Source organism: Sturnus vulgaris, chromosome 5, assembly GCF_052056855.1.
Source record: "Sturnus vulgaris isolate bStuVul1 chromosome 5, bStuVul1.hap1, whole genome shotgun sequence".
In the NCBI taxonomy this organism is placed as follows: Eukaryota; Metazoa; Chordata; class Aves; order Passeriformes; family Sturnidae; genus Sturnus; species Sturnus vulgaris.
The window spans coordinates 40,574,189-40,854,239 of NC_142247.1; the positions used below are offsets into that span (position 1 = coordinate 40,574,189).

General features: G+C 38.1%; 1 protein-coding gene across 1 annotated transcript; it reads left to right on the top strand.

The window, feature by feature from the left end:
• The first annotated feature begins 21,492 nt into the window (after positions 1-21,492).
• CNTN1 (contactin 1) lies at positions 21,493-237,539 on the top strand. The gene is made up of 24 exons (XM_014871147.2): positions 21,493-21,623; positions 79,489-79,534; positions 161,893-162,022; positions 170,613-170,742; positions 173,937-174,109; positions 176,005-176,100; positions 176,963-177,169; positions 178,395-178,491; positions 178,647-178,828; positions 179,999-180,123; positions 182,151-182,268; positions 183,882-184,032; positions 184,503-184,630; positions 185,342-185,517; positions 196,991-197,111; positions 200,234-200,392; positions 203,635-203,784; positions 206,506-206,576; positions 209,819-210,053; positions 213,656-213,759; positions 220,020-220,206; positions 221,611-221,723; positions 222,899-223,055; positions 234,885-237,539. Exons 3-24 carry the CDS (start codon positions 161,911-161,913, stop codon positions 234,962-234,964), a joined length of 3,072 nt encoding a protein of 1,023 aa, XP_014726633.1. The 5' UTR covers positions 21,493-21,623; positions 79,489-79,534; positions 161,893-161,910; the 3' UTR covers positions 234,965-237,539.
• The last annotated feature ends 42,512 nt before the right edge of the window (positions 237,540-280,051 follow it).

Below are 280,051 nucleotides of genomic sequence, written 5' to 3' on the forward strand. Positions count from 1 at the left end.
AGAAGATAAAATGGCTGCAAACACACATTGGTATCATACAAAAATTTTCCAGATTATATTGATGGCAATAATTTATCACCCAGTGTTTTAGTTACCAAGTGTTAATGTCTAAATACCATCTAAAAATGGACAAAAAAGAATACTTCATGAAACTTCTAGTTTTGCCCATACAGCTGCAAAAAGAAAAGCTGGACCCTGACTCTTTGGCATCCTTAGAGCCCAGTTCTGTTTTGAACTGACATGGCAAAGAGGTGAGGTCTCATAGCCCTCAGTCATGGAGGCTCCATAGCTATCAGTGATGTGATTTCACAGTCTTGTACTGCAATGAATGGCTGTAGAAGATGTGCAAGTCAGCACCCTAGCCTGCAGCTGGACATGCCACTGAGAAAAGGTATTATTTCAAACAAATGCATGGTATCTTTTTAAATTATCATTTCTAAAAGAACACAGAACACAAGAAGAAGCTGAGCCAGTGGGACAGGAAGATATATACAAACTAAGAGTAAAAGCACTGATGGCAATTTGGCAGCCTAAGAAGTACTGGAGGGATGATAATGAATAGGAACTGTTTTTCCAGACACTGAATACAGCTACTGTGATTCAGATTTGGAAGCTGTAAAAAGGTCTGTAAAGAGTAGGAAAAACCATTATTGAGACTCCAGTTCTGAGCAGATCCTATGTAACCCCAGGGGTCAAAGCTTGGTGCTATGATAACATGTCTGACTGCTTAACTGGAATGTTTCCATAGCTACATATAAAATGATTTCTGGGAAGACAGACCTGCAGCTGAACCATTCATCATTATTTACTGGCTGGCTGGGTTCAGACCATGTCTCAGGAGCAAAGATGCTTCCTGTGGCTCTACCTAAAGTGTACATATTAGAGTAGACATCCTTTACTCCAAAACTGGCACTCTTTCTCTGCACTGGGAACTAAACAAATCTGGACTCTGCAGTGTCAAAGGAACCCTTAAATGCTCTCACTGGTTCAAAACAGTCCCTTTCCAATTTCATAAGCTATACATTACCAAGTGCAGAAAATGTATGGGCCTCAAAAGGACTCAATTTCTACTGTAATAAAGACAATTTTCCTTCTCCAAGAGATAAAGAGAAGGACAGGGATTTGACAGAACTACTAATATTTGGAGAGAGAAAAACTATGAAGGAGGCAGAGGAATGCAGCTACTGTCTGGAGCTGTTACTCTGATTCAGACAAGGGAGAGATGAGACCCAAGTCTGCACAGAGAGAAGCATAAAAACTTACATAAGATGATATACCAAGAAAATATATAATGGTTGATGTGCTGAAAGCAAAGAGAAACTGGGTTGGATGACACAATATTTCTTCCTCCATACATAATGTAAAATCTCTGTGCAGAGAAGTTTCACAAAGCAAGGAAAAATGAGGGCAGAGGAGTTTTAAAGGCAGTCACAGACAGAAACTGGTAGAAATGCAGAGGTAAGGATGAAAAGTGGAGCTACATGGAACAGGCTGAGAGCTCTTTTTTGGAAAGAAGACATTGGATACCAAAAGGGTAAGTAGGCCTTGTTTATTTCCGTTGCACACATACACAATGAAAATTCTTTATGAGTTTATGTGGTAAGACTGACAAAACCCCATTTATTTCTGAATTATTCACTTAATAGGAGTTTCTGGATTTTGCCAGTATGAAAACAGTAATGTAATTAAATGGCTGTATAAACTGAGTAGATATCATGGTCAAGCAGACATAACCTAATGCAGGGAAATGCCATTGAACTTGCCCCATATAATTAACAACCAATCATCAGCTTGATCAAGCCCTGCAGGGATGTGCTTTCATTAGCCTGAGCTGGCTATTGATAGCTTCCTGCCTTTCCATCATCCCCTGGAGGACGAGGTAGCACTTCACACGTGTCAGTGCTCAGGAATGGTTGGTCAGACTTAGGGAAAGACTGCTAGGGGCCAGCTGGGATAATGATTTTTAACAGCTGAACTACAGAATCCAAGGCAATTATAGAAAATTAATTCAGTTTGTAAATCCAATTAAAAGTAAGTTTTAGCACCATGAAAAGCAAAGCTTTTTACTGTAATTATAGAAATATGGTTATGCTAATTATTTTTCTCACCAGAATGTAAAACAATGTTTGATGAGTATAGTTCTGTATTATCAGCATTTTACAAATATCACAGAGATTTTGCAAGTTTGAAAGTGCAGCTCTGGTTAAGTGAGAAATGAAGCAAATCAAAGCAAGTTCCCACACAGTATCAGGAATTGTGTCAGGCTTTTGATTTAGTGGCACCAGAAGTTACCAAAGGTCTATAGCCAGCAAGATTCTCAGAACTGAAGAAGCAGCCACTTGTTTGATAATTTTAGGCTGCCCATGTACATTGGCTCATAGCCACAAGTTTGAAAGTAAATGAGTGCAGCTTTTGTGGGAGTGCAGGAGGAGCTCCTAGTGACTGTGTGACTGCTGGGTTTTGGCATTCATCTGATATACATGATCATGTATTCTAACGAGCTAATGCTAATGTTATAAAAATGTGATAAAATAAGCCTTCAGTAGGCCACCAGTGAAATAATTGTTTCTGTTGTTATTGTATGTGATATTGCATATCTTTCAGGTTATCAACATGGCAGCACAAAGAAGATAAATCAAAAACCTTTAAAATAATATAATTCAAAATTGCTATGAAACATCCCATTTCCTAAATTCTACAGGAATTGTCCCAGTACTTAACCTACAAGATTCAAACTGCTTCTATCCAAGCAATTCCAGAAAATGTTTGACAGTGTTGCCAAGCACTTGGTAGCTGAAAAACTGTAAGGACTCATAGGAGGGCTTGAGGAATGTGACACCTCTTGGGAGGATCATTGCATAGGTTGTGTGTTAATTCTGAAAACCAAAGTAGTCAAACTCATGTTCTTTTTTTTTTTTTTTTTGCAGCTGTCTAAAGTGGAACTTGAGGTCAGCAGAGGGATACAGTATTCTGTTGAGTGTTTTCAAAGTGTGTTGTATTCCTGTGCCTAGGAACCATTTGAGAGTTCTGCCTCTGGGACTCCTGGAGGGACAGAGCATATGGGAAGTCTCTAAGATCTGCACATGGGCTGCCTTCAGCTTTGTAAGATTTGCTAAAAATGGTGCTAGCATCTCAACCCTTCCAGATCTGACCAATATCAGCCCTACTCCTCTTTGAGTGTGCTGCAGCAATTTTGAGATGATGAGAAACTCTCCAGAGCCTGCCTCCACTGGCAGCAAGGCTGACAGCTTCAGACAAATTTTGGCTGTCTCCCAGTGCAGGGCTGTGAGCCCAGACACCAATGAATGACCCTCTTCTGCCATATAGACACAGGACATGCATTCCTGTTGAAGGAAACTGCTGTGAGGTGAGTTGTTCAGCTGTCCTTGCATTTAATATGCTAAAATAATGCCCTTGTGTTTTAAGGAGGATGTGCTATGGAGATAGTAGACTTGTTCAATATAGGTTCAAAGGAGCCAGGAATTTTGGGGACTCAAGGAAAGCAGGGCTGTGTATCTTTCCCATCTAAAGTGAGTTGAAAAAACCCCAAAACTCGCAGTTATTTCCCTTTTCTACCTATTTACTCCCTGTTAAAATCAGCTCCTTAACAAGCACTGTGTTAATAAGAACAAGGTGTCTATGAGGCATAAGGGGCGCCCAAAAAGTTCCAAAATATCTCCTTCCAAATTGTGGACAATATTCCTTTTACTCCATTAATTTAAATCACACTGAACTCACAATAGAGATAATCAAGGGAGGGATAAATGTATGCAAAGAACTAATTTGCTTGGTTTGCGTTTTCTAATCTTCTTTCCTCTAAATGGAATACATGTGTATACTGATACATGTTTTGAGTATCAAACATACAGCCATCTATGGCATTTACTTTGGCTAACAGAGGGTTAAAGTGACGTTTTTATTGAATCCTGGTGTAGAGCCTTCCTCATGTTTGGATGGAACTTCATGGGCATCCAATACTGTCAGTTCTGACTCTGGATCCTGGCATCTAAGGACTGCAGCTCTGCCTGCCACTGTGTCCTCATCAGACTTTATTAAGCATAAGGCTAGGACTAGGTCAGCCTGCTGAGATGAGGAAATACCTAGTTTTATGTGTTACTGGCATTTATAGGTTACTGAGATGGCAAAGAAGCTCATTTATGTAATACAGCCTGCACATTTCAACATGCCCCAAGGGGAGATATTTGCTGCAAAGCACTGCCAAAAATACATGCTTAAAAATTAGTAGCTTTGGGGGATAAAAATTGAACTTGAGCAGCTATAAGGATGATTAGCTCCTTAAATCTCTTCTGTGAATCCCATTAAATTTAACTTCTACTGCCTGAAGAGCTTCTGTCCTCTCCCCCTGCCAGCTCTGTAGATAAAGAGAATGTGTAATGCTGGACAAAATATTATTCTAACAGAAGGCTTCTCTCATAATTAAAAATGAGGAAACACTCATCAGTTCCCAAATTACTTGGGATTCAGCTCTATCTAGAGACACCATTTCTGACTAGTTTTGCATTCTCTTTACTGACCTGCAGAGTTGTTCATGAATACTTGAAAGCTATTAGCTTCATTAACAACCTCAGAAGCAACCAACGAGAATAGAACAACTGCATTTCCAGAGAATGCTTTGTACGCTGTCTCTTTGTGTAGAAACAATGAAAAGTAGAGCCTAAAATGATTCCCTTTTTTGGGCTTTAAGATATTGCAGTACTGTACAATGGTGCAGATGGTGAGGAAAAGGGCCTGTTGCTGAGCATATCTGCTCCCTTTCACAAAAGTTTGAACTCACTGTGACCCCATCAATCCTTCCATGCTTAGCTGAGCTATCTGGAACCTGAAGAGAACCTGGAATCTGGACTGCCTCCAAGATGCTCCCAAGCACACTCAGCTTGTCCTTGTATGCAACCTGAAATCTAAGATGCAGTTTCTCCCCGTGTTGTACAACCCTGAACACACAGTACATATGTATACTCTGACCTCCCACTGACACCTGTGGAGGCTTTCCACATTCATTTTGATAAAAATAATAGACACCTAAGTGTTTAAGGCCCAGATTTTAAGGGACACAGAAATCCTTAATGATGCACATAAATAGCTGTGTGGGGTTCAGGCAGCAGAGAAGATAACAAGAAGTTGGGACATGAAGTTAGTGAAAAGCGCCTGGATAAGGGTCTTGTGGAGCTGAAAAATGAATCCTGGGGAAAAAGGGCAAACACATGAGAGAAAAGAAATCTCTGGTTTCAATGTGGGACAGACAGTTTGAAAAAAATTGTTTGAATGGTTATCAGTTGTATTGCTAATCTCTGGTATTTATTGGGAACATTTCTCACAAATACAGTCCTGCAAAGTCATGTGGTTTGTCTAATTGCTCCCCTCACGAGCATGTGATCACAATTAACTTGAATTTTAATCTTAACTGTGACCATTTTTTTCCCAACCTTGAATCAAGCGTACCTCCCCAAGCCCTGTACTGGCACTGTATGAACCTCAGGAACACAGGCTATTTGACTGCCAGCCAAATCCTCATTAACCTGCTGACTATCCCAAACACATACTGACCAACTTGTCCAAAAGGGTCAAGGAAAATAAAATTCAGGAGAGGGTGGTGATGTCTGCTGGTGATGTAAACCTGTGTCCTCACAGTGGCGTTGCAATTTCATCACTGCACCTGATTCAAAAATACACCAACAGGTATGTGGAATCTTGGAGAATATACAGTGCATTCTTGGGAGATAAGGGAACATTTTTTAATATGAGGAGGGTGTCTGGGTTTGCCTCATGATATGTGCATGGATAATCAATTTCTTATGGAATTGATCTCTTGCATTGTAAGACACTGAAATAATCACCAAATGCCAGATGTGGCAAAAAATGTAATCACCCTGGTTTTGACCCCATTTTTAATCTTGTATTAGCTTTTTATTGAATACACACACTTACAACTGAGCCCAAACAATAAGAAGGTTTTATGCCATCGTGACAGAATGAGTACACATTGTGCCTCAAAATCTCATAATTTCAAAAAGGGATCTGATGCATAAATAAAAATTAATGTAAGCTCTGTATTAAAAGGTTGTCTCCTTTTAAGTCTCCTTCTCTGACCTATTATCTCAATTATCTGCTATGTTGCTACTGCAAAGCAAAGGCTTGATTATATTCATTAGTTTATAGTCCATCTCATGTAATATTTAAAAGAGATCCAAATCTAATTTGTATTTTCTCAGGTCATCACTTTTATTTCCATGTCTAAAGCTTGGTGAAGTTTTGAGATAGCTTGACACAGCTTCCCTACCAGAAAAGCAGGATGAGCTGCTGGAGGATGGTCATCTTTGTAGATAGGACCAACACTGAATTCCTCAGGTTTGATTTTGCACAGATGCTGGTACAAAACACAAGAGTTCAAGTGATCTATTCAAAGGTAATTCTTTACAGCTCTAAGCATCCCAGAGAGTCAATGAGTCCTTAATTTTACCATCAGACAGACAGTTTGTCAAATTCCTTTACTATGTCTTGTACCAAATATAGAATATCTGCTCTCATTACTACTGAAGAGCTCTCAGATGTGCATTGAGAGTGTTTGCAATTAACTGCAGCCTGTCTTTGTTCTAAACTCATTTTTCCAATATTAAAGCAACATGCTCTTCATCAGCTTATTACTACAGTTGTAAGTTGGTAATGTGTGCAGGGGCAACTGAGCACTGCAACTGTAAATGTGCCATCTTTCCCGAGTCCAGCCCAAAGGATGGCCTATGGCAATTTTGTCTAAAAAAACCAGTAAATGTGCTTAAACTATTTAAACGAAAACATTGATACCTACAATTTCAATTTCTAATTGCATTTGCTAGAGTGTTTTGACTTAGCCATAGTACCAGGATGTTCATAGCATCTCTGTAGAGAAAGGATAAATACATATTAATGTACGAAACAGAAAATCTGTTTTAAAATCGCATTATTGATGTGGGAAAGACAAACACTAAAAGTTACAAAGTGCTAAAATGAAACTTTTCTGCTCAAGCTTAATTGGCGTTTTTTATGGATTATAGTAATTTTTATAAAATAGGCATAGACTATTTCTTCCACCAAGATGTTGTCTCAGTGGGCATATGTTAAGTAGTATGCAAAGTAGCACTGTGGACATACTCTGGGAATGGGTTGGCATTATTTAATAGGAGATATTACTGATAGAGCTTGAACCAGTTTTGTCCACCTGATGCTGTTTCCCCTGCCCAGGCGTTCCTTATCTCTCCAGTAGCTCTAACTGACAGGTCTCCAACGTTCCCCTTTGACCTCTCTGGTCCACTGCCACCTCAGTCAGCACATTAAATCTAGCAGGTATTGAGTCACGCTGCTTCTAGCACAATACCAGTACCTCAAAATGAGAAAAAGGGTGTCTTAAAGTTAGGCAAAAAAAACAGTTTCAAGGAAAGTTTGGCTTGCTACAGGTAATTCTGGGCAAATACAGATTCCCTCTCTGTTGCTCATGCAACTCAAGCTTGTTATAGAACAGGGAGTATGAAGCATGTTTGTGTGTGAGGATGACACTTAGCAGCTCTGAGGTCAAAGCTGTACTGGTAAATTAAACAGTCTTGGGGTACTGACACCCACCTGTCTGCACTCCTAAGTGATGGCACAGGTTTGATCTGGACCAACAAGCACTCTGACAAACAGTTTCACATTTGGAGACTAGCACAGCCAGGGACCTTTCCCAGCAGGCAGCAGCAATGAGGCCCCCCCTGCTGTACAGAGAGAGATTATAACGATGCCATGGGCAATGTCAGGCCAGCTGGTCTCTGTACCAGATATGGCACATTTAATTTTTTTTCCTGAATATATTCTGACTCAATAGTGCTTATTGTGCCCTGACACATTACACCTTGAACCCGTAAAACAGTGGCAGTCTTTACTCACTTAGGCAGTCATTTGCCTGAGCTTGACTAAACTACAGAAGTAACAGCACAAAAACTACATCCCTGTCTAATGACAAGACCATTTCCAAAGGATAAAGTTCTAGGGTTTCCTAAAGAGATACATCAGCATTTTAGGAATTTGTTAAAGATGTATTTGGGCATGGAAAATGTCAAGCTGTATGCCTAAAAACATCCTAGTTTGGCAATAATAGAAGCAAGTTGAACAAAATTTCCTAATGCAAATATAAGGTGACATTGATATTACGGTTGCTCTGATGATGACACCTATAGGAAGCTCTTTAGGCTGTAGGGACTACACTCACTTTTCGTAGTTCCACCAGCACAGTAGTAGAGAGCTCATCAGCCTCAGCAGTGTTGAACATGTGGTGTGAGCAACCTCTCTGTTCTCTGCAGCACACTGCTGGCTACTAATTTATATTTGGGACACATTAAAGCCTTAATTTTCAGCAACTTTACCTTCCTTTTGGTCAGGCAGAAAATATTGTATTCCTTCTCCAGAATCTTTCTAAAAGGTCAGCTCACCAAGGGGGGGCCTTTGGAAAGCTGCAGGAATAGCATGTGGGCTGCCACATAAGGTGTGTGCAGCTGGTGTTCAGCAGCTGTGAGCTGAAAACCAGTATAGAGCTCCAAAAAACTGCTGCCAGGCTGCAGGCTTGTTGGATTTTGTTATTTTTCTACCTAGCAGTGACGTTCCAGTCTTGATTTCCGCTTTCTGTGTATATGGCTTTAAAATTCTCGTTTGCTATGGGATCATTATTGGAAATTCCATCTTTTATGCTTTACTGGTGTCAGGTTTGTACACAGAAGGAGCCTTTCTGGCATGTAGCTGCAGCATTTTGTTGAGATGACTGGGTGTGTTGGAAAGTATCACCTAACAGTGTGACAGTGTCACTGCCAATGCCTGAAATGTGTCCTCATGTGTCTAAAAGTCCTGAGTGCAGCTGCACTTAACTGGATACAGCTGATTTTCAGATTCTGCTTGAAAAACAGAAACTGAATGAAAAAATTACAGATGATCTCCTGTCACACATGTCTCTGGATCTATGGATGCTTTGGGGCCCATTACATGGTGTCTCAGTGTTCTCCACCACTGGCATTGCAAGCAAAGGCCAAATCAGAAGCAGCCTGGCCACAGCCCTAAGTGCTTCCAAGGCAGTCCTTGCTTACCCACATAGGAACAATCCACATCTTGCTTCAACCTAAGCCAAACACTGGGGAAATAAACAGAGACTATTGCACTCCCTTCTGATTTGCACTCAACGTCTGATATTTTGTTTGCTCTGTATTCCTACTGTGTTACAGAATATCTCACAGCTATTTGGATCTCTTGCTTGGAGCACCTGCTTCTTTTGAGGAGACAATTTAAATCATAGCAAGGGGATATATTGTTGTTCTCAGTGTTAACTCCAGAGAGCAGTAACCCTGTGGCATTCTGGGATGTGTTCATTTATCCACCTGTGCATTTGGCTTTTTGTGTCTATATTGTTTATTTATAATGCAATTTCAGTGACTGCAGTCTGGAACATGTCAGTTATCTGGAGGTCAGTGGAAAATAAGTAAATATGCACATTAAATATTGATGAATCATTTTTCCTACTGCATTTAAAATGCTAAGCTGGAAGTTAGGAGCTTGATCCAGCAAATTTCACCATGTAGGTAGTTTCATTAACCTCATCAGCAATGGAAGGTCTTTGTGTGTAAGGGTCTTTTCAATCTTTGTGTGAGACAGTGACAAGAAAATCAATAAATTTCTCTAACAATGTCTGAATTTCAGTGCTTAGCAGTTTAGGGGAACACAACAGCTTTATCTGTGATACATTTCAGCAAAGCCACATTCAGTGTATTACTTTTTTAAAATATGCTGATATTTAGGAAACACAGGCATGTGCTGGCTGAGTAGTCACAATGAAATAGTGTTACACACCAGTATACAAACACTCCACACTGCAAAAACATTTAATATTTTTCACAAGGTATGGTATCTTTATTTTTTCCCCCCCTTTAGCAAGATTATGGGATTTTTAAATCCATGGAAACTAGTTGGGGAGTCAAGATTTCATGGTAAAGAACAAGAAAGTATTGCAGCTGTTACAAAAAGGAGTGGAATTAACTAGTATCTCTTTCTACACATAGTCTTTTTTTAATCTCAACAACAGTTCCAAGTAGCTATCTAAAAATATGTTCATAATGAAGCTCTAGGGACTGCTGCATAACACCCTCTTGTACAGAGAAAGGTTCTTCAACCAGCTATTTCAGGACTCCATTGCACCTGGGTAATATACATTGAACTCCCAGAAATCTTCTTGTGATCCCTAGTTATTCCATTAAATGAACTTATTCTGTGTTATATACAAACTATTTATTTCCTGTCAGACTTGATAGAGTTTTTCAAGATGGCAAAAAGAAAGTCAGATGCTGTGTATATATTCAGGGGGCTGTGTTTAGGGCAAATTTCTAGAGGGTGATCTTTGTTCATCTTGGTCGGCTTCTGTATTTTGGATCCTCAAGCAAAAAAACAACAATTAAAAATTAATGCACTTGAGGAAAAATTGTCTCTACTAGCCCCAGAGCTTAGATATTTCTTCTCTATTTCTCCTGCAAGTGACTGACTGAAAATGATTCCAGCACTGTGCAAGGTAATATTCAGGATGGAACCTGGTAACTAAATGTTTCTAAGTGGGTACATACACTGCAGCCATTAGCATGGGATCTGACTGTTATAGGCAAACCCAGAACAGAACATTGTAATAAAGGGAGAGGAATATACTGGGGTCAAATGCTGAAGAGAGAGAAGGTGAGAAGAAGAAAGAAGGGCGAGGTGGAACAGCCATGAATCATGGAACCAGCCAGGATGCCTTACCCTTCAAGGGAAGCTCTGGTAGACACCTGTATATCGGGTAAGGTTTCAGTGCTATATTGTTTAATTTAACACAGTTGTTGAGTTCAGAGGAAAAGAAATGTGATCTTGTAGGAAGAAATTTGATTTTGTAGAGGAAGGCAGGGTTAAATACTCAAACATTGACGCTAAAGAGTGCATTATATTATTTTCTCAATTAAAAATAGTGTACAGAAAATCCTAACATAGGAAAGGGAGACATTTTCAAGAAAAAAAATCTTAGGCTAGAAGTGACATGCTCCTTAGATTATTTTTTAATGATTGAAAATACAATAATTTGATAATGAATATATAACTAGACATTGCATGAACCTAACCCTCACACTTCATCTGGAGAGCCCAAGGGAAGGAATATTATGCTTTGCAATCTATGCAGTCATTCTAATTCAAAATAACCAGTACACAGCAGATTCAATCAGCAATCTAAAGCTGAAAGATACTTGCCCTGATTTTACATATTAATTCGCTGGTTCTAACATCATTTATATGATGCTTCTTTCTTACAGGGTCAGTCATTACAACTTTATAATTTCTACCTCCTAGTTTTATCTGCAGCTGACACTGTAGGAGTTAACTGAGAGGTAGAGTGAGGTCTTCCTTCTCTTTCAAACAGCTGCTGGTCATCACAGTTTTTTATCCAATACTGTTAGGTCAATACTGTTGGACCCTGAATACAAACACACCAGATACATTTTTTCTTAGAGAATGAGGATATTTACCATGAAGAATTCCCCATCTTAACTATTCATCAAGTCTCCCTCTAGTCAATGGAGAATAATAAGCATTTCTGTTCATCTCACCCTGATACGGACATCTACAATAAGATAAATGAATTACATCCTAAAATTGCCAAGTTTTTCTGTTCACCATGAATAGAGATCAGCATGTGTTGTGTGCTTGTAAGCATTTATACAGAAGACACAGGAAGCTAGATGAGATTAATCCAGGCACTGCCTTGCCATTTCCAGCAGTTTCCTCTGTTTCAAAATTGACAGGTTATGGTATGGCTGAGCAGGTTCCAGGCAGGGTAATAAATGAAGTAGCCACTGTTCGTGTTGCATTGTCTTCTTACAGAAAGTAGCAGGTGTTTCCATCATCATTCAGTTAATGCAAAGTAATACGGGCAAAATAAACTTTTACAGCTTCAGACTACAATATTGCTGTGGCCTGGATAACCTAAAATTGGCACTGAAGATACCCAGGAATTGGTTTTGCTATTGCCTGTGGCTCTTGAGACAGAAAAACAGTCTAGTTGAGATTTAGACATCAATAAGACAATCAATCACAAGACTGAAGGAGCTTTAAAGAGATCACCTGCTACAGACAAACTCCCGAAGCAAGGTCATCTTTAGTGAGATTATTTTTGTCTTTTACAAAGCTCCCAAGTTGGGAGACTTCAAACTTCAAACCACTAGTATTTAAGCTGATGCTTCCTAGTTGTAATTTATAGCCGCTAGTTCTTCTCCGCTATGGGTATGAACAACAGGTGAATCTCCTTCTCTTCCACTTTTCTGTAACAGACTGCTACCAGCTAGTTTCCTGTTCTCTAAGCTAAACAATCCCATTTTGTCTGATATTTTCATACAACACAGTGACTCTTCTCAGCATGTCTCTGCTCTGTCCAACTGCTCCACGTCCAAAAATAAACATGGTACTGTTATAAAACCTTGCCAGACCTGTGGTGGTAGAAGGACTGGGTTAAAAATTGTGTACGTTGCTGTTTCTAAGCCCCAGTGCAATATGTGATTTTTCTCGCGGCACTATGACATTGCTTGCCTGTGCTTGGGAATCATCTCAGATAACCAATCCACAGATCCTTTCCTACAGTACACTGGTTTCCCTCAGATGGATTATCCACTTTTCCACTCTACTTTGAAGTAACCTGTCCTCTGTCAGCCTAAGTCACTGCCATTTGGACCATGTTTGAATTTAGTAAGTGTGATGGGTCTTTGCATGCATTGTTCCCCTGGCCTCCTACCCCCCTTCTCCATCTCTGATGGCCAATGTGGTTTCTCCAAACACGCAAACACCAGGTGGGTATTGCAGGAGGAACCATAAGGTGGTGACCTAATAAACGTCCTCCAGCAATGGGGGACATTAAGAGTTCGTCATTTACTTTGGAGCTCATCAGCCTGCATACAGGTATAAAATGCTGCTGGAGACTGGGCCAATTGGGTTAACTGGTCTCCTAAGGTTACAGGAAGCTTCTATGTGGACTACTCCCTCCACACACATCCCAGCAGGGACTCCTGCAGGGTGCATCCAGCCTAAACACAGGAAACACTCCCTGCTGTATGTATGAATGAAAAACATCCAGTCAAAGAGGGAGATTAAAATCCAGAAGTAGCTACACAGAAGTTTTGTTGCTTTTAATTATGAATTCTAAAAGGCCAAAGACTGTGAACCTGCATGTTTCTAGGTGAACCAGCTTATATTATAACCCTTTAAAAATAAACTGTTGACCAAATTTGAGACTAAGTGGACTGAGCCACACCTGGAAGTTTAGAAAGCAAGTGGGTCTCACTGAAGCTCTTGACGGAGCGGGAGGGAACACAACCTCAGTGCATTATAATAGATGTAATAGATGATAGCATTGTTATTTACGTGCTGCACTGGCAATATTTAAATACTGTATTAGCAATAAATCTAATCACAATCATCCACATAATCACTGTGTTCTAGTTCTTTTGCCTAGCTGAGAGCCTTCTCTCCACTATTCTGCCACTGTAAGCCCTGTAGTATTCTCTATTGCTCCTCCCAACACTGTAAGTATTAACACCATGCCATGGCAGGACCTCAACACATCTCTCATACACCTTCCCATTTTGACTCTGAGTCACTTTCAATGACCTTGAGTATTCTTTTCTAACTGCTTTTGTAGGCAAGCAACAGCATTTTTATCTAAATCATCCTCCCCAGTTTTCTCAGTATCTATTATGAGGAACCTTAAAAATCTCCTGGTATTTAACATCACCTGTCTTTTATCTTTCCTCAAGATGGGTTAGGCTGCTGTATGAGGAGGTTAGACTAGTCTGTTACAATTTAGTCTTGACATATTTGCAGAGAAGCAGACAGGCAGGTTAACAAAAGGACCTAAGTACCACCTAACTGTCATTTCAGATATCTAAGACTTGTATCATACAAACGCATAGCTTCTAATAACTTAAATTCCCTGGATTTTATGTTTCTTGTACAATGTGTGCATTTTCCCAAGTACCGTCTACACCCCAGTAACACTTAGCTCCCAGCAGGATTAAGAGTCTCCAACTGAAGCTTTGTGGAAAATAAATGAAGACTTAATGGGAGAGAAAGGAAGAAGAAGAAATTATGTCATTTATCCAGGACAGAGACCTTCAAGTTTCAGTTGCTGTTCAGAACAGTTTCTACATGTTCCATTAGAATGTCACTGGATGAAAAAAACCCAAAACAGATGGATAACAGGCTGAATTTAAATTTTTCTTTCCAAACGACCCTTTGAACAGAGGAACTGTGTGCATTGCAGTGTAACAATGCAGTGATTAGTCACAAAAATGTTAGGAACTAAACAGGCATTAATTGCCAACTGCAATCGTTGGGGTTTTTTTGTCCCCTTAGGTATTGTATCTGCTAAGCACAAATCACACCAAACCACCAAGGAATAAATCCTAACTTCACTGGAGCCTTTTATTAGCTCTCCCTTTATTTCTTTATTTTTGTGTCCTTCTAGAAGAAAAAATACCTTGCTTGAAAAAACATGAGTGAAAAAAGTATAATCTTTTGAAGTGGAAGTTTCTGATCAAATTTAAAGATTAGCCTTTTATTAGAAGACCTGAAGTAATGAGCAACCAATTTGCATCAATCTCATGAGAATTCTTAACATTAAGTTTTGTCATTTTTAGTTGAGAATATTAAAGACTTTTTGGAGCTCAAAAAGAAAAGATTTTATTGGATGAAAATTAGGACATAGTCCTTTTCATTTTTTTCTTCCAGACGAAAACTGTTCTAAATCAATTTGTGCACAGGAACACATATACATGCCTGTATCTATCTCAATATCATCTCTCTCTATCTCCATCATCCATCTCTATCTTTATCTACATGCAGATGCAGTCAAGACAAGGTGAACAAACAGATTTCAGGTATAAATGGAGGTTTCAGGGTTGTAGCCTTTTCATTAGCACTAGCAGGTATGCGATAAATTTCTGTGTCCCTCATGTTGTAGCTATAGGGTTGCAGCATGCTTTTCAGCATCTATATTGTCACAAAAGCTCACCATGGCATTCACATAATGCCCAATCTTATCAAGACACAAGGAGAGAAAAGCTGTAGTACAACTTTTGAATCTGTTAAAGCTGAAGTTAGGCTACCTAAGACAGGATATGAAGAGAACAAAGATACAGAGAATGTGGTATTTAAACAGGGCTTAAATGCTAATGAAATAAGAATTAAAACTAAGTGAAGATGATGGTAGTCTTTGGTGATGTATTTTGATGCTACTCTCGTCATCATTTTGATACACCTTATCTCCTGTACTGGTGATCATCAGGCAAATGTGCTGGCAAGCAGCAATCTTGGTCTTTACCACTGAGCTGATATTGCGGTTGTTTTGTTTTAGACATTTGAATGGTAAGATATTCTCAGAGTAGCTTTGCAAGCACTGCAGCATTCTAGCCTCGACACAGACATGCCCATATTCCCCAGCTGAAGACAGTGGCAGTAACAAGGAAGCCATCCACTTCTGACCTTGATGGCAACTAACAGCAGAGATAACGGTGGACATACAATTTTTAGTGCTAATCTATCTCCCATTGCCTCCCACAATAGGGCAGAGCTGTATCTGCTTCTGTATCTTGTCTTGTCAGGCATATTTCAGATAAGATCTAGGAGAAGGAGGTTAAAGGAGGTTGCTAATAAGCAAAGACTAGCAGGCTGGTGCAAATATAAATGTACTAGAAATCCAAGCCACACCTTAGAGGAAAGCATCTGACACTAATGCTAAGTAGATAGTACAAAAATACCTTCAGTGACTGAGAGTCTTCCATTAGAAATGCTCCTTCTAGAAGAGCTTCTTAAAATATCATAAAAAATTGTTTAATACTGTTCAGAAAACTGGAGCATGCTGTAGCCTCTACAGATATGCAGAACCCTACTGCACAGAAATCCCTCTTCTTTGAAGTAAATTAATTATTTCTTTTTGTATGTCCGATTAATAATTTGTTTTAAAAATCAAACAAAAAGTGACATAGAAATACGCATTATATATTTCCCCTCACAAAATGATGCTGAAAAAACACAAAAATCCAGAATCCAAAGTAAAGATTATGTTTGCATTGTTACTGAGGTTTGAATGAAGTGACTTTCTTTGAAATCTGTGTATTTTCTTGTGGAAGTCTTACACCGCAGCACAATTTCAATAGCAGAAAATGCTTAAAAAAAGTTAAGACAGAAGAACTAGGCTCCATACCTTTCACAATCTATGTGTTACTGTGCAAGCCACTTCAGTCATTTTTATTTTCAAAGACTGTAGATATGCTCTTTATTCTCCATTCAACCAGCTTGAAGTGCCAGTCTTAGTCCTGATTTTAGGTAACCTTATCTACTTTCTCCCTTGCCTATAAAGAAATGGCAATGGAAAATGTTTAGCATTTCTGAAAAAACCAGGGCATCGAGTTGCTGAGATATGTGCAATATATTTAGTTATTTCCACATGCCCTTTTGTATCTTATATGCATATACTGAAATGAAGATACTAAAATCTTGTTATAACTTTATTTTTGGAAGAAAGGTTTTGAAGACAGGAACCTTGGAGAACATCAGGAAATGTATTCATTGTCACAACGAAAAAAGAAGAGGAATTTTTACTTAGCACCATTTAGCTGTAAATTATGCCTGGATCAGTTGATTGTTTTGGACATAAAGAAATACTACAGATGCTGTATCACATATATTCACTTTTATAGTGAATGAGACCGGAATTCTTAGAAGAAAACCCACCAAGCCCTTGCAAAACTACAATGCATAAGATGAGGGTGAGAAAAAAGATGAGGGTGAGAAAGGGTGAGAAAACTAAGGTAACACAATACCTCTTAAATTTAAAGACTTGCAACAGCAGTAAGTACTAGTATTCTTTTTCCATAGTGGTCATGCAGAGTTTCACATATACTTAAAAAAATGAACTATCTTCCTTATATATGAAACTGTCAGTAAATTGCAGAATTTTGTGTTCATGAGATGATGGTCTATCACCTGGGCTAAATGAGTAACTGTGGTCATCAACAGTAATCAACAGAATCATTCTCACATGTGAGAAATGGCTGACAGAGGGCCACACAATCTACTTTCTAAAAATCTTTGGTTTGGTTTCCTCCTTTGTTTTGCTGTGAAAAGGCAGTTTGTCTATGCATCTGGCCATATGCATCCATGGATATATGGACTGGACTGGTGAGAGATTGTGCTTTTGAATCTGGAGAGAATCTGGGCAATTTCTGCTTCTCTGAAGTTGCACTTGAGTCGCCTGTGCTGTGGTATCCTGGTAATAGCTCATAGAGAAAAGAAGTTCAAGCGAAAGTTAAATATTTTAATTTGTGGGCAGATTCACAGGAAAGTTGGGATCTGCCTGCTGAGAGGAAAATCTAATTTTATATTCATCCAACCCATGACACGATGTGACTGCTTCTTAAACAAACTCCAGTTCAACTTATAGCAACCTAATGGCCAAATTTGGACTGGTATCCAGAGCATATGGAGTATATGGAGTGATCAACAGATTGTAAACATATTATCATGTCATCCTCTTAATTTCTCTCCTGCTCCAGTTCTTTGTCAGATATTAATATTTTTGTTTGTACAAAAAAACCTGTCTGAGCTCTAAGCTACTTTTATTGCTAGACCTCAAGTTCTTAATCCCTCTGAGGAGGGATATAGCGACAGTATTCCTGTTACAAGAATGGCTGAAAAAGTTGTTTCTCATTAAAAGTATCTAATTTAATCCTTTAGCATCCTCAAAAGTGTCTGAATCATCTTCCAGAAACATTTTGTTTACGAAAGAGATCAAGCATAGGAAATAACATCTTCAATGATTAAACTTCAAGCTATTGAGAATAGACTCATATGATACAGAATCTAATTTCAACCTTAAGTCTTGCCGTATGTTCTATTTTAACCTCTATAATAAAAATTACCTTTCTGATTTGTTTCATTCACTCTGAAAAGATCGCAATTCAAAAAGAATAGTGTTCAGCTCAGTTAAGTGTGAGTTTAAAACTTCCTTTAATCTGAAAATATTTAATACCATGGGAAATATTTTGCAACATTTGGGAGCAATGAAAAGGAACTTGCATGTGTCAATTTCATGGATGATAGGCTTGGGTATAGCCTGAGTTCAAATTATCTCTGCAAATATACACGTGGAATTCAAATAACCATGGATTTTAAAATGGATTGTTAGCATTGTTAGCCTTCTTTCACCAGCATAAGCTGCAGCAAGATTCTTCAAAGGAATACTCCTAGCCTATTTTAATGCATTACCCTCAACCAAGTAAGACTTCAGAGACGCAGAGTTGAAGGGAAAATTAATTGTTTTTTGCAAAATTTGCAGTTGGAACATGATATTAATTCTTTTCTTTTAGTAGTATTCCAAGGCAGCACTGGAGTATGGAGTAACATATGGTCATTTCTGTATGTTTACAAGAAGAGCCATTTTTCAAATAAACAGCCATCAGCAAAATAATAGGGGCTTCTAATCTCATTAATCCTCTAAAAGATTGCTGAGACTGGGGAGGGGTATATAAAGCTCATGCTGGTCTCTGTTTCTATTCTATTACAATAACAGAAAGCTGTTGTCCCTGCTTCATATTCCCTTCCCCCCTTCCTCCCATGGTGGATGCTATGAGTATTGTAAAAATATGAAGTGAGGTCAGTGGTTGCTGTCCCTCCATAAGTGCTGCAGGCTGAATCTATGTCTATTTCATCCTTATGTTTGGATCCCAAATGACTTTTGACTCTTTCTAGGAGCAAATCCTCCACAGGAATCAAGTACCCATGGATGTAGGTATGTGTATGAACTAAAATATATATTGATCATAGGGAGAGTGTTAAGGAATAATGAGCAGCTGATGATTGCAAATGCTCAGCGTGTTAAAAGCACTCTGTTTCTGCTTTTTTCATGTCTTCTGTTCCTGTTTTGCTTTACTGACTCCCTGACTCTAGTGAAGGACGTTTGAATCAAGCAAAGGGAGAGATAGAGATGTTCTGTGCAGTGCAGAGACACCCACTGGTATATTTAAGTAAAAAATTACCCGGCTTCAAAATGTGTAAGACAGCCATCTTAACTTCTGGCAGTTGAATTTTAAACTGATATTATTGAATATTAGGGAGGAACACCCTTTGGAGGGTACTGTAAGTGTTAAATACAGAGTGGCAGTATATAGCAGCCCATGCTGTACATCAGAGGGGACATGCCACAGCACTTCTTCACCAACTCATCCTAGAGCTGACTTTGTGTTTTAGAGCTCCTAGCAGCAAATGCAGCCTGAGGCAACTGAATGCCATTCAGAGCAGATGTAAAACTGCTCTATGTCCTGGTAAGGGCTGAAACATTTAATAGTCCTCACCATAAGAAAGCAGCTGTCTAAAAACCGACGTTCATGTGAGGTCTGTGCTAGAGATTCAAAGCTCAATAATACCTCAAATGCCTTCTATTTCATGACTATATACTGTGCCACTATGCATAATCTAACCTGTTTACCTTAATATGTTGTTCAATCTTTATTTCCCATTTTTTTCTGCACTTTTGCTAGCACCCAGTTTATCCACCCATGTTATCTCAGTCCCTGCTGCTTTGAAAACACACCAGAGGTGACAGCTCTTCTCCTCTTCTCAATGTTTGTGTACACATACAATGGTCAGTCTTGGATTAAGACACAGGAATTAAAGACCCAAGTCTAAATCTCCAACTCTGGAATGATTAAATGAAAATCTATTGGGCTGGGGTTTTTTATGAACCATCTTTTTTATTCTTGAACAAGCTTCTGATCCATATTGTTGTGAGAGCGTGAGCTCACTGAACTTGACGTAAGCGTATTTGGTACAATCAGCAAACAGTAAAGCTGTAAAGTCAGTGCTATCTTGTGTTTTAGAGCTCAAATCCTTTCAGACATGTGAGAGCTACCTGAGATGACAGATACAAGTGAAGTAGTCCTCTCCTACTTACTTCAAGTGGCTGTGAAAAAAAGGAACTGCAGAAACCTGATTTTTCATAAGGGGAAGTGATGTTGCTTTGGTGTCACTCCCACCGTAAGGACAGACCATGAAGAAACAAGGGGCCTCAGGCAGAGAGCCTTGGACTAGCTGAAGATTTTCACTCTCTCTGGTCGTTACTGTCATGCAGGTGGTGCAACCTAGTCAAGTGTTATTTTTGCTGTGCCTGCTGTAACTGTGTCTTATCTGTCACTCTCTGTAAATATAAAGTGTCACAGCAGCAGCCCGTTACCATCAAAAATTGCATTTCATATATAGGGTGAACTCATGTCTCAAAATTTTGTATGTTTCATGTTCTATCCTTCATGAGTTCTTCCTGCAGCAGTCGTCACAAATTTGGCAGCTCACAACTCCTCAGTGGATCATGTCTCCACTTCTTTGGACTTGTTCGCTTTCTACAAGGGGGTATGCAGCAAGCTCCATATTTGCCTTTTTTTTCCCCTCTGGGAGTTTTGACTTCAGCAATTTATAATGTCGAAAATACCATAAGACTTGGGCTCAAGGGACAAGTAGATGCTTTAAAAATAAATAACTAGTTTTTGTGGTAATGAAAAAGAATTAAGAAATATGGTCGTACATAGAAGATGAGAGGTTCAGAAAATAAATTGAGGCTGAAGATAAACCGTGTCATTTCAAAATCATTCTCCTAGTTTGTGAGGAGGGTAGGGATTGAAAGTTTGAACCTGGCCTTGCCGAGCACGTCCCTCGGAGGTCTCGAGCATCACGACTCTTGCGCAGCTGCACCCTGGAGGTCCATCCACCTCCAGCATGTGTTTTTCTGCGGTCCGTGGATGCCGGCGCAGCCACGCTCGGGGGTAGGGGCAGCAGCTTAACTTGGGCTTCACCCGCCCTTTGGGCATGTGCAGCGCGCACGCTGAATCAGTCGGTGTCTGTGCCTGTGGCCATGTGAGTGTGTCTCTGGGAGAGCAGCAGCCGCTGCCGCACAAGCTCTCTGGTCAGCGTGGGGTGCTGTTCCACCCGCAGCCATGTGTCACGGACAGCGGCACGGGCGCGGACGGGGCGATGCTGAGCCCCGTTCGGCCCCGGCCCTGCTCACCTTCGCCCCTCCCGCTCTGCAGAGGCCCCTCTCATCCCGCCCACCGCAGCCAGGGCTGCCGGCCGGTGCGCGCCTCCGCCCCACGGCACTTCTCACCCCGCTTTCACCACACTACTTCCATCACGGCTTCCTCCCGCACCTCGGGAACAGAGGACACGAGCACCCATTCCCGCTCGCTCCCCGCTCTGCCTTCACCTCTCCCCGCTCTGCCTCACCGCCCCGCTCGCGCGCGCTCCCGCTCGCTCGCGCGCGCACGAGTGACATCACCCCCGTCCAATCAGCCGCCGCCGTTCCCCGCGCCCCGCTCGGCCCCGCTCGGCCTCGGCGGCCCCGCGCGCGGCCGGGGCGGGGGCGCGCGGGCGGCTGTCAGCCCAGCCGAGCCGGGCAAGGACGCGCCGAACCGCGCCGTCCGGGCAGGGCCGTCCGAGACGTGCCCGGCGCGCAGCGGAGGTGGAGACGGCGCGGGGTGACAGCCCGGCCGTGCGGCGGCACTGCGCAGGTAAGGCAGGGCAGGGCTGGCTCGGGTGCGGGCACCCCCCGCCCGGGCAGCGCAGCGGGGTCCCGCGTTAGAGCGGCAGTGAGGGAGCGGCGCGTGGCCACCGGCACCGCGCGGTCCTGGGGAGCGGGCATCGCCCCGGGTGCGTCCCCTCAGCGGCGGGGAGTCCCAAGTTTACCGGTGCGGCCGGGGAAGCACGGGCAGGTGGGGCAGGTGCGGGGCGGCGGGGTAGCCCAGAGCCCCGCCACGGCCCGGGGTAGAGCCCGTTCCCTCGCGGCGGCCGGGGGCGGCGGCCCTTACCCGGCACGGGAAGCGGCGCGGGCAGGGGGAAGCCGCCCTCTCCCAGGGCGCCTGCCCGCTGGGCACGGAATTACTCGGCACCCCGGTCTGCCGAAAGTGGCGATGGTGGCTGGCGGGCGGATGCTGGCTAGCGAGGGACCGGGATGCTGCCGCAGGGGAAGCCTCGTGCGCGGTTTCTCTCCGTTTCCCACAGCGCACGTATGGATTTTGGCAGCGTGTGTAAAAACCCGTCCGTGCCGTGGTCTTCTAGCGCATCATTTCAGCACCACGGTCTATATGCCTTGCGCCGTACGCTGATCTATCTGCGTTTTGGGTGTGTTTAGTGGTGACGGGCTAAAAAGAGTGGGTTTGGGTTTTTTGGTTTTTTTTTTACAGTCTACCTTCTTGTAATAAAAATAATAACGTTTCACTTTGTTTTCTCCTTGTGAAATGCCAATTATGCCTTTTTTCAGTGCCGCGTTTCCGTAAATGTCAGTAATTCGGAGCGGCTATAGTAACCTGCTGGTGAGGGCAGAAATGCCATTGCTGAGCTCCGCTAAAGGCACCTGGAAAAGCTGAGGCTGCCCGAGGGTGCCGCGCCTGAGCTGCACCTCGCTGAGCGGCTCTTCAGGAACTGCAGCTGCTCTGTGAAGCGCTGTTTAATTCTGCTTATGAAATCCACGGCAGATTATCTATGCAGTTAATCAACTATGCTCCATTTAATAATGAAAGTAAACTGTGGCCTCCGAGCTGCGAATGTTTTCGAGTGTTGTATTCTAGCATAGTCATAGTTATATAACAATATTATAATACCGTTATAGTAAAACACATAAAAAAGGGTTTGTTAACGTTTTAAAAATAAGCCATTATGTAATTATTAGTAGGGGAAAATACGTCTTTAAAATGCTGCCACCTGTGCTGAGGTGGCTGTATCAAAGAAGGTATTAACAAGTATAATATTTAGTTTAATTCTTTTGTGTAGAATTACTTGTAAACCAGTAAAAACCATGACCACAGGCCTAGAAATTACATAAGACAGGGGAAAGCTTTCTGAAATAATTTGAAGTTATAAAAATTCTCAGTTTTTTTCGTCTACCGTTAGTAACTTCTAAATGTCCTTGTAGTACAAATACTGTATAGTTCTCTGTGGAAGGGTGATCTTTGGCTCATCTTGTATAAATGATAATGCACCAAAATTTCTTTAATATGAGCTCACCTTAATGTTTCTGAAAACTATTGGTAGTATGAATCTTTTGTTTGGTCGATTACATCCAAATATGTGTTATTTGTTACATGTTATGAGTTGTTTTGTTTTTGTCTTTGGTGATAGTTGACATTATTAAAAAAAAACAAAACAAACAAACAACTTTTCTGTCTTTAAATTTTGCAAAAAGCGAAAAAACCTAAGCAAAACTCTTCTGTCCTGGTCCATATTTGTATTATCCACAATGCTGTTCTAAACCAGCAAGTGATATCCAGTTTCACTTTTGAAAGGTGCTAAAAAGTAATGCAACCTCAACAAAACTTTGTGGTAATGCATGAACCTACTTGATTTTATAGAATTTTAAATTGAGTATCTTAAATAACTTTTGTAGAGAAATCCCACATTATTAAGGTTGTGGAACAAAGAGGTTTTAAGTTCCTTTTTAAACATGTACTTCTGATACAGTCTTAATTACATGATCACATACTATTTTTTTTTTCCACAGGAATCCTGTCTTTCACTGCATGGGATAGATTGAGCTCACTTAAGAGAATTCAGTATTTTTCATTGATCGTTGTGTGAGCCCATGATTTATTTATTCAGTGTTACTCAGCTCTGCTTTGAAGACAGAACTTATAACATCTCTATGAGCTTTGCTAGAGTGCTTATCATTATGTGATCAGAATGCCCCACAAAGTACCAGTAGTTTATCAAACACTACTTAAGGTGAGACAACACTTCTACAGATGGTGAAGAAAGGCACAAAGAGGGTTAGGTGAAAAGTATTCACTCATTTTTGGTGTCCAGTTTGAAATTTCTACAATTCTTGTAAATATGTTTATTCAAGTTATACGTGTTACTGCTGTTTGTAACAGCCCTGTGAGTGTATCTGCAGAGTAAATGGGCAAAAAGAGGAATTTACAGTTAATTACAAACTACAGAAGTTTTAGGTTGAATGGTTTGCTGCATATCACTAAGGAGAATGGGGGACACTACAATAGAGAGAATGTTAGCCATTAAATTCTTTGTGGCATATTGCAGAGCCGCTGTCTCTTTTTCTTTGTGCAAGCTCAGTTCTTCAGTAAATAAAAAAAAGAGTCCTACCTGCCTTAAGTTCTATATCATCTTCAGTGGCAAGGTAACTTTGAATAAGAAGCACAAGGTTTTTTAAGTATGGTAAAAAGCCAAACACACTCAAAGGAAGTTAATTATGATTGCACAGACAAAAGTTTGTCATTTTGCACCTTTTGAGTGCTTGATTTAGTAACCTTAATGTTCTTTTGTGTTGTTTGGGAAGTAAAATGTGCATATAGGTCCCATAAATGTCCTTAAAATCTAGAAAATTAAATTTTAGCGAATTAAAAAAACCAAACAAGTGAACAAACAATAAATCAAGAAAATGCAGAAAAATTTCAATTTTCCAAGTAAATTTCCTATTGTACAGTATTGGACCTGCAGTGGTTAGTTACAAAGAGAAGTGGAAAAGTGTAATCCTTTGCAAAAAGCTCCTGACCTTTTATCATCATGAGTGATATTATAAGAGTGCAGTCCCTTTTAAGTACAGCAGTGGTAAAACTGAATGGTGTAACTTGTAGTGCATTTGCTCAGGTAGTGGAAAATGAAGTCCTTTGTACTATTGGCTTTAAATATATTGTAGTGCATGAGGGTTCTTTTGCTAGAATTCTGCAAGCACAGTCCTTTTCACTTCATCGTTTATATATATATATATCCTGTTGACAGCACTTTTATCGTCCTGTAGTCAGTCTCAGTCTTAGTGTTTTAGCTATTCCTGGTCTTGACCATTCCAGATTTTGGTTCTGTATCTCACCCAGTTCTGTCTCCTTGCTTTTTTCCTGTCAGCTTTCCTTCCATTTACTTTCCTTTATTCCTTGGAGCCTCCCCATCCTGATTTGCTATGTCAGCCCAGTCTGAAAGAAAGGAGACTTCCTTTCTGCAGTCTCTAGTCACTTCTTCTGTGCTTTTAGCAGACATTGGTCTCAATTTTTATTCCTCTTCAGAGACTGTAAGGTGGCTTTTGTTCTTCTCCACTGAAATAACACAGTACTTTCGTCTTAGAGTTGGTCTTCGCTACAGTTTCAGAGATAAATGAAAGAGCATAGCATTAACTCGAAGCCTGTCTATGCTGATGACTTCAAGTCATAGTCACAAACATTTTTGAAGAAAAAATATTGTTTTCCTCCATTGTTCCTTTTTAAAAAAGGAATTATTCGATTTTTCGATGTGGCATGTAAGTATAGGTTTTATATGCATTGGCAGAAAGCAAGGACACACAGGACACTTAGGCAAAATTGTAAGTAGTAGTAAACTACAGAAATGCTGAGCAACCTCAATAGTCCTAGTTATGCAGAGAAATCAGCAGTTCTGACTGTAGCATATCCTGTATTTTTGCTTAACTCAGCTCAGTTTTGCAGGGTTCTGTGCTGGCAAATAAAATAATGGATGATTTGGGTTTTGTTTGTATTCATACTAATTTCTTTAATTTCATCTCAAGGATTTGTTACAACTTCTTGAGACAAATACTTACAAAAAGATGATATAAGCATCTCACTGAATTGAGATTTGGATAAAACTGGTGGAGTTGCCACTGCACCATAGTGGTTTTGTTTACATAAGGTAGTCTTGGACGTGGTAAAATAGCATTTGCAATAACTTAGTAGCTCTTGTGTCTGAAATAAGGGACATGGTTGAGCTATGGTTAGCACTACAGGCAGAGTAATTAATATGATACAGTATGTTAAAATGAAGAAATAGAAATATACATATTTGACAAGTTCTTTGCTTTTATTTACATAATGTTTTCATAATTGACACATAGTGGACAGATTATATGTTGGTCCCATGCAAATGAGTTAGCTTGGAGCACAGAGATCAGGATTTCGTCAGAGTGATCTTTTTATAGCTTTATTGGAGGCATCCTGTTGTACCATAGACAATTCAATTTTCTCCAGTTCAGCAAGAATTGAACAGAAGTGTTACTATTAGTGATTCCTAGTCAAGCCAGTACTCAGAGTTGTTAGACATAGACTTGAATTTACTGCTGCATTAGATTTGAATGAAATTTGTTTTCTTTTTCATAAAATATGAGTAGTGCACTTAAGCTTACCAGCTGCTAAATTTAATTTGTTTGTAAAAATCAAAGAGAGGTGTTTATATGTTCAGTTGAGCATTGGAACAGGTTACTCAAAGAAGTTGTGCCATTTCTCCTTGAAAGCTTTCAAGACTGAAAAAATAAAGCCCGTATTAACCTTACCAAATGTCTTACCTTTCAGCAGGAAGTCGGGCTGCAAACCTCCTGACGTCCCTTACAATATGAATTATCCTATGACATCCCTTATTCTGACTTCTCTTACAAAATTTCCTATGAAGTTATTCTGTAATTCTCGGGAAGTGGGGGGAGGAAGTCAGCATACAGTCTGAACTGTACTTTCTGAAAGGGAAAGGACAGCTGTGCCAACAGACAAAATATTCAACTTGTGAATGAAATAATGTTACAGACTGAATTCCCTTTACAGTTTCTATTGGTAAGTGTATTTAAATGCACTACTGATTTGCTGTGGATTAGTTAGGCCTGATGTTTTATTATAGGTTTGTTTTCAGGGAGATTGCAGCAGGATTCAGTAGCTTCATCAGTTAACACTCATGGTGTAACAAGTTGTAGTTCTTCAAGTTCATAAGAAAAAAGAATTTTTTCTATTAATACAGCTATTCTTTATGAAAATTATAGTTTTTCATAACAAAATCTCATACTCAAAATCTGAATGTAAATATTTAAACCAAACACTGATGCAGCTAAGTGGAACAGGCTGTTCATGTTGTCTCAATGTTGTTCCTAGTTACAGAGCTAATCTTTCTAGGAGTGATTGGTGCTTACTGAATGGGGAGATAACTTAGTGCCTTCTCTTAACCAGAGAGATGGGACAACAGAAGAGTGACTGGTTCAGCTTCAGTGAGATGGGAAATTTTGTATTTTCCACCATCAGAACAGAAATCCATGTAATTTTAAATTGTTGTGTACTGTAAAAGCACTGATGTGTTTTTCTTTAGTGCCTACTTACAATTCAATTAATATGTGATGCAGTGATGAATATGTAACTTTGAAAGCTGTCTCGATGAATACCATAAATTAACCTTTCACATATAGTTTTGTTTTTCACTGTCTTTTCTTGAGGCTTTTCATGTTTAAGATTCATCAGAGCTTAGGAGAAATAAAGCAATTTTTTTTCTTCTGTGAGAAAAGAGAAGCAGTCATATACCTCAGACATTTCCTGATGAAGACGTTCTTTTAGATACCTGTATTTCCAAGTAGATTGCTTTCTTTGAAACTTGGAATAAATCTTTGTTTTGATAAAGGCAATCAGTTGTCCTGCCAACTATTCACTGATTAGACCTTAAATAAAGTTAAAAATATGTGTATGTTGTAGAGCAAGACTGTACTTTCCTTTACCGAGTATTGTTAGCAAACTTGTAAAAGTGCCTAAAGGGATAACATACCTGTTGATAAGGCTTGCTTTTTCTACAAGTGTGAACTCTTTGCTAGTAGTACTTTAGAGAAAGCATTGCATTTTTTCACTATGATCATTTTTGAGTAAAGCAAAAAGAAAATAATTAAGATAAATGAGAAAGAGCAGCTAGAAATAATACTTTTTTTGTTTTTCTGAATGGCTTCTTCTGAAGAGTAAGGTCATTTCTCTTTTGTACTATTGCCAGAAGCCCAGCTTCCCTTTCATCAGCAGTCTACAGTTTACTTCTTTTATAAAAATGAACTTTGGAATATTGAACAGTTTCCACTTCAGATTTTCATGATAAAGGAACTCTCAGACAGACCAGCTGCTGTTGAAATAGATCTTGGGAAGCCAGGCGTTCTGAAATACTCCTTTTTTCGCCTTCTTGTTGTCACTTCCTGAACTCTCTTTGCTCTGTATTTTTACTGTACCTTTTCCATCTGACTTTTCCTGAATCTGCAATTTTTCAAAAATTTTTAACATATTTTGAAGACGTATCTAGTTCTGCCACTTAGACTAGAGGTATCCATATCCCTGAGAAATGCATAAACAGGCCATCACAATGGCAGAATTAGTCTACAACTTGACTGTAATAGGCTATTTTTGAAATAAAGGTAGAAGTTCAGCACTTACTGCACTTGAAAAATCATATATGATTTTGGTTTTGATTGCGTTAATTTCTTTCTTGACATAAGTACTCTGCAAGTACTGTAAAACAAGCAAAAAAACCCCAAACAAAACTATTGAAGGGCAACTATTGGAACAGTGCCAATGCTGACTTCCATTCTGAACATCTGGGATGATACACTTTGTTGTTTAAACATTTTCTGTTTCAGTTTTGCATCAGGCCTTGTTAGATGGATTCTTCGGATACTTTGGCTGTGGGTTCTTTATTTAGTTGGGGTTTCTTTTTAGTCAGTGTAGGAGTAAAGGTTTATTGTCAGTTTTCAGGGAATGCTGAGTAAGATCTTAATTCCTTTGCCTCATCATAATAGTTCATTGCCTCTTTCATTTCTTGGTGTTGATCTGCCCCATTCAAAAGTAGAGTTTTGCAAACTTTATTAATGCATTAACTGAAAAATGCATGTATATGGTAATTCCTATCACAAGCAATTTACCTGATAATTCTTGTCTTTTTATAATAATTAAAATCATTAAAATAAATTTCTTAATGGAAAAAATACTTAACTGTCTTATTTGATACATTGACCTCATCCAGTCACTATTACATTAACTTATATTCATATACTCAAACATATCTGCATACAAGGTCTTTCCCCCCCATGCACTCCTATTTGTTTGAAGATGGTGAACTGAAGAAGAAAGTTACCTCTATTAAATACTCCCAAAAACAAAAGGGAAAAGAAGTTGATAATTACAAGTAGGATGATTTTGAAGAACTGAGTTCAGAAGTGGCTAATTCCATTATTAAAATGTCAGTGTAAAAACTACTTTGACTTAATTGCATTGTATTACTGAAATGAACAAGTACATTTACTTGGTAGATGATGCTTCTTATTCTTTCGTGGATCTTCTGTGCAAAAAATGGGTCATTACTCAAGGAATTTCTTGGACTGAAGTATTTCTTCATGTTTCTTCTTGGAAATTTCATATTGACTATGAAACAGGAGCAAGAACAATATGAATTCTCCCTCTGGGTTAGTAGAGTAGATAATTGTTTTCAAATATTAAGTAGTTTTTTGTTTTTAAGTGATGGTGATCTGTTTTTTATTAGCTAAGAATACTTGAGATAACTAAAGGAGTGAGTAAAAAAGACATGATTGCATTTTTATTACCAGCAATTTTTTGGTTAATTTCTTATTAGGCTGGGTGATTCCAAAATATGATTTTGGAGCATAAAGGAAAGTGGTATATTTGAGAAAAAGGGTTAATTTTCACTTAACTATATAGGTGAAACACAGAAAAAAGCAAATTTGATTAAACCAAGTAATTTGTTGTTATTAAAATGAGGACTTTATCTGCTGCTCAGAATGGCAGAGACTGCTACAGAAACCTAAAGGCATAAAGGAAGTTTTTGTAGTTAAAACAGCCTCAGGTTTGTAATAAAGCACAGCTGTTGCCACTTCCGCTCACATTCTTTTATACTAATACATTCTGTGGGTTCTCTACAAACCAGCTGACCCAGTCTTAAATGTGGCTGAACCATAAAACCTGTTTTGTCTCATTTCTATGAGATCTTATTTGAAGCATTCTAAAGATAAAAAGGCTTTTTTTTTTCTTCAGAAGGGTTAACTCCAGTCAAATGTGATGTTTGTATCTGAAGTTACAGTATCTTCATATAATCCAGACTTTGCCTATGAAAGGAACTGAAAGGACTGGAAGTACTGAAAGGAAGCACAGGGTAGCTCCTTTTTTTAACTAGGACAACTCTGAAGGAAATATACTTCAGTGCATTACCATATACTTATGTATTACCTCAGTTTGTTTACATTAATGTAGCAGGCTTTTGTGACCTACTAAATATTTTTAGCTGATCTTATCCTTGGCAGTGTTGCTAACATAGTATTTAAACTGACAGTGATTAGATAAAGCTTGCAAATAGTCACTAAGTTTTCCTGTGTGTGTGTTGTGTGGTTTTTTGTTTTTAAAAAGCATCAGCAAACCCCCCCAAACCCAACAAATATCAAACAGTCTGGTATGGTACAAGTGTCAAGAGAAGAAGGGAGAGTGTGAAAGGAATATATGTGTTTTTTTTGCCACAGTCAAAAAATTTGTAGTACACCACGTAAAACAGTGAAAACAGGCCAGAATTTACTGTTCTGTACCTACATATTTTATGTAACAGAAATAATCAGTTTTCAGTTATTCTTTCCAGACCAACCTGAAGGAAAACTGGATTAAAATAAGGACAGTGAAGGATATAAAGCACCTTGCAAAAAAGATATAAAAATATATGTAAAAATATGCAATTTTTATTCTAGCAGTTGAGTACCTGTCTCTAGACAGCTGCTTGTTAACGTTAGCACCCTTCTAAGTAGAACAGTTTTGATACTTGTTTGTGACTGTCTAAACTAAAGTACTCCAAACATTTAGGGTATTCTTGGCATATTTTTCAAAGACGTTCATGCTTAAGGAGGTATTAAATTTTTTTTTTGTAAGTACCAAGTGCCTTTCCAAAAAGGTAAAACATCTATTGTGTGGGTACTGGCTAGATACTGTGCTATTTAATGGGGTGTGCAAGCAGCCAAAGGGCAGTTATTTGGCATTTATCTTGGATCTATTATAATCTAAGATAATAAAATAATTAAAAAGGAAATATGGTTATATGTTTAGCTACTAAATTAAATTTTTGAAACATTGATGTATCAGCAGGGAAATTTCAGTTCAGCTTCATAAAATATAGGTAATCATTCCAAAGAATCCAGGGGCTAATTCTTGCCTGTTCTGGGAGAATCAGTTGTTAAATACACATTCTCAGTATTTTTTGCTTGTCAGTTGATCTTCTTCATCTGAAAGTTTTGTCAGAACACAAACTTCAGAGTTAAAAATAGGCGAATTTAAATGAGAGGACTTTCTGTTAGCTGTTAACATTAATCCTCTAACCTTTATCATCCAGGTTCAAATTTGGGGTTGAACTGAGCTCTCTCTAGTTGAAGATGTTTACCATTGTATAGAGTATCAATATTTAGGTGTTGGGAGTAACTTCATGGAACACAGACACTTGTGCTTCCTCTAAACAATCCTTCAGGATGTTGCTAAGCACTTATGTAAAAAGGATATTTATTTTTGTGGGTTTATGTCTCTTAGTATACAGGGTAATTTTATTGATTCTGATCACATTATTCCTATTCTATGAGATCTTTACCTGGGAGTTTGTTTAGTACATATGAAAAAGAAGCCAGTGTGTGCATTTGGGTGATATTTTAAAACTTAGTCTTCCTGAAAAATAGCAAAATTTTCTGTTGCTGGTTATATCAGTTTGATACATTGTTTGTACTCATGCTTGTCTCCGAGTTCATGGCTCATTTAAACTTGGAAACCAGGCTTTAATCCTGGATTGTTCTTTCATCTTCCCTGGAAGTTCTCTTGATGGCCTGAGAATTTAGGTATATGTAATCTCACATCTCAGGCTAGGGAGTGATGAGAAGCTGGGTCAGAGGAGGCAGTAGCTAACAAGGGCAAACGCACATTTCTTAATTTGCCTAGCTTGTTCTGTTCTTCAGTCTGAAGTTGTTTGCATGAGTTTAAATTCACATCAACAATTTAAAACAAGTAGTCTGATTTTGCCCTACTCTGGATTAAGGCTGCTCGTAAATTTGCTGACGGTGTTTTCTCAGCGCAGTGGGATATAAAAGCAGAAATATTTATTGCAGACTTTTAGAAAAACTCTCTTACCATTTTACAGACATTTGCAAATAGTGTTTTGGTTAGATTTTTAAAAATTATTTTGTTTTGTTTTGTTAATTCTGGCTGCAGAAGTGTATGAAAACATTACTGTGTCTCTTTTCTCTCTGTTGGTCTAGTGACAGTTGGCAGGTGCTGGCTCCCAGCGAGAGCTGTAAGTTTCACAGCTTGGTAATTGGCATTGAATAAGGAAATTGCCTCCTTGTCTTATGTTACAATACAAGCTTTCTAAGACAAATTCTTTCTCTTTTCCAGAGAAAATCAGTCATTATTAAATTTTTGCAAAGAAAAAGGGCGTACATGTGGGCAGCATGAGGAAAAAGTACTTGCTCTCTGAATTACTTGTGTCACTAAGAGCCAGCAGCTCAGTCTCACCTATATTTTTAAAAACCAGTTTAAGAATGTTTGGAAATTGAAGAAGATGCTAATTGAGAAAAAGTTCAGGGGTACCTGTGTGAAGTCAGTGGCAAAAGATACTGCTGTACAAGGAAGAAAAAAGTTGTCAGTCGGAAGTTATACAAAAAATGTCTCCTTTCCCTCTCATGAAAAATCAGATTTCTATACTGTGTATCTCAAAATAAGATTCTTTACTACTTAATTTTTCTTTCATTTTTTGGTTAGTTGGGATTTTTTTCTTTGTGTGTTTTTTAATGGAGCAACAGTGAAATTAATAGTGAGTTGTTTTGTGGGATATTACTGTTGAGACATACTTAAAAGTATATTTTACTTTGAACAGTTATTGGAGATTGTGGCATTGTGTATGGGTACAAATCACTTAAAGCCACAATTACAGAATTCAGAGAAATCTCACATTCTGTGAGGCTAGTGGAGTCTCTTCATGCATCACATATGAGATCTGAGCTGATCATGTCTTGGAGTTTGTAGTACTTGTAATGAAAGTGTGAAAAAAAACCATTTATTTGAGTACATTTTCAGAGACGAGTTGTATAAAGAACAAAATTACATGTTGACAAAATACTTTGTAATGCATGTAAGGGTATTGTATTACACTGTTATGGTTCTAACAGTGCAACACAGAACCGTGACAGTGCAATACAACATAAGGGTATGCAGGAGATTAAGTCCTGATCTCGTTTAGAGCATCCAAATATGCTTGTAAATTCTCCTTTCCCTGATAAGGGAGTGAGTCAGAGAGAGACAGATTCCAGTGAAAATGTATTAGAGCAACTTCTATCAATTAAGCTTTACTATGAATAGAGTAAGACTGTTATTAGAAGTAGGTACTTGCATGGGGCATGGTCCCACCCCCGCAGGCACACCCTGTCACAGAGACCTGTCACACAGTCCCTTTTCACACATATAGACTGTCACACACATACCCTGTCACACAGACCCTGGCACACAGACATTGTCACATACAGTCCGTGGCACACACACAGACTGTCACACACAGACTCTGTCACACACACAGTCACTCCCAGTGGTCCCAGCTGGCTGTTGGCTCCCCAGGGGAGCTGGACTGGTGGCAGTGACTCCTGGGCAGATGTGACAGGGTCCCTTGCTGTTCCCCCAGCAGCACACACAGACCTGATGTCCCTCAGGTTATGCAGCTGCCACCTGGGATGGGCACTGACACGGCCTGGGGACTTACACACCTGCCACAGACCCTGGGTCTTCTTCCATGTCTTGGGAAGGCAGCAGCACAACAAATCATCATAGCCTGTTAGTGTTTGATAGACACCTCAGCACATACGGTTCTCCTTCTAGTTTGCTCTTTTCTACTGAGTCCATTTAGAGAAATTCTCAGCAACAGGTTTTTTATGACAACACAACCCTTATACAACCAATACTTTATTGAAAAACTGCAATGAGATGTCACTGACCTGTGAAACACTTTTTTCAATTTTCTTTCAGGCTTCTTATTATATTTGGAATGGAACTGTAATCAGTTTGAATTTTCAATTTAATTTTTGTGTTCTAATTTACTTCTGTAAAGAATGTTTTGTTATTTGTTCCATTGCGATCAAGTTCAATTCCACTTTCCAATTGTTATAAAAATACTAACCAAAAAATGTGTCACATCAAATGCATTTCATGACAATTTTATCTAACCTTTTTATGGAATTCCAACACAAATATATTTATTATAACAAGTGAACTATTTCTGCAGAAGCGGTCGTCTTTTTTTAGATTTTAAGATTGTTCTTCTCCTTTCTCAATCACCAGTATTAATTATTTTTTCCCTTTTACCGAACTTTTATATTTTGAATTTCTGCCTTTGAAGTCTGTGTTACTGTGAAACTTCCAGTTGATGCTAAAAATGGAAAGAAGCTGAATCTAGTAGTTTACTGTAATTTAAGTTACATTGCACCCTCTGCAATTTTTGTGCTTCTTAGAAAGAAACAGAAGAAAGTTTATGGATTTTCACTGTTATTAGCTGGTTCTTAGGTCTGACATTAATCACACATGTGCAAGTATGCATTGGGAATAATTTAGCTGACATCAAGGGAGTGGCACTGGCATAAAACTGTTTTTAATGAGCTTCGTCTGCAGACAACTTTGAAGATGAGAAGTAATTTACCTAACATCTTATATTGTCCACAGAAATGTTGATTTATTCAGCTTTTTAGTTGCTATTAATTGGGCAGTACTTTCAACGTACTATTTGTTCACTGCAGGTAAGATGAAAAGATCTGACCTGTAAGTGTTAAAGAGTACTACAATTATTGTTCTGTCAATGCTATTCAATATTGCTCTATCAACTAATTTTACTACATAAAATTATCCCCATATATTCCATTTCTATATGCCTGAACAATATCCAAACCCTCTCCTAAGACGATTCCCTTATCCCACTGTCTTAGTTGCTGGGAGGTCATTCTAGGTAGTGTAGATTCTTTCAAGCACTGTTGACATTATACAGAACTTGTAGTGATGATCATCACTATAATCACCATCACCATCAGATGATCTCTGAGTTTTCTCATGTAGTACTCTATCAGTTTCCATGGATAGATATGTAGACCCAGGATGAAATTGTTTATCAGTGTGCAAAAGCCATTTCACTAGCTCTTTTTCATATGTTTATTTGGCTGCAAATGGAATTACTCTATTTGAAGAAGAATTTTAAAAATACTGCTTATGATCTAATACATTTCATTACTGGTGAGTTGTAAAAGCATCTCTAATACTTCAGAATGCAGATAAATTTAGATTCTGTTTTACACCTCTGAAAAAAATTGAATTTCTTGTGAGCGTTGGGAGGAGATAGCAAGCTAGTTGGATTTACCATTGAATAAGAGAAGTATGTTAAAAAGTATGCTTTTTGGTGTTCCTGGGTACTTAGTATTTAATATATCCTTCGATATAGACTGAAACATTGTGTGATGTTTTAATTTAATTTCTAGATTTTTAATTATCTGAATATTTCATTTGGATCTGATACGTCCCTTTGAACATATTGGCTGCAGAGTGTTCACTTGATGGTTTCACTATGTGGGGTTGTCAATTTAATGTGATGAATAGCTCAGTAATTCTGGAGTCATTCTATACTTCATAACTCTACAGTGAAGTGGGAATCCCATTAATTCTTAAAAAAAATCTAGTTCAGGTTCTTTTGGAATCACTAAACTGTATTTTTAAATGCCATATTATTATCTCTGAATCTAGCATTATTTTTTTAAGAACCTGAAAGTAAATTATACAATTAGATTTAATGAAAATTAAATAAAAGCTGTATTATCTCAGGGACGTAATATTTGCTTTTTTTTAAAATTTTTGTTCAGAGTGATTATGTAAATGTAACTAAACAATTTGAATTTGTCACCACTGTTAATATGGACATGTTTTGAATAGGTATTTGAATACTTCGGGAAGAACACACAGATCTGACAAGTACTGTCTGAACAGTGCAAATCTCAATGGTCCTTTAATAGCAAGTTCCCTTAAACTATATGCCAGTGTCATTTATCTCCTTTCAGCTGCTTCTCTGGCTTAGTTCAGCTCACAGACATGCAGAGTCTGACCACATAATCCCCTAAAGACAGTGCTTGTATTTGTTATCTTTCAAGGCACAGTGTTTTTTCCCCTGTGAACCCATTTGGTACGGGTTTCTGGTCCTTCTATGAGTGATATACCAAATAATGCCCTTGTACATGTTTGCATGAAGGACTGTGAGCATGCTGTTTTTGTTGTTGTCCTATATTTTAGACCATTTTTTTCCCTTTTTTCCCCCCAGTACTAAAAACTATCAAAAGGTGTAAGCACAGCAAAAAATAGAACAAAGTATGAATAATTATCATAGATGCAAAGGAGGAGGAAATATACTGAACTTCATTGCCTGATGACAGGAAGATCTATTTCAGTTTAAATTAATAAGTAATGCTGCAGGGTTTTTTTTGTTTTGGGGTGGGTTTTTTTGCATTGTGGTAGTTTTAGAATGCTTATTATGTTTAATTTTGGGCAAGTTTTATGTTCTGTTTGGGGATTTTGGTAGCTGTTCAGACAAAAATATTCTTTGTTGACGTATTCAGACAGATGGTTGTCCCGTACAGTATGTGCAAGGATGTTCTTTTCTCAGGGCCTGCATTTCAGCTTTGACTATTAAGAGTTTGGGATTATGTTCATTTTCCCTCTCGGATTCAGATGCTGATGTAGCCCCTGGAGAGTAGTCTTCTGGTTATCACTAGAGGCAGTAAATGAAATCTGTAAAATGGAAGAAGTAGGTCATGGTTTATGTTCTGGTTTTGGGTTTATCACTAAGTGGAGTAATAGAAAAATCAATGCATATTGAAACCTCAGGGCATCATTTGTTGATACCGATACTGTCATGAGGAGGAGTTTGACAGGCCACTGATTAAGTATTTGCATGATTGGATTTAATGAGAAAAGAGATGATGACGATGATGTTTCAACTTGAATTTCAAGTCCAACAGAAGTGAGGGTTGCCTTTGACTTTTTCTCCCACTATCTAGATGTGAAATTGATTTCAGTTTGTCTAGGAAGAATTTGCTTTTTAATAGAGATCACCTTTTTAATGACTTGGTAAAATCTAGGAAAAATACATTAGAAATCACTTTAAAAAACTGTCACTTTTTGTAACTTATTGCAGCTTAAGAGACCTCATCTACAGATCTCTTAGAAAAGAGAAAAAACATCCCCAGACTGCTGAAATTATTCCCTGGAAGAGATTTGTTATTTATTTGTTGATACAAATAAATGTGAGTGAGCCATCTGAATGACCAGCAGCCTAGAAGTCCTGAGGCACAAAATATGTTCCATTGAGCCAAAACAGATTCATTGTACAGTTACTAAAATTTTTAACTTAAATTTTACATTCCTTTTGAGTATTTGTGTGGAACATGTGGAAATGTATTCAACCTTTGTTTTTTTAATAAATGGGAAGGCAATAGGCTTGTTGTTTCAGCTCCCTAGAAGTATATTTCTGTCCTACTGAGAAACTAAATTCTGTTTACATACTGTTTGTGAGTTCCTGGAGAATTTAGCAAGAAGTACATAAAATTGTCTAGAAAAACATGAATAAGAACTATCCGACTAAAAAATATTTTATAATGAGTTATTCCCATCTTTGTCGTAGTGATAGTTTAATGTTTCTCTTTAATTTAGGAAGACAAAAGAAAATGATGATCAGAGGAGTATTTGACAAATATGCTTTCACATACTAAATTTCTGGGTGTACAAAAGATAGTAGTCATACATTTTCTCATTTTAGATAAATATGAATATATATTCTTAATGACTGCAAAATTTAAGTCTTCCAGTTATTGTAATTTAGAACTTTTAAGTATTTTCATTTGGCATTCTCCACCTGCTGATGCAGGTAGCAGTCAGATAAACAAACAGATCTATTTTCAACAAATTACATTTTCATTGAGCAGTGAGAGAATTTACTAATATGTACTGGGTTTACATGGCCAGGTTTTAGTAGTGGGGGGCCACAGGGGTGGTTTCTGTGAGAAGGTACCAGAAACTTCCTCTGTGTCTAACAGAGTCAGTGCCAGCTGGCTGCAAGACAGACCTGCCACTGGCCATGGCCAAGCCCATTAGCAACTCTTCATTACCCATCTCTGATTTGACTGGTAACAAATTAAGCTGATTCCCTTAAGCTGAGTGTGTTTTTCCTATGATAGTAATAATTGGTGAATGATTGCTCTTTGACCTTTTTCCATCAGCCCTGCATTCTATTTTCTCACCTCTATCCAGCTGAGAAGGGGGCAGGGTCAACCCACCACATAAACTGACTTCAACCGGCTAATTTTCTGTCTAAGCATCCAAAGTGATCTTAGAATTAAAAGACAGTAATAGAAGCTTGTTCGAGTTGGAAAAAACAAATTGCACTTGCTTTTTGTGGGAGGGTGTTGTGTGGAGTTTTTTTTGTTGTTGTTTTGGAGATTTGTTTGCTTGTTTTTATCTCACTGGGGTTTTGTGGTGGTTTTGTTGTTGTTGTTGTTGTGGTTGTGATGTGTTTGTTTGTTTTAAAAAAGACTCCTGCATAGGCCTTATCCTATATTCCAGCATAGGTAGCAAGCAAACACAGAAAACTTCTGTGTTCTGAACCATAAGACAATGGGGAAACAATGTTTTGTATTCTTGGTGTTGATTTTCTTTGTTTACATTTTTTGCATATGTGTATCTGAGTTACCACTTTATGCTTATTATGAAAGTATTATTTTGTCATACTTTTAAGCTAGAAGTTATTTCAGTTACTAGAATTCACATATTGCAGTATTAGTGTACTGGTTACAGCAGATGAATTTGATATTTTTATCACATATAAATGGTAAGAGTTCAAAATACACATGCTTCCTAATAAAACTGAGCATGTCAGTATGATAGCATGCTTTGCTTTGAGCTGACCTGCTGTTTTGAATAGTTGGGGAAAATGATCCCTTGATACCATTTGCTTTAAAAAAGAAAAGGATTATGGGGTAAAAATCTCATGTTACTGACATTTTTGTTTCCTCTTCAGTCTGAGAGTATTTATGATTTGTAGTTATATGATTGCTATTTCATAATGTAAGCTGTTGATCTGCCTCAAAAAAATGGAAGAGTGCAGACTCTGCAATGGCTTGTTAAATGCTGTTCTGCCACACACAACTATCACAATTGGCTTTGACATGTAGCCCTGTCTTCTGGTTTTTTTGTAAAGTATTTGATTAATCAGTTTTTTCATGTTTTCTTTAGGAAACTTTTAGCCTGAGATTCAGCCTGTCTTTTTTGATCTGCTGTAGGGCATCAGTAAATAGCTTGGACCAACCTCTTATCCCGCTGGTAATTCAGTCTATGGGAGGGTATGAGAAAACTTTAAAGAGATGAGATGAAATCTGGGAGATGTTTCAGAAGAGGGCACTCCAGGGACTTTGCTCTTAAGGAAGATACCTGTGGGATCTACGTTTTGCTATAGTAGAGCATAGGGCATATTCCTGGGAAGCTGCTTTAATCTAACATTAAATGACAGTTTTTCATCTTCAAAGTACAGTTCTTTAATATTTGTGGAAGTCTCAACTCCTTCAAGTGCACCATAAAGCATGTCCTTACAAAAAATGGTTGTGTTTTGTTTTTTTTTTAATACTTTGTGTGAGAACAGTGTACTATTTGGTTCATTCCTGAGTGGTGATATGTAAACTTTATGCTTTGGCTCCTTCCAGCCATTCCATCTGTATGCAGTTGGCTGGCTGGACTGCAAGGGAAGAGGCACCTGAGCAGGGTGGTCAGGAGCCCCCATGGGGTGGGTGGCCACGCTGCCAGAGCAACACAAACTGCATCTGGAGGAGGGGGTGGACTCTGCTTGTACATGATGCCAAGTGTTTCTGGTGTGGGATTGCTTCTATTCTTTCAAATTTGTTTCCCTTTCATTATGGTGGCCTGGTTCAGGTGAAATGAATCTTAACTTGTGTGAACCTATTTCCAGTTGTGGAGGTTTGGGGGGAAATTGAGTGAAAGGAGATGCAAAGTTAGATACTCCAGGCTATGTGGATCTGCCTGACTTTCCCCTTCTGGTCTCAGTGGGCTCATCCTCTCTCAAGGTTAGAATGTAGTTGTACCTATCCTTGAATTTCCTGTGCTGTGAGCAACAGATAACCAACACAGTTCCAATGGCAGCTTTCCAGTAGTAGCATGAAAGAAAAATTCCTTCAGGGTGAAAACTCTCCTCTAATGGTTGCCATGGAAACAGAGAACTGCATGATTATATGGATTACTATCTCAGCTACATGTAAATGTTCTGCAACCTTCTCTGCCTTATCAATTAGGAGAAACATTTATTCTCTAACCATTAGTGCTTTCAGCACCATTATAGCTTAGATTCGGGACAAACCTTTAAAGCAGAAAAATAGCTATCTATTTAAATAAATGGTTTGATTTCAGTCTTGCTGGCTGTTCATGAATTTAGTAGGCAACGTTGCTTTTCTGTTGTTGTTTCATAAGGTGCATTTTGTATAATAATTATTTAATATAATCAATGCTTCAAATACTATACTAATATCCAGGGGATATCACTACTTTTTTTCCCAGACATTGTCCCTGTGACATTTCTGGTAAAAAATATTTCTCAAAAATATTCCAGAGGATCTATAAAACAGGAGTTACAGTCATATTAATCATAATTGCCTCAATATGCTGCTTGTTTTTACTGGAGGCAAATTATTCCAGTGCATTCCGGTCAGATAGATGAGTCACCATGCAGTGTTGGAATGTCAAATTCCTGTATCCAAGAGAAAATTAAACTTTTTTTTTTTTTTTTAATCATGTTAAACTTGACTTAATATCAACTGGTTTATCTTTAATAAAAGTAAGTATTACAAATTTAATTTTTTTAAAATGTTGTATATCTTCATGACCACTAGCAGCATAATTACTGATCTTGTAAATGTCTTAATTTCTGTGTTGTCACTAACATGAAATGTAACCTTTAAAGATAATTTTAGTCTGATGAATTTCTGAGTGGAGCAAGGTTTTAACAATATATTTTTATTTCGTTCTGATGGAGGAATTTTCACTTTGTTCAACAGCAATGTAAAGGTACTCTTATCCTGAAAGAAAAAAAATGCGTAAAGAGATAACCTCTGTTCTTATCTGTCATATCTAAGTTTTGCTTTATAATTGGATTTATTTATTTAAGTGCTGTCTGGATTTATGCTGAAGATTGCAGTGTTTCCATTGGCCGTGCCAGCTCTTGGCCTATGCCCCCTCTCCAAGAGCCTAGAGAGTGAATCTTTGTGGTTTAGTGCATATATTGAGTTAAGGTTGAAAGAAATTACTTCAAGAATCATATTTTGCTTTGCTGGTAACTGAAAATGTATCTTAAGTCGTGTTATTAGTTCTAATATTAGTTCTGTTTTTGGGTTTTACTGTGGAAAGACAAAAAAGACTGTTTGTTGTATTTGAAATGATATTTTGTAATTAAAAATTTATTCTGAAGATCTGACTGTGGATGGAAGTTAATGTCTACAGAGAGGGTAGTCTGGGCCAGACAACAAGCTGTTTTTTATCTAGAGAACAATACATGTGGTAATGGAGTGTACACAGAGCACAGTGACTTCAGTGTGGGAGTCCAGATGTGTGGATATATCTATAGATATCTCGGTACATCTGGATATGAACTATCGATAAATAGTTCTTTGTTGACAATGTTCATTATTTGTAATGACATTGTAGTTAGCAATTCAAATGTTAGCTGCTTTTTCATATGAGCTATGAATTCATGTTGCCACTCATATGTGTGTATTCATGTATGCATGTTGTATGAAAATGGCATCCTTATTGTTTCCAGATGCTGTATAACTTTAAGGCAATCTCAGCACTGTCAGGCAGAGCATCTCCATTTTCAAGTGTGGTGACTACTGAGGGAAGGTGGATGCCAAACAAAGTCAGTGACTGTATGCTGAGTTCACACTGAGATAACGTTCAGAATTTTAATGGGCTTTATATGTAAGGAACATCTTAAATTCTGTGTGGTTAGATTTGCTGCTAATCTGAAATCGTGTGTGCAGCTCCTCTAATGAACACAAAAAGATGAACATTTGAATATTACTGATGAGACTAGATAACAGTCTTGAGACCAAAGAAAAATATGAAAAGTAAGTTTCACAAACACTATCTACTACTCAATGTGCTACCGATGCTCAATTGGAATCCCAGACTGTTAACTTCAGGATTGGTGGAATACTGTTTCTAACTAATATGTAAATGTGCAGGAATACTCAGTCTTCAAACCTCTTGCTGGAAATAATCATAGGAACACTTGCCTTGTAACTGTACTATGCTAATCAAGAGAGCTAAGTTCAGCTGCTTGTCCTGCTAACTCATTAGAAGGGTTTCTTGCTGGGACAAGCAGAAACAATCCCGAGCATAGTTCAGGAGTTAATATGGTCCTAAACCATTTCCCAGGAGACTTTGTGTCTGCTTGGCTCCATCATATAAAGTTACAGTATGTGGATATGGGCTATGGTCTATGTGAGGTAGTATGGTTGAGAGCATCTTTAATTTCTAGAGTAGACACAGCTGTGTAATACAGATTAACTTGAAGAACATACAGATCTTAAAAGATTCCAAGTATTGCATGCATTGGCCAGATGTGGCTTTGTGAAGGTCTTTAAAATTTGGTGGGTTTTTTTTCCCATCCCTTGGAACAATATGTTTAATTTTCTCTTCTTTCAGTCTGGAAAACTTTTATTGGTAACTAGGCTCTATATTATTCTACAGAAGGGGTTTCTTTGGGTTTGTTGGCTTATAAATGCATACGTAATATAATGTGCCATCTGTGATTGCTTCAAGTTAATGACTGAGACAGAGAAATATTTTCTCTATTTCCAGACAAAATGCCTGAGCCTGGGTGAGTGTGGATTCATCTGTGCCAAGAACCTGCCAATCACATTTTTCTTTGGGAGTTTAATTCTGAAGCTGAAGAAAGTTGTAGTGGCTCACTGTGGATTGACAGATGACACTAGCAGTTAATCTTTCCCAAGGCAGATCTTCCTGTGCATAGGAGAACTTGTTTTCTGATTCAAGAGGAAGAAGTGGTTTTGAAAAAGAAAGTTTCTGAGTTGTACTTGTCCTTCTGACCTAAACACCTCTTTAATTTCTCAGTGACACTGCTGAAGTGGTTTACAGGCTCATGGCAAATAATGGAGTGTGGTATCAAAGCATGCAACAAACTCAAGTCTATATCGCATAGTCATGTTGACAAACTGAGATGAGTAGTAGAGTTCCAATACCAGGGGAACTGCAGTGCATACCAGGAAACACTTCAAGAGTAGTCCCTCATGAGAAAAAGATGTGATAGTTGATATAAGAGACCGTATCCAAGGACAAACAGGGGAGCATAGTAGCTCTAACGATACTGATCATGTCACTTTTGGTATTAGATTCAGTGTGTTTGTTGGTCAGGCATACACTCTGCATTTGTAATGAAAGCAAAATGGCACATCCACAGCTATGAGGAAAAAGGAATGGCCATCTTCTGGTCTGCATGGACCACATCTCTATTTTCAGCCCAGTCTGAGAAACAGCATCAAACATCCTTAACATTCTCCAGCACAAGTGGAGTGTAATTCACTGACCACATGCTGGTCATGAGATTTGTTTGTGGATAAAATAGAGTTGCTCTTAGTCATTTAATCCCACTTCAATTTCTTGTTCTTCCCTCCACGCCCCTACTGCCCCCTCCCCTCTTAACCTCAGTTCTCTAATTCAGTTATTTATTTTAAGGTCTATTATTCATTCTGCTTACTATCCTGGAAATGTATGGCTCCTAGAGAGCTACAGGTGGTGATCCTTTTGATTTAGCAAGTTGTCATCCTTGTTTCGGGAAAAAAATTCGATACAAACTAAATCCCATGGAAACTCAGGACAATATAGGTGCATAGCAGCAGGTGCCTTTTCCACTGTCAGAAAAATTACTGTTGCCAGTCATAAACCTGCATGACCTAAGTTTAAATTCACTTAATTGGGTTAATTGCTAAGGAAACAGTCTAGGAGAATGGGGCTCAACAATAGCTGCAAAATATGCCTGTGCTTCTGAAAACATTCTTGAGCAATTAACCAACAATTTCTTCCATGTTACCACACTGATGTAATTGTCAACAATGCACTTAGATAGTGTAAGTATGCTGCAATTATAATTTTGCAAAGATCTCATAAGTAGTTTTAGAAATGCTACCGTAAAATTAAAACATTTGTTTGTTATGAAAGGATGTCTTTTAGCCAAAGCAGTTTGGCACTGTTTTTGCCATGAACTAACACTTGTATTTTGTCTTCATCTCCAGGACAGTAACTGGGATAGAGCCACACAGAGGTCTTGGTGGCATACTCTGGTATTAAGGAGGAGAAAAGTACTGCTAAGTTGGCACAATTTTGCCTAAGAAAAATTATGAGGAAGCTACAAAAGAACATTTTCAGATAACGAGGTTCCAGGCTTTGTCATTAGTTCATGCAAGACTCTCCCACTAACAGACACCTCTCCTTCATGTATCTGTGGAATGATTTTACTCTTTCTTCCTGTTAAGTTCAGGGTGAATAATTCCCTTATCCCATTAAACTGTTCACCTGTATTGTTAATCGTACAAATTAGATGTTCATTTGAAAGCAGTGTCAGCATACAAGTATCATAAAGTAGGTCACACTAATTTTTACACTTTTTTAGGATGAAGTGATATACTAAAGCAATGATCTTGAAGCATATGTTTGAGCAAAAACTATTCAGAAAGTAACTGGTACTTAAGAAAAAAAATAATTTTTGGTCTTGGGGAAATTGTTCCAGAATGTAACATTTATTTTAAGTGAAAGCACTGTCATTTAAAACAGGTGAAACACTAAGTGTGCTCATGGAGAATCCCTCAAGATCCTTAAAACAATCCATTTGCTCACAACAGGTAGTGGATGAAGAATGAAGAAGGGTGGGAAAGGCAAAGAGAATAAAAAACAACACAGGCAGCAATGATGGATGTGCTTAGTGTATTAGTTCCTGTTAATTTCATCACCAATTGTACTAGATACCCTGCTTTATTGGTGAAGTGTCAATATTTGATTATTTTGTGAACTGGTTGATGTTTATTGTGCCTTCTGAATTGCAAAGAGGTGTCATAAAAAACCTTAGCCTTCCTATGAGTTTAATTTGTGCACCATTTATTGGTGTTCCTGCAGAGCTAAATGTTGTAGTAAAGTGGAACATTAGATTACCTAATTAAGTATTTCAGAGGCATATGTGCTAAAAATAAAACTTAAAAATGGTAGCAGTTTGCTTTTCGTAGTAGTTCTGAATGTGTAAAATATAGAAGACAAGTTCAAGCCTATACTTGAATAGGATTTATTTTAGTCATGTTACTTACAGTCTGCATCATCAGGGGGACTCTTCCAGTTATTTCTTTCAGAACTGGATCAAGCCCAGTGATGACTGAACCACTTACAATCTCCCAACACTTTAATTGTCAATTATCTCATTTTTTATATGGCCTTCAGTCTCTACTGGCAGGGGAGTAGTAGTTAACCCTTCCAGAGATAAGATTTTCCAGTGTGTTGCATGCAGCAGTCATAGCACAGCATGGCTCTCAGAGGATTCTGTGACATTTGTTTGCCAACAGTGATAAAACTGTCCATTGTAGTTTTGCTGACAATCAGCAGTGTGATTATGGATTTATCTGTTACTGTAGAAATGTGTAGCACGTGACAGCTGCAAAAATGATTTAATTTTGGTTCCATACAAGTATACAGCTAAGTGCTTAGTAATAAAGCAACATTGATAAAGTAAATATTATGGTTACTTAATGCACCCACAAAAGTGTAATTCACATTTCTTGGAAATGAATGATGAAGCGGGAATTCTATCATGTGAGAAAATACATTAGAAAATTATAAGATATAGGTAGATGAATATGAATAATGCTTTTCTTGATTGAATACAATTTGAAGTTTGCTAATCCTGTGAAAATGTGGTTGTTTCCTTAAGCTAAATAAAGCTTCATTAATTGCATTTAATACTCCATAAATCTATTAAATGAAAGAACCTTAGGATTTCCTTAACAGAGAAGAAGTATGATGTGTTGTGTGTTGAAATGTTACTTTAACAGCAGTAATTGTAAAGTTACTGTGAAACATAAGTAATTGAATCAGCACGGTTAAACATGAAGAGTGTGTGTACATGTACAGGAGTATGTTCATGGGAACATGTGAAATAATTAGAAAAAGGAGACCTTTTAGCTCCACGGAATCACAGAATTTTCTGTGTTGGAAGAGAACCACAAGGATCATCGAGTCCAGCTCTCTCTGCAACTATGTGAAAGCTTATATAGCCATATGAGAAGTCTCCAAATTCTTTTATTAATCATATGAAATAATAAGTGCTAATTTTATTTTAAAATTATGTTAGGGTTTTTTAGTTCTTATACATGCATTCCAAAGCAAAAGAAATTTTTTCACTACTATGAAAGATCTGAAGGCATAAAGCTCATACAAAAGTACTTTGTGGACCACCAAAACCAACTTGCAGTGACTGATTTAAGAAGCTCAATTTATTTAGTTTATAAAGAGGAGTTCAGAGTTGACTTGACTAAAGGTTGTGTACCTGCACTGGGAAAGAGAAAGCTCCTGTTAGAGAGCCCTTTAATTTGACAAAGTGCAGCAGGACTGTAAAGCTGGAATTTGAAAATGCAAGAAACACCAGTAAAGTACAGTAAAATGTATTTTTTTTAAAGAGAAGGGTTATTTAGTCTTAGATTAACCTTAACCAAGATGTTTTATAAAAGCTGTGTGTTAGTGTTTTCAGAAGTTGTGAGACCTTGATGCAAAAATTACTGATGATGGTTGGTGTTATGCATTATACATGCATACACGAAACTGTTACTATGGCCATTTTGGTCATACAGTCCTTTTCAACTGCATGTCCTAGTGGCAGTCCTGTTACTGCTCAGTTTTGCTGTTACAGAAAGCTAAAAGTATGATCTGTGGTTTAGTGTCCTTAAGTGTTAACTCCATTGTGTATCAGCAAGAATCACTCTCTCTGGCATATATGGCTTTTCATAATATATTATGGGAGTATATTGACAAAGAAAATTACAGTAGTAGTATGTTGCTTGGTAGCTGAGGCAAAAGAACTAAACTTGGATTCATGGTAATGTTAGTCCAAATGGAAAAACAGATTTGGAAAACCTAATTTCTCAGACGTATAAACTGTATATAAAAGATATAATGTAATCTATGTAATTAATTTAGTCTATACTATAGGAAAACAAACCTAACAGCTTAGATTTTTTTTAGCGAAGTATTTTCAAATCCATTATAATATTGTTTTACTTTACAACGTTTTCATTGTTTATTTATCATAGAGTGATATGATTCGTTTCTTTCCATATAAGATTGTTATGAAGTGTACTAAATATTGTCAAAAGCTCTAAAATCCTTAGATGATAGAGACTACAGAAGTATAAAGATGAAGTGTTAGAGGTACAGCTCAAAAGTCATATGGAGAGAGACTTATTATCCAAGATTGTTCAGGAAACCACTTCATTAAAACAATTTCCCATTTTTCTTTCTGTTGGCACTTTTCCACTAGTTAAACAAATAGTGACAGTGTGCAACATCCCCAGCATAATTCTTGTGGCACAGCAAATACCAGCATAAAAGTAGATGGTTTCAGTGTATCCAGACAAAGCCTCTAACCCATATTATTTAGTGTTGTTCTTGGCGTGATGTTACAGTTAACAATGAGTAGTAGCAGTTCATGAGAAGTTTTCAAAATAGAATCAGGTGAATTCATGAATTTCACGCAATTTCTTGTAAGAACATTAAGAGTTCTTCAGACTTCAAGCACCTATTTCAGTAATGTAATAAGCAAGGGAAAGCCTTTGTACTGTAAAAATTACTAAGCTACATGATCCAATCGAGTTACTCTTATGTTCATGTTATGAATTTACTTGACTGAATAAAAATGCCTTCTCCAGTGTTCATTTATCTCCAGCTTTCCATGCCTATTAAATATTTTCATATTCTTGATTGCTTGAGAGCTGCAGTCAAGTACCTTCAGATCTGTATTTCCCTTCCTTTTAGGCATACCCTTGCTCATTAAATTTGATCTCTTGAGAATAACATTCCATAAACAGGTTGGAAACAAATTATGTTAACTCCTTGGAAATGTGAAGTATTTTTGCCCCATCTAACTGGGGTAGTGAGAAAAGATTACTTCCACGGTTATATACAGATTCCTTTCCATAATTAGTTCCCTTAGATGATTTTATATTTCTCTTAAAGGCAAAAGAGTTGTGTCGGCTGAGTATCATATGCAAAGAATTTTCTTTTAGGTAGAAGCTGAGAAAATCTGGGAAGTGCCCACAGTATGGAGCCATTGCTGCTGTCTTTCCCTTGCTTGTGGCAGCCCTGCTCTTCTGTAGTTCTGTGCTCAGACCTTGGGAAGTGTGGGAAAGTCTGGGATGTTTTCTTGATCCCTCAGAATGCTTCCTTAAATATGTTGCTGGTATTCATCTAACCCAATTGAGGCATCTAAAAGGTAAGTATCTATGTCTGAGTTAATCAGTCAGGAGGAGGAGACATATTTCCATAATGATTCACTTAACCCAGTTTTCTCTGAACATGAAGTGTTTAAAAAAATATGAGAGACTGGGTCAGAGGAATTCAAACCTTTTTTTCAACATTATATTTTGAAATAATCTCTCTCAAACTACCCAATGTAGAGATGCATGATAACAATATTTCCATTACCCAAGTTTGGCCCAGGTTTGCCATAAAAGTGGTCTGGGTGATACTCTTCACTCCTCACTCATGATGAAAGGGAGAGGAACTATGCCAAAGTGTGATTTAGGATAAGAAACTGAATAGGTATGAAACACCCTTTCTCTGGAAGAGGGCTTCAGAAGGAAATAAGTTGGTGATAGGAGGTGATAAATGTGCTTAAATAGTCCAATGCATTACTTAAACCATTCAGTTTATTTAGGCAGTTTATTTGTCTGAAAAGTATGCAGAAAGTCCTGTGGAGTGACAGTTCTGCAATGCTAAGTCTGAATCAGGTGTGTTTGCAAAGCTGAAAACACGCTATTGCTGATGTTTTGGTGCATCTGCACGTATCTGAAAGTTCATTCCATAATTGTGCCTGTCTTGAAGGAACTTTTAGATGGATTTTAGATTTTCATTCAAAAAAGAATTGCTCCATTTGTTCCCCCATGTCACTAGAAAAACCCCAACCAACCCAGCACTTTATTTTTTTATTGCCTGCTGCAGTACAATGAAATTTACAATTGTAAGTGCATGAAAATGAAATCGCAAAATAAATATGTTCAATACACTCTGAACATTCAGGAACTATTCAGTATGAATGCTAGTTAAATGAACAGCTATTAATACTGTGGCTATTTGAAAAAAATGTTTCTGAAAAAACAATGTGCTGAAAGTAAACACAAACCGACTAGACATTTGTGCATACCAATCTTGTGTACCAGATCTGCTTCAGCATTAAAAATTTAATGTAGGCTGTTTTTTTTTGTTTTCCCCCAGTCAAAATATGTTAATTCTTTTGAAAATAATAAAATTCAATTCCTAGGGCACAAACAGGATGCAAAATGTTCTGCAGGTAAAACCAAGTATTAGATGCACACTCTTTATGTTTAAACATTTAAAACTGTTTCTCTTCTAAATAATCAATCTGAGGCTAATTTTGTAGTAATGAGGCATAAAAACCAAGGATCATATCATAAAATGTCTTCAGTTTTTATTTGACACAAAACAATATGTTGGCAGAAGTATTTTTAGAAATTGCTGAGAGCATAAGGGACAGAAAAAGATCTCTGAAGAGATTCTATTTCCCACTCCATTTTGTATTATTAATGTTGGTCTTCTTTTAGAGCAGCTTACTTGTTTGATAAGCATTCTAGAATGTATGTCAATCTGTGTAGCCTGGTACTACTTTTTGATAAAGTCTTAAGACTTTTCATCCAGATCAGCAGGTAGATGGCAAGCCTGGGTTCACCTTTCATCACACTCAAGAATGATCTTAGCAGGTCAGTTGTAGGCAGTGGTGTAACTATCTCATGTTCCACTTTCTGAAGGCTGGAGGAGGAGAGCTTCATTGGGATTCTCTCTTCTGCTTCTGGATGTGTGAAGAACAGCTTTCATTGGACCACTGAAGTACTTTGACTTCTGAAATAAAGAGCTGAGCTACAGATGGTTATGCTTGCTTTGTAGGTGAGCACTGGAAATTAACAAAGCAGAAAAGTGATTTATTATTTTGATACTATGATGTCATAAATCAGCTTCTGCTGATATTTTCATTTCAAATTTTAAACTGATTTTCCAAATAAAAGCCAGTGTTTAAACTTTCTTCCTGAAATACTTGGCCTCATAATGGTGTAAGTGTGCAGTCACAGTTTTCTATTTCCTAAATAGGTACTATTATAAAAGTCAAGTGAATGTATAATTCTGTTTTAAATCTTTCAAAGCAAGTTCATTATCATTCCATGAATTCAGAACAATGAAGCAGTTTGTACTTTAGTTTTCTTTTATATTGTCCCTAAATGAGAAACTCTAGTCTTTGAAGCCTCTGTTCAGATAAATCCCATGAAGAGTTTCCTACTTGACCATGCCTTATTGTCAGTTTTCCATGTTGAATCTTTGATAATTACTTCAGAATGAGAACAAAGATACCACTATGTTCATGTTAGTCACATGTTGATAAAAGCTGAGCTGCTGGTGCCAGTGATGGCTTTGTTCTGTGTTGATTAGGCCATGTTGCCGTGCTGTGCAGCTTGTCCCGAATGGGCTTCAGTGGTTGAGAGCAGTGCGATGGGAAGGGGAGGCTGCTGCTCGCACAGCAGACCTCGTGTGTGGGGCTGCCTGTGGCCAGCTCTGCCGGCAGCTCTGCAGGAAAATGCAGCTTTTGATCTCTGAACTTGAGCATGCTAAATGTTTGATTTTTGGCCTGCTTTGCATGGTTTTTCCAATCACCTAGCTGGGCTATTTCAGGACTATTCACCAACTCAGTTTGGGAGATCTGGGCGTTGGGAGTCTGGGATGTTCTTCCAGCAGAATCTGCAGCTTCACTGCTGTCCATCTCTTCTCGCTGCCTTTCCTTCTCTGTTTTGTTTGACTGAAGATTTCACTTAATGCAAAAGGACATGTGACTAGCAGTGTTAGCAATAAGTACTTCTGCTCTACCAATCTTTGCTGGCTGGCTTTCTTTTACATTGTGTGGTTATTGAGGTTTAAAATATGATTTGACTAAGAAAGATGATCAGGATTTTTTCTGTGTGACCTGGTAAAACATTTCCTTACTGCTTTTCTCTGTGTATAAAAGGCTGCTGTATTTGTACTGAAGTAACCATTTTGGATGTATTCCTTTTTTTTTTTTAATTTCAAGTATTTCAGAGATGACCTGCATGATAAATTCTTCTAGTAATTTTTCACATAGCACAAAAGTTTCCATCCATAGTTTTGAACTATTCATTTGTGGAGTGCTTTGAAATGATACTGAGAATGCAGTAATGTAAATATGTAAGCATGCTTACATATTACAAAAAATACTGTGTGCATAAAAATACTGCTTTCTTAGAAATACTTTGTCAGCAAATTAACTGGAATTTTAGAGGAACAGTTAAGAAGAAATAGCTATGAAACATTCAGTCATTTCAGAGTCTTGCAGTCTGCTTTTTATCCGGGTGTTTTTATGTGATTTTATTAGCATGTAAATTCTAATCTTAAAACATTGATCATCCAGAGTTTCAGGACAGTGAAGAACCACTTTAAAATAAACTCAGTTTAGTCAAAGAATTTAAAGTTTATTGAAATTTCAATTGAATTTTGATTGCTACAGTGTTTTTCTGAGAAAAGAGAGAAGTTAAAAAGAGAAAAGTTAAAAAGTATTTTCTGTTTTTTTCCTTACTGTGCTTTTTTCAGTTTTCCTTTTGAAATCTAAAATAAAATAAGTCAAATAGCAATGATTGAAGGTTTATTTGGCTAAGAAAGTAAATATTGTGTGCTGTTAAAACTGTTCAAGAGTAGGAGTTTTAAAAAAAATTAATGTGCAATGTTGTAAAAGGTTGCTTATAACAGTAATACATCTTTCATCAGCAGCAATTTCTTGTGCAAAATGAACAAAAGGCTCCCATTTTACCAAGATAAGTGTCAGTTACCTCAGATTAAATATTATGTACAAATGTATATAATAAACACAAAAAAACCTGTTAGCATTTCTGTTTACTAACAGAAGCTAAAACACTGTGCTAACAGTTACAGCATCTGCTTTTGCTTTTTTTGCTCATGAGCTTCTATGATCTACTTTTGCTCATATAATAAAAACTAATGGTAGAATAATGTTCTCTCTGATACGTGTTGTCTTTGCTCAAATAATTTATTAGGTAGCTTCAATTCAGTTTGTGCTCTGAAGTGATAATGCCATTTCTTTATGTTCAATAGGGCTGTTGGGTTTTATATAGAACTAATTACTGTGTAAAACCAGCCTAGTATAATTTACAATACGGCCAAGTATGAAGTCATAATGAATTTAAAAATAAATGGTTTGAAAAAAATTTACCCTAGTTATATTTAGTATGTGTCTCAGGGGATATAGGGATATCCTCAAGGGATATGAAAAGGATGCAAACTTTCCCAAACTGCATTTACTGGTTTTTTTGAGTGGCATGCACAGTATGCACATTATTGGAAAAACTAATTCATATTTATCTTATCTCTTCTGAAAGTAAGTGCTTAAACTTACCATTTATCTAATTAAACTTCCAGCTGGTGGTTAGGGAAACATTATGTTGCTATTTTTAAAGTATGACAGCTCCTGCTGAGATTGTGTACTCAGTCACATTGAAACATCCTTGTAATTAATCAATTGCTATGAAGATTAGTCAACTTTTTTTAATATATGATCAATTGAATGAATTTTCAATATTACTAAATGAATCAAATAAATTACTATTTTTTTAGTGGTACTAGGGCTTGGTACAATGATTTTTATCCCCAGCAAATAGATAATATACAACCAAATTGTTACTACACATTTGCCCACTCACATAGTGGCATGAAAAATAGTCTAGTCTGTGAGTTTAAGGAAACCATTAAGGGGAGCTTCAGAATGAAATGGAGAAAATTAAGTTCACAAATGGGGGTAAAAGGTCGCATCTTCTCTGTGGGATGATCAACCCTGCGTATATGATTGCTTGCTAAGACAGGAGATGTGGGCATGATGAGTCTGCTGCCTGGGCATTCTCGGTTACCCCTTGGCACTCTAGAATAGGGGGAATACAGTCTTTAATTGATTATGCAGAAGGCTAACAAATCCTTCCATGGATTTGAATAGATAAACCCAGGCATTAACAATAGGACATGGCATGGGGTTTAAGGGGGCAGGGCTGACACATGACTGTTTTGGTCACTGAAGTCAAGGCCCTTAGTTGTGTTTCTGTATGAATGGAACTGAGAGTGTGGAGAGGAAACTGCACTCATGGGAAGACGGGGAGTTGTTTTCTTTTATCTCTCACCTGGGAAGCTTTTGAATCAAACTAAGATTAAATAAAGGCAGATTTACACACAGTAACTGAGAAGCTGGAGGTTTGTGCCAGTGGCAACATACATGTTTGTTTCACTGAGCTTTCTCATCAGGCTGAGTAAACTACCCTGTGTTTTACTGCTTCCTGTTGCTTGCTAAAGGATCAGAATACTGAGACTAAAGAGAGTTCTAGAGACAAGATCTTTTTTTGAATCTTCTTTGAAGAGAGAGCAATTCCTTGAAGAAATTGTCTTGCTGTCCAGTGTATTATGTAGAATACCATTCCTCCACTAGTACTTGTTCTGTAGGCACTCAGTATTTTAAAATGTGAATTATGTGTAACTGATGCCATTATGCTTGCTAAGCATCTGAAGCTAGATCCGTAAAGCTGCCTCGACAGCTGTTCTGCAATATTGACTCCATTGCCAGTTTTGTAATTCTTTTTGTTTTCCTGCTTCTCAAAGTGTTTATTGTGCCGATCCAGCAAAGTGTTCATCATCTGTTCCCTCATGTTACTCCTTGGAATGTGTGGACATAGGAGGGACCTTTGTTTCCCAAATTTTAAATATTAACATTGGAGTCTGCCTGAACTGAAGTATTCAGAGGGGGCCAGCTATGTCTACCACCTGCAGCTGGCATCTTGTTTTGGCAGCAGTCATTGTTGGAGATGAACTTGTTTTCAGAGTTTAGAGTACTCTTGTTCTGACTGTGTCTTCCTATGGCTGTATTTCCAGGTGGTCCTGCTGGCCCGTGTGGGTTGTGCCAGGGCCACGCTCCACTGCTGGTGCTCTGGTCTGCTGTGAGTTTACTAAGTGCATTTGGAAGATCCTTGCTTTGTGTGCTGTTCTCTGTCTTCCTGGGACTAGGTGTATTCAGTTTTGGCTGGAAATTGTCCTGGGATTTGTCACAAAAACTTCTTTATCTGAGACAAGTTGATAGCTGAATACTATCCCCCAGCTGAAGAGCTGCTCTGGGAGGGGTGGTCTACCTGCCTTACACCTGAGCTACATTTCTTCTCTGTGTATGTTTGGATTGGTTTTTGTTTTCCAGGTCATGCACCACCTACCAGCTGGTGTCCTGACTATTGTGCTTTTACAACTGGCAAACTGCCTCTCCCAAAAAATAGAGGTGTAGGTATTTTACTGCCTTGAAGAAATTGCAGTTTTACAGCTCCTTCATAGCGTTGCTTGACCTGCTGCCAGCTTCCCCTGCAGGTCTCCTTTCTCCACCTGCCATAAGGTGTCAGCAGTTGGGATGATGGTAGAAGCCCTGTTTCAGTACAGGAACAGGGATTGCACTTCCAGCTGTTTAACACATATATGGGATGTTGCCAGTTCCTGTTCAGCTACATATTGTGAATAATCTTACTGTTGCCACTTTCCTATCTGCTGGGCTACTGTTAGTCCTGTGCCAGTTGTTTGGACCACTAGTTATAACTTGTGCCACTATTCACAAACATTTCAGATTTTGTAATTTCCTTAGCTTGTAATTAAATATTTAAAATCATACATTTATTTCTGAAACTAGAGAGACAACCTTGCAGAATTTTGTTATACCTGTTGTAATTGGTAGACTGCAAATGTATAAGGCTGTATACTCACCAGTGACCCAAACTCCTTTGCATTCTTCAGTGTCATTTTAGTCCATTCATCTAGCTTCCTGCATCTGATAGTGCTGATTCCTGTATCTGATACTGATGCTTTTTAAAACGGTTTTCTAGAACTGTAAAGCTGAGATAATTTTCTTTTGTCTGTGAAATAGTGATAGAGTAGAATTATTTTTAGATCACTGATCACAATCAAGTAAAATCATGGGATTCAGTTGAGTATAATTTTGGCATCAAATATTTTTAATAATATTAATTAATTAGCTAAAATAAACATTAGAAAAGTTAATTATTAGAAATCAGTAAGAAGCAGAATTTTCTACTTATAAGTGGAAACTACTACTCAGTGAATTCCTTGCTTGTGCAGGCAGAATTTCTGCTACAAAAACACTGAGAAAATAATGGCATTCTTTGTACTGCGAGAAGCAATTTTCTTTATTCTTCTATAAATCTGCTCTGCCATCAAAAGAGAAGGTCTGGCATCCTCGTTGGTTTGAACTGGATCTTCTTGTCCCCTGGCTTATATTAGTGTTAGTACTTGGAAGCCCTCACAATGATCTGGATCATTGTACTGTTGCAGTTAAAAAGAAGAATTTTAGGAAAAGCCCACGGTGCTGGTGGCAACCAGTGACTCATCTAGACATTTAAGCAAATTTTAGTCATCTGAAGGCGTGTGTCCAGTTAAACTACTGTTTTGCGCTTTCTCTGGAGTCAGCAGTGAGAAGGAGCCTCCTCCAAAGGAGAGCCCTTCCTCCTGATGTTCAACATTTCAGATGACTGACTTGGATGATGAAGCAGACATCCTTTTTTAGGCAGCAGCATTTGTACCCGCTTTGTACTCAGACTGTCAGCCCTGGACTCTGCATAGTTTTGATACTTCACTTTTTTGAGTCATTCTCATTTTGACGTTAAAAATCCGTAACTTGTTCAACTGATCAGCAAGTGACAGAAAAAGAAAATTTGATAACAATTTGTGAGAAAGTTTAGAGGTGAAGTTCTGCATATTGAGCTATCACTCTCTTATACAATTTTGCGAAAGCAGTGCCATTTTCTTTCACTGAATACAACCATCTACAAACTGAGCTAATTAAAATTAATATTTTATTAGTGACTACCTAGCATTCATTACTAGATACTTACATATCATATTTTGAGAAAAAATTAATGAGGTGAAGTAGGGATTCTACTGTTTCAGTCCCCAAGTACACAATCAGAGTCATTTATGAGCTGGGTATGAATAGTATTAATAATTCATACATTGTATTGATATTACAAATAATAATACATAGTATTTATAATTCATACATTGGTTCCTGCATTCCTTCTCTGGAATCTTTGTATGGGTCATCATTTGTCAGCATTGCATCTACTGTTTACTGTAGAGAAAGTTATTATTTTTTGTATATAGTTGAACAATTTATTTATAGTTGAATAAGAACATATTTGGCCAGATTTATTTATATGTTTTATGTATGCATTTGTATACATATGTATGTATACATACATATGAATGTATACATTTTATTTATACATATTATGTATTTTTACATAATAACTTGTCTAAAGAAATTTGACAAGTTCAGGGAAGATGCAGGTAGCCAGAAAACAATTATTTTATTTGTTGAATTCCTATCTAATTCATTGTTAAAGCTTTATTGTTTCTTGCATTTATACTCTGAAATACAATAATTTTATCTTTATGGCTTTTGACCACGAGTTATTAGTCCATTTTGTACCTGTCATTATTCATAACTCCTAAAGTCAATTTAATGGTTGCATTTTGCAGCTATTTTTGTGCAATAATAAATACTAATTTAGCAGCAAAGAGATGACATAGGCAGAATAAGATGTTTCAGTGTTGACAGTTGCGCTCAGAACTTAAAATGCTTAGCACACTGTTATGAATTGAGTCAAGCACAGGGTACTTACTGCATCTTTATCTGCAAATCCAGGTAATAAACTGGTTAATTTTAACGTTACTTTATTTCTTAATCTTTTCATTTGCTTTAAGAAATAAGCAACAGATCAAATCTAAATGAGAGCTCTGCCTAATAATGGGCTTGGTGCCCAAATGCCAATCCTCACTTTACCAGGAGGTTTCTAATACAGTGGGCATTTTCTCTGACTGATAATTCCCTAGATTCCTACACTGATTCTGTTCCATCTTCACACATTCCTGTTCTTTGCAGCCAATACATAGCTAACACATGAATCACAGCCTGAAAGCTCCTGTGTCTCTTCACTCATTACATAATGAGTCTACACGGCATGGTGGCTTTTGTAACTTGGACCTCTCTGTGAAGTGCTATAATGAGATGGGATGAATCTTGATTTGAGTATTGCTTTACCTAAATCGTCTGAAGAGGTCAGTGTCCTGCATGTGTTCAAAGAAAGAACATCTCATGTTTTCATGTTAGAGCAGATCTATGGCAAAATGCAGTATAGTCTCAGCTGCTGGGGTATTTTAAAAGAAACAACCCTTTACAGTCAGAGGATGGGTTAGCTGTCTTTTTCTGGAGAGCACTAACCAAGAACTGGAAGACCTGACTTTCAGCCCAATGCAGTTGAGGTTTTTCTGCTTCAGATGAGTTTCTTATATGCTAAGCTAAATTGTGGGAATGGCCATGTGGGGAGACTCCCAGTTTTGAAGATAAAGGCAAATTATTAATGAAGACTGTGTCAAAAATATTTTTTTAAAAGAATACATAAGGTTCTGCTCTGTCTTCTCCTATGATGAGTGTATGCGTTTCTCGTCTCGGGATATGCGGTGCTGAAACATGGTAGCACAAGTGAATTTCCATTCTCTCATGTGTAGTTATTCAAATGTCAATTAGACAGAAAAGCTATTGTTTTGCTTCACCTCTGCTTCCTCTCCTTCTTAAAACTAGGTCCCAGTCATTTTGGTCTGTACCCCGTAGCCAATTTTTTTGCTGCCTCATGCAGAAAAAGTATTTTTTCAGGAGCACAGGGACAGCAGTACTCTCCTGTTATGTGAAGGTGCTAGTTCACAGCAGAACCAAGGTCTTTTTGAACAAGAAGAGAAACAGGTGACTTTTATAGTCTCTGAAAGTGTCAGAGAGAAAGGGACCTCCTCATGACAGTGTTGATGTAGTATTTCCTTGTATAAAATAAGCAAGTAAGAAAGATCACTGCCCATTTTACCATCCCTTAAGACAGAAGCAATTATCAACTTCTGATCTTAAAGAGGTGAGAAAGTAAATGAGGAAGAAACGGTGTGGGATGGGTCACTGTAGACTGATGTCTTTTGTTAGTAATTTCTGAAAGATGTAGATGGCTGGAAAATGGGTTGTTATATGACCCATGTTCCTGTCTGTCCTGTGAATGAACTGGGATGACATTTTAAGATCTTATTCAGAGGATGAAATCTACTTCTGATCACATAAAAATGCCAAATGGCATTTTCTTCAGGGTGACTTTGTCTTACTTTACTCTTAGGTGAAAACAGGCTTCTCCACTCCACTGCATCTGCCCTTTCTGTTACTGTAAAATTGGCCAAACTGGAGAGTTTCAGCCAAATGCAGCTCATGGGATGGTTCAAATGTGTGTCCATGGCTAAGCCAAAAACTGCTGAGGTTGGGGGAAATAAAGCCAGCAGGGCTCCAGGGGCGGTGTTCACATCATCCTAGAAACATATTAAACATCTATCTTGATGCATGCAAAATGTAAATCTTCTACCTAGAAAACAGTTTCATGTACCTATTGTGCAGTGTGAGGTGTAGCTTTCTGTTTTTCACTTGCAGAAAGGTTTACTGACGCTATTGATGCTTTGACAGTTGCCCATGAATAATGTAAAAAGAGCATTTAGTAAATATCAAAGCCCTTGGTTCAATACCTCTTCAGACCATTTAGGCAAGACAGAGCTGATGTAAAGTTACGAAGATAACAAATGGCAGTAGAAAGGTAGTGCTTTTAACTTTTCCTGCTTTAAAGTGTAATGGAAGAAAACATAATAGGAAACTACAAATCATACAACTAAACATGATGATTTAAAATTACCACCTTTGAAGTTAATGCACAGTAAACTGGTGGAATCAAGTGACACAAATACCACTGGGGGAGAAAATAATGAGGGATAAATAATGACGAGTAATGCTGCCTTGACATTTATGATCATCAGGCCAAAGATAGGGAGAATGGATTTGTTGAAGAACTCTGCCATCAGTTAGCTAATAATAGTCTTGGATTGGAAAGCAGGTCCTGGGAATCAGGAAGCCATTGTCCACTTGAGGGGTTTTAAAGGCTTTTTCAGCTGGTCATTGTAATACAGAATGTGGACTTGGACCACAGTCCATTCACATATGGTTGTCATTTGTAGAATGATAACGCATCAGAATAGTTTGGAGAAACACCTTCTAGAAATGTACAGGAGCAGACCTGTACCATGTGACATGGCAGTATGCCTCATGGTAGGGAATCTATCCTGGGAAACCACAAGTGAAGCATTGTGTTGTCTCTCTCTCCCTTGTCAGAGGAGCATTTTTGGGGACAATGAACAGCCGTTGCTGGATGAATTGTTTCACTATTTTTCTAATACCCATAGCAGCACCAAGAGCTGTGTGCCCTGAGGGAAGGATGCAAAGTACAGCTGAGCTATGGAGTTCACCACCTGTATGTGGCTATTAGAGTGGTTGACAAACTCCTATACAGTATTATACACCTTATTTCTGAGACTTTAAGAAGAACTGTGTATTTTCTGGGGTTTTATTGAATATATTTAAAAATAATGTGAACTATGCAAGTTTTCCAAGTTCTTTGCTATAGGTAGTAAGACTTCATTCATTTTTTATGGAACTGCTGTATCTACATAATATATATTGTTTTCAGTTCCGCCCTTGAAGTATGTCTTATGTGAGGCTGGCAACCTGTGGATTTTTCTTGTCAGATATTTAAATTACTTCAGCAATTTTAGATATTTAAAACATGTGCTTTCTAATAGAATTGTCAAAGTAGTGTCTTGTTTTAAGATTCAGTTCTCAGGAGGGCTAGGCAGTCACTGTAAGCAAGCATTCGTTAAGAATACTGCTCAGGAAAAAAGTATTAATGACTTAAGTGCATTCATAGTAGTCTAAGCTACTTACTGTACATCACTCTGGTGTTCTGCAGGTAGAAGTTTAGAAATCTAAGGTAATTTCTCCACTTGTACATTTTGTCACCTTAAGAAGTTTTTCATTACTCTGAGTATTTTGGTTAATTGTCTGACTTTGGTACATTTATGCATCTTTTGATAGATTGGGGCTGAGCCTCATTTTTTCATTTGAGCTGTCGTCATGCTTTTGGGTGTTTGATACTTGAATTCTATAAACAACTCCACCCAGTTGACAAGGATGGTAAGTTCACAGCTTCAGTGTATGCAGTTTTTGTATGCAAAATTGTAGCTTGATTCTTTTCTTATGCATTTGCTAGACCTCAGTAACAGGTAATTTTTTTTTAAAAATTGATTTCCTATTGCTTGTTTTTTGCATCTTTTGCCTTGTGTAGATAAATTATGCTGATTAAATAATAAAAAAATCTACAGTAAAAATCCTGTCGGTGACAGTTAATAAGCACTAAATAAAGTCACTTCATTCATTGCTAATAGTAAACATTAAGGGTAAGACTGACTGCTTTTTTTAGTTCACCTTTTTGTTAAAACAGATAAAGGTTATTTTCATCTCTAGCATTTGCTGGCTGGTCACTGTGTTCCATGTCAGAGAGAGCCTTGAATAATCTCTTTGAAGGCAGTATTGAGGCAGAGAATTAGCATTCTCTCCAGCCAGACTCCACTGCACACAGGTTGGTTTCTCATTTGTCATGGCAGTGTTTTCATTAGGTCAGCTGAAAAACTGCCCTTCTCTCCTTCAGAATGCAAAATGAGCAGGGAATACAGCAAAAGGAAATTACAGAAATAAACTTTAGATAATGAGTGTATGTCAATTAACCATGAAAGCATTGACATTTAATCTTACACAAATTTTAATAATTTGCTTGAGCATACAAAAAGCAAAACCACAAATGTTTTGCTCTGGAGTTAAAGTTTGCCTTCTTTTTGTGAACTGCAGAAAACAAGGTTGAGTTCTCTATATGCAGTGAGACTGGGCAGCAAACTAGGTGAGGAAGTGAAGAGATTGATCACCTCTCTTGACTCTCTCCATCCCTCTAAAGTTGCTACTAACGGTCAAATTTGGAAACAGAGGTTTGACAGAAATTTGATAGGATCACACAGAAAACTAAATAATAAAGCTGTAGTAATTCCTGGCACAGCAGTAGTTTAAACTTCCATTGCAAAAAACTAACTTCACTCATATTTTCTATAAAAAAGCAATGGTACAATTCTGTGGAGTTTCTTTGCAATAAAAAAGCCCCACTAAAATATGGAGAAGGTTGGAAAAATGTGTCCCTCTTCTAGTACCCTTATTTAGCCAATCTACATTTAAAGAGCTCAGTTAAAATATCCTGTTTCATTAATTTTGTTTAGAGTATTTTGGTTTGAAAATAAATACTGTGCATGAAGTAAAAAAGATACATAATAAGAATAACAGATGACCAAGAAAAGTAATATAAAATAGGAAATTAGAAGTGTGTTCCAATTCACATAGGAAGAGTTCTCTTAAATTTAATTTGTCTTATAAAACTGATCCTTCCATTAGTACCTGAGTTGTTATTTTAAATAACACAATTCCTAGCTAAAAATTCAGTAAAGTAACAATTTCCCATTTTTGTCAGAAAAAAAATTCTTAATATAGTCTGTGCCCTGGACCTGTTCAAACAAAACCAGATCTCTACCATATGCTGGATTTTAATAATATAAATATCAGACTATCTAAATTACATAAATAGAGCAGGCAGTTGTCAGCCTTGAAAAAAACTCACATTCAGCTGGTGGATAAGAAGATGTTTATTTTGGGTTGTACAATTCCCATAATGGAGAAGAAATTACTGTTTTGCTCTTCTATTTTTATATTGCTGATCAATTATCTTTGCACAGTAAAGATACAATTCTGATTCAGATGTACAATAGGATTTGATCAGTCTCTTCAAAACCAAAGAGAAATTTCTTCTACTTTATTATTTCAGTCTTAGGAGTCAGCTGCATGGTTTAATATTCTTGTCCTTTATTTAGCCACAGATTTTGGTTTGGTATCAAAACCAAACAGATGTCCCAGAAGTGTAAGAGTCAGTGTCTGAGACTGGAAATACACCTGGCTGCAAAACACTTGGCCATTGCTGTCAGCTACATCTGCCCCAGCTGTGATAGCAGCACTGGAAATGGGGGCCTAAAGCTGCCAGGGGAAACTTCAAACCCTCCCTTCTTCCCTACTTCATAAGAGAAACATCACTGGCAGATATTCTGCTTTTATTTAGAAAAAGCTGCCTCAGGGAGCTGTAGAATCTGCTGGTGTGGTGCTGCTCTGGAGTAAAACTCAAGCCTGCTCTGCTCTCCTTGGCAAGGCTCTGTGTGTGCTCAAGTCTAAGTATTTGCTTGCCTTAATTCTACTCTCTGGGGAAGTAGTCTGCCCCCTGTGTAGAAAAGTGTGAAGAATTAATAATTTTACAATAATAAAATACGTCTGAGCCTATGTTTTAAGTACGGTGCTCCTAAGATGCTAGAGGCTTTGCATTTAAGAACAGTATATTTTAAAGCCTGCTGCCTTCCCTAGGTCATTTCTCAGGCAAGAAGTGCCAGCCCTAGCCGTGGGAGAAGCAGACTCCAAGGCCTGCCATCAGCACTGTTTTTTATACTGTTAAGTAAATAAGTAAGTAAGTAAATAATGCTGATAATTCCAGCATTGGTTGCATGCAACTCAGTTGTCACCAAAGAAATGATTTGCACCATAAGTTACAAGGGAAAACCTCCTGAATGAAAGGCTCTTGCTATCTGGAAAACCAAAAATTTCTGGTTATTGTACCTGTTCATCAGAAATTAGTAATTACACCTCCCTGAGGTTTCCAGTGGACTGGTTATAGTGAAGAACTTTTGCATCATATTAAACTGAAGAGGATCTATTTTTTTTCTTTTTTCCAAGCCAAGTCATTGAGCTTTCTGCTTACAGGTGTTGTCAAAAGTTATGTTTGGCTGCAAGTCATGTTCCAGACTTCGGCATTTGTGACTGCTAAGACCAGTAAACAATCAAATACTCCAGGCACATAGGGAAGATTGAAACAGGACTGAAGAAAAGGTGTGAGATATGAATTCCCAGGAAGCTTAAGGAATGCTTCACTTGTTTTTATTCTGGCAACCAATAACCAAATACTACTTTTAAAGCCTCATATAAAAAATATCATCTTCCATTTGTTATGTAGACTACAGAAATGTCATGTGAATGCTCTGTGAAATTCAAATACTACATCGCTACATTCACAAGATTCATACAGCTGTCTGGGCTGCTAGGTATAATTTGACTAATTTTTCTTCTAATTTCTCATATTTCTCTTTTCATTTTTGTTTCCTATGTTAAAGCCATGTGAGGTAGCATGGTGTGACTTGTATTTGCAGTCTGCATAATCCAATTTTTTGTTGCCTGTTTTGAATCTTTGTATGTGTGTGTGTATTAGCCCTGTTCAAGGACCTAACATCTAGTGGCTTTCAGCAGAAAAGGGTAGTTTACAAAAATGCACACCAACATGTTTGTGTGCTCTTTTTTTGGTTGCTCATGCTGCCAGCACATTCTCCAGTGTGCTCAGGAAGAGTGAAACACCAAATATAGGCCAAAGTTTCTGTATGGAAAATGTAGCCTGTCTTACAGTAAAAGTCCAGTGGATTTAATTTTTATGTATGCATTCATTTGCAGTGACAGCAAGGAGCGGAACATTATTTTCATCATATAATTTTGAAGTATCTTATATCAATGAAAGAAAAATCTTGTTCGCATTTTCATTCCTGTAGGCTCTGGTGTAGTTGTGCTGTAATAGAACTGTCATACAACTGCCAGAACCATCCCTGCAATGCAGCCTGTTGGTCTGTGTAATGTATATTTTGTCAGGGCTAATTTGAGCAATATTGTCAATAGCATATTATAAAAGAGCTTGTGGTAGCTGAAGCACAGGATAGCTGTAGGAGGGCTGGAGTAGCCCTTGCTGCTCTAAAGAGCAATCAGAAATAGTTCAGAAACCAGAGTTTGACCCCACTTTGATGTGAAACTGGAGTGGAGAAAGAAGAACGTTAATCCCTCAAGTGTGATTCAGCATCCCTGTGTCTATGTTTAGCATAATTTGGGACTTGGCAACCTGTGTGTGTGTCTCTCTGTTGCAGAACTGGCTGGTTGCCACCGTCAGCAAAAGTCAGTGTAATCCTCCCTCTGAGGAGGCACCTGCGCTCTGGGGCAGAGGGTTTTGTACAGTTTCTGTTGCACCTCCTGGTGTCATCAGCCCTTCTTCCTCTCCACATGCTAGAAAGGATTTAGATACATGATAAACTGCGTAGGGTCTTTATAAGCCGTTCTTGCTATGTCCTAAGTTCATTTGTATTAGTTCATTTATTGTCAGGTTTTAATTGAATTATTGAGCTTCTTTGTGAATAAAAGTCTGTGTGAGGGGAGATACTGTGCTGACAAAATCTGCTGAAAGCTGAGATTTGTGATGTATGCCATAGTCTTGAGAGTTCTTCGACTGGGGGTGTTTTGGAAAAGCAGCTGTTGAACAAAAAAGTAAATGAAACTTCAGCATTTGTCAACTCTTGTCTGTCATAATTCAGAGATGGATAGTGCATTATTATTTAGAACATTGAGAGTTCCTTTTAACAATTAATATTGTTTTGTGCTGACTGTATTTTTGTTACTGTTCATTCCCTGCATTCATGGGTTTTTTTTGCAAGGTAGTGTGTGGCCTAAAATAGGAAGCTTTTCTTTTCAGCAATCTGCAAACTGATGAAGCAGTCAAAGAAAATGTAGCGCAATCATTTTTGTAGAAAATACTGAAGGAAAGTTACATCCTCAGTCTCTGTCAAAAAACCAGTGTCTGTTTTTTCCTTTGCATTAAAAGACATTACAAGGTGATAGGAGACATTACTGCTCCTTTAATACAAATGCTGTTGAAAAGTACTGGTGAGCTTCCTCCTAGGATCTGCTTTCTCCACTTGGCATTCAGAGATGCTGCACCAACCAGTTTATTTCAAAGGCCTGCACAACACAAAACATACAGCCAAACATACCACAAATTGATATGAAAGTGAGGATCTGTAGAGTAGAAGTTACAGTTACAGGCATTGTTTCTACTTTAACTCAGGAAAGAAATAGCTTCTCATAATTTCTGAAAATATTTAGGGAAAGGTGCCGGGTTAGTAACCGAGAAAAAAAAATAGTTTCCTGTCCTTCAGTTGGGAGATACAGTAAAATATTTTTGTTGCCGAAAGTGGAAAATTTTTCTTGCAAAGTAAATAGCAGCAGAAGTAAAACAAAAGACTATGAAAAGGGATGTTTTTCCAATAGGTTTTCAGGGTGAAAAAATGGAAATAAATATGGAAATATTTCTAACCAAGACTTATCTGCCTTACCTTCTGATTCTCTATTCACTGAGGAAAAGTAGGTTTTCTTTTTTATTTAATTCAAATTCTTAAGATTCCAATTAAAATTCTTTGAGCAGAAACATATATATAATATATTTAAACTGTGGGAGGACTTAGAATGCAGACTGTTAGGCATCTCTTAGATGGCCAAGGAATTGCAATTAAAAGGTATGAGAAATAATTTAGTCTGCATTGGGGAAGTCCACAAGAGCAGTTTTTATAAATTCCTATAAAACACAGGAGGCTTTATGTGCAATTTTATGAAGATTCAAACTGGAAGCTAAGCTAGTTAAATAATCTACATTTAGAGCATCCAAAAAGACACTGCTGCAAAGCTTTATATTACTCCTCAGTGTTCATCGGTGCTTTCAGATGTTTAGCTGGATCTGTCAAAAGTGCAGTACAGTTCAGCTCCCATCTACAGTTATAATCTCAAGGGAGATTTTCAAGACAGTCCTTGGTATAAGCAGTGAGATGAAGGAATAAAAAAAATTTTTGAGAATAAAGCAACTTTAGAAGAATCTTCAGATGTTTTCCTTTATCAATCCCAAATCACTCATGGTAAACATAAGGAATTCTCATTTGGGGTAGAAAGAGTTCTGCGTCGAGAAGCAAAGCTTTAGTCAGTAGTTGAGCTGAACTATATAAAAGCAGCTCTGTTTTACAGTTTTAGGCAATAAACTGCTTGGAATATCTTGTCTGCTACTTGAGCTCACCTAGTATCAAACTAAAGCTAAAATATCTAAATTTGGAGTATTGGTTTCCTACCCAAGTAACAGGCTACTTAGCAGATTTCCTTATCTGAAAGTAAAATCATAATTTTGAAATATCTTTGGGTTTGAAAGATGAAATTTAAGGATGCTGAAGGGCCAATGACAACAGGATTCTAACTGTAAGAGAGTGAGAGTTCATGAAATGTTGATACTTTACTTGGATGAAATATACAGAACTGAGCTCCAGATTTTGTGATACGTCAGTTAAAATGAATGTAGTGTTTTAGTCCCTTGCTGTATTTTTTTGTTGGTTCTCAGCTGTCCTAGAACCTTATTTATTTGAATACATCTAACTGTGAAAAAAAAAATCTGATAAAAGCCATCCCAATTTGATTATGTCATAGTTTTAGCAATGAATCTGTCACTGTGTCCATCTGAATTGTGGTAAGATTTTTCTTGTATTTGTTTTCTGCTAGACATAGCTTTCTAGGTAGTTATTTATGTGAGTTTCAAAAATGTAATTTGCTTGCTAGGGAACACCGTGGTCTAGCAAAATGATTTTCTGGTCAGGATTCTCATGAAACCATACTGGATAGACATAGGAGTTGGGAAGTTATTTCCCTCCCTCATTCTCCAATCTGTGGAAAAGAAAAAGCACAGCAGAAATTATATTTGATAAAAACATGGTCTGCTTAGGTGGATTGTTAAGGCTTCCTTAATAAAATTTTAAAAAGCAATAAAAGAATAAGCAGATTGGACCACTCAGGCAAATGGAAACAAGCTTTTTTTGGTAGTTTTTAATAAAAAATATAAAATTAAGAGAGGTAGACTGGGAAAGAAAATGAAAAGAATTTCTTAAACGACTAGTCCTAAAAATAAGTAAGCAAAGAATATTAACCATCTGTACAGATCTTGCAATGTTTTTCATGTAGCAGGCACTTCTGTAATATTTTGTAAACCGTTTTGATCTTCCAGAAATTCCCATCTACATAAAATCCTCATTATCTTCATTTGTGGTTTATCCTCCTCTACCCCTCCTCCACTTTCCTCTTAGTGAATGTATAACACACAGGATAAATCCCCTTCAAAAAGCTTTTGTTTACTGACTCAAAAAGTTGTTACAACCCCAGACTCATTCTGCAATTGTAAACCATTTTAAAATTTGTGCCTTTCCCCCCCTTCATATGAGTTGTTTTTAAGAATTATACTGTAACAAAACATGATAAATTAATTTCTGACCTAGTAATGAGAGATCTGAAATAGATTGGAGGAACCAGTTCCCAGTTACAATAAAAAATGGTACTTTGGCTGTGGAGAAGATTTCTTCCAGCATATCAGCTGTGTAAAGCAGTCCCAGTGTGAATAATGTTTCATAAGACATTGAAGAAATTCACTTAGTTTTCGGGGAAAAAAACATGTTTCAAAGTCCATTAATCTCTGAAACACGAGACATTTATTATGTTCTTTTCTAATGCTGTTTTTTGGCTTTTAGTCTTCTAACTGGTGCAGTATAGCCAGATTTCATAAGCCATCCAGTCAGACCAGTCCAAGGCCTATGGGAGGCATGGAAGTCTATCAGGTATGGTTTAGCCAGTTGTGAGGCAGAATTCAGCATTGACATAAACAGAATTTAAGTTTGATAGGGGTGTAAACAGAGATGTTTGTCTTTTGGTGATGTTTAAAGGCATTTTATAACTTCCTTTAAAGTTGCTTTGTCTTATATAACCTTTAATTTTGAAACTCAGCCTTGGTATATAAACATACATCTAATGTATGTGTGCTCCTGAGAGGAAAAAAAAGCAAACAATAAATCAAATCTAGGTTTTGCACATCATATAATCTATCATCTTTGGTTTATACAAGCATATGCTCCCTACTTTCGAGGGACCTTGTCAGGGAGGGCAAGGTTCAAAGCACCCTATTTGAGAAAGCAAGAGTTTCCTAAGCCATGCACATCTGTTCTTGAAGTACTTCTGTAATATGCAACCATGAATGACCTTCTCTAAGTTCATATTTTAAAGGGAAACCTAGGACGATGTGGACACTGTTGTGATCGTACAGTTATTACAGCGTGTTGTATCCAGTTTGATCAGTGGAAATTTTAACAATTATTTCAGTCAGAGCAGAATTTGGCTATTATTTTACAAAGTCTTATAGCACAGATGGAAGAAGTGATTTATTTATTGGCACAGACTTTCTAGAAATAACTGTAAGAGAGAGCCTTGTAACATAAACATAGCATCACATAATGAAATCAATATTTATTTTTCTTAATTCTTACTCTTTATGAAATGTAAGCACTAGAAGACTTTTCAAGACTTGCTAGAGCCGTAGAATATCTGTAGTAAAGGCTGGAATAGTGGCAAAGGATTTTGTTTTCTCTTTGTCAAGGAGAATCAGTAAGATCTGATCTCCTCGGAGGTAGGAGGGAATGGGTGCAGTGAAAGGAATTGCCTTAATGCTCTCTTTGGCAGAAGAGGAGATGCATTTATTCAGTCTGATGTTCTGCTAAGGTGGAGGTGAAGGATAGTCTGGGAGAGCTCTTTTCTTGGCAGATGCTGCAGGAGCCATTCAGTCCACGGTGGTAGTGAGTAGCATGACCCTCAGGATGGGCCAGAGCAGCAGACGTGTCCTCTCTTAAATGGGGGCCACAGTCCACTGTTGACTTGTCTGTTTTCCCTCCTTTCTTCTGATGTCTTTTTGGGATGTGGGTCCCTTTTTTATCAGAAATAATTACTCAGTAGTGATTTATTGCTTGTGCCTTATATTTTTTATTCCCTTATTCTTACTAAGAGGAGAAGGGAGGGAAAGCAAAGCAAAGGCAAATATTATTTTCTTAACCTTAGAAAGATCAGGGAATTTTCTGAGGTTCAAAGAGGCTTTCTTCCCTCAGGTGGGCACTCATGGTGTTGTGAGTGAAGTAAGGGCTGTCAATGGCTGTCAATAAAGTAAAACAGATGAGACAGAGGGTAAAACCAGACTAGCAATTAATTGTGGTTAATTGGTATAATTCATTAGCTTGTTTCTGAAAGCAGTCAGAATATCTCCCTTGTGAGGGATGAGAGCAAGCTAGGAGCTAAATATTCTTTCACTGTAATTCTTTGTAAGAATTTTCTTAATGTTTCATGATACATGGACTAGAAAATATCCACTTATTATCAGAATAGTAGACATTTTATGTGTATACACAAAAACAAGTTGTTGCACTACTTTATGTCTTCATTCCTTCCCACCTGTCATTTGCCTGTCTTGGTTTCCTCTGACTATGAAATCTGGGGGGACTGAGCATTTGAAAAGGCTGTGCTGGATTCAAGTTTCATGACTCACTGGCAGCTGCAGCAATGGAGTTTTAGCAGTCTGTGTGTGGATAGGAGGAAACATCTCACTTTGGTCATGTGTTGGCAGAGCATGCTGCAGCCATGCAGTGTGGCCCCATTTACCAGCACAGGAGAAGAGCATGACTGTTGGAGCTGTGTTTACTCTTCAAACAGCTGATCTACATCTTCTGGATCAGGTAAAAAAAAGCCCCACAGGCTTGGTGGAAGCATCCCACAGGCTGGGCTGTGTTCTGCCATGTGACATGATACAGATAACAGAGCTCCAGTCTCTCTGGACTCTGTGATCTGACATAATGTTAATCAGCAAAGCTCTCATAGTGCTTTCCTAACAATCTTAATTTCCATAACATGGGCCTATTTATATCTGTGAGAGCTTATCTTAGTTTTCTTCCCTGTCAGTGATGTCATCCAAAATCCTAAAATCAGTGCTTTGTTTATTGTTGCCGGTGGAGAAATCTGTTTTCTATGAATTGCAGAAATGGAAAACAGATGATCAGAACTTCAGCACATTCATTCTCCCACATTAACTCTCCTGTATTTAAGGTAATAGTGCTTACATTGTCATCTTTCTCACTCTCCTCCAGTTTGAGGAAATTATAACTGTGGCAGTATACTCTGCAGGAAAAAGATAAGTATGTTCCATCCACTTTTCCTTTCCACCTATACTCACTCAAACATTGCCTTCCTTTGAGGTAGTTGAGTGTAGAAGTGTATAGTCTAATTTGTCTTGGGGCACAGGTCAGTCTTTTCAGCAGATATTTATTAAGGATCTTACATTTTTATAATGAAGCTAATCATAAGTCCAAATCTATATACCATAACAATGAGATGTTTTAACTGTATTGGTTCAGAAGGGAGATGACTCCCTGGTAGTATAATACATTCTCTAATGGGTTCAAGAAGTCCTGTGAGGCTCTGATCTGGCTACAGCCTAACAGATAGGTAGGTTTCTAACTTTCAGCTTTTAAGCCCAGCAGGCTGGCTTAATAGAAAAATGAGGAGATGGACTTTTAGGCATGATGTGGTAAACAGCATTAGCATTTTCTGGGTCTAGAATGTAAATTTTGCCAAACCGTGAAATCATACATACTGATTTTACAGAGGAGACTTTGGTTAACGGGGCACCAAGATAAAATCATTAAATCATTCGACATAGAATATGAGCTGGCATTTCAGAATTTGGGCAGTAAGGAAAGAAAAGATACATTTAGTACTGACGACACTTTTAGACTTAAAGGAAACATATTTTGTTTTATGTTTATTTTTAACATCAAAAAATTCCTCTATGGAAAGGTAGTTTGATCAGGGAGCACATGACAGAAGAGAAATTATTTAAATTTTAATTCAGATTGAATCCAATCCAAGTGATCAGCATCTGACTAGAATGAATGTCTGACATTTAGAGATAGTAGTTCATGTGACAGGAATTGATGATATAGTTCATTTTTCAATGAAGTAATTTTACATAAAGTAATACTTTCATTAATTGATTAATTTCAGAGAAGTTATAAAAAGTGAATTTTTTTTTGCTTATTAGCCCAGGAGAAGCTAATTTTCCCTGGCTATATATAAATGTGAGGTTTACATTAGTAGAATGGCAGAAAAGCCCATGACATGCTAAGGGTTTCATCAGTATCTAGTTTTCCAGAGAAACATTTAATGAGAAACAAGGGCCTACATATTATTTAGCCTGTTTTTAAGGAAATGAGACATAGATGACTGACTGGTGTTTCTCTAGTAACTTTTGTACGTGTTGTGCTATTTCTAACTCAAACTTGACGATGAATACAATTTCCCAAAATAAGTGCACCTGATCCCAGTAAGGAGGAGTGTTACCTCATGGTTACCTGTTGTGCTGGAAGCACACACACCTGTAGAATTGGCTACACCTTGTTGAGTTCTTAAGCAAGAGATATATGGGAGGTTATGGGGATACCTGGAGGGTAATTTACAGAGTATGGACATCATTTGTAGTTGCCTTGGGATCGTGGATAATTCTGTAGGGCAAGAGAAGGAGCTGGAATTCTTACTGAGGCAAGACAGATTGAAGAAGCTGCAGTGTTCATATATCTAAGGCTTCTTCAATCATCTGCTCATGCAGCAACTTATATTGCTCTGCGAGTATTTAAATAAATGCAAAGAAAATTTGTTAAGTATTTTCTGGTTTAGTATGCATAGGTGAATTGTTAAGCAAGATAGAAGCAGAAGTCAAATATAAAAGAGGATTTTTGCTTATTAGTACAGCTACAAGTACATATTCTTGTGTTTTGTAGGCAGGTACCTTTTCTTAATGGACGTGTCTTAACAGTATTTCACAAATAAAAATGAAGTGCTTTTAATGTATCATGCTTGTAGCAGCTCTTTTCAGTACCATGTGCAAAAAATTAAAACTAACAGCCAAATACTTAATTTTCTTTTTTTTTGCATACCATTTAAGCACTAATATGTTTATTCCTGAGGCTTGATACTTGTGGTGGTAGTAGTATTTTGAATATCACATCTGATTTTGTCACATAGAAACAAACCTTAAGGACTGCAGAATTATTAGTGCTTTTGTTTTCTAATTGGAGTTCTTAGGCTAAGTTATTTAGTATCCTGCTACCTGACAGAAATTTTAAGGCAATCCTTCTCCAGCTTCTACTAAGTTTTTTTGGTTGTTCCCAAGGAGTTAATACAATGCCCTTTCTCTTTTCATAAGTAGAGCTAAATCCAGATCTCTTTTTAGTTCTTGGGCATGCACTCACCAGCTGAAAAGCCTGTAATGAAGGATTGGATCATTTGTTTAATGGGTGTTCTGCATGATAGAAACAAGGGCAGATGCAGCTCCTTGCTCTTCCCAGTAAATCCAGGCCTGTGGAACATGCTTTGAAGTGGTGACAGTTTTATGTTCTTTGGAGTAGAAATTAATTACTCTTTCTAAACCAGATTAATTAGGGTTTAGAAGGTAATACAGGCTACCTCTGAAGCCCAGAAGTCAGGAATCAGAAAACTTAAATGATGTAGAACATGTAATTTTCTGCAATATTTCTTTATATTGATTCCAGTGATAATTAAATATGAACCTTTTGGCAGTTCTTGGAACATTTTTATCAAATTTTACAGTGATGGATTGAAGGTCTCCATGTCCAGAGGTGAACAGGGTTGTTAGCATAACTCAGCCTGAGCTGGTTGAATGCACTTTGCTAATATTATTCTCGAGGGTAAAAGATAGCTTTCCTTTTGTGTACTAGGAGAAATATATTACAGGTCTTTGACAACCCTAAATTTGAAGTCCCTTGATAAATTGTTTGAGCTTGGTTCACTCTGGCAAACCATTTAGATTTGATGCTTTTGGTTTCTGTAAATGCTTCTATTGCAGCTATTTTTTCAAACTGTCCCATTATCTTTCAGAGCAGATACAGTAGTGATACAATACATGAAAATGAGGGAGTCAGTAAACACGATTTTTTCCACTTCCTGATACATTTCATGTGAAATAGGAAAGCACTTTTCAAATCTAGCCCCTAAACTGGGCTAGTAATTGCTCTGGTCAATGGTGAAGAACGTCCTTGGTATTAAATACTGGACATACCATCCTAAGCTGAAATACTGGTACCTCATTGTAATGCCTAATTCTTTACAGATGTACCCTTATAATGATCTAGTGCACAGAGTGATCTCACGTGTGTGGCTGTTACTGCTTCTATATGAATGAGACTTGTTCACTGGAGGGAGTCTGGGTCATTTGTGGTTGTGACCAAACCCAGATAAGAGCTGTGTTGTGGTTTAACCCCTGCAGGCCACTAAGCACTGACAGCCTGGTGGGGGGGTAGAATCAGAAGAGTCCAAGTGAGAAAACTAGCAGGCTGAGATCAAGGCAGTTAATAGGTAAAGCAGAAGCTGTGCATGCGAGCAAAGCAAATCAAGGGATTCATTCACCATTTCCCATGGGCAGGCAGGTGTTCAGCCACCCCAGGAAAGCAGAGCTCCATCACAGGTAACAGTGACTGGAGCAGACAAACACCATCTCTCTCCAAACATCTCCCTCTTCTTCTCCTTCCCCCAGATCTATATACTGAGCACAGCACCACATGGTCTGGGATATCCCTGTGGTCACTTGGGGTCAGCTGTCCTGGCTGTGTCCCCTCACAACTCCTTGTGCAGCCTCCTCACTGGCAGGGTGAGGTAAGAAGCAGAAAAGGCCTTGACTCTGGGTAAGCTCTGCTTGGCAACAGCTGAAACAACCCTGTGTTATCAACACTGTTTTTGTCACAAATCCAAGACACAGCTCCATACCAGCTACTGTGAAGAAAATTGACTATCCCAGCCATAATCAGCACATGCTAGAACATGGACATCTCACAAAATCTTACGCATCTAGTGCTCAAAGTATAATGCATAAGAAGAATCTATGGCTGTCCAAACATGCTCATTGGCTCACTGAAATCCAATAACCAATAATCTAGTTTTGTCCTTCAATGAACTGGCAATTTAAAGATACACGAATGTCACCAAAGTCACAGCTTGAATATACTGCTTAACAATAAATAGCACAAAGTGAATTTCTTTATGCTGAGTATAGAATAAATTCACTAATTCCTGCAACATAGTGGTTACCATTTAAATATTCCCATATTTTTAGAAAAAATTATTTAATTGCCCAACTGTCAATAAGTGGTATGTAGGTAATAAGGGTAGCTATGAAATAGAGGATTTTCTTGGTTTTCTGATGTTTCTTCAGCATTAAAATAGTATAGAAATGAAGAGGCTAGCAGTTTAGAGTGATTCTAACTTGCTCTCTGCTAAGACATTTGGAATACTACATCTCACACCCAGAGGATATTACAAAGAAACTTAATGTTTTCTAGTGCTGTGGTATGTGGTAGGATGGTAATTTTCGTAACTAAAGTTTATGTTATCACATGGTTTCTGGAACAATACTAGCAAAACAAGCTTGAAGATTCTCTAGAACAAAGGGTGGTTTAATAAGAGGAAACTTAGTGTCTGTCAAAAAGCAAGCACCTTTGGCTTTTGTTTTATTGTTTTTTTAAACCTCTTTTTGTATTCATAGCAACAGAAATTCATACTTAAACTTAGCTTGCCACAGGCAGATCTTTTTGGCTTTGCCAGAAGCCATTTCTGTCTTGCATAAAGAATGGTTTATGAAGGAGGTTTTGAACAGAATGATATATTCTCCAATGGGTATCATCATTGCCTTAACGTGATTAGTTAGGGATTTCTTAATACGTGGAAGAGATCTCCTGCCATATTGTTTGGAATAGACAATATAATCTTCAAATGCAAATAGTTTATGTTATTTCAGTAGTACTTTAATATGTTGGAAATCCTCTTTGCAACGCTACAGCTAAATTAGTGGTAGAACGATAATAAAAAGTGAATGATTTGCTATTGAAAATAGAGGCAGCATCCGTGTGCTGTTTGTATAGGCTCAGTTTCTGAAGAAAGATTAAATAAGATCCTGGTCCTGCATGATTATTTATGTGAATAAAGTTCCTGATATGTAAATTTTTTCAAGATAAGAGCCTTTGTAATTTCCCAGGCAGGACCCTATCTGTCTCTTTGCTTTGTGATATGCCTCCAGTATGAATGAACTTAAAATACTCAATTTTAATTCCATGTGAAAGCAGTGACTTAAGCTTCAGCCCTGGGTTAAAATCAGAATAAACAGGAAGCAAGCATTGCAGAGGCTCTTGGCAAACTGAAGATTGTTCTCTTTTGCACTGTTGGGTTGACTGGTTTATAGCCTGGGATTGCAATGAGCTCATCTGTAGAAGGGTGAGACCTTGGATCTCCACTGCTCACTGATCTAGTTGCCCCTGTTTGCAGACCTGAATAGCTAATGGAACCCCCTGCAGCCAGTACAAGATGATATGTTGCTGTGATTAAACAAAGTAATTTTAAAAATTGTTTAATCTCACTGTAACTTGATGGTGGTAGCTGGAATTGTGTTTTTTCATGTCTTTGGTAGCAGCTCGGCTGAAGGCAGGCAGGGTTCTGGTACTCAGCCTGGAACTGCAGGGACTGTGCCTCTGTTACAGGGAAAGAGGAATGCTGAGTGATGTAAGGAGCTATGGTTTATCTTTAGCTATAGTCTTAACTTTCTAATCAAAATACAGCTATTATTTCAGTCCAGCTCTTTACAGTTATTGATACAGTTAATACACAGAATTTCTAGTATGTGTTCCATTCACTCATCCTTTCAGCATCCTTTGAGTCTGCAGCCTAGTGGTGTCCGTGCTTCTCAACGACATCTGGAGGGGCAAATGATGAGGTTACAATTGAGACACTGGTGCAAGGACGAGTGGCATGCTAATGGTAGGGGTCCCTTACTGCCTTCTCATAAATCCACTGAGGGACATTTTTACATGTTTTCTAGCACAGTCTGTTTACTTCCACTTTCTAAATTGATTCCCAGTTCTGGATCATACTTCTACTGTTTACTGCTCCTAAAACTGATTTAACCTGACTTACTCCTTTACACTTATATATTCTTATATATATATTATAATATAATATATATAATATAAATATAATATAACGACTTATATATTCTGGCTCATGCCTTTGGTATTTTCCTGTGTTGGTATTGTGCTACATTGGGAGTTTTTCTGGGGTTGTAGATAATTCTGTGATTTTTTCCATGACACTACAATTAATAGTTTATGAATGAGCTTTCTCAATATTTGGCTTCTGATGATTGGAAATTTTTTATACCAGTGCATACCTTCCTGTGAATGTGCCTGTTTTTCAGCTGAATCTAAGCCTGGCCTTCAACATGTGAGGTGGGTTAACATCTGAACTTAAGGAAGACTGGTGTGACTTCTACACAATAGTCCCAGAAAGAGCTAAGCTATGTCAGAAGTCCTTGCTGTTCTGAGTCAGAACTGAAATTTTAATGCAATTTATACCTTTAGAAATGCTTTGTTTAATGGTTTGTACCAAGATATTTTTGTGTGTGTGTGACAAACTAGCAAATTAATTTTTTAAGGATATTAATCTCTCTAGGTAGGCAATGGATTTGTGTATTTTTGAAACTTGGGATATCTAAGCTCATGACATGCACAAAAAAGAATGCATGGTTTTTTATTTATGCAGGATTCTGCATACTGTATTCCCAGCCAGAAGCCATTCCTAAGTAGATCACAGAGGTACAAATCTCTTTCTGATACAAACCAAGTAATCGTCTCTGAGCTTGGAAAAGTTCTTACTTTCTCTGTGTTTCTTGTCCATGGTTGGTGTTTTGCATTACATACTCGTCCTATAGTGTCATCACAGTGTATTCATATATGTGACAAGTACTACAAAAGGGCTTTTCTCTGAGTGGACGTTAATTTATAATGGCCTTTTTTTACCATTGCTGTGCACAGCCAGTGCCTGGTGCTGAACTGATGGGTTCTTCTGATTAGCAAAGTCTAAAAGTGGTGTTTTCAAGGTCTCCTTATGATTGCTTTGGCATTACTGAGTTCAGCAGTAATCTTTATCCATCACAGCTCTCCCTCTTGCTTCAAAGTGTGATTAAGGGTGAAGAAGTGAAGATGTTCTAAAATTCTGTGTGTTTTTCTATAAATTTTCATGTACAGAGGTTCATACAAATCACTTCATTATCTTTTACAGCCCACTGTGAATGGGAAAAGTGGGGCAAAAATGAAAAAAAATATTCTGCCTGTCTTCATTATGCTATGAGCTAAAATTATCAAATCATATTTTCATGACACCTGATGCAATATTATGAGTCCCTGTAAAATGAATACGATTGCTTTTCCAGCTAATTCAGGTACCAGTAGATAGAAATACTTTGACTTCAGTGCCATTGCTCAAATATGAAAGAGGAGCTTGATAGCTCCCAGAGCTGTCTGTGGAAGATGCTTATTTAGTCACCAGGAGTGAATCTTGCTGGAGCATCTCCTTCCCTTGCTGTGCCTTGGTATGTGGGCAGGGGAGCTGCTGAGCTGTGAGGACTAAATTTGCTGTAAATTTCTATGACCTGCTTTTTTTTCTTCTTACATTGCACAGCAGTCATAAACTTTAATTGAAATAAATAAATGCAAATCTTTTAACAACAAATGCGAAGTTTGGTGTAAAGGGATGACAGAAAATAATATAGAGAAAGTTACAGAAATACTATTGTTTAGTAGTGTTAGGAATTTTCACTGAATATGGTAGTAAATAGTTCTCATATCTTTGCTTTAAAAAATACATAATTACCCTAGAGAACTTGAATAAAAAAACAACATTATTAAAATGCTTACCATTTCAGAAAACTGTTCAGAACCTTGATGCTGGATTTTTTTCTATGATTTAATTTCTTTTGCAACCCAGCTAACCAATTTTGAAGCAAGCATGTAAACCTTTCTATTTAGACCTGAAAGAATGACAGAATCTATTGCATTATTCTGATGGTGTACTCAATAACTTGTTACTCCAAGAACTTCATACTCAAGATAAATGTCCTTCTTGAAAACCAATTTTTAGAGTTACTAAGACTTCTGACTATGAAAATTGTACTCAGCAAGGAAGTGAATAAAGAATAAAACTTGGGCATGGCAAAGTGAGTCTTCTTCTGTCTGTGGCTCTGTAAGAGTAGTAAAAATTATTAAAATTAGTTTTATCCACATATTCTCGGTAGTAGTTTACAAGGAGACAGAAATAATAAAGTTTTATAGGTGGGACATACCCTGATATTCTGTCCATGTCAGCAGCAGCAGAAGGATTACGCTTGGGTGTCTTAACAAGTACTCTAACTGACTTAGAAATAGGGAGAAGGGATGAGCCTGAAAGTACAGTCATCATCTTCTCTCAGCACAGTGAAAAGTAGTACAGTAAGTCAGAGTACAAGAGAAACGGAGTAACAAGCACACCTTGACTAAGCTACCTACAGAGTAATACAGCTTTAGAGACTGAATGCCTGGATTTTTTATGGAACTCAGAATTAGCAATTGAACTTTATGTATCTAAAATAATTCCATATCTTACATACTTAAATCATTGACCTTTTGGCTATTAACACAAATTAAAAATCCTATTTATAATAAGAATGAACTACAGTTACAAAAGGAAATACAGATAAAGGAGCAAGCTGAAAATCTGTTCCTTTCATGTAGCAAGCTTCTGAAGTGAGTTCTCTATTATACAATGGTTGGAGTTACTGTAGATATTTGAAGCATTGAAAATTGCAAGTAGTGCCACTGTAGTGTTGTTCCTACCTTTGGTCAGCTGATCAAGATGGATAGTGGATGTTACTCAAACTGCTAAACGAGGCAATTGAGATTTGGAGGTAGTTTGACAGCATCTACAGCTTTGAATCAGAAAAGAGTTGGTATGAATAAGTCATGCCCAAAGTTGTGTACATTTTTTTTCTGGAAGGGCATGCCAAAATTTGATGGATGGAGACAGATAAAAGGAGGGGTCAGAAGAAATACCACAGAGGGAAGAGTTATGTGTTAGCAAGAGCAGAAGTTTGGTGATAGTATGTATCTGAGCAGGCATCTCAGTGTAATTTACTTCAGGAGAGAGCTCTAGGATCAAGTGTTTCTGATAAGGTATTAATAACTTGGAAAAGCAGCTAAATCTTCACTCAAGCCAGTTTGTAAAGGTAGCCTATAATAGCTTTTTGTGACATAATCGGGAAAAATAAAACCACACAAGTTTACTCTGCTTTTGAAGTTTCATTTTAGAAGAATTTTATGAGTATGTCCTATCTTATACAAAAAAGTAACTGGAAACACATATTTATGGCTGCTTCAAACGTCTGAGAAAAGCCAGTTGTATGAGAATGTTCTGGAAATATGCATAAAAGATTCTAACATTTGGTAACTGAAAAACTGAGGATTGAGCAAACAACTGAACCCTGCTTTTATTCAATTCTAGATACTGCCTCTGGATCTGCAGTGAAACAGAATCTACCTTATTAGAGGTTGGTGGCTTTTATTTTTTCAGCTCTTGCATACAGGTTTAAAGTAATCTTTCTAAAAGGCTGAACCTTGGTGTCTTTGACTGATCTATTGACAAGCTGTTTTGTTGAATGTTTCTGTAGTACTGGACCCAAGGGATCTGTGTAATATAAGCAAATGACAGTAATTATTCATATTCATTGTTGGTTTGGGGTTTTTTTTGTGAAATGCCTCCTTGCATTTCTGTTTCATATACTACTTCAGTTAATTTTAACTTAACAAACAAATTAATGTAGATCAGACTTAAGTTTTAGTCATTCTTAGCTAACCTCTCTGACAAATAGCCCAAAAATCTCCACTTTTACTGTTTAATTCATTGTTACAGAGTCAAATATTTATCTGCATCTTTCATCCATTTCCAAACCACTATGATACGATTTTTTGTATATATGAGAGAATGTAGATTTTATGCTGGTTCATTAATATATATGTATTGTATAGTATGACGTGACAATTCAATGCTAATGAAATGACATACATTTTAGGAATTATTTCAGTCTTTGGGCCTTGTTTTATCATGTAATTTCTGGAGAGAGCTAACTCATCTGTTAAGCTGTTTTTATTCACATTCTATAAAACTGTTTTCTTCATTAACAAAGGTGTAAGTGCAGCTTATTCATAGTTATTTGTGATTCCAGTTGTCTGATTGGAGTTCTGGAAGTTTGGCAATGTTTTTCTATTTGGATTATGATTATTATATCATACCTTGCTGTTCCTACACAGTTGTGCTTAGGCTCTTAGTATGATTCACATACAAGTGAAGCTTCTTATCAGCCAGATCTGTTGGAACCATTAGCAATTCTCAAACGTGCAGCAAATGCACAGTGCTGCAAGTAGATGTTCGTAGGGCTTCTGCCCTCTGTGCTTACAAGGGCATCTTTTTTTCCATGGGACAAGTATTTATGAGACAAATCTTTCATTCCTGAAGCCCATTCCCTATCTGAGATGAGATCCATTAAATTGTTCACATGCTCCTTTTCTGTTTGAGAAAGAGTTTATCCACTCGTTGTATTGTTCCTCACAGTCAATTTTTTTTGAGTGTTTATAACACTCAACATGCTATACTTTCCTTACCAATAAACCTATAACTGGCATGGCACATGCTGTTGCTCTCTTATTAAAGAACTGCTTATTTTTCTGTATGAATGAGCTCATGATCCCAGGAGCAGCTGGATATACCTGATGCTTTTTGTCTTCATTCAAAATGGCCACAGTCTCCTGGTGTTTCTAATTTATTTCTGTCATCAGTAAAGATGAATATTACTTTTGTTCTTTGCCTGGATTGAAAAAAGGAAAATTAAGAACAAAGATCCTTACAGAGGTGTGGAAGGTGTAAGTGCAGGAGTATGCACTTCCCTGCATTGGCTGATAGCATTGCTTAAGCTCTGCTGAGAGAGGGCACCTGCCTGCAAGCTCATCAGGTAGTGCTGTGGGTTTGTGCAGCTGCACTGAGCTGCAGGTCAGGTGTAATGTAATTCAGTACTTCTCCCCAGGGAAGGAAGCAACTGGAGTAAGCCACTTGTTCCCTGCACAGCTCTCTCCTGAGCTCCTGGGGTGCCGAGAGGGAGCAGGTCACATGCTAAGCACCGTGCCTGTCATGTAAAATGACAAAGGCTGGGGGTAGACAGAGCAGCTGGAATGCAGCACTGCAGCCTCCCTGTTACTCTCTGATCTTATGGGATTAGCCAGTGTTCGTAGGATTTGCCAGTCGTTCGTGTTTTGTTCAGGTCTGGGAGAGATGCTGAGCACAGAGGAGCAATCTGGCAGAACTCAGCATTGAGGCCAAGGCTGCAGGAAAGTGGCACAAAGTGCCTGTCGTGTGCCTCTGTCAGTGTCTGATTCAGAGACATGACTCTGTGATAAGACCAAGCACCATGGCTCTCATGTATTTGAAGAGAAGGTTGAGATGCAGGTATATAATCCTTCAGGTATTCAGCAGAAGTAATAATGATGTGTTAATTATTGCATAAGCTGTAGCATCTCATCTAGAAATCTCTTTGAGGCATCCTATGAGCTAATTAAATATCCAGACATTGAAAACTAGTGCTTTTCATATATAGTTGTATTTCTGTGAAGCAGTGCAGTCTCTTCCTCATTGCAACACCTCTAAGCATGAAAGTTTAGATCTGTCTGGTTATAACTGTTACTTCAGACTTGGTACTTGCCAACAGTCTTGCAGAATTCCTTTTGGATATTTTCAAATGACCAGAAACAGGTCCAATAAGCATTTCTCTGGAAAGGCTTTCATAGGATAGTTTCTACTTATTACACATTAATTTCTATAACTATGGATCTTCCCTTTGTATTGGAGGCATTAATTTCAAATTACTGAAGTGTTTTAAAATGGTCTTGGTAAAGGCCTAAACAAAGTATAAAGGCCAATCTGTTTTCCACATAGTAGATTGTTGTTCAAGAGTTTGTGCCAGCCAGTACAGAGTGCAATCATGTCTCTCAAGAGAGATGAATTACTCGACTGCCTCAGCTTCTGCTGCTCCACATTCTTATCCTTGTACTGTTGGAGTGGTCTGCTCATCTTGTGGAGCAGATTGACAGAAATGTACATGTGACTTCTTGATAAAAGATTTTCGCCTGTGAGCTGTTTCGGATATGCACTAGTTTCCCAACAGTGCAGTCAATTTTGCTTTTGAGATTTTTGTGTTTAAAAGTAAACCAACAGGTTTTTTTTTCACTAGCACTGTGCACAGCAGTATCTTACAAAACTGCTGCAAATTTGCAGAAATTGAGTTATTGATTCATAAACTGATATTGCAACAGGCCAGGTAATTTATCTTGCCTTTTTCTGTTGAGGAAAATTTTATTTGGGATTGCAGTTTACTCAGGTGTTTGACACAGTTGGGACTGTGAAAAGATTATGTATGTCCAGCTAAGATCACCTGAATCAATTGTATTTGTGTCTTTGGCTAATTTTCCTGTGAAGTAGGCAGGACCGTGTGCCTTTGACATTTAATTTTTTTAAAGTTTGTGTTTACTATGTGCATAATTCAGTGTAGTTACTGCTGCAGTTTCTTAACATGCCTAAGTACTTTTCCACACTGCTTGAGGTTAAAAGGTGACCAGCGCGTTACTGAAAGGCACCTCCCAAGTGCTACTGCCACTAGCGACAAAGTCCTTTGATTTTGGTAAGACAGTATGGAAGCACATATGTAGCTCTTGCAAAGCACTGAGTACAATCATTATCAAACCAGCAGCAAATACTGAGTGTCAGGCATGGATATTTACGGTTTGGGGGTGTCCAGAGAAGTCTGCTAGAGTGGACCGCAAAAACCAGTAGCCTTGGAGGAAACAGTAACTGAAGTAACAGGGATGGTGTATACAAGTTCCCAAAACAACCCACAAGCGCTTCATTTACAAAAGAAAATTAAACTGTATTTTTCTTAGAAGAAGCACTGTTTGCATAAACAACATAATTTATTGTAGATTTGGAGCAGAATACTTGCAGATACTCAGAATATTTCCTTTGTTCACTCTGCACTCCCTAGGCAGAGCCAGTGGGAGGAAGATTATCCAGATATTTGTTTAGCCAACCGCTGGAATTGATGCTAGGGTCAAACACCACCTCCTTTTCTTGAAGAAGGAAGCATCTGTCAGGCACTTAGATCACGGGTGTAGTGATATCTCTTTGAATCAAGGCAAGACATATGTTGCCAGTTTTCCCAGGTAAATAAAAAGTGATTCATGTGGATGAAAACAGAATGTGCCAAATGTCCTTGCAGGACTCTGACATCTTTGATATGTGACTTTTCACTTTGCATCAAGAACAGTGTATTTTTTTAATTATAAAGAATATGCAAATAGTGCTTACTGGACCTTCTAATAATTATGCAAAGCAGTTGTTACTTGTAGATTTTAAGAGCCAAAAGCAATTACTAGATAGTTGCAGACCACAGAACCTTTCCTTGATAGACGTTAATTTGAAATGCGTAGTTTTTTTAGATATCTCAGTAAGATGCTCCATTCGTTGATACTTGTATTATTAAAAATGCTTATTCACTAAAAAGCAACTCAAGAGATCACAGATTATTGTTTGCACTACACTTTTCTAACAATAGGTTGTATGAATCCTATGCAAAACAACTGCAGATAGTATGAAATCTGTTACTGTCTGCTGGTGTTTGTGGAGTATACAGTTTCATCTTAGCTTTCTTTTGAATAACCAGTTAGATTAAAGTTCTTTAGGTCCTGCCTGAGGCAAGTTTGACAACTGTGATAAAATAATATTTAAGACCAAATGAAAAGTTTCTATTTAAGGTGTTTATTCAAGGACTAAATGCAAAATACTAGTAATGACTTCACTGACATCATGTATTGTCCTAATTATGCTAGATACAAAAGCATAAGTTGCATATTTATTCTGAGAATATTTATGTATTAGTCTCCTGTTTATCATTTCAAGGATGACTAAAACTTCACACTGGAAGTGCACTTTCAGCTGGTTTCCTGGTCCTTGTTGAGTTTGCTTGAGTGCCTTTTGGGATATAGTTCTCCATTTTAAAGATAAGATTTCATGCTTATTCTTCAAAATAATTCTAAAATTGAAAAAGAATAGCAGAAGCATAGTACTTTGTAACTGAGAGCTGGACAACAATCTGATCCAAACATAAATTATAAATGACTGAGTAGTGCAATACCTGATTTTGCAGATGAGGTATAACAAATTTCTGAGTTACATGTGCTCTGGTAATCCTGCATCATGGTAAATTAAACAGCTAACAGTTCCTTATCTCTTTTTAATGTCATCTGCATACCACATGTCTATAGACACTACATGTCTATACACACATAACTTAATTCATACACACAAACAAGACAGGTTTTAATGGAATTGTTCTATTCTGGATGGATACCTGTTCTAGTCACTCCCATGGATATGCAGTAGGATGGAATATTTGACTGCTCTCACATAATAAGCTTCAGAGAATCAAAAATCTTCTTTGAAATATTTGGTTAATACAGAGTGTATCCTGACTACTGTTTTAACCTTTGAAAGTTTCTCCAAAACTTATCAGCATCCTCCTTGAAATGCAGAGCATTGAAAATGACAGAACATCAAGATTTAAGCAATTGCTTCTGCAAATTAGATTATTACTCACTGTGATACTGCTTTACATAGAAAAAAATCTCATCTGAGTGGAAGTAATGGTGAGAAGAGTTCAGCTTTTGTGTGTGCATCACGTGTGGACAGAGAGAGACCATCTGCTGTCTACTCTATGCTGTTCTGGTGAGAAGAGTCGTGTGAGGAGCTGATGGGAAAACAGTGAGTCTGTTTTGTCAGCAGCCAGGTGGGCTGTTCTCCCAGGAGGTAAGCTATGATAATGGATCAGAAAAGCTGGGATGATACTGGTGTTAGCTGGATTGGCCGATGTTCTTGGTAGACTTGAGTGTGCTGTCACCAGAGTCTGTAAATGCAGAGCACTTCTGGAGAGGTAGTCACATTTTTCATCTGAGTAGCAGCAAAGCAAATCTACTTTGCCAAAAAAATATTGCTAGAGGTGATCTTCTCTGCAGAAACTAGAGGGGTGGTGCCCTGCAGGGGCTTCCTGTTTTTACTAGGGATAAGTTTATTTTGAAACTGGAGTTTGTTTCTAGAGCTCTGTCAAAAATAGGTATTCACAGTAAAATTGTGCAAGGTGATGTGTGTATACTGCTGAGGTATACAAACTGATCTACATGGCCCAAGTGCTTCCAATCTCTATTTTTCTAATGAGATTTTTTTGTTTCGTTCTCCTCTTTCCATTTTACCCCATTTTTCTTAGCTCAGTTTTCTCTTTCTGTCACCGTTTCAATCCTCGTGGAGTAATTGCTTCCAATGAAATCCAGTCCTCAATTATCTGACACTAGAAAAAACAATTTTAGGCCAATAAACTTTCATCAGCTATTACTCTCTTCACTTAAGCTTGCCTGAAGAAGGCAAAAAAGACTGAAAGTATGGGCTATTTAACCACATATATCCCTTACAGATCTTACAGATTCCTACCAGCCTGTTCATAACCATAGCAAAAAATTACCTAATGCAGTAATCTTAGAAGCAGTGAGTAATTTTCTTCCATAAAAAAATCACAGGTGTGGAACACTGAGGGTGACAAACTCACCAACTACCATCTCTCTACCAGGTCTGCACAGGGAAAAGCGAAAATGGCCAGCACATTGCTTTATGGCCACAGACTTGAGATCGTGTCTTGAAAATGTTCTTCTTCTGTTTCACAACAGAGTTTGAAGATGAAAATATTCTTCTAAATTAAAATGTTCTTCTATAGCCACAACATGCATTGGAGTTAAGAAAGGATTTAAATTACACAGTAATAGAAACCAAAAACTGTTATATTTCATTTCATGGTGTTTAAGGAAAGTCGGCCTTATTTCTATTTCATTTACATTTTCAAGTTCAAACTCAGGTGAAAGCTGTGGCTTATGATTGAAGTCTCCCTCTTCCTTAGGCTGTTGAGCTCTGCTCACTGTTGTGACTGCATGCATTTCTTAGCTACATTCCAGGTGTGTGTGTGGGGGGGGGGGGGGGCGGGGTTTGTGCCTGCAACATTACTTTACAAAATTCCCATTACTGGTTTTTGCAGTGGAATTCAGTTGAGCAATACTGAACCAACTGGTCACAATCTTGTGTGGAGAAGTCCTGGAAGAGTGATATTTATGGTATTGATATTTCAGGCCTGTTGTTTAGGAAGCTCAAGTATTAAATTAGGTGCTTCAGTAGACCACATGCGAGTTATTAGAGTACATTCCTGACCTGCATTAACTTGCTGTCAGTTACTTGCCTCCTGATAACCAATTCTTAGAGAAATTGTCTTGAAGATCGTATTTAAATTGGGAGATGCAACCTGTCTGTTTCTGATCTCTCTTCCCCTCGTTTTATAGAAAATGAAAAGTAATACTTTTCAAAGTGAGTGATGTTTGTGCAGGCTGGGAATATGTCTGCGTGAATCTGGTGTTGGTTCTGCTAGCAACATCTTTATCATAATACCTGTTTTGACAGGAGGCTTTCATTTAGCTTTGTATAGTCATTTCATAAAGAGGCATTTTCATGTAATAGCCAAACTGCATCAGGGAAATTGTGACAGGGGCAATCAGACTGTGGATGTTTTTACAGGTGAAAACAGGCAGCTGGTTTCCAGCAACACTGCTCAGCCTCACAGAGTAGGGCTGGAAAGGAGAACCTGGGAATTCCTCATGAGAAGTGCAGAAACTGGAAGGTGTCAGAGGGTTTTTCAGATGCTTTCCCTGAATGGAAACCACCTGAAGCAAACAAGGAACATTACCTGTCCAAAGTACCTGGGCTAGTTGTTTCTCAGGGGTGTAACTAAGAAGAGAATGAACAGTCATGTAGGCTGTAGGAAGGAAGGAAAAGCTTAAGCAACTCTGGGTCTTAATCCTGTTTGACCTTTGCTTTCAGCACAGAGTAAAACTAAAGCTTCTTTATATTCATCATAAAATTCAAGCAAGAAGTAGATGCTGTGAAGAATCATGAGTGAGTAGCTAACAGAATAGCTTTTGGGGCTGGCTTGGGAACCACTCCAGTTCCTTGCTCTGCCTGGTTTAGGCACAGCCCTGGGGCTGTGTTCAGATGCACCTGTGGTACCAACCACTGTCAGTGTGTACTCCAGCTGCTCAGCCTTGGAGGTGTGCAAGGATCAGAGTATCTCATCACCCATTTAGGTTGGCTTCTATTTTAATGAGAATCTACAGCTGAAAAAGAAAGTAATTAATATAATTCAAATACTTTTGGGGACTTATTTCACACAAGGACACATCATATATATAAATTATGGTGTGCAGGGTACATATAAAATTCAAAATAAACATTTTAGGATATACTTTTAATATCTATTTAACTACACTATTACAGTCTTATGTTACATAACTTAATAAATTTAATAAGCTGATGAAATTTTCGTAGCGCATGTGTTGTCAGCACTGCTAATGTAATGGAACTTTAATGTGGTATAACATTTTTCTGTTTCCTAAGGAAACAAGAATTGTGCTTTCTGTCAGTCCTCTGTAACAAGTTTTGAACTGCTGTACTAGCTCCCGCTAATAGTAGGGAGGTTTTCTGCGAGCCTTGAAGACAATTAACTTCTTAAGAGTTTCATGGTGTCTGTGGCTCAGTAAAGAGGAAAAACCCAAATCAGTGCCCTCTTGAGTGGAAAGCTGTTACATATTTTCCTTGGTAGCAATCAACATGTACATACCTCTGGGCTAAGCACAGCAGGAGGTGTCTCCAGCCCAAAAGTGAAAGCAGGAAGTTCATGTCCTGGGAGAGAAGCTGAAATTATTTTGTTTAAGAAGCATGAGAGGAGTAAGTCTTCAGTCTGTAGGAAGTCTTGTTTCATTACATCTGTTGACCACAGAACAAATGATTGCATTTTTTTTTATTTCACCATTCGTGTTTCAGTTTTTAAGTAATGTAATTATGAATTCACTAACCATGCAGTTTTAGACATAAGGTGCCTCAGAGATGAGAATGAGTGGAAAATTGAGTGTCTGTATATTTATGCTTAATGCAACTAGAGCTATTTTGCTTCATATTTTATCTTTAGAATTATTAGCTGTGAACCATTTTTTGTTTTGTTCTCTGATAGTCTGAGATACAGCTCAGCTGTCTGATGCCCAGCTTCAGAAATACTTCTGTCTGGTCTTTCAACAGATTAACTTTAGTCCTCATTAAATGTCACTCCAGAAAACCATTTTAAAAAAATAGACTTCTGTATGGAGTCACAGTGAATTTAAATACTTCATCATCGGTGTTATTTTGAGAGCTAGTAATTTATGTTCTTATTTTGGCTAGTATCAATATATTTACAGGATTCGAGTCCTATGAATAATTTCTAAAAACAAAGCATAACATTCAGAAGTTTTCTTTTTATGAAAGCTGGAATAGCCTTTAGCATCAAGCCAGAGTGAAGAAAAGGAAGTCAAGTAATGCACCTTATCCAGGCTGAGTGAAGAAAAAAGCCTTTATGAGTGCTGTAAAGTTTGTTAAATTTGACAATCTGACTGACAGTCAGAGATGTAGATTCCCAGTGTGGAGAGACATAACTACCACTGACTTGCCCTTGTCCTCCTCTAGTCACCAGTGTGCCAGAGAGCTCATCAGAGTGCCTGTGGTTAGATAAGGGACACAGAAAATCTGTTATTGCACCTAGAGGAGATCATAAAATAGGAATAGTTTGAATGAAATGTGAAGGAGTACTGCAAAGAAGAGGACCTAGGATCAAAATCAAAGGTAAATGACCTGTCAGCATAAAGGCATAAAAACATCTGGAACAGGTTAGACAATACCTTCAAAAATATGAATAGATAGACATTTTAGAGAAATGTTTTGATGCACAGGTGAACTATTTTGCCAAGTAATTTTTTAGGACAATTCATTTTGCAGATTAAATACTTCCAGTGAAGTTATAATTGGAGAACTACAATTAGATCAACAGAAGTTGACCATCTGTATATAAAGTTCCACCTAATTTTTCAAATAATATTAATAAAGAAGTGACATAGTAATCCAATTATTTTAAAATATTTAAAAATTAATAAAAGGAAACATATTGCAAAAATATTTATTGACATTATCAGCACAGTTTATTATATCCAAGGAGGTTAACAAAATTCCAAAGGAGAGCCAAGTATTATTGACAGCCCTGATAGAGGGTAAGAGAAATGCATTTCTTTGTGTTTAAGAGCATAAGGTTAGAAAAGGTTTAGGACAAAAGTGTTCCCTGAGGAATCCAAAAACTTTTCTCTTTAGGTTCCTAGTTGCTGTTCTTAGGATGTTCGAGTAGATTAAGCTAAGCTTTGGATACCTGCAGCATTTGTGCCATCTGTGATATAATCCAAAATCCTGATCTTGGAACACATGCACACTCCAACAGTCCTCACCTGAGGATCTCCTTAAATTAAACGTGGCTTCTTTTCAGCTGTGATGTGTTAGGAAAGTGATGCACCTTGAGAGAAGAGGGGGACAAGAAAAGACAGTAAGGAGGAGTTATCATTCAGGTATCATCTCAAATTAGGACATAACTGAAGCATGGAGCATGAGCATATAGTTTGTTTTGTATGAGCCAGCCTATACAATGCCATGGCATGTTCAAGATGTTTAATATGTTTGTGCCACATGTGGGAAAGACTGTTAGGTGAACTCGTAGCACAACAACCACATCAGGTACTGGGTTCTCCTGGCAGACTGGGGCTGCTACTTCCAGAGCTGGCTGAGTACATGGCTTACAGATAAGCTTCATAGCCTAGACTGTCACCCTGATTTTCTTCATAAAGCATTTGCGTCAAGACTGGGAGCTGTATAGAAGTGCATATAATTAGTGAAATGTTCTTCAGTGGTGGCGTGGGGATTTTTTGCTTCTATTCCATTTGGTTTCTGAAACCTCTAGGATTAACCTTCAGCCTGAATGAGTCAGACAATCCACTTACGTTCCACTAGCAGTGCACTATATTTTCAGCATATAATAATATATGCTTTATTATAATTGGTTTTAGTACAGTTAATATAAATGTAATCGTATTTTCTGCTACTGAGCTATATTTAATAGAGTTGAAACAACATGTAAACCTTAAAATGGCCTTTACATCTTCTCCTAGTTTCCTGCCTCCTCAATATGATGTCCTTTTGTTCTGGTTGTTTTTTATGCTCTAGACAGACAGAGGGAGGTGGTATGATTTGAAATTAAAGGTTCTAAGTATGTAATGTTTGAAACCCATCAATATTACTTTAGGAACATCAATAATCTAAGTGTAAAGGTGGGTATGAGGGCTAATTGAGATGTGTGTTACATAAATGCGAAGTAGAGAGATGGGAAATGGGTGTTTCCAAATGCTGTGTGCATTGGAATAGAACCTAGTGCTCACTCGCTACTCAGGGAGAAGAGAGGTAGGAACCTGCCCTTAAAATCTGGTAGGTTGCATTATAAAAGTGTCTGGAACATGGAAAAAACATTTGAAATGTGATTTTATGTGAAACTTCTCATTGTGTTTCATTCCTAATTATGCTGAATTAATTTAGAAGGCGTAATCTCTGTCTAGGATAGGACAAGAGCCAAGATGCGTAGGCAGAGATTTTATTATCAGATACTGATGATGAATTCACTGGACTCTATATGTAATATTAAATGTTTAAATATATAACCAGAGAATATAATTGGTCTGAAATAAGAGCAAAAGAAAAAAGTAAAAGGAGAGCATGATCAAACGTTGTAGAATAAAAAAGCAGCAAGTTGTTCATGTTGTTCTCAAAAACTGCTGACAACTTATTTGGGTTCTTCAGAATTAATTCTGCTGCAGCTAAATGCAGATTAAATTCTATTACAGAAATTCAAAGACCCTCATCCTTGACCAATACTGTTTTCCTGGTTGGTGGGAAAAAAAAAGGAAGGTCTGTGCTTCCAAAAAGCCTTGTCTAAATTTAAAGTTGAACACTATGACTGGTGATGTTTTGTAAATTTTTCGTGTACTGAAGAAAGTCTTTGGTCAAAGGAGAGTATATTTCCATAGGGGACTCTGAAGAGGTACACTGCTTCTTTTAAGCAGATGGGTAGGTAGCTTTTTATTGTCATGCTGGGACAAGCTCACAGCCTAGAGGCAGGCACTCTGCATCAGGTAAGATGAAAGGGGTTGGATCCCTTCATAGAATCACAAAATGGTTTATGAGAGGACTTTAAAGATCATCTATTTCCAACTCCCCTTCCTTCAGCGGGGGCACCTTCCACTAGAGCAAGTTACTCAGAGCCTCATACAATCTGACATTGAACATTTCTAGGGATGGGAAGTGTTTTCTCTGCCCAGTTTCTCTGGGCAACCCATGCCAGTATTTCACATCCTCACAGTAATTTCTTCCTAGTATCCAGTCTAAACCTACACTCCTTCAGTTTAAGACTATTCTCCCGTGTTCTGTCACTACATGCTCTCGTGAAAAGTCCCTTTCTTGCTTTATTGTAAGTACCTTTAGATACTGGAAGGTACTATAAGGTCTCCCTAGTCTCTTGTCTTATCCAGGCTTAACAGCCCCAATACTCACTCACCTGTCTTCATAGGAGTGTGCTCCAGCTCTGTGATCAGCTTTGTGGCTCTCCTCTGGACTCATTCTGACAGGTCTGTGTCCTTCTTGTATTGGGGACCCCAGAGCTGGACACAGTGCTCCAGGTGGGGCCTTAGAGCAGACTAGAGGAGCAGAATCACCTCACGTGGCTGCTTATCATGCCTTTTTCTTGATGCAGCCCAAGATATGTTTCACTTTCTGCACTCCAGGTGCACATTGCTGGGTTATATCGAGCTTTTTGTCCAAAAACATTCTTAAGTCTTCCTCCCAGGGCTATTCTTGATCTGTTCTCCACAAGGATTGCAGAGGATTGGCAGTTTGTCCATAACTACTGTGATCAGCTCCTACTCAGTCTGAAGGCAAATGTCACCAATATGTTAAATAAAATGTGTTCCTGTGTTTCTTCCTTTTCTCCCATTAATTGCAACAGAACACACAGTTACCTATCCCAAGTCTTTAGTTCCTGAAGGAGCTTTTGAAATTGCTTATTGGAGAATGTGAGTAAAGAAAAAGAAAACACATTTCAAAATCAGATGTGGAAGATCTGATTCAGGGTTTGGCTTCAGGTCAGATGCTTAAATCTTGGGCTTAAGTAGCAGATATGGATCTTGTGATCATTTGGCTCTTTGCTGGATGTTTATTTTAAAAGTCCTTGGATTCATAATGGATCTTTTTATTCTAAATTAGTTCCTATAAAAGTTCTTCATTTTACTTGGTAGTCTCCTAGCAGAAAGCAGCTCCTTGGAGAATGTATGATAATGGTATAATATTGAGGCAAAGTTCTGGCAGGATTTCATGGACTACGTTTATAGCATTTCTACTTGATTTTCCCATTACAGGCTTAACAAAGCCAAGATTATCTTAAGCATGTCAGTCCTGTTCAAATCCAGTTGGTTATTTTTATGATGAAAATTAACATTTTAAAGTGCTTTGCTGGATTGGGGCCCAGATGATTGTTACATCTTCCAAATTAAAGCTTCCATGATCATCATAATAAGGGAATTATAGCAATAATTATTAATGAATAGTATTACTGTGTAAATCCCCCTGTGAATCTTACTGCATATAGGAATTAGATTATTGGTTCCAATATTTTGTAACTATGCCTTAGCAATCTCAATGCAATTTATTTACTTTCTTGCCTACTGATAATTATTACTATTTCTGGTAAAAATAAATCCTTTGTGACTTGAAGGTGGACTGTTTGGATCACATGGGAGTAGATAATAAATCTTCAAAATTTTCTCTGTTGAGGAAAGCAAGAAAGTCTGAGCAGTCTGAGTTGACCTTTAAAAGGTAAAAATCTTTATTTTCAAATCTAGGAAGAAAAGCAGCAGAGACTGAGAAGTTAGGAACCTTCAGATGTGTCTTGGATCTAGATCTCTTTGTCACTGAAAAGGGGAATTTGGGAATAAAAATGACTCTACATAGTCACAAATCCAAGACTGGGTCATTTTGACAAGCTGTTCCTAATTTTCAGTGAGCATACAGCTCACTGAGGTGAACACTGAAGAGAAGTGGTAGCACTAACACACTTGATCTTCCCTAGTGGTTTATGCATCATTGATTCTTGACTCTCCATTGTGATAAACATGCAGGAAAGAGTCTTTACTGCAAGCGTCCATTGCTGTCAGTGGCAATTTTGAATGATGAAGCAGTTATAGGCAGGTCTCATTTTACTGGCATGGAACAATATTTATCAGTCTTTTTTAACTTTTATTTTGATAAGCCTAGGATAATTGCAAGGAAACTTCTGGATGTCAGCAACCAGGAGACCTCATATATTTTCCTCATCCAGTTGGATGATGGGGAGCTGATTCTTTCTCCTGGCCACAGATTCTGATAAAGTCCAAAGCCTGGGTGCCAAAGTTATGAGCACAAGTCCTACACCTCAGCTTCCCATGCCAACAGTGCTCCCCGTCTGGAGATGATTGGTGTCCAAGAGAAGCTTAATGCTGTGGTAGAAAGAAAGCTGGAAAGGACATAGAGAATGTGACTGGCTGGAGTCACATGTGAAGTAAATGTCATATGTTGTAGTGCCGCACATAGACAGAAGTGGACAAGAAATTGAGAACCACAAAAGCTGGAGATGCAACTAGGTTTTAGCTGGGTTTCTGTTTGTTTGGTCTATGTTGTGTTATTTTGCTGGTTTAGGTTTTTTTTCCTTTAAGAATGGTCTGAGTCTGAATCTTTAAAGGAAAACCCAGAAAAGTGACCTGGTTGGGTAAGAAGGGGAAAGGCTATCACAGGGCAATGCTACAACTACCTGTATTGCCCTATGTCTAGACGTGTTTCTGAGTAATTATTTTATAATGAACTGTATGTACTTTCCAGACACGTTGCAGAACTACAGGGAGAGTAGTATGAGACACATTTTCTCCAGTTTATCTCTGATGGGTTTGTTCTCTGGTCTTAATGCTGTGACAAATAAAGTCTTGTTTGTGCCATCTTTCTGACAAGTTGCACACCTCCAAGCATTTGATAGTGATTATTGGTTTCCTCTAACAGCAGTTCCATACTCCATTTTTCGGATGAGACCATATATCAAACTGAACAAGGTACCAAGCATACTTATATTTAGAGAGGTGTTCCTTGATAGCAGAAAGATAGACTGAGAAGTCAGAGGATTTTTTAAAAAATCCATTTATGTGACAAGCTTGTATTTATTTGCAGAACAGAGGTAAGTAACAGAGGTTTACCTTCTTATCTGATGACTTAAGTAGACCAAATGGGACTTAAAGGGTAGTTTCATTACAACACAAATTGATAAATTTTAATTAAATAAGAAAATCTGTAGGTAAACACATAAAAATAAAAGGCTTTGAATACCCATCACTCCCACTGTACCCTTGCAGAGCTGGCTTTTTCCTCTGGTATGGTGAAACAAGTATGAAGTTCCCTCTGTTTCCCCTGATTTTGTAACCAGATATGCTCTTCCTTACCTCAAGGAAGTTCTTGATCCAGTCTGGGATTTCCTACTTGCCTTGGGCTACATGACTGCAGCTTGGTGCACCCATGTTCTGCAGCAGCTAATCCTACACTGTGTGGCAGGCAGCTTTTGGGTGGGTGACATCCTGGGACAGAGGCTCTCCAAGGAGGCACGGAGCACCTTGTGAGTTTGTTGAGCTTGGGGAGCAAAGCCTGTGGAAAAGTTATGCTCTTTCCTTCCCTCCCTTCCAAAAGCCCCAGATTCCTCTGTGCAACATATGCAACTACAGGCAGCTGTCTCAATTACCTCAGCCCTCTACAGAACATACTATGCACAGTGTTTTTACTCTAAGCATCGTCATTTAAGATACACATACCTCACTGAGGAACTAGAGGAGGAGATAGCAGAGCCAGTGAAAGCTCTGTCATTGGCAAATTTCATAGGATTTGGTTTTGACAGTCTGTGTTGTCCTCCATGCAGGGTGTCCCTTACATAGATTTTTGTCACAGCAACACAATCACTGCACATGATGCAGGGCAGTGTTTACTGTTTGCTGGTGCAAACCCACTTCTTCCATCCAGCCTTAGATAGGTGTAAGCAAAAAGTATTTTTGTCCCCTCCCATCAATAGCCCCAGTTAGTTATGTTTCCTTTTAAAGCAACAGTGGTGTTCATTGCTATCTCAGCTTGTTTTTATGGAGATAGCAAATAAGCATAATTAACTACTACAAAACAAACATGTCCCATACTACATCAACCCTGCAGTCCTGCTGAAGTTTATAGGAACTGTCAGTAGCTCCATGGCAAAATTGGAGCCTGTAGGTTAGAAAAATGATCTTTCAAACCCTGGCCACAATTTTAAGCTTGTATAGTCGTTTAAATGTCACTATTTTGTGCTCCACGTTTTGTGCAGCACAGCAGAAATTTTGTTTTATATTAGGAAATAAGGGGAAGAGTCTGGTAAGAGACATCTATCAAATTCTGTGCTCCTTTTGCAAAAGATTACTAGCTTTTCAAAATGTGATAACATATGATTAGTCTGGAAAAACACTGGTAAGATAAAAATTGAATTGATTAGAGGATTCCTGTCCTTCATTGTCAGGTTATCTTAGAATAGGACTCAGTCTGATAGGAACAAAACCTTATACATGCTTTTTGGCAGAAAGTGAACTGCAAACAAGGGGATGAGGTGGAATATGGCCAATATTACTTTTAAGTTCAAGACTAACTTAATTTGCTCTTTAGAGGTCACTAAATATATTTATATTTAACTCTCTAATGGATAAATTCTGTTCTTTACTTTTAAAGTTATATGCCCGCAGTTGTTTTATTTTAGACCATCCTCATGCTTGAAAGAAATGAATAAATTGTATGAGAGATTGGGTGAAACTTCAATATAATGAAACTTCTCAGAACAGGTGGGCTGTATCAGTGACATTTAGTTAAATCTTATGTACCAGATGGTACATTTGCAATTTATTTCGGTATTTGGCGATACGTTCATTGTTTGTCAGTAACCATAGCTTCTACTGCTGATATAAATAAAAGCTTTATATACAGAATGGAGTCCTTCACTTTCTGTAAACCCTAAAAATTATAGACCCCAAACAATTAAGCTAATAAAAAAGGATACTATCTTCGGATATTCTTCAGAAGTTCGAGTTTTCATGTGGGATAGCTAGAAGACTTGCGTATTTATACTTTTTATTTATGTTGCTCCTTTCCTTCATGGACACTTATGCTGGGTTACAGTACATGTCCATTAAGCTGTTTACTGCATTTTCCTTTCCTTTGAAACATACTTTGCATTTTTCTTTCAAAAATATGGTCTCTGTATGCCTGTTAATGTCTCAAGTGAAAAATAACTGAAAAATTAACAGGCAGCATATGTCAACTCAAAGGCCCAAATAGTTAAATTTCAATTATTCATCTTGCTAGTCAGATGGAGAACTATAAGATGGACAACTACAAAAAGGCAGTAATTTTACTGGGGTTTTTTTAGGGGGGAGGGGTTTGGCTGTTTTCTAATTTCTGCATCCTAGAAGGCACAGTATTTAGTCTTATATGGTGATTCAACTACTGTGGAACATTTCCTGTATTTGTCAAGGAGCTGTTAGTTTTTGCAGACCTCAGTAATTGAAAGAACTTTTTGAAAATTTTCTTTAACTTCATAGTACCATCCACACTTCAGTGCAGATGTGTGTCTCTGCAAACAGCAGGAGAATATTGAAGTTCTTCAGCCATCTTCTCACTGGCCATATAAATAAAAATTTTTGGTCTTGGAACTATGAAAAAAACACTGGCCAATGACTAGAAATACTTATTTTGCATTAATTACTTAAGTTGTGGGTTTTTTTTTTGTTTTTGTTTTGTTTGTTTGTTTTGTTTTTTGTTTTATTTTGGTTTTTTTTTTAATCTATGAAATATTTGGCTTAATTTGTGTGTATTAAAAAAATTGGTGAACATTTAAATGTGTACAAAAGATGTATTTCTGATACTGTCAATATTTCTTTTGATTTTTGCTGCTAAAATCAAGTAAACTGCAATATTATAGTCATTGGACCAAAAAGTATTGTTCTTTCAGAAATAGACCACACCCATTCAAAAGTATCCTTTATTTGTTTTTACATACTTACTGTTTACTCAAAAACAATATTCCCACTGTATTTCCCATGGTAGCATTTCGCTTTGGGACTAGAAATTGAGCTCATACTTCCTCAAAGGAATTCCCAGTTGGGAGTTTGGTTTTAACAGCATTGCTTTAGCTTCTTCTAAAATAAGCAAAGGAGCTTGTATACCCTAGGTAGTAGTTGCAGCCCGTTATGTTTTGTAGTTCATATTGTATGTTGTGCTTCTCACAACTTGCTGTCTACTATTCTTTTGTCTGTTCAGACAAAGTTTTAGACATTAGTCTGTTAATTCAGATTTCAGCATCACCCCATGGAAATAGCCTATTCTGTATGTGCTGGTGAAATCTTCTTTTTGTTAAAAAAAAAATCACATAAGACCCCCAAAAGTTTATGCAAGATTACAGTTTGGGGAGGAGGAAGTAAAAACTCATGTAAACCAATTGCATTGATCTAGGTTAGAAAATAAGGCTTAAAGGAAAGAAGGCTTCTCATTCCCATTTTTTATACAATTTACAATCCTGGTCTGGCTTAGTTTTGTGTTTTCCCCAAAAATAGAAATTTACATATTTAATTGATTTTCCACTAAATTCTCACTGATAAGAGAGTTTTCTGCTTCTATTAATTCCTAACCTCTTACCCCTTCAATCTATGCATATTTAGAACTCCTCGTTTCATATTGTCTCTTTATTTGCAGTTAAATATTTCTCACAGTGCATTTCTAAGGTGGAGGATTAAAAACATGATTGTTCCTGGATTTAGGAATACATATTATTGCAGGGGAAGACCCTTCCTAGGAGAACCCAATGTCTGATTCAGTTTTTATTTGGAGGAACACAGTTGTTCCTAAGCTGAAAAGAACTTATTTTCTCTATGTGTATTTTTATGTTTATTTTTTCTCTGGTCAGACAGGGCTAATGCTGTGTATTGTGTGATGGAGCTGTTGCTTCAGAGAACTGTGAACAAATATAGATGAAAAAGTCAAAAGCCGTGCTCTGGCAAAGAACAGAAAGGGCTGGTGGTGAATAGCAGAGGATGATTGTCACTGACAGTGCAGGCAGTTGGTGGCACAGAAGTAGGAGGCTTTCTGTCTATTATGTGTCACTTTTTGCTTCTTTACTGGCAAGCTACAGATGCAGGTTGACCTGCATTTGAAAACACTTGGTGGTACTGACTGGGAAGTATGTTTGACATGAGGATGAAGATTAAATTCTGGCCTCCCACTTCAGTTTTTATGTGATTTTCATGCAGCCAAATGCTATCTCATGCTGCTTATTAGGAATCACACTGACATTTTCTTCATTCAAAAGTGTAGTATGCAGAATTAGTAGGGAATGGAAAAAAATTAAGCGAGCAGATAATGTATTTCTTGTAGCCTTCTAGTGGCTAGTTGTGGGAAAAGGCATGCTTATTTCCTCCATCAGTGCAACGGCAAGGACAGCAGTCCACTCTGAAAAGCAGCTATGTAATATGCTTTCTCTGAGTTTGCAGACTGAGTAGAAATGTGCAGATCACAAAGTGAGCAGGAGAAAATGCCTTCTGATTATCGTGTACTCATGTCCTGAGTATTAATTTGCAGAGAGAATATAAGTTGGTATTTCTGTGGTTTGGCATCAGAAACACTTTTCTCAGGGCAGCAGATTCCTGTGACCACAAGATCTCTGAATCAGGACCATGCTGTTCCCCAGATTTCTGGAGTTGGCAGGGTGCGTTCAACAGAGCACTCTGCTGCAGCAGACAGGCAGAGTGGGCACAATGGGCACTGTCACGATTTCAGGCTCACCCTTCTGACACGTGCTGTGCTCGGGGGAGGACCTCAGACCTGCTCTGTTGCAATGGTCTTGTCCAGTGATCCGGATCCATGGCTGCCCTGGCTGCCGCCAGCCCAGCCCCAAACTGCTTGTTCAGGGGCTGGGGACTTGTGCCTCCAAGGCCAGGGCTGCCTGTGGCCCCTGGCTACCCGTGCCCCGACTCCCACCCAACCCCAGCAAGATGTTTGGATGCAGCAGTTTGTCTCTTGTTTGTGTGGTAAAAGGCTTGTCATTAAAGCATTTCAGTCAGCTGGAAACATTTATTGGCTTGAGCTTCATGCTTAAAAAGAGCTGGCAGCCCTGAACTTGTTGCTATGCTCTGTGCAGGCAATGGCCCTGAATTTCTGCTCACAGTAATAGATACTTGGCTTTTTCTACTTTTCAGCAAAACACATAATTCAGTTGATTCCTGTGGTGCACCCTGAACTTTGTAGGTCTTTGGATGAGGATATGGGAAGGAGTCTGGCTTTAATGCCACACAGCCAACACCAATTGCTGCTGGGTCAAGCATAGGCTTGCTTTGTCTGTCCAGTGACGTAAGTTGTTACAGTGATGACCAATAAAGCAAATGAAGGGAGTTCTTAACTAATGATGGCTAGAACAATCAATCCAGAGGTCAGGAACATCATAGAGGAAGCATGCATAGTAGAGTGCAAAACCAGCAGTATCAAACATACAGGAAAAAACTATATAAAACAGATTGTTTCTTAAGCTCAAAATGTATGAAGATGTTCAGTTGCTCTAAGGGTTGGCCAGTTGGCCCAAGGGCAAGGCTGTGACCAAAAAACCACATGAAGAGAAGACCTGAAGAAGAGAATTTTCACATCACTATTACAGACAGTCTGTGGAGGAACACACTGCAGCAAGTCGTGCTGCACTTGATGCTAGTTTTGGATCAGCAGTGATTTGAAATAAATCACTCTGTAAACGTAAACCATTTGGAGGGAAGTTTTGTGTTGGATACAGCCTTTGTTGCTGTTTGAGTGCAAAGGCCTAGGAGAACATGAAAGTAGCACTCTCTACAGCTCTGTATCTGTAACTGGCTCTTGGAGCTCTTGTGACATTTGAAAGTGGCATTTTTCTCAGTATATGTAGAATCTCTTTACACTTTAAATATGGCTGATACATATAGTAGTCTGTAGTCTGTTGTACCAATAACTATGGTTACTATCTTACTCTATTTTATTCTTCTTTTATTTTGTAACTATAAATAAATAGTATGATATTTTAAACGTGTGCTATATTACAGAATACAGTACAGCATATGTAGTAGGGACAATCATATTGTCATGCAATTTATGTAATTGTGTTAAATGTCATTATTGTTTCTGAATAATGATTAAAGAAAGCATTTTCATATAATTAGTATCTGACATCTTGGAACACTGATTTAAACAGTAAAGCGGAACAAGCAGTGGTTTTGTTGTAGTACATGTTTAAGTATTGGTAGGAAAGTGGTCCACAGAAGATCAAAATCTCATTTTCAGCTTAAATGACTGAACTGGCAGTCTTGATTTTGGTCAGCCTCATATTGACTTCTTGTTTGAAACTGGGGGCCAGCTCAAATTCCATGCCTGACTCCATAGGTTCTATGAAGTACTCCTGGTTAAATTTCTGTTGTTCTGTGCCCTCTGGTGCTTTCCATTACTGTAGTGCTGAAAAGTCAGAGTCATCAAACAGAGATCCCTTTGAACAAACAAGAAGTCTGTGCCTCTCCCAGTGAGAATTACTCATAGTAGTTATGAGTGGAAATATAACATAAAAGGCAAAGACAGATGGGGAATTGCAAAGAAATAGTGAAAAAAAATCAGCCATTGAGGATAGTGGTCTCAGCTTTCCAGAGCAGCCTACATACTGTCAATTTAATTTGCAATTATCATAGCAAACAAGATTTAAGAAGGGTTTGAAGGAGGGCAGTGCAGTAACTTTGCAGGTGTTGCTGAGTTCTTCCAAAGTGTGAAGTGTAATGGGAGGAAGCATAGAAGTGGTTCACTGAGAATTTAACAGGGGCATAATGAAAAATATCGTGCAGACTAATTGTAAGTTGGCTGTTCAGCACCAAGTGAGAATAATAATGAGAGTGGTCCATGGAACCAATGTGAACTTGCTTTTATTTGACATACCAAAGAAAGAATTGGAGGCAAGGAGAGAAATCACACACTCAGAGCAGCAGTGCTTTGATAAGGTGCTGTGTTTGTCCAGGCCAGAGGACAAAATTTTGGATTAATTTGTTTCTGAGATGATGAGAATCTGGACAAGGGTATTAATTAAGTGCATATTAAAATATTTTATATGAGCAGTATTATGGAGAAAGATTTTGCAAGTCTGGATTTAATGATCTAAGGATAATTTAGGTTAGAGATAACATTCAGACTGTACACAGTGATTCAGAAAGGATCTGGCAGAATGAGTTTGTGGGGGTGGGTAATGAAAACCCTAATTTGTCTATGTGGAGCCTAAGCTGATGTCTGAATTTACAGTATCAGAAATACTGTCTGAGATACCAATTTAAAAAGAATGAGGTAGTATTGAAGTAGAGATGTAGCATCTAAAGAGGAGATAGTAGTTGACACTGTATCTGTAGATGAGATTTTACTAGAGTAAAGTTATAGGAGGAAAAAAGACCAAAAAATTCTCCAAGAAGCATAGAAGAAGCCACGAAGTTGTTCCTTTGAATGACATCCAGAACAACAGTTAGAGACATCAGGATAAGACTATGCCAAGCCAGCCAAAACATCAGAAGTAAAAACTCCTAAACATGAAAAACTATTGGCGTGTCAGGAAGAATGAAAAATGAGCCCACTTCCTGAGGCATGGATAACTGAAAATGATAGATATTTAAAGAATTGCATTTGTACTTTCTGCATGAAAAAGGTAAAAGCCATCAGGAAAGGAAGAGAAAATCTTCATGCAGTAGTTCAAAGTTATTAAAGAGCGAGAGGAAATCAGGAAACACTGGTGGCGAAGGGAAACACTAGCAAATCTTTTCCTTTGTGAAAGGAAAAAGTGGTGAGAATAGGAGGAGAATGAAACAGCAGTGGGGAAATGAGTTTCTGAAGGACAGGTAAACTCTGAAATGGCTGTGGCTCTAAGGAGCCACAAAGGAGGAACAAGTAGATGGATTGAGCACGACCATTTTCTGTGCTTCAAGGATGAGGTAGGGAAAGGAAGGGAAAGCAAAGGAAAAAGAAAAAATCAAATTGCTATTATGTCTCTCTATTATGCCATTATTTCTGTTGGAGAAATAGGCATAGAGAAAGAAGACAAACAGGAGGATTTGAGCACTCGTTGAAATGATTGTCATGGATGTTATAAATAAAGGTAAAATAAAGGACTTATGCCTAGAAAATGGGAAGGAGAACAGAATTAATTTGTTATGAAAAACAGAGGCTTTGCTCAGTATAGGAAGGGGAAGATGATGGTGAGAGGTGGTTCTTAGGGACATGGATTAGTGGTGAATTTGGAAGTGCTATTAATGGTTGGAATTGATGATCTCAAGGATCTTTTCAGCCTAAATATTTCTACAAATCAAGACTGGGGTTAACTATAGTAAGAAAGAATAGCGAATTAAAAATAGAGATGCATGAAACAGCAGAATTTGAAAAAAACTAATTTTTGAAATAAAATAAAGAGTTATAAGATGTTAATAAGGAATGTATGTATTAAATAGTTTTGTGGTCTCAGAATAAACTCTGCTAAAATGAGATCCTGTGATCAAGAGTACCTGGCAGTCTACTGCGTAGCATATCTTAAAACCTTACATGCCATGAGTACTTTCCCATTCTAAATTGAAGAGAAAATTCCCAATTCTGGAGTTTGTGCTTTGAAAGGGTAATTTACCTAGAGGGCTGGGTGGCTGTGTATTGTACTGGAACTGGTTTTCATCATGAAGGATAAATCTTTGTAATTTTTGGTGAGTTTCTGACATCTATCTAGGCATAGGAAAAATGAGAATCTCTCATTTACATGAGAAGTGTGGAATAGGAGGAGCAAAGCAAGGAGAACAGGGCATTTTCATTATCTCCTTTTCATCATTAGCAAATCAGGGAATGCTAAAAATAAAATTAAATACACAGAGAAGGCAATCAGCATGGATTGTCATATTGTCACAACTTCTGTCAGTGTGGATTGTCAGATTTTTTTGGGATGCCTGTCTAACACAGTGAAATACCTAGGCAGTACTTCAGTGAAATAATAGCTAGAACACTCCTATTTGTGTTTGCTGATGCCAATAACTTCAAGAAAACACTAGTTCGTCCAGTTTCTAGCTCTTACCCTTCTAAATTGTAAACCCCTTCTTATCTTTGTTATCTTCCAAAGAAAGTTTACCAGTTTCTGTTTGTATTGTTTGTGCTTCTTAGGAAATTCTCTTATAGATGTAAGATTTACTTTATTTTCCAGAGCTTCTAAGTCTTCCTTTGAGGAACCCACCATATTACATACAAGTTCTAAAATACCAGGCAAGTATTGTAGACATTTTAACAATGTCTTTTTCCACACAAGTAGTTATTTAACTGATGTATTACAGTACCAATGACAATCACATTGAGATGTTTTCAATTTCAAACTTCTGAATTCAATGAGTAATTTAACTTTATCTCATAATAAAATGCAGAAAGTTAGTTTCCTTCTGAGTCAATGATGAAAATTCATATCCTGGACAGAACTGTCCAATATGGCACTTGTGTTGCAGCATTTACATATGAAATCAGGTTTAAGCAATTGCTAATTTTATTTAAGGAATCCCAAACATAGCTTGAATAGGGGGAGTGATCCTGTTCCCAAAATTACCATGTCTCCTACCCTATGTCCAGGAAATATTCTTGTTAAACCACATGAAGGAGGGGATACGGTGACAGAATGAAATGCGTAAATTGAGTGGTCTACATGTTAGTACCTACATGTGACTGACATGTGCTCAGTCTGATCCTCATGGGCAGAAATCTAATCAACAGAGTCCACAAACGTAAGAGTGATTCAGCTTGCTCTTAAATGGACCACAAGAGCTGAACAGGTTCTGACAGAGAATGGGCATCTTACTCTTGGGTAGACATTTGCTGTTTTATGTCCAAATTTAGGCATCTATCTGGAGCACACTCCCAACATACCAAGAGGTAGGAGATGTCCACTGTTATGGTAAGTGCAGGATGAACTAGTCTGCAGTGCCCACATGAGCATTCTTTTCCCAGTAAACTTCCCACTTAGAACTGATTAGAGTAAGACCAGAGTGAACTTATGGTAATTGCATGACCTGGGGCATGAATCTCATCTCTGTGAGGTTTATTCCCATTCTAATCTGATTAATTAAGCAGTCAGGTGCACAATGTCACATTTTCTGATATGACTTGTAATTTCTAGCTTAATCCTTGTCAGAGGTTATTGTGACCCAGCATTCGGTATGGTAATGGTGAAGAATTTGACAAACTAAACTTCTGATTTTGATGTATCCCAAAGTAGTGATTAACTGCTATTATATTATAGCTTTGGTAGCTGTTGATAAAGGATGTACCAGATAGACATATGGGAATTTCTTGGAGATACGTTTGCCAGCCCACTGAAATGTATGTGCATGCCTTAGCATGGATGTACTGAAAGGTGATTGCTTTGGTGAGAGACAAACAAAGGAAAACTTCTTCCCGAATTTCTGCTGAAAAAGCCTCTATTCATTCAAGTTTCCAGACTGTATGCCAAATCCTGCTCACTCCAGACAATTTTCTATTAACTTACTTGGGAGGACTCTGAATGCATACAGTTGCAGGCTAGTTGATACTTTAGCCTAGATTCAGGTTTTCATCAGTATGTGAGTGTCTCTGTGCTGCAGTTTCATCAAGATTTTTTGTTTTGCCAGGAGTAAATAATAATAATAATAATTATTGTTATTATTATCTTACTAACACCTTGAATATATTTTAACAAACCTCAGCAAGAGTTCTTTATTTTAGTGACGATGATATATTTTAGTGATTAAGGAGCAGACCCAAAATGTCAAGGTTAAGGAATAATTAATTCCATGGCGTTCAGGAAACAACAGATCTGTCTGGTTCACACATCAGTGACTGTGCTGTTTGCAAACACCAGGATAATCAAAGATCCTTGTTGTTTTATTTTTCAATACTGCTTTGGAGTTTCACCTCAGTCATGACTTTATGTTTTCCTACTGTCCATCTTTTTCTTATGAAACAGTGGCAGTTGTGGTTTTCTTGTGTATGGGAGAAGAACATGGCAGTCAAAAATCGTGAATGCCCATAGGCTGCTGAGGACAGAGGCTGATGACAAGGTTGATACACTGTTGATGAAGCTTGTTTAAATGACAGGAGTGCAGGAAAAAGGACTATGCTGAAAAGGATGAAAGATGTTGAGATCTGTGGGAAGAAGTAGAAACTCTGGGACATGTTTTAGTTGACCTGGCAGATACAAATTATGTGTGTTGTGGTAGACAAAAATGATGTATCTATGCTTGTCTATGCAGATAGAATATAAGATATGCACTCCAATAAAAGGATTCAAGTGAGAATGGACTTGTTTCCTGGTACAAACATGGTTCAGGTGTGTATGGGGCAAAGAATGTGTCATGGGATAGAAAGCTTTATACATCTGCCCTGTGCTTTCAGAAGTTCACTGTGCTGTGAACATAGGGTTAGGAAAACATACTTGCTTCTCATGCTGCACAGAGTTAAAGGAGAAACGGTCTGCAGAAAATACAGACTTCAAATAAAAGGCTCAGAGAACACAGCATTTTTTGGAGGTCAAAGAAATGCAGAATCCTGATTAAATATTCTGCAATATGTAAATACCATGCCATGTATGTTGGAGTTATGCTTGAGTGCTGCAGGGGGAAGCCCGTGTCTGCGTCTTGTTTTGGATGGAATATTGTTTGTTGCAGCAAAGCAATTGCCCAGCCCCAATTGTTTTAGCGATGAGCTGATCGATACCCCATTAGTGGATATAACAGTTGCTGCAGGAAGTGCACAGAAAATTTTAATGCATGAATTATGCATGCTGTCCTCATTCTTTAGTCTCAGAGCATAGTGACAGAGATTGTAAAGATGACTGGGGTAGTTTCTTGCATAAAGTGACTGCAGTGAAATGCTTCATATTTTCATGCACACAAGCAGCATTGAGTGGGACGGCCTATTTAAGAAGATATAAATCCCTGAGCTTACAGCACAGAAAGCTTGATTTTAAAGCATTGCAGCCATGTACAGAGCCAGTTTTCGTGCTGTCTAAACCTGCTTTCTACTGAAGGTTGGCTGAGAGATGCTAACGGCTGTGCTCTCTGAGGTCACAGTTTGAAGTCTTTTTTTTTTTTTTTTTTTTTTTTTTTTGTAATTTGCTTTCTGCCGCAGGAGAGGATCTGTGAAGTTTATTGGTTTAACCATCCTTGTATTTTTTCAAAGATGCAAATTTGGAATAGTTACTATGAAAAAAAGGACAAGAAGGAATTCACCATCTGAGGTAAAAAGGTAAAATTTTTTGTTTGTGGTTTTGAATGCAGTAGAGGGATTGTGCTGAGACAGGATTATGATGCAGTGTGGTTACATTGACTCAGATACCTGGGCTGGAATGCAGAGTCAGGATTCTGAGGTGGATATAACTGCAGAGATTTTACTACTCTGATTATTTTTAAATAGTTGTTTAAATGTTGCTAAGACTAAATACTGTGTTTGAATATTGCAGTTTGTTCAAGAGTGCACATTTCTGATCAATTTTTGTCTGCTATACATGACTGCGTTGTGGGGAGGGGCAGGACAGTCACTGAGGTGATCAATATAATAACATGATCTATTTCATTAGAGGTCCTAACTGAATAATGACAATGAAATTTCATTGACTTTTTTCCTCTTTCTGTACATTTTCTGTAACATTTGCAAGCTATAGTAAAATGTTGGCAAGGAAAATGCATTCCAGAATCTATTGCTTGTCTGTCCTGTAAATAACAAAGATGATCATACTGTTATATTTTGGATAAAAATCTGGGCTTTCATTCAGTGAATAGACAAGCTTACTGTCCTTACTGTCCTTCAGAAAACTATGTACTCTTAGAAATTTTACATATAAGTACAGCTATTTCTAATCATGGAATTTGCTGGAAATTAAAAAAAAAAATTAAAACATTCTGTATTTTTGTAATTTGACAATTTTGGATATATTCAAGAAAACCGTCTAACTAATATAGATGTACAGTAAAGATAGCACCTTTTTAAAGGAGATAAGTTAAATTACATTTTTTAATTATTCTTTTCCTCGATAAATGCTGAAAAATTCTATATCATTAATATTTTTGGAACTTGTAGATTTTCATATTTTGGAAAAAGGAGTACAAATGCTTTAGCTTTTGTGTTTGGTAGCTTGAAGATGTACCCATACTTTCAAAGAGATATATATTGTCAGAGAGTACTGAGAAACAGCTGAGAGCTGTTTCCTATGTGATCTCAAAGAGCAAGGTATTGCAAGTAATCATTACAGGCATTCACAACAAGATACTACCCTTCCTTGGGTAAATGCCTTCTTCTTTTGAGTTTACATTGTAATTTTACAATTGCATCAACTAACGCCTGATGGGCCAGTTTTGGATCCCTGGGTCCTTATGCCACATTTGCACAGAAAAACATATGGAGCCCTGTCTCAATGAACAGTGTGTGTTTGCTTGGTAATTACAGAATAATCAGCTGGAAGAACTCTGTAGCAGCGATCAGGCATTGTTAGCATTGCCGGACTGAAACCAAGCGATCCTCGGGCTGCAGCGGCAGTTTTGAACCCGCCGTTGTGTCTGGGAGCGCATTCCATGTGCGGGAGCTGCCCCCCACTTGCTGATGCTGCTGCCGATGCCGGGGGTTCGCCCTTTCACGGCCCTTCCTGCCCTGCCGGGGAAGCTCCAGGCTCCGGGAGCGGTGCGGGGCCGAGTGCGGGATGCTGAGTCACAGCGCGGGGCTGGGCGGGGCTCGCCGGGCCTGGAGCCACAGCGGCGAATTCCAGCCCGAAAGGGAAGGAAAGCACACCTAGAGGGGAGAGAGAGCGGGTTCAAAACCCTTCCTGGAGAGCCTGGCTGTCGCGTGTGCTGCCTGCAAACACTGCCAGGCGTGCGAGCTCCGGGCCGGCAACGCGGCGGGGATGGCAGCGGCAGCAGTGGGGAGCTCACACGGTACTAACGAGGAAAATGCCTACGATAGCTGGCTGCTCGCAAAGATGCTAGTCAGTCTTCATTGGCCATGGAGGATTTGCTCTATTTGCTGTGCTTCTGCCATGAAATATTACCTGAAATGCGTAATTTGCAGATTAAGCAGGCTTTCGACTGTGAAAACAGATGTAAAAATGAGAATAACTAACACCAGAAAAGAAACCTCCTAAATTCCTTTCATTCAGTTAATTAGGGAATACCTAACTTCAGTTTTCATGGAAACTAAGTAAATTAATGGAAATGTATTTCTGTGAGAGAGAATTTCACATGTGTGCATTTAAGGGTTGCACATTCAAATACTGAATTTGGAACATATATGATTTACTGAAATATGGCTCAGCTGTTGCAGTGCTTTGCTATCCAGATATATCCATGAATGAATATTGCTTGTGTTCTTTGACTGTCATAAATAAAAAGCATCACAGCCATAATCACAGTGACGTGGATCTTACAACATTCTCATTTTTTTCACATTGAAGGTGAGGTACTTAAATTACCTGTTTAATGTGGAAACAGATATATTAATTAAAGATAAAGAACTGGAAATACGAATATTCTCTAAAAAATAATGGCTGGGTTTCCAACGCATTTGAGAGAGGTATCCAGGGCTCATTGAAATTGCCTAGGGACCATGATTGTTAGTTGTTTTGGCTGAGATTTTCAGAGGAGCATGCATAAATATTTTAGTCACTACAGAGCAAACAGCCTGAATAAAAAGAGGAAAGCAAAGGCAGCTCAGCAACTATTTGCTGTTAATATAGGTAATTTGAGGAAGAACAGATTTTTGTCGTTGGTGGTAGTATTGTTGTTTTTGTGCATAATCTCCTCAGATGACTGGGTAATTATATAATTTAAAATACCAATAAGTAATCCGTGGTGCTATACAGAGAAAAGGGTCATGAAGGGACAATCTTGCAAGCATCTTATTAGTAAGGGATATTGTTAGGAAGAAAAAAAGCAGCTTAATATGAATGGAAGTGTCCATTAATAGTGTGTTGAAATATTGTCTTTATTGTTCTCATTATAAAGCCAAAGATTCAATTACAGTACTCTGTTTTCTCAGTTTGAAACTTTGCAAATTTTAACTGACTTGAACATAATTCTGGAAAATTGTCTTTTGATAAATACATTTACAGTCAGAGAATTGATGCATGCAACCAAATCTTATTGATTTTGCTCTTGCTCTGGGCTGTGGAGCAGATCCATTCTGTTCAGTTAGTAACTGAAGGGTGACTGGTAGAAAAATCAGGAGCTTCAAGAGCTGATGCTTAGGCATCATGTGAACTTGAATGAACACAGATCAGTTCTCACTCCCTGTTGCAGTGAAGTAGCATTGTCATACTTCTGAGTTATGGCCTTGTGATAAGTAAGAGAAAGGGTTCTTTTTCTTCTGCTCGATACTGGTTTTCATTTGTTACTATAAAGAGAAAGCATAATTAATGCATATTAGTAAGAAGAATTAATAACAGGAATTAGCGTATATTAAATCATCATGCAGTTGGTATTGTTCCAAAGGTGGCAAAATACTAGATTAGCTGTAAGGAAATATTTCAGCATGTATCTTTGCAAGCAGGAGCATGCTTCTAAATTATTCATAACACATTGAATTTTTTTCCTGTAATTCACTGTTTTCTACACTGTTATTAATCATTCTTTTTTTTTTTACTTTTCATCCCATAGTTGAGAAGTAATCACAAAGAATAATGAGACTGCTTTTGAATGATTAAATAGGTCTTCAGACACTTAACAATTATTTTATTGCATAAAATAATTTAAAGCGCATAACATACAGATACGTTACCAGTGCTTATCAACAAAAAATATGTCTGTATATAATGCCTGCTTGCTCAACAAGTCTGTTCCCTAACTACTAATTTTTCAGCAGAACTGAGAATAGGCACGTTTTCCTGCTTTTAGCATTTTCCTGTAGTTAAAATTAAAGGGATTACAGAGTTGGGTTAAACTTCACTCACTGGTAGCACCAAAAACTCATTTGACTCAGCTGAGCAAAAAGAGAACTGAAACTTCTCTATCATTTGCTGAAGCCATTCTTCACAGTACTGTAATATTTCAGTATATTGGAAATGAGGTCCTTAGTCTCTTAGGAGAATCTGGTTAGAGAAGCCTGTATCATAAGATTTCTACTGGTAGCATTTTTACTAAAAAAAAAAAAAAGTTGGCACACTAAAGATTATTTTATAAAAATAATTACTCACCTGCCTGTTGGGCTGGAGGCTATAAATTCATTGATTAATGTAGGTCAGTGAAATTAGAATTTTTCAGCTGAGATTCTTGAGCTACATCGTATTCTTTATTTTAAAAATGGGTTTAGTATCTGAAAACTTGGTCTGGTATGGGTACAATAAAGCACAAAGGACTGCAGGAACAGTATAGCAGAAAATAAAATAGTTGTAGACAGCAAAATCTATTCCTCAAGGTTTGATGTTGGAAGCAGGTATACTGCATAACATAATGGCACCAAAATTAGTAGACCTTTCAGTATAGGGAGTTCAAACACGGGCTATTCTTCTGGGTGCTGGAATCTGACTTAATCACAGTGTTTGTTCCTGTTCAGCAACCAATTTCCCATCCTGAGTGCTTCTTCAAAGGCATGGGAATGATGATCTTATTCATTAGATACGAGGCTGTTCCCACTGCACCCTGTTACAGGATTAAATAGATCACCCTTGGGCTGTTTGTTTGCTTCTGTGTGGAGAAACGCAGCAGACTGTAAAAGTATTATTGTTGCTCTTGACATTAGATGAATGCCACCAGTTTGACATTTTTGTGTCACAAGACTTCATACTTGTTACTGACCAGAAAATAGTGTTAGAAATTAAATGCAAAATTTCATTGGGTTATCTGATGGAGATGAAAAACTGTATTATTAATCATACATATCTAGTTCTGGCAATGATGTTCCGGTAATGATGCTCACTTTGATATCCCAGCAGACACTTGGGGAAAGTTTAGGCCATACTTTCTCATAGGAAAGCACTGACATCTGAAAAAAATTGTCTTTTAATTCATTAGACAGGCAAAGTAATCAGCTTACATGTTAGACACCATCATCAGAAAGTGCTTGGACATTTCAGGACCTTGTATCCAGCCTGTGACAGATTCTAAGTTTATGCTCTGCAGGGAAGGTTGAACTGTTCTTATGGACCAAAATACGTAGCCTTTCATGGTAGGGCTGGAACCAGACTATTCCTAAGCTTGGTGTTGATTTAAGTTTCCAGGTCTGGAAGACTGGGCCCCTTTGAAGATGCTCTTACTGGGGGATGAGTGAGATTTCATAGCTGCAGGAAATGACTGCAGAGTGGTCACAAATTTGGCTTGTCTTTGTCTTCCTCCTGGGGCAGAGCATGCTGTTCCCTTGTGCTGTTTGATGAGAATGTTTCAGGGACAGTTATAGGGAGAAGTCTCAGTCAGGAAACAGCCAAGGGCTGTGAGCTGGAAACTGGCAGACAGCTTTCTCTTGCCAAATAGGACAGAAGTATCAGAAGGATTTCTGCTTTGTTTTACGTTGTTTTTTTTTTTACTTCTTTTAGAAAACCTGTTTCTTACAGTAGCTTAAATTGAGTCCTTTCTGCTATATTCACATGTAGTTTAATGGGAATCAAACCAGGAGAAGGTTCCTTTGCTGCTGCTTCTGCTGTCTTTCAGTGTGATGCAGAAGGAAGAGGTTTTAGAGTGGAAAAGAGGAAGCCATTCAAGGAAAAGCAAGACCTCCAGATTCCCTCACATCTTATCAGGGTGGTCTGTTTGGAGTGACTGTAAGATGCTTTAGGTTGATGTAGGGTTTGAAGGTCTCATAACGAGCAGTTTTGTTGCATGAATACACCTGTTTAGTAACAGCGTTGCCAACTTATAGTATTTTAGGATAGGGTGTTCTCCAACCTCAGTGATTCTATGAATCTAATATCACAAATGAGGAGTATGTGAATTACTGATAGCATTGATTTGTATTGTTCAGGTATTTAGTTCTGTAGAATTACATTTGTATAAATTTTTATTTTTTCAGGCAAAACAGTTATCTCTTCTATGATTATTGCATCTTGCATGAATCAGACATTTCAAAACAGCTCAGTATGAATAGAAATAATAGCATAGAAATGTTAGCTCCTCTGCTTCCCTGCACTGGGATTCGTGGGGCTCAGTATCAACTGGCAATGGCAGCCTCAACACAACATGGTGCTGATTTCCTACCACAGCTAAGGTTTCAGACAACCACATTGTCCGTGGAGGCTGTAAGGCAAGCCAAGGAGCTGTACCTGAACTGGTTATGAATTACGTGCAGCTCAGGATCTTCACATTGGCTGCTACTTCCAACACTGATCTTCTGAGCTTCTGATCTCTTGCCTGCAGCAACATCATACTTTGGGAGTTATGCAGGTTTTTTTTCATGGAAAGGAAGAAAATTTGGGATGTTAACCCACACAAATAAGTGCTTTTTTATGTTAAGACAGAAAGAAATCTCAAACTGGCTTTTTAAGGCATTACTACATTTGTGATGGTAATGTAGCATTGTATTGATCATGGCTGCATTTATAGAATTAGTTCTGCACTTTGTTTCATTACTTGCTTTATACATCACTTGAAACAGTGGAAACTACTGGAAAATAGTTATATAATTCTACTACTATTTCAGAAAAAAGTAGAAGTTTTTCTATTTACTGGGTTCAAATGCTTTGTCTTTACTAGAACTGAACATTGCAGTGAAAATAGAAATGTTCTGCCATTTATCTTTTACAACTCCTGGTCTGATTTTTCCTTTTTTTTCCTGATTTGAGGCGTCCATTTGCAAAGTACCTGGGGATGAAAAAAGGGGCATTTGTGCTGCTAGAGTTAGAGAAATACTTGTTAATTACTAGTCTCCTTAGAGGCTAAAGAATAAGGTGCTATACAAGCTAAAGATGTGTGAGTTCTAGTGGATTTTTTTCCCCTGTTACACCACTGTAACTAGAGGAGCACTTGATGCTTCCCAGCACATTGTGTGTGCATGGAATCCGTTTAATCTGCTGAGACAGCTGGCTGTAGGCATTGAAACATGCTCGGCAGAGCCAAGGTACCAGGAGAAAAACCAGTACATCAGTTCCTGCTGAGTTTCTGTCCTTCTTCCTTCCTCCTCCTTCTCTCAACTCCTCATCCATAGCTACCCTCTCTTTCTGCTCTGCCTCCTCTGCTCCCCTGTTCCAGGGGTCATGTAGTGAGAGCACCTCAGACCCCAAAGTACCCCCAGCATCAGTGCTGTGGCCAGGGCACATCATCCTCCCTTTTGACCTTTGAGCATAAGCTCTTCATCCTCTTACTAGGCAGCTTCAACACATGGGGAAAGCATGTTACCCCTCCTCTCTTCTTGTCCTCCTAGCCTGTATAACTGCTCTGAAATCTATGGGCAGCTTTCCCATTGGAAAAGTTAGACTGTGCTAATTAATAATTTGACACCAATGATGTATGATACTCTCCTGTGTATTTTCTCTTCATGGTTTTAGTAGTAAGAAGCATGGAAAAATCCAGAAAGAGAAATTTATCATTCGGTCTATTTTTAGCATCCCAAGGGTTTCACATGTACTGTATGAAATTGTAGTTTATTGATTAATTTACTAAATAGGCAAGAAGAGTTCTCATCCTGATGGCAGTGTACAAGCAGCTGCAATCCACAACGCAGCTTCAGAATGAAACAAGTTAATTTCAAAGGAAAACCATGTAAATAAAGTTATTATAAGGAGACTTTATGTCATCTCATGATCCTAGTAAAGCAAGAAAATGCAACAATCTTCTTCACTTGGAATACTCCATTGCTGGGCATTTCTGCCTGCCAAGAGAAGGATACTTTGTCTTTCATGCCCAGGGCTTGCCCTAGTTCTGTGAGCAGGGCTTTAGCCATACCTGCAGAGATGGGGGCAGGATCTGCCTCAAAAATTGCAGCTCACTGCTGAATACAAGGCACTGAATTCAGCCTTTTCCCGCTCTACTTCAGTTAAATCCTCCAGATTTGCTTGTTTCCCGAACTGGAACTAACACTAATAGCAACAGAGGACACACATGTGAAAGATTCTGACTCTTACACACTGGAGCACTTAACTCTGGAATTGTATCCATATAGAGAAAATATTGGTTTTAGGTATTTTAGTGGCCTGCAGTTTATATACAGGAATATAATATATAATATATATAATATATATATATAGGTTATATATTATATGTATACTACATACCTAACAGAAATGCTTGATTCATGGTATATAATTTTCTGTATTCCAGTTGTTCATATCTAGTCTGACCAGTTCTTTGGTATTGCTGAGAGGAGGAAGTCTGATGTGACATTGCAAGAAATATAAAACTAGAAGAATTTTGGGAGGTGTAATAACCTGACTTTTGAAAACAAATGAAATAGCATAGCTATAAAGAATGTGTCTTTATCCTTGGAAGCAGATGGGTGAGGGGAGCATGCAGAGTGTGGAGAAGGGAATGACTCTTGCTGTTTCTTGTAATTATTTCATTCAAATCTTGCTGTGTAGTGAGAAAAGCTTCAGAGTAAGTGTAAGAAAGTGTTTTTTATTTAAGGAACAGTTTAAATGTTCGTGTTATTGCTACGGAGTGTATAGGTGCAAAATGTTCTTACACAGGCTGAGAAAGTGATGAGAAAAATTTGCAAGAGGAGCAACCCATTAAAGACTGCTAAGCAGAAAGGCGCTAACTGATGCAGAAAGTTCCAAAATCCCTAAGTTCTGTAAGGACAGGGTGTTCTGGGGAACTATGGGGCAGCATCCTGGCCATATTCTCTGGTGCCCTGTTATAGGCAGGATTGGCAGATGAGATGCACCCTGGTGTTACCCTGCATGTTTTTTTCAGGTGTTATGGTGTAGAGGTCTGCTAGCGGTGTGGCTGGCAGCCAAACAAACTGCCATGTGTGGTACTGTGGAGGTTCTGAGCAGTAGAGCTCTCCAAATGCAGGTGATCACAGGTACTGGGATGCAGCCAAACTCGTCAGCACCTTCTGGGTTATGCCATGAGCCAAAACTACAGGCCAAAATCAGGAGATTATTATTCCTGGTATTGGTGATAGTTTCTTCAGAGGATGCCTTCTGTCACTTGCTAGTAGATAGCAGGATCATCTTTGTGATTTTGAGGTTGGCATTTTATATGTTTGTTTGTTTGTTTGTTTTTAATGCTTTGTTTGATATAATCTTATAAAGTAAGTAATGAAAGATCCTTCTAGACATTGCATGTTCTATAAAATAAAGGCATGTTCACACATGTAGTTAGATAAAGTAAACCAGTCCAAATCGAAACAGACACAGACACACTTGGGTGTGAAAGTACTGCTTACATATGCTGTAGGAGCTATAGTAAAGCTCTATCTAGGACCACATACTAAGAAGACAGAAACATTCTTCTTCTCTTCCCCCCAATATCTTCTCCTTTGAATCTCTATTTGGGACAAATTTAAAAATAAAACACCTACCTTAATTATCACCTGGAATCTAGTCATTAATGAGGTAACACTTTAAAGAAGGAGATGCCAAACAGTTGACATATGGCATAAAATATAGACTCCTCTTACTTTTTAATTCTGTTCAAAAGATCTGCCTGGGCTACAGCAACCTGAACTCCATTGGTAACCTGGTAACAATCCAGACCATGAAGATTTTTTTTAAATGGGCTTTTGTTGAGAAAAAAAGAGAACCATTATTTTCCAGAGTCTGGTAATGAACCTTTGCCAAGGACTTCATCCAAGTAAGCATTTAGTAGTATTCAGAAAACCGGTAGTGTTGGTTATTTTGCTGCCATCATTCCTACAGAGCATCTATACCTATCTGAGACACCCATGACTAGCTTATCTCACAGGATATTTTGGGTAAAAGTGGATACACCTCCTTTTGGGGAGCATAATGCGAGGCCATGAGGAGGGCTGTACTGGACCAGGCCTAGTCCAGCATCCTATCTTGAACAGTCACTAGCAACAAATGCTTCCCCTGCTTTACCTTCCAGCATCCAGCCTTCAGCTACTCAGAGAATCCCTGATCCAGAGCCAGCTGGTGAGCCTTCAGTAGTCTGTGATTAACCCGTCCACGAGGAATTTGTTTAATCTCTTTTTGAACTGGTTTTTCTCTTCAAATGCTCAGAAAAGCATTCTCATGACACTTCTCTCTGCACTTGTAATGTTCTTGTTTTCAATCCAATGGGAGTTGAGAAAATTCTGTCAAAACTACCTCAAACAGGGAAAGTATGAAGATAAAAGATTTTAAACCCAGAAATATATGCTTTCTCAGAGAAACTCCATTCTATTAACTACCACAGTGTGTCTTGGACGCTATAATGTGCTTCCTCTTTGTTTCCCACAGTGGAGATGAGTGCTGTGCCTTACTACTTTTCAGGAGTTTTTTACTGTATCTCTGCTGTGCCTGCAGACACTTCACAGGTGACTTTGTTTCCCTAGTTCTGGCGTGTATCTTACTATGAATTATAGAACACCTTATACTGTCAGCTATTTTTAACGGAGGCTGGAGGAAAAGAAGAGGAGAAGCAAATGTGTGCTGCTCACTTCCATACTTTCTGTATTTGTTTTCTTTCTTAGCCTGAAAGAAGTACGGACAACTGAGCCCTATATAAATGTTATTATTTTGCACTATTTTTTTAAATTAAATTCTGTTAAAAAGTGAAAGTTATGATGAGACTTAGAAAAAACCCCTCCAGACTTTTTTTCTTCAGGAGTGAAAGGAAACATTTTATGTTGTCGTTTCCATTTGTAGTGGCTTTTTATGCTTAGTCTGATTTTTGTGCCCATCCAAAACCTTCTACTTACATTAAATGAAATTTCAGCCATAACTTCTGATGAAAGAGGTACTTCAAGTGATTGCCAGCAGTGGTTCTCAGACCAAATGAGCAAATGGCAAAATGATACTGGTCAGTAGAGGTTCCCAGCTGTGAAACGAGACCCACTGCCTGCCCAGTGGCCTGATGCTGTGAATTGAGTGATTAGATGTAGGTGCCATGTAGTTGTGCATTGCAATCCTTCCTCCTTCCTGAGTGAGGATTTGTCATGGGGAATACATACAAGGACTAGGCTCTGCTCTTGGTTGCAATGAAGGACAAATCAAAATTACTAAGCTCTTGTTTTATTCAAGTTCATCACATTTAATGTGAGCATAGCAATGCTTCATTCTTTCCATGTTTATTAAACTTCTTTATTTGGAATAAAATGCTTGGGAAACTCTATTATAGTTTTTGTTGTGTGCAGAACAGCAGCTTTTGGAGCATTCATTAGGAGTCTTAGGATTTTACTGTGGCACAGATGATACCTGTGTCCTTGATTTTAATGACTTTCTCCAGCACTGGAAGATGTCAGAACTCTTTCTGTGAATATTCTATACATCTTTGTCAATATTTCTTTCTGTGTGGAGCCCAGCTGGCAATGGTTACATATAACCCACTCACTGTACTTAATTATTCAGAGACATTTTTGCAGTAATGTCTGTGCTGGAACATACCAGATAGAGTATATACAGCAATAGCTTAGGTGTGTATGTTCATGGAAGCCAAAAGAACAATAAACAAATAAATAAAATTTTCATTTATTCATAATAATTTAGAAATAATGACTAAGTAAAATATAAGAGGAAGAAGTGATGTCTTTGGGGCAGCAAAGACAGAGATGAGGGATTTCTAAGATGAATTGCAAGTTTGAAATTGATGGTTAAATTTCAGGGTGTGGTCATTTCACTGATTGGATCCAATTCCTGTCCTGTCATTAATGAATACTGAGTAGCTGGATTTTAAAAATCTGCTTAGTCACTTAATTTTTTTCAGCCACAGGAAAAATACCCAGTTTTGCAGGTTGCAAACAGTTAGATATGCTGTGGAGCCACACCTGGCAGGCAGCTGTGGCCCATGGTATGCTCTGTCACTGGAGTGAAAGACTCTGGGAATGTCAGCAGGGTCTGGAATAGTCAGAGGACCTGAAAGATGGTTAAGGTCAATGCTCTCTTCATTATCAAACCATATGACATGGTTATGTATGACTTTTGAGTGAATAAAACCAAAATTCATCTTCAAGTTGTGTTTGTTTGAACTAACATCAAAAATGCAACTAGAAATTCTCAGCAGCTGAGATTGTGAGTGGTGTGGTGTAGAGTCACAGCCATTTCTTAAAGTGGATATCTTAAAAGCAATCTCTGTAAGAAAGTGTGAAGCAAATTGCTTCATCTAAATCCTTCCCCTATATACCAGTAAGATTTTCTTATTGGTTCAAATGTATTATAAAAGGTAAAAAAAATCTAAAAATAAAAATGGATGAATGTTTTTTTCTTTGACAGTTCAGAAACAGCTCAAATTAGATAACAATTGGTTAATTTAAAAATTATTCATATTTTGATAGTTTGGGATAAATAAAAACTTTAAGAGTAGCTTTAAGATTTTCCCTGCTAATTTCTGTAGATAATATTCTTAATATATACAGCATTCATGCAATGTAGATCAGTCTACTTAAAATGCACTTAGTTGATTTTTATAAGTTATTAATGATGAGGCTGAGAACTAAATGCTGAACATATTTAAGGCTTTATACCATTTTGCTCTTTTAATTTCTTTTGATGTATAGAGTTAATAGAACTTGGGCTGATTTCATATTCAGCAAGCAATACTCTTCTTTCTCTCCCCAGAAAGAATGCACAATGTGATTTATGGACTATGCTTAGACATTATCTTCTCCAGCACTTCATTTTAAAGATGTTTAGATTGTAAATTATCTGGATATAATTGTAAAAAAAAAAGTCACGATGTTGAAATGAAAATTAAGTATTTTGTCTAAGGGGACCAGCAGTAAAACCACTGAAAAACTTCTTTTGTTGTCTTGTCCAAGAAATGGTTAACTGCAAATGTTGTTATTTTTTTAGCCCAAAATTTGCTACTAATAGGAGAATAGCTGTAAATCAATTAATTAACAATTCCTTCTCATGAGCCATCACTTAACTACTTTGCAGTGGCCTATTATGGCATCTAGATAAATTTTCTAATGTTATGTTAGGTTGCCCTTCATGCTGCTATAATTCAGATAAATTACTTCTTTAGATGTTTTGCCAGATTGACTTATGTCCATACACTTACATTGCACAGCTATATTGAGAAAACAACCCAAAATATTCAGCTGAAAGTAAAGATGCTTATACCACTCTATTTTTTAAAATCAGTCGTTAATCTTGATTATTCTGAATTCTGTAGGATTTTTTTTTTCTGAGATATTATTTCTCTCTGCCTGTCCCTTATTAATCTATGCCAGAAGTGTGTCCTGTGGCTGCCTGTGGGCTGTGCAGCCAGGATGGAGAAGCAAGAGGAAAGAGGAAACAATTAAAGCATAAGTCTGTGTTGATCCATATCTCTGAAATGTTGGAGAACATTTCTGTACCCATTTGGTTGCTTCCTGGACTCATCCCCCCACACCACAGTTCTCTACAAAAGAATCCAGAGCTGAAGCTTGCAGGTTTGGCTGAGTCCTCTTGTACCCCATCTGTTAGTTTTACTGCAGGAAGGCACAAGGTTCTCATGGTTAATCTTTCATTATGATTATTTGAAGAATGGTGGTGTTACTTTTCACTATGACATGAATAATTTCCTTAAGCCTCTAAAACCTTTGATGCATGGCAAGTTTATGTTAAAGTGAAGCTTAACACCTCCACATACTCACTCGAATAGGAAGTAAGGATGGAGCTTGACACAGTGATCTGGAAAACTGTAGGTGCCTAAGTAAGAGCATATGATAATCAAAATCCAGAAACATAAAATGCTACTGTATTCAAATTGTTCCTTGTTTACGTCTGAATTAGTTTTTTGAATGTGGTGTTTTCTAGTGCTTTATTAATAATAATTTTATTTTAAAATACAGGATTGTAGAATAAGGAAAGCATTCTGTTCTTTAACTTCTTTCAAAAATATCTCAATTTTTAAGAACAGTTGCTGGCTCCTTCGTTGGAAGGCTGTTCCAGAATCCCCCACCTTTGATGGGTATAGATTTCATTCTATGAAAAGCCAATTTATTTTTCGAAAACTAATCTCGGAATTAAATACTTCTCTGAAGAGTTATCTGTGAAGTCTGGTTTCTAGACACCATCCCTGTTCTAATTTGTTTGTGCACATTAAATTACCTTGTCTCATATGCCCAGGACTGGAAATTCTGCTGTTTCCCTCTGTTTCTTTACCATTACCACCGCTATACATTAAATCAGAGACATGGAAAGAAAGCATGCCTAGGCACCAAACCAAGACTTTCCTTCTGCCTTGTCTCTCAAATGTAGTATCACTGCCGTCCGGCTTTGCTGTACTGAGATGCTGTATCCACACAGTTTGAATGTGCTCTTTCACGATTTTAGTGCCGTTTAGTGCAGCACAGCAAGTTTTGTGACTAAAACTTTTTTTTAAGTTCTTTTATTGTCCTTCTGTTCCAACTATTCTGTAGTTGCAGGGAAGCCTACAACAGAATTTGTTAGGGACAGCATATCTTTAAAGATCTCACTTAAGGGAAGTTGTGAGGAATCTTTCAGTCCCACTTCTGTTTGTTCAGACTAGAAGTAACTCTGAAGTCCATAAAATTATATAATTATGAAACTAGCATGTCTTCTTGCCCTTGCATTTAGTTCTTACAGCTCTCAGGCCTTGTGAAGTCATTCATTCTAAGGCACAAGCAGGGACAAGTCTGGCTTTTTCTTGTTGCTCTCTTAGTTCAAGGTTGATGGGAGATCATCTTGTGTTATGCATATGCATGATAATCAGATCAACAAAATGTCTTCAAGACAGTGGTGTCAACTGGAATTTTTTGAGGTTTAATCTGAGTAGAAGTCATGAAGCCATCTCATGGGATGCAGACTGTCCAGGTTTTTCTGTCCAGGTTCACTGGTGACGTCAGGCATGTACTGATGAAGAGGCATGTGTGAACCTACCTGGTGTTATCAGGGCTCTGAAAGCTCATCAAGCATATTTAGTGATGAGCAGGCAAAAATTCTCTGTGGTGGAGCCCACTCTGTGGTATTTTGCTTTGTCACAGTTCTGGACTCCAGAGCAGATGGCACCAGAAAGTGCCCTCTGTCCTCTAAGCCAGAGAAGAATTAAAACCCTGTGGGCTAAAAATTCCTCTGAAGGCTGAACTCCAAGACAGTCTTAAAGTAGCTCCTGTCTCATTCATTCAGAACTGAGCGTTAGGCCATCTTGTTAGTACTGAAATGACAGTGCTGGCACTTTTTTTTTTGGTTTTGTACCTCATTTAAATTTGCTGGACCTTTTTCAAACTTTTGAAGATTCCTGTCCAGCATGAATACAATGGTGTTCTTTCCTGGTGTCCAGCTTATTCAAACACTACTGTAGTTCAGTCATTAAACTCAAGAAGGTCATCCTTTGATTGGACTCTTTGTTCAATGAGACTAACCAGTTTCTTATAAAAACCCATATTTTACTGCTCAGCCTTTTTCAGTATATAAATCAGTTCCAGATTTATATAGAGTTGAATCAGGTGTTGGAGATGCATAAAATGAGAGTGGGGCAGGAAACAAAACAGCAGGAAATCTCTTGACTGTTTTTCTGTCAAGTTTCTGAATCTGCTCTTCATCTGAGTCCCTTGGCAGTGGGATAAGCTATCAATATTTCTCAGGCTATCAGGACTGCTGGTGTAGTCAATCACAGCAGTAATGCACTGTGCCATGGCTGCAGTGGCGAACATTGTATTTGGTACAAGCAGATGAAGCCTGTAGAATACTAGTAAAAAATACATTGAATTCCTTTTCATCTTTGAGCTACTTGTTATTAACGTTTACTTAGAATAAAAAGTTAAGAATATGAGGAGAAGGTGGTCCAACTTGATTTTTTGAATCAGAGAAAGAAATAGCTGGACTAGAGAGACTTGAAGGAGTTGTAATGGACATTAGGAAGTAAGTCGTAGTATACAGATGAATCCTAGTCTGGGTTTCAGTTTTAAATAATACCTCAGGAAAAAAAATTGAAAATTAATTTCAGTACTTCAGTGGCATGCAATTCTCTTTAAATAATTTAATTTTAATATTAATTCTAGCAACCATAAATTGCAGTGGTCTGAAGGGCTTTTTCATGGTAACTTTTATGCTTTATTAAACATTAATAGAAATAGCCATTTATGACATTGAATCAAACTAAGATACTTATCAGATTTAAATAATAAATGAATGAATGAACCAAATCAGAGAATAGGCAAGTCAGTCTTTTTTATTTTACACCATCTAGATTTGTTGTACTTCAGCATGTGTCTATGCACGAGTTCTCACACATGTGTAACACATGCTTGAGTCATTTAAAGACTTTGTCTTCATTTTCTGTCTTACTTGTTAATGAAATGTTTTCTGATTTTAATTTAACGTGCTCATATTGATTAGACTTTTTTAAAAGGAGCTCAAAGAGCTATACAATTCTCATGAGATACAGGAAAAAAATATTAGGGGTTGAATTATTTTGTTACACAAACCAGAGCAGTTTGCAGAAGTGTTTTTAACTTCACCAGCTAAATTCAAAGGTCATTTTTGAAGAAAAACCTCTTTATTTTATTTTATACCATGGTTAAAAAAAAATTTTAAGACCTCTAAGAGGATTTCTGTAGCAAGCCATTGTGTAGAACAAGGTAACAGATTAATCTAGCATTGAAAGTGCTGCTTAAAAAAATCTCCCAGGACCTACATGTAAATATTGTGATAAGCCAAGTCCAGGTTGTCCTATTCAAGCAGATTCATAATTAAAACAGACCCATGTGCAGAGAGAGTCACAAGCAGAGTATGAAAAAAAGAAATGGGCAGGACAGAAGCAGAGAGAAGTTTAATTCAAAACAAAACATTAGAGTACATCTGCCAGATACTCCATGCAGGAGCAAGATGAGGACAAATAAGAGCTTCAGGCATTTGGAATCTCCTCCAACCCATCTGTTTTCTATGAATATTAGTTAGTGCTTAGACATTAAGTATCTAGGCCATTCCTACACCACACATCACAACCAGGCACAGCAGTATACCACAGGAAGCTGGTGGTGCAGTGATGCCAGACCCTGGACCTGTCTGTGTGTGTTGAGTGCTTCAGGCTTTTGCAGATCTACCATGCTTTAGACTACGTCAGTTCCCTAGGCTGGAGTCCAGTTGGGGCTGCCTCCCCAAACTGCAGAGTCTCAAATGATTGTCTGCAAGTAAGTGTTTGGATGAAGGTGTTTCCCTCTCTGATCTCAAGTTATATAGTGCATCAGTATATTTTTCCCAAAATTGCAGCCTGGATAGGTTAGAAATTGCTGTAAGAGTTATCTATGCAGATGCTTGATATTAAAACCTCGTGGAATTAAAAAAAAATTGCAGAACTTAACAAAGTTGTCCAATTGTCCCTGCCCAGTTGACCAAGGGAAGCCAGTTGATGTAATCTTTTTGGATTTCAGTAAAGCTTTCGATACTGTCTCTCACAGGATTCTTCTGGATAAAATGTCCAGCACTCAGATGGATAGATACATCATGTGGTGGGTGAGCTACTGGCTCATGGCTTGAGCATGAAGGGTTACAGTGAATAGGGTGACTGATCATCAGTTTCATTCCACAGGGCTCCATTTTAGGGCCAGTGCTCTTCAAAGTCTTCAAAATCTTCATAAATAACTTGGATGAGCAAAGGTATATTAAATGGTTGCTGATGACACTAAATTGTGAGGACCTGTTGATTCCCTCAGAGAGGCCCTGCAGAGAGACCTTGACAAATCAGAGGGCTAGACAATCAGCAGTTATATGAAGTTTGACAAAGACAAGTACCAAATTCTGCACCTGAGATGAGGCAACCCTGGATGTTGACTGGGGAAGGAGATGCTGAAGAGCAACACCGCAGAAAGGGACCTGGGTGTCCTGGTCAGGGGAAAGTTGAATGTGAGTCAGCAGTGCCCTGGCAGCCAGGAGGGTGAACCCTGTCCTGGGATGCGTCAGGGACAGCATTGGCAGCCAGGCAAGGGAGGGGATTGTCCTGCTCTGCTCTGCACTGGGGCAGCGGCACCTTGAATATTTTGTGTAGTTTTGGGAGCCACAATATAAGAAAAATATTAAGTGATTAAAAAGCATCCAGGGGAAAGCTACAAAGATAATGAAGGGCCTTCAGGGGAAGCCATACAAGAAGTGGCTGAGGTCACTTGGTCTGTTCAGCCTGAAGAGGAGGGGAGACCTCATTTCAGTCTGCAACTTCCTTGTGAGGGGAAGAGGAGTGGCAGACACTGATCTCTGTTCTGTGGTGATGAGTGACAGGACTTGAGGGAATAGTCTGAAGCTGTGTCAGGGAGGTTTAGGTTAAATACTAGAAAAAGATTCTTTACCCAGAGGGTAGTTGAGCACTGGAACAGGCTCCCCAGGGAAGTGGTCCCAGCAGTCCCTGACAGAGTGCAAAAAGTGATCGGACAGTGCTCTTGGGCACATGTTATGACTCTTAGGGATTGTCTTGTGTGGGCCAGGAGTTGGATTTGATGATTTTTAGGGGATCCTTTCAAATCAGGATATTCTATGATTCTATTTTAAAATGATAAGTTAAAGATTCATCTTTTGTTACACATGAATCTATGATATTGCCAAAAGCACACAGTAAAGTATGAGACAAGTAAAATTAGAAAATGGATGAATTGGAAGCATTAAATATCAAATGGAAGCTTTCCAGTAATGGGTGTCTTGAAGATAAATGTCAGTGGATTTGCTTTGTCACCTTTGGACCTTTAGCGGTTGAAGCACTGCCCTGGAGATAGTATTTATATCATTTGCAGCTTCAAGAAGCAAGAAACTTCTCTGAACCTTTAAAGTCAGCTTCTTAAATCCTAAAGTAAATGTGATTAAGCTTTCAAAAATGCTGACAAGATAATTCCATTCAACTCCAAATGGATATGTAGATTCATGACGTTAAAATGCAATTAATTTTTGTTTAAAATACCATATTTGAATTTTTAACCTGCCTTTAAGAATCCAGGTTTACTAAAGCAGGAACTACAAGTTGTACTTGACACTGGATCACATGTAAGCTTTCCTGTTAGGGCAGTGCAGGCACTTCCACTTTGCTAGTGCCCAGTCACAGAATCACAGAGTCAAGAAGGCTGGAAAAGACCAGAGATCATCCAGTGTAACCTAGGACCAAACACCACCATGTCAACTTGACCATGGCACTGAGTGCCACATCCAGCCTTTCCTTAAATACCTGCAGGAATGGTGATTCCACCACCTTCTTGCGCAGTCCACTCCAATGTCTAATCACCCTCTCTGTGAAGAAATTCTTCCTAATGTCCAGCCTAAACCTACCCTGGCACAGTTTAAGACAGCCCTCTTCTACTGTTGGTTGTTTGGAAGAAGAGCCAAACCCCCACCTGTCCACAGCCTCCTTTCAAGTAGTTGTAGAGAGCAATAAAATCACCTCCAGCCTCCTTTTCTCCAGGCTAAACAACCCCAGCTCCATCAGCTACTCCTTGTAGAACACAAGCTCCATGCCCTTAACCAGCTCCATTTCTCTTCTCTGGCCATGCTCCAGCACCTCAATGCCTTTCCTGTAGTGAGGGGCCCAGAACCTGGACACAGGATTCGAGACGTGGCCTCACCAGTGCTTAGTACAGGGGGACAATCCCTGCCCTGGTCCTGCTGGCCACACTATTGCTGATACAAGCCAGGATGCCATTGGCCTTCTTGGCCACCTGAGCACACACTGGCCCATGTTTAGCCGCTGTCAGCCAGCACATTCAGGCCCTTTTTTCTCAGCAACTTTCCAGCCACTCTGTCCCCAGCCTGTAGTGCTGCCTGAGGTTGTTGTGACCCAAGTACAGGACCTGGCATTTGGTCTTTTTCCTGCCACTGGTCTCGGCCCATCAATCCAGCCTGTCTAGGTCCCTTTGCAGGGCCTTCCTATCCTCCAGCAGATCAACACACTGACCCAACTTGTTTTGTCCACAAATTTGCCAGTGGTAGATTCAATCTGCTCACCCAGATCATCAAAAATAATCATCAATGTTTCCATACACTAATTATCTTCTTAGACAACCCTTCTTAACACAAATATTTTTGCCTCTGGTCTTTTTTCAAAGGGGAAATAAATTTGTGATTATGTGATAATTAGGGGACTGAAAAACCTTTTTTTCCTGTCTTTACAAAAATCTGAGTGGTAAAATGATTGACTTCAGGTGGAATGATAGATGTTGCGTTCGTGTGAGCTTTTAGCAGAAGAAATTACTTTCAGTGTCCTGAAAACCCATTTGGTTTAGTTACTGGCTTTGAAATTGCCTGATTGAACATTGTTCTTTTTTCCCCCTCCTACAAAAACCAAAATACGTGTCTTAGAAAATTGTTTTCCATAGATGGCCAATTTTTTTAGAAAATTGTTTTCCATGGAGGACTAATTTTTTTGTCAGTGTGTACCAAAGGCTTGTTCTTCATCATTGTGTGGACTGTCATACAAACCTCATGCATCCAAAGAGTAATTGCAGTTGCTTTACAGTACATGTCCCTATTTGAGACACCATATGCAGCCATCCTTATTCCTGTGGTAATGCCTTGAGTTACGTAGTGAAGCTGTGACCCTGTTGCTCCCAGCTTGATTCTCCTTTTACCAAGGAGCTGGTGTAATCACAGGACAGTTCTTGAGCGGGGACAGTATCCTGCACAGCCAGCATTTGGTCACAATGCTAGAAGTTTAAGCTTATGGTGAATGGTGAATACACAAGTGTGGATTGAGTTCCATTTATTTTGTAATTTTAGTACAGAGTGAACAGGGGAGAGTATAAAAATACTCTGTCTTGAAAGGAAATTGTCTGTGTTAGGGAGTCCTTTGAGTTTGCAGGGAAGAAATATGTATTCCAGTGTGATTGTGGCTAAACTAAGAGGCCTGGTTATCCTGGCTTTTCTTGACACTAACATTTGAGTGTTTATTGTGTATAAAGAGGTCTTGTAGCATATAGATATGTATAATTGCACCTAACTTCTATGCAGTACTTGAGCGAAGTCATTCATCTGACTGAGGCAGCAGTTATACTGCAAAGTAAAGTCAAAGAAGCCACCTCTGAAAAAGTTCATATTTTGTAATTGAAAAATTAAAGGAAAACAAAAAACTACTGCTTATTTCTTTTGGATGCAAAGGGGCATATATATATAAGAGTTACTGGTTTGTATACAGAGTACATACTATAAAAACTGTGTGGAAACAGGAATTGTGTAAGATTTTAAAATATCTATCTATCTATTTATCTATCTGTCTGTCTGTCTATCTAGTATTTTTTAGTATTTTCTCTCTGAGATTTTGAAATAGCATATAAAGAAGAAGAGTACAAAAAAAAAAAAAAAAAGGAAAAGTTTGCATAATGTACTCCTAGAATATTCTGTCTATCCCCAAAAGTTTGTTACTTTGGGAATTCCCAAATCACAGCTGCCATCTTTGGGCTTAATTTTGTTTTAGAGATTTCTGTATTGCTTGATTGTGTAATTGCTTCTGAACTAATTGACATCCTTACATAATCAGTAGTGAGATCTGTAGTACACATGCCTACTGTGGAGTGAGCTTTGATGGCAATCGCCAGATTTCCCTTTTTCCCTGTAAAGGCATGGGCAGTACACAAACTGAATTTCTTCTGAAGAAACTGATGTGAAACTTGTGCTTCACATGCATCTTTATTTTAAATGAATACTCTCTTTGGGACACATTGCATGAGGAACCTGTTCCTCAAGAAACTCTGCATGCAGGATATATGTGGTTTGGGATTTCAGATTTATTTCTTAATGTATGCAATAGATAGAACTAAAAAGCTATGAAACACCACTCTCAAAAAGATGTTTCCTGTGTCCTGATGTTCCACAGTGGGTAACAGCCATGTGGGGAAATGATGATTTATCACCTTCAGTGTTCCTGACTTCCCATCTTCCAAGTCCTGTTTTTTACTCTTGGGTTTTAAACCTTAGTGGTTTAAACCTTAAAAACCTAACAGTTCTAAACTGTTATAGTTAACTGTTATAATAGTTCTAAACTATTATGTCTTTCTTATGAACTGCTGTGCTGCTATATTTTACCTTCTCAATAATATCACCGCTTTCTGCACTTTTCTTACCTCACATTAACTGTAGGTCACACAGTATTTTACACTTTCCTGCCACTCTTCATGAATAAACTGGAACAGCGGCTGCACAGCTGTGCTGTGCTAAGCTGAGTCTGGCACCACAGACAGCTGAGTCCTCGGTTGAAGGCACACGGCCAGGGTTCAGTCGTGCCACCACATTAGAGCTGGGAAGAAGTGGAACACCTGAAGTGCAGGTGGTGTGAGGTGTGGGGTGCAGTCCCTGGTCCTGGTCCCTCCTCTCTGCTTCTGGGTCAGTGCAGGGATGGTCACTGGTACCCTTCCACCTCCTGGTACCCTTCCACCTAGTGTTTTGGAGTGGAGGAGGATGAAAATCTCAGAACTGTTTGAAGCACCTGAGCTGGGGATGTCGGTATTTATAGGATGGTATCATGACATTTTCTGGTGAGGTGTCTTTCCTAGTAACACTTAACCAGCTTTGAGGTTTTTTTCACTGTTAAAGGGCAATAAGTTGATTATCTTGTTAGCTCCCTCAAAGAATTTCAGCATCAATGGGAGGGATGGTTTCCTGCTAATGAACACAACTAATCTTCCCTGGTGTATCACCCTTAACAAATACTACAATTTATATGCAGTTTTGAGTTACCATTCCAATCAAGATTTAATTTTTAAAATAATTGCTGCTTTCTCTCATACATAAATACTGTAATTTTTTTGCTGTTTTTTTCCACAAAAAAAATACCATTACATACTGTGTTCAATTCATAATAATTAACTTGCTCTTACTAAGCATGTAGCATCAATGACTGCAAAAGAATATAGCATACATAAGGAATATAAAAATGCTGTGATTTTTAGTCTGTGCACAAAGAATTATTACAGAAGAATACCTCTTAGTAAGTAAATTTCAGTTGTGTCTTAACTACTAAACAGATATGGTATAAAATAATGTACTGCATTTTTTATTAATTACAGTGGTAAATTTCTTAGACATAGCACATATATATGAAATATGGTTTATCAAATCAATTAGGATGCTTAACCATGAGTCTCAAGTTATTTATTCTGAGCCCACAAGCAATGCAGTAGATCTTGAGAAGCTTTTACAAAGCTACAGTATTTTGTAGCCTAAGTTTACAAAACACTAGAGGAAACTGTTTTAATAAAAAGAAAATATGTTTTAAATTATTAATTGTAACATTATGTAATTAAAACCATAAAACTTAAGTGGAAAGCAATAAAAACAAATTATTATCATTTATTTTCTTCCTCTACTTCCTTCTGGGGACATCGGAGCAGCTGTAATTACTGTATGCAATCATTTTATGCTTGCCAGGGAAGAGCTAAATACATGTAATTGATAGCAACAGCTCAGTTTCTCAAGTGAGGAGAATGAGTGCTTGTGCTTACATCCAGTAATTGCAGCCAGTTTTCTCTTCCCAGTTTGCAGCAAGTGACCTTGCCGTGGTTGCAAGGAAAGACAGCTATTTTCTTCTTGAGGCAGTAGAAAGGAGATAAATCCAAGAGAATGTGATGCTTACAGAAACTGAAGTGACCGTTTCCTAAATGAGGAAGCAGAAGCTAATGTCTCGCTGTAGTCTGAATAATCTCTCTCTGTCTGTGCATGCTGAATTTCACTTAGATTGTAGCCTGTTGTCCATCTGAAAGATGGACACCTAAAACAATGTGAACTAGATGTAGGGAGAGGATACCTGCATGTAATACGGCGCATTCTCTCCAGTTCCTTGGAATAGCAGCACATTCTCTCCAGTTCCTTGGAATAGCAAGGCACTAATATGTGTTCTCCTTAAAATATTTTTTCTAGGTTGAAGATCAGGAAGAATGGTTTGGCTCCACTGATTTGAGAAGGAAAATCGTTTATTCTTGTCAAACTGGTTGTCTAGTGTTAGCTGCATAGGCGCTTGTGATAAGGGCATTTGGTACACTGTATCAAATGTAGGGATGGCCATGCAGCTGCCAGAGTTGGGGTGGTTCTTGCTGGAGCAGCATTTTTCTTTGCAGGCTGTGCAAATAGTCACCAAGTCTTGCGTTTGCTGCCCCAGCATGAGCTAGTTCCAGTGGCAGCAGATGTTTGTGTGAGCAGAAGCTGCTCCTTTTCAGGAGCTTAGCAAACCTGAGGATTGCTTGAGTAGTACAAAGAGATGAAAAATACATGAGGTAGGATCATTTTCCAATGTGAATTACTATTCTTAAATGATTATTCTATATGGTTTCCCCTGGAAGGCTGTATGTGATATCTGTGGATATATGACAGTGTGAGACTTCTTTCTCCGTCAAAGCAAGTTCACACAGGGTGTTTGCGGAGCTCATTTAAAGCTGCCCATTAGAGTTAGCATACTTAACACCCCCTTTCTGCTCAGCATGGTGTAACTGCATGACATAGTTAAGTTGAACTCAAAATTATTGTTCTCAGCTTGTAATAAGCTTGGAAAGCTGCTGCTACTGCTAAGAGACAGAGAAGAGTCGGAAAGTCTGAAGGCTTTTTAGTTTTTTTCCACTCGTGAGATACCTCTGGTTGTGAAACTACAATTGCCTTTATCTAGAACTCATCATAGCTACGACTGGACTAGGGGTATTCCCAATCTAGTTCCTTTTGACTGCTGCTGAGAACTGGATTGATATTTTTGGAGAGTTTAGTCGTGCTAAAATGTGGGGGAAGTTGAGTGGTAATGGCTGATCTAGACCCTGTTTTTCTGTATGTGCAGTTACTTTTCCCAGTGTTCATCATTTGCTATTATCAGAACTGAATTTCATCTGCTATTTTACCATTTTACCTTCAGTAACTTGGTATCATGATCTCCTGTAATTCTTCACAGACAGCTTTTAGATCTTATTGCCTTGAAGAGTGTTCTGTCTTCAGTACCCTTTATCATCTCAGTGTTGTGCCCCCTTTTGTCACCCTTATGGATCTGCTGCACAGCCAAAGATCTCTTTCTGGTACCCTTGTTCCATTGTCAAAACCAACAAATTATGTCTACAGTTTTTTCCTTTATTTTCTGCTTTTAATCTGCAAAAAGCAATTCTTGAAGGAAACAGTATTTTCCAGGGAAGCGCCCTGTTAGCTGTGGGTAGAGGCTGCATGTGGGTCTCCAGGATCCTTTGCTTTGCCAGTTTCTGAGTTTGCTTCCTTCACAGAGCCAATCAGCCGAGGAGGATGCTTTAATACAACACTTAGATGATTAGGCTGTTTTTTCCCTTTTTTCTAGATTTGCCAGTGGACTACAGTAAATAATCAGAAGAGCAAAAATACTGCTTTCATCATAGCTTTATCATTTTAGGTGAAAGGAAGCTTTGTATCATGACTGAATTCCAAAGAAATATAACAGTAAGTGTGTAAAGTTTGGTGGTTTCCAGCTTTAGCTATTGGGATCCATCTACTGCCAAAACCTGCTGTTTAGGTTTGTAGTAAGTGTGTGTCACATTTTACCTGGCTAGTAAAATTCATGGTGTGGTAGAACATGAAGATGCTAGCACACAATAAGGAAATTTTCAATTCTGTGTTGAGTAGACAGAAGAGTAAGTACAGCAGATGATATTCTAGAAGGTCTGCTATTCCTGCTTTAAAGGAAAACAAAACATGATGTTAGGATTCGGATAATTGCAGCAGTATGGTTGCTAGCTATAAAATTATATTTTCTTTGTTCAGTTCTTCAAGTATTATTGAGGCTTACTGAGTAATTTCAGCTTCTGGAGTAAATCGGAGAAATGAAAAAAGTGAAAAGCAACTGAAAGAAAAGTGTTAGCATGACAGTGTTTCCAACTCCCAGTACTGCCATTTCCAAGCTGAGCAGCCTGATAAATGCATATTCAGCAGCTTGTTGTGGAAGCACCAGTGACATCCGCTGGTGGCATCCAGTTAGACAGCTCCCAGTCTGCTGACTTGGAGTAAGTTACCCAAAGATCTTTAATACTCAGCCATTTGAACGTTTAGGATTTCTTTACATCCTGACCCAATTAATCTTATCTTTGTTTTATGCTTTTCATTTTGGTAGAGCAGGATTTCTTTTACTGCTGCATTGACAATGAGATTCAATTACTGCCTCCAGCTGGTGTTGCCTTTTTTGTTGCTCTGCATGATATCCTAATTGACATAGAATTGTGGAATCTGCTTGAGATTATGAACTGTATGCTTTAGCAAAAGAGTCTAAAATCATTAAGATTGCATAGCTGACTTCCTGCAGTGCCTGTTAGGGATGAATTCATGTTTATTTGTAGTGTTGACAACAGAAGCTGAAACCATATATCCTTCTTCTTTATGTAAGAGAAATTGTAAATATCAGCTGGCTACAAACCGTTATTCCTATATGAAATTTCTCTTCAGGTTTTTAACAAGTTCTGCTCAATTTGGTGTCTTGATACTTTGTGTTAGCACAAGACAAAGTGCAGTTAGGATGTTAATAGTCACACTTACTAGATGAAAATTTCATGTCAGTAACAACTGTCTGGCATTCAGCTGCTCTCTAGATGTATTATATGAATTAGAAGGAGTGACTAGTTTTTAAATGCATATATTTTCAAAAATTTCAGCAGTTTGTGAGGTTGCTGTTTCCTGTTGGAGATGTAAATGAGAGCAGTTAAAGGCTAGATTATTCTCTCAGTGACTTAGTGTTGTTGGGTCTTTGTACTATCAGCAGAACTGGGAATATTGGATTGTAGTAGGACTTTTTTATATAAAAAAACCTGAAAGTAACGTCTCCAACAGAAATTATGGTGCTTTATTTCTATTCTCCCCCAAGACACAATCTTACATGAAGAGACCAGTTCTGCAAGGTGAGAAGTCATGTATGTATTTCCATTTTTCTGCTTCATTGTTTTGTTGGATGCCGTGTTCTTTTATGAGAGGGACCATAACCGAGACTGTGAAGAGACAGACATGCTGTGTATGAGAGAAGATAAAACTGGAAACCAGACTCTGTCACTAAACCAGAAATGGTCCAAAACTATTCTCTTTATAAGCACTTTGTCTGACTCTTTGAAGGTTTGCTCCTTAAAACAATAGGAGATACAGATCCTTTTGATATTTTTAAATGTCAAAATGTAGGAGCCAGAAACCAGATTTGTCACACCTGACTTTATTCATCCAAGTGAGTTGCATGAGCTAGGTTTATAGTCTGCTTTGCCACTCTTAGGAGGAGGCAAGTGAAAGAAGACAATCAAGTACCCACTAAGACACTTAGATCTTCGGTAGGCTGAGCTGTTTTTGTGGTCAGGAGATCTCTATCCTCCAGCTATAGACAGTGTCTTGAATGACTCTGCTCTTAAGTTTGTAATAACAGGCTTCAGGATGTGCCTCAGAGCATTAGCCTTTGCTTCTAGATTATGCTACTGTAAAAGATACGCATTTGAAAAATCACCCATTAAGATATTAAAATGTGATTTCCCAAGCATTAACTTGATTAGTTTGTTTTTTGGTTTTTTTTAAAGAAGCATGTTTAAAATCATTAGCCGTTTTTAATTAAATTTCCAAACCATTAGTGCTTTTCTTAATAGATATTTTAACATAGTGCTGCTTTTCCACTGAGTCCGTTTGGCATGGAAATAGCTACTATAAACTATAGGATATTACAGCTTCTGTAGCAAATCTTGGGGCTTGTTTATAGCACAATTACAGTGATAACCAGTATCCTGTACATTTTCTAATGAATCAGAACAGACATTCCCTGTTTATTCCTGATTAACTCCTGTTAATTCCCTAAGAGAACTTTAGGTCTAAACTCCACAAAGTAGGACCCTGTAGCAATATAGGTAAGTTTCTAAATTATTTATCAAAGTGTAAGTGTTATTATTTCTGTCAGTGCTGTTAGAATAAAACTTCTTAACAATAAGAATTTATTGGAAAGATCTGTTGGCAAAGAAAAAGAATTGAAGCAAATTATAACCTAAATGTCATTACTGGTAAAACGTGTCACTTCTTGCAATAGTCAAGTCCACTCATATTCCCAATTCCAACATGGCAGAAAAGAACATTCCAGCACTAATCCTAATATCACCTAGGGAAAAGTCCTAAAGGAGCAAGTTTTTTAATAGTATTTGTCTTCAAATATACTAATTTATGTTTATTGCCTAATTATATAAGATGTATGATGGCACTACCAACCAGAGAACCAAAACACCTTTGTTTTAATGTCATTTAGTTTGTATATCTATCTCAATTTAATGAGATAGTATTTTTCATTAGATATGGAAGATAAAATGTATTAAATTGGGGAAAAAATGCAACAAAGCAAGTTTTGTTAGGAAATCTTACCAAGTTTTCATCTACTTAAGGCATTCTAGATCTGCACAGGTTCATGTATTGCAAGCATTAGTACTGTAATATCTAACTGAGAGAATACACTCACCAAGCACAAAAAATCTTCTACACATTGACTGTATAAATTTCTAATTCTGTCAGTCTTCTTTTCAGTCTCACATTTTTCTGTTCATTTCAACAAATTTTGCGAACCTTAGCATCTTACATGGAAACAGCTTCTCCGCAGCGCAAAGGCAAGCTGCCTTAACTTTATTAGCAGTAAATGGATTTTGTCTCATTGGTACCAGGATAATGCTGTTGTCTACAAATAGGAGAGTAGCATAAGAAAGATGCTAGGTTGCTAGGCACATGATGGAGATTAAGCGTTTATTCATTCTTTATGAAAATTGATAGATTTTTTTCCTCAAAGAGATATAGAATTTTTATTTTTAAATGTGCACATAAATTTTAATTCTAAGGAAGAATTAATGCAAACTTACAGACTTAAGTCTGCTTACTTAAGCAGACTTACCAGCAAAGATAACCTCTTTAAAATTGTCTTACCCTTTAATCTCTTAGGTCAGTTGAATGTATTCCTTACAAGTATCATTTATTACAGCATTTACTATGTATTTTCATTAATTGATTAAAATCTCACATTATGGCCAGGTACGTGTTAAAATTAAATCAATTAAATACTTCGGAGTGACAAAGGACTTAACTTTTATAGATGCTGAACATCTGTAACTAGTACTGAGACTCACTGGAATGAAACATCAAGTTTTGGGCATCCCTGGAATTTGCCATTTGGTGGAAATGAGTTTAGCACCTCTCTGGTGGCTTAATCAGTATCAAGAAAAATTGGATTCTATATTGCATTATAAAAAATCAGGCTGTCTTCAGTAGTAAGTGCACATTCTTCCAGAGCTTTAGAAGCCATGAGATTTGCAGTTTGCTTTATCTTTAAGCTTCTTCAGCAAGAAGTAGAAAGGGTTTAATAGAGAGCATATGCCACTTAAAGAATGTTCTGTGCTCACCAGTTTGTTCTTACAGTGTAGGTTACTTTTCTTTCGCACAGACATCTAAGGAAAATTCTGTTTTATGATAGTTAATAATTGAAATAGTTTTTGCTAGTCTTCAATCCAGTTTCTCTCAAAAATTTGCAAATGTCTCTCCATAAAAGAGGTATTTGCCCAACAGTTACACTCTACTGAAATTCCTGTTTGTACCAAGATTATTTACAGAAACACATGAAGGTACTATGGGACTCTGCTGAGAAATTATAGCAATGCAGTTACTGAAAATCAAAGTAATCAAAGAAGTGGACTCCATGCTTCACTTCTGGAACTGTTCATCCTCCAGCTTAAATGAACAAAGCTCTATTCAAATCAGTTTTTAGCATGACTCAGTCTCCAAATTCAGTCTAAATGATTATGCATGAGGATCATTGTAAGGTGCCAATTTTGTGTAACTATGCCAATGATAATAAAATTGAATAAATGTTCAAATGTGAATAGTAAGATAATAAAGCTGAGGCAGTGAAGGATTGGAGGTGCTTTCAGCTAGTTACATAGTGAAATTTGATTTTTGAAATTTACAGTAAAACCTTAGTCTATACCATGTAAATGGAAAAGAGTCCCATCCTAGGAAATTCCATTGCAATTATCTGATGTTGCTGACTACAGCAGATGAGATGCTTTGCCAATTGTCTTCTCTTCTTCAGAAGACAGTTGAAAGAGATTAAGGAATTGCCATCAGCGTTTCCTCTACTGTTTTTAACCTACTGTACTAGTACTAGTTTCTAGTGCTGCATAGCACATAGTTTTCCCCTTCGTGCTTACAGCATATTTAAAGGCAAAATCTGCTTGTAGAAAGCAGTGCTAAAGTGGCCTGCAGGCCCACCAAACCATAGTAGGTAGACATGGGCAGACTTTTGCCATCACTGAACAGCTCAGTGTGCTGGAAAGTGTGAACATTGCTTGAAATGCCTGATTATCTTAACCTTAAGATCCAGCAAAAACGCTATCACCATCGTGTCTGATATATCACAGCAGAGAAGTGAACTGCAGAGGCATTGCAACTGTTTCCACCATTACAAGAAACAAGTTATAACAGGTGTTAAAAGGCATTTTCTGTCCCCTCTTGGAGATGGGCAGTCTCCTGGATTTTCCTCCTATAGAAAATGTCCTTTCATGACAACAGCCTTCATTGGCTCTGAATTACTGTGGTCAGTTCTTGGCAGAACAGTGAGAACTGTCTCCTGAAAGTTAAGTATTTGAGAAGGACACAGAACAGTCAGGGCTTGGCGGCTAATGATGCCTTAAGTTTTAGCTTTCATATTTTCCAGATTCTCTACTGCACTAGTATGTAACTCTGAACTTCATATAAAGCGTTAGCCAGTGCTCCTCACAGTTTAGTCAGACAAAACAATCCTTTGCCAGCCTGAGAACCAAGGACACCGTCGCAGCTTCAGGCCCCAAAAGTGTAAACAACAGCAAATTGAGGAGAGCAATCTGGGAGGATGGGACTTCATAACCTGAAGCTGTAATTGGATAATTGACTCTAATATGTAAATGGACCAAAACTTATAAAAGTGTGAAAACTCATGACCAGTCATCCATCTCGGGTGTAGCCTTGGCCAGTCTCTTGTACTGCTCAAGGTGTATTTTTTGAAGGCATTTTAATAAATACCTTTAATAATAAATACCTTTATTCCTTAAACACTCTCTAGCCTCTGTTCTAGGTAGCCTCTCAAGGCATCAGTTTTAGGGACTTGGTAAGTCCAGTTCACCGTGAGCTGGTTGGCTATGAGATGTTTCTTCTCTCTATTTGCCAGAGACCAGAACAAAAGAGATTGTAGGATCTAGCCTCCATCACTAGTGTCTCTTACTGAGTTTGGGCTTGTTTTGGCATTTGTAACACAGATGATCCTCCTGCACTGAATATTAATTTATTGCTGCAAAAACTATAGTTTAGTTTTGAGGGACAGTTTGTGGGTTTGTGTGAGTCTTTCCTTGCACTGACAAAAGATGTATTTATCCTAAAACAATTTTTTCTTTGGGGAGTTACGTGACCTTGTACACATCATGAAGTAGATAGAGTTCAGATTTAATCCCATGATGGAATTTTATTTCAAATTGTAGAGACAGACCTTTTTATTGTGCTTTTTAAAAATAAGCAGTTGCTTTTCTGTGACATTTAAAAAGGAAGCATGTGTGGAAAATCCTTTATTGCAGGCTGAATGACAAGGAAAAGTTAAAGGCTCAGAAGGAAACTAAAAAGCTGTGTACCAGTTATCTATGCAAAAATAGGTTTCTTTGTTTTACTGCCTTACTACTAAATAAAAGTTCATGTTGATGTAGTTACTTTCCTTGGAAAGCAGTTGTCCATGTCTTCAGGCCTGATTTTGTGTCAAAGAAGGAACATGATGGTGGTGGTGATACATAGGATGATAATATAAAGAACACTGACATACAGAAGTGTGACTGCTTAGTTTTTAGGTATTCCTGGAAAGTTAGGAACTGCAGCAGGATTTTTAGTGACATAATACTTGAAAGGAAAATACAGCATGTGAAGATTTTCGTTCAGGCTAAGCCACATAGAAGACTTCAGCTTTGGGAACAAGAAGAAGCAGGACCATTGAATGAATCTGCACCTGAATGAATGGTTCTGTGGATACATTTTTCTTTTCTTGAACTAAGTACTAAAACTTTATAAGCAGTTTAAAATTATTTGTTATTAAATACAAGTCTTATTCTAATTCCTCAATGTACAGAAATCGTAAGATTAATTGGTAGATATTTTCTATCAGTGTGTGCAGAATAATGGCAATTAAGTGTTGGCAGAACATCAGCTAAAAGAGGATAGACTTTTCTCACTGCTATTGTTTTCCCTTACTTTTTTTAAACTCGTAAAAAAAATAATTCTCTGTGTTACGATGAATAAAGGTAGAATGCTTTTAACACTTTCATGGTACAATTAAATGATGAAATTTTTACAAACAAGATCAGCGTTGAATAAGCAAAACACAAGTAATTTTGATTTATCTTTAATTTTACATACGTGTTTTTCTTATTAATTTTATATGTACTTTTACAGGCAGTTCAACAGGAAGGGTGTCAGTGTCATCACGTGTCCTAGCAGCAGACAACATCAGTTAATGAATATCTCCAAAATTAACTTTTGAGCAACTATCTTTGTGATAAAAATTATCTTCAGTTATTAAAGATTGGTAGTTCAAAACAGGCTAGTAAAGATGAAAGTGTTGCAGAAAACTAGAAAAGAAAGTGTGCGAATTGGCTTTGTTTTGCTGTAACATTCTGAAACTGGGACAAACAAACTTGGCATTGGGGCATTTGGAAGTAAGCAGTCTCCAGCTGCTTTCATGACATAGGAAACTTGCCACATGATTACAAAAGCATGGATAATGCTTCAGTGATTTTTCTGGAGTTCTTCTCTGGCTCTGCAAATGGAACTTGAAATTTGGCTGGCAATGAACAATAATAATCCTTTGGATGCTTACAGAGAGCACGGGAAAGTTTTACACTCTTAATTTCATTTTATTTCCTGCAGACGAGCAGAGTATGAAAGTGTCTCATTGATATAAAAGCTAGCCAGTTGTCTTCATCTTAACTTAAAGGTAATAAGCTATTTAAGCTGTTGGATACCATAAATTCAAAATGTCTTTCTGTGACCTCATCATGTCTGATGTGAATTGTTACATTCTATAAAAATTACCTATTCTGTGTCTCTTTCCCATTGGGTACAAGCTCAGCTCTTTGTGTGCTTTCAGAAGGAGATGATGCAATTTCTCAGGGCCCGGAAGAGCAGACTGCTCGGCAGGGGAAGGCGCTGCATGAGCCAAGGCAGGGCCAGTGTCCTCAATGACAGCAGTACCATTTGTGCTGCCTGCACACATCACCTCGTTACACTCCCCATTTACATACTCACCCTGCTAAGACAGCCTTCCCCACTCACTTTTCATATACACAGACACATGCAAACATGCAGATCCTTCCATTTCTTATGACTGAAACCATACTCAGGTACATGTACTTGTAGGTAGACATACACCTCACAATTTATAAGTGAATAAGAAGAGCAGAGGAGGTCCGGTGATGGAAATCAGGAATCAGTCGGGATTCAGAATTCCAGAATCACTGGATTGCCAGTTTGGACTGAAGTCAGCAAGGCAAGGTCAAGTCTGAGCAGAGTCTGCATCATTTCTCTGGCAAGAGCCCAAGTGTCAGCACCTGCATGAGCGGAAGCCTCGGGGAGGCTTCTAACAGTCCATTCTCATAACTGGGTTAGGGACCTGTGGAGTATGTTCAAATAGGTGTGCAAAATACAAAGAAACAGTTCAAGAACAGCAGAAGTTACTTCTATTAAGGGCATTCCCAGAATCTGTGGTAAGCATTTTTTTTAGCATGGCATGGATTCAGACCAGCTCCATTTGAGCAATTCCCCCTACTCTTCTTAATGGCAAACTTGGCACAGTGAGATGTGTTGAGTCATTGTCTTCGTTTTGATTTGCCGATTTAAATAAACTCATTTTTCTGTTGTGAGACAGAACCAGGAGCAAAAAGCAAGGCAGGCCTAAAACTTAAGAGAGTATAAAAAAAGAAATGTATTAACTACACAAACAAAGAGGGGGAAAAAAACAAATTCAGAATAAGATTTTTTTCAGACCACTCCTTCCTTCCTTCTCCTAACCTTCATAACAACAAAACAAACATACAACAACTACTTTGGTCAGTTCCCAACTTAGTCTTTTTCAGTTTACTTCCAGAGAGAGAAGCCTCCTCTTGTTGAAGCTTTCCACAAGAAGGAAGAAAACAGTCCTCTTGTGGTTTCATTTTCACGATTTGCATCTGCCCAGGAACCTGCAATCGTGACACTCCTCCCAACTCCGCAGCCTTCCCAAAGCTGTAGATGTGGCCCATGTCTGTCTCATGGGGTATTACTTTTAAGAATGAAATTCTCCACAGCAAAGGTTCTCTTCACCTCTTTTCTCTCTGTTCAGGCTTCATCCTCAGAAAACTGAGATCCCCTTCTTTTCTCGGGGCAAAGATTCTCAACACAGGTGCTTTTTGGTCAAATGATCTATCAAATGGAACATCTCCAACCCCCAATGTCTTTCTCCATGGTTTATAGGAATATTCAGTGCATCAGTTCATCCCTACAATCTTACAAAAGGATTTTCAGCCATCTTGACAGCATCTCCTCATTCTCCTTCCATCTAAAAACACTTAGCTCTTGCTTCACTGACTTCAGAAATCTTTTCCTTTCATATTCAAAGGAAGGCTGGAGGTTTTGCAAATCTTACCTGAGCACTAAAGAGTTAAAGTTTAACACAACTACAAGAGTTGGGCCAGGCCCAGATCGCGCTGGTGGGGGGCAGCTGAGGTGTCAATCAGCCTTCCTGGGGCTGGGCTGCAGCCCCACACTGCTCATGGCCACCCCTGCTTCCCAAACGGGGCCTGGCTGCCTCCCCCAGGCCGTGTTGGGGCTGGGCAGGCCTGGCCCTTCCGACAGCAGCAGGAACTGGCCCCCCACGCCAGAGCCTCAGGCCCATGGAGGAGGAAGCCATGAAGGTCTTATCAAGGAGCCTCTCCTCCTCCCGGCCATCAGGTCTCCTCGTTTGCAAACGGGGCCCAAGTGGCCTCCCGAGCCTCCCCCTACATGGGGCAGGGGAAGCTCGGGTTGGTGTCACCTGCTCAGCCACCGGAAAGACAAAGAGCCTCAGTTCCAGATTACCTCCAAAATGTGTGTTCATGGAGCGAACTAACTTTCTCCCATTGGCTGTTGAAGGTGTCCCAACCCCCACAGAGGAAGCTCCCTTAGAGAGAACTTCCCTCTGAGTTTCTTCTTCCCAAGTCAACCCATCACAGTCCTCAAGCCCCCAGTCAACATTTTATAAACATAAACATTATGAGTCAAATGAGTTTCAAGATTTAAGAGAGGATATAATTATAATTTATTTGATATTAATACAATCTTTTGAACTTTGACATACTTCGATAAAACAGAATCTTGTATCATATCTGAAAACATGTGAATTTGAACTTTGCAATTTGTACCAAATACTCTGTATAGTCCCAGTTATAAAAAAAACAGATATTTGTCTTCGTTCCATGTAACCTGCAGCCATATGATAAGAACATAATGCTTTAAAGACTATTTTCAGTTTGTTTATTAATTTTATTTAGGAACTTTGCTACTGATTAGTTTACTGTTCAGTATACTTAGTAGTATAGCAGGTTTACTTAGAATACTGCTTTACTACCTAGATACTGAGTACTGTTCAGTACCAGCTCTTCTTTTTCAATTCTAATAATAATTTCCTGCACAGCAGTTCTAGAAGCAGACAGAAGCACACCTTTGGACATTTTCCCCCATTTTGTGACAATGAGTGAATGCCAGCCCTGTGTTTCTGTGCTAGAGCATAAGAATACTGATACAACCTTGTCTTTTTACCTGAAAAGTTTTAGGGGAAGCTTCTGGAAAGTGTTTTGTTTTGGAAAGTGTCTCTGATAGAGAGCAATTAATTCTTTTTCTAATAAAACATTTTGAAAAAAGCCAGTAGGTTTCTTTGTGTGGAAAGCAGGATATCAGACATGTCAGCAGTTGCAAACATTTAAAGTTCCATGAGAACCTATTATGTTTCTCTCTACTTCATTTTTACATATAAATTAAATCAAATCGAACACCTTACACTGTGAATTACAAAACCAGCAACACCATATGTACTGGCATGCTTTCTGCAAACTCTGATGGAAGGAAATATCTAGGTATTATGTTAAGACTGCCACTCATTAAACTGTCTCTAAATTGGTTTGCTCTAAGCTTTTACACGTGGTAGAATTGCAACTGTGAGAGAGATCTTTGTCATCTACCTTGGGTGTTGTTTACCCAGCTGAGGTACTGGAGGACAATTTAGGAGCAAGCTTTAGAGTAGGAGGTGTCACATGCTGAGACTCACCATCAGGACCATGCCACAGCCAGCTTCATACTAAAGTTGTATCCTTCTACTAAACCCACATTTATGGGATAGCAGGAAACAGCTCTCTGGTTTGGCACAAGGCAATGTAAAGCAAAGCTTGGGAAACCTTTGCAGGAAATGAACTGTATCTAATCCAGTTTGATATAGTAGGCAGCATACTATTAAGCCAAATCACCATGTTTATCCCTTTTTTCTTTTCACCCTTGTCCCTGAGGCCAGTACCCTTCCCTCCTCTGGGCAAGCTGTGGAGTGTATTACAATTGGAGGGATGAGAAAGCCTTCCCTCTGTCTCCTCCTCTTCTTCCACCCATGCTGCCTCTCAAGTTCATGCCAGTACTTACTGTTAAATAAGATACAGCACTCCATTAAAACCCAAATTACTGAAATAATGAACTGTAAAAACTTGCCAGGGGCAAAGTGTGTTTTGTTAAGATACCAGAAAAGATCCGCAGGGGCCTGGTCTTTGCATTTACTTCCCTCAAATGAAAAAGAAAGCAAGCAAAACAGCACAACTACTAGGAGGCTATCGTAATTTTATTTTGAGACTGCTCATATTTTCAGCATTGAATCTACTTTTCCCTTTTGCCCAGTTCTGTTGTTTTTTTCCTGTCATTTTTTTCTGTCATTTCATCTTCTGTCGTGTTTCTTCTTCCTTGCTTTTCTTCTTGAGTGATTCTGGGCAGCTGAAATGATAATTGGCTCCCTGACAGGCCAACTCAGGAATTTGCAATTTATTTTTGCCTGTCACCTGTTGAAAAAAGACTGGAGATTCCTTCTGCCAAGAGAGGAGTCCATTAGTGACACAAAAGCAGCAGCTGCATCACGGCAGGGATGCACAATAGTTATATACATGACTTAATCTTTATCTGCTATGAGACATTAAGACAGATTGTTGCCTGCAATTCTCTACTTAGGAAAAAAAGAGTCCATACTGTGTTTAAAATCATTTGCTTTCTATTTTAACTCTTGAAATGACATTTCTTATCCCACAAAATCTTCTAGAAAAATTATATAAATACACACAGAAAATTGTACAGCTAAAACATACTTCTAGTACAGTGCTGCACTGTTTCTATTTCTATGTTGTATAACCTTATCCAGAAGGTGTAGTAGCACAGTGGTGAATCAGGTGGCTTCTCAGGACACTTTCAAAATCTGTGATTCACTTAGACTGACTTGTCTGAGAATTCAGATTATAGTCCAAATCCATAATGATCTTAATCATGCAGGAAAAGCAGCAGCCAATATATTAATCATTCCTTTCCTTATTCTCCATGTGTTATATTGAAGCTAGAAATACTACAAATATAAATGGTTGTCTTATATTTCAGTTTTCATTAAAAGAAGGGAAAACTAATAAAAACTGTAAGATTCAAAAGTGGATTACAGCCAAGAAATCTGAAGAATGCTGTAGTCACTTTTTAAGCCTCCTTTATTCTGTTCTGTTATGCGCCATCACACTGACCTTTGGCAGGATGCTCCCTATGGAAACAGGTTATTTTCAATCTGCTAGCCTTTAGTCTTTGCCAAGGGCTGGTAGTGATGGCGTTTCAAACATCCTTTCCAGTGATGGAATTTCATATACCCTTTTTCTTTGCTTTTACTCCTTTCTGAAAAAAACCCAACTTTCTGTCCAAGTAACGTGGTAACATTAAGAGTGCATGCGGTGCAGTGTGTTGAACTAATTGCCAATTAAATAGTAGGGAAGGCCAAGATCTAACAGAAAATAATTGTGCAGAGTTCATTAACTGCATTTCACAGAACCAAAAGCATGCCACACAATTTTTAAAACAGGTTTAAGGAATGAAGAGTTTCTTCTTTAATACTGAATAGCTGCAATGCAGAACAGAATGGAAAGATAGTCAGACAAGAAGTTCCTGGGGTTTTCAGTTCCTCTCCCTCTCCAAGGTACAATCTGTACAATTCAGACATTTCTGTGGATTAGTTTATCATCTCTATAAGGTGAATGGCTTTAAAAGAGACATAGGGAGTCTTGGAGGTAATCAATATCATAGTGCTATGTGTAAATATTCTTCTCTGATGTTCAATTACAGTAAAATAGGAAATAGTAAGATTAAGGAAAGCACTGCAGATGCCTTTCAGACAGATTTTAAAATATCTGAGTGGCTTCATTGAAAACTAATGAGAATAATGGAAGTATTTGAAAACATGCCTTATCATAAGGGATGAATACCATAGAGTACTTAACTTACAAGGACTCAACTAATACCTACAAGCAATGGTAAAGTACTATTGGAGGAAGCTTTTATTTAGTAAAAAAAGGTACAAAAAGGCTGATTCTTAATGCTACTGGTTCCTGGCACTAGACGCAGACAAGAAATTGAATGGATGTACGTGTTTATCTGAATGTGCTTGAAATTAGGCAAAAAGGCCAAAACCAGTTTATACTGAGCGTCGCCATGTAGCCCTTACAGGATGGCCAGGGTATCACACCCAGCCAGAATGAGTCCAGGAGGGGTAGGTTGTGTTTGACCAACCTGATCTCCATTTATGACCAGGTGGTCACCTGGTGGATGCAGGAAAGGCTGTGGATGTTTTGTACTTGGACTTCAGCAAGGCCTTTGACACTGTCTCCCACAGCACACGCCTGGAAAAGCTGGCAGCCCATGGCTTGGACAGGAGCACTCTGTGCTGGGTTAGGAGCTGGCTGGATGGTCAGGCTCAGAGAGTGGTGGTGAATGGTGCTGCATTCAGCTGGGATCCTCAGGTATCTGTGCTGGGGCCACTTCAATCTTTTTATTGATTACATGGATGAGGGTGTTGAGTCTTTCATTAGTAAATTTGCAATTGACACTAAGCTGGGAGAGTGTGTTGATCTGTTGGACAGGAGGAAGGTTCTGCAGAGAGACCTGGAATGGTTGCATGAATGGGCAGAGTCCAGTGGGATGAAGTTTAATAAGTCCAAGTGCTGAGTCCTGCATTTTGGCCACAATAACCCCTGCAGTGCTATAGGCTGGGGATGGTGTGGCTGGACAGTGCGCAGGCAGAAAGGGACCTGGGGGTACTGGTTGACAGCCGGCTGAACATGAGCCAGCAGTGTGCCCTGGTGACCAAGAAGGCCAATGGCCCCTGGCCTGTATCAGGAATAGTGTGGCCAGCAGGAGCAGGGAGGTCATTCTTCCCCTGTACTCGGCACTGGTGAGGTCACACCTTGAGTGCTGTGTCCAGTTCTGGGCTCCTCAGTTTAGGAAGGACATTGAGACGCTTGAGCACTTCCAGAGGAGGCAACAAGGCTGGAGAGGGGCTTGGAACACAAACCCTGTGAGGAATGACTGAGGGAGCTGGGGTTGTTTAGCCTGGAGAAAAGGAGACTCAGAGGCCACCTTATCACTCTCTACAACTTCCTGAAGGGTCGTTGTAGTCAGGTGGGGGTTGATCTCTCTCCAGGCAGCAACTGACAGAATGAGAGGACACAGTCTTAAGCTGTGCTTAAGGGAAATATAGGTTGGACATTAAGACAAAAAATTTTACAGAAAGGGTGATAAAGTACTGAAATTGTCTGCTTGGGGAGGTGGTGGAGTCAGAATCCTTGGATGTGTTTAAAAAATGACTGGATGGCACTCGGTGCCATGGTTTAGTTGAGGTGTTAGGGCATGGATTGGACTCAAAGATCTTGAAGGTCTTTTCCAACCTAGTGATTCTGTGAAGAACGAAAAATGAGACCTAAGAAGTGAATTGTTTTTGGGGAAAGAGTGGGAGTGTACAAGATGTTAGAGTGAGCAGCATTTCATCTTGAGTAATGACTTGAAGTGTCAGTGTTAAATTAATTGGTGGAAATGGGTAAAATGCTTACGGGGAAAAAAGGAAAGAAGAGAGCACCCAAAAATATTTGAAAAATATTTGAAAATTGTATTTTTAATAATAGATAGAGAAGTCATCTTGAAAATCTTTGCATGTAGCATTTGAAGTATCAAGTTTAAAGTTTCTCAATATTTTTTGACATATGGTCTTTTGCATAAATTCAAAATGTTCCATGAAGCTGTTTTTCAAGAGAGAAGCAGTGAGATCTATCCATAATACATTGTCCTGGTTTAGGGCAAATTTGGGAGGAAACCTCTGAATGGGGTCCCTCTAGGAAACAGATTCAAGCAGTCCCTCCCTCAACTGGTTTGGGGAAAAATATTTATTGGGAGAGAGGTGGAAAAAACCCTGTTTATTTAACAGGCAGAACACTCCCCAGCACAAAAATGAACAATATCAAACAGCAAAACCTCTCTCTGCTCTGAAGAGATGACAGATTCAGGAGAGTCCCTTCCGTGGGCTGCCCGGCTCACTCAGGCTGTTCTCAGTCCCTGCTGGGAAATGTCACAGCCCAGTCCAGGCCTGCTGGGACCCAGGTGTGAGTGAGCTCCTGGTGCTCTTCTGGGTTTTCAGTCCAGAGCAGGTTCAAACAATTCCAAGAAAAAAGGGAGGGGAAAAAAAACCAGTCCAGCGAACTTCTTTGCCTCAGCTAGTTAGAAAAACTAACCGAAGGCAAATGAAATTTCTCTCCTGCTGTCCACTGCAGACAACACAGTCTGCGAGCAGGATGCAGGGGGGCAGGTGCAGTCTCCGATAACAAACTGTGCACCTCTTCTCTCCCTCTTCCCTCTTGGAACCAGTCATAAAGCTGCAGAACTCAATATTTCACACTAACAGAACAGACGATTTGGGGATACAAGCATCATAAAGTCACCCCAAGAAATACATGGAGGTCTGTTTCTTTATCGTGGGGCTGATGAAATGATGAGTTTGCTGGTTATAAAGATTTTTTTCTTGCAGGTAATTTATTTTTATGCAAATAGAACATCTTTCACTATAATCCATAACCCTATATCATCTCCAGACCTTTTGTAATTGATGTAGCTGTTACCAAGAAGCTTTTCTTCTACAATAATTTCTTTCTATATTTTTAATCTCTTGGTTTTCAGCTTCCACAGCTGTTTGTAGTATTCAGAAAAGAAGTAGGTTGAAGTATTTTTAATTGTTAGGAACAATAGAAATTGCTGCTCACTAAATGTAATCTACTTTGAACCTCACTGGAGGTTTTCTGGACAGAAACTTTGTGGAAAACACTAAAAGGAGGTGCTGTAAAATGGTGTTGGGAACAGGGAACAAGACTTGTCAGTCTGAAAGGATCCCACTCTGGGGAAACATCATGCCAGAACGTCATCATCTGCTTTCTGTCTGCAGCTCGAGGTCATGAAAGGCAGAGAGCTCCGAGGTAGGTGAGCGAGTTTCAGCCAGCTGCCTCAGTGCTGATACTTACTGCCTTGCAAGAAAATGCTTAGTAGTTACTGAAGACCTCAAGAGCTGGGAATGTCACTGTGTGCCTTGCTAGAATTTTACCATCTAAATCATTCCAGAATCAAATTTCAGATTTTTTGTTTTATTATGTCTTTGTCTAGAAGATAGCAGTACCCTTTTGTATCCCATATTTTCAAGACATACTTATGTCCTGTAACCAGGATATTCCCCAGTCATCTCCTTGGTATGCCAGACAGGTTGAACAAGCAAAGTTTTTTCATGATATAAGGCATTTTCTCCACTCCTTTTATATATATATGTATATTTTACATCTCTCCATGCTCTTTCTTTTTAAGTCTCTTTAAACAAATATCTCCCAGCATCACAGTTATTGATAGTGTTCATATATGAGTCATGCTAGTTCCAAGCAAATTCGTTTATTTCTAACAAGCAAATTCACATGATAATTGTACTTCTTGGTCATTTAATCCCTAAAGGTCACGCTGTTCTTTAAGCCACAGCATGGTCCTGGAAACCCCAGCAAAACTGCTTGTCCCCTCTATCCCTTAGATGTTTTTCAGAGTTGCTGCTGTCCAGAGAGCACCCATTCTGGTTTATGACTTCCATAATTTATTTCTTTTTGCACGGAATGCCTTGGTTTTCTAAGCATGGAAGAACACTGTGGCTGCTTTGTATTTACTGTTACCGGTGTTTTTTTAAAAAACAGACTCTTTTCATTTCAGTTATATCAGGAGTGAATTTACATTTACTTCCAAATGACAAGTATTACCAAGCTGAACAGGTCAAAAACCTCCTCTGAAATGTAACTTCTTTTTCCATGCCCTTCCTTTGGCACTATTACATGGGAAAGACCCAAGACTTCAGGGTTTTGCTTGTATCTTGCAGTTATGTGGCTGCCTGGCAGCATGAACATCAATACAGTTCTAAAAGGGAGGACATCAGAAAGGAAGTTTCCTGTGTCAAAGTGACCCTGGCACATAGTCTCAAAAAGATATACTTTAAAGTCTCTTCTTGAAGTGAAGGAAACTTTCCCAATGACTGCTGTAAGAGCTGTTAAACAAGGGCTGTCAGACTTCTTCCACCTGAGTGTTAATGTAAGATCTAACCTGTCTCTTGGGAAGTAGGAAGAGAAGTGGGTTATGCACCACATAAGAAATGAAGAATTAAATGTGCAAAATCAATAACAAAAAGTTGGTGATTCAAACATAAAACAAATGTTTAGAACCATCTTCAAGGTATATATTCAGTTTTGAATACAAAGTTATTCCAAATATCTTCAAAATATATACAGATTTTAATTGAATTCATTAAATTGTTTCCCAGCAACAGATGATCACTTTTAGATAGCCCTCCTCAGAATTTATTTTAATTTATTATTATGTTTTTGCATTTTATTGTAGCTAAGTGGTTACAATAAAATTTATGAGACATTGAATGAGTCACATTTATTTTGAAACATAATGGAGTCCAAGAGCTCTTGATACTGGTCACTTAGAACCATCATCTGACCTTTTCTCTCTGTATTTGGTTCAGATACATTTGGTGTTCATTGTAGGTTCACACCCTGTAAGATAAATCCAAATTGCCAACCTCAAGCATTTTCTTAAACAAATACTAATGATATGTTAGAAGAAATAATCTTTAGATATGCCATGAAGCATAAAATAGTGGTGTTAACAGGGGCAGTTAATGAAATAACCTGACACATTATATGTTATAGATGCATATAAACATATAAACTTGTCCACTAGTTACTGTTTTCTTCAAACTGTATACTGAAAAACAAACATCAAGATAGGAAGGCTGTTGGCAAGCAAAGAAATGAAATTGTCCTTACTTTGTTTTTTCTCCTCAGTCTAATTGTTTTTCTTCTGGTAAGACATGGAGACAAGTATGAAGTCACACAATTTACTGAAGAATATAGCAGGGTGTTTTAAATAATCTCTCAACTGCAATCTCAGGTGTCAAATATGAGAGCAGAGATGAAGAGAATTTTTCTTCTTTTGTGTGTCAAAAAAATCTGTTCTTGACCATGTTATAGTAGTCATAGACAAAGGGGAGTTTGCCCATGTAAACCAGGAAAAATCTAGCTTTTATTCAATTCTCATGTACAAGAAAGGGACATATTAATGTACATTAATTCACAATTCTTTGGTACATGCTGTATTATGAGATCTCGTTCCTCCTGGAGTGTACTTCTTCAAACTGAAGTTTGCTGCATGTTTTCTGAAGCTCATTTTTTCATGATAATCTGATAACACTTTATTCCCACAGAAACTCTAACCTTGGTCCAGGGATCCTAAACCATTGTGTTATTTCCTTTGTTCCCCTGTGCTTCTCCTGAAATCCTTCAGTGCAATATGCCATACTGACAAAGAGCTGTGTGCTCCTGTCATTGTCATGTTTCTGCTGAAGAGTCCAAAGAATGATCTACAAATTTTGGACTTGAGATCATGTGTTGGATCACAAATACTGAAATTTTAGCTGTTCAGAACTGCCCTTGCAGTTCTGTGTTTGCTATAAAAGGAAAGCCAGATTACAGCATTAAAATAAATCATCAAAGCAAATAGTAATGTAAGATGATAATACTGACTTATTGTCAAATTTCAATGTCTCACAAAAAGATTTTTCTGTTACAGCATCAGCACAGAAGCTATCCGTGCTGTGACCTAGAGCTACTCTGTAGCTACTCTCTTATAAGAAGAAAAAGGTGATATATAAAACTGTGATGCAAAATGCCTGGTTAGTTTAATCGTGTATGTCGAATATTTTTAGTAATTTTCTCCAATAGAAGATTTTTTTCATATTGTTGGCACTATAATGGAAATGGAATTTTTTTTTTTACCAAAAGAAGGCAAATACCCCCAAAGAATGTTACAGAACAGACATTGTACATTATACATTGTACATTGTACATTTAAAAGGTGATTTATTGTAATAATTTGAGAACTGGAAGTACTAAATGGCTAGGTTTGTGTTGCTATAATGATTCATTTGACAGATGCATTAGCAGACCACGGAATATGATGTACAGCAGTTCTGGGTAGTTACAAATAACATCATCCTTCACATAGCCTTTTAAAATATTCTTATACATGCTAAACTGTGTTCTCGTTTCTCCATCAGTATGAAAGCACAGAGATTCCAATGAAGGTAATGATGCTGTTTTGCTTCTGGTATTGGTTACTGTGGGTAATGCTTGGTCTGTTCTCTTGTCATGTCAGCTGTACGTCTGGGGGTAATTTTATCAATTTTTTTTGCAAGTAAATTGAATGTGAAAAGTACCTTACATGCTTATCCACTTAAATTAGATCAATTAAGAAAAGTTCACCACTTTGGGGAAAAGGACAAATGCAGGCATGATAGAAGCTATGTGTAAAAGTTAATGGATTAAAGCATCTATAAATTGTTTCCTTAAAAGACATTAAGGTGTGGATGTTTTTAATTTGTAGATCCACTAGCATATCATCAGAGATATTAGAATATATGTTGATTACTTTTCTTTTACTGGGTAGAAAAATGTCTGCAGGTGATTATATGCTTTTCTTTTTCTTAGGTAATGGGTTTCTTGCCCTTCAACTGTGATACAAGACAATGAAAAATCAGAACGTTAATACCATGTGAGCACTTAACAATACAGTTTTAATGACCAATCTTGCTTGTTGAACAGTTTTGGTCATATATAACACTCCAAATAAACCTAAATAATTGGAAAAATGAAAATATATGAAAATAATGATGATAATTCTATTATTTTTTTTCCAGAAGTTGGGAATCAAGAATTAGGAAGTATTGCTCTTTGGCTAAAGATGAAAACTTTAGGTCATAATAGGGAAAATGAATAAAATTTCAGTGCATATTCACTGTCTGTCCAAGTTTTAGTAAGCAAAGTATAAGCATGGTATGTTTGAACTCTCTTCAGTGCTGAAAAACAGGAGTAGTAAACACAGAACTCTAACACTACTATATACTTTGTCATAATTTCAAAGCAGAGCTATTATTCAAAACAGGTAGGATTCCTATTTTGGAAGGATTATCTTTTTCAGGTATAATTTACTTCAGTATTCATTTTACCTGTTTTGTGAGAAGCTCCTAAACAGAGAAAGCCCCTGTGTTGGAGGCCAGATCAGGTTCATGTCAGCAATGCAGTAAATACAGATTAGGTGTGCAGGACCTGCAGGCAGTTGTTTAACAAAGTCATTTGGGATTCTGTTCTGTTGCATGGAAAAACATGGAGTTGCTGGAAAATGTGACAGCATGTCTTTGCAATCAGCACCTTTTGAGTGAGGTTATTTTGATTTCTTGGCTTACCACCATAGTGAAACAGCATCTGTGAGAGAATACACTCATATGCTCAATAGAAGAGTTATTGACTAAAACATTTTTAATATTTGAAATTAGTTGACTGAAGTGGACTTCCTAATGCAACTTTGATAACTAAAGAAAAACGTATTTTTGTGGCTAATGTGCCTAGGCTGTACTTATTTACATACCAAAATATATCTTTTGACACCAAAATATGAAACTTGGAACAAGATCCCTAAAATGGAGTTTCCTAGGCTTCATTCCTGCATATTGGTGACTGCCTCTTACGATTTTGCTGAATGTTTTCATTCTATATTTAAATATTTGCATGTATGTCAGTAGATCAGGCTTTTAGCTTTCATATATCTGTTTGGTTGTTTTTGATTGTTGGTAGTGTTTTTAAAATTTTTTTCTTCTTGATATTCAAGTATAAAAAGCAAAGAAGAATGTTCTGCATGTGTAAAATCAAACTATTCTCTTCTGGTTTTATTTATTGACCTGTTAATGCTTAGAAGTGATCTTAAAGAGTTCTCCGCATTCAGTCATTAAACTGATTAGTCATAGTTTTTATAATATAATTCTCGTACTTCATATACAGACATTATTGTATTTCAGAGGTAAAATAATGGTATTTTCAAATGTATTGCATTACAAAGATAAAACACTGACACTCTCATGGAGCTTATCTTTCACATCATTGTAGGAATCTTATCTTTCGCATCATCATTGTAGAAATTCAGCATCAGATGCATTTCAGTGAACTTTTTGGTTGTTTTTGAGGTGATTGCCAGATCTGGTTGTCTGGGCAAGGTGATCCTGCAGCAGCTCCCTGTGTCTGTGAGAACCTGCAGTGATGCTCAGCAGCTCCCAGTGCATGCACAGCTCTGTGTGGCCACCTATAGCAGCAGAGTTGCCGACAGAAGCAGCCCCAAGAGCCTCAGGCTGTCTGGCTGGTCAGGGTGGATCCCTTAGTGGAGAGCACATACACACCTGGACCCCTCCCTGCCATAGCTGCCCTTAGGCACCCACACTGCCCAGGACCTGGCCCTGGATGCCCAGCTGTCCACAGCTGCTGGCAGCAGCAGCAGCAGCAGTACCTGCTCCCAAGCCTCTTGCTGTACTTGCTGTCTATTTTATGGCTGCTGGCAATCCCTCACTGGCATTCACATCCACACCAACGTATCTTATCAGCTTCCATGGCACAACATATCTAATCAGCTTCCATAGCAGCCTGGATACATGGATCCCTGCTGCCAGTTGCCACCACTCAGACCTCTGACACAAGCTGTTGTCTCCTGCTGCTGCCACCACAGAGACCTGGGTTCATGGTCCCATCCCAGTGGTGGGCACCTGTCTATCCACACTTGCATGCAGAATAAGGACCCGTCACCCAGAAGAGTCACAACCAGACCCTTTTGTCGCATTGCCTGTCCATTTTCCTGTCCATTTTCTTCCTTGATCCATCTTGATTCAATCTAAGTGCAATCACGAGATCAAGATTCGGAGTAGCTTTGGGAAAATATTTCTTATGTCAGGTGTAGTGGCTTTGGCACAGGGATTTCCAAAGCCTGTTCTGATGCTATATGTCCTCGTGTCCCTCCTTGTTGACTAAGTGTTAAGAGAGATTTCTGTACGTGCTGTGTGCCTCTGAGGCTCCACTGGCATTGATAGATAACTCATGTGTGAAAAGTATCAACTGACAACTAGGAGGCAAGAAACTCAGCTTTCAAAAAAATTAGTTTTTTTCTTGTTTTTCTCCCCAAAAATCTGAAGACCAAAGAAACAGTGCTTTAGATGTAGATTATGAATCAGTAGAATGAAACCATTATTTGTCTGCTAAAATCTTCAGAGTACACCTAAGCCTGCCTCATGAGTATGTATCCTTGAAAAGTAGTCTTTAAAACAGACAATCTTTGAAATTATGATGGTAACTCAAACCTATAAAAAATGCTGATGGATCTCACCAACATCTGTTCTGAAATGTGTAGGCTTAAAACCAAAAGGCAGAAATAATGTATTGTTCCAAAATCCACTAACAAGTCCTAGTAAACATTTAATTGATTTTCCTTTTTTTCTCCTTTTTGCAGCTGCTAGTCTGATTCCAACTGTTTATTCATAGGATGAAAGAGATGTTTTTAAGTATTCTCAACAGTTCCAAGTGATTGATGTAAATTTTAAAAATGCTACTCTGATTTCAAGAGAGTTGCTAGGAAACATGCATTTTGAAGATGAAATCTCCCACAGAGCTTGTCTTTGGCTGTGTAATAAGAAGTATGTTATAGGGTATCCTGAGTTACAGATTATATGGATAAACTGTTAAATTTTAATGTATATAAATACATCTGCTGTGAACTTACTGAATATACATGATTCATTCCAGTATCTCCATTTACTGATGAATAACAAGGTATTACTAAGTTCAAGAAAATGTGAAAATCAAATGAAAATGCCAAGAGCATGATAAAGATTTTTATACAGTTTTTGTTTCATTTTTCTGAAACATAAAATGTTTGCTTTTTCTTAGAAATGGATCTCTTTAAGATCTAATTTCAATACAATGTTCTGATTAGTATGTTTTTTCTTTTATAAACTTTAACAAAATTTAAAGCTTAAAAAATAACAGCAATTATGCACTTAATTAATTAATTTAAGAAGTTATTGTGTTTTGTCCTTTTAAAGTTATTGACCAAAGTAACCTAAAAATCTGTGTTATAATGAAGGAATACTCAGTTTTTGTAGTTCAGTTATTTGTATTAATGGCTGATGTTTTTTCATGCTGATTTTAAAGACTTGGGTATGTTTGCTTACCTTGGATTCAAATTTAAACTGCTTGGTCTTTAAGACATAAGTGAAAGCTACTTGTACATATGGGAACAGAGTAGTACACTGTTCTGCAGGATGCTCAGGACTTGGAAGGTGGTTTATTGATTTTTGTTGCTAAAATATTTTAACAGGCAGTCTTTAAGCAGCAAAGCCCTTACAGCAAGCTTTCAGAAGTATGTAATGCTTGTGAGTTATGACAGTAGTAAGAGATCTTTTTTTTGTTTATTACCTTAGAAGAAAGAGCAACCAGTTGCTGATAGAGCAAATAGTGTGCATAGGGACTGTATGTCTGAGCCTTTGTTGTTGATGTGATAATTAAAGACAGTGCATAAGTACCACTAAACAGTATTTCATGATCTGAAAGTATTTCAAAACTATGTTTTTGCAGCTGACTTAAGAAAAGTAACTAAACTATATTAATGATGAATAGTAAAGATGAATTGTTGAGCTTACCACAAAGAAGATGCCTAATGTTCCTGAAAATATGTTTGTAATAGTATTACCAGATCAGCCTTCATTACAGAGGTGTTGGCTAACTGCAGGCTGAGACTGATGTGTGACTGCTCTAAGGCCCTCATAGGGAAAAAACTTTATATTGATTCATAATGAATCGGTGGATGCAAATAAGAAAAATAAAACATATTATTAGTTGTGTGAACTATGAAGACAAAATAACAAAAAGACAAAACAGAGAGAAATAATGAAAATGGGAAGGATGATACAGCCTGTATTGGTGCATTCTTCCTCAAGTGCAGGAGCCTGCATTCCCCTTCACTGAATTTCAGACAATTCTTCTCTGTCCATCTCTCCAGCCTGCTAAGGTCCTTCTGAAGGGCTCACTGCACTCTGGGGTATCAGCCCTCCTGTCAGGTTTGTGTTGTCAGTGAACTTACTGAGGATTTGTCTTCATCCAAGTCATTGATGAATACTTTAAACCATACTGGGCCCAGTACTGAACCTTGGGGGACACTAGTGACAGGACTCCAACTAAACCCTGTGCCACTTATTATGACACTATGGGATCTGCTGTTCAGCCAGTTCTCAATCCACCTCACTGTCCACTGATCCAGCCTGCACTTCCAGAGTTTTCCTATGAGGATGTTGTGCAAGACAATGTTGAAAACCTTGCTGTAGTCGAGCTAGAAAATACCCGCAGCTCTCCCCTCATTCATCCAGGTAGTTGTTTTATTGAAGAAGGAAATGAGATTGGTCAAGCATGATTGTGTTTTAAGGAATCTTTGTTGCCAACTCCTGATTGCGTTCTTGTCATTTGTGTGGATAGAGATGGCCTCCAGAATGAGGCACTACATCAGCTTCCTGAGGATTGAGGTGAGGCTGACTTTTTTGAAGAACGGGATGGCCTTCACTTTCTTCCAGTCCTCAGGGACCTTTTCAGATCACCACAACCTTACAAAGATAATTCCAAGCAGTCTTGTTAGGGTGTCCATTAGCTCCCACTCCATTTAGCAATGGACCCACATTATATCCTTCATTTTCCTTTTGTTATTGATGCAGTTGAAGAACCCCTTCTTGTATTCCTTGTCATCTTTGTCCAGATTTAATTCCAGATGGTATTAAATTCCAGATCTCCTCCAAGATACTGGTTCTTTGTAGTTCCAAGTCAATGTTTATTAAGCAAAATCACAGAGCTGTTTGAGTTATCCAGTAGTGATAGAATCACCTGCTAATTTAGCCTGTTAAAATATATTAATAAACTGATTCTGGGTTTGTTTTTTTAAATTGTTGGTTATTTAGCACCTGTAAGCAGTTAAAAAACATTGAGTTATTAGAGGGGAAGAATTAGACTTCATGTTGCTCCAACTTTGTGCTTTTTTGTTATGCCATTGCATATTGTCCTTGTAATTGTAAATTCTGTTCAAGAAGAGTATCTTACTTATAGGCTATCAAATTGATGTGCTTTTTACCTGGATTTCATTCATGTGAAAGGGAGAGTGTAGCTGTATTCTTTATATAGGATGAAGTGGAAAATATTAGAAGCACGACTGTTGGTGATGGACTGTTTGGACCAGTGGGCAGTGTTGTGAGCAGTGGATTTGAAATTCCATTTCCACTTGAACAAATCTGTCAAAAACAAAGATTATAATGATAGAAATCATAAGGAAATGAAGTATTTCTACATGCTTTTATGAAGGGAACTAAAGTGACTTTTGGACTCCTAGGTGAGAGCCAACTGACACCTAAAATCTTCTGCAGATGCAGCAGTGCTGTAAGAGCAGGGCTGGCTTTGGAACTTTGCTCACAGCAATCCCAGACCACTGGAATGAGACAAATCTGTGCAGTGGCAAGGAACTTGACTGTCATCACTTTTCCAGTAATAGAGAAAGCTTTAAATGCTAGTGGCTAAAGTATTGTCTTCAGAAGTGAATTGGATTGTGTGGGTGATGGTTGGGAAGCCAAACTTAGGAACAAGATTCAGTGCCCTTTTTAATGGCATGTTTTTACCTAGATTGTCAGACCTCGTTCACTGATCACAAAATTAATTGCAAATGCCAAGCAGAAAAGGACAACAAATGATAGAATAAATAATATGCAATGTACATAATTGTTTTTTTTAAATCAAAACGTTCTGTGGTATTTCTGCATACTGAGCAACTAATAAGATTTGTGAGGAGTTACTTATCACAGAAGAAAATGCCGACTCTGTTAAGGAAATAAAGACGAAAAGCAATTACATGCTTACAAAAATCACTGAAAGAGTCTGAAGTAAAAACAAATACAAAACACTGATTAGGCTGAAGTATTGTGTGACTCCTAAAAGACTTTGATTATAACTTGCCACTGTGTTAATTTGCAAGTGGAATTATTGCAATTATATATATTCATTTTTTGAAAAAGGGCAGAGCCACACATTTTTTCTAGATTGTTGTATCTATTTACAGTCTAATCTGGACGGAATTTCTAAATTCAATTCTAAACTTGAATGTCTATAATTATCATAATATACCAGGAAATGAGGATTCATAACAAGCATCTTATTTACCTCTTCTAGCTAAGTGTACCATACTAGAGCTCCTAAACACTTTCTTCTGCCCCCTTCTTCCCCTTCCTCACTTAGGGCTCCTGACTGGAGCCCGGAGTGGGTGTCAGGGGCTGATGCAGTAATCACGCTGCTCACACACTGAAAGCCTCAATAGGAAAGGTTCAGGAAAGCTCTTCCATGGAAAATGTTGAGTTTTACTGATAGAGGCGACTGGACATTTTCATACACCTTTATCTATCTATCTGTAGCTCCCTCACTTTACCTCTCTGCCTTCTTTTCTATCAGCCCTTTTGGGTTGGTTTATTGTTTCCACCTTCATCACTTACATGCCCCACGTGGCATCCCTTCCCTCTGTAGTGTTGAGATCTTTTCTTTGTCTCCTCTTCACCCCTTCAACATCCCCTACTGTTGCTCTGCAGTCCCTTGTCTGTCCCTATCCCTTCTCAGTTGCAAATCTGGTAGATTATGTCCCTTATGTATGCTGCCTTTGATCTTGAAAATCTTTATTCAACTGACTTCAATTACCTGCTGTTTGTAATTTCTTTTTGTGTCTACGCTATAAAAACTATTTTGTCATCTGCATGTTTGGGTTTAGCAGGGAAGTGATGGAAAACACTGTCTGCTTCCATGGCTGTAAAATAGATGTCTTTTTCTCTTTACTAAATGCTAAAGTGCACTGAAGATCTGAAGAAAGCCACATACGATATGGCAGAAAATATAGACACTTTCCTTAACTGCATTTTGAGATACTATAGAGAGACAGGTTTATCCGTGTGTCCTGGGAACACCTCTCATCCTAATGAAGCATCACGAGACACTACAAGCTTCCAGAAGCACTCTGGCAGGTCCCTGTGTTATTTGAACATGCTTCCCATTCAGCAGCCAATGCCCCAGTTTTTTCCAGCTCCTTTGGGAGGATTACACTCCAGACAGCTTACCAGGATTTGGTTTTTTTTGAGTCTAGCAAAGGCTCTGTAAGTGATGACTGGCTCTTTTGGGAAAATGAACAGTCAAAAGGGACCTAAGTGTGTAAATGAGCATTACTAATTAGTAATTAAACATGATATCGTTGCAGTTAAGTGCCTGCTCATTTTATTACATATTTTTTAAATGTCTTACTTTTTTGCTAAAATTGTGATGCATTGTTTGGAAGAAGGAACTGAAGGAAGTGTGTATAGACATGTAGCCCACAGTACTGCCTCTGGCACCAGTGCTGCTACCTCAGATCTGCCAGGACGACTCCTTGGGCGGCTGGGTGGTAACACTGTGCAGCTCTGCCACCTCACACACACAGCAATAACCTGCATGCTGTCTCATCTCATAGCAGCCAGTTCTGCCAGAACTCAGTGGAGCGATGGGAAACAGCTTCTCACCCACAAGCTGAGATGAATCAGGAGGGATGGCTGTGCTATATATACAGAACTCTCTCAGCTGAAACAAGTGAGAGTAGGGAAAGGATTTAAATCCTGGCAGGGTGGATATTTTTGTCTCTGAATGAAGCATTTATAGCATTTACTGACACGATTTTTATTTACTGCAATTGGAGCTATTGTTTAAACCATTTTTTTTTCTGAGCCAGCAAAAAGGGATTTTTGGAGAACTAGAAGACATTGTATTTTTCCAAATCAAACCTAAATTCTGCTGAAGAGAGGGAGGAGGGATCTTCCGTATATGACCATAATGTCAGAGAACAGAGTGCTCTTAACAGTCTCCTGTATCAATACACTTGAACACAGTTATTATCACCATGAGCTGCTGTGTAATTACCGTTGTTCCCTAAAGAGTTCCTGTTTCTTTGCTATTTAATTATGTGCATTATTTCAGCATAACTATGCAATTTACTCATGTCATTTGGAAAGAAATGTTTTGGGCAAGGCAGAGTCATATCACGAGAATGTCATAGCCAGGGCTATGGCGTGGTTGTTGGAAAAGTATACAAAGTCATTTCTTGATCTAATCTACCGCTCTCTTCTGGATGAATCATACAGACACAGCAGTTCATACGTTGGTCAAGGTAGATGCCTGAAATAGTTGTGGATGTCCTTTTAGTGAATTAATCTGAATAAACATTAATGCAAACAGAAGTGGGAAGGTAAAGGTTTTTAGTAATTTTTTCTCCTTGGATCCAGCTACAGTAAGCATATTTGTTTGTTGCCATTTTAAGAGTCTTTTTCTAGGGAATATTTCTAAATAAATCTGGTTCTGGTGGTTCTGGGGAATCACTGCTTAACTCTTGTCTTTGTTCTGCTGAGCACAGTTTTCCTGTAACAGCCATAATTGTAAGGTCATATAGCTTTTAACTTTTTATTAAGGATTTATTCTGCTTTAAAAAGGAAAAAAGATGTGACATGCAGCAGCTCCTGTAATTTCTGAGCCAGAAGATTTTCTTGTGATATTTTTTATGATTTTCCTGCATTATGAGTTCATCAAAACACTCCTAAAACTGTTCTAAGGGAAGTTCGATATTTGAGGCATGTTCAAATGAAGATCTTAGCATTATTCTGAGAAAGAGGGGACAAGTTAAAGGCCCCAATATCGAAGACACATTCCTAGCCACCTCAGGGGGAGATGTGAGACACATGCACTGTGGCAGCCGTGTCCAGTAGCAGCTCAGATGAGAGGCTCTGTGTAATAGGGACAGGATTTATCCTGACCATACTTAGGGAGTCAAATGTATTGGGACTTGTGCTTTGTAATTTAAAATTGCCCCTTTCTTGATGTTGAAGGTAGGAAACAGGGCAGTTTCAAAACAAGATCTAAAATATCTGGATTTTGGAAATTAACAATTTAGTAAAAATTTTTGATGTGGGAAGGGCAGGAGTCATGATAAAAGGTGGATGTCACTGTCAGAGTCATCAGTTCCTGGCATGAGAGGCTGGAAGGCAGAAGCATTGAGATTACACCTAGCAAATCCAACTGCTAACCCAGAACTGCCCAAGTCTACCACTGAACAATGTCCCTAATCTACAAGTCGTCTTTTTTAGCATGCACCATGTCCTGGGATGCATATTACTGAAGGGTGCTTAAGTATGTATAAGCATATTTTATAATGAAATAGTAACAGAATGAATATACTGAGGGGACTGGATGATATCAGCATGTGGCTGAGATACAGTATTCTGTCAGTGACAGGCTGAAAGCCTTGCTTTGTGTAAAGTCCTTAACAAGTGCTAGAGCAGAACCAATCAAGGAGCAGGAACAAGGTGTGATGGATGTAAAGGATGCATTTATATATTCATGACAAGAAATCCATCAAAAAAACCTAGAGAATTGCACATTGCAAACATGATGACGTTTCCCTAAAGAAATAGATAATAGTCCCCAGCAAGAAACAAAAAGCTAGTAAAATGTTCTGATTGAAAGTAGTAACAAATCTCACAGAAGTGTGAAAGATAATTTATAAAATCTCAGAATATTAAAAAGAAGCTGCATGCTTTTTTAGCTTTGTTTTAGTATATATACAGGCGGAGTTTCTCCCATGTGGAAAAGAGACACCTTTAAAAACAACATTGCAATAATAATTATATTCAGTATTTAAAAGGAAACTCATAAAAATAAAACCACCTTTGTGAAGGACCATTAATTGCATATTGAAAGTTTAAAATAGTGATATACTGAACAAAATGAATCTGAAAGAGATGTACTTCAGTTTCATTGCAGTCTTCTTTTTACAGACTTTGAAGTCATGAATTGAAATGTAGTATTTACTGAGATGGAGGATAGAATCCAGAAGAGAAGTGCAAAAAAGGATGTTCAGTTTTAACATTTACCATATTATACTATCACCAGAAAATCTGAGTACTCTGAAATAGAGTGCTCTCTGAATAGTAGAGATAATTAATTTGATCCAGAAATTCTGATGAGGCATTTATTATTCAGAGAATTCTCTCCTATATTAACTCTTAAGTATTCAGTTTAGTCACATAATCTGCCAGGCTAAATGTGATATGAGATAAAGCCTTATGTCGGAATTATTCACTCTCTCTTCTTTCTCTGTAACAGGCACTTTTAGTTCTCTGAATGATGGCATTGCAGTGCACAATTCCTTTTGAGATAATGGCTGAACAGAAGATAACCATTTGGTTTTTCATCTACCATCTTATTACACCCTGTTTTGTCTACTCCCTAGCAGGTAAGATGATGTTCTGTGTTAATTCGTTAAAGTCACCGTTGTTAGTTTAACATGTTTCAAGACAAGTAGAATGTTTGTATGGCTTTAATTTATTTGTGCAGATACAACAGATTACTAAATTTGAACAACGAAACTGGCAGGAAGCATATTTATTAGAATGGCTGCCATAATAAAAAGTTTGAAAAAAGACAGATCTGGACTTTGAATTTGGTGTTGTCTAATTTGATATATGGAATGAAATCTTGCTCTAGATTATAAAAAGTATATCAATTGTCTATTGTGCACAGATGATCAAAATGTTTAGAATAATGAAAAACAAAATTCTGTATTATTGGCAGCATCTAGAATTCATAATTTTCCAGAAGCCCAGTGTAGTGGTAGTTTTCATAATACAGTGGGGTAGTTCTGCATGTTCTGACTTCAATTTTTTATTAAAAATTATAAAATTTTGCATAAATAGAGGTGGGACCGTAAATAATAAAGAATTCTGGAGTCATATTTCTAGCATCTGCATTTAGAGAAATGTTTGCAATTGAAATTTTAGCTCAATTTTAAGAGATAGAGTGAGTTCTGTGAGAAGGCAAAATTCCAACTGTTCCAAACAACTTTGAGATTTGTAAAGCTTTTCTCAGATTTCCATGCCAATTTAAATGAATGCTGGGTTTTAGTTGCTGGGATGAATTTTACTGTTAGAGTAAACAGAGCATGCACAAAATATCAACCAATATCTGAAAAGTGCAAAGATTGGGTACTAATGTTTTGGTTCATTTCAAGGTAGGCTTTAGAGTCTTCCCTACTTTGAGAGTCACAGACTTGCTGGGATATAATTTTTAAATTTTTTTCCAAATTTATTTATTTATTATTTTTTTACCTCAATTTCACTGCCATGAGACCATATTCCTTATTACTGAGTCAAAAAATCTGATTTATACTGTGATTTAAGCTCATAGCCTTTAAGAAATTAGTCTAGAGCTCACAGGAATGATTTCTGGTGTAGCAGGAACATTACTTTATTCTGTGGTTTTGAATGCTCCATACTTTACTCCATATCTGAGTTTGATGGAGGATTTACTGATGCTTAATAAAAATCAATACCTTCACAATACATTTGCTGTGTGTTTCAAGAGGTTTTTTCTTTGTTCAGATATGAGACTTGCTGATAGCACCAAAATTAAAACTTTCAACTCACCACTTTCATTCAATACTGGGCTTTTCCTGAAAGAATAAAAATAATAATAAAAAAAAAGACTGTGAAGTGATATCAGTAATGTTACACACGTGATTTTGCTCCAGACCTGTTGACATCAAAGAAAAAAATCAGCTGCAGTAGCCAAACAAGTGCTGGACACTGGTAGATAAAAGGGGTGGGTCAATCAAGGAGAACAAATGTTCAGGTAATTTCTTGAAAGGCAGGATCAAATGACTAATGTTATTGGGTATTCTGCACATCACTGTTGTGCCCATTAGCAAAAAAAACAAAACCTTGGCACCAGAATGTAGCTGCTGGCAAGTGCCTGAGAATGGCATTGGAAGGCTGTGTGCTGTGAGGGTCACAACTAAGTGACATAGGAAGAGCAAAGCGGGCTGTCATAACGTTGTGTGAGTACACATTGACACTGTATAGCGAGGTTCGTTTGATCTCTTACTGGACTCTTCTTGGCACTCTCAGATTCCCACAAGATAGGAGCCATTGGTGTGAAGGATTGTGAATCCTTCACACTTGTGAACCTCCTGCAGGGCAGGTTCTAATAGTGCTGTTACCGTTCAAAGAAACTTCCAAACTTATCTTCTGGTATGGAATAAATACTTGCTTGCATTCTTGATCAAAAGCCAAAGTTAAGACCTGTGGCCATCTCTAAAGGCATGGCACCGCCCTCCAATTTGGCAGATTCCTAGTTTTATATAATCAGAGGATGTTTGTTACTGCCAGTGTATTACTGCAAGGCTGAGTAGTGCACATGCTCTCTGCTCCTGGACCTGCTCTACTTCTCATAAATCATTAAATAACCTTTTGAGTGGAGAGAAAATCTGCTTCTATCATCTAGGGTTTATGGTGCCCATGTAAGTTATGTAAATCTGGTGTTGCAGTCTTTTCTCAGCCCCAGCACTTGAATCTTGCTGGAGGATTTCTCATTTCAAATGGGTGTGAGAGCTGCTGGCAGTTAGTCTTAGCAAATTTTACTTCTGAATGTATTTCTGGGCAATGAAAATGCCATTGTATCCAGAAAATAGGTGTCTGCAGTAACTGAGATGAAATGTAACAGGTTACTTGGAAGTGTTCTCAGTGTGGTTAAAAAGTGAAAGATACTGAAGGGAAAGAAGGAACACAAGTAGAGTGATCAAGTCAAGTTCTAGGAGGTGTTCTTCCACACGAAGGGAATGATGGCAGTGTCAACAGTAATGGAGGATGTGTAAATTGGGGATAGTTTTTGAGTAAAGATCATGAGTTCTTATTTAAATAGCAAGACAGACCAAATTCCAGAGTGAAGAGACAAGTTAACTGGAAGCAGATGTTGAAACCAGAGTTTTTAAGTTGTTTTAGCACTTTCTGGTAAAACACACTTTCTCTGGAAAAGTCTCTCCTCTTGCCTTCCGTCATACTGGATCCACAGTTGCAGGTTCTAGGTGGTGCTGGATCCACAGCTGCAGGTGATTCTACTCTGTAAATTACCTTTGGCAAACTTATCTGTGACTCTGTAGTCTAGGTTTTTGCAAACCATGCTTCATAAACAGACCTAGCATTATATTAACTGCTCTGGATCCAGGAAACTGATAGCTTGCAGATACATTGTGTTTTGAGATGTCTCACCCACCCTATGAGTGTCCCCAAGTTCAAAGATACCAGCCAAAAAACCTCAACGTATTCAGAATTCATGTATTTGACTGAGCATTGAGAGCTTTCAGATTTTAACAGCTAGAAATATTTGGGGAATAGAGAGCTAGCAACCTGAATCTGCACTGACTTGAGATGTTCAGAATTGGGCCTGAAGTGATGACTGGTATTCTGAGACTCTAAAAGCTGAGGGGTTTTATTTGTTTTCAAATTTATTTTTTTCTCACTGCAGGAAATTCTTAAAATTTTTCCCAAAGTGAAATAGGCATGTTGTTAGAAATTTAGTTTTCTTTAGAGTAAACACCTTGATTTTTTTAGCCAGTTCTATTTTGTGGTAATCAAAGGCAGAAATTGAGATATGTTGCATTCACTGGTCATTTTTCATCAGTGGTGAATGTGCACTTAACTGAAGGGAAGCAAAGATTTTATGAAACAGTGCATCAGAGTTATAGGCAGAGATCATCTTCTGCAATGAAATAGGAGCAGTATTTATTTTCCAGGTAAATTAGTGCTTGAAATGTAGTCTTGCAGATATAAACTGGTGAAAAAGTCATAAATAATTTGGTCTTCCACTTACTGATAGAACAGACAGTTGTTACAAGAGTTGCTTTTCACAGTGCACTTTGAGTAGTGCAAGGCAGATGAGAACAGCAAATCACTCCTCAGGGAACATGTCAGTGATTGTCAGTCCACTGCCAAAAAATTATTTCATGCCTATTACTGATAATATTTGATTCTTCTCCACTTCCCCCTGACATTTCTCCAACACACTTCTAAGTTGCCTTTGACTTTCCATTAGATTCATGTCCTGTTGCTAAATCTGAATTTCAAACTTTTCTGTCATCTGCTACTTCCCATATAAATTAGTGAACTAAAGTCTATCTTCACTTGGGATACTAATCTATCACCAAAAGAATTAAGACTATTTTTCAGCTACAGCTTGTTTTGTTCTTCCAAAAGACTAATCAAAAGCTGCAAAGACCCTGTATTTTACTGTGCTTAATAAATAGTAGATTACATTTGGCTATGAAATGAATCAATAGTGAAAAATGTCCCTCTGTTAATTTCTTTCTCATAAAACTGTTCTACTTTTTACCTTGAGATTTGATAGTGCAGAGCCAGGAAGTATCTGCATCAGATCATGCCTGAGGAGGCAGCTTGTCACTCTAGTAAACTATTCTGAATTGTTCAAAATGAGACAATAGTCCAGGGTTAAAAATGTCAAAAGCCCTTCTGCATTTTAGGCAACCAAATTTCCAAAAATCACTAGAAACTTAAACTTCAGAGAGGGCTGGTAAAGCAAGAAAGCCAGTAAGATGCAGACCCTCTCAATGCAAGGCAGTTGCTTTGATAAGTACATGAGGATGCTGTTGGACAGCATGCTGAATTTCTGAGCCTGTTGCTGGTATTTCACCTGTGCCAGGAAAGCTTGTGTGGGGAGATGGTGCAGAATAAATACTGCACTTTAGCTTCATCCATAATTTGCCAGTCACCAGCTTTCCATGGGATCAACATGTTAGACTCTTCAATCACTTTTGAAGCAACACTTAGATTTTTAAGGAAGAACCACCTAAAATTTAAATATTGAATAGGCAAATGGAAATATGTTTAAAATAAAATAATTAGTATTGGCTGAAGTTCCTCTTGGCAGTATGAGAAGACAAGAAAACTGTACCCTGTTAGACACAAGTGAAGAAACTTGCTTTGCCAGGGGCTGGAGCTTTTCATACTTGAAACTTGCTGTAAAGGAGAAACTACATCATTAACGATGTGACTCTTCAATGTTCTCACTGGCACATAGGCAATAGATTCTCTTGCTCCCGTGGGTCCAGAAAAATAGAGGCAGCCTTCCCAAAGAGAATCTTAGTCTTTCATATAGTGTGAAGTGGGAGTGCTGGAGTAGTTACCTTTTCTGTCTGAGTGCTGACTGGCTCTTGGAAAATGATTTCCCTTTGGCATCTTGATGACTTACACTTATGATGTACCCTCTCTTCTCCATCATGGTGATGCTACGTTAGGAATTTTTTCAGCATGAACACATTACTGCTTCAGCACATAAACTTCCCATGAATGCCAAGTACAACTTTTCCCACATGACTGAGAGAAGTAAAGAAAACAGTCGAGTCCCCAAACCTTAAATTATTAATGCTTGGACATTTTCCAGAACAGTAGGTTCAAAAAGGTATTTCTGAACTGAGGGCTAGAATCTACATTATTTAAAGCTTTTTATCACGCGTGCAGAATTATTCACATTTTCTAAAGAGAGATGAGACTTTTCTTCCAAAAAAAAAAGTGGATGGAAGTACTTAATACCTGTTTACCTTGTCTGTCTTGTCGCTGCTTGGATCTTAGAAGACCATTTCGTGTTACTGCTGAGTGTCTGAAATTAGTAAATAAATAATCATAATGTGTTTGGTGATCACAGTGCTTAGAAATGTGGAAGTGCCCTGTTTATGTTTTTGCATGCCTGGTAGATATAATTTGGTTCATTCCCAGACTATTTTGTTTCTGAGCATGAGCGTCTCAGACACGAGCGGGTCCTCATTTCTCTTGAAAATAGTATAAGACATATTGAAAACAGTACAAGGTCTGCTTCTAAATATCAAGTGGTTTCTGCAAGGCTAATGCAGAGCCTGACAACTTAGTTAAACTGATAATGAATGGCTCCAAGACTCTTACGTTCAGCATCCTTTAGCACTCAAGGTTAATCTAGCCATGCACCATGTCAACAGATCTTTGTCCCTCTCTCATGTTAAAATATGTAACTGGATACAACACTTCAGGGTAGATCAATACTCACACCCAACAACTGTCTCGAGCAGCCACTTTTGGCAATGTTAAGTGCCAGAGAAATAAGATAGGTGTACAGGAAGCAGAAAGAGAAGGAGAAGACTCATTAGAAAATGTCACTTAGAGAGCAGAGGACCACCTTCCAGAGGGAAAGATTCTTATACAGGATCTGTAATCTAATCATCTTAGAAAATATTTTCTTGACCTTTGCACAGACTTCCTCATACTTTTTAGTACTATTGAAATGTCTGAGTGTTGTTTTCAGAATTCACTGAAGAATGCCTCGAATAGTCAGGTGATAGCTTCTGCTCCAGTTTAAAAAAAAAAAAAAATCACAAGAAATTTACCCAAAACATAGGGCACTGTTTGAGAGGTCAGATGTCAGATAGTTCATCCTCTTGTCTAAACCAGGACTCAAACATAGGAAATGTGCTCTTCATTGCATCCTCAGTTTGCCTAATACATCCATTTTCTTCTTCTTTGTCTACTTCTCTTTTTCATATAGGCCAAACTTCAGTGAGCTGTTCCTTTTCCTTGTACTCTTAGTCTTCCCTTCTCCAAACTTTGTCACACAGTCATGGTACTTCCCTTAAAGTGCGAACATTTCTTGCAGATCGTTTCATAACCCCTTTCTCTTCTCTTTTCTCCCATTTGCTGTTTCCTATCACTGATCCACGCTCACCTTGTGGTTGAGAATGAAAGGCTTATTGTTTGCCATACCTGAAATTCAGTGTGCACATCTTACTCTGCTCAGAAAGACACCTGAAATCAGATTCATAATAGATGCAGCAGAAGTGCCTTTATGAAGCACATTTGATAGATGTGAGAAGCAGGCATTCACTCAGTATAATTAATAGTTCTGGCAGCATTAAAAATGCATGCCATGAAATGCCTAAGTGCTCTGTAACATCATTTGAGTCCTAAGGTGAAGAGTCAGCTGCATATGATATAGCTATTTGCTGCTAGAGGTTGTTGTTACTCTGTATTCATATTTAAGAACTGCACAGAACATGCCATCAGGTTTCTGGTTTAGTCATTCCAATCTCTGAGCAAGTACATGAATCTTGCCTTTTCAGTCTGAAATTAGTTCTTCTTTTGGTCTAGCAATATGTAGATTTTTATATCCTGTTGTGCTTTAAAATGTGAAAGAAAGCAGATCGTTTTTCAAAAGCTCTCCCTTTCTAGCTGTTCTTCTTTGCTTCTTTGAAAGAATTCTCATTACACGAATTAGTTTTTAAAAATTAAGTTGCCTGACGATATATCTCAGAGCATAACAATGTCTTCTGTACCTGCTCCTGTCCTCAAGGGAAATGGTGACTTTTTTTACCCCAGATTTGAAGTCAAAAGGGAACTTGCTTTTTATCTGCACACAGTCTTCTTATAGTGCTGCTATGCAGTGTCCATCTCTGAATAACGAATTTAGAAAAAATAAAAAAGATATCTGCAGAGTGTTTTAATGTATATTTGGTATTTTTACACTGGCATAATACACATTCCTTAGGTATATAGAGAGACTCTTTCTTCTTTTATAGGTTTCCTAAAAACTGTCTAATTTAGTCTAAAATGTTTTATGACCAAAACCAGGACTTTTAAGGGCATGAGTACAAAGTCATAAGTTGATTTAAGAACATTCATCTTTTACATGGCCAATTTACTGATCTGAGAAGATTTTTTAAATTACAAGATGTAGCAAATTTCTATAGGCAGCACAGAAACTACTGCAACATTTTTCCATCCTTAACCATTGCTTTTGAAAATCATTTCCATCGTTAACCATAGCTTTTGAGTTAAATTATTCAGCCATCTCTGAAGACCTTATTAGTTAAAACTGTGTTTGTTTTGTTTATTTCCCTTGTATTACAATATTCTTGCAGTCATTTTACAAGGCTCTGAATTTGAATGGAAAGTGAACCTGTTAGCAGCCATCTACTCCTTTGTTCTCCCATAAATTTGCTTGCAAGTGTCCATACTGTTATTTTAGTCTCAGCAGACACCTGTGAGAATAAGAAAACTGTGTTGTCTCAAAATTTTATCTATATGGAGCATCCACTGCCTCCTCACAGAGTCATTCTAGAATGTTTATTTGACATTTTCACAGAAAAAAAACCAAAAACTGAATTTACTGAGAAGAATTTCCCCAGAACATTGCACCTTTGCTCTTAGTCTTGCTTCTTAGACCCCAGCGACCAACCTTGTATTCTTGGAGGAGATAAAGGAGAAGGGAGTGCAGCAGGGGCGGGCAGACCCTACCAACTTTACAACAGCATCCACACATGAAGGATAAAGGTTAAAAAATACAATTTGTGTTCAAACTTGTTTTACGTTTATTCACCTTTAAGTGCTACACTTTGCAAACTGAAATTATTTTCAGTGAAGGACCTTTTAAAAATTGTATTTTGGAGTGTAGAAGCTAATACATACCACAGTTTAAAAGGAAAGACAGGTGTGATCTGGAAGCAATATAATTTTCAGCTTTAAAACCCAACAGAAGAGGTTTTTTGTCTGATGTAGTAAAGATCCTTTCTAACTACATAAAATCATTGGACATGATTAGGCTATAAGATCAGGAATAACTATGCATAGTTGTTTTGGATGTGGACCTTTTTGATCAGAATTTTTTGTTCTCTGTGAAGTTGGTTTCACTGTATTTCTAAGGGACATATCTTCAGTTCCTAATTATCTCCACATTTGGCCTAAAGAGTGACAAATAATTTCATCAGAGAAGGCACACAAGGTAGTATTAGAGGAACAAAGTGTGAGTTACTTTGGTTCTCAGGAGGCAGTGAAGGACAGACAGCACTTTTGTTACCCATACTGCTCCAGTTTTGCTGAAGCACATAGAATTTAACTTCAAGTGACTCACTATTTTGCCTTCACATTTTGATTCTTGAATGTGTGATGCAATTTCATCTTCAGTTTGACTGCTAGTTTAAAAGTGATTACTTTGAAGTTCTCTTCTGTTTTCAGAGGAAGGAAACAAGGGTTATGGACCTGTTTTTGAGGAGCAACCTATTGATACCATCTATCCAGAGGAATCTTCAGATGGACAAGTTTCAATGAACTGCAGAGCTCGAGCAGTTCCTTTTCCTACTTACAGGTAACATCTCCTGTTTTGATTTTCAGATCTTTCATATTTTATTCAGCAGCTATTTCAGATTGTGTTATTAAATGCTTGACTGTCATAAAAGGTTGGAGTGAAGTCTTCAAGGCAGGAAAATATGGGGAGATACACAATTTTTGAGACTCCACCTTTAACAGATTGTCTAATCAGTGTTAAAAACAGTATATTGTGTTAAATATTGTCAGCTTTTGAAAGAAATACTGATCCATATGAAAATGTAAAAAAAATGTGACCTTTAAAAAAAATTTAGAGGCTGTCTTTCCTGCTTAGGCTGAGGTTGAGTGAGATTTGAGTCTTTGTTCTTTTTTGATTCAGAATGGCTTTTAAATTCTATTTTGCTTTGAAAGGAGAAGTATTGATTGTTGAACCTGGATATTCTACATCTCATATTGCTTTTGCATCCACTGTGTTGCAGAGCAGTGATCAAGAATGTGTCAGTTATGCTACTGAAGACATGAAAAACTTCATTCTGAAAAAAACATTTCAACTAGTTTTTAATAAGGATTACCACATGACTTCTTGCACAATAATTATATTATTGTAGAAAGAAATGCTTTGTTGTGTATTCATATGAGTTTGTCAGCCATTATCTGCTCATTGTGTAAAGAGAAATGTACTTAAGATTATCAGTATTAAGATTGTGACTAAATTACAGCCTGATCATAGGCAGAAAACTGCTGCCATTGTACTAAAGACAGACACAATATCTTGCCAGCAAAAGAGATCCATTTCAGTAAATTACCCTGTGAGTTTATGTTCTTACATGGCATCTTTTAAGTGCAGGTTTATTGCTCCCACGTTACATTTTTTGCTGGGGATCTTTTTCTTTTTCTGAATGAAGCAGAGAGGTGGGACTTCTGAGTTGCTTTAGGAAATGCAGTTTATTTTTTTTTTTATCTTTTACACAGGCAGAAAGGGTAAGTTTGTCTTACAGATGTTTACAGCATGGCTCAGAAGTCACAAGATCTATGGTTACAAGATTCTTTAAGGATTTATTAACCTAGAAAACACTGCCAGCAAAGATATTTACATTATTAAACTAATACTAAGAAATTCTGTTTAATTACTGTGTGACTTTTCTTAGCCAATCCTGTTCTGACACACAAACTTACATTGCTGCACTCTAAAACTTTTTGTTTCTTTTCTTCTATATTTTAAACTCTAAAGCTAAACCTAGGTTTACTTAACTGTGTTTAAATTGAAGCTTTGGCTTACAGGCTCAATGCTCTGAGAATTCTTTACATTTTGAATTCCAACACATTTCAGTAAATTACCCTATGACCTGCCCCCAGTACTCACTCATGTATGTTCCCACACTGGTTTCTGGAACAGAAAAAACAATAAAGTCTTCTGGCTATTCTTTTAAATCTGTTACAGTATTGCGTTCAACTGTGGTATTACTCAGTCAAAACAGCTTCATTTTCATTGCCATTTTTAAGAAATATGCTAACAGGTTCTCTACCTGTAAAGAACCACCATTTGAATATGATCCTGCTACATGACATTTTGTTGCACTTTCTTCCTCTTGCCATGCTTGGAAAGTGTGGAGAGATTACATATGCTAAGATTTGAGACCCTTTGATGTACTTCCCCATCCCTTCCAGTTGGTCCAGAGACTCCCCCGACCCTGTCTGCAAGACTGTAAACACACTGAACAAACCATCCATAGCTGATTATAGACTAAATAAATGCTGACGTTCTTCTTTATCTGTTGTGGGCTCAGCAAAGTCTGAACCAGCAAAATCACTCTCAAAGAATTGCATTTTACCTCTAGAGCCTCTCTGTCTAGGAACAGATCTGACATTCAGCACGGATAGGTGATATGATGATAATTACAGTACAGAACAAGGATACTTTTCTTATTTCCTGACACATTATATTTAGTATACCTCATTGTGTTATCTTTATTTCAGTCCTCTAACAGTTACTGAGCCAAAATTCTTCTATCTCAGAAGTAAATAAGTCCTTCCTGCCATTTTCATTCCAGGATGAGCTGTCCTCAGGACATTTATACCTAGATATTTCTGAACATAGGATATATTTATTTTTTCGAACAGAGACATATAGTATGTCTCACAGGACTGAAGTAGTACCTCTAGAATTCTGTAAGATCAAAATGCTATTTGCTGCATCTTTAGAATTCTTCTATTTCATTAGATTTTTAATTTTTTTTTGCTATTTTTGTTGTTGTTCATGCCACTCTTACTATTTTTTCTTTCTATGACAATTGCAAGTTCCGCCTCCAAATGAGAACTGTGCATATTTTGGTGCATCTTCCATAGTGAATGAACAAATGGTGTGTGTGTTATCATTTTCAAATACTAATGCTCAACCTCACCGTATGAAAAAAGAAAATATTTATGCAGAAATAATTTTATGGTCGTTAAATGTATTACAGTTGCATCTTTGCTATTTGTGCATAGGAACCAGGCAGTTCCTTTCTAAGGTTACAGGCTCCCTCTTGTGGACACAGTAATAAACACGAATGTAAATGACGAGTACTGGTACCTACTCCATGTTTTTTAACATTTCTTAAAATAAGTAGAAATCGGTCAGAACTGGGCTGCCAGTTTCTGTCTTAATCCCTCAAAAAAAAAAAAAAATCGCGATAATCCAGTGAATTGGCTGTGGAGTTTTGCCATAACTAAGGGAAGAGTGTCCAGCAACTTACTGAAGTAGTAGTAAGTAGGTCTTATATGAAGCATGCCAAAGTCAGTTTTTGCACTGACTTTACTGGCATATTATGTTTTATAAAACATTTTCATTATCTGCAGCAGGTTTACAAAAATCTCTCATCACTCCATACTTTAAAAGTACAGAGGGAGTACATTTTTGTCCTGTCTGGCCGTAGATATTTATTTGAGATATGTTTGAAATCTCTGTTTGGTGGGTTTGGTGGGCTAGCTCATTCCCAGACAGCTCAAGCATCTCTTACTGCTTGGCCAGCAACTGTGTTTTAACAAACTATATTACATCTCTAATAAGGAAGAATTGACACTGTTATGTTTAAAAGACCCCTGGAGTTCAAATCTGTGTCTCTTGCTGAAGGAAAACTTAAAACTTGTGTATAAGTATATTAATAACTTCCTGGAGTTACTTTTCATATTATATTTCTTACTAGATTTGCTTTTTGGGGCCAAATCTTACATCTGGCTTTTCTTTTTAAATAGGTGGAAACTGAACAACTGGGATATTGATTTAACAAAGGAGCGCTACAGTATGGTGGGAGGCAGACTTGTTATCAATAATCCAGAGAAATCAAGGGATGCTGGAAAATATGTCTGTGTAGTGTCGAATGTCTTTGGAACTGTCAGAAGCAGTGAAGCCACTCTGAGTTTCGGATGTAAGCCATTGTTTATGTCAGAATATAGAGAAACTATGGTTAGCTAGGAATGCTCAATGTTTTACACTGCAGTGTGTTCTGCTAACATGTGCTGTATCTGTATTACTCTGTAAAAATAGTATTTTAAGTGCCTTAGTCTGCAGAGATCGACACAAAACGAGTTTGTAAGCATTTTATATTCTTTAGCATTCAGCTGACATAACATAACAGCCTTCCCAGTGAGTTATTGTTAAATCACTAATTGAAGAGAGTCATGGAGCCAGATCTGGAGATAATAATGTCCAGACTCTTTTAAAATCATGGTAGGACCTTGAGGGGAAGTAGTCACAGAAGAAAGACTCGAGTGAGGGCATATGGTGATGAGGTGCAGTGCAAACACAACTGCAGGAGGAAGGCACAGCACTTGCTAGTAAAGTATGCTCCCACTCCTAGGCTACAATGACTAAATCCTGGGGGAAATTTCTGTCAGTTTCTGACAGTCATGAGCTAGGTCTTGTGAAGACCTGCACATCACCAAATACATGAATTGTAAAAAACTGATGTACTAAATGAGGACGAAAGCAAAATTTTATGGACTTAAGACAGTGTTCGCCATTTTTGTTTTATTTTGCCTTAAGTTACCTTCTCCCCGGATATATTTTATCATCAGAGGGCAAAAAATGGAATACCCAAAAAAAAGGAACGCTCTCTGAGTCCATTCACAAAGCCCTGGGTGCCCTGCCACTAAGGGTTTGGTGCCCCTTCATAAGTAGAATTAACTCCTTGCTGTAGAAGATCAGACATGAAGTGAAAAGTTCAGCTTTCTGATAGTACTTGTGAGACTGTGGGACAGCAAATATTAGGGAAAGTCAGAAGCTATAATGAGCTGATGGATCATATAATCATTGATATAGTCTTAGTCTGTAGTCACCCAGAGTATCTTCTAGAAAAAAATTGAAGGCCAGGTTGTTACTTCCTTTTAATGAGGAAAACATCAACATTCCACTTGTGGGATATTTATTTATACCTAAAGCAGGCTTCAGTCATGTCAGTCCTGAATAATCAATAGGATAAAAAAGTAAACTAATAAACCTAATAGATGAAAAAATAGAACCAAAGCAGTCTGAGGCATGTTTTCTCCATATTTTTACTGAACAGATATACAGTGTTTCAGTATGTAAACTGAAATAGAATAAAGAAGTAAGGAATAGTGTAAAGATAGCTGGAAACTGATAAATATCTGTTTTTTAAAAAGCCTGCTGTCATTCTTCTTTATAATGTATTTCTTCCTTTCTCCTTTTTATTGATCACCTATAAAAAACATTCCTTCTACAATCACTGTTTTTAGAGAACTGAATAGAGTTGCTAAAATTAATGGGGAAAATGTCTGATTTTTAGTGAAAGTTTTTTTCTTTTGTTTATGCATAAACTGATTGAAAAATGCCAACAACCATTTAGAAGAGTTCAAAAATCTTGACCAGTTATAATATTGTTTTGCTGTCAAATTTACTGAAACTGTGGAACAAAACCCACATTCTCTCATATATTTCATATACTCTCATATGCTCTCATATACTCATATAATTAGTCCATCTGAGAATACTGTACATACTTTTTAGATCCAGTGCCTTAAAACGAATTAAAATATTTTAAACCTAACTACTCTTAGGGATAAAGTGTGCATTACTTCTTTCTTTCCCCTGGCATTTGTAATTAGGATGACAAAAATAATGTAAAAAAAATTCATTTGGTAATGACAAATAAGTAAAACTGGCATTAGGGGTCAGAAAGTTTCTATCTGCCATGTATTGATGTATTTCTATAGTAATCTCTACAGGACTGAAAGTAATGATAATAATAAAAAGTTGCTGTCGTTAAAATCACTATTATTCTCCCCTTGCTTTTTTAAAAATTAGATCTGGATCCCTTTCCACCTGAGGAACGTTATGAGGTTAAAGTACGAGAAGGTGTTGGAGCAGTGCTTCTTTGTGAGCCCCCTTACCACTACCCAGGTAATTCAGCTAAAAGTGCTTAATTTTCAATGTCTTAAGAGTAAAAACTAAATCAGCATTTATTTTTGCAAGATTCCTTTATGTTTACTTAAGCAGTAATTTTTGTGCAGATTGAGAATCACCATTTAGATTAGGTTTCTGTTTTGAATATATTTGTTATTGACCATGTGTTGACTATTCATTTTACCTAGTAAAGTCACCTCAACTGCTATGATCATGGGCTTCTGTTAAAATCATGGAACAGCAGAAGCACCCCCAGAGATTAGGTTATTTATTCTGTGGAAGTGACTTTCTCTTATCATTAGCTACTGAAGATCTCTGCAGGGATTATACTCGTAATCTCAAGCATCTGGATTTCCATCATGAGGGATGAAATGTTAGCATCTCTTCTACCTTGTAAAATGGAATAATGATTTAGTTTTCATGCTCAGTTTAAGCATTGCAAAGAACTGAAGAATGGAGACATATTACTAGTTAAAATATTCTAAGGTTTTGTCTAAATCACAAGACTGGTGAAGACTTCCCCGCTTCTCAGTTACATAAAGTCAAGGCCCAGCTGCCTCTCTCATCCCATCCCACTCCAGCTCCTGTGGGATGGTTGTGCCCAGGGCAAGGTGTGCAGAGTGTAGCCAGGTCCCCAGTAACCTGCACTGACAGCAGCAGTGCCCCAGTGTTCAGTGTAGACAGGAATGAGCTGGCTCCTGAGACATCCTGTATAAATCTCTCTCACATAGCTACCTCTCCAAAACAAAGATCTATAACCTAGAAATCAGACTCAAGTGATTTATATGCAGACAGTATTCTGTGGTTTAAACAGCTGATAGTGTTGGGTTTTAATATTGACTAAAATATTTTCCTCCAGATGACCTCAGTTATCGCTGGCTTCTAAATGAGTTCCCAGTGTTCATTGCTTTGGATAAACGACGATTTGTGTCACAGACGAATGGCAATCTCTACATTGCAAATGTGGAAGCATCAGATAAGGGCAATTATTCATGTTTTGTGTCCAGCCCTTCGATAACAAAGAGTGTATTCAGTAAATTTATTCCACTTATTCCACAATCTGATCGTAAGTATTTATTGTAAATACCATGCACAGCATTTTAACTGTTTGTATTATAATTTCGCTAATTCATAACTGCTTTCATTTCTGTAAGGAGAATTATAATGGCTGCTGCACAATAATACTTGCTGTTTCAGATGCAGAGGTACAAATCATTCCCATCCACAGTGAAAACTTTGTGAAAGAAATCTTAATGGATTAATTCACAAACTTCCTTTCAAATAATTGAGAACAGAGTTCTTATCCCCAGAATCCCCATCTCTTTTATATGATAAGCCCCTGATCTCATCCCAAAATCTTCAATATCTTTTCTAGTCTTGACATTGGTTCAAAAGAGTATGACTGTAAAGCAGAAATTTCATGTAAATGTTGATGAACAGCTTCAGGATTTACTTTTTCTCCCCCAGAAAATCCCTCATGAAAGAGTACAATCCTTTTCCCCTGACATAACCTCCTATCCAATGGGGGCCTAAGAGTTTGTGTCTCACAGACAATCTCCTAAGATGCTTCTGTGGCTTTGTATTACTGGATTATTTGCCATGGTTTCTTCAGAAGAACTGCATGTTTTCCAAATAAGAGTCAAATTCCCCTTTTGCCACTTCAGACTGTCGGTCATTAGATTCTTATAAACTGATCATCAGTTTTTCAGTGACCCTTTCATCTGTACAATTTTCCATATTACTGATTGAATTTGTAGAATTTCAAGTTAGCGATCTTTGACCAAATATTCCAGTATTCACACTGCCATCTTCATCTAGAACTGTTAGAGTGTTCCTACAGCGATTTCTTGTAGGGAGATTTGATTACATTTACATCCCTGTGTGCTCACTAAACTGTAGATGTGCTTGACCTAGCTCCTTCCTACCCTTATTGAGATAAAATTGAGCTTAAATTCAAAATAATTTGAAGTATTCTATCCAGTAAAAAACCTGTGGAAAACAGAATCAGGTTTTTGTCTGCCCACACAGCTTCAAATGCAATTAGAAATTCTGTAAAAAGTGTTAGGATTTGTCATCCAGAGAAAGATAACTAGTTGCTGAGTAAAACAATTGTGCCTTACCTAGTAAAAGTTCAGTGCTTAGTCAGACTTTATGAATTGACAGGCTGTTTATGCAATGTGAAGAAGAATTTTGTCTGGAATTCAAAGAAAAGTTTGACTCAACTTTGGAAATTTTAATAGCTATATAACTTTCTGACATGCCTTTTCTTAGAATCTTTTTTTTCATATTAGGAGCAAAAGTATATCCTGCTGATATCAAGGTGAAGTTCAAGGACACATATGCTCTCCTGGGGCAGAACGTGACACTGGAGTGTTTTGCTCTTGGAAAGTAAGTGTGTTTTAAAGTTATTGTACAGCACTAATTGCTTTCATATTTCAGGGAATGAAAATACATATTTCATGATCAAATGCTCTTTTTGTAGTCTGCAATTTAACCGCCAGTTCTTGAGCACGCTGATTTGTACTTTACTGTACCTTTTCAAGTCCGGTTCCTGAACTCAGATGGAGTAAATACCTTGAACCCTTGCCAGCCTCTGCTGAGATAAGCATGTCTGGTGCAGTTCTTAAGATCTTCAATATTCAGTATGAAGATGAAGGGCTCTATGAGTGTGAAGCTGAAAACTATAAAGGAAAAGATAAACATCAAGCAAGAGTCTATGTACAAGGTAGGAGAACAGTTTTATTCTTGATGATCTGTGTTGCTTTCACTTATGTTAGAAATATCTGTGCTTTCTCAGTTGATGTCAGTGTTGATTCTATCTATCAACTATCATCTTCACACACTGCTGTTCAAGTTAATGGAGCAGCATCAAAATTCTTGCATTAAATGCCAGGCATGATATATATGTAATAATTGAAAAACTACTCAGTTTATCTGGTTATGATTGCTGGTATATATACTTTGACAGTTCTGTGTTAATATACTCATGCATAATGTGAATTAAATCAGTTTATAATACTCAACGTGAAAGAACTTCTGGGAAGAAAAAGAGACCATTAGGTTTGTTACGATTTCTTGTTTTCTCATTTTGCTTAGTTCTCTGTCTTACTAGCTATGCATAGTTCTTTATTCATCCACACTCTGTCACACCCCTTTATGCATTTGGTTAAATTAGGCAACCAAAAATTGTATCTTACTGCTCATAGTGAAATCATCCCAAATAACTTGGCTTCTTGTCTGAGGTTTATGCCACAAAACCATGGCCTGAGAAACATCTGAACCACCCTCAGAAGATTTATGTCTCTTTCATTTGCTGTACAGAAGATCTTCTGAGTGAAGATCCTCAGTTAAGTGCTAGAACTTCAGTAGATCAAACTCAAAAATTAGTGTGGGAAGGTTATTACTGCTTATAATAAATAAAGCTAATAAACTGGTTTGTTTGCTTAGCAAAAACAAATATGCTGGACCTTTCTCAATATTAATTTCTCGTGTATACTCTTTGGACTAAGAGAATAATTTCTTGGAGATCCTTTCACTACGTACACAGTTTTGCACAATTTCATGTCATTTAACTATCATTTTCACAGTGCTACTGAGTCATTTCCACACTGAATAATCTACAGACCAATATAAGTTGTAATAACTAATGTCTTCTGTCATTCAGGAACCATTATTTTAATTCTGTATTTTCTTCTCATAGAAAGAAGTTTGAAGCTTTTTTTAGTCTAGGTTGTAAGACAAAAACTTCTTTCTTTTTTGTGCTGGTGCATTGCTGACTTATCATTACTTTGAGTTGCCTGTTTAAGTATAATGGAAAAAAGCAGTGGAATTAATACAACATAATACTAATATGTATGTGCTGTATTTACAATGGATCATGTATTTTGTTCTGCAGCTGCTCCTGAGTGGGTAGAACATATCAATGACACAGAAAGGGATATAGGCAGTGACCTCTACTGGCCTTGTGTAGCTACAGGCAAGCCTCTTCCAACAATTAGGTGGCTGAAGAATGGTGCCTCGGTGAGTGTATTGCTTTAGGTAACACAGGCTTGTGAGGTTAGCTCATGGAAACAGTTTTTTAAAGCATGCATTATTAAAAAGTTAAAGGAAAATTCATTATAACAATCTAAATATTTGCTGATGCCACTTGCATGAGGCATTAAAATCTATTTTTTAAACTTTCATCTCAATCTTCTCTTATTTCTTCAGGCTATTTAGTATTCAGTTTTGAATTATGAACGTAACTTTTACCACATGTTTAGTATGTAAACTTTTCCCTTTTTTTCCTGGCCTGTGTAAGTAAATGCTCTGCATATAAAATGTCTATCAGCTTCTCCTTAAAATTAATCCTTTTTCCCACATTAAACATGAATGTGTCTTTAAAAATATAAGACAAAATAATTAGTGGAAATGTGACAATAAAGGTTATTTTTAAAATTATCAGTAGTGTTTCTATATCCATATTCTATATGCATTTTTTCACATTTTTCTAAACAGAGTGTTGCAAATGTTTAGGTGATGTTTAAAAGAAGTTTGAAGAACTACTGTTTGATAATTCTATTACATTGGATATTTGGTTTAAACAGAGTAGATTTTCTGCCCTAGAATCGTGGAATCACAGAATGGTTTGTGTTGGAAGGTTCCTTAAAGATTGTTTAGTTCCAAACCCCTGGCCATGGGCAGGGGCACCATTCATTGGCCTCGGTTGCTCAGAACTCCATCCAGCCTGCCCTTGAACAATTCCAGGGATGGGACATCTGCAGCTTCTCTGGGAAAGACCTATTCAGGCATTTCAACAGTGTATTCGAAGTCTATTGCTTGTACTATATGAGAAGCTATTAAAAAACCAAGATAATATGAGGGCACAATGCAGCTCTGCATCTCCTGAGCTGTGGTGACTTAGTTTGGCAAGCAAACAAAAAAAGACAATGAGGCAGCTTGTTTTTTGACTTTATATCTTAAGAAAAATATATGATGTTGGAGGGAAAACAGGGATATCACCATCTGCTATATGGAGGTGGCTTAAACCAGGAAAAACAGTGCTTTTGTCTAGCTTTGGTAGTTATTGCAAACAAATAATTTAATGAGTGAGTTACTTGCTGGTCCCCACTGAACTTGGCTTTCACTAACAAAATCTGCATACTGGATTGCAGAACACAATGTGTAAATCTCCAGTAGTACACCAGGATATTATGCTGTGTGTTACTATGATGATGATTTCCAAATAGAAGATAGCAGAAATATGTTAATTGCCTAAAAAATATAATTTGTTTCTAAATCAGATAACTTGTAATTAGACAGTTCATTTAGCATGTAACAGACATTCCTTGTATAAAATCTGATGAAAACATTTTCACACAAAACAGTCAGAAAATGTTTCCTTTAATCTGTTCTCTTTTCAACTACTATTCTCTTAACTTTCCACTACATATGCTCCAGTGTACTTAGATACAAGAGTTAAAGCTTTTAGCTTGATTTTCACAAGAAAACGGAATACATTAACATGACCTTTCAAATTAATATCTATTTTTAATTTACAAAATATCCCACCTTAACTACTTTATTTTGATTGACTGATTTTTCTTTTTTACATTAAAGCAAAGTATTAGAAAATAGTCTGTACTATCTCCCAGAATAATCTTTTGAAAAACTCCTACCTCACTGGGACTTGCTTTGATGTTTTCCTGTTTTCCTGGAAAATGATGTAACAATGGAAAGTACTGACCAGTGAGCATGGCATAACAAAGCTTATGTGCATAAAATTAATTTAATTCCTTGTTTCTTATTTCTGAATCAGTAGTTTTTTCATTGATGTCATAACAGGGGACTGGAGAGTAAATTTGTCTACTGACACTCAACTAGGACTCTTCCAGAAATTTAAATGTTGAATTACATTGGATCTTTCTTTAAAAAAAGGTGAACCCAATGTTACCAAAAAAGGAAAAAGGAAAAAAAACAAAGAAAGAAAGAATGTGGATGGGTGTGGATTTTTCTTCTTATGTAGTTTATAGTTAACACCTTGTTATTTTATTGATTCTGTGTTTTAGTTCCGGAAAGGTGAACTAAGAATGCAAAGTCTGACCTTTGACGATGCCGGCATGTACCAGTGTATAGCAGAAAATATGCACGGAATTATTTATGCAAATGCTGAACTGAAGATTGTGGGTTAGTGGGATTATTTCTCTATTTACTATTTCAGGGTTAAGTAAGATAGCAGTTATATTTGCAAGTACTGTTTAGTAACAGATTCCTGTGAGGGTGAAGCTAAGAACTCTCACACAATCTAGGTGAGATGGGGTTTATTTGAGCTCTCCAGCTGTTTTTTTGACAAGCACTTGAGGAATAAATTTACCAGTTTCTGGGGCATGTTTTGTGTTTGTATTTATGATGCTTGTTTCCTGCTGTTCCCCACCAGAGGAACTGATAGTGCTGAAGTTATATGAAGCGCATAGAATTGCAGCCTACACTTTTAAGCCTGCAAAAGTGGTTACGAAGCATTTTCATTTTTGCTCACATATGATCACTCCTCTGTGAGGCAAAATCTGCTTTTTAAGAAACCGTGTTATCACTTACTTGGCCTTTGAAGCTCTTTGTCTTCACTCTGCCCTTGGGCTTTGCTTTCGACAGCCCCTTACACTGAAGTCACAATGTTTGTATGCAGTATAGCTGTGCCATTTGATGGCTGGATGTAGTTGTGAATCCATTGTGTTTCCCAATGAATATCCTGTTGCAAGTTCGACTCTCAGATCCAGCGTTCTCAGGCTTAAAACAATTTCTGATGTTTTTATTATTTCCTTAGAGCAGACACACTGGCTGTATGACTTTTTCTAGATTTCCCTTTGGTAGTTGCTGTTCTTTCCATCTCACACCTGCCTTCAGATTTTTCCCAAGAAATAAATTATTCTTGGTTTTCCCAACCCGTTGCACAACAATACTTCATTCTACACTCTTCTTCTATTACTATCTACTCACTACCAGCTTGCTTTACACAAAATGAACAGTTTTTATATGTGCATTTTCAAAATTCGGTTGATAGTATGTGGGTATTGGTCCGAATTTTGCTCTCTACTTCTGTAATTAAATAATAGCCTTATTTCCTCAGGCTGTGCACACACTTGCTGGCATGATTAACGATGGTATACCAAGATGCAAAATAATTAAAAGCTTTTTATCTTTTATTTGGTTTCAAATAAAGAAAAAATTAGTTAGCAAAGGTCTGACCTCAGAGACATAAGTGCGGTGCTTATGACAGTCATGTCTCAATACTCTTGCACATCTGAGAGTGCACCTAAAGCCAGCTGGCCAAACAGAAAACCACAAAGAATAATGACACAGTTTTAGTTTGCAGAGAGGGTTAAAACCACTGAAAAGAAAACCCAACTATTCTTTGGAATTATGATCGAGTGAGCAACTTGTTAAAGAAATTTATCTCCTGGAATCTGAATTTTATTAGGACTGATCAAAAGGCCTTTTGAAATGGAGGAACTTTCAGTGGACTTTGATCTTGTTAGATTAAACTCAGATGAAAGTTCAGAAATCAGTAGAAAAAAACCTCTAGTGTAACACAGCACAGAACTACGCAATGATTTTCCATGTTTCCTGTAGATCACCATGTTCTTCCCAGTATATCTCTGTATCATTAATATTTTTCTCACTAGTCTGAATGATGAACGTTTTTAAACAATTCAATAGTTCTATAATTTATTGTATGTTGCAAACAAATTTTATTTTGCAGTAAAATCACTAACAGCAGTATTTGTGTTAATTTTTGCTTTCAGCTTCACCTCCTACTTTTGAACTGAACCCTATGAAGAAGAAAATCCTAGCAGCTAAAGGGGGTCGTGTAATCATTGAATGCAAGCCTAAAGCTGCTCCTAAGCCAAAATTCTCCTGGAGCAAAGGAACAGAATTGCTTGTAAATGGGAGCCGGTTAGTATTGGCTGTTAGTGAACACTTTGAGCCTTAAAAATGTAACCTTATGTATATATCTGTGCTGTAGGATGATTCTCCATTTGGCAGACTTCAGGGACAGAGGAATGTGTAACTTCGGGAGAATAATATGCCAAAATGTTGGTGGTGGTATGGATTCAAAGAGTTGGCAGTGTATCCAACTTTACCTGGTCTGGTTTAAGAATTGAATTGTATCACAAAACTCTAAGAAAAATATTTGAATGAGTACAAGTGAATAGAAGTACATTCTCTTGCTCCAGCAATCTGAGACATCTAACCATGCCACAGTCTTTTAAAATATTTTTTACCGTAGGTGTGTTTATAAATGCAGTAGTTAGATTAGTGGTAGCGTTTGTGGTTTGTTGTTTCACTTTCTACAGTTCTACAGGAAGCATTGCTTTCTAATACAGAATCTAATTTCTCTTAGTGTTTTTTTGCACTTTCCATAGCATACGTATCTGGGATGATGGGAGCCTGGAAATTATCAATGTCACAAAGCTGGATGAAGGTCGCTACACCTGTTTTGCAGAAAATAACCGAGGAAAAGCCAATAGCACTGGTGTTCTAGAAATGACAGGTAAGCCTCAGAATTCCATTATTGAATATATATATATATATATATATATATATAATATAATTGAATACTCAGTTTATTCTGGGTAGAATCCCTTATTTCAAAATGATTAATCTTTGTTCCAGCTTTTTCAAGCTGTTCTACATCTTTCTAATTTAATTGCTCATTAACACTGAAAAGATGCTTATAAAGCATATTGCTGAGTTGGAAGTGGGTATGTTTGTATCAATTTTCAGGGTTGATTTTTCCATAAGAGATTGCTAAACAAGATACATTAAATCGACATATTTTAGTGTGTTCACTGTATTTGGTAGCTTAGCACTCTGACTCAGCCTAACCAAGTAGAACTTTCCATTCATTAAAGAGACAAGTTTTAAAACATAGGAAATACTATAATTAAAACAAGAAATGCAATACAAGTCATGTAAGATTCATCATGTGCCTTCCTTCTACTTGACACATAGTCAATGAATAAAAATAATTATAATGGGATTCAGAGATTTAAACATCTAAACAGTAGTCAGGTGTTTTAGTTGCAAAACATTTTCTTTGTTGTCTTCAGTTTGGTCCTTTGAAATGTAGTTGTGTGAATAACATATAAACTAGACCTTGAGGGAGTGGTTTAATGTATGATCAAACAGTTATGGAGCCGAGCTTATATTTGAATAAATCTTTATTTATTGGAATTTTTCATGTTTACCATTAACTTCACAGAAGCTACCAGGATTACTTTAGCTCCGTTGAATGTTGATGTCACCGTTGGAGAGAATGCTACCATGCAATGCATTGCATCCCATGATCCCACATTAGACCTAACATTTATTTGGTCTCTAAATGGCTTTGTAATAGATTTTGAGAAAGAACATGAACATTATGAACGGAATGTTATGGTAAGATACTATAGATCCTTATTTAATACATGAAAGCCTAGTTTCCTTTGTTGTGATTAGTTGCCTTTTCTGTGTCGTTTGGGGTCCCGTAGGCCAAGAACATAAAATTGAATCACAGTTCAGACACCTTACAGACACATACACACTTGCAGGCAGATACCTGAAATCAGATATCTAAATTGATGTAAGTATTTTGGTACCTCAGATAAATCTCACTCTGATTATTAGTGAAAGTAGCTGATGAGTAGATAGCATGATTGTAAACAGGGTGAAAATTACCTCAAAAAAGTTTGCATATGCCTTCATTTTTACTTACCTGTGTTTTTCTCATCAACATTTCCAGAATTTGGCACAAGCTGGGCCAGATGGTGGATAGGGGTCAAACCGTCTGTAAACACTGAGGAAGAATGGTTTATGTGAAGGCTAAACAAGTTAATACAAAGATTCTAATTTTGGCATATAGAACAATCATAATTCCTTCGTATTTTCATATATCGTTATCTTTTTTAGAGTTTTTTATCAGGTTCATTTAAAATTAATATCTCTATTAGAAATCCTTTCTTGTTAACCACTTGTCCAGTGGTTGCCTAATTGTGTAAATATTTATTCTGTTGTTCTGGATTTAAATTATACAAAAATCCTCATATTTAGATACCTTTTTTTTTGTGCTCCCAAGGAAACTACTTAGGTTGCTAATGGTAGTTGTAGTGTCTGGAAATACCAGGGATCACGTTTAGTTTCAGCTCTGTGTTCAAAATGATGAGCCAATGACTCCTAAAGAGTCCTTCTCCTAGGCTGGCAATATTATCTGATCATCCGTGGACCCCGAGATTCCTCTTTTTTGCTTTCAGTATCTGTTTATCTCCATGTGAAAAGATGTTTAAAGTGTAACTATTTTAGTCTGATTTGAAACAAAACAGCCCTTTAAGGAGTCAAGAGTTGCCTCAGCCTGCTCATTTGCTGAGTTCTAAGACACAGTTAAGAAGTCACACTGCTCTCTTTCAGTGAGAGAACATGTCCAACAAGCCAGTAGTAGTATGGTAAGATCAGCTGATGCAGTTGCAACCCAAAGATATACATTCCTTTCTGCAATAAATCTCCTGAAAGTCTATGTCCAGCAGCAGGGTAGTAAGTAGTGTATTTTGTTTTGCCTCAGGAATTAGTAAGTATGTATTCTCCTGTACACTGGCATCTTTCAAAACATTTCCTGCAGGTGGCTAATGTCACTTTCAATTGGTCTATATTTACACTCCAGTTGAGTAATTAATGCATAGGAATACCTTGAAAAAGCTTGAATTGCCTCCTAATTTCATTAGTTTGTCCTTAGATAAAGACTGGAATGAGTCTGAGCGTTAGACAAAAATTGAGCTTAAAGAGTAAAACCCCAGTAAACTAACGACTTGTAAAAGAGCAAAAAGAGCAAATAAAATCAGTCTGTGTCAGATTTTATTTAGTTGATTGCTTTTATCTACCTGACAGATATCACACAAAGAAATTTGTTCCATAGAACAGAAAAACAGACTGAAACTGTTGATGAATCTGTTATTTTGGTGTGGAAGGAATGGAAAAATAGCTTTATCAAAAGAGTTTGTAGTGCAAGAGAAAGGAACCTGAGCTTTCTCCATCTGTAGATCATGTGTCGAACATGTTAAACAAAAATTTTTATATCACTGATGTATACTTTTTGGACTTTCCTCTAAATAATAAAAATAGACGTAAACTGTATTATTTTTCCTTTTAGGGGAAATTAATTCTGAAATATAATCCTGATTTTAGGCACTTTATAGCAAAGCATTTCAAGTTGACAAATATGGGACTAAATAAGCCCTTCAGAAAATGTGTAATTCTCTTGGAAGATTGACACTAGTTCCCAGCTACCTGTTTCATCTTCCAGATAGCCAGTGGTCTTGGACTTCTGATCTCAAATTTTGATTATCTCCACAGTATTTTGGACCCTTTATTGAAGTGCTTAATTTCAAAAATTTCTATACTACCTTGGTCTCTACAAACTTTCTGTGATCTGCAGAGGGAGGGAAAGAGGTGCTTCTCTTCATGTATGTGTTGAATCTTATGCTGGAATGTTTCCTTTTTCAATACATTATAGGGATACTCCACAGGATTCAAAAGAAGCTGAGGAACTCTTAATTCGCTTAGACCTTTAAAATTAAGTGGTTTAGATCTATATATCCATTTATATATTTATATATAATTTACTTGTCAGTAAGTAACCTGAACAACCCCTGAAGGATATCCTTCCTGAAGGATATTTCTTGTTTTTTTTTGTATTTGATCTGTCAGTACTGGTCGAAATTATTTTATCAGAGGCATCTTTTTGTTTTGCATTCCTAAGCCTTAATTCTGGGCTTTCAAATGCAAAGCAAGTGCGAATATTCTTTGTTACTCTTCTACCAGAGGGCATCTTTGTCTTTGTCGGGGACAGAGGGGACATAAGGATTGCATTTGAAGTCTGCATTTATAGATGTTAGGTGGTTCAGTGCGTAAGTAATAACAAATGCAGAATTTTTTAACAAGTTCAGCAAATCTAATGTTTATATAGGATATAATTAAGAGGAATATGCACTTTCTGTATTTCTGCTCTATTAATTTTCTATTCTATTTGATAATATATTGTTGCATTAAGGGCTTTTCTCCTTTCTGGGCAAGCAAAGGGATTTTCTCTTTTCTCTTGTTAGTTTCCCTCTCCCTGGCAGTTCTGAGCTGAAGTCGCTGGGTGGCAGGTTTGCTCAGGTTTTCTTGGATGTAAAGGGTGAGCTGGTTTACACTTGACAGCAGCAGCCCAAACTGCTGAGCTTAAAACGTGCTCACCAGCACTTCACAAGCACAAAAGAAAAAGATATTCCACTGTGAATATTAAGATTTCCTGGTACATGAAGCATGTACTCTGTGCTATAATTTCCTGTTGATGAAGGATCCTCATCTGTCCCTCTGATAGTATCACCATTAATTTATGTGACGATGCAGATCAAGTTGTTTAAACTTGATAGAGCCACAGTATTTCAGTTCTCAAAATAATATTATTATTATTGTCATATAGACATAGTGAAATGCTAATTAAATTCAGGTAAACACCTGCATAATTCTTCTTTTTTAAATGCAAGTTTTGGTATCTCTATCGTTGCTGAAGGCAAAGCTAATTTGCATTACATTAGTGCTAAAATTAATTTCTCAAAAGGATATTTTTTCATTTCCTGTGACAGCAGTATTCAAAGGGCAAAAAAAGAAAAAGAAAAAAGAATTGGTTAGTTTCCAAAGAGTCAAATGGAATCTTCAAAATATTACTATTAAATAGATTACTTTTAACTTCATGTTTGGTGGTTCTTCTGATCATTTGATTGAGGAACTGAACTTTAGGACATCTTTTCAAGTCCCGAAAAGATACTCTTCAAGTAATCTGGAAAACTCTTAATGTTTCTTTTTTTGTTATTTTTAGATCTGATTTTTATCATATATTTTTAAAGATTGAAAAGATTACTTTTAAGATATTTATATTTAAAAATACATACAGTATCCAAACAAGAATATTCCTTTAAGTTCATTACAAAAAAGGAGTCTTTTTTTTATACTTTTGAGTCCCACTAGTCCATTTGTATGGATAGTCAGGAAAAGGAGCTCCATAATTTAACTGGTTCAAGTCATAGAAACTTGTACATAGACTTAGGAAGAATTCAAATTTAGTTTGTAGTTGTCTTAGTGACATGACACATTTTAAAATGGTTTCCATACCGACAGTATTTCTGATTGCTACATTATTTCTTAGTTGCCTTAAGTGATATCAGCGAACCTGAAATTCTGATATTTTTATCACCATTTTATCTTTAATAAGTTAAACTGCATTGTGCAAGTGTTCAGGAAGTTGACCTGCTTGAAAATAGCTTTCTTCTTTAAGTATTCAAAGAAAGAGTAAGTGGTGATAGAACGACACACTAAAGCCAGGTGATTAATTTTGTCATAGAGACAACTGACTTGTTACCTTTGATATTTTCATATAAAGGGGCATTTCTCAAGCTGATGCTGACACACGTCAGTGTCATGACTGCTATAGAGAAGGAATTAAGACATGCTGAATCCACATTGACTCTGAAGTGTGAATTCTAGGTTTTTGCAGTGTTGTTCCCAGTGTTTAAAGGTGCAGGGACATGGCACAAAGGCAGACAAAGGGAGTTCTATTCAGCATAGAACTTGCAGGGCCCATAGCTCAGGCCCTATTCAGCTTTGAAGTAGCTTCTGAATCCAAGGTGTCTGCGTATAACCAGCTCTGTATCCCTGCAGCTGTCTTGTGGTTAACCTGCAGTAGTGTAGACTTCTCTGAATAGTGAAAAGCTTGTTTTTTCCTTATGCAAATATTATTCCTCTTAGTTTATCTCTCTTTGAAGTACAGAAAGCTTTACAGTCTTCTAGGATGACACTCATAATATTCTGGACATACATGGCCAGACAGGTACTTTTCATTTAAGTGCAACACACATGGAAGAGCCTGTTTCTTTGTTTAATTGTTAAAGGTGATTAGTCTAGATACCAAAATTCACACTGCAGATTTCTGAAAGAGGTGAGATAAATTCTAGATTGGAGATAGTGTTTGCCAAAACACTTCGTTTCTTCTCCAAAAATCGATGGTTTTGTAAACAACAAAGAACAAGTTGAACTGTAAAAATCAGATTAGAAGAGTAGAGATTTATAGCTGCCTGGTTTTTGTACATTATTTTCAATTGCAGTTCATTGGCTGGACATGAATAGGCAAAGTTATTCTACCACATGCTCCTGCTTCAATAGATTGGTACAGAGAGACTTGGTTTTATTGTATAAATCTATATTCCAACCTAAACTGTTCTATGATTCCGCTGTTACCTGCAGCAGAAAATAAACAAGGATTTTAATTTCCATTTTTCCTCATTGCTTTCCCTGGTAGTCCTCCTTGCAAAGTGTTTAGTCTAGCTCCAGCTGTAAACCAGGAAATTAATTGAAAGTTCAAGAGAACTGAAGAATTGGAGTAAAATATTTAGATAGAATTACAGAATCATAGAATAGTTTAGGATGGAAAAGACCTTTCAAGAGCATTGAGTCTAACTGTTAACCCAGCACTGTGAAGTCCACCTCTAAACCATGTCTCTAAGTGCCACATCTGTACATCTGAATACTTCCAGGGTTGATAATTCAACCACTTCCCAGAGTATCCTGTTCCTATGCCTGACAACCCTTTCCATAGAGAAATTTTTCCCTTGTTTTTTAGAAGAGACCAACTCCCAGTACTTTAGGTAGTTGTAAGTAGTGATAAGGTCCCACCTCAGCCTCTTCTCCAGGCTGAACATCCACAGTTCTCTCAGCTGCTCCTCATCACGCTTGTGCTCCAATCCAATCACCAGCCTTTGTTGCCCTTCTCTGGACTTGCTCCAGCACCCCAATGTCTTTCTTGCTGTGAAGTGTAGCTGGAGGGTAGGGATTTAACCTTTTGGAGCAGTGGAAATAAGACACACAGATACATGGTCATCTTTCAAGATAGGAAAGAGACAACTTTATTCTGAAACACCTTGCTTAAATACAGCCTCTTGCAACTCTAGGAACAGAATACAGATGATTGGTCCAGCAAAAGTGACACCTCTTCACAGGCCTTGTCATGTATGCATCAGGTGTTTTATCTTTGTTATTAATTCTTCTCTTATGTTTATGTTAGAGAAAGGCAGCTAGCTTTGGGAAAGAGCTCTAGCAGAGCCTGAGAAAACTGGACTGGAAAAACTCTCACAAGAGATTTTTCTGGACCTAAAGCCACAGTGAGGGGCCCAAAACTGAACAGAGTACTTGAAGTGCCTCCTCATTGGTGCCAAGTACAGAGTGACAATCACTGCCCTAGTCCTGCTTGCCACACTTTTTCAGATACAAGCCAGGATGCCTTTGGCCTTCTTGGTCACCTGGGCACATGCTGGCTCATGTTCAGCTGCTGTCAACCAGCACTCCCAGGTCCTTTTCCACTAAGCCACTTTCCAGACACTCTTCCCCATGCTGAAGCACTGCCAGGGGTTGTTGTCACCCAAGTGTGGGACCCACACCTGGCTTTCACCTCAAAAAATTAGCCTTGGCTCATTGATCCAGCCTGTCCAGATCATCCTGCAGAGCCTTCTTGCCCTCCAGCACGTCAACACTCCTGCCCTACTTGGTGTCCTCTGCAAACTCAGTGAGTGTGCACTTGATCCCCTCGTCCAGATCATCACTGAAGATATTAAATAGGACTGACCCCAGTACTGAGCCCTGGGGAATCCCACTGGTGCCCAGCTGCCAGCTGGATTTAACTCCATTCACCACCACTCTCTGGGCCTGGCCACCCAGACAGTTTTTTCCCAGCAAACAATCCACCCATCTAAGCCATAGGAAACCAATTTCTCCAGGATAATGTTGTGGCAAATGGTGTCGAAGGTTTTCCTGAAGTCCAGCAGACAACATCCACAGCCTTTCCCTCACCCACTAAACAGGTCACTTTGGGGCTGAAACCAGGTTATTCAAAATAGGAAAGCTCAGTTACACACTGATTAGGAAGAAGAGGTTATTTATAGAACAAAGCCAGAGTTGTAGTGAGCTCATTTAGTACAGATTTTAAACGTATTAAAGTGGCAGGTGATTGTTGATGAAGAATGACCAACCAAATCAACTACTTACTGGGTTTCTTTTAATGAAAGAGAGTTCCAGGACTCTCTCAAGGTACTATCTCAGTACACTGCTTTCAGTGCCCTGATGTATTAGGGAGGTGCTTTAGACATGAGTGAGCTGGAAGTCACTCTAAATATTACTTCAAAGCTACCCTATTTTGGGTAGGTTTGGAGTAATATTTAGAGGCAATGGCCTAATAATGACCTAGTGAGCATGGAATGAGATGGATGGAGTCAGTGGTTAGGAGCAAGGAAGGGAAGGAAAGCAGAAGATATAATAATGCTGAGGGCAAAGCCAACAAGCAGTTTTCTCTGGCAGAAGCCTTTGAGGAAACTTCTACTTACAGCACAAATAATTGTACTTTGTTTAGTAGATGAAGATCTGCCAACTTCTGTGCTAGAATTAAAGTACTCTGCAAAAGCAGTTGACTGTAACATTTATGTGCTTGTGAGACTTACTAGACTACCAAAATTCATGTACCTTCTGTAGTTAGATAGCAGGAGCTGGGAAAGCAAGGTGTGAACACTGCTCACAGAAAAGTAGTTTGCAGTGTATTCTGAATTTTTGTTCTCAGCCATAACTCTGTGGGCCATGAACATAAGTGAGCAAGTACCTAGGCTTTTTCTGCTGTTATAAGTGAAATTACAAGGCCCATTACCACAGGGATACTGGTACAAAGCACAGTGTCCTCAGGAATTCTCAGTGGTGTGCTGAACGGAGAACAGTATATTTGTTGGAAATACTTCTCACTCCACATCTCAAGCATAGAATTAACACTGTATATCCTTTATATATAAATATAGCTCACTGAAGGAAAAGATTCTTTAGTAGGAATGACTGTCATTATTATCCTGCTGGGTTTTTTATTTATCTGTAACTATGGCTTATAAGGCAAAACAAGGTCTCAGGTGAATAGGATTAAGACAGTAGTGTTGCACTGGGGGTGTTCCCATGTATCTGATGTCGGTATCAGGAAAACATCCATAATCACATTTGCATTAACATACCTCAACAGCTGTTGGATTATCTGTTTTGGTTTTAGCAACCACACAGCTAATTATGTACTGGCAGGATCAAATCAATTCACATGAGCTCAATTAGATTTAATAATTTTAGGTACAGGTAGTAGAAAAATATTTTTTAAATTATTTCTAGCTTTGGATAAACTGATCTCATCACCAAGAATCCCATCTCTTCCAGATTACTTCTTATTGATTCTCTTACCATTTTACATCTTTTGTGTATTAAACAATGCTGAAGATCAAATGTCTAATTTTAGAACCTGTATTTTAAAAAAACACTCTGTCTCTGCTTACCAGGTTCTTCTATTTCTGCCAAGTTAACTTTCTTATTACAAAAGGCTTGTAAGTAATACTAACAGAAGTTCCTTTGTTGTCTCTGAGGGCCCAACAACAGTGGATAAACACTGTTTTCCATCAAAGCACTAGATTCTTATAAATTATTCTTAATTGTACAGGGCACATTCTGGTGGCTTTCGGCAATTTAGTGCCCTGGCAAAGGTGATGGTGAGAAAAAACGGTGACTATCAGAAATAGGTCATAGAATGCTATTTTTGACATCGCTATTAAATCATAAATATAAGGCTTATATGATGAAAGTATTGGCTTGAAACTTGGTAAATACTGAGTGGTGAACCACAGATACTTGGAACATCCCTGAGTATTGCTATCACTATTTCCAGTCTGTGATTCGGTCTTCTCTGAGTTAAGGAAGGCATTTTTAAATGTAGCCAAGCTGAGGTTTTTGGATGAAAACATACAGTACATTCATATCTAATTTGTGGGCAGAATTCGCTGATGCCTGTGCTCGCATTTTGCTTGGTAAGCTCTTCTTTTACCACCAAGAACTTAGGCTTCTTCAGAGGTACGGAAACCTTCATTACCAACTCCATAAAACCCTGCTCCAGGAGAGCTTCTGAAGCAACAAGATACAACACCATATTTATACATTGATGATTTTTTAAATTATGTTACATTTTTTCCATATTTTTCATAATTTAGGTTATAAGACCAAGTTCCTGTAAGGGAAATTATTGTTAGTGCAAGTATATGGGCACATAATTAATAAATACAATAAAGTATGTTAATTAAAGTGATAACATAGAAATTAATGAGTACGAGTCCTAGTAAAAATTTGTAATAATTTGTTTTTGAAGTAAAAATATGATTATGAGAATTCTGGTCTGTTTCTAAACCGTATTGCTTTACCCAGCATTTGCTGAAGTTTATTTGCAGATAAAAATGCAAGCAATGATCAGAGAATCACAGGCACTGTGATTCTTTCTAGGATGACATTTAGTGTTAATGAACTAATACACAGCAGTCAAATAGGGAACTGTTTGTCTTTTTTATTAAAACCAAAACCAGTAAGAGCAGAATTTAAAAAAAACCCAAAAACCAAAAAACAACACGCACCAAAATATCAATAACCATGTGAAAAACAGGAACTGAAAAGTCAAAGAATTTGATGTTTTGCAGCTCTTTGTTGTAATTTTTTGTAGAGCAGAGGAGCAGGTAGCTGCCTTCTTTGTTCCCTGGAAGCTGTTGACAGAATTGCTCAGCCCACTGTGGGGCTCACATGATCAGTCAGGTGTTCAGCCAGACAGTGCTCACTTATGTAGTAATTCCAGCACATTTTCAAAGGATGCTGTCTGTGACAGCAGTCTCCTTGGAGTTCTCATGAGTAAACTGGGGAGGCATGAGCACAGAAATGACTCTCCTCATCTCTGTAGGCTGCATGCACTTCGACAAATCAAATTAAAAGCCATGTCATATTAGCCTTGAGTGAAAAGTGTGAATATATATATATACATATGAAAATAGTTTAATAATAACTAAGAGAGAAATTATATGGAATATATCAGGAATACTGGATTGTTCACTGATCCAGCAGATCTGTTTGATCCTTGCTAGTAGCACTTGTGTTGCTCAAAAAAAACAAGGCACAGTGTAACCTGCCTTTCTTGCTGACCCTGTAAGGCAATCAGCTGAAGTATTGCTAGCCAGAATCAAGCACTTTCTTTTATGTGTGCTTGATTCTTCTTTCGCTCAATTATTTATTTACCACAGTAATTTCTTAAATATGTGAATTCTTATATTGGATCTAAAAAAAATCATGTTAACGGATTTCAGTTTGTGCTGAAATTTTATGCCAGCAGAAATTGAAGCTGGCAAGCAAAATCCTCACTGGAGTCTGGAAAGGAAAAGGGTAGTGTTATCTGGTATTTTAATCTCCCCTAAATATAGACTATAAGCTCTCATTTTAGTTTCAGAGAATTTGGAAAAGATTTAACATTACTTTCTTCCCTCATCCTTTTTCAATCAGGAAACATAAACTGGATGGCATTAACTTTATTTCATTTCTTCTGAATGTCTAAATGCAGAGACAAAGCCCTAATATTTGAGATTGTCTCAAAGGTCTATTTTGTTACCCAGAGTCTGTGATAATGATCACACTAATTCTTACACCTAAATATTTTTCCAATTTCTTTTTGTTCATACCATTTTGCATATGAATTGCTTTTATTGCTGCATGTAAAAGTCTATGCATTGATGATTTTCTTTTCTTTTCTGGGGGTGGGGGGATGTTTCCAGTTACATTTTTGAACAATTTTCAGTGAATTAGGAAATCTGAATGTTGCCCCTGTTGATATAGTGTGATATAAACCCATGTGTTAATTTTTTGTAGCACTTTTGCTTCCATGAAAGTTAAGATGTATTTTGGAGAGAACATTTGGGTTTTTTGTGAAATCCCTTTAAGACTAGCACATGTATAACCCATTGATTTGGCCTAGTAATCTTTTTCTGGAATAAAATGCAGGATGGAAAAGCAAAATATTTCAAGTGTGTTAGTTTTTAACACTTAAGTGTTGAAAATGTGTTTTCGTTAATAGCTGTGATGCACCTTGCGGTCTCTGTTCTACTCGTTCTTTTACAGGCGCACATCTGGTTACTCAGAAGTGTCATAGGATAAAAGTACTATATTCCGTTTGTCTCTCTGTACAGCCAAAGGTAGCCAGTGGCCCACACAGCCATCTGGAAACATTGCTGCACATTTCCCAATAGTCTGGCATTGGTGAAGAGTGTTAAGGAATGATTAAGGTCTGGGATGATGAGTGTATGAGCCTTGTTGAACGATAAATAGCTTTCCTGGGGTCCCGCTGTTTGCCAAGGAGCAGTGAGAGCTGAGCCAGGGGAAGAGCCTGTCCAGCCTGACAGGGGCCTCAGCAGCAAGAGAGGCCACAGGAGTACAGGGCAGGTCTTGGTGCACCTTTATTTAGGCTGTGCTTGTAGCTTCTGTGAGATCAAAACTCAGGTACTGCTTTAGGATTAAAAAAGAGCCAAACAGCATGCAGCTCTGTTAGTAGGACTCCATGGCATGCTGTCCTGCCAATGTGTTTAGAAAAAGCAAGTGATCGTGCAGAAAAATCATCTGACTGTGGTTTATGAACAAATTCTTGACTCAATTTAGTGTTCAGATATGGGCTTCAAAAAGTAAGAGGGAAATACTGACTTCATAATCATTTACTAAGGTGTCTATTTTTTTCATGCCCAGTAAAGAGCTGCAGGTCCTCGGGAAACACAGGACACTTTCAACAGCTGTCCTATTGATGCCTTGGGTTTCCAGGCATCACTATAAATCAGATGTATGTTTGAGGGTGATCCATTCTCAAAGTAAGCACTTACTTTTTAGAAATAGCAACCACTGTAAATCAGTTGGGAGGAATGTGCAGACAGGTATCATCTAGCTGCACAGGGATATTTACCAGCTTCACTAAGTGTTGTTTTTGTGACAGATTAAATCCAATGGCGAGCTGCTGATTAAAAATGTTCAGCTGCGGCACGCAGGGAGGTACATGTGCACTGCTCAGACAATTGTGGACAACTCCTCAGCTTCAGCTGACCTTGTGGTAAGAGGTAAGCTTCTCCAGGTAATACAGAAATGTGACTGGTTTTTCACCTAGACAAGACACCAAGAAAAGAGTGTTTCTGATTGTTTAGGATATGTGATTTCTCAACAACAGAGAGCAGAAATTAAAATGAAAGCATATAAACATGCAAAATCATAAAAGTCTACTCAGGATACTGATTTGTTTGCAGACATTTAGAGGTCTAACTGAGAATGTGTTTTCCTGAGAAGAAATAAAGGTTTTTTGATTATGGGTATTTTTCTTAGGTGAAAGCAATTTTTAGATAGTTCATTGTGGTGTTCATTATTAAAAATAGATTTCAAGGATCATTTCAATGTATCTCCTGGATACATTTCTAAGTCACTTTTCATTTTTCATAAAGCTGTATGTATTAAATTATTGTGTATAATACTAGGCCTACATTACAAGGATTCTGATTTTTCAAATTGCAGAAACCAAGACATCTGAGGTTAAGTTTATCACTCTGTTTTTATCTGGTTCATGTCTGTCAAGTGTTACTGCAGTCTCAAAATGCTCTTCTTGCTCATGTAGTATGTGTCCTACAAGATCTGTTATAGTGTGAAGTTTTAATGGCTTAATGTCCTTCGGGCATTTTGCTCTCTTTTATGCCTGTGGGCATAACACATTCTGAAGTGCTAATACTCTGTTTTGCTGAAAGTTCAAGCCTCTATAACTTGTACATTGAGTTGCCTTGCTGTTATGTTTTGCCCCACATTTGAGTTACACCACAGAGCTGTGTAGCAGCTGAAGTACAGCTAGTGTTGTGGTTCTGAACTTCTGTCATCTCAGGTTATTGTGCAGTTGAATATTTCTGCATTTGATTTTTGCTGGGTATTAACAGCCCATGAAATGTCATCAGTTTTGGATGAAATGTCAAAGCAAATATGGTAAGTGATGAAACTACAGAATAGATCTGCAAAGTAAAAGAGTAGGATCTGTTCATATGCCTTAGTTTTATGTAAGCAATTCCTTTTAAAAATTAAAAGACAAGGTGCTTTATCAAGCTTTTGATTCCTCTTCCAACCCAGTAATTAGAGACATTTCTCAGAGACTATTTTGTAGAAGAAATTAGCATTCATTTTGTTCTCAAAATTCAGATTTTAATACAATGAACACAGTTCTGCTTATAGCTGCCTTTTTTGTGTAAGACTCATCATCTTACCAGGCCAAGAGTAAATACTTTGTGAAATACAACAAATTTGGGATTGTAGTTTCACTGCATTGAAGGAAGGCAGAGGTGACAACAGAGTATGACAACAAAGAGCTGTGTTCCAGAGCATGTCATCAGAGAGCAGTAAAGGGATAGCCACTGTCACTGCAGGCACATACAGATGTTTTGTCCACAAAACAATTTAACATTTCCCATGGAGTGATCTATGTGATCTTGTTTAAATTGTTAATGAGGTTAGTATGCTGAAGCCCCTGCATGCACTTACAGACCTTACTGGCCCTTTGTTGGCCTTGCTGGGGCTGTGTTACTGAGTGCCTGCTTCCAGCTCTGGCTCTGGTCCTGCCTCTGGGATGTGCTTCAGGCTGTGCTCTGGGTAACTGCCTCCTGGATGGACTGCTGGGATATATGCAGCAGTTTGTCACCTGGATGCACCCAGTTCACAGCCCCTGGTACCTGGGACTACCATATCAGCACCTGGCTCTGCCCACTGTATTTGGACCCAGTGGAATCATGCCCCATTGTTAAAGGAAATACCAATCTCAGGGTTAATTGTGGGTCCAGTATCAGCTTTCCTATGGACCCTTTTCCTATGGCCCTTGGTGTTTCCTGAGAGATGCCATTTTCAGAAGCTGATGGTGAGGTGAGAAGCTGTAAGGGGAATCTCTTGAAGAAAGAAAGAAAATTGTTGGGACTGATGAACCTTTCCACACCTTCCAGCCTGCAGGCTTCTGAAGTGAACAGTCTTGCAGGAGAATGGGTCTCTCATCAGACCATACCTATGTGTGTCCTTAGAGCTGGAATAGCAAATATGCATGTTACCAGGGTGGAGAGTTGATCAACAGCCCTCATCTTAAAACTCTGCTCTTAGCAACAATTTCTATTTTGTGCATCATTTGCAAAGAGTAAGAAGCTGTTTCCACAGGTAGTGAGGTATTTAGTTTCCTTACTTTGAAAGGGAGATGTAAGGAATGAACCTTCTTGCTTGAAGGATATATTCATTGAAACCAAGGAACAACAGTATATGCTAGTATTATATGCTTTTGATTCAGTTAATTTCATTTGAGTCCTTTTGCTCAGCTGTATGGAGAAAAAAAGAGCTCAAGAGCTGAAAATACATTTGGCACACTGTTTGTTTAGATCTGATGTAGAAATCTCCTTCTCTTCTTTTTTGTTGTTTTGATTCTCTGTGGTTTCTCTGTAAATAGTGCAGAGAAATATATGATGGTATTGTTGGGCTTTTTTAATATTCTCTGTGACTTGTTCAATCAGGTCGTGGGATAATTATCTGAATCATGTTGGCATATTATTATCTCTGAATGTTGAAGCAGAAAATATGTCTCAGTTGTCTTAATGCAGTGTATCTGTTTTTGCACAACAGTTAGTATGTATCAGACACCTGTGTATCATATAAAACAGAAGCACAATAACAAAACCAGAACTTTGTAGGAACTTTGAACCTGATGAGGGGTTTACCATACGGGGGTAATATGAAGGCAAATAAAAACGGCAAGAGATCTATAGAAATCTCTTTTAAGATATGAATTTTCTCCAAAATAAGTAACAGGGTTTTCCACGTAACTTGTAGCCAGGACCTCTAAGGCACAAGCACAAGCGTAGGTTAAAGGTGGGCTCCAGTAATGTCATCATTAGGTAGAATTTGAGAAGGAACATTTGTTGGGTTTTTTTCTGAGTTCAGTTTTGTTTGGTAAAGAGAGCAGAAACATTTTCAAAGTATCATCTTTTCATTTAAGATTATCTCAGTATTGATTAGGCAAGAATAATGGAAGTTTTATATGGTAGTTATAAAATGCAAGAGCAGCTGTCCTCTGAATCATGCCATAGAATATTAAAAGTTGATGAATATTTAATATTTTCAGCATATTTAATTTGTTAATGGTACTTTTTTTTTTTCTTTTCTCCGTTTTTTTTTTCCCCAGGTCCTCCTGGCCCCCCTGGAGGTATAAGAGTAGAAGAAATTAGAGACACTGCTGTAGCACTTACCTGGAGTCGTGGAACAGACAATCATAGTCCTATTTCTAAATACACTATCCAGTCAAAAACCTTTCTATCTGAAGAGTGGAAGGATGCCAAAACAGGTAAGAGTAATGCCAGAAGTAATAAAGACAGTAAGTTTTAAAGTATGATTGTTAGAAAGTTTGACTAATCAGAAAGTAATTACAGTAGAAGGAAACAAGAGATGCTGTTAATGTTTCCTGCAGGTTTACTGTCCTGTCAGTGTCTTGTCAACAGTTTTGTTCCCAGCATTTGAAGGGCCTGAACTGTATATCAAGAAACGCAGAAAAGAACTGGCTACAGTTGCTACCTGTGTTTTTGCCTCTTTCCTTGTTGCCTGAAACATTCAACATCGACTACTGGAATCATAAACATTTATTTACAGGTTAATTTGAATGAAAAGTAGATATCTTCGTTTCTGTATTTGTTATGGAGAAAGCTGGTGAAAATTTTCTGCTTTTTCCTGGGAGCAGACTAAGTTCCAATTGCATTTAAACTGGCGCTCCTAGAGAAAAGATAGCTAAGATTATCCTTCTAACCACTGGATGTCATCATTGTGCCACAAAATTGCAGTTAAAGACAAACCTACCTGAGCACAGGACATGCTAACATCATTTTTTGCAGGACTTAACATAAAAACATAATTTTAAAATTTTTTTTCATCTACTAGTATCTCTGAATGCTTTATAGCATTGTCACAAGCTGTACAGAATTTTTCTATCAATATGTTTCATTAGCCCACCATTACAAATTACAATTTAAGTGCTTTCCTATGGAATTAAGATATTACATACTCAGCATTTCTAAATACTAAGAGTATCAATAGTTTCAGTCGTTGTCTTCCATTTAAATTTTCACTTGAAACTACAGATGTGTAAGAAATAGACTGACATATTGAACTGAAAATCTGTTACATTTTTTAGAGTAAAAAGTTATAGTAAGCCTTTTGCCTTAGATCATATTTTTCTTTTAGATTATGTAGTATATGTGGTTCTCTTGGATATGATTGCCTCCATCAGCCAGCACTGATATTTTTTATGTCAAAGTAGCTTGGAAAATAAACCCAGAAGGTTCCCCAGCCCCTTCTTATCTCTTAAATCTTTTTTAATGGCTTCTGTAGAATAGATTTCTTTGAACTTAAAAAAAAAAAAATAATGTAGAAATGAGAGCTGTTCAAATAACTGATTCTTCCATTCAGTAACAATATGTACAGGAGGGAGCCTCTGCTTTTTTCAGGATAAGTTAATTTCATTTCTTATTCATTCTGTAGTTTTCAGTTAAAAAAAAAAAAGGAAATGTGGAGAATTTCAGGTGAGAACTGACACTGTTTTTGTCCTGTTACTGGAACTGGAAATGGAGGTGTAAGAGTTAACAGAAGTGGTGGTTCCATATCTTCACTTTATCTGATTCAAGATTTGAAACCACTCTTCTCACTTCTTGGGAAGATTCCTTACTTGCAATGTTATAGGCATGATGGGATGAACTCTGCATCTCTGAAGTTCTCTGCTTCTCATAATTACTGAGACAGTCTTTGAGACATTCAGTCAGACTTTGAATCTTACCCTAAAGAATGCTGAGTGGAATTTATGTTTTGGGTGGGACAGGGAGGAATCTAGATTGCTGAATTCCTTTTTAAATATGCTAACACAAAAGATACACACTATTAATTTATGAAACGTTGAAAGTAACTATTCTGGTGTTTCCAAAATCATTACTTTTTCATTTGAGCCACACTTAGGAATTTTCATAAATAGACGATTCCCTCAAAATAGGTAAAATCACCATAGTAACCATCACTGGCATCCCTGCAAGCTTTTACTTAATTGGTGAGCTGCTCCCAGTTTGATTCAGTGTTAACTTTCAGATTAATGAAGCATGATGAACAGTCCAAACTGATCTGTCACCAAATGCTTAGGCTATCAGTTAATGCTGCTAATTTGCAATGTGTGAAACAAGAAAATATATTTTGGCATTGTATTTTGGAAATATTGTTATTTTTACTACTAGCATTATTCCCCCCGACCAAATCATTCATCTCAGGTGTCATAATACTGCGTGTGTTTTGTGAAAGATGTGTATTCTACTTCACAGTATGGAAATATGTATTAATGGATTATGTAAGAAGTTTTTTACATTTATGTTGCTCTTTCCAGTTAAGGAGATCAGAATCTCATTGCGCCAAGTGTTCATAATTGTTCTGGGAATCTGTGAGACAGTAAGATTAAATTAAGAGATCAGATGTAGCCCAGGAAGGGGTGTCAAATTTATATCACAACTTGGATGACATGGGAGGTTTGCAATAGCTTTACTGACTAGACAGAAAAAGTAATTTGAATAAGGATGAGGGACGGTGGTGGGCAGGTAGAAAGAAAAATGGAAAGTGTGTTCCTTTCTCCTTCAGGACCTCACTTTGGAATGAAATTTTAATTATCATTAGGAAGAGGGAAGTGGCGTCACCATCTAGTGCTTACATTGTTGTTGCCAGTTTTTTTTTGCAGGCACTGCATTTATATTTTAATTGTAAATCAGCTGTCTTTCCAGTGCAGAATATCTCAGTTCTCATCCTCCTCTGAACACAAGACTCTAATTTGACAAACAACTCTTGTTTGTATATAAATGAAAATCCTCTGTCTTTCCATAGCTGCAGCCAGCCGTAGAAACAACTCCTATTGTCTGTGAATTGCAGACAGTCATGAGTTACTCATTTTATTTATGATAAAGAAACTCATGCTTATGACAATAACAAGTCTTTTCGCAGGAATTACAAGAGCATTTACCTTTGTTGATCAGAACCAGATAGCAAGTTATAACATGCTCACTAATTAGGTGCACCAAATTAGGACCACGTTTTATAAACCACTCTTCATCAATTGTTTGAACCCTACATGTCTAGCCCTTGTCTGTCCATGTAATGAATTTTTATTTTACTGTTTCTGCGTTACAGGTTTCTCATTTCATTTGTCTGTAGGTAAAATGAAATTCTACACCTACAATATGTAATTAGTAAGGAAATCTCATAACTACATATACTAGTTCACACCCAGTTAAAACTTAGAAGTCAATAAGGGTTTATCCAAGATAGTGTTATAATTTCCAAATTCCCAATCACTGCTGTGGGTACTCCTTGTAAAATGTGATATTCCTAAGGTACAACATCAAGTTTCCTTTTAGTTGTCTATGTGTGGTTGCAGAATAGTGCAAGTTTTGTCACAATCAACTACACTGTTGCTGACCTAAGTGTGAAAATGCTTTCTAATGAAAATTTCTAATTTTTAATTTCTAATGAAAATGCTAAGTTTTCTAAAACATTTAATCTTTTTTTTAGACCCATCAGATATTGAAGGAAATATGGAATCTGCTACAGTGATCGATTTAATTCCATGGATGGAATATGAATTCCGGATAATAGCAACAAACACTTTGGGGACAGGAGAACCTAGTATGCCGTCACAGAGGATTAGAACTGAAGGCGCTCGTACGTAAACTGAAAATGCCAGGGGTCTTTTAATGTGTTTCTTAATTTTTACATTCTTGTTCATCAGTTTGGTAATTTTAGGTTTTACTTTTTAAAAAGCAGTTGTTAAGATCCAGTGTGCAGAGAATACATTTTCAGCCACCCACTACCACGATTGTAGTAAGCAAGTATCAAACTATAAAGGTGTGATAGCATCAAAGCAGACAGAAAAGAAACATGATGGTATGGCAGATTTGTCTCCATTGCTGAAACAGAACCATTCTGCATCTTTCAGAGTTTCCCCCCTGTATCTGTCAGCCAGGCTCTGTGTGTATGTGTGCATGCAGGCTTGGGACCATGGTTCAGGACTTAGGAAAAAATATGCATGTATTTAACAAGGAAAATGTCCATTTGCCATTTGGTTTGTAGTCTAACTAAAGAATACATGACAGGATGTGTGTTCTACTGGATAATGCTGATTTTCTGTGATTGAAGATTTGGTCTGGTGTCTTCTTATTTCATGTCACATATGTGACATTACCCAACACAACATACTCTCTTATCGGTGTGGTTGCTCAGTGTTAGTAGCTCAGAGCATATTTAAGGATATAACAGGTGGAATAGGGGGAGTGTCCTGCAGTTTGCAGTGTGCTATGTTCATGGCATTTTTTGTAGCCTCCCCAAAAATGGCATACTTTCCAGTTTTCTGGGAGGATGTACCTCTTTTGCAGGAAGTGGTCTATGTAGTCTGTTGCCTGATTCCCCAGGCACAGCTCTGGCAGACTGTGAGACAGGTTTTGGCAAACCACACAAAATGGTAATGTAGTCTTCTTAGGCATCAGTTAACACTTCCTGCCATGACAACATAGGGTATAAATAATTCACAGTTTACAGATCAACTTCTGTGCCCAAGTGGGTTTTCTCACAGGAGCTGCAATTTGCAGCAACAGTAGGATTTCAGTTACACTGTCAATGTCAAAGGTACTACAGAAGCAGTATGTACAACTGCATGTGCATTTTCATGTATTTCTGAAAAAGATGAATAACAAGAACCCATGTCCATATATTTTAGATATTGTTAACATTTTCTGTGTTAAACGGCAACAAACAGTGCTGTGTCTTTGTTGCACTATGTGGGCAACAAATAATGTCTCTTAAAAGTTGTCAGCGTCTTTTTCAGTTTTGAAGTCTCTTCTGGTAGATAACTAATTTCAGTAACTTACTAGCATGCTAAGGCTGTGTGCAATGTTTTTTATTTTTAATGAAACAGCTTGCTTCATCAACAACATTTCACAGTGATTTCTCGATATTCAATGGATAAACGTCTGGTTTTATGTACTTTAGCTTCTGGCTGCATTAGAGTAATTGTCTAAGTATAGTTGTCTAAGTTAGTTACCTGGTCTTAACAGAAAGAGAAGCCTGGGTTTAATGGTTGAGAAAATGAGGAAGATTCTTTAGAAAAGAATTACTTGTTAGACTTTAAACAGTCAGGTTTTTTCCTGTTCTTTGGCAGCCTGTCTATTTTTGACTATTTAAGCATTCTAGCAACCCTCTGCTTCTAACATAACTCTAAAGCTATATATTTATAATAGATAGTATGATTATAAGGTCAAGTAACAATCTCCAGCTTTCTCTCAAATTTTCATACATATGTTTAGTCTTGATCTCCACTAATTTTTCAGAAAGTCCAGAAATAAATAATGCAAACCATATGTTGAATGCTAATCTAAATTTCAAATTTATTTTTACATATTTTTATCCTGTCTGAAAACATTAGTTCTGCTCTGCTTTGTGTTCCTCTTCAGCTGACCCTCAGAGAAGGCCTCAGCAAACACTTATATAGTGCTTGAGCACTATGACTTATGGCTTTCACTGCTAAGTGGAGAAAATGCCTGATCCTATCAGAATTCCTTTATGTAAACACATAATTAAGGTAGGGTATGTAGCTCACTTCTGAGGCATATTTAATGCCCTATAGGTAGGCTATCATGTCCTAAGTTTTCAGTGGTATTTTGTGTGTCTGTGTTGAGTGACAGCAGATAAATACACAAGCACCATAGAGGTGCAAAGAGTCTGAGAGAAATGACAATATAGAAATGATTTATAATAGAGTCCTCAAAAATATCCTGCTTTACCACCCAGCTGTGCACCAATGGTAGATCAACAGATCATATTTCATTACACAGAATATCAGTGTAAAATGCAATTAGTAAATTATAAAATGCTGTACCAGTTTTGCTCAGGTACATCTACCCATCCTGAACATGACTATCAAGAAGACATGTTCCACTAATCTGGGATACAATTAGGCTGCCGGTGCTTCAAGGATAGACACATGGGTTTATTAATCTTACACATGGCAAGTAAATCTATTGAAGTAGGTGGAACTGATCTCAGTGTGTTAAGGTAATTACACGTGCAAGTCTGCAGTGCTTGAGCTCTTGGCATACCAACATCTGGGAAAGCAAAGAACAATACACAGTGTGATTCTTTGAAAACTTATGAGAAATTTTCCATTCCTGAATATTCAGTTAAATATTTGTAGATAATACAGGGAGAAGGAAGAATGATTGCTAGCTATAGTTACAGCTGGCATGTTTCCTGAAGCAGTAGCTATACATTAGTCTTGGCAGATTGCTCAGCATCATTACTTTAATTGTGTGTGCCACGTGTGCTCATTGGCCTAGCAGCTGTCTGCTGCATACTTTGTAGTAATTTTTCTTGTCTCTTCTGTTTCACTAGCTCCTAATGTGGCTCCTTCTGATGTTGGAGGAGGGGGTGGAAGCAATCGAGAGCTGACAATAACATGGATGGTAAGTATTGTGCATGCAAGATGGCATGAAACCTGTACTATCTCATATCTGATCTTGCTCCTCCTGAAACTTGTGGATGGTTTGTCTCTGGGTCTTGTGAGAACAGGATTTGTATATAATATTATAGGTTTTCAGACTTTTCTCATGAAAAAATACGTGAAAAGGAATGGGGAAGAGAGTACCTTAGAGATTCATGTGCTGGACATTTCTATAATATCATGTAAAACATTCTAAAACAAAGAGATTGAAACACATACTGACTGTGATAATGCATCATTAAAAGCAGTCTTCATTCTGCTATTGAAGTAGTGGTTTTGAAAACTTACCTATACTGTGGATATAGGTAGAGCAAGAAGGGAAAAGAGGAAAGCAAAATGCAGCACAAGAGACGATAAGGATCGATAAACAAAGTTGCATAGGCAAAAGTAGCATGGAAGAGAGAATTGAAATCTACTGCAGGATATTTGGCAAAGCTAGGGAGAAGAAATTTAAAAAAAAAATATTGTTGGATTCATGTCAGAGCCTATCAGTATCCAGGAAAAACAGAGTCACAGCAGCATTACCTCTGGCAAAGAAAGATGGTTATGTTATGCTTGAGAAAATTACCAAGTTTGCTTTCTGTTGTCCTCTCTGTTCACTGTCATTAGGCTATGAGATACATAAGGCATATTATACCATCTGTGTCCTTTGGGGAATAGTTGTTTCATATAGCAGCTGAATTACTTCTAGGAAGAGTGCTTTTTCTTGTGGGAAGTAAAGATGTCATAATTCCAATAGCATGTATTGTTGTAGAGGGATTCTCCTTATGAATATGCACATTTTAATCCGTATGGATATTTCCTTCTTTTTGTACTTAGGATTGATTATATGTCTCTGAAAGTTCTCAAGTATGAAGGAAATAACCAACCATATCTTTGAGCTATCAGATTTGGGCTTTCCTGGCTGGATTTTGTTTTGGGGTTTTGGGTTTTTGTTTTTGTTTTTTAATTGAGTACAAAATATTATTCAGTCTTCCTAAGTATTCTAGCAGTGAAGAAAAGATTTATAAGCTTCTGAAAAAGAAGGTCCAGAGTTCTGTTACAATATATTGGAAAGGTTGTATCTTAGTTCGCCTAGTAATTGGTTAGGAAGTAAATGTGTCCAGCTGGCTTAATTCTGGTCTCTTATTTTGAAAAGCAAAAGAACTCAGGCAACGGACAGGTGCAGAAGACCTATTTTACTTCACAGGCTTTTCTTCTAAAAACTTTAACAAACTACAGAGATGCTTCTTGTATTGCATGTAAAGACTGGTACTCATGAAATTTCCAATACAGTGGTAGCTTGGCTGTGACCAAACTAAACAAAGAAAATATAACCAGGACAATAGTGACTAATGCAAGATCAGAAGTACAAGACCACTTTAGTATTTCCTGTACACTCAGGCAGTTATGCTTTTCACATCTGTTCTGAGTAGCTCCTTTAGTCAGACAAATTAAGCATGACTTCAAGTATTTATTTCCCAAGAATCTTTTATGCTATGTCTAGCAAGGGTTTTTAAATAGAGACTGTAGATTCACAGAGTCTGACAGACAACAATATATCTATCGGTAAGGCTAAGATAAAAATATATATTGATTCCCCCAAATGTGCTGACATTTGCATATGCTGCTCTAAATAGTCCTTAATTAAGAAGAGAAGAACAAAATGTATGGCAGGTTCACATGTTGCTGCCAACCACATGTTTCAGCTTCTGCTGTGATTCATTAGCCCAGGTTGAATGAGACAGCCAGAGATGCAATCAAAGCTCTTCTAAGACTTGTTTTGAAAGAGGAACTGAGAAGGAAAGTTGGGTGTGTCATGCCCATTCTTCCTCATTTTTCCCCATTTGTCTTTCCCTCTCCCATTTTCTTTTTCAAAGTTTTCAGTGGGTTCTACAAACTATGCAGCTACTTATACCTATTTATTATGTGCAGCCCTTGGAGGGAAAGCTGCTTTCAAACTTCATATAAGACCTTTCAGAATAAATTTTTAAGTGCTAATTCTGTCTTTCTAAAGTTTGCTCTGGCCAAAAATCATTCTGACGCTAGGGTCTCATCCAGTCTGCTTACTTTGGCATATGAGATTGAATTCTGATTTATTTTAAGCAGCTAGTTACAGTGATAGATTCAGAAGATCAGCTACATCGAAGTTTCATAAAACCTTGCTCAGAATATCTTAACGCATGTTAGCTGAAGTGCTGCAATAGTGGGCAAACACTTAAGGAGAATAATTACTCTCTGTGTCACTGGTCCAAGACCTTTGTCTCAAGATAAGCTATTTCATTGCTGTGAGATTTCCATTAGGAAAAAAAGATGATGCAGGAAGCTGCTTTTTAAAGGGTGCTTCTGGTCAACCTCCTGATGCACGGATGAATGATGTGATTTTGGCTGGTTGGGTGCAGTCTAATAGTTGCGGCAAAAGCTCCATGGACTGAGAAGGGATCACTGAATGTAGAGCATTAGTAAAAGAAGGAAAATCCATTATGGCAGATTGTCTTCCTTAATTTCATACTTTCCAGTATTCCTAGGTATAGGAAATTAGCTATAGTTTTAAGAAATATTTTGGATGGGTATCATTAAAGCCTGTACTCAAAGTGAGAGTAATTTCACTAAAAGATTTACCAGTTAGAAGCTAGGTAGTCTAAATCAGCAGCTGGATCCCCTCCATCATCAGTGAAAAATGGTAGGCGAGTCATTCTTTGAATGTGTCCATCTTTCTCTATCAGCTGTGCCAGTTGCTTAGGTGACACACTTTCAGTAAATTAATATAGTTTGGGCCAGCCACATAGATTTTCTCTTCACTGTGATTCTTTTGCAAGAATATCCATCTCCTCACGTACATGGACCTGTATATTGCCATAATATGTCTGTGTTACGTATCTGCTGTGCCTCATTCCTTAGGCCTTTTTTTGCTAGCTATGGATGTTTTATTACACAATTATTCTTGGTTTCTTTCTCTGGGAGGTAACATGATGTGTGTTGCACTGAGTTCAGATGAGGAAAATGATCTTAAAATATTTTCATGGCAAATATGCTAATACTGCAGATCTGAGGGCCTGTTTTTAAAGAGGGTGGAAGCAAGCCATTGAAGGAAGCCAGGGCAAAATGGAGGTTCAGTTCAATATTTTTACAATGTACATATCAATGCTTTCTGCATTGTTTCTATTTCATTCTGGACCTAGCTGTTTAGCATTAACATTAACATTTTGTTTTTTATCTCTACAGCCTTTGTCCAGAGAATACCACTATGGCAATAATTTTGGTTATATAGTGGCCTTCAAACCATTTGGTGAGAAAGAATGGAGAAGGGTTACAGTTACTAATCCTGAGATTGGCCGATATGTCCACAAGGATGAATCAATGCCCCCTTCAACTCAGTATCAAGTAAAAGTGAAAGCCTTTAACAACAAAGGGGATGGGCCATTCAGTCTCACTGCTGTAATTTATTCAGCACAAGATGGTGAGTAAATGTCCCAAATGAGTTTTACACTGTGGGTCCAGATCAGCACTACCAACATCAGTAGAATCTGGTCCTTGACACTGATTTGTATATCAGGATACATCTTCAGCAGGGAGGGTGGGCATTGCTTGCACAAAACCTTGGTCTGAACAGCCAGCTTCCACTTTCTGCTTTGTGTGTAATGCAGAGCACTTGGCTGTACTTCCTGACAATAAGCAATACACAGCAGCATGCAAGATTCTTCACACAGCTTGTTAAAAGATTTAAGAATATAGAAAAAGAAATTATTGTTTTCACAGTGATTGCCTAAAACATTTAGATCTTTATTCGGCAATGTCTCTGTGATCTTAATACATGTATTTGATATATGATAAATCTTTTTCTTCTTAACAGACCACACTAAAGCCTAGTATTTTAGTAGATCAGTATCAGAATTTAGCCCAAAATTATGAAGGAATGATAGTTCAATTGTATCTAGTTATATTTCCAGCATGTTTAGAGTCTCATATAATTATCCCTGTTGCATTCTTTATTCTGGTTTGCATGTTAGAGCTATCAAGTGAGTAATTTAATAGAAACCTCTTTCACATTCGATTAAAATATTTTTCTTAATTCTTGCTTTAATTATTTCACATGCTGTGACCTTTAGGATTGAAGTTTAAATGATATTTCCAAACTTAGCAGAAGAAAGTACTGGAAGAAAATTTACCTTAAATCAGAAGAAATATATGCAACATCTTTAATTGCGTTATCATCACTCAAGCCTGTTCTAAAAAAATGCAGTTTATTAATTTCTGCCAGAAACCCAAAGAATTGCTAGTATTTTTCTTTCCATAGAGCAAAATCTCCTTCACAAAGTCAACAGATGTAGACCAAAGAGCCAAGAGGAGGGGTATGATAACATGGCCACATTCTCAGACTTCCGATTTAGTTCTGTACTCTGTGTACTTTATGGAAGATTTATGTTCATGGTTCCCATTAGCACTAATGGCAACTTTGCTTACAAATAGGCCACACACAGAGGAAAAAAAAGTCCTCAATACCAAGCTGGCTGATGAGGATAAGATTCCTTTTTTCTCAGGAAAGCACTCCTTATGAAATCATCTTCAACTGCTGCTGCAGCAACACAGGGTTATTTTGCAGTTGTATAAATGTGTTAGAAAATAAGCTATGGTGTAAAGAAAGCAATATCAGTCAAATAACCCTGAAGTATCCATCCGTGCTCGGAGACTTTATCGACAACTGACTGATAAGCTCCCAGTGTTTATGTTAGGATTATCCATACTATGTCACGAGTAGCAAGTGTGTTTGTATGGTCTCTAAGTTCAGGCACATGGTAGAGCCTAGTAGCTCAAAAAGACAGAGGAAAAGCAAATGTGCAGTAGTGCCAGCTTCCAGATAAAGAGGTCACTTGAGTGGCTGCTGATGTTCTAACACAGGGTTTAGCAAAGTCCAGTCACCTGATAAAAAGCATTTGTGCTTAAATGATGCCAGATGCAGATTGCAAAAGAAATAGAAGCTCAATGAACCTACTTCTTTGATTTCAAGCACAAGAGTACAAACCTTACCAGTAGTGCTCACATCTTCTGTGTGGAGCTGTGACCCTGACTACTGCCCATATCCAATCCAGGAACTTCAGAGCAGATTAAAAGGAATTTTTCCAAGAGATATAATGGAAGTTACTCTGAAGAGCATTGAGTCTTGTCTCCTGGCATCAGAATGTGAACAAAATCACTTCTATACCTTTTAGTATGCTTACTGGCTGTCTGCTTCAACTTATAGTTTTGCTTAGAAGATACGCGTGTGATGACCACTATATTTTCAGTGAAGAAAATATATTGTGATGGCCACGTGATTTCTCCTTTTGGAAAAATTTCTAGAAATATTGAATTAGAAGGCTGGAGGAAAGCAACTGATGCCATCTTTCTGGCTCAGGAGAGGCTGCAAAATAGTTATAGAACAGAAATGACAAATAGGGATGTAAATTATTTCAGTTCATAAACAAGCATGAGCAGATGAAATATTGTTAGAGTATTGTATAAGCAAAAGCCCTGGCAGCTGAAACTTTTTAGTATGAAATTTTTTGAAAGTTCTGTAATTGATGCAATAGAGAAGAGCCTGACAGTGATTTGGGAATAGATTAAATGGTCACAACCATTCCACCTGTCCTTCTGTACCTTGGAGTTAGGAAGTGATATTATTACTGTTAAACAACACAACTTCTCAAAGGTATTAGGGAAATCTTAAAGCTATGGTCATGCAATATTCCATACAGATATGTATAAATATCCACGTGTCCATAAATATAGTGACAGCTTTTTCATTCAGTTGTGTATTCTATAATAGATCTATGTTTCTCTAGTTATAACTGTGGGCATTGTTACTCCCTTCAGTGACTGAGGAATTTCTGTGTTCCCATGTGTAATAAGCCAAGTTCCATGTCTGACAACTGCTAGTCATATCTGCCATTGCTAGTAGTAATGATTGCTAGTAATGAGTGCACAGGTCTCTTGCTTATCTAAATTCCTGTCATTGTGAAAACAATTTTGTAATAATGTATAATTTTTTAATTAGACATTTGCATTATTAACAGCCATTGAAAGACAATTACAAAAGGTAACTTTGCATATAAGATTATTTTGTTACCTAGGATACTTTTCATGAGAGATGTTAGTGATTTTTTTTTTCTTAACAGTGGCTGTTTTGATGCATAGTTGACTGGATGCCCAGTTGGAAGATTAAGTATATGAAAACTTTCCTCAGCTGGGTCTGCCATGCTTGTCTGTTGCAACTTGTTTCAAAATATTCACGACAGAGAACTGTTGTTAGTTTGGAAAACTTTATCTTTTACAGACATTACTAAGTTTATGTTTTTCTTAATTTCTTACCTTGTTTAAAACTCAAGCAGCAGTGAAATGAAACTAGACCTTAGTATTCTAAGCCCTGGATAAAAGTCTATCACATTATGATGGTCTGTACTCTACATTGACTGCTGTTCAGAACTAAGAAAGCAAACAAAATCAACCTTATGATGATGTATGATGTATGCCTTACAGAAGGGTGCTTTGGATTATTTCACACCTATGTTCAAGTTTGTATGTGCCACTGGACATTTGTGTATCTAATATCTGCTCTCACAAAAAAATTGTGTTGTTAGGGCTAAGTGATATACACAAGTATTTGCATGTAACTAACTAAAAATTTGATGTATGTAATATGTGAGCTGCTGTCCCATTTATTAAAAGATCACTGGATGCTTCATTCTATTTATCAAAGGCTATTTTCAGTTTACAAGAATTTCAGCATGAAATCTGTTGAAGCATAAAAATACATAGTCTGAACCAAGTAACAAGATCATTGCTTTGTTTTTACAGTCATTTTCCTTACAGGTCATCACTGGACTTGAAGTTTTTTCAAGAAAAAACAGATTAAAGATTAAAAAATATTAAAAAAACAGATTAACACTTGGCTCAGTGATGTCAGGAAAATGATATAAAATACTGAAAATAATATAAAAAACTAAAGTGAGAAGAGTCCTTGTAAACAAGCATAGCATTACCACAGGATCAGATTGAATGTTTAACATATGTTTCATCTTCCAGCTCCAACTGAAATACCTACAGATGTGAGTGTAAAAGTTTTGTCATCTTCTGAAATGTCTGTTTCTTGGCATCATGTTTCTGATAAATCTGTGGAAGGATATCAGGTGAGTTTAGTGGCAACACTGTGAATCTTCTTACTCATTTACTGTCAGTAGTTATAGCCAACAATAATTCCTACTTTGGCATTCCATCTCTTAGGGTTCACTTCTCTTTAGTTAGCATGTTCTGTGCAGATTTTGCTTCTTGAGAAGCTGATTATTTTTGGTGTTATGTACTTCATTACTAAAATAGATTGAGAAATGTATGTTTGCACTTTGCAACTAATAAAAAGCTCCATTACTTCATGAAAGAAATTTGTCTCTTTTATGTAATTCAATGCCTATCTATAACTTCTTAAAACATATTGAAATTAAATTTTGGGTGTAACTTTCAACACATATGCAAAATTGTAACTAACTCTGGCCCACTTAAATTACAAGCAGGTTTTAATATATTTCACCCCCAAACCCTATATTAAGTGGGAATACTTGACAAATGCCGAAAATCTAGTATACTAGAGACACTGCTATTGTGCAAGACAGTGATGTTTTCTTGATGATTTCTATTCTCCACATGAAGAAGAGCTTTGGGCCATGTTCCATCTGGTCCATCTCAATGATACTATTGGTGAAAATTGTTCTTGTCCTTCTGGAGAGATGACAACAGCCACAGGCTGGGTGCAATGGGAAATGGCCATGTAGTACTCTACCAGGGAAGTCTTAACATCATCCATGTGCAGTGGGTGCTGACAAACTGCAGTATACAGTCTGCTTACTTTGGCTGCAACCCAAAATAGGGGTTTGTGTCTTTCGTTTGTTAGTGACTGGCCTTGTGATTTAAGTTTTCTGCTACTTGAAAATATCCTCTATGTTCCAAAATAAGGACGTACAAATGAGGAATAATGTCATGGAATGTATTTTTTAAGTTAAAATCTATGAATAAATAAGTAGTACTTGGATTTTTAAAATTTCCTGATCTCTGTTTCTGTCTCCGTGAGATTTATGTAAAATTTTTGCAATACCATACCAAGAATAGTGTCCCATGTAAAGCTTGATTTTATACAGTACAGACATAAAGTCTTAAACAGAGGACAGTGGGGTTTGAAATTAAGACACTAATATCAGTGGTAACTCCTAATTTACTAAAGCAGCCCACTGGTTTGGTGTCTCATAGGGATTTTGCAGCTAGAATAGGATAGACAAATTGGTGGTCATAGCTGAGATCTGTGAGCTCAGCCTGGGAAGCCCTGTAGCAGGACAGTCCAGGCTGGACAGTCTGCCCAGAAACCAAAGCCTTCACATTGCAGAATAACCTGAACTTGGCAGGCACACACCAGGGGACTTCTGGCAATGCAGAGAGTGGCAACTGGTGGAGGGTGGCAACTGCTTACTCTGGTGGATAGAGCAGCAACAGGGAGTGCTGATAGAGGCTGGGATTACAGTTGTGATAGACCATGAAGATGGATGTTCAGAGTTGTAGTAGGGAATAGGGTAGTAAAGCAAGGGGGGCAAAGATAAACGTGGAATGAACACGATAGGGAAACATGCCCATAGGCAACCCATTTTTGGCCACTTTTTAAAATTTTTACCTTATTTGATGTAAAGATATCTAGGTTGTGTCAGGGCCCATCAGGGGAAGAAGGGAGGGGAGAGGCTTTAGCAGGAAAGACCAGGATGAACCAAATAATAGACAATAGAAATAATAGAAGAAAAGGAAAAAAATCAGAAAGAAACGTGGGGGATCTTTGGGCTGAAAAGAGAATAACTTAGAAAGGTGGAATATCCTGGGAATGAACCATCTGTTACAGGGACTATTGATGTTTGGGGTGGGGCCTTGTTTTGATAGCTGTAGTGTAATTTCATCCACCTATTCCTGGAGAAATACACTTTTACAAATCCAGCGTGAACTGACTGGCTAGCACATGTACAGTGACCAGCTACATTAGAATATAGATTTCTTTTTTTTTTCTCTCTTTTTCTAAGACAATCTTCTAATTATCCAGACTATGTAAAAAATTCCATCTGGTTAGATGATAAACAGACTGATGGTCCCAAATTACTGCCCCACAATGCTCAATAAGGTATTAATTCTGAGATCTTTTTCCTCAGGGCAATCACCAGTCACACTCTAGTAGAGGGGAAGGCAGCAAAAGGAAAGCCTATGCTTCTTCACTGAGAATAAAAAGAAAGACTTGTGTTCCTGAAGATCAGAACCCCCATGAGTCCTGAAGGAGCCACAGGACAGGGCGAAAATTGAGGGTTGTTCTGGAAGGTTAAGGCCACAGATAGCATTTGTGAAGTTGCAATAAAAGTTGTGGTGGAAGGAGTATTCAAACTGCATTATAAAATTCTAGTGACTATCTCTGGAAGGCTCTGTGTCTATTGGCATTGAGGAATACAATAGTTACCTTTAAATTACTGCTCAGGTGTTACACAGGTTAATAGAAACCATAATTCACCAGAGCACCTTCTCAGTTTCCTTTTGGTCTTTATCATTACTTGAAAATTGCATAATTGACTTTTGAATGCTAGAGTTTAAGAGGTGGGAGTACCCTGGGAGCAAAGAACCTGGTGTATTTCAGCTGTGACACAATGCTTCTCACACCAGAAGGAGTCAGATTTTCCTGACACTAATGCATACTGTCAGGATGACTGCCCCCATAGTGATGAGTGTGAGCTGATACATTTTGCCATTACAGAGGAGTATCCTCAGCTCACACTTAAAGAAGAGATAAAGTAGGAAAACTATCTCCATCCATATAGACAATTTAAGATTTATGAGTTCTTACAATAGACTGCTAACAGCCACATCTCTGCAGTGCATGCAGCACCAGCAATACTACCCGTATTTTACACTGCTTCTATGCAATAGATGTAAGTTTATTTTATTAAACAAATGTATCACTTCTCACCACCATTGTCTCTTGTTGACTGAAATATGCTATTAGCATTCTTTCTTAATAAGAGTGAAGTATATTTTTGTGTCAATCCTATGTAAAACTTCCATGAATACAGAAACTTTTGTTTCATGACACTTACAGAAACAGCTTCAGTATACTGAAGTTTGAATAGAGGAGAAGACCATGAAAGACAGGTTTTTCCCTGATTGTAGCGGAGAGGGCTGCTTTAATTCATGATGGCTAAGGCAGTCCTTCACAAAAATCACAATTGGCTTATTTCCCACAAAAACTCTAGAGTTTAGTTAAAATCCCCTTCTGTGTCCTCTGGGGACTTATTGCCTATGGATTACCCTAACAAAGTAAATGCAGAGCACCAGGAAGGAATAAGAAGGCTGTCTGGGGCTACTACATACTCTCTTTAAAAAAAGAGAGAGGGGCTACTCAGTAGAGTGGGGAAATGTGACCTCTTGTAGCAATGTAGCACTTCATTCCAGAGGCAAGAAAGAAATTTCAAAATTATTTCAAGAAAGTTTGAAAATATTTAAATATAAAGTGAGAAATGTAGAAATAGTATAAAGAAGACAGTAGTTTTCTTAGCTTTCTGGGAAGTAATATCTTTTTTTTTCTTTTTCAGGAGTTGTTACAATGTTTCAAATATGTAAATATGGCTGTGTATTAGAGGAGAACTTTCTCTGTTCATGACATACAGCTCACACACTATAGGAGTAAAGTCCACAACATTGCAGCCAAGAACAATTGTATTTGGGATTTTAATTTTATTTAATTTTTAAATTATATTACTTCTGTCTGAAACGTAATATGTTTTTGGTGAAGAAATTTGCATTTTCATTAATCGTTCTCGCTGGTCTTATTTGATGCTCTATGTTATTTTGTATTACACTACTACCATGCCTGTACTACAAACAAATATTAAGATTGTAAAAAGCTTTGCAAGGCAGGGGACTTCAAAGGCTTCCAGAATATGCCACATGATTATTAAAAGCTTCATATAAAGTGTGTTTTCTATCTTTAAGTAATGCTGTTACTTAATTAACATACAAGATGATACTAAAAATTAATTAATTAGTTTTCAATGGCCAGCTGAAATCAACAACAAAGCTACTATTGGTCCTGTCATGGTTAATAAACTTTTGGCCACCTAGATCTTTACAGACATCCTTTTGCTGCAGGCTAGAAACTTGTTTGAACTTAGAGACAGAGATAGACATGACGTTCTCTAACTCCTGAAGTACACGCCCTCTCTCACCTGAGTCAGCCACTTACAGTTAACACCTTTTGGTGTACAGCTGGTTGCATTCAACAAGACCTACTTATCTACAACAATATGTTAATTATAATCATATAAAAAAACCTCTGACTTGAAGATCACTATCAGACCTTCAGCTGAAATGGCTGTCAGTTTCAGGTCCATTCTAGTTTGAAACCATTCATCTGGTGGAGGTTACCACTCTACTGCTGAATCCTGCAGAATGGACTGGATGCAGAGTCCTCACTCATTTTAGGGTAAAGGCTTACTCAGGAAAATAGCTGTCTTTATAAGTACAAATGTTATGAGTGTGATTGCCTAAATTACAGAAAACTGATATTTAGGGTGCTAGTGGATGATACTTTCTAAACAGAATGCAGGACATATATTTATAGAATTGAAGATTATCTTCAGTTATTATCTTCTGCTGAAAACCATGTGCATGCTGAACTTAAAAAGCAAAGCCAGTTTCACTGCAGAGAATCACTGCAGATACACTGATTCTACCTGCAGCAGGAAAGAGACAAAGGCCACTAAGATGTCACATTTATAATCAGTGAATAACTTGTAACACTGGTGGAAGGACTGGTGGCAAAAAACATTGACAAGAGACAAGCTATAAGAAGTATTTAGTTGACAGTAATCTCTGTGTAGTGATACTGTTCTCATGTCCAAAGACATTTGAAGTAGGTAAAGAGAAATACCCTGCTAAATCCCCTGCATCTCTCCTTACTCAACCACATCATGTGTTCTAAGATAAAAGAAAGCAGTATTTTTATTAAATATTGTAATTTTAATGTAAATGGGAGAAAACGAAGCCTCACTGAACAAGGGTTGTACCCACAACTTTTAAAGAAGAGAACCGTGATATTAACACTTTGACAGACTATCAGTTTTTCTAATTTATTCCTTAAATGAAGTTTTCATGTACAACTAATGTCAGAATAAGAGAAGGTTAAAGTAGTTGCTATTTAAAAGGCAAGATGATAGGATAGCTCATGTCACCAGTAATGTCTTACAAAGATTTTTCCTAGAGCCTGAATTGAGCAACAATATTAACTTCTTCCTAAAAAAATTAATTTAATTTAATTTAAATTAATTTAATTTAATTAATTTAATTTAATTTTAAATTCATGTAACATACAAAAAAAACATTATTAAGTCAGGCAGAAGCTGAGCAGAAATGCTGAGGGTGAAAACACTCAGAATCAAAATGCAATGGGCACATTGCATTTCTGCTCTTTCAGGTTTGTGCAGTAATTTAGTCTTATGCAAGTGGTTATAAACCAGACAAAACCCAGATACTGACAGTGTTTCACTGTCATTTACATCTCACAAGGCCATGCAGAATAGGACCCTGTGTATGTGAGGGACTGTAGGAATGGCATCACTCCATAGGAATTGCACTGTTTTCAGCAAGTGTTTTGTAATGCATAATGAATTAAAGTGGGATGGACCAAGTTCTTGGGGGAAAAAAAATGCTCATGGAATTTCTGTGTACTCTTAATTGGCTTTGTTTTTTAAGGTAGTACAAGCTTACAGTCATGTTTTTTCCTATATTTTAAATGTTTTCATGTTCTTTTTCATCTACTTTGACAAATTTCATATTGTGCTATGAAACGTGATGGAATTTAGCTGAAGAACTCTAGAATAAGGTTATGTATACCTATTGACACCTACATGTGCAGCTAACATGACCGAATACTTTGCATTCCATAGATAGAAGTACAAAAAGCCTAAATTTGTCAGACATTCAAAACAAAATACACCAAAAACATTATCAGAGTTTAGTCTCTACTAGTGTAAGAAAATAATACTGAAGTTCAGAGTAGAATGCAAAAACAAACGAGCAAGAAGAAAAAGGTCTTGTTTTTTGAAGACATTATCCAGCTCCCAAACATCTAGTGACTTAGCTGGGAACAAGTTGTACCACTATGAGAAAAGTTTGCCTAATAAATTCTACATTAATTTCAGTTTCTTTATGCCTATACACAACTTGGTTAAAATCACAGCCTGTAGAAGGAATTCTATGCCGTTGCTGTTAGATTTCTTTTACCTGGTTTATATCTGAATATATAGTATAGGAATACATCAGTTTTTATAAAATTTCTGTATTATTAAATAAGTTAAATTTCGTCTTCCTGTTGGCTTGCTTACAGATTCGTTACTGGGCTGCTCATGATAAAGAAGCAGCTGCACAGCGGGTACAGGTGAGCAATCAAGAGTATTCAACCAAACTGGAAAACCTGAAGCCTAACACTCGCTACCATGTAGATGTGTCTGCCTTCAATAGTGCAGGCTATGGACCTCCCAGCAGCACCATTGATGTTGTTACCAGGAAAGCACGTAAGTGAATGGAGCATTAGGTTCAGCATAATCATGTCCATCATGCTTTCAAACATGGCTTCTCATTCATATGCCAAATGTTCTCTCCTCATGTGGTATTGCTTCTCAGTCTGATAATTTCTGCTAAAATTCTCCTTCCTCTCTTTTGTTGCCATGTTTGATGGGGATATTTTACAAAAGGCAGTGAAGAGGCTAAGATTATATGCTCAAAGGAGGGTCACCTGCAAGCTCAGATCAGGTTGCTCAGAGATTTATCTGGCTGGACCTTCAAAACCTAAGGGAATAGAGTCTGCACAACCTCTCTGAGAAACCCATTCCAGTCCCTGACTTATGAGCATCTAGTCTGAGACTTAATCAATTTTGTGGTTTTTGTTTCTTGTCCCCTGCTATGCCATCCAAGAGCCTGGATCTTTCTTGATAAGCTCCCTGCTAGGACAGGGGACTCTTAGATCCCCTCCAAAACTGTCTCTTCTCCAGGGTGAACAAGCACAGCTCTTTCACCCTTTCTTCACAAATCAAGATCCCCACCAGGTTGATATTCCTCTGTTGAACTCACTCCAGATCACCAATGTCTTTAAAGTATTGGGAATCCCAAAGCTGGACATGATATTCTAAATGATGAGCAGTTGAGACCAGCTATTACTTAGGCATCTATACACTGCCTTTGTTTTCATCAACAGCAGAGCAGCATATTCAGGCAACCTTGAGAAGTGGGTGATCTGAATTTCACCCTAGAATTAACATACCATAACAGGTTTTTGAGTATTGCTTCTGACTCAATGAGGATACCTAGCACTAGCATAGACTGAACAAGGTAAGAAAAGCATCTCGTGTATTTAAAACATATTTATCTGGGCTAAATATGCTTACAACTAATTTGAGGATTTCTGTCAGTGAATAGTGTATTGTGTAACTTGCACCTGCAGGGTTCATTAATAAGAGTCCATTTTATAAGCTTTTTATGTAAGTTATGATTAATGGTTTCTGCAGTGGAGTACTTCTGTTTCTGATGAACTGAGTTAAATGATGTAGAAATGGCTGTTAATAGTTGATTAAATATTTTATATCAATGAATAAATATGACTTATGCCACATTTCTGGGACTTTCTGAAGGTAGTTGCATGCCAGCAAACACTCATGGTCAGCAACACAGTGAAGGGTAATGTTGGCCACTTCCATTCTGGCAACACAGAAAGGCAGACCCACAATGCCGTCACCGTACAAAGCCATCCAAAATTGCCTGGCTGGAGCTGTAGCAGTTCATTTCAGGAAGGAGACTATCCCTTGCTCATAAATATGGCAGGCTAATTTCCTTTTTCACATTTTTACATGTCTTAAGAAAAACACCACTGAACATTTGTGAAATCTCACTTATGTGTACATTATACATATGTTGCTTTTCAGCTCCAAGCCAGCGTCCAAGAATTATCAGTTCTGTCAGATCTGGTTCAAGGTACATCATCACCTGGGATCACGTGAAGGCAATGTCAAATGAGTCTGCCGTTGAAGGATACAAAGTATGATATCTGAAAATATTTTTTATCTTTATGTATGCTTCATGCAGTGCATTTTATAGACAGTGTTGAACCTTTGTATGTAATCAGATTTACACATACTTGAATGCTGAAGAGGAAGGTATCATGCTCAGCAATCGCAACCATCCAGCAGGCTTAGGGCAAAGCCAGTGGGCTTAGTCAATACAAAGAGAAAATATTGGGGCTCTGAAATTCATTTGGGTGGTAAACCATTTTATGGGAGAGTTCATAACAGTGACTGCAACAACCTCATTTCCCACATGATCACATTTATTGTCTGTTGGCTTAAAATAATGCATAGAAAAGTTGTAGACTTTATAGTAGTTCCTTATATTAGTATGCATTGTTCCAGTTTTCCTTTCCCATCTCCATGGGGGCTACAGTTCCTGAAATACGAGTTTTTAAAGTCTAGGGAGTTAGAGGAAGTGAAGGGACCTCTACCATCATTAGATGCAGTTACTCTGTAACCACTGCAAGTGTATATACTGACTATAGGACATACAGAAATCTTCAGATATTAATTCCTATTTAATGTTGCTGCTTGCTTGGCATTAAGAAAATTAGTATTATATTCTTCATTTGCAAATTTGATTGAGTAGTTGAACTCCTTCCTGGGAATTGCTAGTAGTGTTTCATAGAGATTATTTCAGAAGGAAGTGGGATCTTTAGAAAAGATCCCACAAGACATACACCATCCCATTTGCAATAGTTTAGCATCATTGAGAGTTAATAGTAAAATTGATAATTGTTTCACTTTTGGAAATGGCTACAAATTTTATGTCAGAAAACTCAGCTAGTTCTCACATTTTTGATGGTCTCTGCCACCCTGCATTATTATTCTCCATCACTTAACTACATATTTTGAGTGTAAGTGCTGAAATTATTTTCAAAGTTGGCATAATTTTGTAACACAAAATGAGAAAACATCCTGTCTAGATTCACCTTGTGTAAATATGGCAAAAAAGTTCTATTAGCCACTAAGTTTATATATATATGTGTGTGTAAGTATGTGTATACGTGTATATATATATATATATATATATAATGTTTCATGTGAATAAAAGCTACTACTTTTTTATTTACACACTATACATATATAAATGTATCTTTATGGAAATGTAACATTTCAATAACTGTATTTACCATGACTTTCCTAGGTACTTTATAGGCCAGATGGACAGCATGAAGGCAAGTTGTTTTCCACTGGAAAGCACACGATAGAGGTCCCAGTCCCCAGTGATGGTGAATATGTTGTTGAGGTGCGAGCACACAGTGAAGGAGGAGATGGAGAAGTAGCCCAAATAAAAATTTCAGGTGAGCAGATAACTTCCCTTTTTCTTTGCCACACTCCTTGTAAATCTTGGACTGTTTCCCTCTTTCATGGCTATTGAGAGATGAGCACATCCAAAAGGTAGTCCTTCAGCAGTGACTGGACTGAGAATAAGAGTGTATCTTGAAACATTTCTGAGGAATCATAGCACACACGGGACACTTCTGTAGCAGTCCAGCTCAATCCTGGAAGCACTGCTCATCTTTCAAATACCAGATGCTTTTACTGGTGCCCCTGGTAAGGCTGCCACTTCTAGAAGTGTCCTATAAGCATAACTACATGGTGCAGACCTCAGGATCTAGGTGTCAAGCTTGGAATAACCCCATAGTTCCTACTACCTTTCGCCTCTTTCTCATTCCTCTGTCAACTCTCGCTAAAAGGAAAATAATGGAGAAAAGGAGTGGTCCACAGTGATCCACAGACCACTTGCCAGGGAAATTCCACTTCACAGTGAAATGGGGATCTGTGGCACAAAATGATAAGTAAACAATGAGAAACTCCACATGCTGTAATTCAGAGTGGTCTGGATGATTGGTAAAGAAGAGAAGGGACCATGGCATAGGATAATTAAAATTTGGTTCAATGTTGACTGTAAATACGAGTTCAGACATGCTCTGCACATTTCTTTCCTGTTAGTTTTTTACCTTAAGTAGTTCCTTAGCATATTTGGTATGAAAGCGAACATATGAATCAACATCAAGGAATTGGATAGTAACTTAGCAAGGTTATGATTTGAACACTTATATTGTATTCTTGTCATTTTAATTAAAAAAATTAACTTGGGGAATAGAAAGGATTAAATGTCAACAATGTTCTTGTCACAGAAGCAATGCAATCATTATTGGGGCTTTTTAAAAAGAGCAATGCTTATGCTGTATTATCTGTACTGTGAGGGAAGGTGCTCATTCCTAAAGGAGTGGACCTCCCATCTTCAGATTTTCAATAATATGTATGGCTTATATCACCTGGTGTGAGCTCATGAGTATCACCATTTTTGTTTGTATGAAGTTTATATTTTGTGTGTATTTTGTTCTAATGAACACGTGCACAGTTGACATTTTTTGCCTAATTTTAGTATCTGTGTTTGTCTGGCTTTGGTGTCTGGGCATTGTTTCGTTTTATAGGTGTTGTTAGATTAAAGAGGCTTCTTATGTCTAATACATTCTTCTCATCAAGAAATATATCTATACTAGCCAAGTGACTAATCAAATGTTAAAAAGACTGTGTGCCTTGAGTTTTTCCATGATTAATTACATTTCATCAGGTCTTAAATAATTTCATCATCTCTTTTCTTCACCTCTCCAGCTTCTGTGACTTCCTTTAGGACTGTAATACTATATATGCACTGTTTCAACTCTGCAGATATTCTTGCCTCCCCATACTTGACTACTTCCAGCGTTATTCATGAAAGGCTTTCATTAGCCATTTATTACCTTGCATACGGCTATGAAATGATGTTCATCTTGTTTGTCCAACACCATCTTTAAATCCTTCCTGGAATCCTTGCTTTCCAAGATACAGTGTCTTGTCATTTTCACAGTACCACCGCAGTGTCATGTCTCTTTTTAACTTTGTGTTTAATTTTACTTTTGACTGTGACAAAGCACAATTGGTTTGAATGGTTCAAGTCCCTGCGCTGTCTGAATTTTTATATGAATGTGATGTTGCCTCTGTTTGTCATATTGGTTCCATAGGTGTTTACTTCTGCTGCTTTTGATAAAAATATTTGGATTGCATTCAGTCCACAGCTAATCATTGTGGAATTGCACTAGAAATTCAGTAGCCATTCTTCAATAATTGTGTTTTGAAATCTGCTGGTGACTGAATTCTTAGTCCATTTAGCATACGTGTTAATTGTGTGTACCATGTTCTATGCAAATATTATGGAGTAGTAAGTCAACTGCTTAAAAACAGCTGAAATATATTGTGTTGTATTCTCATACTCTGGGACAATCAATTTCAACAAAGTTTATAAGCTGCAAAAAGTTGAGGCAGCTGCTGTCTTCAGGACATGTCCTGAGTATCTTTGTATCAAGCGCACATTACAACCTGCCATTGGTGTGGTGCAAAGACCCTTTAGGTCACAGCTGGTATCTTACTTCCCAGACAGAAGCATTGTGTCAGTACAAGGTCAAGCCCAAGACAAGCAGTCTTGCCAAGACTATAACCTGCCCCAAGTATGCTGTCTTGGTTTGAAAGACAGATATTTGCTAAAGAAAGGCGAGAACCCCTTTTTTGAGATGCAGAGTGCAACCCCCTCCCTTCTAATTATTATAGTTTCAAATCAGAGGCTTTCAGGCAGAAGATATGGGGATAGGAATAACAGTTTTTTACTGATATCTATCAAGGTAAACAGCAGAAACAACAACAGCTATAAAAACTGACAACAGAACAGAGCAGTGTAGCTCAGTTCCAGTCCCCTTTGGCCAAGGCCCTCTCCCTGCGCTCAGTTCCCGGTGCTGTGGGCAGGGCAGGGCCCGCGCAGCTGAAGGCGCTGGGTGATGGCGGCAGCGGCCCAGGGCTGAGAGGGGTGGAGGAGCCACTCCCCCCTCACGGTGTCGGTCGTGGTGCTCGGCAGAGTGCCCGGAGGCAGTAGGATGAAGCGGGAAGGCAGCAGAGCGATGTCTGACAGCAGGGAACGTGGCTCCCGGCGCTGGGATGGCGGGGAGGGTGGTAGGCAGCAGCACCGGCCGCCTTCCTCCGACTCCACCGGCGAGCGAAAGAGCGAGAGAGCCCAGGCCCCTGTGCCACCTCTCCTTTTCCAGTGTCCCCCTATCCCCCACCCCTCCATGAGAGAAAACTATTGCTACTAAGGTATAGCCACAAATACTTAGCCTAACAATGGGAAAAATTCCACAGAAAGAAAAGGGAACAATTCAACCCCCAACGTGTGCCTGTACAGAATTAGCACCACCAGGAGATATAGCACTCTACAAATGCTGGTTTGCAATTTTGCATTGAAGGTCTTCCACGCTGCAGACAAGTTCTCATCCACAAAATCTACCATACACCAGCTAGACAGGGACTGTGCCTCTGGGAAATCCACACAATTCTGACACGCATGACATGAAATACTGGGGACCTGAGGCCTTCTGGATAGGCAGGTTGTCTTGGTTTGGATACTTCCAAAGGGATGATTCCTTAAAGGGCAACATTCAGCAGTCCTTCCCTCCATCTATTCGGGAGATAAACTTCCTTTGAGAAAAGTGGAAAAAACTGTTTCTTTAACAAGCAAATAATTTAATTTAATAAGCATGAGAAATGAATAATATTAAACAATAAAACCTTTCACTGTTTTGAAGAAATGGCAAATTCAGAAAGTCCTTCTGTAGTTCAGAGGGAGTCCTCTGTGGGTGTTTTTCGGCTCACTGAGTGTCTCTCAGTCCCTCTGGCGCTGGAATGCAGCCCCAGTGGGTCACAGGCGTGAAAGTCCTGGTTTTTTTGGTCCAGAGCATGTTTGAATAGTTTCAGGAAAAGAAAAAGCCACAGTCCCGGGAACTTCTCTGCCTTAGCTAGCTAAAAAAAACTTATTAAAAGCAAAGGAGAGAACTTTCTCACTCCTTGTTGCTGCAGACAACACACACCGGGAGAGAGCTGAAGCTCTTAATTCTGTTTTTGAATACAGCCATGAAAAAATCCCACCGCTTTTCCTTCTCCCCCACTTCACTCTTGGATATAGTTTTAAAGGCACAAAACTTATTTCTGGGCTAAACAGATGAATGGGAATACAATTCAGCATCATAAAGTCACCGCAAGACACAGGTGGAGGCCAGGCAGGACAACAGAAGATATCTTTTATCCTGTATTTCAGGTTCAGGAGCACTAACTGGTCCTGAGGTCCTAACATGGGAATTAAAATTGTAGCATGTTTTAACTAACATAATTACATTTGAAAGTCTAATGGGAAAGAAACTAGAAGTAGATTTTGTTTCTATCATCTCAATTCCTTGTTTAATGGAAAAACTTCCTTTTTGTTTTCCTCATCCTCTTCCATCTCACAAAAAATCCAGTCACCTGCAAAATGGGGAGGCAAATATCCTGCAGCTACTTTACTCTCATATAACTAGTCAGCTTCCAATAGGATACACTGTTTTAGTTGACTGATATAGACGTTTACCAAACACAGTTATCTCTCATTCATTTCTTTTTAGTGAACATCTTGATATAAAAGTTCTTATCATAAAATCACTCTATGTATATGTGCATCCCAGCATACAGCTATAATTAGTGTAAAATACAGCAACGATCCTTTGTATTTTATTGACCAGTGCCTGTTGTAGAGTAAGGAGCTTGGGGATATTTTTCAAGCCCATTAGAGTAAATTAATGAGCTACACAGTTTAAAATTAATTCTTGAGGTACCACAAAGAGATAAAGGTCGGAACAACTATTGTAACCAATGGAGTCTTTTTCAACAGTTAATAATAGGCTTCTCTGTTTCCTTTGAAATATAATAAAGACTGAGAATTATTTTTTTCTCTCTTGCATGATTTTTGGACTGCAGTGCTTTGTCATATTACTAATATTAGTGTAATCAAAACAATCTTGCAATCAGTAGGAACTAAAACCGTATGGTGCTTAGTTCTTTTTTTCACTTGAATTGTGTAACTGCACTGGCCTCAGTACAGTTGCTTTATGCCAGAGTAAAGAAAATGAGAATCAAGTTCTCAGGTTTTAAAATTTCATCCAGGGTGGGAGAGAGAGAAAGGTTACTCTTCTCATTTGGGTAGATATTGGGAAAGAAGATACCATACACCTTCAGCTTCATAGGTGAAATCAGGTTAATGTCTCAGTTTAAACAGTGACATGGTCAAAGAAGAATTTATGTATTGTATATGCTTCTAGCAAGAGAACAAAATTACAGTTTCTCTGTGTTCACTGCACACATATACATATATACACATATGAATTCAATTTGCCAGAGGCATGTTTCAGGATCCTGAAATAGTATTTACTTTGAAGTACAGCTATTTCAAAGGAAAATCCATAAATGTTGCCTGTACTAATTTACACAATTCTTTTAATTATTTATCTTTTAATTTTTTCAATTACTATTTGAAAGGGGACAAATATTTATTGTACATATTAGTATCAAGTAAGTCAGGTGATCATTCACTTCTCACGTGGTATAATTGCAATCTTCTGTTTGTAATTTGAAAATGTCCATCTGTTGCAAAGTTTGTGGTAGTAATAAGAGAAGGAGAACGTAGGTAAAAATTGTAAGTAATACTGAAGAAAACAGGCTCTATCTAGCTGAGGCATGACAGTCCTTTGTTACTTGCCTTGGAACTTTTTATGCCTCTGGTCCAAGAATATAGCAAAAAGCTTCTACTAAAGTAAAAGTACATTTTCGAAAGAGCTCTCCTCTAAAAGAGGAGTAATTTTCAAAATGCATTTGCTATTGTCTCATGACTCAAAAATTAAGTAGCAAATATCCAGAATGCCCTCTAACCTGGTACATACATTTGCTTAAATCAACGTATTTTATTCTCTGGTATTTTTCTTGATTTTTCTTCATCATCACATTTCATTTCATCACAATTCTAATTTATTGGTATTGCCTCTTTCCAAGCCTTAGTTTTATTGAGTAAGGTGGCAATTCCATGCATTACAACATACTCAGTGATAGAACAAGCATTTTCTTGAAAAGCCATGTTCTTATTAATTTCAATTTTTTCTCTTCTTCCTGTATTCAAACTCAAAGGTTGGACAGACAGTGGAATTATTTTCATATTTAGTTATGTTTTCTTAGTCTGCATTATCCTGTGATAATCTGTTTTCCTTTCTTCCTTTCTGCAGTGACTTTAATGCCTGATTTATGATTTTTTTTTCTGCCTTGCTGAAGAGCAAGGCCAAGTTGAAGCTGGTCTGTCCTGTTGGACTAATTTATTTTCTTTGCTGCTACTCAGTCCATTATTTTCATTGTCTGCATATTTTTCAAGTTGCACTGCAGCCCTAGGTGCTGCTTGTTCCCACTGATCATTCCTTGTGATGCTGCAATGCTCAGGGAGCAGAGGGAGGAAGGCTGTGCCACCATTTTGCACCTGAAGAGTTTCTGCTGTTTGCCCAGTGCACCATGTATTTTTTTAAATGTGGACTATCTGCAAGTCAGAAAGAGTGACACATCTGGTATATAGTTGGGCTGAATTTATTTGTAAGAAAAATTCACAAATCCCTATTGTCTCGGTTTGAAAGACAGGTATGGTCTAAGGAAAGGCAAGAGCCCCTTTCCTGCGATGCAGAGTGCAACCCCCCTCCCTTTTAATTATTTTAGGTCCAATTCAGATGCCTTCAGGCAAGAGATATGGGGATAAGATTAACAGTTCTTTACTGGTATCTAACAAGGCAGAAAACAACAACAGATATAAAAATTGGCAACAGAACAGAACAGTCTAGCTCCGCTCCAGTCCCTTCTGGCCGCAGGCCGTCTCCCTGTGCTGTTACCGGTGCTGTGGGGGCAGGGCAGGTCCCACGCAGTTGAAGAGGGCTGGGTGATGGCGGCCGCGGCCCAGGGCTGAGAGGGGATGGGAAAGTGACTCCCCCTCACGGTGTCGGTCGTGGTGCTCAGCAGAGTGTCCGGAGATAGTAGGGTGAGATGGGAGAGCAGCAGAGCGATGTCCAAAGGCAGGGAGCGTGGATCTCAGTGCTGGGATGGCAGGGGGAGATGCCAGAGCGGAGCCCAGGCTGTCTTCCCACTCCAACGAGCCAAGCGAGAGAGAGCCCCGCTCCAGACCCCCCCATCCCACCTTTCCTTTTCCGGTTCCCTCCCCTCCCCCTCCAGCCACCCCCCTACGAGAGAACATTATCTGTTGTTTTAAGGTGTAGCCACAATTACTTAGCATAACAATGGGAGTAATTCCACAGAAAGAAAAGGGGAGCAATCCAACCCCCAACACCTATTTTCTTGAACAACGAGGAGTAGAATCCTCACTCAGAAATCCCCACACATGCTAGCTAGCCAAAGAAGATCCTCTGGCTAGGTCACAGTTGCATGCACAACTTAAAAGGGTTATATTTTATAAAAAAATATTACCAGTGGTCTTCTATTTTACTCCATGCAAAAGAATCTGTAATGAATATTAGTATATGTGAAGGGGAAGAAGTATTTGAGAAACAACCTATGTTTATTGACAGCTAAGTAATAATTTTGTGATTTTTCTTAGAGTCCAGGTTATCTTCTCATATTGGCAGTCTAGGTCTGTGGCAGGGCTAGAGTCAGTGAAAAAGAAGCCCCAGCTTCTGCCTGCTGACAATGCCAAGGTTCCAGGTGCTCTTGCCAGAATAAAATAAAATGTTTCCTTTACTCTGAATTTTCAAGTAGGAGAGGACAGACTAACATCATATAGTGTAAAAACCACCTAGACCATCAGCAGCAATTCAAAGAAGCTTTTTTTAGGACAGCTGAAGCTATTCCCCACATGCACAGCAACCCTAGCATGGTTAGCAACACAAATCATGGGCAGATGGACAGACAGCTTAGTTTCCATCCCATACAGATGCAAAAACAGTAAATCACAGTGCCTTTCTTGAAAGGTTTATGGCACAGGCAAGAGGAAAATTTCCTCGTGCACAAACAAAGGTTTCCTAGACAAGGGAAAGTTGGATGCATGATTTAGTAATGATGCCAGTGATGCACAATAAGTATATTATAATTAGTTCAGTTATTTTCCATTTACTATGAATAGGGATAACAGAATTTAAATCACGTCTGCTGATACTACCAATTTCTTTTGCAGTAGTCTTTCATGAAGACAGTATTTCCAGCTGGGACAAGAGTAATATCTTTCCAATAGAAAGAAAGAACAACAAACCCACCTCTTTCTTTTATGCAATTTAGTTTAACCTAAAGAAATATTTCTCCCCCATTTCTGTTTTTCTGTTCTACTTGAGTAAATATGAAAACACTGAGAAAACAAATACAAAGGAAGCCTGATAGTTGATAAAGAAACTAATGACTTGAAAGAGGCAAAAATCCATTCATTTTTTTCAGGTGGCCTATTTTTTTCACACGGAAGTGGACAAAATTAGTTTGATGCAAGGAGGAAGTGAATATGAGAAGGCTTTGCAATTAACCTTTCTTATATTAAAAAGGAGAGAGAAAAACCAGATAGCTCTAATGGAATACAGGTCCTTGGATCCTGGACCAGAAGGAGAGTATTATTTGCAGGAAAATGGGTAGGAGTTTGGTCATTCTTTCAGAATAAAAGGAATCTGTTTTGCAAAACAGACACAAAGGCAGACTGTCATGAATGAGTTTTTAGGTTGTTCGAAGAATCACCAGCAAAAGTATCAGCAAAAGCAGATTAAATGTAAAAATGAAATCATGACAAGATGAACATAACACACAGAGAAAATCAGAATAAAATCTAAAATCAGTCTAAATCTAAAATCAACCTAAAATTATCTGCATGGAGGCAAGGGATAGGAAAAGGTATGGATGGGGAAAGGTAAAGACACAAAGGAAAGAGAGACTCTCCAGTTGTGTCAAAAGGTTTCAAACTCAGCCTTGGACCTGACCAATGATTTAGGCCTAAAGGTTTTAGCAGCACTTAAACTTAACAGCACTTAATCAATAGCCTAACTTGAACAATTTCAGAAAAGACTCTGTAGCATTTACTATAAGCACATCAGTAACTCTCTTACAGGCCTGAGCAACATTCACAGTACATTTGCTATGGCATATTCACACTCACATGCAGACCTAAAGCAGTATGTGAATAATTCCTGTTGAGTTCAGTGAAGAGCTTGTGTTGAATGCATTTGCATCTTCTCAACAGGCAAAGGGTCCTTGGCATTCATCAGCAGTAATCTGAGCATAGCAACTTGAGAGTTTGCTGGCTCTGATGATACCTTGGGTCCAGGCATCACTGAGCAGCCCCACGCAGAGGGAGGTTGCAGCTTGCTGTGGTCCAGGAGAGCTCAAAGGTTCCTTTATTTCACAATCCTCTATGGAAAGACACTGATGTTGGGGAAAGGGCCAAAAATATAATATATAAAGATAAGTAACATTTAAAGAAAATAATGATGTAACAAATTGTCACAAAGTCTTAGGACATACATGAAAGTCTGAACTGTTTTAATGCCTGTTTCATGTAGGCATTAATTTCATTTCTTTTGGATATATTTGGAAGACTGTTGCATACTATTCAAGATGTCAGTAAAATTTAGGATATCCTTTCAGAAGTGTAAAAGTTTCATCCTGGATATTATGTGATTGAGATGGCAATGGAGAATTTAAAATACTAATAGAAGGCTGTGGATTAGTGGGACTTTACAGGGAGTTCCTGTGATACATAAAGATCTTGCTGAAGGAAAAGCCATCCAGCAGTTCTTCTTTTCCTTTAATCAGACAAACAACCACTTGTGTGAGAAAAGCTCCTGACAATAGGAGACAGAAAAAAAGTTAGGTTAACTGCATGCATCCCATACAGATTTTATTTGACGTTAAACTACATTCTGACTACATGTTTCTATAGATAGTTTAGTCCTAAATTTAAAAATATCTAATAAACTTAAAAATAACAACAGTAATTCTGTACCAGACAATAGTAAAGTCCATGCAAGATTTTACTGGTTTTGCTTCAGACTGTTGGGGAAAAAAAAAATTAAAAACCACCAAAAACTAAACCAAACCAAACCAAACAAAAACAACAGAAAAACCCCAAACAAACAAAAAAACCACACAAAAACCCCAGCCAAATTTAAGGGTATGTGTTTTTTTTTATTTAAAATAAATTAAAACTCTTGATAGTAAGTTCACACATGGTACGTTAGAGTGGTAGTTGGAATGTGTGATGCTGATTCAGTTTTGACACTGACTTTGATGGCTTTAGTTTGCAATTGCTTGCACAGTGGATCCATAAAATGCTGGTTGAGCGAGATCACACATTATAACACTGAGGAGAGAAAGAATCTTTAGGCACTGCATATATCCAGCTCATACCTGGTCAGACTTCAGAGAGAGCTTAATAATCCTCTTTTAATTTACATCCACATGTTAATTTGTACACACCCATTAAGTCTTTATCTGGCATTTCCCTAGCTTTTAAAGGTTGCTGAAACTGACAGATCACAATTGCATTACTGCACAGAATTAAATCTTGTAGTCTGTTCTTAGGAAAACTTTTTTAACTTTCATTCATGAGCCACAGGAGCGTACTGGCCGTCATGCAATGGCGAATAGTGTTTCCTCTAAAGTATGGATCCTTACACATAGGTCAGTAATCTAACAAGAAAGAAAAAGATGATCTGTTTAATGTGCATTTATTCTGTTAATGTTCTGTTAATATGCTGTCCAAGGGTAGGACTTGCTTTATTAAAGAAAGCTGGTAAATATATCTCTACAACAGTGCCTATACCTTGTAAGGAACCACTATAATGAGAATTGCTAACTATTCTGGAGCCAGTAAGCACATCTCAGGGGAATATTTATTATTCCTATCTCTTTGTAGAATAACAAAGCGCAAACAGATGTTTCCTCATACTTGCACATCGTTCAACTTCACTCAGCAACCTTTTTGTCTCGTTTTCCTCCATTAGAAGCATTTCAAAATTTTTATTTGTGTCTTTCCAACTGCATTATCCTGGTATCCTGGTCTGACTAAAGCAGAATACATTTTCTGTGGGTATTCTTCAACACAAAACCTCATTTTCCCCCTCCCCACCTGCACCCCACCATGGCTTCATTAATTAACCTCTACTTTGATATTTAGGAATAAAACCTGAATATTAATGTGCCTCATAAATCACTAAAAAATAGGATGAATATACCCCTGTACTTTCACAGTTTGTCATGCTGTGCTTGTTTTCAGGCCTGCTGAAATCCCTGCCTTTCAGTTTGTGCATTACCTTCTCAGTATGTTTTTCTTCATTTAACATTTTCTGTAGAGCTGTCCAGTGGGCCTGTTCCAGCAGCGCCTCAGGACTGTCAGCACTGACTGCAAACATTCTGCGCTTAGTGGTCAACAGCAAGCCAAGCAGTAAGCTGGGTCCTGCACTGCCCATCTGCCAACCTGATACAGGCAAACCCTCTCTGGGATGAAAGAATAGCCAGTTCTCAGGCTCCTTTTGCCCATCTCCAAGACTGACAGCCAGGCACAGTTTGACTGGGATTTTTTTCTCATATATATGCTTCTTAAGAGTGCTGGAGCATCACAACACAAACCGCTTAACGATAGCAATTCTTATTTCTGTTTGCCAGAGCGAGTCATGTAAAGTTTGTAAGCCATAGATTAATATTTTATGTCTTAAAATATTTGTTTAAGAAGTACCCTTGTGATTTTAACAGACGTAAATGCCACACTGCTAGAAGTCAGCCACCTGGACTTTGTAATCTGGCAAGTAAACAAACGGACCAGGCTCTTTGACATCTCTCAGATTATTGCTGTTCATATGAGCATTAACATTTCCAAAGGTGTCTCTTTGCTTTGTCACATTTCAAAGACTCCATTCATTTTGTTTTCCCATGCTTAAATATTTATTTTGACCTTTTGCCTCCTGGTATAATAACCTCCTGGCTTGTCGGACTGGCCAGATCAAAATACACAGATGTGTCCTGAATGGCCTTGTTTCTTGTATAAACATGCTGCATAAACACGCAGCTCTTGCAGAACAAAAGAGTGAGTCCTCTGTCGTACTGTAGCAAGTCTCTGTCCATTTCAGATTATCCATACAGGTAGGGGTTGTGCTGAGATATGCCAGCTGGTTTCCAGCCTCCATACTCTGTGGACTTCAGGATTATTCCCCCCACTGCACGTAGTGCTGAAGTAAGACCAAGTAAGACCAATACTGTGTTGTTTTCTGTTCGATGCACAGGTGCTGCTGTTGGAGTACCAACTTTGCTCCTGGTCCTAGTGGTGCCTGCCCTGGGTGTCCTTGCCTGTTCGGGATTCTGAATGTAGCTGTATTCACCTTGTCCTCCACCTAACACAAAGGACTCCCTTTGAAGATGAGGACCACGATTTCTTTTTGATTCCTGTGGCACCATCCTAAGCCAAATAAATTACACTTTAAAAAGAATAACCCTACCGATTTCCTATGAACTTTAAGAGGACTGAGGCATCCAGGAACTCCTTCATGAAGTAAATCAACTTTTGAACGGCTAAGAAATATTTTTAACTTGTTCCAATATGCCTTATAAAACACTTATGCTGATCTGTGACAGTTGCATGATTCGGTCCAATGGGGCAAGTTACAGTGTAAACCCAATAACATAGGCTGTACAGTGAAAGTAAAATCACCATACGTAGGTGCTTTAACTTGAATAACAAATTGTGAAATATAATAGAGATTGAAATGTTGATTGTATGTGATAAATGTAAGAGTACTACGTCTGTCTGTACTATCCTGTATGTTTTGTGTACTGCATATTTTTGAATAGCCCCATCATCATTTATTGGGATTACTGGTTTTAAGAGAGACAGTCAAAGCAAAAACATTTCATTATTTAGAGCTATATTTCTTGAGGTTATTGGATAGAATTTGAAGGAATTCAAGTAAAAGTCAGTGGTAAGGATTTTTTTTGTTTTAAATATGTTCAGGACACCCGAGACATGGATAGCATGCTCAGCTTAAAGGAATTTACCTGTGCTTCACTGACCGAGATTTAGTCTAATCTTTTCTTAAAAGAATTCTGTTGAAAAATTCTGTTCTGGTAATTGTTGCTGGTTTTGGGAGTCAAATGTCAGCTTTAAGGGAAGCAGCGTAATGTATTGGTTTTGATTTAGTCTTATTCCTATTGTTATTATTATGGTAGCAATATAACGTTTAGGAGCTTGGAGATGAGTCCATGCTAAGATCAGCCAAGTGGACCATGAAATGGTAGGAAATGTATGTTATTTTTTAAAGTGAAAAGATTTAAAATATAAAAAAGAAAAGATATACAATAAATGGCAAAAGCAGAGTAGCACAGTAAAAAGTTTATTATATTTACATTTTTATGCTGCAGACACCAGGTGTTACCTTCCTGTATTGAAGGCGTACATTTGGGAGAACTATATGCTTTTTCAAGAACTTGATATTATTCTAATGTTCATAGTGTTGTAAATAAGAGTTTTAAAGTTCTGAGACCATTTCTCTATTTGATAGAGTACTGGATGATCCAACTGTGTGTTAGTACGTGAAAGTCAGATCCCAAATGTTAGTCAAAGCTACATGTTTACTATGGCCTTTTCAAAATGGGAACTCTATTAGAGATAGAGAATGTTTTTGTTCTGACTGTGTCTAGAGTGTTTCAGTGCTGAGTTTCTTTGTTGGTTTGTTTGGGTTTTTTTAAGTTGTTAAAGAAATGCACATTCCTTTCATTTTCCATGGTATGCTGGGAATTAGTTTGAGTGTGAATGATGAAGAAATACAGTGATGTTGAATCAGCTGGCTCAAGTAATAGTGCAATGTCTGATGCTTCAAGAATTATAAGCTTTGAATCATATTTTATTAGCACAACCTTGCTAGCTACTTAGAAATAGATTTTATCTTTTTAGAACTGATACTGTAGAGGTCTGTAATAATATTTACATGAAGCAAGGATAGGTCTATTAATAATTTACACCCCTTTATTTTATTTGTATAATTTTGTACAATATATTTACATGTAAAAGTGTAGAGTCTTCATTACTAAATATTAATAATATGGTTTTAGTTTAACTATTTGTTACAAGATTAAAAATTTTTAAATAGGCAAAAGTGGTAACTCCCCTATAGAGGAATGCCATAGTGTCAAACACTATTGAGTTTCATAAATTGTATAATTATTTGAAAGAAAAATGAGCTGTCTCTTCATACGTAAGACACTTATATGCTGTAAGTCTTCTGTACAAAAAAAATGTGCTTTATTGTGTTTCATTTGGTTTTGTTCTTTTGCAGTATGACTCATTTTTATAAATATACAATCACAAGTACATCTTTTGCCAAATGCATGGTTGCCTTTTACTTTTCTAATACATGGTGTAAGAAGCAAAGCTGTTTCATTTTTGCATGGAAATGACCTGGGAAGGAAAGCCACTTCTCTTTTTTTAAATCAGGCACATGGATGAGGTAGGTGTCACATACTGATCAGATAGTTGGAGACTTTTCTGTTTCACATAATTGTGTAAATTTGACTGGGACCTTCAGCTTCAAATTGTTGTCAAGAAAAACTAACTAATGTATCATCTGCTTTAAAATGCAAGGTTCTTAATTAAAGTTTATATAGATAGACATATTTGTTGTTTCTTTATATTTCAGGAAAATTGATATTGCTATTATTTGATACTGATAAATATTGAACTGGTTTTTTAGTTACTTTTTATCTTTTCTTTTCAAATGAGTAGAACAGGACTGTGCTTTGTCCTTTTTATGAATGAAAAGTAAATGACAATTAAATAAATGTATTAATGTTACTCAAAGTATTACAACTGTCTTTTGAATTGGAACTTTCTAATTTCATAACAGTGATGTGGTCATCTGTGATAGTAAAGGTGTGGATAGAATGAAGTCCTGTGTATCCCTGCTCTGCCTTCTTGTGACTATTGTTGGAGTTAAGAGCTTTTCTGGATCTACTTTGATTATAGGCAATACAGATAGAAAGATTTTCCTAAAATCAGTTACAGAGAGAATCCTGAGAGCTTTTTGGCACTTTTGGAAGCAAGAGATAACTAAGGAGATTATTTTTTCAGGTAACATTTTCTATTCCAGTAGATATATGACATGATTTAACCCCAGCCAGCAACTAAGCCCCACACAGCTGTTCACTCTCTGCCTGAACATGAGTGGAGAGAAAATCAGAATAGTAAAAGTGGTAAAGCTCATGGATTGAGATGAAGACAGTTTAATAAGAAAAGCAAAAGCAGTGCACAGATGCAAAGCAAAGGATTCACTCACCATTTCCCATGGGCAGGCAAGTGTTCAACCATCTTTCCCTGCCAAGGAAGCAGGGATACATCATGGGTTTCGATGACTAGGGAAGACAAATGCCATCACTCCAACTGCTCCCCACTTCCTTTGTCTTCCCTTATGTCTGTATGCTGAAGATAGTGTCATATGGCCTGGGATATCCCTTTGGTCAGTTTAGTGTCAGCTGTCGCAGCTGTCCCTTCCCGACTCCCGCTCCCTTCTCCTTTTCTTCCAGAAATGATTCGTCTTTTTAACTTTTTTACCACTAATTCCTTTCACTTTTCCTTTTAAAAACTTTTCTTATTTCTGAAAACAGAAGAAAAGAGGGAATGCACAAAAGTCCTCATGAATGGAAAACGAAAAATGGTGTTCACATTCTCAAAGAGAAGTGGCACTGTCTTTTCTTGCCAAGCTAAAACATTCGTCTTTTACCTCAATGCCAATTAACCAAGTCTAAAGATCATGAAAAGACACGTGGAAAGTACCTCCTTCATCTTAGTTGGTCTTGACTCTGGTTTATTCTCTTGATAAATATGAATGACACTGGAAGTTATGCTGATATTCATTCTCCAAAACACTTAAAAAGCTCCTGATTTAGGTGGTAACTTCAACAGGCAAGCCCTGTGAGCACGGATGATTGAATTCTTCTGTCTATATTTAAATAATGTAATTGAATCTTTAACATCTAATGCCTTTGGTCTTTACTGTGTTATCACAACCACTGTCTGCTTCACAGAAAGGTGTGACAGAATTTTTTTCTCAAGGCAGGCAGCAGACATGACAATATGTAATATCATCTGCTGGCAAAAAGGCAAATCCAAACAGAGAATAGAAAGATACTGACTGGGCATCATCCCCTCCTCATGGCTGTCACGTTGCTGCTATTTACCTGTGTCACCTCTGTCCTTCAGTTATTTGATGCCTGCAGAAAGCAGCACATGGAGAAGTGTTTCCATTGCATTGAGATAATCCAGATCAGGCAAATTTAGAAATACCCTGATGGTGTGGCCCCAGGGCAGTGGAGAACACAGAGGTGAGCAGAGCAGTTGTCCTCAGAGCACAAAGCCTCTGGCCAGATATGGAAAGAGTGCCCGGGCCTCAGAAATGGCACATCCAGCACAAGCCACTGAATTCTCCTCAGTGGGAGGAGAGAAGCAAACATCTTCCAGCATAAAGGTCCATATGATGTAAACAGGGAGGATTTCAACATCTTGTGAGCCCTGAAGTGAAAAAGCCTTTGGGAATGCACAGCAACTTGGACCCACGTGCCAATAACTGTGCTAGCTATGCATTGACATTCATTTCTGATTCTCACAGGGAGAAATGCATAAAAAAATATTAAATTCCCAGAGGCACTAGACTCAGGGAATTCATCCCATCGAGACAGCTCTCTATAAATGGCTGCCCTGCAGTTGCCTGCAGCGTGGTAGCTAGCACTCATGGGACATGGTAGGTGAATTGGACTGGTGGAACCAAATGGTGTTTCCAAGCTGCTCAAATCTTGTACTACCCACACCATTTATTGGGCACTGTTCATGGCCAGCACTTCTCTCAGGACTGTTTTTCAGATGGCACAGCCCTGAGCCACACCAGAGCCCCGGCAGCCACTTGGCAGTGGAAGAGTCTGTGTGCCGGGGCTGGCACTACCAGCTGCAGGTTGGGTTTGTTTTCAGTTTAAAATCTTCAGGGTTACTCACAAAAGCTCAATCCTTGCTACTAACTTATCTCTATCTGCAATTCAAAAGGGAGTGGAGACATGCACAGGGCTTTAGGGAAAGACTCTGTGATGATACTTTTGCTGACCCCCCTTTTTGCACTTCAACATTAAACTGCTATTATTTGTCTTGTGAGTCGATGACAAGCCAATAATATTCATGAGGTCATGTATTGTTTTCTCTGCCCAGAAAGTTTTTAGCTATAGATACTGAGAAATAAGCATCTGTCAGATCTCTGTGACGGGACTGAAGCAGTTAATTATGGATCCCTATGTAACTGTACTCTGACAGAATAATGCATATCACATTCCCTATGGATCTACCTGCAGCTCAAAGAGTTGCTGAAAATCAGCCAGTTCTCCACGATGCTCCTCTGACAGAGCATCAAAGTACTATTGCAGGCCTCTGATGTGTGTGCTGAAGCCAAGATGATGTTTCCTCTGGCATCAAATCACAAGACCCTTCAGCCAGCTTCAGTACCTGATTTATCCCTAGTAAAATGCTCATGATGGAATGATACAAAAGGGTCTACAGGGGGTGGGTGTATTTATATATGTGAGCCTTTTGCAAGTAGGTTAAAGCATGCACTGGGATTGTAACATAATCTGAAAAAAATTAATACCTCAAGCAAAAAAAGCCCAAAGCAACAGAGAGGCCCTGCAGTTTTTTGTGGCAGCTTTTACACAAATAGGTTAAACTTTGTGTTCCAAGAGCTGAGCAAGTGCACACAGAATGACTCTGCTGGGTTCTGCCCAGCGAAGGTTTCTATCATCAACCTACAGCACTGACTTCTGTGATGCTGCAGAGGTGATGAGTTAAACAGCAGTACAGGAGAAGAGGGTAAAACAATTCTGTGTAAGTAAAGGAGGAATCAATAATTCAAATACTCAAGACTGAGCCAAATGTGCTAATACAAATGACCTAGAAAATAGCATTAATTTTCACTGTGTGAAAATTAATTTTAACTCTGTGTTGGCATACAACAAAAGAACCTGCTCTTTTGGGATTTATTGATTCCAGGAGGAAGGAATATAGGATTTTTAAAATATATAAACAGCATAATCACTGGCTTGGTCTTTTTCTAATCATTACTGAGAAAGCTAGAAGCTTTCACTCTGTCAGGAGCACAGGGCACAGGGAGCATGAACTTAGTTAACACAGTTTATTTCCCTGCTTGGCATCTTCCAGGATGCCCTTGCTGCAATTTGATAACCTGGTGGCTTCTGGCCAGTGCTCTCCCAGCACTCAGCCTTTCAGCAAACATAAACAAAAATGGATATTTTCATGATCAAAATACTTAGAGAGAACAAAAAAAAGAAAGAAAGAAAGAAAGCTATGTCCTCTTTTCCTTGTTTGCCTTCCCCTTTTCCCTTCTCCTCTTCCTTCTCTCAAAAGAAAAACTGAATAGGAACTTGAACACTGAAAATAAAGAGCTATCACTAGGGAGTATTATCGCTAGTTAAGCTCTGAAACAAGGAAAAATCCCTTCATGACTATCCAGGTGTCCCAAGAGGTTTTGCAAGCGCTCAATTTTACAGACAGTTCTGGTAAACGAAGGGATAGGTAAAACCAGCATGACTTTTACTCTGTCAAGCCTTGCATAGGCTTCTTCCCAAAGCTCTTAATCAGATTTGGAGGACCAAGGATATATTCCAGTGACTTAAAAAGACTTGAAATCAGTGTTGTGGACATCTTACTGAACTTGAAGCCACGTGCTCTGAAAACTAAACTAAAACACAAGTGTTATGCATTACTCAATGACCAACATGCATTTTCTAATCTGGTTTCATAATGAACATGGTAGAGGTTTGGATGGTAGCATTTATTCTGTCATACAATGTAGCAGAATGAGGGGAATATACTTAAGTTTGGCTTGGTGTTGAATGACAAGGTGTTTTCATCAATAAAGGATTTATGTCCCATGGATAACTCACTCCACCCCAGCTCAGGTACCTCCATGACCAGCACTATGTCTGGGAAGCTTCAGTGAGCCATTTAGCCCTGAGACAGGCTGACCACCCTCACCTCTGCCTGTGGCAAGCAGAGCTCACCTCAGCTGTGCTCATTGCTGAAGATAGGTTGAAACACCTGGGTGGCTGGCTACCTCCTAGGGCTATAAAGGAAACTGAGGGAGACTGTACCCTAAGGAAGGCAGCCAACAAATGTGTTTTGGGTGGGTTGTTTTTGTTGGTTTTTTTTGGTTTTTTTTTTTTTTTTTGCTTCAGGATCTTGAAATGCTTAAAAGTTTAGGTTATCAGTAAAGTACTTGAACCTTATTATATCAAAAAGAAAATCCTGTTGGACATCTGCTCAAGAGGAATTGAGTTTGTACCATCCTGGCACAGATGAACCTCAGGGTAACTGAAATGAAAGAGTTACTACTGTGGAATACACCACTGGAGAAATAACAAATGGAGAAGTAAAAAGATTCTTTCTAATGATAGCATTAAAAACAAAGTCTTGTTGGCAGTATTAGCCTCTCAAAAATTAATGAACCTACTGTGAGAATAATTGCATATAAACCATGATAATGTTGATGTTATTGCCAAAAGCTGTGATGTCTATTGAGAATTAGTACACAAAATCAAACTCCAAAGTACAAACAGTACACAAAGTCAACTCCATTTCTGACCTTTAAAAATGCAAGTAAACACAGGATGAAAAAAACTCTCATTAGAAAGAACATTTGTAAAAATACAAGGAGATATTGTATCTAGTAGATCCTTCTCTAAAATTACAAATATATGATCATTGTTTTAAGCTTTTTCCCTTTCCATGTTTATTTATAGAGAGTGGTGGTGTCTTTTCTGATTTCCATATTCCTGATTTACTGAATAATAGTTTTTCACTGGCCTAGTGTTCTCTGATGGCTTTTTGGGGTAAATATGAAAAAAAATTATATCTTGCAGCTCTTCATCCCATGAGTAGATATTGACAGGACCTGTAAGTTAATTGTGTATCCAAACCACTGAAACAACTATGTAAAGGGATAAAATAGTAGCTATACCAAATGTATAATCATATTGCTTCTTGCTTCTCTCTAGTATAACTGCAAGCAAAATCTAGATAAAGCAAATGTACACTTCATTAAGGACACATGAAAAAGCAATATGTGGTTTTTTGACAATACCTATTTAAAATATCATTACTTTTTACTTTGGCTTATAACAGGAAACCTCCATTATTTTTCTTCACAAAGTGTGTGTGTTCAACCAGAAGTAAAAAGTAACTCACTTAAAAAAAGGAAAATATGTAGAAAGATGTTTTAAAAAATCCTTCAATTATGGATGCTGATGTTTCTGTCCATTAAGCATCAAAAAGTAATTTTCTGTAATGGATCTATTAAAATTAACCCTCATTACAAGCTGATGACTGCCAGATGTTAATAAACTATTTCTAAGTGCTTATCATTAGGTATAATAATGACTAAGCTCACAAAGTGTTTTGTGCTTATGTGCCTGTGAAACACAGCATGGAAAGCAATGGCTATATAGTCTTTAAACAATAAAGCACGATCACAGAATCATAGAATGGCTTGGGTTAGAAGTGACCTTAAAGATCATCTAGTTCCAGCCCCCCTTCATGGGCAGGGACACTTTCCACTAGACCAGCTGGCTCAGAGCCATAAGGAAACTGTTGATTTCTACCAGTCAATAAGAGGAAAAACCTTCCCTTTGCCCACGGTAGTGTAAGAGCTGTCATGGGAGCCTTTCCACCACATTTTGTGACCAGTGTTCCACCTACAGGTTGGTTAATTTATTGGCTAAGCTTCCATCCACTATTTATTTAGTCAATGCTTGTATGCTGGATCAACTGTCAAAAAAAATCAACATTTATAATGATTGGACTGAAGGGGAAAAGTGTTAACTAGCACATTTTTTACTCTATTCATCACATTATCCATTAAGAAAAAACATTCCCAGAAAGACAACACAAGATCTGATCCTGCCTAAAGGCACTTATGGCAGTTGCTGACTATAAGGACAGCAGACTGGGACTGAGATCGCTTCTGGATGATGCATACAGTGGAGGTATAAAAGAATTGCTTTCCTCTCTACAATATTTATTTTCTAAATGTTGTGATATTTTATGAATCTGCTGCATTTTTTTTTGTGTGGTGTTGTTTTTTTTTTTTTTGTTCTTGGTTTTTTTGTTGTTTTTTTGGGGGGTTTTTTTGTTGTTGTTTGGTTTGGCTTTTTGTTGTTGTTGCTGTTGGGGTTTTTTTGGTTGGGGTTTTTTTTTGTGGTTTAGCTTGGTTTGGTTTGGTTTGTTTGTGCACCCCAAGCACTTTCTGGGTAAATTTAAAAGTCACAAAGGAGCTCCTAAATTTTCATTTTTGCCATGCTGCACTCCTTGACAACATGGAGGCACAGGAGAAACCTTGAACCTAACTTATCTCCTGTAATGTGTATCAGGGGAGTTCATTTGTCAAGCCCTGGTGTATTTAACTTTGCAATGAACTCACTTTGATTGAATCTACCCAAGAGCCAGGGGAGTTGTGATCCCAGCTGACATCTTGCAGAGCCTCACCTGCAAGGCTGGGGAAGCCTTTGCCCTCCTGGCCACAGCTCAGATTTGTTGTGTAATTCTTCTGTACCTCCCTGGGTAAACTTCTGTAGGAAGGGAGAAGCTACAACTGGACAACAGGGAACAAAACAAGACTGAAGCGTCAAGTTGCTATTGTTACTGGTTATTGTTTGGCATTTATCCCGGGAATGACAGGCAAAGTTTTCCTGGGAAAGGTCTTCATTCCCCATGCTGCTCTTCTTTATGGACAGCAGCAGCAAGCAGGCTCAGTTCATTGGGCTGGGCCATTAAAAGAGACAAAAAGAAAGCTCTGTTTTCAGCACAAGGAGACATAATCATAGAGCCTGCTGTTCTCTCCACTGAAGCTGCTTCCCCCCCCAATATATGCACTAGAGACAGCCCTGTGCATCCACAAATACACTGACCTCAGGGAATAGCTTAGAAATAGCTTGAAATCTCCTTACTTGGTAGCTCAGTGTTTTTCAGTTGTGCTCAGAGATCTTTGACTTTTTCATGTATGGTTAATGAAATTTAGCAGTTACACATTCTTATAGAAACCATTAAAGCACATAATGAAAATCTAATTTTCTATATCACTTTGATTGGTTTGCAATATCTTAAAAGAGCTAACAGAGTAAGTGAGCTTTTAGCTGGAATAATTTCTTAAACCACTAAATTAATTTCAGTACTGTATTTTCTGTTTACTCCTTTCCTCCGTGTAAAATTTCTCTCCTTATTCTTTCTTCAGATCAAGTACAACTGGCTGAGCTTAGAAGGTATGCTAAAGACCTGAACAACATGCCTGACTTGTTTAAATCCAGTCCTCAAAGTCAAACTCCCGAGTCTAAAAATATTCTTCTTCCAAAGGAATATGGAAAAGTACAGCAAAATGTGGAAGTAGTTCCCTCTGGTTGTCCCCTTTGCGCAGCACACTGGGATTTACTTGGGTCTGCTGAGGTTTCCAGGTCCTTCTGCAAAGATGGGCAGGGGCCTCTGAGCAACAGCTCTGGCCAGTGAATGCCAAAATGCCTCATACACAACCCTCAGACAATAGCTGGAAATGGGAGGAATGCATGATTTTTCCTGTCACGGCGTTGGTCAATGTCCCCCCAGTCTGTCACAAGGGCAAATATGTTTGGTGGATGTTTTTTTAAATTGCTGTGAGTTTCAGATCACAACCCCAACTCCCCTGTGCCCTAGCAGGGCACTGACCACTGCTACTGTTGGGGGAACTTGCAGTAGTGATGAGCATCAACTTTCCCCTTGGAAAGTCAGCAGCACTAGGAGACAGGGAAAGGGAAGGCAATGGATGCTCACAGCAAAGAGGAGACAGTGAGTCAAGAGACACAGCCTTCGGGCACTGCTGGGCTGCTTTGGGAAGGCTGACACTGCCCAGACATGGCTGCTCCCCTTCTGTGAGGCACACACCCCTATACTGAGATTACCTGCTACCTAACTGAATGGGCAGAGGTCCAGGCATGGGGTGGATGGGAAAAAGCCTTCCCAGTTGAGAAAGGGCTTCTAGCAGCCAAAGTCCTTGCAAAAAGGCAGTGCTTTCTCCAGCTGAAATTGCTTCTCTTCAGCTAGGCAGGCACATCCTCTGCACCTGCACGCAGGGTCCCATGAGCTAAAAGCCAGCTTTTCCAGCTGTACACAGTGGGGACCCAGGAGTTTAAAATTGAATAAGGCCTAAAAGTGGCTCATTAACTTGTAGGATGATGTCAGCAAACCCTGTTTATGCCTACTGAGAGAAATCAGACACCTACCAACTAAAGGAACAGCTAAGCAATGCTTTTTTTGAAGATAGCAGTGGCGCCTAACTGGTGGGATCAGGCACCTACATACCTTTGAGGTACTTGGCCAAGGAGATTAAGTGACTTGCCCACGGTCACACAGGAAATCTATGGCAGAGCCAAGAACTGATCCAACTTTCAAATTACTTAACCACAAGATTATCATTCTTCCATGTATTAAATTATTAATTCTGATGCTTGTCAGGAAGCCTGAGGCATAGGACGGGTGCTTATTAATTGGAGCCAGACACATAAACACACATTGATTTATATATTCATATATTTAAAACTGGATGAAAGAACTATCTGGTATCTCATTTTGCATCTTTCTTTAGTCGCTCACCTCCTGGTTTACATAGAGTTGAGGATGCACTGGAAAACAACCAGTTTCCTCCCATATATGGAGCACTTGCTTATGGGCCTATACATGCTGTAGGATTCATTGGAAGTTGGGAAGTTTGGCTTTACCGTGTATCATCCCAATCCATCCTTCAGATTTAGACATTTCTGTCACACATTCCTGGCCAGGGCTTGTTTCTCCATTAAGCCAATGTGGCAACAGTCTATCTTTTCTAGTCTGGGTTTAGTTTAAGTGCTTGTAATACTTACAAGTCTTTCACTAATTTTTATTAAATTCAGAAACTAAAATAGAAAATATCCAGGGAAGATGAAGAACAGTAACACAGACAGACTCATGCACTGAACTGCGATTCCTACATAGAGAAATAAGTCTTCCTCTCCTCCTTCAGAGTCAAGGGATGAGGGTAACACCTCTGGGGGTGACTCAGAGAGGAGCCTTGGATATAGGCTCTGACTTGCCCGCTGGGGGAGACGCTCTGTCTGCACTGACTATCAAGGGAGGCCAAGGAGGCAAGGCTGGCAAATGCAGGCATTTAGGCATTCAAATATATGTGCTTTTAATACATTCCTCACACCCTGCACACCTCCTACTTATGCTTGAGGTACAGTGCTGAGGACTGTGGAAATACTGGATTTCCATTAGGTGTTGTACTCTGAGCTGATACACAGATGGGGGGGATAAGCCAGCAAGATTAGTCTCACCTGTAATTATGTTCTTGTGAACAGCAAGAGGTGTGTTCCAGTTCTGGTCTCAAGAAAAAGAGGACAGTTAAGGCCTTTGTAGCATCTAACCAGAGCCTGCCCCATTGACTCCCAGAAAGAGAACAGAGCACCAGCCACACGCTGGGCATGGAAGGCTGCTGGCGGAGGAAGCATTCCTGAGGCAGAAGGTTTGAAGAAAAGCAAAACTCAGGAGTGTGAGTGCTGAATTTATAGCTTAGACCACAGGGACTGTAAACCTTTGCCAGCAGCAGTTCACTGTGTCACAGTCCACTCCACAGCACATCCTAATGAGTAACCAGGAGTTGTATGTGGTCTCTTGGTAACATCAGTCACTGATCTTAAAATATCCAGAAGCAACGTATTTTGGGTTTAATTTGTATTTTCATCAGATTGTAGTAATCAGATAAGTAGGTTTGGTAAACCAGGTTGGCGACTTTTAACTTTTGTGACTTGGTAATGAGCTGAGTGTTTGTTGGTAGTGTTTTACAAAGGTATGGGACCACTTCATCATGTGTAATGGATTTCAACCCACAACAGTTCAGTAATGCAAGGAATTAGAATTATTATTCCTCATAGATAAGGGCCTGAAAGACTTAAATAAAGTGTGGGAATTATTTTTAAAGGTGGAGACTGTCCATTGTTTTCCCTTACACAGAAGGATAAGAAAAAGTACCTCTTCCTTCTGCAGCTGGCCAACAAAATGCAACAGGCTCATGTTTCAGCATCTGGGCTATTTGAATAAGACTGTGTGCTTTAGCATGGAAACACAAGCATGATATGCAGAAAGAATGAGTAATCGGTAGACACAGTGGCAAGTAACATCAAATAGTGGCTGTGGAAAATACATTTAATCAGCTTTCGCATTCATAGCCAGTGTAATCTTGCCTTTTTTGTGTCTGTCTCTTTTACTGGAGTTTGTATTAAATACAGCCACAATCAGACAATAATTCTCTTGGTCTTAGCAGAATTTACTGGATGCTTTGTCCTTCTGAAATTTAAGCAGCTTACACAGCATCCTAGGTTTTGGTTTCTCTTCTAGACATATCTGGCTGTTCTGTTATACTGGTGGGTATTTTCAGATATCAGGTCTGCATACACATATTAAATCTTGATTTTCAGTATGTGTTCAGACACTTTTGGGTGCTAGCTAACTACTCTGCAACCATCACTTTTGCAGAAGTTTCTAAGGGAGATCCTTGGAAAAGTGAGAAGGGAAAGGGCTTGGATTTGGGAACTTTTTCAAAGGCAAGCAGAACAGGTGTCAGAGAAAAACCTGGAGATTAGTTTTGGGATGAAAATGTTCGTAAGAGCCAGAATGGAGAGAAGCACTATGTTGTGGCACTGGTCAAGGATTTCGAAGTAAAACTGAGACAGGAGGAAGTTAAAGTAGTGAAAAAGAAGACAATGGCTGCTGTAAAAGGGCGAATGGTCAAAGCTTTCCTTTTTGGAGAAATTGTGACATTTTTCAGAACCTTGAAAGTCCAAATACACTTTCCCTCTAACTGATAATGAAATTATTATATTCTGGGAGATCTTAGTCTTTAATCAATCCATCCAATTAACCAACCAGCATGGCTCGTAAGGAGTCCGTGGCTCAGCCAAGCTGTTTTAGCCAGGCCCATAGACACTGATGCAAACTCGGCATTCCCACTACCCTCAGGCAGGTCAGACAAAACCAGCTCTCCTCACAGCTGCCTCTAAGCATGAGCACAGTGCCACACTAACACAGCCCGGTAGCACTTGCCTGTGCTTTCATGTCAGGTCAATGTGGACAGCAGAGGTCACACTTGCCTGCCCACTGGCTGGTCATACCTTTCATGTCCTGGTGCTGTGATGGCTCCTCTCAGAAAAGTCATCCCAGATGCTCAGTGACTACAGACTTGTTTCTAAATACTTTCCCCATTTCCTGATCTACTTGTAAAATCCTTTGGGTTTTCTATGTGCATGTGTGTTTTTTTTCTTTCCTTCCTCCATTTCTTGTGCTTTCCCTGTAAGCACAGGCTCTCTGTGTTTATCCTTACTTGGCTGCTGCCCAAAATGCTGCCGTCAAAACACATCTGTAGAATAAGTGGTGAGTTTTTTAAAGGAATGTAAACAGCCAATAAATTGTTATGGGTTTTGCCCACAGAATCCATGCATCTTTGATTGTTGGTACTTGTTTTATTTTATTTAATTTGTTGTTGGAAATGTCTGGGGTTAGTTTTTGTCAGATAACCGCTGTGAGCCCCACAGAACGAGTATGGCAATGTAAGAGCAGTTTTGGGTTACTTCAGGCAAAACTTCTGGGCTGCTGAGAAAGTCCTAAAGTCAGCCAACAGGTCAAGGCAGGTTGATCTCTGCTTTTGGCTTCATTATATGTGCCAAAAAAAAGTGTCGCAGGAGATTCAGGCATGTGGATCAGCTAAGAAATCTTGTGGTTTCTTACACATGGATTTTGGTAAACCTGGGGCAATTTACTCCCTCTAGTGAATTAGTATTACTGACAGAGAGAACAGGTTGCCTACCCAAAGAGTGACAGAGAAAGGAAAGAAATGCTAGACCTTGTGGTGGCTACTACAAAAGGATGATTGCAGAAGGCAGGGAGGGAAGCAAAGGATGCTGTAGGGACTTTGGCCACAACCTTCTCCATAATGCAGAGGGGTCATTTGTTCAGCTGCAGCTGTCACAGGTTCATTCAGATTCCAGAAATACACAAAGACAAGTGTATAATCTCCTTCTGTGATTATTCAGCTGTAAAAGATGCTGTAAAGGCTGTACAATGTGGCACAGTAGCATGACTAAACCTTTGCAAAGGACTTGTGCCACAAGCTGTCCACACTCAATCATATGATCATTGGATCTCCAGCTGTAAATGATGTGGTCACTGAGGCTAGAGAGTCAAAGAGAAGTGGCTGAAGGCCATTCACAATTTGCCACTGGTTTCAAAAAATGATTTATTAATCACAGTGGTGTGAAGCCCAGGCTGGACTTTGATGCCATGACAGCCCCCTACCAGGCCCATGCTGAATCCCCTCCACATATGCAGAGTAATCCACCCAGAAGCTGTGGCCAGCAGCCTTCACGTGCTCCCTGCAGCATATATTTGTTGGCTAATTGAAAATTATTTTTACATGAGAATCAAATGAGAAGCATATCTGTGGGAAGCTGCTCTCTTCCATCTTAGTAATGCTGCTGGTAGTGCTCAGATCACTGATGACTCTGGAGTGTGGGAAAGCATGTTTCCTCAGAGATACTTAAGGTGGGACAGGAAATACTTGCCCACAGAGATCACTTCGTTAGAAAACTATGGCAAGAATCTTGCTCTCTAGCTGCAGCCATACCCTTCTAGTAAAAGAGCCAAATTCTTAAATTTCTGTTGACAAGCTGAGGAAATTCAGATGTGTAATTGAGTGCTTTGGGTGATATATTGAAATACAAGAGAAGTGGGGAAAAGACCACTTCAGAGCATGCACGAAGGTCAAATTTTTGCCACCCTTACTCTGCTACACATCCTGTTTCTAACTGGATGCATACCTGTGGAACATGGAAAAAAGCAGACACATTTGTGAGGCTTGTTCTCACTGCTGTGCTACAGACCTTTCTTCTTCTCTACCTGACAAGAAATAATGGTGTGTTAGTAATATGTTTGTTTCCAAGCAGTTGTTGATATAAAACTTGATTATTATTTTCTTTTGCTGATGCCTAAGGGCAAGACAGAGATTGCAATGCATGGAGCAGACAGCTACAACAGGCAGAAAGAGTTATCTGGCAGGAAAATCTAGACCACCTATGTAAGACAGATTTCCTACTCAAGGAAAGACTTCTGCCTTTACACCTTGATCCAGAAAGCTTTACACATCAAGCAGGGATCAGGACAGAGCAACCATCAGGACATGATATACATAGGAGTATTGGATTTCTGCCTCCATTTGGCCCTGAAGCACCTACTTCAGGGCTGTGTTCTGTTACTCTGTCCATGGAATGACCTTCAGGTTCATGACAGGGTTAATGGTCTCCTATGGGAGCAGAAGTTCTAAGGTTGCTGATGGTATCAACTTCTTCCTCAGATAGGATCTGATCTGCAGCCTCTCTTAGAAAGAGTATTTGGATAATCTCTGTCTCCTAAGGGATTATAATGCCACTTTTTAACCACTAGGCAGCAAAACATCCTCAAGAGGAGGCACAGAAAAGGGACCATATCCCATGCTCCTGTCAGACCTCAGCCCCTGCTGACAGGAATATGAGACTCATGGAACAGGAAAATAGCAAGTGGTAAAGAGCCTGATCCCATAGGCTCCCAAGGTGGGCTGGGGGTGAGACTACTGTCCTGTAGTCGCCCCCAGCCAAGAGGCAGGCAGTGGGACTCCTCTCAGAGGAATCTCCTTCCATCACCAGGGAGCAGGCAGGCACCAGATGGCTCCTGTCTGCAGGAGCTGCACACAAAGGAACTGGCAGCAAGAGCTCACTTCTGGCCCACAGCTCAAAATGGTAATTAGAGGAAAGAGCCACTCTTCATATATGGCCAGTGCCAAGCCTATATCCTACTACAACAAGGAACTCCCAAAGAGACACCTGGTGCTCTCCTCCATGGCCAGCCAAGCCCAGATGATGAGAAATTTTCCATGTAGAGCTGCACAGCTGCACAATCCCTCCTGAGACGTGGATTCACCCAGATCATGTTTGATAGACAGGCCAGGCCAGGACAGAGGTGAGTCTGATAAAGAGGGGGTTGGCATAAGATCTGTTTATCCCTCGGGAAAACCAAAGCTGTCCTGGGCTGACTTCTGAAACGTTTCTGGTCTCTTCTTGCAGATGGGCTATCTGAAACCTTTTTGGGGAGGGTGATGTAGCTTATGTGGAATTTGTGGGGTCATGTACCATCCTACCATCCTGCTTTTCTCCTTGCTCAGGCAGAAGGGAGAAGCAAGTGCACGGTGATGCATCTGGGTAGCAGAAGAAACATTTTTCAGAATATAATCTGCAGAGGCTGCAGGTTGGTGGTGCTTCCTGAGCCTCCTTTGCATGCTTGAGCAGAGAGCTGGCCATCAGGATGCCCTGTGCATCCTCAATGCTGCCAACAGGCCACTGCAGCACTTCACTGATGCTGATATCTGAAAACACATTTCAGCATTTAGGCTTCAAAACATATCAGAACTACACTTTTCCTTTGCAGCACTTTTCTGTCTCAATTCAGAGCTCTCTCTCAGCTGGTTGGTATGCACACCTAATGCCCTGAAAAGCTAGCAAGAGAGACCAAGTAAGTGACAATCTGCACAGGAAGGTGTCAAACAGGGCACAGGACTTGTAAGGAGGTCTGCCTCCTCCTGCAGTGCATCAGGTGGTTAAAATAAAAAATCAAACACAGTGGATTTGATGATGAGTTTAAACAGCAACAACAGTCTAACAACTCCCCTTCCTGGAGTCCACCACCAGTAAATAGAAATACTCAGAAATAATCACTAGTTTAATAATCACTAGTATAATGTGCACTTGCATGTCACATTCAGGTTCAAATTTGGCTCTTGATGTCCTTTGAACTTAAGGGTCACTAATTCTCCCTTTAAAAAGTTCAGTAAGACTTCTACCAAAAATTATATCAAATTCCATACAGACCAAAGCACGTAAGTTCATATATTCACTTCAGGAGTACCATTGCCTTACTCTTGCTTACTTAGGCTTGGACCTACAGGCATTACAGCAATGCAGTTTATTCACGTAAATGGTGACCTTCAGACATATTTATGAGAACCATCCATCTTACAAGGCTTTAAAGCATTTTCAGCTCTAGGTTTAGTTTCCAATTGGTCATATGAAAAAATGTTGTGTTCCCTAGTTTTTCTAAGCCATTTCTCATTTTCTTTATTGTGGTTTCAGGATCTGTGTATAATATGACATTTTTACTGTGATTTATGGCTTCAGGTGAACAATATGCTGTATGTGGTGTTAATTGCAGTGGATGGAATCCAGAGGCATTAAAATGCTCGTCTTCCCTCTGTGCTAATGAGCTTTGATTTCTAACCTGTCAGCAGAGATTACGTATTAGAGCTTCATGTTTATGATTCTCCACAGCAGCTCAAGTGTCAACATTGTCATCCCAGCACCCTCCATTCCCTCCTCCTCAGACTAGTTTTGACAAAAGGGAAAGGGTTCCAAAAGAGGAACTGGTCAGTTTGGGGGAAAATACACCTTTTAATGATACTCCATTCTAGAGAATAAGATATTAAGTACTTTCTTTGAAGTGGATGGCATTATTCTGTCTGTAGGTTTGAACAGGAGGTGAGAAATACAGAGCTCCTAACAGCTAGTAACAGCACTGAAGGAGTCTCCTTCTTTGGATTTATGGTAATCAAACAATCTTGCTACTTAGGTTTCCCATTTCTCAAACAAGTCTAAATGCTTCCTACTTCTCTCAGGTGAGAATAAGTTAATTTGTTAATATCCACTGAAGAGACATAGTAAATAAAGCTATGCAGTGTCTTCCAGAGGAAACCTGGATTTCCTTCTCAGTTAATTAAAAAAATATTAGCTTTGACTTTTCCTGATAAGATTGGGCATTACCCCACACAAGTCTCTCTGATATTTGACACTATTTCTATCAAAAATTTCCATCAAACTTGAAAACAAATCCATTTATTCTCTGAAAAGAAACTAAAACCCTAAATTAGTATGCCAATGTGCTAAGACTTCAAAAATTAAGTGGTAAGACAGGATGCATAGGAAAGAACATGTAATAAATGTAAATTCATCTGTCAAGTGTTTCTTATGACATGCACTTGATATCATCAGATGCAATATGTTCTACTGCACTTTTAACTGGAAAAACAGGAATAAAAAAATATTAACGATCAAGGCAGCTGCATCAGTGTTTCGTCTGGTTCCTTATAGAGTAGCTGATATAAAACTTTAGGACTGGTTTTGTTGTTTTTTTTTTTTTTCAATTATCTGGTTAATCCAGTAATCTTTCTCATTTTTTGAAAGACTGAATATTTGTGTTTCCTACATTTTTGTTTTTTAATTCTCTACCTAAAGTGCTGTACTGACATAGGTTTTTGTATTTAATTGCCATGTTTGTTTTGAATTCAAACCAACCTGTCTGCACTTAATAATGCAAACAATTAAATATTCTCAGCAAGATTCTCACTATGCCAGCTGAGCGTCCTCAGAAGATTTTTTTAAACTGCTTTATATGTTGCTTTTAATTACATTCCTTTCCCAAGCGATTATATCCTCATATAAGCCCCATTCCTGCAAGCTATCCTGGCACAGAAACAGAGAGTTAAAGACAGAAGAGTACTGGTAAGGACTTCTGGGGAAAAAAAGGCCTTTTGGTCAAAGCTGAGGGATGCCAGGAACACTGTAAGCCTTGCAAATGCTTCTCTCTGGTAAAAAAGCCAAAGGAAAAGTCAAGTAGTTTGAAAGCACAAGGAAGAAGTAGGCTCTAGTTATCAACCTAGACAACGTCTAGGAGGACCAAAAGGAGATACAAAGTACAGGAAGAATCTTCCTTTTGGGAAAGAGTGTGTCTGATGCTGGGCACCCTGAATTTCTTTTTTTTCAAATCACAGGGTTTTAGCTCAACTGTTGCTTGAGGAGAGAGGTGCCAAGCTGGCATGGTGACCCCAGGGGATAGGACTTTGCAGAGAGGGGCTCTGATGTCCAGGAAGAGCCAGCACACATTGCTGGCTGCAAGGCTATGACTTGGAAAGAAGGCAAGGCTGACTGGGAAAAGTCTGTGCTTGTCACCCAGATTTTTCCTTAGAGGGAATAATGCTGCTGTAACCAGGTCCCATTCCATGCCAGAGCTAAGTGTTGTGAGTACTTCAGGACTTGGTTCAGCACAAAGAAACAGCTCAGAAGTTCTGGCCCCAAATGTGTCTATTTTTTAATGGTCCTCTAATGCAGGTCTTGAGCTCTGTGTTTTAGAAACACCAGCTAGCTCTAGTGGTTTGAGGCACAAAAAAACCTTCCAGATGACAAGATTTGGGAGAGACACAGCTATAACTGACTAAAACTGACTAATTACCAGCTAACACAGATGAACTTCAGCTATGCTGCTGGAGCCAAGAAACCAAAGATGGATAGCCCCAATGGATAGAGTTATGTGGGGCTATCCCAATTTACTCACCATCTGCAGACATACATAAGCCAAATCAACTCAGCCTGTTTTCTGCACTAGTCTTCATTTCTCAAGCACAGACTGAAGATTGAAACTCCCTTTAACAAAGGGAGGTAACAAAATCATACCTTCGTATTAGAAACTGTCTTAATTTTAGCTAGTCCTTCTTTTTATATTTTCTAAAATGAAAATTGGTGGTTTTATCTCTATTTGGTGTATAGGAAGCATGGCAGGTCCAAACATGATGAGATTTAATGGAATAAAAACAAGGTTTATATTTTCAGATTTTTTTTCCTACCCATCAGAACTAGGCAGCATTATGTGGTGGAGGGTTGTTTACCTTTTAATGCAAGTTACAATTTTGACATGACTGCATGATTCTGGGAGGCCAGGCAAAGGCAGTTGACTACTGAGTTACTGTTTTTTAAAGCAATATACTATTTCAAAACAGTCTCATTCATTTCTGCCTTCCAGCTGGAGTTTCTAATTATTCAGCTAGATGCTAGTAACTGAAATAGTTAATTTCACATTCTGCACAAATGCATGGTGAAATCAGAATCAGCCTTGCATTAGGAAAGCATGATTAGCTCTCTGGTACTGATGACCCTTAAGTCCTTTACGTAGTTATTGATTTCCAAAATACAATCACCTTTCTCTAACAGTAACCTACATTCTTATGTCAAGGTTAATGACATTATGTTAACTGTATTCAAGTGGGTATGGTTCAAATGAGCACAGCTTATCAAGCAATCCAGACTGCTCCCAAGTGTCGCCTCTTTATTTAAAGCTAGCAGTCATAATTGATTTTTGTTATATTTTTAACCAAAGCTTCCTCATAAGCGCTAATAATCTTGGCTGAAAATGGATATAAGAGAACACAAGGAAGAAAATTATGCAAATTTTAATTCTGTCTTTCTTAAATTCCTCCTTTGACTTTTAACAGATGAAAAATAGTTTTTACCAGGTGAGATGGTGCTGCCTTTATGGAAATAATTCTTGGAGAATCTCCTTGGCATAATTTGTCCACCTCTTAATCAAGTTTTTCAAGGAGTACAACCAGTGTTGTGATCTCTGTCTCAGGTTGAGTGTCTAGAAGGTAAAAAAAGAAACCAAAATGAGCTATGTTTTCTTATTCTGCAGTGGTTTTCTCCCCACTCAGTGTTTCAGTGAAAAGACAGATGCTTTTGATTTCTTTAAGAACTCAGTTCCTCTGCTAGAGGAAAGATTAGCAAAAGTAAGTGCAGAGCTGCTGTACAGTATTAGAAATGGGGAAACAAATTTCTTTTCTGCTAGTTGCTTACCATGGGAAAGAAAAGCTGTAGCACATGAATCTAAATGTGGGTCCTCCGTGCAATCCAGCTCTGAAAGCTGAGGCAACTGCACCTCTTTCTTTATCCAAAGGTAAAGGAGAGTTCAGGTCCCCATTCTAGGATGGCATGAAAGGGCCAAGGCTATTTTTCTAATAAAAGCTTTTTCTGGAAGAGTGAACACCAGTAAACAGAAATAGAAGAGACTTGTCCTTATCACAATTTTTTTTTGCAGAAAGAATGCAAAGTCTGTTTTTTCCATAGTGTCACTGTAACGTGAACCCAAGAATGCATTACTATTTCTTTGTTATGATGCACTAATGCATCTTTAAAACAAGAGTTTTATGAGTTGACATAGATGAAGAGCATAGCTATTTATGAATCTATATTATGCAATAGTTGAATATATGTACCTATAAAAAAAGCATGCCTTCTATCTGGCTTCCACATTCCTTTTACCCTTCCGCATTGCTATTAGTTGTATGTGCTTTATGCAGCAATAAGAGGAGAAAAACAGCTGAGTTGCTGCACCCAGCATGTTTGTGATGCTGTGAACTCAAGAATGAAGATAACAGAAGTGTAGTAACATTGCATAAAAGAAGCAAAATTCTGAAAAAATAAGTCCACGACAAACAATTCAAAGTCTATGTTTAGTTTCTGTGTTGGATCATGTATTTACCACATATAATGCATAAAGAGACAAAACAGGGAAAAGCAGGTCCCCCTGCATTCACTTGTATATAAATTATTTTTTGTGCTGAATATAGATGTCCTTTAGCCACATAAAAAATTGGGATGGGAAGTCTTATGTTTATAGCCTTTGGACTGTGCATTAGTCAAGATTTTTAATTTTCTTCATTTGAGTATGATTCCCAGACTGAAAAAGCTTTCCCTTGTAAATAATTCAGCTTCTCTTCTTGTGACTGCAACAGAAGCCTGCTTTTATACCTGCTAACACTTATGTGTACAGCACAGTATGCAAAAGAGTGCCCAAATTAAAAGATTTATTAAAATTTTTGCTAAGAGAAACTTGAAATGCTGTGAGCACATTTTCTTTGTTGCAAATGTCCTTCCATAATTTAATTTTGAAGACACTTTTTGTCCAACACAAGTCATACAAAAACCTACAAAACAGACACTCACTGGCACTCTGCTCCTGCTTAGCTGGTGTTATCCATGGTGAAAACAAACACATCATCGGGGGGACTCCAGGACAGGCTGCTTGGCAGTGGAGGTGCAGGGAGTCACATACTGCTCTGTGGAAGTGCTGGCATGCCCTCAGGGATCGCAGGACTGCACCCCGGGTTGGGTGCTCACTGCTTCCCTGGCAGTGCCCCCTGCTCCCTCCTGGGGACTGAGGGCGTAAATGTGCTGCTCAGGGTCCTGGCAGGTGCAATAGCTGCAGCCTCCATCTCAAACCTGGAAAGCAGTTGCAATTTCTGAATAGAAGTAGCCAAAGACAGACAGAAGCACTTTCCAAGAATCTTTTTGGACAACCATGGGAACTGATGAGACAGTTCAAGTATTGAGTATGTCTTTTTACTACAAATAAATTTCTCACTTTTCTTTGGGTAAAAGAAGGCAACTGTTATCCCAACTTCTACTGCCTTCTCCTCTGGGAGGAGCCAGCCCTGTAAGCCATAAAACTTCTCCAGCAGGCAGAAGTGCTGCAGGGGTGCTCTGAGTGAGAACAACTCCATGGGATGGGGAATAATGGGAGACTGTGATGGGAATGTAGCAGCAGCAAGTTTCAGAGGAGTAGTGCCAGTGGCAGGGCTGGATAGCAGGTGAGGAGAGCAGCAGAGCATTGGTTTGGAGGTGGCAAATGACTGAGTTGAACTGAAGCCATGAAGAACATGAAGAACCCATGGAGAACATATTTAGAGCTGTGTGGGTCCTGTATCTAGAAACAGATGAAGTAACAGACCTCATGTATTTCATACCCTTTGAGAAAGAGATTTCCATTCTAATTCTCCAAGAATAGGCAGTGAGCTGTGAGTGATACATAAGCATATTTAACTACTGCCTCGTTGAGCTGAAAGAAGCATCTCAGGACCACTGCCAACATAGGTTGTCACAACAGTGTTTCACCTAGTAACATTTATTCAGATTTTTTAAGTTGATTGTTAAATTATTATTCTTTCCCAAATAAAAAGAAAAAAGAGAGACCTGTTTACTTAAATCTTTCTTTCTAAACCTAGTTTTTCCACCCAAGAAATATCAAAACCATCCCTAATTTGGTTTAGTTTTCTACATTTAAGCAGCACGAGGGAAAATGTCAGTGTTTCTGATAAGGTTCTCTAGAAAAATGAGCCTGGCACATTTGCTGCCTGACACTGCCTGGCATACATTCATCTGCAAGGATACAAAAGCTTTTATCCTCATGCTAGTAAAGTAGATCTCAATCCTTTGTCTCAATGAGCAGACACTGGGATTTGTCTTCATGCAGTTATTGGGAAAATATGGGGAGCACATTTTAACAGATCTCTGACAAGACCTCAAATCCTGATGTTAATTGAATGTTTTTTCTAGGATATATTTTCAATGTTGTTTTTCTCTGCTTGTCCAGTTTGTATACTCCTGAGAGCAGGGAGATGACAAGAATTAATGCCTGTTTGTATTAACCTGAACTTTATTCTCACTTAATTAACCATGATTAATGTCAGGAGGCAAAGGAGCAGCATCAAGCTATTTTCAACAGCTCTGTACTGACAAGTTCAGGAAATAAAAAATCCTCCAACAAATGTAGGTTACAAAAAAACCCAGCCAAAGATGAATTGTTTTAAAGGCTTGTTCTTCAGCCTCGGACAACATCCTGGTAAATTGAAAGTGACTGGAACCCTCTGAAACCCTATTTAAGAAGCATGAATCAAAAATAGAAGCATTACCCCCAAAATAAAAAACACAAGAAAAAATATTACCCAGAATTACTTAATAATCATGAATCTGTGTAAACTGTACTTCAGTAATATATTCTCAGTTATTTCAGAGAAACAGAAGAGCTCAGTTTTATATTGGCACTATTCCTTAATAATATCAGAAGTTGAATATACAAGTCTTATCTAATGCCAAAAATAAATCATAGGTAGATTAGGACACCAGCTAGGTCTCACAAAGAAGACCAAACAGCTGTAGGCTAGTGGGAAAAGCAGCAGATATGGCAGGCCTGGCATTTGAACTGAATTTCTAGAAACATCTAAGCTCCCTAAGAGCTCTTTTTCACATCATTGCAAAGGTTAAAAAAGAAAGATACTAAAATCAAGTAAAATGGATATTGTAACTTTCCTGAGTTCTTCATTGGGAAACCTGGGACTTGCAACAGCAGAGAGAGCTCCTGATGGCTGCCTGTGCCAGGTGATGATCTAGTCTAAAGAACTGAAGGAAATGGAATCATTTGAAAATAGACAGAAAACTGATTAATTATTTTCTCCAATGGATGTGACTGTGCAACATTTCTAAAGGTTCAGGGAAAACTACATCTGTTCTTCTTTTGCTAGAAGGGAATGTTTCTGTTTCTTGGTCTTCTTGTGATCTGGGCCCTCCATGAGGGATCTCTTACTCCCTTTTTCCTCATGTACAGGACGAGGGAGGAATGAAGAAATATTTTGTAAGCTGCAAGCTTGAATGGAAGCTGCACAAGGCAACAGCTGGGTGAGACTTCTACTTTTCCCTGTTTCCCACAGTTTTCTTTTGTATGTGCTCCTGTGCCTCCTTTCTTCTGTGGCAAGGAGAAGCTCATGGGTCCTCACTAGCAAAGGAGGAATAGAAAAAATGACACAAAATGTAGCATGAAAAAGGGGAGGGATAGAGAACTGGAAAGAATAACTGGACACGTTGAAGACTGGAACAAGGATGGTCAGGGACTGATATAGGGAAAGGCAGAACAATTAGAGGAAAAGAAGCAAATACTAAGATCTTCGAGAAAATGGAAGAGGAATGGGAGAAGTTTGAATGAGTAAAGGAAAGCAGACATTTGTAGGCATGATTTCCTGGATTTGTGTTTCTAGACTGTGTTTAAGACAGTAGATTTTTTTTTATATTGAAAAAATTTGCTCTTGTTTTTTTCTGTTGCTTGTTTTCTTCTTTTTTTACCTTGCCTTTTAAACACTGTCTAGGTGGCTTTGCAGTGCACTGAGAATTGGCTATTCAAAAATTATTTTATGGAGAAGACACTTTTAGAAATACATGATAGGGTGGTATTTTCATTCTAACATGGAATGGGGAGCAAAAGCATGGACAAACTAATCACAAAGGCTGATCTTGTCCAGCCAGTGAAACCAGCAGTTTGTGCTCTCCTTTGTCCTCATTTCTCCAAATTCTTTCACATACAAGAGGAAATTATTTTGTTGAAGAATCCATGCCATAACAGTAATCTTGCTATGAATAAATTCTTCGAGGAATTTTCTTTTTTTACTCAAGGAGTGATAGTTCTAGTCTTAGAAAAGCTTTCCCTGGCCTATTCATTACAAATGGAGTTTTATGTGAGGAAAGAAAACCTTTTTCCTTGCAGTTGAAGCAATCGGAAATGGCTGAAGGAATAAAATTGTCATGGGTGACCACTTACTGATGTCACTCTTCTCAGGCATTCAGCAGAGCAATCATTTTAGGAAGAAACAATTTGCAAGTAGCACCATGTTTTCACTGGACTACAGCCTTGCCACTTGTAATCTCTAGGTATGGTCTTTGGTTAGGAGGTCTACTGCCCTTGGTGGGTTTCAGTGGAGCCCAATAGGCTACTTACGTAGGCTTTCAGAGCATTCCAGTCTTACCCACATAATTATAATGTGCTTTGTCTTCTGGCCAGCCTGGGGAGAGTAGCTGGTATGAGTCATGTGGATTAGAACTTGATATTTCATAATAACATTGGTGGTTTTCAAACAATTTTTTTCTCTTTCCCTCTTTCTTTCTCTCTCCCTTTGAATACACTGTCAACCAGTTTTTCTTTTCCTGAAGTGAAGAAGATAAAGCAGTCTGTCATCCCCCTCTCAGTCCCCAGCATGGGTGTGGAAACCATTGCACAACATTGTGGTAGGGTGAAAAGCTCTCATCTAAGTCTGTGACATGACTTTGTGCAATGCTTAAAATGCAACAGAAGAACATTTTATTGCTTACTCAGCAGTTATATAACTTTGTAAAATTATATTCTTGGTCAAATTATTTCTAATTTAATAGCAGAAATGATCTTATAAAACTTTAAACTCTCATTCTAAATAATTATGCTACTGTGAATTTGTCCTTTCTTCCTCTAATAAAAAAACCTAACAAACCCTAAATTAAATATTGTGCATGTAAGAGTCTGGAAGCACAAAATAGGTCATTTAAATTTTATCTTTGGTGAACAAGTAGAAATGTTACCACCAGGAATTTTAATTTGAGGAGCAAATCTTTGTCCTCAAGGTTTTCACAGCCTCATTTTTCTTTCTCAAGTAAAGCAAAATGTGTTTTCAAGAAACCAGACAGCCAGATACATATCACAGAAGCCAGGCTAGATTTAATTCAGGACTAATAAAAATTGTAAAAAATAACATGTAGTGCTAGCATTGCATGTTTTAATGTGTCTGCATCTAAGCCCACTCAAAACATGGCATACCTAATGGGACAAAACCACTAAGATTTCTTTTTCCTCTTCTATACATATTTAGATATGTGATCCATACTGACAAAGGTGTGACACTTCCTCTGGGATCCCTGGAGTATTTCTTTTACTCTGTTTCATGGCAGAACCTGACATGAGGATTCCCAATACGCTTATGATGAAGGATAGGAACAACTTTTGTGGACAGGTGTTGAGTGGACCAGTGGCTGAAAGCGCAGATATCTAAATAAGAAAGATGAGACAACTTATCAGTGACTAGGCAAAACAATCTTTTGATCCATCATACTTTCTTTTTTCTTTTTTATTTTTTTTTCTGTAACAATTAAATTTATGGGTTTTTGTGCCAGTTTATCTCAAAGTGCCTGCAACTTCATCCAAAACCTAACTTAGAGTATTAGGCTACAATAGATGTGGTTAGGCCAAACATGTTTTCTTCCCAGCTGCAAATTTTAAAATGTAAACAATGCTTTAAGTAACATTTAGTAATTATGAATAGAATTGATCTCTAGATACTTGAGTACATGTGTTGTATTTGCAAATATAACTTCTGTCACAGGTACTTCTGTAAAGTTTGTTTTGCACATGCTGTGTTTTGGTTTGCAGTTATTTCTGGGTGCCTATTCAAGCCTAGATTAGACTAGCTTGATGTTTGTCCCTCAGTTAAAACATGTTAAGGTATAATACAAAGAATATTATGGCAGTTTGGCCATTCTAACTTGATAATATTTTACTGCGTTCCCATCTAAGCCTAAGCAAGTAGCTTGTTTGTGGATCACAAACGATGTACTGCTTTTAGAGGTAGAGGTAAAATAAGACATCATTGCAGAAGCCTGAGGAATAAAGATTGTTGGAAAAAATTCATTTTTGCATAATAATAATGTCTATTGTAGCCATTCATGTTTGTTTCTAAAGACACATAGGTAATTTTTCACATCCTTCTTCAGAAAAGGTTCCTCACAGGCAGTAGATTGATGAGCACAACTTCATTCCAAGAAATCTTGACTCCATAAATGAGACATTCTTGAGAAGCCATAATTATCATCACCAAAGTCTTTCTTTGTTATCCATGTGCAAATACTGGATATTTGCTTTTCACCATTTATAAATTGCTGAATCCTCAAAGAGACTAAATTGCCTTAAAATTAGAGCCCCTGCTGCAGAATCCAAAATCCATGCACCACCAAATTCTGTGGTGCATGGGGAAGATCAGACACCCCAAAAATGACTTTGAGATAAGCAGAGAAGCATGCAAGAAGGTGATTAAATTACACACAGATTACCAGGGGGGAAAGTGTGCTGGCCAAAGCACCATGACAGCAGAGCTGTTTGGGATCCTGTGGGACAAACCCCATTGGGCATCTGCTAAGAGATAAAGTAACTTGTCTGCAGGTCTGTTCTGGGGAAAATTTCCTGGAGCAAATACAACAGTCAGTGGTGGAACAAAAAGTGAAGAAAACATCCACGGGTCAGTACAACACAGCATTAGAAGAGCTCTCATATTTTCCTACCTAGGCCTCTACTGTCCTTGCAGAACGACCACTGTGTCCATTAGAAGGAAGGGGGAAGGTATCTGGAGTGGGAAAAAATGCATCTAGCACAAAATAATCTGTTTCTGCTCAGGAATCAATCAATTAGCATGAAAATACCTGATAAAACAGATAACAGATTTTTATTTTACAGATAAAAGAATTACTGTGCATAGAAATGTATCTTAAATCTGGCATTTACTGCTGCCACTAGCACAATCTGGTTGGCCTTTGCAGCCATTAACACTGTTCCAGGGAGGCATCATGTATTATTATGCTTCCTCCCTTTCTAGTTATTGCTTTAGAGTCCTGGGAAAATAAAAGGCTCATCCAAATTTCCCCTATAAACTTGCAGTTATATGGCTGGGCTTCTTTTAAGAAGTGAGAGTGAGAGTGAGAGTGAGAGTGAGAGTGAGAGTGAGAGTGAGAGTGAGAGTGAGAGTGAGAGTTCCCTCACCCCCATTTGTTGGCTGCCCTAAGACCCAGATAGAGTCTCTCCTTCTACTGAAACTGAAAACAAGGTCAGACAAATCCCATCCTTACTGGAACGAAAAAGGGGGATTCACCATGTCTTGTGTTGCTGAAATAATTCACTTGAGTAATTGCATTTTATTCAAACAATCTTCGGAAAAATTAAAAATCCAAGGCATCTGAAGAGCTCTAGTACCATGGCAGCTTTGCAGTTGTGTTGGTAAAACCACACTCAACGTTTGTGTGCTTCTTTCTGGTACCTTGTCATCTTAGCAGGGGCCTTTCACAATTTCATCAGGAGCAAGGGAAGCATTTCACTGGAGACCCAGTCCTACATCAGTGGAAACAGCAGCTCTTACTCATGTTCATGAGGAGAAAAAGCGTTTGTATGTTGCGTTTCACAGCCTTAGTTGTGCTGGAAGTATAATGGGGACCTGGCCAGGTGATCCCATGAAAGGAGGAAGAAGATACAAACTCCTGGGGATTTGTGATTAGTGAAATCCAACTGAAATACAAAGCATAGGCCAAATGCCACAAATAATAGATGCATTTTTTCTGGCAGGGCTTATCTTAGATGTATAACCCAGATATTGGAGACTTTTTTCAATTCTGATTTCTATTTTTTTCTCCAGCTCAAATTTCCTTACATGGAAATCGGTCAAGTAGCTTCAATGTGAGTGAATGTAAATTCTAGTCCTTTGGATTGTATGATTCTGTTTATTTCTGCTTCATTGTCTACTCTGCAAAGCTCCTCAATACTTCTTTGTTTCTGCTTCTGACTATACTTTTATCAAATTTGCCTGCCATAAAGAAATGTGGCTTTTGTCTGGACCTCATCCAAAGACCACTGAAATCAACAAGTTCACAAAACGTTCAGAGACAGCTATCATTGACACTACTTCCATCCATGTTCTTCTCATGTAACATGTTTTGCTTTTATAGTTGTGTTCTCTTTCATCAGTACTTAAAAACCCTCCATCACAGTGCAGTATATTTAATGTTCATATTTTGATTTTCCTTTTAATAAGTAACAGTTTTCCATAGCATTCCTTATCTTCCTGGGATAGTATGTGAATCCAGTGGGTCTAATGATAAACTTCCAAGCACAAATGGAACTTTAGTTCTCGATGTCACTGACTAATGTTCTGCTGCTAAAATATTACTGTGAAATGATTTACCAAGTCTGTACTAAAATAGATGAGAAATGCTTTTCTGACAGCATTAAAAAAGTGGTCAATCCATTCTCTTGAATGTGTGGAATCAGCATTCAGAGCAAATCTATGAGAATGTTTTGTTCATCCTCATCACTAGACTTCATTATTTTGAAACAGAATTGTATGAACTTTGATTTAACTTCATTAAACGAGTAAAGGGAATTCTCTCATGCAAGATTTTCCCCCCACCTTTAATCTTTGTATCTAAACCTAAGAACAAATTCTGCTCAATGTCTCATTTGAGGTTGCTGTTGAAGTTCCCTATTCATCACTGCACTCTTCAGCCCCCACCTGTTACAAGCCATCATTCAAAAACTTCTGCATTTAATACATTAAACAAGTGGACTCTACTTCCTTCTGACCCATTCAAAGGGAAGAGGCCAAACAAACCCATCTCCTGAACATCCCTTCAGGGCTCTCCACATTTCCAGTATTTCACAAGGGCTTCAAATTTTGCAGGACATAGTGGGACAAAAAAAGTATCGTCCCATATGTCACAAGACCAGGCAGATACCCAGGGGCATGCTAGTGCCACAGTGCACTGGCACTTGCTGCTGGGAGTGAGATCAGTGCCAGCAACATCTGCAACAGCTGTCTTCCATCAGAGGACATCCAAAACAGCCTCAGTGTGCCCAGGGACCTGAGACCTCCCCGTGCTGAAGCTAGATTTGCCTTGGGCTCCCACTAAAGTCTTCCCATTTGAAGCAACAGCCAGTTCAAGCTGGGGCATTTTTAAAATACTTCTATCCTTTTTTCTGTACACAAGTCTATAAACCTCCAAACATTTTTATCTGCTTACTAGCCTTTAATTATACTAACTGCCAATAGGTTCTATTACTTGTCCAAAAAAAAAATGCTGGCTGTTGTATAATTTTTTAACGGTGATTGATGAAGCATATTTGTGTAATATTAGGTCATGTTTGTCAGAGTTTAACTTCTTATTTGGCAACTACACCATTAATTAGAAATATTGCTGATAACCTCCATTTTATATAACCAGCAAGCTCTTTTTCTGGATGAGCTGGCAGTGGAAAATAAGAGAAGGATTTTTGCATGGTGCCACAAGTCTGGATAAGAATGACCAGAGGAATACACACAACATTCTATGGGATTGTTATCTGCTAAACATTCCTTATTTTTTGAAAGGCATTATTTTCTTAGGTGTTCTTATTGTGATTTCCTTTCTTTTCAGCATTACAGTACATTCTTTTTTATCTCTTTTTTGAATGCTCTCTGAGTTTGCAGTGAGGCCAGTAGCACATTCCTGAGGTTACACATTTCCTCTTGCAATACCCCATTTTCAGCTTCTCACAACTCTTTCAAACTTCCTCTGTATGGAATGCAATTTTACATCTAACTTCCACCTAACTGATTTTATTTTTCCAGAGAATATTTCTAAATATTTGGATAAGCTAGAACTGTAGTACCAGTGTTTTGGCGATGAAGAATATACTTCTACCTGCCTCAAACCTTCACATCTTTTTCTACTTTAAATGTAGTTTCTTCTAAGATTTAGTGCTATCATATGAAGTTTCACAAAAGGATAAACCTTACACTAGAAGCTTATCTTATACTATCACCATGAAAATACAATTTTGGTTAAGAGATAGCCCTTTGAATTACCATCTTTCTATGGAGAAGTTCAAAACATCTCTGTAGAAAGTCGTTGTGATTCACCAGTGAAAGCCTCCAGAAATGTGACTTCTCCCTGCCAAAGCTTCCAGAACACATCCAAGTATAAACTGGGCATGATGTTCCATGGCATGGCATATCCCTTTGGCCAGTTTGAATCAGCTGTCCTGGCCATGTCCCCTCCCAGCTTCTTGTGCAGTTCCTCCCTAGCAGAGCATGGGAAACTGAAAAGTCCTTGACTCAGGGTAAGCACTCCTTCACAATTAGAACATCACTGATTTATCAACATTATTCTCATGATGAATCCAAAAAACACAGCACTTTACCAGCTACTAGAAAGAAAATTAACTCTATCCCAGATGAAATCTGGACAGCCTTGCACTGAACAATGAAAATAATATAAAATTTTGTGTTGTTACTCATTAATTGAGTACAGGCAGAGTTTTGCACTAAGAAAAAAACCATGGAACAGAAAAAACAACGTGAGCATGTCATACAAGATGGCATCCTAGGACGTATACACTGCCTTGCTGTTTCAAAGTTCCTGGTCATCATTAGTTTTCTGACTCCTGAATTCTTAATAATTCTTAATAATCTCTGTTACCTATCTCACAACTAATAGGTGAAGAATATCTTTGCAAATAAAGTGCTGACCTGGGACCTGGGAAGAATAGTCTCCTTTTTGGATTCTATCACACGTTTGTAGGAGTTTATAGTAGAAACCAATTCTATAAAATAAGTATAATTTTTAAAATATATAAATTTATACTTATAAATGGGCAGTTTATTTGCCTATTGTCTATCACATCTATTTAATTTTCATTTCAAAACCTTTTGGGGAGTTCTTGACTCTTATTCAGTATTTGTCAGTTGCAGCTAAGGCCTCTAGCTGCCATTTTAAGAGTAACCTTATGAACTCTGTTCAAGGCTCATGGAAACTTAAGAAAGCTTCCCCAGAGAATACGGGGGCGTTCATGATGGCTGTGGGAATTTCTCTACAAGCAAAACCCAAGCACTGCTTGGGTTTTGAGCTCTGCTCAAAAAACGCGTGAAGACAATAAATTGATCTTTTTATCCTGAGATGTAGTTAAGAGGCTCAAAGTAAATTAGATGTGCAGTCATCAGTGGACTGATTACATGTACTAAGAGGCAAAATACGCTAAGGACATTCGCAAGGGACTGCCAGGTTTGGCTGCAAGCACTTGGGAACCTGTGATAGACAGGCAAGGAACCAAGTGGGGCATGGCAGGATGTGCAAGTGGCACTAGATGCCTATATTCAGGAAGCTAGAGTTCTTCTAAGCTAGATTTGTGCTTCCGAGATAGGACTGCAAGCATTTATTATGGATCCTTCTGTGCACTGCTGATGCACTAGTGTAGAGTCTGCTGTTTCAATGTAATAGGAAGCATAGTCTTAAAAGTTTGTCCCAGAATGTAACTGTGTACTGCTGCAAAAGTTTTGCTAGTCCCAGAGACACAATAGTTATATTTGTACTGTAGACCTAAATGAAGAAAGTTTCACCTGGTTTTCTTTCCCCCAGTTTATGAATTCTGGCTGTAAGAATTAGAGCAAAAAGCAGAAAGAAAGGAGTGTGAACAAGACAATAACAGTTATGCAGAGATTAATTTAGAGTCTGACTTTAAGCAAAATTCCCCAGTAGCTTCTGCTTGTGCTCAGAAATCAGACTTCTGACAGATATACCAGAAAGTTACCTTTTTTGTAACTTGCAGCCCAGCAGTACTTAGGAGAATGTTTTGTTCCCAAAAGCAGTGGTATTAAATCACAGAGGCAGGAGGAGATGTGTTTTGATTAGGTACACGGCCTTCCTCTGACAGCTTTGAAGACTTACAGTCTTGCAGACGGCAATGTAACAAGCACAGTTGTGTTTCTCTTATGTTGCCTGATAAATTCTGTGCCCTTGGTTTTGACTGTGTGAGGTTTTCATGAACCATTATTTATTTATTTTGTCTTGGGTTTTTGTCTACTTCCTTTTACAAACTGTTCTTTATTTCTCCTCAAGTTCACTGCTTGTTTGTGCAAGGAGCATGGCCAGGAAGCCACCATTAGCTTTGCTTAAGGCAGAGATGGAGCAGGCAGTGGCTGGGGTCACAGGCACAAAGTTGTGCCATAGCACTGCCCAGGTGTGGGGCACTGTCACCACTGTCCAGAGCTGAGGTCTTGGGTCAGCCTCCTGCAGCCACAGCACTCACACTGGGCCCTGCTCTGCTTGCATGACTTCAACAGGCATTTCAGAATGGGGAATTCTGAGCCATTCCCCACTCACTCAGAATGATGGGGAATTGCCTGTTGGTGGTGGATTCTGTCTGTGGATAGTGTTCTCTGTGTTTTGTTCTGAATATAGACAGGTTTTGTTAAATTTTCTTTGAACATTTGGGTTAACACAGGAGAATGTCATCCCTGACTCTCACTTTTTCTTTGAGTGACTAATACACGTTTAAGATTCAGTTGGTAGTATTTGGTTGATTCCTGCAAATGGTACAGAGGATGCAAGTGGTGTCACCCTCTTTAAAAAAAAGTAGGAAAGCCTTTTCAAAATATTGACAGGACGACATTGCTGAAATATACCTATAACAAGGAATGCTGATAGACGCAAACATCTCCATGATCTGGAAAATAAGGAAAAAATGAAGTTCAGCTTGAGGATCCAGCAACGAGGAATCAAATTCCAAGTAAATAATGTAATTATTTTAATTGCAAAAGTATTGTTTTATTATGATTTTATTTTAAACATGAATTTAAGAGAATTTGAACCAGGAGGCCCTTTTCAGGAGGTATACAGTACAGAAAGGAGAATGATTCATAGGAAGGGAGAACCAGATAAACAGCTAGCATTAAGGTATCTGTCACATGCACTATACAAACATTCCCTTGCACAGCAGTCACAGCAGTGCTGTGAGTTGCAGGAGAAAGAAGTAGATGGTATCTTATCTTCAAATTTTAGTTTACAGCTCAGCATTGATGACAGGAATTCTCTTTGCTTAAATGGATGAGCCAATAAAAATATGTCCTCTGTTATTCACAGACTATCTATTGCAGCAGCTAGATAGTGTAATTTATTGATAAGAAGAAAAAGTCTCTGATGGGAAAAATTCCTCTGTTGTTCCTTTTGGGAGAGAGCAGCAGGAGGACATCACTGATTAAGCAAAGGTACAGTTCTGTTAACTTCAGCACAAGCTTGCTCATGCCTCTGTGTCAGAGCATTTTTGTTGTGACTTGATGGTGCTGAGACACCTCTCATCAGCTATTCTGAGGACTTCTCATTGTAATCCTTCACACACACCTCCTCCTTCTGCACACCATTCTTGCTTTATGTAAGCAGTTTTTGTAGGAGCCAAGGGGGCAGAAAGGAGGAGGTATGGCAGCAAAGAGCAGTACATTTTTCATCTTTTGGGACACAGCCTTGTCAGGAAACAGTGGGGAGGTGTAACATGCCAGGATGCCCACTGGAGCAATTACAGTTTTGGGAGAAATTATGCCTCTGTACTTCCTCAGTATGAAGTGGGGTCATAAAGGTTTCCCTTCCCCTGATCCTTGGACAGTCCAGCCTGTCTGCTGCCCACCATGCACAGATGATTTTCCACTTGCCCGCCTATCCCAAGGGCATGCTGAGGAAGCCGCCCTGAGCCTGTGAGGGCCTCTGATAGGGACAGCACAACGGGATTTTTTCCATCCACCTCCACCCAAAAGACAGGAGCAGGACGGGCTGGTATTTCTGAATACCTCATTGAATTCCTTTTTTAATTATCCTAGAAATCAAGAACCTCAGACTTGCTCCCAAGAAAACCAACGGCAAATCCTTATGATAATAAAGTGAAAAGAGCAATCCCTAAACAGGTGTCCATTTTCATTTCCGAAAGGAAAGGTGCAGACTGCCTTTGACAGTTTTTCAACTAAAATTAATACTCACTTCACCTTATGTCGGAATGATTTAAAATTCAGCAACATCCCTTTGCTCTATTGTAGTCAGACATTCAAGATGCCAGCAAAATATTTATTTTGGATAGTCTCTATATCCAATTCCTCTTTTTATCAATAGAACAATATTTACAGAGGTCAGGCTGCCAACTTTGCCAGACAGACGCCTTTGCATTCAAGAGAAAACATGATTCATCATAGGATCAGGATTTCAGCTGCAGATTAAAACTTTTCTTTGATAGACTGAAGGAGACAAGTCAATAAAGGAAAATTCTTGATAGCTGGAAAAGAATGTCTTCTTTGAGACTGCCAATATTCAGTTCTGATCACTAATATCTTTATTGATGGATGAGATTTTTTTCCTTTATCTAATTATATCCCAGAGGCAATGTTTAAAGGAAATGGAAAGATAGCTATAAAAAACTGTGTGGTATAAAGATGTCAGCTTCTTTTTGTTATCTCTTTGAGACCATGAATATCTTATAATGTATTTGTGCAGCACACAGGACAAAAGTGCTCTGACCAAACCTATGATTCTCTAGATATTACATATAATTACTATTAAGCTCAGTAAGAAAATAGCAACAATGAAAAAATGAGAGATAAACCTACAGACTTGTGGCTTCTTAGTTTTTAGTGCACCATTGTATCACATGTAGGAAAGTAGACTTACTCTAGTAGCCACAGTGTGTGACACAGTAGGAAAAATAACCTCTATGCTGGATGAAAAAAACCAGAGGGTTTATTGAACCTTGTTTTTCAGAGCTGTTACTCATGGTCTTTACTGCAGATGTCCCACAAAGTTATTTCTTGACTCTTGTTGAAAATATGCAATATATTTTTCATCAAGTACCCTTTTAATGATGATTAAATATCACAGCCCTACGTTTCAACTAATTGTAATGGCCTTGTTATTCTTGGTTTTGCCTGACTATGATTTCAAACTAATGATCATTAGTAACAATAACAGTCCTCTACCCTTTTATCATGCCTTACATCTGTGAGACTCTGGGTTAAGCATTACGTGCATTACACCAATGCTTACGCTGAGTCACAGAGGTTAATTAACTTAATAAAGATCTTAAGGCACGTCAGAGGCAGAATCAAGAATAAGCGAAGTCAACCCTGAGCTCTGATCTCTCTGGCCTTGACAATGTGACAGTTGCTACTAAAGGGTTAGACAGACAGCAAAATGCTATTGATGCCCAAGGCATCACTATTTATCTCTAAAATCTGGACTTCTTTAGGAACAGATTATTTGTGGGGGAAAGAAAGGAGGGAATCACTTTGTTGCTAAAATAAAGCTGAAAGTAGAACTAATGGAAAGAAAAGCTCCTGCTTGTCTGAATCACACTGCTTGAAGGCACTGGGTGTTGCAGAAGTTGGTACTATTTGTTAAGGAGTCTCAGAAGGTCATGTTCACAGAACCAGCCTGAAGACTGATGTACTGAAATTCAGTTCCCAAACAGTACAAAATCAAATTTCAATGTCATTTTGCTAAGCTCACTGAAGGTCCTCAATTGACAACCTGGGAATAGGGCAGCTCTTAATATGCAGGCTGCCAAAAGATCATGTTCATCTAACTTTTGCCTCAGAGAAGATTGACACTTTTGGACCCTGTCCTAGTCGGCAGTGAATCATTGCTTGCTCAAACACAAAGCTCGATGAATTTTGATGTTGTAGAAAGCAAGAAACTTGGAAACTTTAGTCTGATTACTACAGAAAAAAGGTATTTTCTGTGTCTCTCCTCTTCCCAACCACCATGCTGCTTTATTTTAATGTGAGAATGCTTTACAGATACTGCTTCAGATTCTCATGGGATGGAGACTGGAAACAGTGAATTTAAAGTGGCATTTTATGCTGATGGCATATTAATATGTATGATCTCGGAAGGACTTCAGATTTTACTACAGTTTGAATCACTACTAATTTTGGAAAATTTTCTGGCCTGAAAATGAGATATAATAAATTTCAAACCCTGCCTCTGCATATACCAGATAACACACTTGCCATCTAAGTTTTCCCATTTAAGGTGCAATGCTAAACTGTCCCAAACCTCAGCTTATGTGTTGCCCGTTTCTATTGAAAAGAGAAAACCGTGATAGCAAAATATAAAATTAATATAGAACATCTTGCTGTACCTTGATCAATTTTAAAACATAACCAAGGACTAAATCCAGCTTTTCTCACTGAGGAAAGGAGCCTCTTAGAAGTTAGTATCAAACTCTTATACTAAATTATATATTATTGATCTGAATATTTGGTGATACAAGCAGAAACTGATCATCCATATACAGCTAAAGCATGAAGGGTGGAAACAGCCTAAAATACATCTGAGTGGGCTGAACAGGACAGTATTAATAGGTATGAAGAAAATGCATGTTCAGCCTTTCTAAAAGTGCACCTGAATTTGGACCTGTTTATTTCCTGTTGATGTCACTGAAGCATCTTGCTGCTCAGCATTTCTAAAACTCAGTCTTCTTTTTCAAAAACCTTTATAGGTTAAAAAAAAATAGTGATGTGGTAATACAGCAGGTAGGAGCTGTATTAGCACTTTGACAAAGCACCCCATAACAAGACTATCAGGCTGTACATGTCAATCCTCAGTTCAGCAGTAGGTAGTCATTAGAAAGTTGCATCAGTACACCAGAATTAACATTCATGAATCCATGATGATAGGCAGTTTAGGAAAAACGTAGATTTAATTCGTCCAGATATGCTTTACCGATGTCATCTCTGGTCTTTCAGGTCTGAGTCTCAGAAAAGAGGAGTAGATACTGTTGGTCAAACTCAAAATATTTTTAAAAGGTTTTCAAGCATCAGACAGTTACTTCTCTCTTTTTTTTTCATTTCTGGGCTCGTTAAAATAAAAACTATTAAACCATGATATTGAAAATTTCTAATACAGTGCTGTTGACATTCTTAGAAACAGAAGACATGCACTTCATTTGAGAACATTTTTCCAGGAGATGTTCAGCTAAAATGCACACCCTCAAGTACTAAGATAAACATTCACAAAATCTTTTCTGTGGCTGTACTTGTACAGAATGTTTCTTAGTTTGGTCTCTTATGAAAAGATGTGGCATTGGTCTTATCTGTGTGTATGCATGCCTGTTTGGGTACCCTCTTTGATTATGTTTAATCTCCTCATTTCTTTCAACCACATCTTGCAAATGTGTAGGAGACATAAAGATCCTAGAATTTAAATAAAACCTGGCAAAGTGTTAGAGGAGAAATCCCTTCCCCTCGGTCTTCCCACCAAAGGACAAAACAACATAAACCCCACTGCTACATCAGAAAATCCAGGCACCATCCATAACTCTTGGGAGAACCACGCTCATCTGTTCTGCCAAATCTTCTGCCAATCTCTCTCAGCCTGGGGATGCCCTCCACCCACGAGAACACTGGGAGGCCACGTCTTTCCTCTGACAGCTCCCAGGCAACACAGTTAAAGGGCCACAGTGGCCCTCTCTCTGCCTGGCTTGGGCATCAATAATGGAGGCTGATCCAAGCTCCCTGCAATTCCTTTAGTGTTGTATACTGTAAAAAGTCACCATCTCTCAGAAGAGGTCAGGTTTTCCAGCCTTACTGAGGGCAGACAGGGAGGGCACACAGGACCTGTGTGAAATAACAGCAGATCTCACACAGCTACAAGGAAAAAAGTTACAAGCTGGAGCAAGTTCTTTCTACTTTTAGTGAGAGTGGTAAACAAGAAATTCTGATAGAAAGAATAATGCTTGAGATGTGCTTTCAGAATAACTAGTCAAAGTGGTCTTCCACATAAGACAAGTACAATAAATCCTATTTATAAGTTAAATGAAATACAAGCAATTGAGATGATTTAAGTCTACTTGTGGAATAAGCAATTGTATATATTTTAATTCAGACTCATTAATAAGTAATTTCTGAAAGCATAACTTTAGGAAAACAGGACTCAGAAGAAAAATAAGGCTAAACAGATCAAGAGCTGGAAAAACTACAAAATCCAAACTCATACTTTCTCCTTGCTCATAATATTTGCTTCTATATTATGCTGACATTTCTAAAGATTAGCTACTATAAATCATTACTCCATATTATTTCTACTGTCAAATGCAAACACGAAACTTCAATGTTTTAAGTGTCTCCTGGAGAAAGTAAAATATACATAGGAATCATGTTTTCTAGTGCACTAAAATAGTTAATTATATGAGAAAATCTTTCTTTTTTAGCCCTGCATTATTTGTGTTAACGTAAGCTGAATCTCAAAGGGACTGGCCTTGGGGTCAATTAAATATTTGGATTATCACAGCTTTCATATTTGAGGAACACCAACGGAGTAAAGTGCTCCTTGGCTATTTCTGTTTAACCTATTTTGTACATGGAGCCAACAGGCATGGGATTTAAGAAGGTATTATAAACGGCATAAATTACAGTATGTGTAACAAACAAATAGAAAATAGAGAAGAATCAGAAGCACATTCTTATATGCTTATCTTATGGCCCATATGAACAACAAGATATTAATTTTTCATTTCCCTTTTTGTCTTCCATATTTCTAACCTTTTTTTTTTTTTTGGTACTGTATCATGTAGAGTTTAACATTGAAACAGTGCATGGATTCCCATATTCCCATGCACTGATTTCCATTGGCTTCTTTCATTTTTGACTCATTTTCTTTTACTTACTAATAGCTTTTTCCAATCTGTGTCATTTTCAAATGCATAAAGTAATCAAAATTCTCTGCACACATTTCTTAGGCTGTTCACCTGGTTTAGACTAATACCTGCCCCATTCTGGTGGCAATGATATTTAATTTTAATTTCAAAGGCTTAAATTCAGGTATTTAAGAAAAAGTTCTGAAAATCCTACCACAAAATTCCCACATTTATTTATTTTTACAAATAAACGTTTGTTATATTTCACTCTGAACTTTCCATATATGTTTTTAAATGTTTTACTTCTCTCCCTTACCAGTTGATGTGTAAGTTAATACTACAAAAATTCACATGTAAAGGCAGTTTTCTAAAGGCTGTGCAATGTGACACTGGAAAGAGACATGCAAAAGGGCAGAAATACCCTGAACAATTTCTGAAAAGCTGTCAAAGCCTTCACTGAGACATGCTGGGTTGAAAACTGAGGTTCTGTTTCTATCCCAGTTTGTGGTACCTTATTTTTCTAATACTGGGGTGACTGTTTCTCCATCTTAGGTGTTTATGTCACTTTGCTTCGCGAAAAGGAAGCCCTAGGAACAGCCACTAGGTGTTTGCTGGTTGATCAAGTACTGCAAGGACAAGAGGACTTAACCCTTCTCAGGAGGGACTGCCATCAGCAATGAGGTGATCCCTTTCCAATCCAGTTTGGGCTTTGTCATCTCATAAGAGCCTGGCAACAGTGAATGGCTCTTCTCAGTGACAGCAACTAATGAGACTTCATAATGTAAAAAATTATGCCCTTAGATGTTTTTTTTTCCTTGACTTAATGGGTGCTAAAATAGAAAGCTTTTTGTATCTGCATACCCTTAGGGAGCATCTCTGTGTGGAAAGGAGGTGTCTGCAGCAAGGAATTGCATTGTGGACTGGCTCTGCAGGGACAAATTTAAAACCTGGACGTCTGGAGGTTGCAACAAAGGAAAGGGAAATGAGGTAGAAACGCCCAAGGCAAGGCAAAGTAGGCTCTGATGTTCCTTTACATTTATATCCACTGCCAGCACCTTCTGCTTGGGCTGCAGCCAGCAGGTGTGCAGGGCAGTGCAGGAGGGGTGGGCAGGGGTGGGCAGCCAGCACAGCCTGGATGTGGGGCTGTGGCATAGACCTGCCCGGTGTGAGGGCTTAACACACACACAGACCTGCTTTCTCTCAGCCTGCTTTTCACCTCTCCTTGCCATGTTAAATGTTATCAAGTAGCTTATGTTTAACACTGAACAAAAGAGGTGGGGGAAAAAAAGGTAGAGGGGAATAAAGAAAAAGCACAGCCTTAACCCTCAAACAAGTGTCTTGATATAGGTCAAGTGCAGTCTTCTCTACCTGGCTTCCAGTTTAGGAAATGGCTTTGCCTTGTTCATAGTCTCCTAAAGAGAAAGAGAAGAGCAGTCCCAGTTCCCTATTCTGACACATACTTCCAGTTTATGTGAGTAATTTTGACCTAGAGTCTAAAGAATTTAATTATCTACTCCTCATCCACAAAACGGGTAGGAATAATTTTTTCCTTCAAATTCATTTACTATTAAAATGTTAAAAAGGTGTATGGAAAAAACACCTTTAACTGGTTATATCTACCCTTGACTTCATAACAAGGACTTCAGTAGAAATGTAATACTGAAAAAAAAAATCCATTCAGCTGCTGGAGGTGTCCAAAGCTGATAACATAGTTAATTTCTATCAAGTGAGTTCCTAGAAGGCTAAACAGGCATGCTTAGGAGCATTTGGCTTTTGTAGCGCTGGGGAGATTGACTCTTAGATCACACACAATCTCACTGCTCCTTGAATTCCTCTCTCTGCAAGGCTCAGACCACAGGGTGTAACTGCAGAGCACACCTCCCAGGTCAGGCACATCCTGAAAGGTGCTTTTGTGTTGCAAGGTGCATATCTCAATCCTGACTGCCCTAAGGTGCCCTAGTGAGGCATCTTCGTTAGCTACAGGCATTGAATAGGGACTTTAGTTGACGCTGTGCATTCTGCAGGATAGCATTAGCAGTAAGTGAAGTGAAAAGTGAAAAGCTGTTTTAGGACTTGCTTATGGCCATTTAGTGGATGAAAGAGGCAGGTCAAAAATCTAGACCTCCCACTTACTGATTTTTAAGACTTGATCTCATTTTTCTAGTGGCCAGAACTGATTGTTGATTCTTTTGATGTCAAACATAGTTACAAAAACATAGAGATCATATAATGTCTTTGTACTGGTGAACAACATAGATTACAATTTTTTTCTGGATGTAATATTCATTGAATGTGTGCAGATTAATTGAATTTTCTTACCTTAATTGATGAATGCAAACATTTGCTCAGGGTTCAGCAAAAATTTATAGGCTTTGAGACTTGGACACTTCCTCAAACACTTTTACTGTGCTCAGTGATAAAATGTGGTACAGAAAAATTGCTTGCTGACTTAAAAATTGTAAGCCTTCTGAGGTGATTCTCTTCAATAGAAAATGAGCAATATGGTCTAACTTTATGCTCATAATCTTTTTTTTTTTTTTTTTTTGCCACATAGCTGAACAAAAATTCTTTGCAAACTTCTGATGATAAGAGATTGTAGTAGGAAATGCTCAGATCTAAGTTCTTATCTCAGAGTGAAGTTGCTGAGTCTTCCTAGCTCTAGATTAGTTACAGCATTTTACTAGTGTGACTGGAAAAAGAACCTTCCTGTAAAATCCTATGGATTAACAATAGGCAAAAATTTTTTTGAAAATTAGGAGGGAAGTGCAAAAACACATATTTTATTCCCACATATGTGAGCTGAAAGTTTACAGGATTTTCTCCTTTGACTTCAGTGGAGCCTGGAGCCTTACCTTCAGTGTTTCAGAGCAGTAATTCTTATTTTCTTCTGCAATTTCAGAGCAGTTATTCAGTTATTCTTACATTCCTTCAGTGCAGTTACCCCCACCAAAATCCTCCCTCAAAGTGTGTTTGTGTGTGTGTGTGTGTGTGTGTGTGTGTGTGTGTGTGTGTGTGTGTAGGTACCTAGGTACCTGTAACTAAGGAACCAAATGCTTGCTTACCTCAAATTACTTTTTCTGCCTTACCAAGCAGAGCAAAAATGAATGTGTTAAAAGCTGTTGAAGACATGCACTGATCCAGAGACAAGGCACTGCACATTTATTTGATCCATGGCTGGGTTCAGTCCCAGTGTGGTGCTATCAGAGCTGTCCCCAGTGTTCATGAGAACACTGCTGTTCCTGTGTTCCTCAGCCTCTCTCCATCTCCCTAAATCTGCTTTTCCCTCCTTGACCACCTTGGTGAACCCATAATGGAGTGGCTGTATGAAACCTAGAGCTGTAGGTACTGATGCCTTGGAGGAGCAAACAAAATTATAATTAGATTGTCTCTTTAAGAATATTTTAGTGTGAGGATAGTGTTTTTCATTTCCTGATTACATCAGAACTAATAGGACTAATGGTAGGAATCATCATTTGTAAGTACTTTGGTAACATTTGCATGTATTTATCCAGGTGTATCCATTTTCATGGAGGCCTGGTACGCAGACAGCTGTTCTCTTTAGATGAGTTTAGTATATTTGTCTTATTACAGGTTCCTGCACTGGAAAATTGCTTCTGCTATAAACACAGTTGCCTGTTCTTCCATCTGTGGTGACATAATGGCAAAGAAAGATAATTTCTTAGTCCAACATAACCAAAGAAAAAGGCAACTGCCTTCCAGGCATCTGTCTGGAACTGTTTTGCCAGTGCATTGACATTTCACCAATGCCCAAAGTGGGCCAGAAAGGACGGAGTTGTTTTTTTCAAGTTTGCCTACCACAGGAATCCTAAACCATTGTTTAATTAATCGCCTAATCTAAAAGAACCTGAAAGGCTCCAAGGCTCAAACTTGGCTACCCCATTCCTACAACTGCATTTATACTGGTGAATAAAATGTGCCAGGGACTCCAGAAGGACTTGCAGACTTGTCCCTAATCCTCCACATCCAAAAGAGGGCAGGCACCTCAGACTATCTCTTGGCACTTGCCCCTGCAGCGCTAATGCTGTGTCCAGCTGTGGTTTGGGAAGCTGCTCACACGTCTCAGCCACAACTGTTTCAAACATCACACTAACAGATTAAGAGAAGCAATACCAGTTTAACAGATCATGAACCAGTGTCAGGGCCTTTTCTCTGCCCAGTTTAATTTATGAATGAAGACATTACTGCCTGTGCTCGGACCTGAAGTTCCTGGGCCATGTGTAACGAGGTCAAGGAGATACATTGGGACACTGGGAGACAGAAGAGGATATAAACAAATAATGAAGCCAAATTAAGAGTTTAATTAGAGAATGGAGAGGAAGACGCTATTTTAAAATAGTTTTCTATAACATTCTGAGTGACACTGATTTGACCCCATGAGCAAAGCAATTAAAATCAATGAATAGATGATTAAAACCAGTATGAATAGCACAATTAGTTACTCAAAGTGTCTGATTTCCTTTTTCATGTGGGAGAATGCGATTTTGATCTGCAATGAAATATTCGATTATAGTGCATTCTTTTCAAGATGAGTGACTATTTGATGGTGCAGTTCATTTGCTT

What these genes read in the sequence shown, in the direction of transcription:
- CNTN1 (XM_014871147.2), top strand. Translation starts at nt 161,911, where the DNA reads ATGATGGCATTGCAGTGCACAATTCCTTTTGAGATAATGGCTGAACAG. An exon ending in GCCCCCTTACCACTACCCAG is followed by an intron (nt 176,101 to 176,962) that starts GTAATTCAGCTA and finishes ATTTTCCTCCAG; the next exon opens with ATGACCTCAGTTATCGCTGG. An exon ending in TGCTGAACTGAAGATTGTGG is followed by an intron (nt 182,269 to 183,881) that starts GTTAGTGGGATT and finishes TTTTGCTTTCAG; the next exon opens with CTTCACCTCCTACTTTTGAA.